This window comes from Columba livia, chromosome 1 (genome assembly GCF_036013475.1).
Source record: "Columba livia isolate bColLiv1 breed racing homer chromosome 1, bColLiv1.pat.W.v2, whole genome shotgun sequence".
NCBI lineage: Eukaryota > Metazoa > Chordata > Aves > Columbiformes > Columbidae > Columba > Columba livia.
In genome coordinates, this window is record NC_088602.1 from 69,779,063 (window position 1) to 70,067,420 (window position 288,358).

Consider the following 288,358-nt stretch of genomic DNA (forward strand, 5'->3'; position numbering starts at 1 on the left):
CTAGCTAGGTGTTCTTCAGATGAAAAAAGTTATATTATTGTAATTACTACAATACCATTCTGCTGCAAATGGACTGCTTGTGCTTGGTTACCCATCACAGATTTAATGTGTGAGCATAACAGTCTTTTCTCTGTGTTTTCACAGCCTGGCTCTTCAGAGGAAGGCTCTTTGTTCTCAACTAGGATGATAAATGGCTTTTAGCTTTATTTTCTCAGAGGGAAGCTTATGTGATTGTGCTGTCTGTCATCTGTCTAGGCCGATAAGTTTTTAACTGCCACAGCCAATTATAATTATTTCCAAAGAAAAAAATCGCTAGAGGCAGACATCTCCGTGATAATTATATTTCTATGGATTTTTGTAAAGACAGCAGCAGGCTGGGTTGGGGCTGGGGAGAAGGAGGGAGAGGACAGAGCGCAAGACCACACAGAGAGTGTGCCATGCCAAGGAAATCTGGGGCGCCTCAGCCGAGCCTCTGCCCACCCTGGCCAAAGAGCCAGACAGTCAGCCTGCAGGCACCAGAGAGTCAATCGGCACCGGTATCTCTCCAAATGCCTCAAGAGAGGTCCTGCCTCTTGCCTGTGGGTGTTATTTCACAGGGGACATCACTGTGGCCACATCTGCTGCGGTGCAGAGTGGGAGCAGGCACAGACCTTCTTTCTGCCACTGCGATGGCGGGAAACAATTTTGTTGGTTTGATGCAGGCAGTGGCACCGTTTTGCCCTGGGCCTGTGCTTGCAGGTTGCAAAATTGGGATGGCAGCTGGGCTGGGGTGGTAGGTGCCTCCAGGGAGAACAGATTGTCTAAGTGGAAGACACGGCTAGAATACACTCCATGCTGTAACTAACTGAACATAATAGGTGCATTGCGAACAAACACTTGTAACGTGGGGGACAATGTGTTCTCTGCGCTCAGAGACCTGCCAATACACTAATGAAAGCTGCTAAGGCCAGGTTTGTAAATGCATTGAGGTGACAGAGCCAAGATAGTTGAGAGCCTAATTCTCTCTGACATCAAAAGGGATTCTGACTTACACAGCATGGGAAGTCATGTCTTTAAACATCTTTAAAGCTATGAGCCTTTCTTCTTAAATATTTTAGAAATGACCCTCTCACTGAGTGAATCTTGACTGAAATTCGAGGTTTCTGGAACTACCCTTGAGAACTGTGTAGAAAACAACAGTTTTTGCCTAACTGAACCATTCCCTAGAACAGTACATATTGTTTCATCATTACAGAACATCCTTGGAAGGGGCAAAATGCTGAGGGTGAAAGCAGATCACTGTCTTCACCACCTAAAAACCATAACACATAATTTCTTCAACCTTGTTGATAATCTGATTCAGTTCTCCAGGAGCCTCATTTATGTGGAGGGCAGCAGCAGGTTAACTCAACAGAGTTGCTCTACCTAGCGGGCTCAGGTGGTGTCCCATAGTGCGTGTTTGGTGACCATAACTTCCCATCTTCTCACCAAGTTCAGGAGCCCTCATGGCAGGAGTATGTTTCACAAGCTGGCTTTGCAGTGGCCACTAAGTCACTAAAGGGTTAAGTTGTGTGATGAATCCCAGTAGCTAAGGCAGCTACAGCAGCAGGTGAACAGAGAACACAAAATAAAAATGGAAATGCCAAAAAATGCTTTCATATATACAACAGGAGTAGAAAGAAACTGAGGAAGGGTGGAGGGAGCATGAAAGTAGCACTATTTCCCTAAAATAGTTTTGAAATGGAGGAAAAATTACTGCATTTTAGCCCTCTCAAACAACTGTGAGAAGTTAGCAATTTTTCACAGCATTGCTTTATTTTTGACTAGGTCTTCAGCAACTATTACTCAAAGTTAATTCAGGCTTTAGTCTTTGGGAACTTTTTTAATGTGCTAGTGATTACAAGTCCATTAATATTTATAAACGTCATTTGAATCCCATTTTTTACCCTCTTGTCCAGGCAGGGTCTCTCATAAGAAGAAAATATTGTTGCTCTTTTTTTTTTCTTTTTCTTTTATTTTTATTACTATAGTAAGTTCAGGGTTGAGCCTGTTCTAAAAATGTCATATTCTATAAAGCTGTGATGTATAGTTTTGGTAGCCTGCCTATGCCCTGAGACAGGTCAGAGAGTTAGATATTAGGCCTGGAGAAATGGATATGTAGTCTATTCTCAGCTCTGCCACTGGCTAATCATGCAACCTCAGTCAGTTCATTTAACCTCAGCATGCCTAGGTTTCCAGATCAAAAAAGAAAGGGACAACAGGCTCCTTTGCAAATGTTTTCCAGTGCTTAATGGAGAACAAAGTATTACCCATCATGTTGCTGCTGCACTGGGACTTTCTGTGAGTGTTATGATATGTACATCAAGTGAGTCCACGGACACGGAGGGAGGTCTGGCCACTGCTTTTCTCCCTGAGGGAGACAGCTCTCACAGTCAGTTTGACAAAGCACTGCTACAGACATACGTTGCTTTAGGCATGCAGGCTCTTATGTCACTCCTCAGCATTTTCCTGCCAGCCATGGCAGTTGCTGCCTCCTGTACGTTGGATTGTATACATGATTCTTGTCTGCTACAGCTTCACTTTTGCTGACCACAGATGATGGTCAACAGCACTCCAAAGAGCAGTAAACCAGGATAATATGGCATATCAGTGCCCATATCAGTTGCCTAATTTAAAGACCCAAAAGTGTGCCTGGGAAGTCATCAATGAGAGACTCATGAACAGTTTTCAAAGTATAAGACCTATTGAGAGTTGACCTATAAGAGCTGTAAGACTTGAACCGCAACACGCAAGTCAGAGATCACAGAATCACAGAATCGACTGGGTTGGAAGAGACCTCAGAGATCATCGAGTCCAACCCTTGGTCCAACTCTAGTCCGTTTACTAGATCATGGCACTAAGTGCCATGTCCAATCTCAGTTTAAAAACCTCCAGGGACGGCGAGTCCACTACCTCCCTGGGCAGGCCATTCCAATGCCTGATCACTCTCTCTGTAAAGAATTTCTTTCTAATATCCAGCCTAAATTTCCCCTGGTAGAGTTTAAGCCCATGCCCCCTTGTCCTATTGCTAACTGCCTGGGAGAAGAGACCAATCCCCACCTGGCTATAACTTCCCTTCAGGTAGTTATAGATGAGTCTGTCCTTTTCACAGTTTCTGAAATGTGCTTCTGTGCAAGCTTCTAGAGCGTGCACACGCTGGGTGAAGAGAAACATGCAATACCACAGGGCAAAAAGAGGGAAATGGTCACAGTGGTGGTAGAAAAAATGGTTAAAAGCATGCAGATCTTCTGTTACAGCAGGGTTTGCTTTGCATACCTGGCTCAGAAAGGAAAGCAGCACCTTCCTCTCAGTAGGCATCAGAAGCATCAGAACCACCTTGTTCTGTCACGCTCCTGCCTCATGACACCACCAGCAAGCAGAGGCGTTGCAGACCTTTCTCAGCAGCAGAAGGCAGAGCATTGCAAGGCAAAGTATTGCAGATGCACACCTAGCTAGATGGCACGGCTACCTCCAAAAAAACCCCAAATGAAAACTGCATGCAGAGAGAGTTATCTTTCGAGGATTTGTACAGCCTGCTTCGGTAGTACAGGAGACAGCACCTGACATGGAACAACTCTCTCACACAAGACTCCTGGCTGTATGAATTTTCCCATGTGCGCTGCTTTGCTTTTAGGCTCGCGTGGGTGTGCTACGTGCTCCCTTAGCAACAGCAACAAATGCGTGCTGCAGCTGTAGCCTTCTCCTCTTTGCAGCAGGAGGAGAGCATCCCCAGTTTAATTGCAGATAACATGCTCCCCGCAGAGCTGACCCTGTCCCCCAAAATGTCTGCCTGCCACTCTCAAGGCTCTGGGCACTGATACGGGAGCTACACCAGAAGCAGACATGTCTTCCCTACCACCCTCTGCTCCAGCCCATACCTCCTGGCCTCCAGAGAACATCATCTGAATGTAGGATCAGGAGGAGGATCAGTTGCTTCATGTGAGCCCCCCTCCATCTATTCTGGAGTCAGATAGCTCCCACTGCTCAAGGCTTTTTACTAAAATTGAATGCCGGAGGGTGTCTGAGTGCTTTATGAGTATCTGGAGGAAACAAACGCAGCAGTCAAGGCACTGGCATCCATTAATCACTTAAGGAGGGCTGGGCAAGAATTTTAAGAATAGAGTCTCAGGAAGCAGGGATGAGTCAGGGAAGAACCACTCAAGCCAATATTAATGTTGCAGCTAAAAATTTAAAAATGTAGTAAAACCATGTGAGACACAAAAAAAATATTTCTTGCAGTATTTGCCCTGGATTTCACCCTCTGTTGAACTCTGGTACTTGATAGAACATTTTATATATATATATATATATATATATATATACACATATTGGCACGTTCCTCAAATATATTTAACAATCCTGGTTTTAATGCTTCATCAACACATTTACGTGAGAACCAAATATGCATTTAGGGTGCAAGTATTTATAGAACCAAAATTTTGAGACAATTCTACCATTAAAAAAAAAAAATATGATGTCCTAGAGAGGGCTACTTCTGGAGAAAAAACAAAACAAAACCACCCAAAGCAAACCAAAACCCCAAAATATTTGTGGAAGCATTGCTGAAATAGTTCCATGTGTATTACTCCAGCCATAGGAAGGAGGGAGTGTTTATCTTCGCTTTTAATGGAAGGGCAACAAGAGCTCACACAAATTCTCCTGTGTTTTGTGCTGTCTTTAAAAACTTCATAATTCGGTTGTGTGTAGAGCGTGTCAGCCTGGTAATTTCCCGCAGCACCGAGCGCTGTGGAGCTGGCGGTTGGCGGGGGCAGAGGGGGGCTCAGGGCCCCACGGCCGCGGGGGCCGAGGCACCGGCGTTCCCGCCCTCCCAGCGCCGGCTTTACCTTCTGCCAGAGGCGAACCTGCTGCAGGCAGACGCAGCCCTCCCATAGGGCTTTTAGCAAGGGGCTAAAGCCTCTTCCCCTCCCCGGGGTTATATGCAAGTGCGAAATCAGGTGATTTACCAGAAAGCGGGACGGAAACCGAAAGCGCCCGCCCGCCCCGCCGCGGATTCGCGGCTCTGCCCGTTCCCGCTTCAGGCGGCCGCCGCAGGAAGGGGGGGAAGGGCGGGAGGGGGCGCTGCTGGCCAGAGGGGCCGCCGCCCCGGAGCGGGGTTTGATCGCGGGCGGAATCAATGAAGCGATCGGGGTGCCGCTTCGGGAAGGGGAGCTGCCCTTTGAACGCTTCCCCTTTTAACGGGCTCGGCACCTTCCCTCTCGCCGCCCCGGCCATGTTAGCCATTTCACTCAGCCCAAAACACGTCCTTCGCCTCCCTGCGTGCAGAGGAAAACAAAATAAAAACACCATGAGTCCAGAGCTCGAGTGGTCAAGGAAAATACGTCCTGATAACTTAAACACCGAGCTTCGCTGCAGCTGTTCCCGAGGGCTGTTTCGGTTGCCCCGGGAGGGGGAAGGAAGCGGCTGCAGCCCCTCCCCAGCCCCGAGCTGCCGCCGCTGCACCCCGCGCTGCGGGGAACCAGCGGGCGAGGGGGCGGGGCCCGAGAGTCCTCCGTCACTGCCTGGCGGGGGCGGGGAGTAGGCGCGCGCGTCGCCCACCCTCGCGACGGCAGCCGCAGCCAATCAGCGGCGGGAGGACGCCCCCTCCTCCCCCGAGCGCCTCGCCCCGCCCCGCCCCCTGCGCGGCAGCGCCCGCCCGCCCGCCCGCTCGCTGCGGCGACCAGCTCCTGAGGCCGCCGGGCTGCCTGGCCGCTCCGCCATGTGGCTGCTGGCTGCTTGGGTGTTGCTCAGCGCCGTGGGCGCCGGTGAGTTCTCGCCGCCTTCTTTCTCCCTCCCTCGTCGTCCCCTCCCCTGCGGCTGGGGTCGCGGTAGCCGGGCACGAGACACGTCCCGTCCGCCCCCGCCTCCAACGGAGCTCCGGTGCGGGCGCTCCGCCAGCCGCGGAAGTATCCGCGGCGAGGCGCCGGGGAGCGAGGGAGGGTGTGCGGCTGTGAGGGAAGGAGGGCAGAGCCGCCTTCCCTGGCCCGCGCAGCGGTGGGGGGGCGGGAAAGGGAGGAGCGGGTGTCGCCTTGGCAGCGGGGGACACGTTGACGTGAGGCGGCCGGTCCCGCGGGGCGAGCGAAGCGGAGCGGCCCCCGCCCGCCCTGCGGCCGCGGTTGCGGGGGGAGTGCCGCTCCCTCCGCGCGGCGCGGAGGCTTGCAATGCCCCTGACCGGAGCTCCCGGCTCTGTCACCGGCGGCCGCCGAGCAGCGGGCGTGTGTGGGACTGCGCTCTGCGTAGCTGCCGCTCGCCATCCGCTGCGGGGGGCGTTCCTCCGGTCCGGCGCCTGTCTGGGTCCCGCACCCTGCCCGGGCATGGGCTGATTTTTGCAGAAGTTGCGGGGCAGAGGAGGGACGCCGTGACCAGCCGCCAGAGCTCTTTGTCTTCCCGCGTCTGGTAGCGTTAGGGCAGCGTAGCTTCATGTGCTTTCTTGAAGAAATGATGATCAAACTGGTCGTCTGCTGTACTGGGTCTAGGGTTGGCGACATTTCCTGATCTCAAAAATCTTTGGGTGTCATTGCGTGTGAGATCTCGCAATCTAACTTGTTATTCTTCTGCGCGCCAAGAAAAAACTCGGTGGGAGAGTTAAAAAAATTACCCTTTCACTGTGGTGCAAATGCTAGGTAGTTCTGCTGTCCATAAGCAGCACATCCAAACCTGCATGTTTAAAGCTAGTATTTAAATTCCTGTCTGAGTTCCTGCAGTTTAAATGCTGAGTGCCCTGGCATGTTTTGTAGCCAGTGAGAAATGCAGGTGTCTGTCAGAGGCAAACGCCGAGCTTAGCCAGTTTTGACCTAGTGTGCAGGTATTTCTGAATTTGCACTGCATATATAATTTGAAACAACCTTTCTGTGGCAGCTTCACAACTGCACATTCTTCAGAAGCACACCCCCGCCAGCTGCTTATTTTAAGGTTCTAAAATTGTCACCTTTATGTGATACCTTTAAGATTGTAGTCCCTTTAGCGAGACAGAAGCCACGGAACCTCTTTACTAAAGTGGTCGGATTTGCAGAGGGCAAGACCTGTAAATATTTGTCTGCATGCTTCTGTTGGTGCCTATGGGCAGCCTGCTCCTATTTCTCCAGCACTCTGCTGGTGGAGCAGTTCACATGAGTACTTCTTAATTGGCCTCAGGCAAAATATGCCAGCTCTCATATTCTAAACAACAGCAAACCAGTGCAATCATGCAGCTCCCTGCCATTCTCTGCTTATACTCATGAGGAAGTCGTGATCCATTTGTTTTAATTTCTTTGCTCTGGTAAATACTTGGAAGTGTAGTTGCTTCCTTTATTTGCAAATAACCTTTCTCAGTGATGGAGTCAGCAGAGGATAAATTTTTCCTAAGAAGTGTATGTGTGCTAGCTCTAAAGCAGAAAAAGAAAAACCCCAAAGCCCAACAACCCAAACTCAGAAACCTTTTTGAGGTAAAGTAAAACAGAAGGGAAACTTATTTCAGGAAGAACAGCTGAAGCACTACAGCTTCTAATTGTGGGCATTTATTTTTCATTAGTGTATAGTTTGGGATTTGGGTACAGTTTCCCTTTGTTCTGCTTTTGTTACTTTTATTTTTTGAGGTACAGCTTAAAAATGCAACACAATGAGTAAAATAGGGAATAATTCTTCCTTCATTCTTGAGTGCTGTCATGCGTAATGCATATTTAGCTTTTGATATTCAATAGTAATACGGTGACTTCTGTGAGAATATTAAAGCAATGTTTCAAGGATTTGAAACTTTTTAAATTTGACCTGAGACTGTTACTTGGAAAAAATTGAGCTACTGCAAATTGTAGCACAACTCTTAACTGATTTTTCTTTTTTCTTTTTTTTTTTTCCTCTCTTCCCTTTCCCCTCATTGACTTGAATCATGTTGCAATTCTGAGCTGGTTTAAACATGTGAATGCAAGTAGTTCCTCTGCAGTCACTGGAGCTACTGCGATTTGCAAGTCTGTGTGCTTACGGTATTAGGGATTGTGGTCTTGTTTTACAGTACTTATCTTTTCCAATGTTTGGTTTTATCAGGTGGATATAGTCAAACATTTTGAACAAGTAATGTTACTGGGACTTAATGAGCAATGACCATTAGGACAGCTATTCAACTAAGTTACAATTTCACACAAACAAGGAAAAATATAGAAAATGTGGGATTCAAAGCTGACATATTTTGCAGTCAAGTTAGTTTAATCTCTTTCTTCTGGTTCCTGATGTAATTTAAATACTGATTTTTGGTATTCTCGGGAACTGATGGATGGGTCTTCATTTCAGATGAAATCTTGACATAGGATTTAGGTCTTTCTTGAAACAAGGTTCAGTCAGTACTGCTATTTTAGAACTGTGGTGCGCTATGGGAGAGAAATGGTAAAAACCAGCAGAGGTAACATAATTCTGTGTGGTGGCAATTTTTGTTTCCTGCATTGAATTCTGTTGTTAGTAGCATTAATCACAAGGGCTTATAATACAGGGCATTTGTTGTTACTAATTCTCCATTTTCAATTCTACTGTGTGTACACTCAAATGCTAAGTAAGTAATAATCATATTTAATGTATGCTATTTTGTGTGCACCTCCTTCATCGAAAAAGGAAAAGAGAGGATTTGCAAGAAACTATCTTAACCTATGGGCATTTGGCTCCACCTTCAGTGATGAGAAGGAACAAATGACAAAGTTATGCTGGCTAAGCTGCCCTGCCTGCCTTCTTTCAGAAGTGTAAAAGTAGTTTTTATTCTTAACATGTCCTTTACAAACTGTAAAGGATACTTGTTTGGAGGTGATACCTGGACCTCCTTTTATAGGTACCTGTGTGATCAGCAGCAAAATTTTGAACATCAGTGGGAAAACATGTGATTATATTATATGTATGCTTTGTAGAAACCAGGCCTTAATGCTGTATATCTCTGTATGGCATTTTAGGAGAAGTGTCCATGTAAGTGGCAGCCCAAAGTTTTATTACTTAAAAAAAAATTATGATAGTTTGTGGTATCTATACATTAAATGGATGTGAGAGTGGCTAAGTCTGTGTATAGGGTTTGTGGTAGAATTATAATAATGCCTTTTTTTCTTCTTTTGTTACTCCCATAAAACATGGTTGTCTTTTTGTGGTTTTCCAGGAGAGTTTGTTTTGTTTTCCCAAGTCAGCTGTTGTAGTGTTTTTTGCTTTCTTGACTTGTATATTAAGAAATAATTCTGAATGTGTCAGTTTTCTTTTTCCTTTATAGGTTCTGCCCAGTTGACGTTTAGCGGACCAGATGTTGTTGAAAGAACTGACTGTAATAGAACTGTCACTTTACCTTGCTACGTGAATAATCTAAAGGAGAACAATATAAAAGTCATGTTTGTTACGTGGAAAAAACAAGGAAAAAAAATTTTTTCTTTTGATGGAGCAAAACAGGAGTTTTTGAGAGATGAAACGGTCCCATCAGCTAACCTAACGTCTCAGGAGGATTTACCCAAGGGTATTGCCTCTCTAACGCTTATCAGTGCAGAGGCAAGTGTTGGCAATTACAGTTGTGAAGTAACAGAATCAAACAGAGAAGGGGAAACAAGAGTCGAACTAAGACACAGCTCAGGTGAGTTGCCTGCCATTGTTTTAGAACCTGTTGGGAGAGTAAAAAAGCAAAATCTTACAGGAAAGAGAAAAATAGTGAACATGACAATGTATTACTTGAAATTGAAAACACAAAAAATGCAGCATCCGGGCTTTCTAACTTAAATGCCAATATGAGTTATTTTGGATTAAGTTATAGGTGAATGCTTCTGTGGGAAAGATCTGAACACATTTTTTCATTCTGTAATAATGTCTGAAGATCACTTGTGTAATATGGTAAAATCCATGCTTTCCCACATCTTTTAGATTGTATAGTCAGTGATATTTTCAGCACCTTCGTGTTCTTGCATTGCATACTGAAACATATTCCTAATGTCCTTGTAGTACTGAGATGTGTATATCTATCACAGTGGCTGCAGAGATGTCTTCTTTGAAAAATTACATCTTGCAATCTTTAGTTGTGCTGGAAAAATTACAGATAGAACAAACAAATTCTTTACAAGAGCTCTAAGACTAGACCTGAAGGTGGGCAGTTTTCTGGTGAGGTTGAAAATGCTTCTGCTAGGTGGTAACTTGTTATGGTTGTCTAGCATTAAGTGTCATCTTCAGAAGACTATGTTGAACTAAAATAATGGTGACTAAGTGATTAATGTCTCATTTAGTGAGCCATTTTACTGTATCTTGTCGGATGCAGCCCATGTGCTTTGGCACCTCACCTGTTGAATAATGGGATCTGCTGTACATGTGCAGTCTGTCTAGTATTTTCACTGAACCTATGTGTGTACTGTTTATTGGTTCTGCACAGGAGACTTGCTTCTCACTTCTGGAAGGTTTCTCAGAAGCACTGAATAAATGCATAGCACTTGGAGTCTTATGTGTGGACTGTAAAATTTCCCTAGAATGGTTTTGCTCTTAGTTTTTGCATTTGTTGCTGAAGTATTTGTGAAGCTCAGATACATGTTATTTGTGTCCTGCTGCAACATCTGTGTAATTCACAGTTCTATTTAATTGTTGAGTTACCCATATACACTGCAAAACAAATGTGATCCTGAAATGGATTGGGAGGGGCACAGCCACTGAAAGAGTGAGGGTGCTACAGAATCGTTTGGTTCTTAGAACACTGCAAAGCCAGCGGAAGAAGTATAGGCAGCTTTCTTCCTTTTCTTGTAACTTCTTCCTCACTTAACATGTTTAGACTGGTTTTGCTATTCAGTGCTAAGCTTTAGAAGAGCAAACAAAGCTTAAGGATCTAGTAGAATCAAGTCCCATTTACAGGTTTTATTGCTTTGTTTTTACTTTCTGTGTTTAGAATTTTTAAAGTGATGAAAAGACTACAAAGCAGAAAACTGGTGTAATTTTTCTAATTTCATTTTCTAGTTGTCAGTTGCGACGAGGAAGGTACTCCAACACCAAAGGACAAATGTGGTTGGTGAAGAATTTATAGTTGCGAGGTCACATTAGGTTTGACAGTATATGCTAGAAAATGTCAAACTTAGTCTTTTGTTTGAGGGTTTAGCTTGAAGGTAAAACAGTTGCTCATTCTTTCTTTAAATTCTTCTGCATACTTTCTTGTTGTTTGTTCCTCAGTATTCTAAAGGTAGAAGGTAATAGAAGAAAGGGTAGCAAGTGAGTTTTGAAAAGAGTTAGTGAATAATGGAAATCCTGTGCTAGACTTCTCTCTGTCATTTCTGAGCAATGAATTCATGCTGTCACTACTAATACATTCCAACTGATGCTTTTACAAAGATAGTCTTATAAGAGCCAACTGTTCTCCATCTCGCTTTACATCATTCCTGGATTCACATAGGAAGTGGGTAGCAGAGTAAACAAGACTTTTATGTTAGTCCCCTTGTCTTTGGGCGCACTCTTTCCTGATCACTTATTTTCACAGAAAATGACTGTGAAGTCCCCTTCCCTCTTTTCTCCCCTTTTCCCTTTCCTCCTCTCTCTGCTCTTCTCCCCACCCTCTCCCACCCCCAGTGTCCAGAAGTCTCTCTTGTTAATTTGGAACTGACTTCCTTATATTGGCTCTCAAAAGAATACTTTTTGTCAGGAATTTATTGCTATGAAGCACCAGAGCAAGGGAAATATATTACCAGGAAAATGTGTTCACCTGTTTCTCTTATTTGCATATTGCATGTTCCAGCAGTATTGCAAGCATTTCCATACAGTAACTGCTTTAGACTCTAAGACTGGACCATATGTGGTTCCATGTTGCATGCTGAAGTCCTAGCAGATACCAGGCTTCATGGCTGCTTTTTTCAGTTTGCAGCACCTGCTGGTGTCATCTGGAAACATGGCAGAGGATGTGAAACTGCTTTAGAGTCTCTGCTTGCAGATACTTTCAGTTCATTGATGATTCTCAGTTGCATCAAACAGCATCGCTGGGATTTGCCTGTAGGATTTGGCTTATCTAGAGAATGGCAACTGTGCATTGAAATGACTATGCGATTTTAGTTGCTTTTTTGAAAATGCAAATGAAGCAAAAAGCCTTCCTTTAAACAATTTGTTAAATTTGGCTTCTTTTGGTGATGAGGAAGTTGGGAGATATTCCTCCATTTCTCTATCTTTAATATACTTTGTGATTGCCTTATGTTTATATGTAACCACAATGTCTTCTTCTGTGATCCCTTCTGCGAGGAGAGGAAGGGGAAAAGGGGAATTTGTGATTTTAAAACTCAAGGTATTCACTTGGCCCTGAAAGTTATGAGGTGTTGCTACTTAATTGCATGTTTCTGGAGCTGCAGATACAACTTTTAAATGTGGAGGGTAAGTGCAAGGAATATGCATCTAAACTGAAGATTAGAAATGTCTTTGGAAGCAACTGTGCAGACAGAGGAATGGCGGCAAGTATAATGGAGACTTTGGATTCCGCTGAGTGAGTCTAAATGAAGTTATGAGCTGAAATGCAAGAATCAACTACATTTTCTAGTTCAGTGGAGAAGTTTTCAGAATTTCATGTTGGAAGGTGGCTTACACAGTCTTACAGCACGAGTGACTGAACTGCCTAAGGCATCCAAGATGCAGGGGAAAAAAGGTTAAATGGCGGAGGGTGGAAAGACCTAAAGGAAAAAAATGTGTGATTTCTAAAGTTAACAAAGCAGTGTTTCCATCTCACTTAGGTTACCTACTGTATTCCTTATTACACCTCTGGATTTCTTCAGGAATTACAGCAGTTGAAGGTAGAATAGAATAGCTGGAGGAGCATCAAATTGGACTTTTCATGTCTTCCCTGCTTAGCTTAAATGGACTGATTTTCTGATCTGCCATGCTGTTTGTAGTGCCACAAGCTAACCAGCTTGTACTGCCAGACAATAGCATAAACATATCCTCTGCTGCACTGGAAGCCGAGACCTCCAGTTTGGAAAATTTTAGGGTAACTGGAAATACTAAAAAAAAGACTGTGGCACACAAGATCAGAGTGAAAATCACATAGGTAGAAGTCATAGCTTTTGTAGCCTGTTATCACTCTTAATGCTAACTATTACATACAGGGTTGAGCAATCTAGAGCATAGCCTAAAAGCAGCAATAAATGTAAAGCTAATAACCTGAGGTTTTGTTTTCTTCCTACCATTTTTCTTTTTTTATTCTCTAGGACCATGGTTTCTTCTAGTGGAAAGTGCTATCATCATAGTGTTGCTGTTATTAGTTATTATTTTCTGTTCGACTCAGTTCAGTTTTATTGGTAAGTATTGACTCTAATTCTTTGCAATTGCTGATTTGTTCTAAAATCACTTGCATGCGTAAAGGTATCTGTGTAAGACGGAAGATGGTGCTAACATAGAATTGATCCAGATAATCCACTGAGAGGTGGTACATCTGCTTGTCAAATAACTTGGCATTTGGTTTGCTCTGGAATCCTCTTCTGATCCTCCATGCTGTGTCACTTATGCTCGTTTCTGGAGTTGCTTTTGGCATGAATCAGCTGACGACACCACAAGAGAGTTAACTCATATACAGTTCACAGTATCACAGTATGTTTGGGCTTGGAAGGGACCTCAAAAGATCATCTAGTCCAATCCCCCTGCTGGAGCAGGAACACCTAGGTGAGGTCGCACAGGAACATGTCCAGGCGGGTTTTGAATGTCTCCAGAGAAGGAGACTCCACAACCTCCCTGGGCAGCCTGTTCCAGTGCTCTGGCACCCTCACTGAGAAGAAGTTTCTTCTCAAATTTAAGCGGAACCTCTTGTGTTCCAGCTTGATCCCATTACCCCTTGTCCTATCATTGTTTGCCACCAAGAAGAGCCTCGCTCCATCCTCATGGCACTCACCCTTTTATATTTATAAACATTAATAAGGTCACCCCTCAGTCTCCTCTTCTCCAAACTAAACAGACCCAGCTCCCTCAGCCTTTCTTCATAAGGGAGATGCTCCACTCCCTTAATCATCTTCGTTGCCCTACGCTGGACCCTCTCCAGCAGTTCCCTGTCCTTCTGGAACTGAGGGGCCCAGAACTGGACACAATATTCCAGATGTGGTCTCACCAGGGCGGAGTAGAGGGGAAGGAGGACCTCTCTCGATCTACTAGCCACCCCCCTTCTAATACACCCCAGGATGCTAATTCTCAAGATAGTTCCTAGTAAGCACTGTTACTTACAGGTTTGGTCAATGAGAGCGCACTAGGCTACACCCTTTTGCACTGTATGGTCTTCCATTTCCTTTTCAGTGAGCCTTTCAGGACATTTAACATACGTTTTTGGCATCAAGCTACGAAAACGCTAGTCTGCCAGAGCGTTTGCAGAGTTTGGGGCCTTTGGACTGAAAATGTGTCCGCATCAAAAAGAAGCATGTTTTGGGGCTTCAAGGTGCCACGTGGTGCCACAGTTACGCTGTGTGGACACCAGCACTCTGTTGTAGGTGCCTGAGCCCTAAGCAGTGGGATGTGGGCCGGTCTGCTTTGTTTGCTTGAGGGCGAGAAGTTGCTTTCTGGGCTTAAGATTTTTAGCAGCTGTATGTCCCCTTAGGTCTGACACATAGCCTAAAGTGTCTGTGTTTAGAGCTAGTCTGCCATGTGGTGATGTTTCTACTGCCAGTACTGTTGCAAACTATGAGCTCTTTTGCATGTGTGTAATTTTTGTAGGGGATAATTGATAATGTCTGCTGTCATTGGTTAGAACAAGGAAGCTCTTTACCATCAGTTTACCATGACATTATTGAATCATTAGGAACCAAAACATGTTTCATTTTATGGTCAAAAAAATCTATATTAGAGAAGGACGGTACTCTTTTCTTGATGGAAAACTGTTCATTAGTCTTTTAGCACCGGCCAAGTTATAATTTAACACCAACATCAATAATTTTGTCGAATGTTTTTAGAGGCAATACATTCACCAGTGTCAGACATCCTTAGATGTTCTTTATACACTGGTGTCCACCATCTATGCAAGTAGAGCGTGCTTTATGTCCTCATCTTTCAGATGGTTCCCTGAGGTGCCATTTGTTACATCAGTCTTGGAGTGTTTTTCAGCCTTTTCCAATTTGTAGACTTCTAAACAGTAAAAATTTTGTACTTAGGGTTGAGTCCATGAGTAATGGAAAGAAATCACACTCGGTGATTTATAGTAATTATATACATATACAGCCATCTAGATACAATTTTCTTTATTACCTTTTTATGAACCTCTGAAAGTGGTGTGTGACTCTTCAAAGGCCTATCCATGGTCAGAGGCTGAAAACTAGTATATATTTTTTTTAATTATTTCATTTCCATAGTGTTAGATTCTTGATTTTCATTATTGTTTATAATGGTTTAGGAGTCTCTGCTATGTTAAGGAATTGTCATTGCTTCGCATTTGTAGCAGAACTTTAACATTTTTAGTGTTTTGATAAGAAAATAATAATTGTCCTGAAATAAGATGGATACATCCATGGAGAAACACTGTCATTTCACAGGAGTAGGTTAAGCCTGCTTGGATTTTTTGCATCTCTACACTTTATTGTGAGATCTGTGACCTCTGTAGGGAAAAGTAATCGTGCTACCTCTGACTTAATAAATGTGGGTGTACTTCCTGTTTCTTTTTGTTGTGTGTGGTGTTGTTGTTGTGTGTTTTTGTTTGTTGTTTGTTTTTTTTCTTCCTTTAATTTGCACTGGTTTAGTTAACCTGTGAATCCAACAATGCTATAGTGTACTTTTAAATAGTTTGTTAAACTGGGCTTGGATTTTTCTGTGTAACACTTGAGAATATATGTTTTCTTGGGTTTGTGTTTTGTGGGGGGCTTTGTTGTTGTTGCATGATGGGCTTGTTGTTGGTTTTTTTGTTTGTTTGGTTGGTTTTTTTCAGTCGATTTGAGGTAGAGTATTGGGGTTTTTTTAGCTTATAGGATTGGCTTTTAGGATTTAAGTATAGTCTATCCACTACTTATTTTTGCGTTTGTGTCTTGCTTTCCATATTTAGCATATTTATAATATGAAAAATTTCCAGTACAAGTATGCAGGAAGTTTTACTATGACTCCTATTCCAAATAAGTTTTTGGTTTATATGATGGTAGTACTTGAAAGTATGACTGGGATCCTGTTGTAGTAGGCAATGTGAATATAATGAAAGATAACATTTTAATTACAAGAGAGAGTATTCTGTAATCCTTCCATAGATAAGATACTATTAAAGATGTTGTCATACATACCCTCTAGAATATTTACTGTATTCTTGTGATATGTTTTTTGTGCTAACACAATGCATGTAAACAGGATGTTAATTCTGTATGTGCTCCTTGTTTTTCTTTTTGAAATTACGGTATTTGTTTGTTCTCTGTTTGTGGTTACCAATTTCAACATATATCAAGATTGTTTGTCCATTAATTTTCAAGCTTGGAGCATGAACTGCCTTTTTTGTGTCTTAGTGTTAGCAGTGTATAAAACAAAACCAAGCATGGCTTATTGTGGTGTTTTATTTGTACTGTTCTTTCTTTTTCAAAGACTACTAAAATGCTGCTGCTTTGAAACCTTCCACTGGAATCAACCATTCATGAGATGTCAGCTATTTAGCAGTGCAATTATACTGAAAATTAGTCTTGTCTGTGGCATCTGAACGTGTAGGTTATCCCATATCTACTCATCCTCAAAGCATTTTGGTGAGATGGAAACATCACCCTGTTGCCTTGGGGATGGAGGTGATACATCTGAGCTCATACAATGTCGTGGGGAGGAGAATTAAACCTGGAATTTCCAAATCTCTTATTTAAATGTCAGTAGTGCGTCTACTGGAATTAACCTGTACCATGTCCCAGAGTTATTTTGATAACATAGCACCTGAATTAAATAGAAAGTGGAATTAAGAACTTGACTAGAACACCAATGCCAGGTTTCATTTATTTGAGTAAGCCATATTAACAATGGAAACAAATAAAACCTTGGTAATATGTAGAGTTTTTGTTGTTTGTTTGTTTGGGTTTTTTTAGCAGTTTGTTTCTTTAGGATGTCAGTCCTAGTCATAAAATCTGTGTATTTTAGTGAGAGAATCTGTATGTCTGATTATTCTCCTCTCTGTCTCTCTTTGTTTTATCTTTAAGCATTAAAATATGAAATTGAACCTCAGAAGAAAACGGGAATTATTGTAGCAGGTGTCATCTTCATAGTTGCTGCTATTGTAGGCACTGTTCTTTTTGCCCAAGGTAAGTGTATTAAAATTGCCTGCCTAGTTTAAGGGAATAAAAGCACAAATGAATCTCTTGCCTGCAGTAGTGTGGAAGTTTGTACCACCTATTAATTGTCGTCTCCTAATTTTAAAAGAAAAAAAAGAAAAACAAGTTAAGAAATAAAACAGAAACAGCATTGCAGTTATCAGGCCCTGAAATGATCATGAGGAGATACAGACTCCACATGTTTTTCTGTTTTCTGTCCTGCTGCCTTGGGTGAATATAAAGGGCTAGGGAGTGACTTCTGGTACTTCTGGTGAGCTTCCTTTGTCCTTCAAGAATTCACTGGTTTCTTCTGATCTAGGGGAGACAAGTCTTTAGTCACTGGAAGCTGTGTATTACTCCAGAAAGCTGCTTTGCTTGTTGTGTTTGTTGCTGTTTTAACAAGTACTTGTCATGTATGCGAAATCCTTGTGAGTAGGGGATGGACTGCAGGCAAGATCCCTAGGAGATGTCAGAATAAGTAGATATGTGGATAATAGTAACCTGAACCTCTCTTGCAGATATGTAGGAAATAGATAGCTTGATTTATAAGTTTGTAATACTTTTAAAAGGCACTAAAACTTCAAGACGCTGGAAGAAGGGATGGAAAAGGTCTATATCATGTTGCATGGGCTGGGCCCAGTCATTGTAAACTGTATGGGATTGTAATATAGGTAAATGCGTGATGTGGGTTTTTTTTTCTGGACCCTAAAAAATTGGTAGTACTAATGATTTACTTTTGTTGCCTTGTGCTTTATTCCAATAAAGGATTTCTGTTTTACTAATTTCCATACCAACGTTTGCAGATGGCTATACTGCACAGAATCAAGCTGGTCTTGGCCTGATTGTAGTCCCTGCTATGATTGCGGTACCGCTTCAATACTTTTTGTTTAAAATTGGTGAGTATTTATTTATTCACTGCCTCAAGAACGTACTGATAGAAGAACTGAGCTTCTTTCCCCCATATAATCTACATACTGTTTTCATTTTTGTAAGTAGGTGCTACAATAGAGTCCTAGATTCCTGACCTTCCCAGTGTCTCAAAACAAAATGTTTAACCTGTGTATGTTTGGATAAGTTGCTTCAGGGAAGAAGTATAAGTTATCTACTTGTAAAAACGAGATTTAGGGTAGGATATCCAAGTGGTTCTTGCTCTTGCTTCCTGTATCTTCTGACTGGGACGAATAGCTAACTGTCAGAATGTGTGTGTTTCATTTTTTCTACTTAGGGTTTATTTATAATTTTATTTATATATACATATATACATATATATATACACACATAGAAGAGCTCTGAGTGACTTGTGAGTTTTGTTGTCACACTGGTTGGCTGAGCTTGGAATTTAGGACAATCTGATTGCTAGCTTTATGTGAATGACCTACCTTTTGTATCTCTTTAGCTAAACTCTAAAACTTACAATTCTGTTTTTCTGTCTTTCTTTCCCAGTTTTGGATAGCCTACCCCCAACAGCATTTGTTCTGATATTTTTTCAAATTCTTGGTTACATAATTGCTGTGGTTGGTTTTGCATTGTGTGTCTCAGGTAAGCAATTTGTGAAAATGTCTTTTTACTTTTGTCTGTACCTGATATTTGTTTATTTTAACACTAAAATGCTGCAGAAATGGCTTCACTACATTGAGTATTAGCAAGTAACGACTGCGAATGTACTTGAGGACTACTGTGTTAATGCTCTTTTATCTGGTGAAAGAAAAATAGCCCAAAGGCAGTATTACATATATCAGTTTCATTAGCATGGCTGTATCCAGTATGACTGCATTCTATGAGCAGTTGCTTTAAAAAAAAAAAAAAAAAGAGTAAAGTTAATTGTTTTAATTTTGCAACAGTTAGTGCCCTGAAGAGTCGCCTAAAATCAATGTTGACCTTTATTTCTGTTATTCTTAGTGAGGCCTAGGGTGTTTAGAAGCTAAACTAGAGTCATAACAATTCTCTCATGTTTAATGAACAAATCAGAAATTCCTTGTTAATCTCCACTTGTATGCAACTGATAGCTGGGTTGCTGGGAAATAAATACCATTGAAACAGCTTAAGAAGGCAAATGCAGTAATCTTGGAAGCATTCTTGGACTGCTTTAAATCTGGTTGTGGCCAGCATTCTATTCCGGGACTGAAAAACACTCACTGTTGTAAAGTAACACTAACTAAACACACTACACAGTGGTACCTGCCTCTAACCCTCCCTTTTTTCCCTGCCTGCCATCCCCTCTCCCTGCCCCACTAAAGAACCCCACAGCAGAGAAAAAGGTGAATTCAGGACTAGGCATCCTTGTCAGTATATTGTGTAGTAGGATACATACTTGTGTTCGTTTGAAGCACTTTACACCCCTGACTTACTGTTTCCTGGAGACCTTCTTCATTTCAATCGTTCATTTGGTTGGGGATTGAAGAAAAACTATTTCTCTTGGAAGTGGTTTCTAGAGGTTTGTCTGATCTGGGTGAAGTGATAGACCTTTCAGTGGAGTTGTGATTTGAGTTTTTTTCTTATTGTTTTGTATTTATGGGAAATATTTATAAGGGATGCCTTAAGTGTTGTCAAACGTAAATGTAAAATAAACTGATGGGAGATTTCTAGTAAAGCATTAATCCTCTAGAATAATCCAAAATAGAAGATGTTTTTATTTTGCTCTCAAATGGAAAATCTCCCTAGTTTTTCAGGGTGACCTTTTCACAGGTCATAGAATCACAGAATCATTTCAGTTGAAAGAGACCCTCAGGATCATCAAGTCCAACCATAACCTAACCTAACTAGCACTAAACCATGTCCCTCAGAACCTTTTCTAAATGCCATTTAAACACCTCCAGGGATGGTGACTCCACCACTTCCCTGGGTAGCCTGTTCCAATGCTTGACAACCCTTTTTGTGAAGAATTTTTTCCTAATATCCAATCTAAACCTTCCCTGGCGCAACTGGAGGCCATTTCCTCTTGTTCTATCACTTGTTACTTGGGAGAAAAGACAAACCCCCTCCATGCTACAACCTCCTTTCAGGTAGATAAGGTCTCCCCTCAGGTAGATAAGGTCTCCCCTCAGGTCTCCCCTCCTCCTTTTCTCCAGGCTAAACAGCCCCAGTTCCCTCAGCCGCTCCTCATCAGACTTGTGCTCCAGACCCCTCACCAGCTTTGTTTCCCTTCTCTGCACTCTCTCCAGCACCTCAGTGTCTTTCTTGTAGTGAGGGGCCCAAAACTGAACACAGGATTCAAGGTGCAGCCTCACCAGTGCTGAGTACAGGGGCACAATCACTTCTCTAGTCCTGCTGGCCACGCTATTCCTGTTACAAGCCAGGATGCTGTTGGCCTTTTTGGCCACCTGGGCACACTGCTGGCTCACGTTCAGCCACTGTCAATCAACACCCCCAGATCCCTCTCTGCCAGGCAGCTTCCCAGTGACCCAAGTGCAGGACCTGGCACTTGGCCTTGTTAAACCTCATACAGTTGGCCTCAGGCCAGTGATCCAGCTGGTCCAGATCCCTCTGTATGGAGCAGATCAACATTCCCACCCAGCTTGGTGTCATCTGCAAACTTACTCAGGGTGCACTCAATCCCCTCATCCATATCATTGATAAAGAGATCAAAAAGAGCTGTCCCCCGTACTGAGTCCTGGGGAACGCCACTTGTGACCAGCCACCAGCTGGGTTTGGCTCCGTTCACCACAACAACTCTTTGGGCCTGGCCATCCATGTTACCTGTATCTCTGGAAAGTTAGCTCAGTGACCCTTAGGTGGCAGTAGAAATAGCTCATCGTAAGTTGAGCTCACAGGTAGGTGTGATGGTTTCCAGTCCCTGGAAACAAGGATCAGAGAACAAGGAGTTAGTGTGGTGAACTATGGCTAGCTGAAGCCCTTCCTTCTCCATGCCAGATCCCTGCATATATTAGTGGAGGAAAAAAGAGTTCTAAAAGGAAAACTGGGATGGTGGGAGGAAATGAATGCATTAGATCTTCTCCAAATTGGCTCCTCACTTGCTCTAATTATTCTTATTAATCATTTGCATCCAATTGCTTTTCTACATCAGGAAATAAAAAAGTTAATCATCCTCTACGGCTGATTGGTTAGACCATACTGAAGACACTGGTGTGAACTATCATCTTAACCCAGTGTCTTCTCTCTGGGTGAATTTCAAAAGTGAATTACTGTAAACCAAATAAAGCTAGTTCCTGCTCTGTGATATCTCTGTAAACACAGAGAATTTTGTTTAGGTGTGATGAATTCGACCCAGAGCTACCTGCATGATCTTCTCCCTTCTTACCTTTTTTTTACCCTGTTTTATCAGTATTGTATTCTGTAATCTAATGCAATTGCACTTCAAACAATTGGGATTGAAAATGTAAGTTTAGGTTTAAAAAACAATTAATGGAAGAATGTTGTTAGTTGCAGTGAATGACAGTAGAGTAGCTAAACTACATTAGAATAGTACAGCTAAGCAGGATAAATCAGTAAATGCCTCTGTCGTTAAAGAATATACACAGAAAAAGATGCAGAAGTAGTTCTGGGGTAGCTTTGAAAGAGAAATAAGCCTGATAAAAACAAACATGATTAATTTCTTTTAGTATACAGCTATGTCTGAAAAGCTTTTGGTTTTACTTGTATCAGGTGTTACAGCTCCTTTTATTGTGTTTTAACAGCTTGTCCTCCGCTACATGGGTCTGTTGTGATTGCTGGCTTAGCTATTATGGCTAGTGGAAATTTGATTAGTCTGGCTTACGTGTTTATTACAGGTAAGTAGCACCTAATATTCCACATTATATATTTTTTTAGTACTTAAGTATGCAGAAGAGCAGTTTATTGTACTTTTCAAAGGTAGACATGGCTTATTTGAACATAAGGTGTGATTTCACAATTACATAGCTTTAAAAAATACTGAAAAGTTGTCTATATATTGGCTTTGTTTCATAGAGCCTGTGGGAAATCTTGAGTACAGAAATTTACAGCTTATCATAAACTGTCTTGAGATAACACAGACAGGCTTCTTAAGAATGTTTCAGCTGTGGATGGATGTTGCTGTTGAAGCTCTGCATTTACACAGTTGTCTAGCTGAAACTTAGAACAAAGAGCGCAAAAGGATTTCGGGGATTCTGTAGAGTGGGTTACAGGATGGTGCAGACAAAAGCTTATCAAAATATGAATTTAAAGAATCAAAATCTGCCTTGTCATCTCTGTTGGTTAGAGGCAGGTTAAAATAAGAGTGATTTGAACGCACACCTTTAATTTTAGTGAATCTTATTTTATCTTATGCTTAGTTTTAAACTTTGTTTCAGAAACTGGTTTGTTCAGATCTGAAAAAGATGAGAGATTTAAAGGTATAAAAGCCAGTCAGGCCGGCTAATTAAGAAAAAGAACCATAGCAATGCCACGTGATTGCAATGCTGGCACACCACAGCATAATGTTATGTGGACTTTACAGCTTGGGTGTGAAAGCAGAGTGACTTTATTTGTTTCAAGCTGTGTGTGAAGGTCCCTCAAACAGCTTGTTGGTTTGGATGCAGAACCATGTGATTGAGGGTATGTTGCTTCCAGACTTGAGCTGACGTGTGTCAGTGCTCCCACCAGTCTGCACTGAACTAGGAAGTCTTGAGGTTTAGTACCTGCACACCACGTGTGGGCATGGTCAGAAATAATAGACCCCGACACAGGGACGATTTCCATTAAAGATGAAATTAAGGCAGAAGGCTTTTAATATTTGATATCTGAGATAGATGAAGATGAGTAAAAAATGTGACAGAGGTGAAGCAAGTCTTTTAATGATAGAAGTAATTTTACTGGCTTTGGGCCCTTGTATGTATGGTTTCGATGCTGTGTGCTAATGGTCTGTATAAATATTGAGTTTGTAGTTTGATTATGCTGTCTGAAGAAGTCAAATGTGATTGTTGGGGTAGATTCTAGCACACCAAAATAAGCACAAAGAATAGTGCATAGCACAATTCATTTTTAGAGCTGAATGCATGAGTGAAACAATTCACAGACTGTACGTGACAGGATTATTCAGTTCTGAAACAGAGGAGTGCTTAGAGGCTTTAAGACTTTACAGATCATCATATTAATATTTAGTAGTTTTGGACAGGGGAAGCTTAAATTTTGTGTTTTGCTACTCTGTTCCAAATTTTATCAGTAGATATTTTTATTCAGTGGTCATGACATCTATTCATCTGCCTGGTCACTTTTTATTTTTTTTTAAATTATTTTAGGTTCCAGAATGAAAGATCATCCTCGTCCAGGGGTAAGCTTAAAATTAATAAATTTGGGGTGACTAGATGGCTCAGGGGAGTGTAGTGAGATACTGAACCTTTCTTCACTAGTTCGAATTCAGACCAGGTTGGTAGCAAGCATAAGTTCTGGCTGTGTAACAGATGTCTAATGTTGAGTGAGTTGGTGGTCTTCATTGTCCCTATTGAGTGTGTCTCTAGTACTGTAATTGCCACCCTTACCCAAGCACTACTCTGACTGTTGTGCCCAGATGGAGTTTCAAGGGCTGTCACACAAAGCTGGTGGATGGGAAGGGAAGTTTGTTCTTTTACAAAGTGCTCTTTCACATGGATTATAAAGACCTTTTGTCCACCTTAATTAAAATTCTTTTTCATTGAGTGCAAAATACCTTTTTTTTTTTTTGTTGTTTTTTGTTTTTTGTTACCTAGGTGGCTTATAACAAAAACTTAGGTGTTTTTTTTTTCCCTATGGTCTTTTACACCAGAACCTTTTGATATTCTCTTGAATTCACAGCTACATGGATGCTATAGCTTTGATCTTTTTTTCCTGTTTTCCTATAATGCTCCTTAATTTGATGAGATGATCTGAAAGCAGGGTATCTGTCTTTAGGTCACACAGAACAAATGGAAAAGCACTTTGTTTTTGTTTTTGTTTTTGGTTTTTTTTAAGAACACTTTTCAGTCAGTTTTTTTAAATTCTAGAGTAATCATTCCTAAAACAGTGATTTTCATAGGCTTATGTAGTGCTTTCTTGTGATCCATGAATGCAAACTGCCTGATTCCTGGAGATGTGCAGAAACAAGTGAAGAGGCACAACTGTAAAATACAAGTAACATTTCCTTACAGGAGGGGAGCATGGGAAATACTAAGTCATCCCATTTCTTGACCGGCAGCTGTTGTTTGAGACACAGTTTCCAGGTCTCCTCTTCAGTCTACAGCCTGAGACCCAGTTGTTGAAGAAGGGTGGTTCCTAACAGTGGGGCAGGAGAGCTGACCACAATTAGAGCAAGAGATTTTCTTCTTTTTTCCTTTGCTTTTTCTCATCCATTTTCATTTTAAGGAATAGTATTTCAGAGAATTGGCCTCTTAATTATGGAAGGAATTTAAGTGCCCAGAGTTTAAAAAAAAAAAAAAAAAAGAAAGAAAAAGAGGTTCACAAAGTTCATTATATTCTGAAAATGAGCTGAAAAGTGTATTGCAGATATACTTCTTTGAAAATGCAGTCTTCATCTAACATGCTCATGTTTACTTCCAGAATGGAAGCAAACCGGGGAAGAGGAGATTTTTTTTGTCACATAGCTTTTGGTTGAAAATAAGCTTTGAAATGGAAACCAGGATGCTAAATAACATCCTTTGTGGAACTCTGTTCTCTTTATGACCTGTTCTCTTCACAAGGTGGTTTTACACTCCAGCAGTGATTTGACAAATACAGAAATAGCCACACAGTTCTGTAGTAGTGAACACCATGTTACTCTCTGAACTGGCAACAGGAGTGAAATCAAAAGGAAATTTTAAAAATTTAGATGTCATTGGAAATCTCATCCACTAAAACTACATTTTTTTTTCAGCTGCAGTTAGTGGAGGGTCAGATACAGAGGAATGCAGGTGCCCATGAACTTATGGAAGTGCTGGGAAGACCTAGTGGAAAATCAAGCATGTTAACATGTTGCTTGTTTCCATCAAGGGCTGTTGAACATATACTGAGGCTGTAAATAGGCATGAAGTAATTTTGAAAATACACTTTGATTCTGTGTAATCTAAAGACTATGAAAAACTTAATCTTGGCGAAGTACTTAATTTTGACACTGGGGCACGCTTACAAAACAAGGCTTGATATTTTCTTTAGTCTGAGGGAGAAAAGGTGCCATCTTAACCAGTTACTGATTTATTTTTTTATGTTGCTGTAGATTGTGTGTGTGTTGTTTCTGATTATTGTCTACCAGACTAAATGCCCAACTGCAGTGTATTCCCTTTTGAGGAGATTACACTTAATTGCTTGGCTACTATTTTTTTTTTCAGTCATGCTGCTTTATTACTAACCGTTGGTCAAATCACAGAAATAATCAGTTAGCTTTCAGAGCTTAAAAGTAGTATCTGCATGCCTTTTGCTGCCACCTAGAGGTATTTCATCCAAGGAAAAATTTGCAGTGGGGAAAAAATAGACTGGAGAATGCAGTTATTGATTGATTTATTTTTTTTAAGAACTCTAGTCATCAATTTTATTAATGTTCAGCTTTCTTCATTTTTGTAGAATCACTACTTACTGTATATGTCAATTAGAGTAATTTAACTGTGGCGAGCCAAAAGTAAACATGAAGGCTTTTTATACATACGTATATTTTTTAAATGTTTTGCAGAAAGCTGTAGAAGAACCACTAAATGGTAGGTGATATTCAAGGCTTATCTTCTAATTAAGAGAATAATTATGGCAAAAGGTTACGAAATAATTGTAGTTCTCAATACAACAGCACTGAGATGGCAGATTGGTATGTCAACTTGAGTGACTCTTGAGTCAGTAAGAGTTTGATCTCTGGATGAAATTATGCCTGCAGCTCCAGACCCCCTGTTCTATGCTACTGTTCTTGCTAGCCTGTGGCATTGATTTACTGCTTTAGGACAAACTAATATCTCTGGATATTATATCTACCCTCTTCGCTTTGCAAAAAGTCCAACTTTTAAGAGGAAAAGAGGCATAAGTCTTGAAAGTTGATGTTAATTCCTCTTCATGAGGATTTGTCTTGGTGGGATACTCATGAGTATAGCAAAAATCTATCCTTGTCACTCTGTTCTTTTGATATTTCTTTGGGTTGGGGCAATCCTACCATGCTGTTGGGAAGCTCCGGTAACATTTAAGATGGGGAAATGTATGGTGAGAAAGGGATGGCTCTGGATTTTTTTGTTTTGCTATTCTGCTTACTAATTGGCATGCTGAGTAGTAGCAAGCTCTAACCCAGATTTTAGAATTAATCTGAATATTAGTTATTAAGCTTTTCTTGCTGACTGGCACATTACTAATCCACTTGCCTTGCTTTTAAAGATGCAAAAGGAGTGATGTTAGAATGATGGTAAGTCCAAATGTATCTCCATATATTTATTTTAGTTAACAACGTGTATTTGGGGATTTGGATGTTTAGAGTTATCCAGTGCTAATAGGATGAAACTTGGAGGACAGGTTTCAGTGCAGGAACTTTTCTTTTTCCAATTATATTTCATTTAAAAGAAAGAATACGTATTTTCTGTATAATACATTGTATTCCTAAACAGTGAAGAGGATGAGTCAGTGAGACAGAATTATTAAATAGTATGTTTCTGATCAAATGTGGAAAGTCAAATAGTTTGTATGCTTTCTTTATGCTTATGTAGTATTTTAACTGTTTCCTTAGTGGTGGGTTTTTGTATTTGCCTTTTTTGTTTATTTGCTTTGGGTTTTTTTATTAATATAACTAAGCCTTCTTTCTGTATTTAATTGTTGATCTCCCGTGGACATCCACAGAGTAGTAGTTTAAAAGTAGACTTTCTCTACCACTTCATTTAAATTCCCTGGATTTTGTTAATTGTTTATATTTCAATCAGATTTCACTCAATGCTTTTTAGTGTCAGCAGTGTTTACAAACAAACAGAACTGAAATATATATTAATAAAATCTAAGAACTGTTTAAATAACTTATTTTTTACAAACCTGAATTTTGACCCTTAAGATCTAAAGGTGTACTGTGGCTTCTGCCCCTTGGTTACACTTGATGTTTAAAGATCTACCGAATACTGTAGACAAAGATCTATGTTACAGTGTCCTGGCCTAACTTAAGATTTCTTCTGGTTTGAAGTGTCCTCCATGCTGGGATCACAGAATCACAGAATGTTAGGGATTGGAAGGGACCTCCAAAGATCATCTAGTCCAATCCCCCTGCCAGAGCAGGAACACCCAGATGAGGTTACACAGGAAGGTGTCCAGGTGGGGTTTGAATGTCTCCAGAGAAGGAGACTCCACAACCCCCCTGGGCAGCCTGTTCAGTGTTCTGTCACCCTCACTGAGAAGTTTCTTCTCAAATTTAAGTGGAACCTCTTGTGTTCCAGTTTGAACCCATTACCCTTGTCCTACCATTGGTTGTCACCGAGAAGAGCCTGGCTCCATCCTTGTGACACTCACCCTTTATATATTTGTAAACATTAATAAGGTCACCCCTCAGTCTCCTCTTCTCCAAGCTAAAGAGACCCAGCTCCCTCAGCCTTTCCTCATAAGAGAGATGTTCCACTCCCTTGTTGCCCTGTGCTGGACTCTCTCCAGCAGTTCCTTGTCCTTCTTGAACTGAGGGGCCCAGAACTGGACACAATATTCCAGATGTGGTCTCACCAGTGCGGAGTAGAGGGGAAGGAGGACCTCTCTCGATCTACTAACCACCCCCTTCTAATACACCCCAGGATGCCATTGGCCTTCCTGGCCACAAGGGCACAGTGCTGGCTCATGGTCATCCTGCTGTCTACCAGGACCCACAGGTCCCTTTCCCCTACACTGCTCTCTAATAGGTCATTCCCCAACTTATACTGGAACCTGGGGTTGTTCCTGCCCAGATGCAAGACTTTACACTTGCCCTTGTTATATTTCATTAAATTTTTCCCTGCCCAACTCTCCAGCCTGTCCAGGTCCCGCTGGATGGCAGCACAGCCTTCTGGCATGTCAGCCACCCCTCCCAGCTTGGTGTCATCAGCAAACTTGCTGATAGTACACTCAATTCCCTTATCCAAATAATTGATGAATATATTGAATAGTACTGGTCCCAGTACTGACCCTTGAGGCACTCCACTAGATACAGGCCTCCAACTAGACTCTGTCCCATTGACCACGACTCTCTGGCTTCTTCTCTTCAGCCAATTCACAGTCCACCTCACTAACCGATCATCCAGACCACACTCCCTCAGTTTAGCTGTGAGGATGCTGTGGGAGACTGTGTCAAATGCTTTACTGAAGTCAAGGTAGACCACATCCACCACCCTGCCATCATCTATCCATCTTGTTATGTCCTCATAAAAGGCTATGAGGTTGGTTAAGCACGACTTCCCCTTGGTGAAGCCATGTTGACTGCCCCTAATGACCCTCTTATCCTTGATATGCTTTGAGATGGCACCAAGGATAAGCTGTTTCATCACTTTCCCAGGGATGGAGGTGAGGCTGACCACTCTATAGCTACCCAGGGTCCTCCTTCTTGTCCTTTTTGAAGACTGGAGTGACATTTGCTTTCCTCCAGTCCTCAGGCACCTCTCCCATTTCCCAAGACTTAGCAAAGATGATGGAGAGTGGTTCGGCAATGACCTCAGCCAGCTCCCTCAGCACCCATGGGTGCATCCCATCCAGACCCTTGGATTTATGGGTGTCCAGATTGCCTAATTGGTCCCTAACCCAGTCCTCATCAACCAAGGCAGACTCCTCCATTGTCCTGACTCCCTCTGGGGTCTCAGCGGTACGGGGCTCCTCAGAACAGCCTCTGACAGAGTAGACAAAGAAGGCATTCAGTAACTCTGCCTTCTCTGTATCTTCTGTCACCAGGGCACCCACCTCGTTCATCAGTGGGCCTACATTGCCTCTAGTGTTAATCTGCCATGTATTTGAAGAAGCTCTTTCTGTTGTCCTTGACCCCTCTCGCAAGGTTTAATTCTAAGGAGGCCTTAGCTTTCCTAGTTGCCTCCCTACACCCTCTGACAACAGCCTTATATTCTCCCCAAGTGGCCAGTCCCTCCTTCCACGATCTGTAAACTCTCCTCTTCCACTTGAGCTTACCCAGCAGTTCCCTGTTCAGCCATGCAGGTCTCCTGGCTCCCTTCCTTGACTTCCTACCTGTTGGGATGCTCTGATCTTGAGCTTGGAAGAAGCAGTCCCTGAACACTAACCAACTGTGTTGGGTCCCTTTACCTTCAAGCAGCCTTGCCCATGGGATTTCCCCTAGCAATTACCTGAAAAGGCCAACGTTTGCCTTGCTGAAGTCCAGGGTTGCAATTCTGCTTGCTATTCTGTTCTTGCCACTTGGGATCCTGAACTCCACCATTTCATGGTCGCGGCAGCCAAGGCAGCCCTCAACCTTTACCGCTTCAACCAGACCCTCCTTGTTAGTGAGGATGAGATCCAGCAGCGTTCCTCTCCTAGTCGGCTCATCCACCATTTGCATCAGAAAGTTATTGTCAAGGCACTAGAGGAACCTCCTGGACTGTGTCTGGCTGGCTGAGTTCCAGCAGACATCAGGGTAGTTAAAATCCCCCACGACAACCAGGGCCTGTGATTGTGAGCCTGCTCTCAACTGCCCATAGAAGGCCTTGTCAACTTCCTCACCCTGATCTGGTGGCCTGTAACAGACACCCACAACAGTATCACCCCTGCCAGCCTGCCCCTTAATTCTTACCCATAGACTCTCAACTTGCTCCTCATCCATGCTTGGACAATATTCAATACATTGTAGTTGCTTTTTTTTTTGATTTTGTAAGACCGCAACACTGACTATATGTCCTAGTTTATATTAAGCCATGAAATGGGAGGGACTGTATTAATTGGCCTGAAATTCTCAGACTGGTACCTAAAGTGGGTGGCCAAGTCTGAAGATTCTTGGTTCCTGCAGCTCGTGTCCATCAGGAGAGTAACAGTGTTTGCCAGGCCAGATTGCTTCCATTGAAGAGCTTAAATTTTAGATTAGATGCTCAGGTCTGAAAATGAGAACAGTCTTTTACTGATTGTTTTTGATTCAAAGGCCGTACTTGCTTTTCGTGGGAGTAGGATAAAAGAGCACTTGTTGATGCTCCTGGAACTTCCATTTCTTCTTGGAGACTGGGCAAGCTTGTTGTGAGGTGTCACTACACCCTTTGCATAGTACTCCTGCATCAAATTACAACATTTTGTTAGTCAGGATAAAGAGTAAGGTCACTCTAAATCTTTTAATTTACTTGAAATATTTTAATATCTTGCCACTTCTAGAAGGCATGAATTGACAATGTGACAATAAATGAGGTACTAGTTAGCCCTAATTGGAAAAAGGTATTATCAGTTGATTTTTAAAACAGGCTTCCTTACAAATACCACGCACTGCTAGGTTTATGTTACTTCTGACTACTACATGATTCATCCAAATATGCCATAGGAGTATTTTCTAAACCAATAGGAATCCAAGCACTTTTGCAGTACAGAGGACAACTGCATTGATGCAGTGGATACCAGTTAGTATAATCTGAAGTGGGAGGTAGGTCCTGCTTCAGAAGTGGCTATGGCTTCTTCAAGGCAGTGGTTTGAGATCTGGAGAAAAATCAGTATTTGCCAGTCTCTTGCACTCAACACTGACCAGAAGGGAGATAAGTTACCACATATTCCTGAAGAACAAGGTAGAGTTTTGCTTGGAGATCCAGTTTTAAGTAAGTTGACTGTTTCTTCTTGGGTCTCACTTGGGCTTTTAAAACCCTGCCTCCTCTTCTAGTGCTGAGGTAGAGCTTCCAAAAGCACAGAAATCACTAATTATTCATTTTATTTTGACTTTTGGGGTAGGATCAGAAGTCTGTCTGCTTTTTCTACCCTGAAAAATGGATCCTAAAACCAATAATGTTTTACAGATCAAAGGCAAAAGCTCTGACTTGCGAGCTGGAGGCGGGAACCTTTTGAGCTCTGCCTTTCTACCTTAACCTTCCCTTGAAAGTTCATACACAGAATGAAGGGAGAGTTAGTCAGATGCTGAAGCACACTAGTTACACAATGACATGTGAAAGTAGACCAGGACTGTGGGTAAAGACAGGACGGGTGAGACACTCAAGTCTGGGAGCTGCTGCGGCTTATTCCTGTTCATTAGTTAGAGCTCCAAGACAGTGTTCACTTTTCTGTTGGGGAGAGGCTGAAACATCACTTGCTGTTAGTATCACTCTTTTCTGTGATTTGAGGGCTAAGTGTGCTTTCAAAGATTGAAATTTAAAATATATATATATATATATATATATATATATATATAAAAATTTTCTTTTAAGCTGTAACTTGGGTAGTCAGTACAAAACGTTGCTGCTCTTCCCAAACAATATTTTTCTTTTCTGTTTCTTTCTTATTCCCAGAAGTGAAGAGTTATGTGACATGTGAAAAGTATACCGCTGTTGATACACCGTGGCCTTGAAGATGCACTACTCAAAGAGAAGAAATTCAGGAAACTAGTTGTTTTGCATGTGTGGCAAAAGTGCTTTTGATATAAATGATGTAATTTTATATATAGTCACAGCAGCTGTAGCGAGGAACATGTGTGTTTGCCCACATGTGATCTTTATTTTCATTTGTAATTGTATATATTGTATGGTTGAGGGTGAGAATATAAAAAGCACTGTTTGCCCACTACAAGGTCTCCCTGCAGTAATCCTTAGTGGTATTATTTTCAAAAACTATCATTAGTCACTGCTTTGATAATGGGCCTGCTCAGCCCAAAGATTGCAATACCATTTAGACTATTGTTTTCTTTAGTTGTGTGCATGGGTAAGGTATGGTCATGTGTCTAGGATACAAGCAGGAAGTAGAGATTGTACAAATACATCTTTTCTGACATTCAGTGAAATTTTTATAAAAAAAATAAATAAAATGCTTATACACAAAGTTGCATAAGTACAGAATTTACTCCCCAGCTCTCTTTAAGTTACTAAATGAGTTCTCCTGATTCCACAAAACAGTAGGATTCCTCTTTCTGTGCACTCTGGTGGCTGATATTTTAGTCCAGTGAGGGAGCTCTCGGTGCCTCTTCCGTCTTCTTTGATGAGAAAACTGCTCAGCTGTTGGAGCCTAATGCAGCACTGGAATTATGGAACCCAGCAGCTGGTAATTTTTGTGCTGAATGTGGTTCTTGTGCGTGTTCATGTTGTGCAGTGTGTGGTACTGGAAGCAACTTCAGGCCTTCTTAACTCGGTGTAAAAGTCACAGATGCTTCATAAAAATAGGAGTTGCCCTATTTAAGTGTGGTTTCGACAGAGTTTTAAAATCTGCTTTCTTGAATGGGTAAAAAAGGAGCCATTTCATTTCTGTCCCAACTTTGTGATGCTTCATTGCGTCACAAATACATAAAATAGAAAGTAAGTAGGGGGAGCTGATGAGAAGTGAGGAGGCTCAGTTTCTGTATATATGCAAGTGGTACAGTTAAAAATCAGTTTTCTACGACTTGCACTTTCCATGAGATTTTACCACATTTTACAACTGTTTGAGAGTTGTTCCAATATAGTTGACTTCTCTCGGACTTTATGTATGCTTTGTAGAAATCTTGTCACTGTCTCCTGTTTTTACTAAGGTAATATATTTCAAAGTCACACAAGGTTTTCTCCTTCTAACAATGTAAAACTTTGTTTGGAAAGCTATTGCCAAACAGTAATGTAATAAATTCCATGTTTTTAAAGATTCTGAGCAATTTGCAAGTCTCAGAGTTGGATGTTATAAACTAATGTTCATATCCATGTTGTGGGTGCATGTTGCAGAGATTCAGGTCTGCACGTTGAGCTCCAAGTCTTGATGCAGACACCTTGCATCAAGAATTCAACAAAATAAAATTGAGGTATCTGAGTTTACAGTATTTACTTTCATTAACTGTCCTCTTGCTAGGGCTGCAGGATTGACCCACTTGAAGTAACCCATGGTCAGCCCTCACTAAAGTCAGTGGAACTGGCCACAGTGAAGAGGGTTATTCATGTGAAAAAAACATTCAAGCAGTACATATGGTTTACACTTACTCTCATTCCTTCAAGTTTATCAGTGGGAGTATTCATAGAAGATTTGAGTTCGTATATATTAAACTTTTGATACAGGTTTTTCCATAATCACAGCAATCTCTACCAAAAGAGGGGAGATTAATCTCCACTAACAATTCAATTTAAGAATTTACCTGATTATGTACCATGCAGAGCTCCCTCTTTAGAGCTAGTGATTGCCTCAGGCAAGTTGAGAATTGAGCAGCTGAGGAATAAACAGCAAACCAACTGGAATTCTGTTGACCTATTCTGCCTTATAAAAGCCATTATGTATAATAGCTTTAAGTTAACTGCAGCAGAACCCGTTTGTGTCACTGTGGGGTGAGGCTGAGCTGATACAATGTGTTGCCAAAACCTGAGGAGCTCGGTGTCCACGTACAGGCTGCAGAATCAGTTGCCCCCAGACCTGGAAGAAACCCACCGTCCCATTGCTGCGTGAAGGGCTCTGCTCCGCATTTCTTGTAGGTACAGGTTTAAAAGCGGGAGTTTAAAAAGTCATTGGTACACCCAGCCCATTCCCACTAGTAATTTGAAACCAAAGTTGTTCATAACTGTATGCTTCCATTTGTTGTGTGTATGTATGTGTGTGTATATATAAATATATAGACATTTTAAATATCTATAGATCTATCATCTTTACCCCAGAAAATGTTTTTATTTATGAAACATGAAACAATTTTGTAAATAGTGTGCTAATATACTTAAAAAAAATAAAGTCATTTTAAGTTGTTTCTGTGAGAGATTTTCTTGTTGCTATTGCGTTGAGCTTCTGTAACTGCTTCTACAAATCCATAGTCACAGCTGCTCTTCTGCCTGCCTTTCCACCCTCTCTCCCCCCACGTTACTCACTGGGTGTACAAGAATGTTCTCAGTGTTACTTAGGCTGGCATAGATGGTTTTGGTTGGGAGATCTTGGCGTTTCTCCTTAAAAAGGTTGGGGGAGAAAGTATGTAGATTGCCCTCTAACAACCTGAATTGTGCTGAGGAGCTTCAGCCATCAAATGTCATCAGAATGTGCTTCAGCCATCAGATGTCATCAGAATGTGCCGTGGGAGGAAATAAGAGCTGAATAATGAGCTCCTGGTGTAAGTCTAAAAACAAGGCGGAGTAGCGTGTACTCATCAGTCTTCACAATGCTGAAATGACCTTTCTGTGAGAAGATATTTTCTTGTGCTACTGCTAAAGCGCTGATGCGCAAGTCCCAGATTTTCTCAAGTTGTGTTTGACATTTGCTTGAGAGTGGAGAAATAGAGACGGCTGTAAGTCCTGTCTGGAAGTGTTTCTGCTCACTCATCCCCTTCAGTGGAGCCGAGCTGATGGGAGCAGTTAAAATTATTAGCAGTTCCCTGCTTGTTCAGGGTGATGTGAACCGTGGCTGTTACTTCAAGATCTCTTCTGAAATCTTTTGTGATTTCCCCAGACACACACTTTCTAAAGGAGCAGTGAACCACAGTTTGAGCTATCAAATTTAGAAGTTTTTAGAGTGTTGCTGTGCAGGGACCTGACTGCAGGGTAAACCAAGCTCAGAGTGACCCTGGTGCAAAAACTCAGTGAAACTGCATGCTTGAACCTTGGGGTGAGAAAAATGGTGCCAACTTAAAGTGATTGGGGAATATCTTGATGCAATCACATCTAATACCTGTAATTCAGACTGTTCCAGACAGTCAAGGCAGGAAAACCAACCCAAACCTCAACTGGCCAGTGCAGAAGCGTTCTGAAAGAGCTTTGGTGCTTCAGCAGAGATCTGTGAGTGGACATCTACTATTGTAGTTATCTGCCTAATAGTTGAAGTGGATCCTCTAGTTCCTTCCACTTAACAGAAGAATTTTTTTCTTCCTCCAGTAAATAATTCTTTTGTGCTTAGTGTTCTTTTGTCATAGATACAGCTAATATGATCTTGGATTTAAATACACCTTGCTTCAAAAATTCCATGATGAAAAAGTGCATGATCTGGCGCCTCTTCTTGTTGGTTGCCTGTTGCGTGTGCTCCTGAAATCCGGCGGTGCCTGTGCCCGTCTATCAGCACCGAGAACTGGCTTTTGCAGGTCACCTTCCCTGCCACGGCCCGGCTATGGTATAAGGGGAAGGAGTAGTCATGAAGTAAGAGAAGAGGGTAGAACCAGGCTGTATTTCAGTTGATGGATGAATTGGCAAGAAACTTTTAATATGCAAATGTAAACAGCATAGAGACAAGGATTCATCTGCTTTGGGGGAGGAGAACTGCGGTGTTGAAACAAATTATGGTTTCCTTTTGTTTTCTTGCTTGTTTTTAAGGACTATAGAAAAGAGACTTGATATTACTGCGCTGAAGAGTGGGTGCGATGCAGGGAAGAGAGGCTCTGTCATGAATATACATTTGGTGGAAGAAGTATTTTAAACAGCTTAGGAACTGCAGATTTGCTGGAAGACTGAAGGATTTCTCCAGCTTGACTCTAACAGAGGTGATTTTGGACCCTTCTGGAGTTGTAAGACTATTTGTATAGCGTTAGCTTCTGTGCGTGACCAGCCAGCTGACCAGGGGAGGTGTTTTGTGAATGTATAGTAATGGACAACCATGGAATAAAAAAAATCACCGAATCATTCTGAACCATGAGGCTGCTTTGGGTATTTGCAATGGCAGTACACACAAGCACCAAAGCATAAACAGCTTTAAATGTCATACTGCACATGAAATTAAGCTGGTTACAGCATCAGCAAAGAACTATGATTAATGTATGATAGGGTATGTCATGACCGTGCCAGTCACAGTGAGGGTGATGGAGGAGAAGGTGGCTCCTGTCCTGTCCCAGAGCTGGGTAAATGAACCACAAATACTCCCTTGGAGACAATGTGAGCTCTTGACAGGCTCCAAGAGGTACAGGACACTACTCGTTTACTTACCAACAGTGTGAAAATAACCATGTTCATTGGTGAGGGACCGATCCATGCCTGAGCCTGCTCTTGATCCAGATTGCAGCCTCGGGCTGGGAAACCTGGACAGAAAAACTTGCTGGTACATCTGCCAGGCCAAAATCTGCCGTCAGCTGAGCAGCAAAGAGAAAGTGCTGGGGGAGCTCACAAAGGCTTAAAGAAAAGAGCAGACACTGGCAGCTGCGCTGATTGACTTCTCCATTTTGCAAAGCCCTGTTGCTTTATCTCTGCCTGTAGGAGATCAGAGAGATCTGTAGAAAACAGATTGTGAGGATGGATGTTGCTATTCTGAGGGCTAGACCTGCAGGCAAAACTGCCTGTCAAGATGGGACAGACGTGACCACAGCTCAAGGTAGAGCGTGTGAGAAAGGACACAGTGCAGGGTCTGAAACTAAGTTTCATAGACGGGAAAACAAACAAAAACAAAAAGCAAGCCCCAAACCACAACAACAATAGAAACAAGAAACAAACCTTGGGATAAGCAAGATGTGCATTTGACTGGAAGAAGACTGGGGACTTGATGACTCGTGTGAGGCCAACTAGGGTTCTGGCTCATGAGAGATCATGAGGACACTGGAAGCCATGAAAATCATTTCCATGAGGTGTATCTGCACCTAATTATTGCTTTAGTTTGTAGCAGCTCTCTTTTTTGGGGGGGAACAGCCTGCAAGGCTCACAAAAAGAGATGCAAATCACTATTTTTCCCAGGGAATACCTCCGAAAATGTGTACGTCCTGTGCCAGGAAGGCACACAGCCGTCCTCCTGTGAGGAGAAAGATGGCCAGTGTTAGATTTTATAGACTGGTCCATGTGCTTTGGAGAGCGGGGCCCATCTTGCTTCCAGAAGCTGTTTGAGGATAATGCTCTTCAAACTGGTGGGGGTTCTCTTATGGATGGGATTAAATCTGCTAAAGCAAAGCTAAAAGAGAGCAATTGGGGGAAATATGTCATGATTATTCATAAAGGCCAATTAAAAATGTTTTCAGTGGCTTAATTCTCTTTTAGTGAGTGTGGTTGTTGGATCCACGCTTTGTTTTGGTTCAGATGGTATCTACAGCAGTGTGAATCACTTGAACTCAAGCTCTGAGCTTTTGAAATACCATGTTTTCTTTAGGGAAAGAGAAAAATAGAGCTGGAATTTAAATTCAGCTGATTTAAATAAGCAGTTCAAAAATGCCTGCTTAAAAACTCTGGTGTATTTTAACTTCCCATCTTCTTAAAGTGAAGAAAAAACAGCTTTTGGACAGGCTGTTTCAACAAATATGCAGGTCCTTAAACTGCTTTGAAACCTTATGATGTTGCCAAATGTAGACTTTGGAGTTGGCAGGGTGGGATAGGAAGGTTAGCAGAAGGAAATGTGTGCCGTTCTTGAAGTGTATTTTTGGGGGTTTTACAGATGAAAAAAAGTATTTTGAAGGTTTATAGGTACTGCTTTGGCGCAATGAAATACAAACCTGGTACGACTGAGCACCACAAGAGTCTTTGGCATCACACCCAGCTTTCTCAAACCTACAAGGGACCATGGTCTAGGAAAACCTTAATCTTCCTTCTCTGGGGGCAAGGGGTGCTGGCGGCATTTTGCCTGCTGGTGTGCTACTGACAAAAAATAATATTACTAAAAGACTGTTTTTCCCGCATCCAGTAGTGTAGCACACTGAAATAATAGAATAATAGAATAGTTTAGGTTGAAGGGACCGTCAAAGGCTATCTGGTCCAACCTCCTGCAATGAGCAGGGACATCTGCAACTAGATCAGGTTGCTCAGAGCCCCATCCAGCCCCAACAACCACATCCAGGGATGGGGCATCTCCCACCTCTCTGGGCAACCTGGGCCAGGGTTTCACCACCCTCAGTGTAAAAAATGTATTCCTCATGTCTGACCTGAACCTCCCCTCCTTTAGTTTAAAACCATCACCCCTTGTCCTGTTGTACCAGGCCCTGCTATAAAGTCTGTCCCCATCTTTCTTACAGGCCCCTTCTAAGCACTGAAAGGCCGCAATAAGGTCTCCCCGGAGCCTCCTCTTCTCCAGGCTGAACAACCCCAACTCTCTCAGCCTGTCCTCACAGCAGAGCTGTTCCAGCCCTCTGATCATCTTAGTGGCCTCCTCTGGCCCCTCTCCAACAGGTCCGTGTCTTTCCTGTACTGAGGGCTCCAGAGCTGGACACAGGACTCCAGGTGGGTCTCACCAGAGCAGAGCAGCGGGGCAGAATCACCTCCCTTGACCTGCTGGCCACGGTCCTTTTGATGCAGCCCAGGATACAGTTGGTTTTCTGGGCTCCAAGTGCAAATTGCTGGCTCATGTCCGGCTTTTCATCCACCAGTATCCAAAAGTCCTTCTCAACAGGGCTGCTCTCAATCCCTTCATCCCTCAGCCTGTACTGATACTGGGGGTTGCAGGACCTTGCACTTGGCATTGTTGAACCTCATGAGGTTCACATGGGCCCACTTTTTGAACTTGTCCAGGCCCTTCTGTATGGCATCCCTTCCCTTAGGTGTGTCAGCTGCACCACTCAGCTTGGTGTCATCCACAAATAAGCCCCGTTCACTCACCTGAGAGCTGAATTGCAGGAAACACAGTGACATCTCTTAGTCAGCACTATTATTAGGGTACAACAGGTAGAAAGCTGGCCTTGGGATACTTCTTGAGGCTGCCTCGAGCCCTCTCCCTGTGCTGTGATTTTCACTCGCTCGTGACATGCAGAGCAGTGAAACACGGGCTGGCTGGAGCCCAGTACACATTTCTGATCTTCTGTATGGTAACCAGTAGTTACCCCAGTATAAGGAAATAAGGGACTTTTACCACTGTACTGCGGTATATGAGGTAAGTTATTAGATATATGCACATACATATGCATATAAATACATATATGTGTATGGTACGTACATTATAACATACCGTGAGTGTACCATATCCCATTAGTACAGGCAATGGTGGCCTTATTTTGCAACCAGTGATGGTACAGCAGCTTGGAAAACAGGGAAAGAGAAGAGCAGATATTTTCCTTTTCATTGTACATTGGCTTCGTTCCAATAGCTCGCCGTCTTTATTAATAGATTTTATTAAAAGCCTAATCCTTTTGTCCACTCAGCTAAAGGCTGAGAAGCCCTTAATGCATCATCCCAAAGGGAAACCTTCAGCAGAAACCGAGAAAGCAAACTCAACAGTCCAACTGGATATTTTAAGAGTCAAAACCACGTTTTCCCTCCCAGGAGAGCTTCTGTAACACCTACAACAAGGCACACACAGAGCTATCCTTGGCCATCATGGGGAGGTGGAAAGACCTCCTCCAGCAGCGGCCAGGCTCCTCGCTGTCAGGGCGAGGGGCTTGCGGGTGGGGAGGCATGACCTGGCATCACCCCACCAGTGGCAGACGTGGTTTTGGGTTCCCCAACCTCAGGCGTGAGCCCGAGGAGCGATGCCCACGCAGGACGTGCGCGGCAGCCGTGCTGCCCTGCAAAGGCTTGGGCAAGGGAAAAGCAGCTGCGCCACCACCCCAGCTGTAGCTGTTCCTCGTTAGCCATAAAAATTACACTATAAGGAACAAGCAGTTAGTCAAAGACGATAAATTAAAAGTGTATCTTCAGATGTACGTTGTGTTTTTTTCCAGTCGGAGCCTACCGAATATTGCAACAGCTATGCCGTGTTTGGTAAGGCGCAAGGAAGGTACGCAGATGTTTTGATGGTGTCCAGCAAATTGTGAATGCTGTAGAATAACACCAGCTTTTCTAAGAGGAGTGAAAGCACCAAGTCTCAGAAGGAGAGCACAGAGCAAGCAGGTATTTGTAAAGGTAGGCAGCGGAAAGGAAGAAGCACAGGCTTGGGGCTGGCCAGCAGCCAAGAACTACAAAAGGAAATAATTCAGTAAATTTGCAAGGGTAGAAGAGGGGAATTAAGGCATAAAAACTATGGCCATATCCTGTAATTTCTCCCAAGTGAAGGACAAATCAGTGATGCCACAGAAGCGACTGAAATCAAGCTGAAGGTATTTATGGAAAACCCTGTGGCCTGGAAGTTTGTAAGTGAAACAATTCCATCCTGAAAAATTACAGGTAACAAATCAGATCCCAATGTGTCCCACACCCCATCCTTGCACATGTGCACCACCAAGCTGGTGCTTGACCAGAGAAGTGGTCCAGATAAACCTTTTTGATCTTTTGAATGGAACCTATGAGTGCTCTTCTTTTCCTCCATTTTTCCTAGACAGGCGCATCACCACGGTGTGTCATTTTTTCCTAAATGGCAAACTATGGTTGCTTTTCAGCTAGCTTGTAGAAGGGGGAGTATTTTATCTGAGTCACCAGAGCCATCTGTTTTACACAAATATTTTAGTGAATGATCTCTCTTACAGTTGGGCAATTTCTTTATTCTCCTGTTTAAGGATCAATTACATGAAGAAAAAGGTGGGGTGGCCTCTCACTGGCTCGCTCACCCTCCCTCCTGCTGGAATTAAACTGGGAGCCTCACCCAGCTTCAGCACCACCAAATATTAAAATGGTCTATGGAGAGATTATCAAGATGGCTTAGAACTAAGGATTAAAGTTTAAAAATAAACACTTTGGGCTTCCTGGGCAGTTGCAAACAACTTCTCTTCAGTTCCCTGCAGATTGCTCAGGATATAGGAACACCATGTGGAGGTGGGGGTTCCTCAAAACATTGACCTGTGCCTGACCTGTGGCACTCGGACATCGTTGAAGGTTCATAACCAACTTTTCCTTGGTACAGCAAGTTCTTCCACTCCTTGCAAGGGGTTTGGACAGCTCCAGCCTTAACTCCTTCCCTTGGTTCCTGCTATCGACGGCGTTCACTTCACCTTCTCCTTTCTGATCCTCCATCAAACCCCCAGTGCATACGCAGCATCTCCCCAGGCTTGCAGTGATTTAAACCGACTTTGATGAAAGTCTCTTCAGCCAGGTGGGAAGGACACTTCCCCTACCAGTGCTCTGGGTGGTTTACCTTCAGTGGCTGGTTATAAAAAAGTAAAAAAAACTTAAGGAAAAGCTGGGCAAAGAGAAGCCATTGTCGTCACTCTCAGAGCTGAACATTTTGGGGAGCAGGAGTCAACTGCAGGGACAGAGCAAGGGCCCTAGGGTGAACCTCTGCAATAAGATACACCTGCACATGGGACAGCAGCTCAGTGCCACAAGGCCTGGCACCTTGGAGAAACTTGGTTTGGGTAGTCTTGAACTTACTTCAGCTAGTGTTTTGCTCTAAGAGCAGATTGCCTGCCGGGTGCCTAATGTGCTTTTAGCTTTAGCTTTGCTTTGTACAAGGAAATGATAGCAAGGGTTTGTCAGACCTTTACCACCCAAGTGATCATTGTGTAACTAAACCTGCAGAAAATTTTTAAAAAAGAAAAAGGAGACTGCTCAACAAGACTGTTTAAAATATGCAAATAATAGCCTCAAATGGGCTCTGGACCAAGGAGGAAAAAATCCAGCTCTTTATGTCCTTCTCCTGGCAGTGAAACAGGGATACAGAGCCCATGCCATATCTACACATGAAAAGGGTAAAATAATACTGGAGAAAGGGGAGAAAGATATTACAAAGTCTGTGCACACGATGTGCCAGAAATTAGCATTAATTAGACAATTAGGATTATGAATTTCAGTAACATGGCAACTGAATTAATAGAACCTGTTGGGTTTTATTCAGATTAGACTGGCAAGGCTTTGTTAGCCAATGAATATATTCATTGCCCCATGTAGCAGATGTGGTTCCTCAGCCCGTGTAAATCTCATTAAAGTTGTGTAGTGTAGCAAAGCAGCAGAAGAGCTTTCCATCAAAGTATTCACAGAATGTTTTTATGACCAGGCCTAGGAGAAAAATCATGGGGCCAAGTGCATTGGCCAGTGAGCAGGGAAAAGCAAGCAGCAGTGTCTTTCATATCCTTCTGTTAAGTGAGTCGATCAGATTAGTCCTGATCTACATGATGATGAACCTTGCCAGCACCAACACCCAGAAAAGGGGAACACGTGGTGGGGCTGGGGGCTGGCAGGAGAGGTGGTGGCCTATCGTGGAGCTGGGCATTCATGCCCATTGCAACTCACCAGTCCCAGCCTTTGAGGGCATAAACCTTCCGGCAGTCTCACTCAACTCCCACAGAGGATTTTCCCCTTTTCCTTTTTTTGCCCCCAAGCAGACATCCCAGCTGTGCTGCAGGGGGATCTCCCCCTCCCTTCAACTTTAATCTTCAAATCATCTTCACGACTGGTGCTTTTCCAAAGTTGCTGAACCCAGCCCCGACGATTTTGGCAGAAGAAAGCACATTGGAAATGGGTGGCAGAAGTGGCTGTGTGCCCTGGGGGGAGCAGCAACAGTGGGGCATCTGCTGACTGCAAGCCTTTGTGTGCCTGTGCTCTGCATGCTTATTTAAGGAAAATATTAAAGTTGGGACTCTTTTCAAACATGTTAGAGGGATAAGCATGCCTCATTCCCATTAAAATCAACAGGAACTAGACATCCAGCCAGCTGGGGGAAAAAGAAAAGAAAAAAGACATTAAGCACCTGGCTCAAGCTCTAGTGATGAATCAACCATATTCCAGCCCCCAAAGGATGAATCAAGTATACCGATAATCCAGGCAACTAAAATTTGCCTTACAGTTCATGTGTTATGAACACACCACTTTCTTCAGTAACAGGCAAAACAAAGGAATAATTATATTACACATAAATACATCTGAATATTTTCCATTAGCCTTTAAAGGATTTAGTTTTAAAAAGATTTTTGCTAGCTGTCACTCAATTATACAAATAATTCAGAGATTTAGAAACCAAAACAGGGGAGCCAGGCCAGTCCAATTTCTCATGTAGCAAAACTCCACCCACTGCAAGTGCATTTAGGGCATGGCAGCAAAAGCATCCCTCCCAGGAACATAAAGGAATGAGAAAACACCAGGGAAAACTAAATCCCCTCCAACAGATGCCTGGTGTGCTGCTTTCCTGATGGGTGGCTGCAGCTTTGACATCAAACCCGCTCCCACTGTTATCACAGAACCACAGAATCACAGTATGTTCGGGATTGGAAGGGACCTCAAAAGATCATCTAGTCCAATCCCCCTGCTGCAGCAGGAACACCCAGATGAGGTTACACAGGAACGTGTCCACGTGGGTTTTGAATGTCTCCAGAGGAGACTCCACAACCTCCCTGACAGCCTGTTCCAGTGCTCTGTCACCCTCACTGAGAAGAAGTTCCTCCTCAAATTTAAGTGGAACCTCTTGTGTTCCAGCTTGATCCCATTACCCCTTGTCCTATCATTGGTTGTCACCGAGAAGGGCCTGGCTCCATCCTTGTGACACTCACCCTTTACATATGTATAAACATTAATAAGGTCACCCCTCAGTCTCCTCTTCTCCAAGCTAAAGAGACCCAGCTCCCTCAGCCTTTCCTCATAAGGGAGATGCTCCCTTAAGATGCTCCACTCCCTTATCAGTGCCTATTGAAAAGACCAATGGTTAATGAAGTGACCAGCAACATGCTGATGGACAATGAAACGTGTGGGCAATAAACATGGGGCTGTTGGCAGAGGTCTGGGGTTCTGTAGCTCTGCATTCACAGGGAGAGCTCCAGAATCCATGGCAAAGTGATGTAGGGGCTCCGGATGGAAGGCAGCCCTGCCCTGCATACCCTGTGCTAATCGCAGATCAAAGGCAACCATCTCTGTGGTAGACGATAGCAAACATGGTGTGGTGCAAAAATGGCTTGTGAGCAATGCAGAAGCCAGAAAAGGTGACCGGAGAGATGAGCAGTGCTCTTGCTGCTGTGCTGTGATGTAGTTTTAACCAGGGCTGCTGAGATGCCAGTGTACAGTGCAGCAGTTCCTCATCTTGAATTCAGATGAGAAGTGATGGGAAGCTGCTTGTTTGCTAAAATGCCCAAACTCCAGGTTAGCAGGGACAAACAGAGAAGCTACCAAGGTTTGGTGGCCTGACAAATCAAACAACTCATGGGAAGGAGCTGAAAAGAGACAACATTTCTATGAAACAATGCATCTGGTAAAAATGCTCCATAGAGATGCTAAAGATAACTTGATCCATACACTGGAGCTGGCTAGAGGGGATGCCACGATCCACCTAGAGATGGTCCCATCTGCCCTTTTCCAACCCCTTCTTGGCGTGGCCCTCACGGGAGAGGATGCTTTCAGCTCTGCAGTCATTGCTCCAACGTGTCGGGTACACTGCCTGCCCAGAGGCACAGCCTCAGCCACCCCCAAACCTCCATACATCCTACTGTGGTGGGTGCCAGCTGTCTACAACCACAGGGTGGGAACGTGCTTTAAATTATATAAAGGGTGAGTGCCACGAGGATGGAGCCAGGCTCTTCTCGGTGGCAAACAATGATAGGACAAGGGGTAATGGGATCAAGCTGGAACACAAGAGGTTCCACTTAAATTCGAGAAAAAACTTCTTCTCAGTGAGGGTGACAGAGCACTGGAACAGGCTGCCCAGGGAGGTTGTGGAGTCTCCTTCTCTGGAGACATTCAAAACCCGCCTGGACATGTTTCTGTGCGACCTCACCTAGGCGTTCCTGCTCCAGCAGGGGGATGGGACCAGATGATCTTTTGAGGTCACTTCCAATCCCAAACATTCTGTGATTCTGTGATAACATCCATGTCACAGGCACCGGGGTTTGGTGTCCCTTTGGCCAGGCTAACCTGTGGTCCTGCTGGCCATGGCCAGGCAGCTGTGCCCAAAGCTCTCTCAGCAGCTGCAGACTTTCTCCATTCAGGCATTAGACCATGTACCACCAGCTGCAACACTCCACAGTGTACCACCACCAACAGAGAGACATGCACACCGTGAGGACAGGTGATAGGGCTTTTCAGTTCACTTTGAATCCTGTGTCTTGCAGGCTGTGCTCTCCTTGCAGCTCTCCCAAAACCAACCCCTGAAAGAAATGGCACTGTAATGGAGTTACCTTCACCTGTTCATTTTAGCGCTACAAATGACTAATGCCAAGGAAGCGAACTGTAGGAAGAAATAGGGCTTGTATCCTCTGAAGGAAGAGCCCATGCTGGACATTTCCACCCATTGACCTGTTGCCTGCCGGGAAGGGCACTGGGTGCTCCGAGATCCCATCTGGAGCAGCAGCAGCCTCGGCGAAAACCCAGCCTGCCCGGCTCCAGGAGAAATGCCTGCCAGCTCTTTGTGCTTTTTTTGAGAGAGATGGAGGCAGGAAGCCCTGAGATGAAGCTCCTTAGATGGAGACCCACCAGCGCTGAGGGAAGGCATGAAATCTCTTGTGGCTCTGGATGAGGAGGCTGGGAAAGGAGGGAGCACGTCCACAAGCGGTAGATGGGATCGCTGCTGGGAGCTGGGGCAGCAATACCAGGCTCTGTGTGTGTGTACACGTGTGTGTATGTGCACAGTTTTTGGGGAGGGTTGGCTTGTAGCTGTCTGCCACGAAAAATGCAAACACTAAAGACCAAGCCTCTACACTTGCCATTCTCTGGAGAAGAGCATTGACTGAGACCAGGGGTAATTCGGACTCTGCTCTGAGCAGCTGAACTTCCTTTGACTACATCCTAAAAAAATAACCAGCCCTGTGTCAACCAAGGTCTGCCACTGACAGCTGAAGCTTTATTACCAATACTGAAAATGGCTTCGGTGGGTTACTGTGGGCCTCTCTTTGCTTTGCTTCCCAGCCCACAGCTCTTTTGGAAAGCTCATTTTGGGAGAACCCATTTCCGACACCTCCCTTTGCCTCCAGCCCTGGTGACACCCCTTTTTCTGAGCTCTTTGCTGCCTCTTGGGGCTGCACAGCCCTACGGTGATGCGCCTGTGCCACAGGGAAAACCGGCCTTTAAGGTGTCTAGCAGCAACTCTTCCTAACCATTGCTTTGCAGAGAAGGAATTAAGTGTTTGTCATCATGAGCTACTCAGAAACAGATTATTTTTCACACAGTTTCCAGCCCAAGCAACTCAGCTTACATAGATCTACTTCTTACCTTATTCCCTCTGCAATATGGGGAAAATAAAGAATATAATCAGAGGCCCAAGTGCCATGTTTGCTTCCTCGTGCTCCACACCTTGTGTCTGCCTTATGTTCCTCTTCATCACATGTTCTAGGAGGCTGGCACAGTTGAATCTCACCTAACAGCTAAAAGCAGCAAGTTTGCAGAGCCCCCCACCCCTCTTGCTGCTCATAACTGCTGGAGACTCGGAGAAAACTCCTTTCCAGGCTGGTACAATTAGAGATTTCCCTTCCAAATGGCTGGCTGGCACTGAGAATATTTGTGTTTGGTTTCCTCTTCCCTGATTCTATTTGATTAAAAAATATTTCTGAAAGTTTCCTGGCAAATTTCCGTTCCCAAGTGTCCAAGGTATTTTAAATCTTATGGTGTGCCATCAGGAGAGAAGATGAGATATCAGCAGACTAGATATCAACCATTTATAGCACAGAAAGTTCAAGAAAGTTTAAGGAGTGAGATATACCACTGAAAAAAATCCATTTTTATTTAGCTAGGGAGAAATTAAAACCAGGCAAGGTGGAGCACTTTGATTAAGATTTTATTGTGCTACTACTTAGGATTCCTCTCCATGCCTTTGATGTCAGGCTTTTAATTAAAGACCTAGATCCTTAAGACAAGCAATTAAGTGCCAGCCCAAGCGTGCCCTCAAATCTATCTAAATGAACAACAGGAAGCTGATGAGATGCAGTAAGGGGGAGGAGGAGGTGGATGATTTCTGCCCCAAACGGCTTGCAGTGCCTAGTCTTACACTGTTTTTTAATTTAATTTTTACATCGGTGGTTATCAGCACTGCTCAGCGACCCACAGCCAAAGCTTCCCTTTGGTTATCAGACTTGCTTCTCACAGGACAAGTCCAACATACGGTATCACTATCACCCCAGGCGCATGGGCTGCCCTGTCCTGATCTTGCAGTCAGCCTGCCCAAAAAGTCCCAGGGGTGCCAGGGCGGCATAGGGAGGCTGGTAGATGCCCCATCCCTGGAGACATTCCAGGCCAGGCTGGACGGGGCTCTGAGCCACCTGATCTAGTTGAAGATGTCCCTGCTCATTGCAGGGGGTTGGACTAGATGACCTTTGAAGGTCCCTTCCCAACTATTCTATGATGCTCACACAGCTGAGCCACAGGGCTTGCAGGCTGAAACAGTGTCCATTTTTTGCCCTAAACCGGTTGGTTTCATTAAAGATACTTCCCCATAATCCTGCCAGACACCTGTCCTGAGACCACTGAGCCCATCACCGACACTACTCCCAAACCCACCGATTACATTCTGATGCACTCCGATTTCACCCAAAACAAGCATGTCTGCACAGACTTTTGTCAGACTTCAAATCAGTTTGAAAGCACTCCTTAGTTCACAGGGGTGCAAGTCCTTCATTTTGGTGAGCAGGTTTGAAGTGTTCACCAAATGGTGAACCACTTAAATCACAGAAATGTGGCAATCTGTGGCTGAACAGCCGGAGTTTGCCAAACCACAGCTTCTGGAGCAGCCTGGAGTGCACCCAAGCCTTCCCTCCACAAACCTGGGAGCATCCCCTGCCCCGGGGTTTCCTCTGAGGACATAAGGCCCGACACTAACACAAGACTCATTTTATTTGTACAAATGTTCCCTGTGACTGACAGGTGGATTAGTTGGGAGAGGAAGACATTAACCTCTCAAATTATCTGCAGCAACCCATACTTTCTTCTATCTATTTCATGTGAGCAAAAAGCTCCTGTCAGATCCAATTTGTGCTATGGAAAAAAAAAAATAGAAATCCCATTAATCATAAATATGCCATAATAAGCAATTTGAAAGAGGAAAAAAAAAACAGACACATGCATATAAATTATGCTTCATAGCTGTGGTTTTATTCCAGCACTCACTAGTCACTGAATATATTATAGATGTTGTAGGCTGTTGTACCCACTCAGAGCCACCAGCTTTGCTGCTGCCTACGTTACCAACTGATTTCTCCGGGTGGGATGTGCAAGCAGGGCCAAGTCTTGGCACAGGCACCTGAGGATGTAAGAGCCACGTTTTAAGTCCAAGGGAGAACCACCACTGCTTAGAAAGGGGAACCCACTTTTACTCCTATTTTTCCCCCTGATGCAGCAACCACAGCAAGAGGAAGCCAGGCATTTCCCAGAGGTGAGTCTCTGTTGATGTCAAAACAAATGAAATAATCCTCCACGTACTTTTATTAACACAAAAAAAGCACTTTTTTTTCCCAGGAAGAGGTGTGCTGATGGTAGAGGACTGAACTGAAGGTGCTGTTCAAGGGCTCGTGTTGTATTCCTGCTTCTAAATGAGGAAAGGGCAGCTCAAAAATGAGCAGAATTTTTTTGTGTCTTGCTGAGCCCTTTGATTATGACTGTATAAAAAGGTCTCCCCATCACCCCTTCATCCCCAGCAGCCGTAGGGCACCCCTCACTATGGGTTTGGCTGCCCTGTGTCCTTGGGTGATGGCAAGGGCATCTTCGGGGCCCTTTTTTACCCCCACCCAGGGTGCTCTGTCCCTCCTTGAAGGGCAGTAGCTCCTTGCCCCATGGTGTGCACGTGGGCCCCTTCACAGCCTCCTGGCCGGGCATGGGGGCTGAGGGGGGTGCAGCAGCCTGTGTCTGTCCCCCCAAAAAACACCCCACCTTGTGGTGCAGGGACCAGGGCGGTGCTCAGGCATAAGGTCTAAGGCTTTTTGGCTGTCCCTCCTCGCATAGGTGCATGCAGGATGCACACCTGTGCCCACACAAAAACCAGCAAAATAGGTGAATGTCAGTACTGAAGCAAAAGAAGCCCCTTTGACTTATGAATGAGGGTTTTTTTTCCCCTGCTTGTTGGGAAGCTTTGCTGCACAGGCAGCGCCACCGTTTCAACCTTTGCTTCAGGGTGGAATGCGGGAAAATAAACAGCAGAAAATGATGTTGACAGACAAAGGCTAAGTTTTTTAGCAGCTTCATCTCCCCAGACACCAAAGCTGTTTATTTGTTACGAGATCTAGTAGGAAGCAGCTCTTCCCTCTTGCACCCCGAGCTTCGGCAGAGAAGCAGGGCCGCACACCCACGCCTGGCTCCTGGACAAGGACCAGCTCTGCCAGGTGAGTGACCTGGTTGCAGCCCCCCCATGCTGCACCAAGGCTGCCCCCCGTGCTGAGAGGAGAGCAAAGCGGGGGTGACGCTGTGTGCCCCCTCGGCGGGGGTGACAGATGAACTCTGAGCGGTGATGGCTGAGGAAGGAAAGTGGGGAGAGGACACACTCCTGCAAATGCAGCACCTGGCATGTTCCCACTAGTTGCTTTAGGGAGCGAAATTTTTGAGACACGGCAAAAAATGCCACAGATGTCAGGAGGGAGAGGAATTGCCATGCAGAACTTGACTCCCCCTTAAGAACAAACCAAAGCAAAGCAATAAAAACCCAAACAAGCGGATCAGGTAAGTCTGAGACGTGCAGGAGCGCGCTCCCGGGAGCAGCGTTTCGGCAGACGCTGCCCGCGTGTGCAGCTGCTGAGCATGAAATGATGCACCACCTCATGTGCAGCAAAGCACTGGGTGCCCCTGCCGTGGCCAGGGACCTGAGTCTGCCCATCTCCGTACCTCGAGGTGTGGAGGGGTTTCTGTTAGATGGAGATTTGTTATTGAACCAGCCAGGCCCAAAGGAATTTCAAGGCCAATTTAGAAAGCTGGAAACAGGACCTGCCGTGGGAGAGAAGCAGTTCTACAATAACAAGGCCTCAACATGACGTAAATCAACGGACCTGTCAGCAGTGAGACTCCAGAACGTGGACAGCTCATGAACATAGATGATACCCAATCAGTGAATGCATGCTTGGAGCATGGACGCGTGATCAGAGAATAGCTGCATATATAAGGAGGCTTGTTTCTGTAATAAATGGCTCTAGCGTGATTCACATTGAATCAGAGCGCAGAGTCCTTTATTCACTCCAACACCGAGGTAAAAACCCGGCACCGCCAGGGCAGCAGGCTGCTGAGAGCCAGAAGCTGCCAGTGACAGTGATGGCACCTGCCACTGCCACCGCTGTCCGTGCTGGAGAAGTACGAAAGCGTCATTGTGTGGAACTGGAAGACACGCAGTAATTCATCTGTGTCCACACGCTCTCCTCACGTCCTGAGGAAGCAAGGCTATGACCGCTCCCAGCTGCAGCTCCTTCTTTTCCAGCAGGAAGCACCATGGTTTTTGTCCAGGGCGTTTGCCTTGCCCAAAAGCTGCATGGGTGAGGTGCCTTCCCCACGCTGGAGAGATGTCCTCCTGCCAGGGAGCAGCCGCCGCTCTGCCGTCCGGCCTCTGCCGGCACTGGCTCCCCCTCAATGGACAATTAAGAAGCACACTGCTTGGCTTCAAAACATACAACATACTTTATTGCCTGCTAGATAATCAAAGTGAGGAGTAAACACCATAGCTGGAAAAAGCAGAAAAGGACCAGGAGAAGGAAAAGAATATCCAGTCACCAAACAAGTTATCAGGCAATAAACCATACACAATATAAATAATCTGTTTCCCAAACAACTAAATCTTTATTTTGCTAATGGTCATCATATGGTTAATTATCAGTAGTAAAATCTCTGGATTTCCTTTTCTACACAGCATTAGTAGTAAGAAATATATAAGGGACTCTGCAGAAAGCAATACAAAGGAGTTATATACACAGGCACCTTCTGTGGAGCAAGAACAGAACCTCATCTAATAAGGAAGGGCTATCTACAAACCAGGAGACCATGGTAATACAATATTAGCTCAGACTTAGTTTAGCTGCAGCCTTTCCACAAGGTAGGCTAGCCAACTTACGTATACATATATATTTTAATATAGATATATATATAGATTTATTATTTTTAAAAATAATGTGAACTACCTGTAGTTCCTAGACTAATTTTAAAGAGGCAGTGTACCTTTCCAAAGCTTCATTTCAGGAAGTATATTAAAAATGGTATATAAAAGACTAGCAGACCCAAGCTCGCATATCAATTTCCAATATCTTCCCTCCAATTTTTTTTCTAACGCTATAGCTGCCGTGTGCACTGACAGCAATGCCTTTAGTCATCTGGATTGCTATTTATGTTGCTGTAATTGCTACCACTAAGTTTACTGGATTATAGTGTTAGTAATCGTTGATTATAAATAGCAATAATGCTGCAGTACACTGTCAAAGCCTGGCCGCGTTATGAAGATCTAGTCTGTATGTGCATGCAGAGTTTTGTTGTTTAATCTAAAAGAATATTTCTCAGTCAAAGTGCTTCCCCTGCCAACCCCCTTGTGTTGTTCAAGCCCTGTCGCAAGGGCTCCTCTCTCTAAGGGAGACGTGATGCCTCTCGCCCCACACCAAACTCTCGGCAGTCCTCCACGCAGCATCCACCCTCCATTTGATTTGATTTTTAGGGCCTAACCATTCCCTCTTCCACAGCCAGTGTCCTGAGGGCTACTAAACATGACTTATTAAAATTAAAACTGACTATTTGAGGAAATGCTTTTAACACATTTTGGTCCAGATCTCCCGCTGGGCTATTTCGGCCTCGCACTCCCCATGGCAGGCAGGCAGGCAGCAGAGCACTGCCTGATGCTGCCACCCCAGAGACAAGCCCAAGCCACCGAGCAGGAGACAAGGAAGGGAGAGACATTTGCTGGGGACACCGAGAAGACCCAGCAAGACCAAGGGTGACATTTGTGCCACCCATTTCCCATCTGCTCCCTGTTTGTGTCTTGGCGTCCACCTGTAAAGGCGAAACGGGAGCATGCATGTGCAGACGGGCAGCAGCTCTTCCGATGGGATTTTCTACCAAAAACAGGGATCAAAGGAGAAGGCCACTTTCGTAAGAGATGCCACTTTGCTCTCAGCCCAACCCTCCCCGGGCTTTGCTGCTCATGAGGTGCTACATCACTTTTGTTCATGATGCAGACGTCAACACACTCCTTGCTATAAGGGTTTCTAGAAGCCCCTTCCCAAATCAGCGATCGCACCCTGATACGCAGTGACTCTATTTCAGGTACCACCCCAGTGGTGAGAAGCCGGGTTTGCATGAAGTCAGCGGCTCAGACCCAGGAAAGACCTGAAACACAGCAGAGCAAGCACAGGGTCTCCCACCCAGGCTGAAAACCCACTGGAGAGAGACGGCTGGCGGGGTGGGGGGGATGTTTTCAGGCTTCGGCTTTGCTTTCACACACACCCAGGTATCCCCTGCGCCCTGCGAGGTTTCTTTGCAACCTGCCAAGCCAGGATCAGGCCCGTGGGACCCCACATGGGACCCCCAGCCTGGCACAGGCCACCGGGCAGAAACAACCTCCGGTACAAGCACCCATATCTGACCCAAAGCGTACAACGCACCTTCAACAGAAGCCGTCTTTGGAGCACAGCAGAAAACGTGTGTCAAGAAACGAGTGGCAACAAATGAACTTGTTTCCCATACCAAGCCTGGCATTTTGAGAGGGCAGCTTAAAACTGGGTATATTTAAAGGACGTCCTGAAGGAGCAGCATGCATTTGTGGTATTACAGAGTGAAGGATGGACTCTATTTAAAAGCATACCTGTCATTAGCACTTTGCCAGGCAAACGCATCCTCGCTGAAATCATTATCCTCTGCATCTTTGCTTACAAAACAGTAAAGCTAGAAAACTCCTGACTGATATTTCATGACTTCAGAAGCAATCACAGCTACCCAGGCAGCGGGTACCCTTCTCTACCTCATCCAGGTGCCCATCTGGAGCAGGCAGGTAAGTACTGTAAGAAGAAAAGCATACACAAAAGCTGGAAGCTAACCTGACTAATGTAAATTCTTCTGCATATATTGGGAAGGCCACTGTGTATGGATGCTGTTTAAAACTCAGTCACCTCAGCTCCCACATCACCACAGAGTTTTACTTCATCTTATTTATGTATCTGGACCATCTTTGACCCTTGGTGTTACGCAGAAGGACATGCAGGCACAGCAGAAGGGAAATGCTCCTTTTTTGTGTGTTTTGACAAGAATGTTGTGCCTGCAAGGGCTGCAGGATTAGTGTTATTTTTCAGTTCTGTTAGTAACTCCTGTTCAGCTCTACTGGATCAAAGCACAGGCTGATACTCAACAGCACGGAAAATATGAGAAGCACCTCACTATTCTGGGAATGAAAAACCCCCCCACAAACTTCAAGAGGAGAGCTCTTACATTGGATATAAAATCAACTAAAGATTCATCTTTACTGGCTGCTCTCCTGTTTTTTTGACTCCTGAGGAAAAGGGCGTCATTTGGAAGTCATGCTCTGGTGGTTCTGCTGCAAAGTGCAGCCTTTTTTTTGTTGCTTTTGACTCCACCACAACCTATTTTTGCTTCTGCTGGGTAGGGTTGCTAGGGCAGAGCAAAGGTGAGGAAATCAGGGAGAGCATGAGGGATTAAGAGTTTATTGGAACGGGAGAGAAACTGTGAAACACAGAGGAAAACACTTTTACTTCTCCAGGCATCTCTGAAAATTATATTGATCATGGAAGCTGGGAACTGCTGAACATACTAATTTGCAACTGAGGTGCAATTTGATAGGCATCCACTGTATTTCTTAGTTTGTGTGTGAAACCAGGAGCCAAAACCTCCTAGCACTAGGCCATCCTTGCCAGGGTGATAACTGGGTTTGTGGAAAATCAGTTCCCACGCTTTGTTTCCCCTTTTATACAAGTGCCATTTCCTCCACTTACATGGTAGTTGAAGAAATAGCATTTTCCGAACTGCTCTGTTGCACTCACTTCCTTTTTAGCCATTAAAAGCTTTTCCTCTCCACACTCTGAGATTGCCAGCTACTGCAGGAGGTTGTGGAGATACTGCCCTTAAAACATCAGCCTCTGGTTGGTGCGCAGTTGCTCTCGGTTTCATCAAAAGCTCTTTCTGGAAATAAACAGCCTTGGGTCCCTCAACCATCCATGCTCCTCGCAATACCCATGCCCATAACCAGGCCAGGTGTCCCCTCGAGCAAGCACCCATAGGAGACCAGTGTTTCTGGGGTCTCTGATTCATGCCCTGCCTAGGCTATCACTTATTTCAGCTTTTCTCTGTGGCACCCCACTGGTGTCAGTGCCTGGCTCTGTACCACCACGCGGGCTGGTGCTCAGCAGCACATCAGCACCCTGTGCAGCCCTCCGGAGTGACACTGGCCCCTGCCACAGCTGGCAAGGGGTTGCCATGTGTTGCAGAAGGTGCTAATGCCGCTCGCCGCAGGAGCCAGGGGACTTTGCTGCAGCCTCCACCACCTCCAAGCTGCGTGGGGCTGCACAGAAGAAGAGCAGAGCTGGTGGGACATGGGAGTAGGTCCCAGCTGCATGCTGGCATGGCTGGGGTGACCTTCACCTGGTGCCTGGACCATTAGTGTGGAAGAGGTTTGCCAACCCGTTCCTGTAAGCCTGCAACTTCTGCTAAGCTCAGCAAAACCCTGCCCTGGTGCCAGGCACAGCAGCCAGAGCACAGGCAAGGAGCTCCTCAAGGCAGGCAGAAAATGAAGGCAACCGCACCCCTTGCTTGAGGGATGTGCTCTCCCTTTTCCTTCCCCACTGGATGCCTGTTCTCTGTAATGGGTATTCTGCATGGGGAAAGGTACGGTCTGTCCCTCCAAGACTCCTCGGCTAACCCTGACATCGCCCTGGGTAAATCAGCGCACCTCCAGCAAGGGAGTACACCACTTTTGCTAACACACTGGACTTGCTCCATTAGTCTCCTAACTGTTTCAAAATTATTCCACTAGTCCTGGTTTTGGAGCTGCAGAGAGTATCACAGCTACAGCTGCAGGTCACCTGTCCCAAAGCGGAGACCCAGGGATGTCCTGTCCAACACCATAATGGGCAGCTTTTCCCACATCTCCTGGGCAGAGGCTGGACTGGACACCAGGAGGGGACCTCGCCAGCAGCATCCCACCAGAGGACAGCCAGGAAAACGCCACTTCCAAGGCCAGAAGCCGCTGAGAAAGGACGGCGGCAGAGTGAGGGCAGGCTCCAGTGCCTGCCGGCTCCACAGCCACTCGGCGTGGCTGTCACAAGCACTGCCTAATGAAATGGATGCTGTTCTTTGCCTTCCTCCTCGCAATATGGCTTTAATGACGGACTCATAGTGTCTGAAAAGAGTACCGAGGAAAAAGCTGTTAGAACTCTGTAAAAAAAATTAAAGGCAACTGCTTGATAGAAAACACAGCATGAGGAGAAAGGTCTGTTGGAACCTCTCTGGTATGGCTATTAACAGTCAACCTGACACACCATTCGAAGGAAGAGATTTTCAAAGGCATGGAGGAGTCCTGTGGCTATCAATGAAAGTGGGCTGGCGCTCCTTGATCCTTATTTCTAAGGCTCCTGATCATTATTTCTAAGGTTGCATTTATAGAAACAGCTAAAATGTTTCTCTTACTAACACCTTTTGAGGACACTGTCTTTTTCTCCTCTACCCTAAAATTTTGTACTTAAGACACTGGGGGAATAAAACACCCTCAAAATGTAAAGATAGTCAAGCACTGGAAAAAACAGCGTGGGGAAATGGTTTGGTCTCCGCTATTAAAGGCTTTTAAGGACAGGTTCAACAGCCACCTGTCAGGTACGTGATATAGTATAGCTTAACCTGCCTTAGGGCAGAGGAACTCTCTAGCTGACGTCTCCAACTCCCTTTTGACACTGTGACTCTGTGCCAAGTAAATACTGCCAAGACTTCATCCTGTCACGACCCGGGATGTGTTTAATATCCTGACTGGCTGCTTGGTTTTCCGCCTTGGCTTGCTGTTTGTCCAGGAACACACACAAACTCCTCAGACATCCCATGAAGAGTCAGCTTACATCTTCCTCACAAACCACAAAAAGCCTGTCTACTTTTACAGTCCCCCCAAAAAAAAACGCAGGAGCAGCAAACCAAGAAGAACACAGAGAAATGTTCACCCTAACATTCAAAAGCTGCCACAGAAAGCTTTCTGTCATCTTGAAAAATGTTGACCAAATGTTGGCAAGTTGATAACGAGCAAGAAAACCCCACACTAACAAGATCACTGACACTTTCAAATATTCTTCTGCTGGTTCTAGCTGATAGCTTGCACATGCTGGGCACTCAAAGAAAAAAAGGAAAAAAAGCTAAGCTAGGAGCTGGGGACATTTAACAGGCACTCCTAAACATCAGTATGAAACATCATTAGGACATAGCGACAGTACTGCGAAGATGATCTGCGACAGCGCATTGAATGTAGTATGACTGCCCAAAGCTGATCTCACACACCGAGCTCCTATCAGCTGCCTTACGGTGCACAATTAGCGTGACAACAGGAATAGCAATCAGCTTAGAAAGAATGGAAGGAAGCAAATAAACAGCAGCAGTGGCAGGACTGGTCTGCCCTGCTCACCTACGGAAGGCCACAGGAATTCATCTGCTTAGCATTTCTGCAGTGTACAGTTATTTCAGCAGCTTGCTAACCTGCTCTAACATAGACATGCAAGTGGAAAATGCATAAGTTGATGCTGGCCTTTCCTATAGGTTTGTCTGTGTTGTGATATTCCCCATTTATAAATTCCATGTGGGTTAAAAAAGACCATCTAGGGACACATTCAATTATGGAAGTCAGTGGCATCCTTCCTGAATTCATGGTTCATGGCAATATGAGGATAAATATGTCTTTGTATCAGCAACAACTCTGTGTGCACAGGGCTGTGAAACAACCACCACCACCACAGTATTTCAAGGAGACGGCTGCAGATTACAATGACAAGTATCTGGTGCTGCTACAGCCAGCATGAAATCTTCGACCGTAACAACTCAAAATCACAGGGAACTGCTCACCCGACACGAGCTCTGTCACACAACGTGCTGAGGACAGCTTTAAAACAGGAGGAGGTGAAAGATACAGAAATTAAAGGCAACCTTTTAGTGTTTGACAAGACATATGGAGCAACAGCCCTTAAACTTTGCGAGGTGAATCCCACAGGTGCAGCTCCTACTGCAGCTCTCTGCAGCAGGTGGCAAGGGGTGCTTTTTCACCCACCAATCCAAACTACCATCTTTGTATATGGTCAGTAATTAATAAATTAGCCCTCAATATCAGCTGCAACATTGAACTCCGATTCCTTTCTCAAGCTAGCAGAAACCAGAACAGCAAAATACCAACTTCTCCTATGCTATCTGGGTAACTCATCAAGTTTTGGATGTTTTAATTTAGAACAAGAACTGGCATAAATTACATTGATAAGGTATTTTTTGTTTTTCTGTGCATCAGTTTACCTTGTATGAAAGGAATTTCCTTGTATGAAAGGAATTTCTTGCTCATCTGTTCAATAACTATACCTGATGTCTTTAAAGTACTTGAAAAGTACCTACATTGAGAATATACACTGTTGACTCTGTTGGCTGAATACATTCAGCCTTTTTTTCCTGCTATATCCTCCTCCCACCCATTTGGATGCAGCGGGGCTGCTCCCTCGACCTCCCCAGCACCCGGGGTGCTCCAGAGGGAAACCAACGATGCTTCATGTCTATGTGGTCCTGATCCCCACGTGTACCTGTTGGCTCAGGCAAGGCCATACAGGCAAGGTAACTGGAAAAGCCCCATATTACGTTGACTTGTTCTGAAGGTTTCTTCATTAATTACGGAGAAAGAAAACCTAATTGTCTGCAGACTTCTTGTCTACTCCAAGGAAGAAATTTAGAAATATTGCAAGAGTTTTACTTCGCAAGTTAAGGGTTAGTATGAGCGTACGCAAACGTTGCAGGTCTAACATGCGGTGCTGAAGCGGGTTTTGGTTTGCTGCTTAAAAAAACGCTTGTGGCTTCAAGGTACATTAGTTGCTATAACAAGCCATGCACTAAAAAATGAACCATGTCAAATTCTCATAAAGTGTAAAACTACTCTCAACAATAAACTGTTAAGAGAAGGAAATAATTTACCCTATTTCAAAAGCTTGCCAGATTCCCAACACTTGGGCTTTCCTACAGAGAGGCAGGGTGTGAGAAGGGCCCGGGCAGCCCAGCTCTGCGGCTGCACCGCGCTGCTGGAGGATCCCACCCCCTGCGCCGATCTCTCAGCAGACGCTGTGTTTGATGCACAGCCACAGCTGGGGAGAAGTGTTGTTAAAATATCACTAATTAAAAAAATGTGGGTTTTTCAGAGCTGTGCAGTAGCTTGGGAACGTGTGGGACATGGCCCATCCTACCAACAATCAGTGGGATGTTTTGCTACTGATGTCCATCAAAATTTTAGCTGTGTGAGAAAAGAAAGGAGAGGAAAGGCAAGATGACTAAAAAGGTGAGAAGTCTGTAAGCGAAACTTGACGTTAGCAACATGAACGAAATCATATAGCAAAGAGATTTGTCTCTATCAAATAAAAAGCATTTTCAGTTGGACAGCAGATTTGACAAGAGTGACAAAACCCAACCACTTCTTATTTTTGAACAGCTTTTATGCCGTTTATGTCCCTTCTATCTCGGCAGCAACACATTTCCAATGGCTGAGGTTTATAGGACGGTGGTTTGATGCCAAAGGCAGCTGCACATTCCAGACATGCCACCACATCCTCCTGCAAGCACACTCCAAGTGTGATGGGCTGCTGCAGCCAAGGGGGGCCCCTCTAGGTCTGAGGCAACGTATGGCATCTAAAAAATGACATCCACCGTCTTCTATTTATTTGAGGATTGTTAAACTAACTGTACTTGTGGTTTTATTAATCAGAAGTAGGAAAACGTTAGTCATTGTGCAAAGCACATGGAGTATTTTCTGAATGGAAAAAAAGCCCAGAAATTTTTATTTCATTACTAAAGATGCTTTTAAATCCCTGCTGGTAACCCTTGGCTGTCAATTATACAATCGCTTTGCCAAGGTGGAATACGCCTTTTTTTGTCTAAGTTTTTGAACTGTAGATTAATAGAGTCTGTGTACATGAAACTACTGCTTTTATACGAACATTCTTATGTATTATGGTGTTTTCATGGTTCTCACACATGAAACATGTATCCTACATACAACACTCAAAAATTAATTATTTTAAAAATGCATCTATTTGAAAATGCTAAAATAAGGACCAAGGCCTACAGCTAATCTGGAGATTATTGTTCTTCTAACCACCCGGTGACCAAGGTATGTCAGGCATATTTTTCCATCAGTAAAAAATAAATATTCTTTCCCCTCACTCATTTATAAATAACCAAGCGCACAGTGCACACTGCGTGAGTGGTGCAGCTGTCAGGGCTCGTGGCAGCAAACATCGTATACTCCAGGCAGCTTCTGTATAAAAGCCTGAATGGATCCTGTCATTACGTATGTACGGATGCCGCTGAGTAAAATTCTGCTTCACTTTTTATAATTACTTTCTATGAACATCCTCTGTTTCTGCTGCTCACAGAGCCTGGTCCAAGCTCCAGCTTGCCCCTGGTGCCACCGCACAGCCACAGCCCGGCCTCCCTGCAGCCAGGACCTGACGCGGCAACCCTGGGGGTGCTTGAGATCCACTGGGCACCACCTTCCCACCTTAAATCTGCAGTGGGGCTGCTGAACCTATCAGTGCATGACACTACTCCACCAAATATCACTGCACTACAGCTGCGACTGATCTAGGAACCTGTGACCATCTTCATACTCAGCTGAAAGTTAAAACTGCTGAGTTTCGCCAAGGCAGCGAACAGCATGTGCTCCAGACAAGCAACAATGGAGCCTCCCGCCACAACGACCCTCAAACTCCCTCTTGGCAAGAGCCCACAGTGTCAACGACAAAACGTTGGAGTTAGTGCATCAAATCAGTTTAAAATACAGCTGCCCTGACGGTGAAACCATAGGCTCTTTTGTTCTTACCCTCATGCAAGTCAGCACAATTGACACTGTGAACCTGTGCTGATACCTGCCAGCCGCCTGGCTCCCGGCTCTGCAATCACACCTCTTGCATGTCACACGTCTAATGAGATCTAGCATCTGCATATGGCATCCTTCAGCAACCCTTTGCTAAGAGATTCCCATGTTCATGTGCATTTCTGCATGAGAATTAAGTACTTATCTTCACTTCAAAAGATACCAGAGCTGAATTAACTATATCCTAAATAAACTATGCTAGTTAATAGTAACGATGTTTTGAAAAAAAAAAAGTACCAAGACTAAACAGTCGCATAGTGAATGCTTCCAAACATTCCTTTCCAGAATAAAACTATGCCCTGTGCCAGCCAAGCACAATATATTTTCCAGAAACACAGCAGGAAGAATTTTCTTAAGCACCAATTAAAATGACTGATGAACACTCAGTATTATTTATGACATACATACATAGAAGCACTTAGCAACACTCATGCCACGTGCCAAATACATCCGTCATCAAGAAGCGAATGGGATGGTTTAGAACTGCATCACACCTCAAGCAGCTCACATATTACTTCTGTCTGAAAAACTATCGCTACAGTCACTGGAGCAAAACACAGCATCCACTCCAAGCCACAGACTAGAACTGCAATAGAACTGCAATTACTTTTTTTTTTTAGACTGGCTGGCAAACCTTGCTTTTGAAATTGGAACCTCTTGAAGGCTGATGGAAAGATGGAAATAGTCCATCTGCTGTGATGGTAATTTCCCTGTCACCTTACTTCCATTAGAAAACACTGCTCTCCAAAATAAAAGGAAACCCAGTTTTGTTGCTGCAACCTGCCAATCTCCGCACACAATTTACATGGCTGCTCTAACTGGAGACACATTACATCCCTCACTTCCAAACTATCGCCTAATAAAACCTGGAAGCTCAAGAAGGTCTGATTTTACTGTCGAGTTTCCAGCTACGCTTATTTTGTTTTGTGAAATTGGATCTGAGCAGCTATGGGCAAAAAGAGATCCCAGCTACATGGATGAGTTGTGGCATTGGAACACTTTGCTGTCCTGAAGGGAGGCTTGTGGGGAAAGAGCCTTCCTCAGCCAGAGCCCCCTGACAAACAACACAACTGGGAGTCCCAGTAAGGTTCACCCATGGGCAAGAATGAGTGTTTGACTGAGCCAGAAAGGACCAAACCAGATGGAACATCTCAGCCAGTATTGCTAGACACTAGCATAAAAACCAAATCTTCAAGTACTACACAGATTTGGGCTTCTAAATTCTCCCTAACTCCTGAAAGACAGCAAGATGATTTAATAAACCACAGTGTTAAGACAGCAGCATTTAGAGGGCCCCAGTTAGAACAGAAATCCCATTGCGGTAAATGTTTTGAGGTTGGTATCTGAGATAATAGACCTTGAAACTTTTGGCAACGTGCTGCTGAGTTCTAAGACCGCCAGCAGCAATACCATTTTAAGAATATCACTTGTAAAAACATCCAGGAATCAAGATCCTTCATACTTGGCAAGCCTGAAAATAAATAACTTTAGGTGTTGACTGGGTATTCAAGGAACCCACCCAGACCTTGGAAGGAAAGGAATTGATGCTCAAATTGATCTGACTGGGGCCTGATGGTCTGCCATGACTGGGAAGCCTTTGGTGGGCCACATATATTTACGACGTTCTCCAAATACTTCTTTTGGATGAGAAGGACATCTCCTGAGAGCTCAATTTATTTCTCCCCTTTTTCTTTTTTTCTCCTTAAACTGGATGTTGCTTGATGGCAACACCGTCCTTGTCTTGAGTGTGCAAACTGTAATAAACGCACCTGATACTCTGAATGTTACTTCTTTATAGCCAAACACTAAGGTAACAAAAGTAATAAACAAAATGCTACAGAGTAAAGCATTGGGTGTTTGCATTGAAAAATTACACTTTGGTTCTAAGCCTAACACTTGAACCCAAGTGGTTTGATTTTTGGGCCTATTTCAACTAGTTTCTCCTGTTTTATGGGCTGACAAATGGGTTGAAGTGCTGCTCTGTATGGAATAAACTTTTTGCTTTGTATAGGCTGGATTTTCAACTGGAGTTTCAGCTGGAGCTGATACAGCTACATCTTGTGCTATCTTAATTCTACTGAAGATGTCATGTTACCTTCTCCTGTCAGAAAGTAACTAACGAAGCCTAGCTGAAATCCAGAGTACACATTAAATACAACTATTAGAGCTCAATTTCTTACTGTTTCTGGGCCAAGAACAGTCCACCAAAAAAAGCTGACAATGAAGAGATGGTAGGCGTTACATCTGACAGGTTTTATTTCTGAAAACAAAACAAAATAGAACTTTGCAGCAGATATAGGAACGCATCTCATATTTTGTTATAAAGTGCTAGTGTCCTACTGAAGAATCAACAGCTTCACCAGCTATAGCATAGTTATTTGTCTCATTTAATATTACGCTGTAGGAAAAGAAAAAAAGCGTTTGAAAGCAGGGTTAGCTACACGTTAAAAAAACCCTCGGATGAACAATGAGAAGAGCCCAACAAAAGGTATCAAGGGGAGAAATGGCAGAGCTTGAGGAGAATGAAGCCTTTCTGCCCTGTGTTCTTCCAAAAGTATTAGTGGATATTTATCTTACCTGACAGTGAAGAGAGTGTCAGTGTAATGCCATGCAGCTGCACGAAGCAACGTAACAAACCAGATCTAGATGCACCCAGAGTTAGCCGGATTCAGCAGGTGTTTTGTTGAAAGAACAAAACGAGAGCAGGTGAAAAAAGATGGGAATCCGAGGAATGCAGATGACTGTTTTAAGGTGATTTGGTAATCAAAAAAACAGAATAGTGACTTCAGTGTTCCTGACTGGGCATATTCTACTGAGGGAATATGTATTTTGTAAGAAGATTTCATCCAGCTTTTTATGCTCATTGAATCAGAGCTTTTATCCCCCTGCCTCAGGTATGACCTTTACACGGCCTTTAATGCTGAAGCTCTTGCAGTCCTGGTGTTTCTTTGCAGACATACTGATGCATACTCAGTAAAGGCAGTCCAAGATTGTGTACATTTCTTCTTCCCTGAGTAAATGGTACATAGTTTAAAAAGAAATAAACCTGAAGGCTGCTTTTGACCTTCTGCTGCTTTTGATTCAGAGACAGGAGTTCTGCTCCCATGTGAACAACTGGTGTCTACTGGCTTCATGAAGCCTGTACTTGGGTCTTCTGGGATCAGAAAAGTACATTGCAATCAAGGAGGCTTCAGGCATCCAAGGACAGGAAAATACAAGATCCCCAGCAGTCTAATTTTCAAGCCTCAAGAGGGTAAGGTAATTGGGCAGAACACAGTCCTGGTTTAATTAAGTTTTCAAAGCAGTGGGGACATTTCAACATCGATGACAGTGGCTACTTATTTCTAAAAGAGAATCCATTTCTGAGTAAGTTCTCTTAGTGTCCAAAGACCGAAAACATGGCAAGGCCACCTTCATGTGAGAGGACTTCTCTTATACTTGGATGGACTATAGATAAGCTTCCCAACTGTGCAAAGAAGAGAAAACCCAGAAACACAAAGCGGATACATGGAAAGCTCAGGAGAAAAGGCCAGCTCTTCTGCCACGGCCCAACTGCAGTGAGTCCTGGCTCTCTCTGGCCCACAATCTCCAGCTTTATGACGATACAAGTCCATCAAATTCTGGGGCACTTGCATGGGTCTACAGATCTTTCCAACAATGTCAACAGTGCTGAACCAGGCTCAACAGTTTTTATTTATTTATTTTTAATGGAAGCTCCTCTTCTCTTATAGACGTGCGTAAACAACAACAAATGGGCAGAAGTTATTTGCAAAATATGTGACATCTTTGTAGTCATTGTGCAGAAGTTGAACGGATGATCTTGACAGGAAACTACAGTCCACAGTTCTGAGGATTTGTCTCTGGGTTTTGGCATCTTCCATTTTCAGGTGGAAAACGAGCTTGTTTCTTTTAAGTATTAAAAAGCCAATGAATTCATACTGTAGCTAAAAACAAATTCTGCAAATACTGCTAACTCAGCCATATGTTAAAGTAAACAATCATTTGATAGTAAAACAGGTGAAGTATCAAAGAAGCTCTGTTTGAATAGTATTTATTTGCAATCATTAGGTTTAAATGGGAAACTGTTTACAGGCACACACTAGATAACCAAAATAGAATGAACATAAAGAAATCTATTTGAAGGTCCTTTTCAAATATTTCAAATATTTTATTAAATATTTTATTCAGTTTCATTATCACAGTTTAATGTACTTTAGCATGTTATACACATGGCTTAACATGTGCACTTAAAAATATCAAATTAGAGGTTTTTGAAGAAAGTATGACATTCTGTAAATGTGCTTACTGACTTTTAACTACACACATCTAAGGCGGCAGTAGCTCTGTTATACCAATGATGGAGATGAACTATTGTAAGGCATGTTTACACCAAGCTTTGGAGAGAATAAAAAATACTGGGTCAAAATTCAGTGGACTTATATGTGAGAACAAAAGCTGAAGGACTGGGCCCTAGCAAGAAAGATGATAGCAAATCAGTTGTGTTAAAACTGTCAACAGATACTGGTTATTAAAAGCAAGCACTGCTGAGAAAGAAGGTTTTCGTAGCATCCAGGTCAGCAGGATCTGTGGTTTTTTTTCAGGTGTGATTTTTGAAAATCACACCGTATGGTGTAATATGAAGGAAAGAGACTGAAATCTAGCAAGAAAGTTGGAAAACTATCGTCTAAGAAACCTCAAGTTGTTTTATGACCTAACGCAGGAACACTTTTGTACAGAGAACATGTTGCAAGTCACTGCCCTCTGATGTGTATATGCGTATCTATGCATACATGCAGACACATGCACATATACGCCTCTCTCACTTTTGTCACCTTCAAGGCCCCAACCACTGACTGAAGTGTTACCAGTGTATGGGAGAGAACAAGGTTTCAGCTGCAGGGGTGAAAAGATTAGACCATTACATTGGGAAGCCTAGTTAATTAGTTAGCCTGTACAGTTGTGGTTCTTTCCAGTAGAGTACAGTGTGGGTCTGCTGGAATATGCTAACAGTTAAGATCCAGAAACTACAATACAACTCTTTGGAAGAACTCAATAGATGTCAAGCTACTTGCAGTAATTTTTTAAACTGCAGGTCAATGAAGGTCCTAGGCCACAATGACTTGCCCCCACCAGGAACATCACTCAAGCCCAAGCTTAACTCCAAGCGCGTAGTGGTCTGTAACCAGGGTTCCCGCGCTCTCACAGCGCACACCACAACGCTGCCCCGTAAGTACAAATGGTTTTCAGCTTAAGCTTGGGTGTGTTGCTGAGTGGAGAACTCGTGTCAAGTCTTCCTAGATTTCTGCCGTAGAAGAACCAGTGGGGGAACATAAAATACACATCCATCTCATAACCTTCTTCAAAGTTGTCAATTCAGTAGAAAATTCTGAGTATATAAATGACTATAATAGTACTTGGGTGAGAGCATAAACCTCACTGTGCCTTTTAATTGAGGAATTCAGGGGAGGAGGCAAGTAACTCACAGACTGAACGCACTCATTCACGGCGTTCAGTGTCCTGAAGTGCCTCAGCATCCTGGCAGCTGTAGGTGACAGTTCCACAATATGTACAAGGTCAGGAGAATGCCACAAGTATTACAAAACATGGCAAAGATACCTAGGAGCTCTACAGTCATCAAATAAGCACGGCAAACAAACGGCACCTAATGGATAATGTATGATATACAACACACAAGTTGCACAGTTATGTTTCCTTGAGAAATCAGGATTGCAAACAAACTCCAGAACAAGTTTCAAGAGCAGCATTTGGCTTCCTGCCTCACCTCTGGCAACACCTGAAGTCCACCCACCACCCCACAAGAGCTGCATTTTCTGCTGTTTCAAAAACCGACCTCACTGAACTAACCAGAGCTACCAGTCCCATGTCTTGCAGCCCATATGACTACGGCAGAGGTTAAAAAACAACACGCTCCAGCAACAGAGTTTGGCTACCACTGCATATTCAGCCTTTACATTGTCTGCACTATATAAACGTTGCTCTTGGAAAGTAAAGCACACAAGGATATACAAATGGGATCAATGGCTGAAAAGATTACACAATCAAGCCTGAAAGCAAATGGAAGTTAATGAAAGTAGTCTTTTAGGAGAGGTAGCCATATTAGACTCAGCATTCAAAAAAAAAGGGAGTGCACTCAAAGGGTCAACACACATTGTAGTCTCTTGTTGACTCATCATGTTTTTGTTTTTCCTGCTTTTTTTTCCAGCATGTACACACCCAGGCGCGCGCACACACACACACACACACACACACACATATATACACACATCTATCTTTTCTGCTAATTCCCCTTGGTTGCCATAACTTTGCCACACTGAGAACAAAGGCCAGCTTTCCTTTCAACCTCTCTTTGTTGTCCCACTGTTGCTTTCAGTCTGTTCAGGATCTGTACAGTAGCTAAACAGGCAGTGGAAATTAAAATCGCTTCAATTTAATATCCTGTTCCAAAAGATAGCATCCAAACTATAAGGCATTCCCTTGTTACAATGCGAGCTACAACTCTCCTGGGTTTCTACTTGATACAAACTGCAGAGAGCTCTTCAGCCTTGTGCTACAAAAGCAGCTCTCACCCAAACAATGAAGACCAAAGCTGGAATTCAAACACCGCAATTTCACACGCTTCTACCCGTCCCCTGTTCCTGTGCCCCCTTCCAACAACGCTTATCACTTTAATTTCAAAAGTCATGCACCAATGCTATAAAATAGAAACCCAAACTACCAAGAAGTCTCTTGCTCATGACTTTGGGATATTGTATTAGTATAAAAGAGCATTCAGTCATCTTAAATAAATATATTCTATTCTGAAATCACAGCACATTCAAGGGGTAGTTACTGCCATAAGCAGAGCATTAAGTAATCTCCATAGATGTTTTTAGAACCATAGAATCATTTAGGTTGTGAAAGACCTTTAAGATCATCGAGTTTTGATTGATTTGTTCTAATATCTGGAAAATAACCTACTGTGGGGATAAGAATCTGCATCTCAAATGTTCTGCAGAACATTTTTCCCATATTTGTATACAGTACTAGAACAATTAAGAAGACATTACAGTAATTTTCTCCCAGCTGCTTAGATTTGTAGCTTCGGCTACGATAATGTATTTTGTATACCCCAAAACTACATATGAAATATCAAAGATCACTAAATAAATAAAAGCCAAGGAAAACTGGGACAGTACTGCATTTTGCACTTGAGACAAGATTCCCCCCTCCCATGGATAAGTCACAGAGTACGACTACGGTAAATGCTGATCTTTTTTTTAAAAGAAAGATTTATACACAGGTTCAGATCCAGAAAATAATGTGAAATGCATAAATATTGATAGCTTTAGCTAAGTTAAAATGGGTTCAGTAAAGTATGATACAACATATTCAGAATAAACAAAGCAGAAAAGCATCATATTTTGGTTTGCTTGAGATATACATAAGGTGCAACAATTTCTTCTCTAGAGGCATTTGTGGACAATGTGTTAACGGTAACAGTGTTTGCTGGTATACTGAAGTACACACAATAGCAATAAGATTTTCCAAAACAAAAGCAGCTGAAATTAATAAAACTTAAACCAAAACAAACAAGGAAAAACCCCAACCCAAATACAGTAAGATATTGGTCTGAAATTTTTGTTGTGCTAACAGACTTTGTTACCTGAAAATACTGATACCCCTTCTAGTAGATTCAGGGAAAATTCTAGCTACTGAAATCAAGACATCACTCAGAGAACCAACAAAGGCAAATGCCTAGTGAACTATAAAGCTTTGCAGGATTTCTGCTACTCTCAGTGCCTAATCGCTTAAAAATTAAGCATATCTACAAAAAGGTTTATAAGTATCTGAAAACAGTCATATCCAGTAAACTGACCCAACCCTACCCCCTCTCTAAGGGAAAGTCAAGGAAAAGCAGATCAAGTAAGATATTAATTCATATAGAAAAAAGTAATTTTCTGTTTCTTTTAAAAAAGGTACCATTAATATACAGAAATATCTTCAGGAACAATATTGAAATTTAAATCGAGGAAGGATGGGGTACTTTGACAAAAATATATCTACTCTAAAGGTTTCTAGAGAAATAAGTTAGTACCATTGTCAACGTGAACGGCCTGCACTGTAAGATATTTGGATTTCAGCTAATTATAAAGTGGTCCAAAACTCCAACAGCCACCTTACTGTGACCCAACAGCTTTAAGTCTTTTAAGTTTCTCCTGTCTTGTTAAAATAACTTATAAAACTTTAATAAAATCTTATTAAAAATACCGCCATAGGCTGCAATGGCATTCCAGGGGCTCTTAGTCATGTATTCACCTGAATTTTTAAAAAGCCTTTTCACTGACTCATTGGCTCATAAATTTTGTTGTTCTTTTGTTGTTGTTCCCTTCTTCCAACACATGCAATCTTGATGGTGCTGTTTCAGTGACACTTCCCCATCTCCCTGCCCTTTGTTAGACTTTCAATCCGCTGTTACAACTCGTCGTGTGGTGTGTTGTATGTTGTTTCCCGACACTGAACCAGAGACTTTCACTTAACTACAACAACGAAAGGCTAAACCTCGCAAGCATTAATAGAGTTACTGTCCATATGGCTATTACATCAAATTAGTTACAAAATAACCCCAGAACACATTATCAATTCAGTCAAGTATAAATAAGAATGCCTGATAGAATGATGTAAACTCGCATCATTTAAAGACTTAATTCAAAGAACTTCAAACTCAATCTAATACTATCAAAAATTCAGCCGGTATGACGAAGACTAATAGAAAATTATTGCTGGAGTCCAATTTGGTAAATTGTTGTGCTACAATGCAAAAAGTAGGGAAACATCTTGTGCTATAGAAGAAGTACCCTGTTGAATTTGTAGCTTTAGATCAATTACTAGTGATCATTTTGCATCTGTTGGTAGGAATCAATGCTTGGTTATACAATAGTGTAAGTCAAGATAGCGAAGGTAACGGGCCAAGTGATGCACTCGGCCTGCTTTTGGGATGTATTTATGAGAGCAAAACAAAAATTCAACGTAAGCAAAGACAGAAACTGGCAGATGGATCTGTTTGGTAGTCTGAATTCAGTCAAACGTTACTCTTGGTTGTAGTTTATCAGTATACAACTTGCTGCTTCACCAACACAAACTGTAATTGGCCTTTTATGGAAACTCTGAAGCTGATTTGGACTGTGCATAGTAACTACAACAATGCCAGTGTCTGTAGAATGTAAAAGGTATGTGTATCAGTGTACATGTATATCGAGAAGTCACGGTTTCAGGTTTCTCAGAACGGTGAAATAATACTAAGGTCACTTTTGAAAAACACATTTGCAGTACTTTTTGTTTACAGGAAAGTTTCAACACGTCGCTCAGATATCTATGCAAAAATAAAGGAACCCTCCAAGGCATAAAAGACAAGTCAATTATCTGTAGTATTTTCTTTTCCATACACCACTCCTTCTTCTAATGCACATCATCCTGGTTATTCAAAGCTAAATTAAAAAGAAACAAACCCAAACATAGCCTGTCAGAATTTTTGCCAGTAAACTCTACCACTCTGGTGGCAAATATAAAAGTGCAGAACATCTGGACCACATGGCTGCCCAAACACCGCTAACAATGGTACATCTGTCCAGGCTGCCTTGAGTTCTCTGGAACAGGTTTTAAATTCATTCTACAATATAAACGTAGGCATAACCTATTAATATAAACCATCTTAGAACTTAAATCTTCATGTACAAAAATGACTAAGAATATCTAATAATAACTAGTGCAGTGCGTCAGTGTTTTTGTTGTTGTTGTAGGTTTTTTTTTTCATTTAGAATAACTAGGTATTATACGAAACTAGTTGCCGTACTCTCTGGTTGGTAAAAGAGATGCTGTGTGAGCTAACAGTAAAGGCAGCCATTTTCACACCAACCACCTATTTACTGTTTAAAAGCCTTCAATAGAAAGCAAGCTCTAGGATCATTCCATTTCTGTTCATTAATAGACAATTAATATCTCCCTCCTACATACTGGGTTCCGATTTGAGGACCTGGCCCAAGTTGCTAACGTCTGGCTTCCAGTGAATTCTGGGCCACTCAGAGCAATAAGCACTTGCTTGCAGTCTATAAGTTTCCATCATATGGACTGACTAGCTTCCCTTGGTAAAGACAAGGCTAGGATATTAGGTAAAGCACAATGTTTTACAATAAAGTGGAGCTTCACTGGTCAGCGCAGGAAATAAGCACTGGAGCCTGAGACATTTCATTTGGCTGTCCGTCATGTGGGAGAGGTGTGGCCCTCTGACTTCTGCAAAAGAAGAAAAGAAAAGCCACCGGTCATTATTTTGAGCACAGGAGGTGCTCTTATCAGACCAGAAAGGACAGAAAGCGGCACGTGATACGGTTTAACATCTGACATTACAGCTCTGTAACTCCCTGCTGATACAGATGCCTACACACCGCTGTGACACGCTCCTTTTAGTAGTATTCCCGCAACGGTAACACAGCATCCTGAGGACAACCCGCAACACCACGCAAAGTCTGGCAAAACCAAGTAGTGATGGTTATTTGACCACACAAAACAAAATGCAGAGCTCAAGAGTAAGCTAAGAGTGCACAAGTGGCCCCACTCATTTTGTCAGGGAGCGGCTCCAGCTCTCGGAAGCTGAGAGTACAGCTCGTGTGTGGCAAAGGAAGGTAAATGCACAGAGGCACATATCACGTTAATGCGAGTCAATAGCAAGCTTTTAAGCAATATGGAAATATACTCAGCAGCAGAGTTGCGCTTTGGGATTACTCCAGGCTTCATGACTTAACACTTCATCAGCCTTAACACAACATCTCTTTCATTACTACAGCAGTGTTAATTTACAAATGATCCCCTGGCACAGGGGATCATAAAAATAAACTGCGCCAGAATTATGTGCTGGAAATCAACATCAATCATTGTAGCAGATGGACTCAGGAGAGGTCCTTTGCAGCTTGCCTTTTAAAATACATACACAAACCACGTCACTGCCTGTTATCTAATCTCACAAGTCAGGTTCTATTTTTGTTACAGTATGTGTCATTCGCAGCAATTAAAATCTGGAGCCCATTCTTATTTACACAAGGGCCATTTTACCTCCCCCTGGCACAGCTAAGAACCCAGCAGAAACGGGGGTACCAATACGCACTTTGCACAACCAGTGTGCAAGGAAGCGGCCTTGGCGCAAAACGCAGCTCAGGCTCACACCATTTAACTGGGGCATGCACAAGGTAAACAAAGCTAAACAGAAGCGTCCGGATGAAAACTATGCTGCCACTTCCAGACAAGCTCTAACTACCATTAAAAAGGAGTTTGGCTTCCGTGGCCCAAGGCTCTGTGAAATCATTTAATAATTTAATTCAAACACTGAAGAAACACAACAAGCAAACCTCTAATGCCGTTCTTCACATCTCTGGCTATTTGCAAATAAAGAAGCGAGTTGCAAAAGGTAACAAAGAGTCAACAGACTAGGAAATAGAGAAGCATCTAGCCCAAAAGATTTAGGTTTCTGTTTTGACTTCCATTTGCCAAGTCTGTGAGAGACATGGTTAAGTTTCTACTGAGAAAGAGTCCTCCCGTGTTGTAATTTTCCCCCAGGGTGATTACAGGCTGGAATTTGCAGCAGTTGCTGGACATTTGTGAGTTTGGTGTTTTTCAGGCCCCACGGAAGGTGCTGCATTGCTCCAGCCGCACGATGACATGACAGAAGGCGGCAGTAATAAAGAAAGATCCAAACAGAATGTCATGTAGAACATCAGCTCACTTCAGCAGGGATGAGAGGAGGACAAGAACTCTTAGAGGGACAAAGAGGGAAAAACCACAGCAAAGCAAATCCTGTTGCTTGTGTTCAATTCTGGTCAGTGTTAATGGAAATCAATGAAACCACAAGGGTTTGAGTGAGAGCAGAGCTTAGCACAGCACTTTCCCAAGTCTCACTTCGTGGCTTCTGACCACAGAAGACGACAGAAATTAGTTCAGACTTTTGCAGTCTTGATAGCAGACGCTGGTTTTGCAATGCCAGGAGGAAAGGCCAGGCTGACTGCAGCGTGAAAACACTTCTCACCCAAACCAATGTTGCTTAAGCAAGACAAGAGCTTCTACAGAGAAGAGCTAGCAGGCTGGGTTCAGCTGACTTTGTTTCTTGCAGGGCCTCTGAGCTCCTGAAAAGCCTGTCAATGTTTGATGTGCAGCCTGAGCACACAGGACTGGGTTGGCGGACAGGGACCACGAGATCAGCAGTAAACCGAGGTTTTAAATTGTTTCGTCAGCCACTGCCTTGTGGAGTTTCTTAGGCAGCCAGAAACCTGTCAAACGCCATTTACAGAGGCTGTGATGGTTTCGAACTGGCCCAGCACTTCCTCACTGATGTTCCACTGCAGGAAAGGATGGGTTTTCATCTCCAATAAGCTACAGCATCAAAGAACAACACTAGATAATTAGAAGCCCAGGAGGACTTGCTGCCATCGGTTTCCTCCCTCATGCAGGATCTGCCCACACAGAATTGATCCAACAGCCCTAAGTAGCCTGCACATTCTCCACCTCATCTGTGTGGATGGTCTGCCCAGTAACTGGGAGGACCAACCCAAACTAGCATGGCTTTCTGTCACCAAGAGTTCTGCCCCATGCCATTCTGAGACGCTTTGCCTCTTTACAAGAGTAAAAATAACAAGTTAGCTTCCTTCGGCCATGTTCAGCATACAAACTTCAGCTGAAGTTATATGAAATTCCACAGCCTTAGGCCACTGAAAAAAAAGAAATCAGCATGCAATAGCTATTTAAATCTGATATTATCTTACAAAGGGCATATGATAATTAGAACTTCTCAACTGTTAGGATCTCAAGGAGCCTATGAACCTGTTTATATAAAAAATACCTGGCAGGCATCTTACCAGGGAGAACCATTTAACTGACTACTGAAATACATCACATTGTCATTTAGGTGAAGACTTAACACTACTAAGCAAGCGGTGTAGAACAGACATTCATAGAAAGCTCTGGAAGAGGAAGCACAGAGGAAGCCAAATTAAACAGTCTGCCGTTCACATGCTTTCTGAACAAGCTGGCAGCCATATACTATTCACTAAGACAACAAGGGAAAAAGAAAACCATACCTGTGTACGTTTTCCATGGCCGCTACTTCTGCCAGAGCAGCTAAGCTAAAAAATGCAGATACCGCTGGCATATCTGACGTAATACTATGACTTTCTTCTGTCTCTGCATTTCTGGAGCATTCACTGTTACAATCTGTTTCTGCGCTCGATGTTTTCTGAAGAGTACTTTGTGGCAGCTCTTTTGGCTTCTCCTCTGCAACAGAAGAAAGTTATGCTTGCAAATCTAACCCTTAAAGACACAGCAGCCCGTCGAAAAACTGACTAGTCTGGTGTTAACCAAATCTTTGCCCTGAGGACTTGGATTTTGCAAGTGCAATGCAATTCATGTTGCAACCTCTTCTGACCCAAGCTATTGGCAGAAGCACAGTGCTAAGGTTTATGAAGCAGTTTACCGATTTTGCGTTCAACTGAGTTTGATCTTTTAGGTCAGGCAAAAGAGCTTTCGTGTATGTTTAAGACACAGAAGTCCTGGAAGATTATCTTAACTGCAGAGGACTCCTGCAATGACTGTGGCATTGACTGTCATATTATGGAATTAATTTTTACATCCTATCACTAGGTGCAGTGTAATTTCTTTGCTGGACTCAAAACAAATTATGAAAGGTAACTGTTTCCTACTTCTCTATATATCAGCTGTTAGTTCACAGTATGAAATATCCAGGGAGAGAAGAGAGATTTAGACATTCAAACAAAAGAAGTTGGCCATTATGGACTCAGAGATTTCCCAGTTGATTGATACCTGTATTTTGAAGAATGACCTTTCTAAGCAGGTAGGAAAACAAGCTAACTGAATCGTACTTCCCTGATCAGTTGCTCATACTTCCAAACCTTCTCCAACGATTCGATTTTAATAAAATTTAAACTCCAATTTCCTTACCCAGTGTCCCTCCTGCTGGTGACACTCGACCATCTGCTGTTCGGACAAGATGTGTGATCTTAGTTTTCCTTGCTTTCCTTTTCTGGCTGCCAACTAAAGGCTCATGCATCATTGCTGGCTCTGGAGTGTTTAGGGCAGATAGAGAAATTTTATTCTTCCAGGCAGACTCACTGGAAATTCTGTCTTCTGAGAATATGGCTGAAAGAGGAAAAATATGCAGTTTTACATGTAGAATAATACAGCTACTAGCTATGCTCATTTACCATTTTGCATCTAGCTGCATAAAGCCTTCCCTCACAGGTACTCAGAGCATAACCTATGGCAAGGTATCATCCAAATGCTGCAGATATTTGCAGGGGAATAGTAGCATCAGCTCTTAAAAAATATCTTGGAAGGTTCACGTTTCTAATATTTGCCAAGAAAACTGTGAGATGGGCAGCAGCACTTCAGCGGGAGGAGGGTATCAAACAGTCTGTATAAAACACACTGCAATGGAAGATGCCAGCAAGTAGCTAAGAGACAAAATGTATTTAAGGAACAATAATGGTCCTCACATAAGCTTATCTTAGCTCACAGACAGACTCACAAGCAGAATTCAGGAATTCCTGACTAACCCCCAGTCTACCTCTGCAGTCATTCTACATCACCTCCTCCAAGCAGAGGGAAATACTGCCTTTAAAAAACAACAAACCTAACAAAACATCCGAAAGGCAACAAATACAAAAGCAGAGCTGGATCACAGTTAAAGACAAGAACGCTAAAAAAAAACCAGCCAAGGCATGGGATAAAATGCCATGACGGAAATACTGCCTACATAAAGTCAAATGAGAAGAGAACAGTTTGAATCTTTCTCAGCAGTACCAGTGCAGGCATTTCAAAGTAGCCTTCTGCGCTGAACTGGAACACGATCACAAATTTTTACTGAACTAAAGTCTCTTTAATCTTGTTCATGAAGGAACTGGTCAGACAGCAACCACAAAATGTATTTAAGCTTCCAAAGTCTGATGAGTGCGCAGTCATCAAGCATTTGATTTAATAAACCATGCTGCTGATACCATAGGGGATCAATCTGTGGCATCTTTTTTCCACCTGTGATACAAGTATTATGAAGCCTACTCCATCTGCGATCACTGTTAAGCTAGGGTTAGAAAGAGCCTACAGGTAGCAACGGGAATGTCTATATCACTTCTTACAGCTGTCTTGTCTAACCTGTTTTGAAATTGGGAGCACTCATGGTGTCTGCACCAAGTCCTTGGGTTTTTTCCTCCCAGTGCACGGTATCCTGAGTCATTTTGTATTTTTTCCTAATGCCTGCACCTCATCTCCCTTGATGCATTTCCAGCCCACTATTTTCTTTACTTCCGGTCAGGTTATACCCCATTTCTTGGCAACAGTCCTTTATGTACTTAACAGCTGTTTCTGTGTCAACAGCTATCATTCTCTTCCCTACTACTTCTTTCAATCTTTTTTCTCCTTTTAAAGTTCTGGTTAAGATCCACTTGTTCACTTTCTAGGTGGTAGGACCAACAAAGTTACACACACAAAACCCAAGCCAGAGTGCAAACAACTGCTCTTTCAGAAGGGCCAAGCACTGAACAAAACCAGCCTCCTGCACTGAGACTGGCTGTGTCAGGCAGGAGCACTTGACCTCTGCACAGTAGCCTAGCAGTCTGCATGGACTTTGCCCTCTTTCACTTCAGTGTGTATTTACTGTTTATTTATTGTTTGCTTTGTAGATTTAATGAGCTGCCTATTCAAAGACATGGCTAATAGAACCTCTATCTTTTGCTAGTTTCTTTAACTGTTAACTGTGCAATGATGCGGACTGGGTGAAGAGAACATCTGTAATGCGTTTTATCTTGTTAGCTGTTGCCCTTTGCTCTTTTAAGTGGGAAAGGACCTTTTAATGTTTTATGGCGTAAGAACACAACCAGATCTAGTACAGACGTGTAAAAACATTTGGAAATGTTCCAAACATTAATTCATTTGCGTTCTTAATGCACCTTCATATCTTCTTCTGCAAAACATTTTCGAACTTGTACATGTTCTCTATTTTGGAAAAAAGCACACAGCTTCAGCTAGCTTTCCTCAGTGTTTAGCTAGAGCTGCTAACCTTTCCATAGCAGAGCTATGCTGGAAAACTTATTTTTTTGTAAAGAGAGCAAGACAAATCACAAGAAAAGATCTGTCCCATAACAGCGCCGTTAAGTAGGAGCGCCAATGAATGCAAATGTGACTCTCAAGTCACGTGACTGGGCTAATATTGAGATGTTCAGATAACTGCGCTGAGACCAAAATCTCAATTGGAATGTATCGTTAAATGGGCAGCTTTCTCTCTAGATTTCTTATCTGGGAATTCATAAGGGTTGATTTTATGTTAATGCAATGGTTTGGTTGTAGTTCAACACTGTTAATTCTGATTTGGGGATTTGCTCTAATTAGGTAGTGCTTCGACAGTGCAGTTTAATTCCAGTTTGAGTTTATAATGGCTTTAATCTTAGTAATACAAGTCACTTTTGTTTTTACATTTAAGAAAAAATATTAAGACATGATTTCAAACAAAAAAACATCGTATTGAAAGAAACCTGATTTGGTGTGTTTTTAATTAGATGCATTGTGTATTACAAGCCATGTCAGGTCATTAGAAATTAACCTGATCGGTCAAGACAGCTCCCTTTTACATTTTTTTCTCATACAATATCCATCAAAAAGCTCAAGAAATTCAAGATGAGAAAAAACACTGAAAGGTAAAATAAAAAGAGGTGATAGTCATTAAAGACATGAGGAGTATATGGTCTTGATGTGTTTGACCACGGTGCCTCAGAAACTCAGGATGCAGCAAGTACATTCCCTCTTCATGTCTTAAAGTTTTTAAATCCTTGAAATGAGACTTGAGAGTCCTCTACTTCTTTATCCTCTTCTAGCTCTAAAAGTAAGCTCTTTATCACTTCATCATAACATTGCTGCCATACAGTTTTGAAGGACGGATTAAAGGTGAACAATGAGTATTTTCTGGTATGTGCACTGAAGGGAAGAGCTGCTTTTTTCTTCTCTAGCAGTCTCAGTGAACATTGGGATAACAAATCTTCCCATTTACTTCGTAAGAGATTATTTTTAAGCAGACACAGAACATAACTTGAAAGAAATCGCACAAAGACTTCACTCGGAAGACCCTTTGCACTGAACTCCAGAGGAGAAAGGGGTCTATGCTTCAATGACCACATAGCTTGGCTAAGTGCTAACAGGGGTCCTCCTGCAAGAGGAACGGCACCTCATGGCTTCAGCTGCCAAAGGTGTATCCGATGCTATTCAACATATTGATCCTCCAAACCAGGACTTGGTTTTGCTGGGCAGAAAGGACAAGGCTGAACAAGTTTAACTCCCTCTATTTTTCTTTAATCCATTTCACATCCCTTCTCTTTCCACACAGGCCTGTGTTCAACTGCTGCCCCAAGTAGAGCTCAGCTAATTTTCAGGAGAACCCTGGCTAGAAATGCAATGAGGTTCTGCAGCTATTGTGCAGTCCTGCAAACATGTATTTACATAGTTAGCTTTCCGCATGACAGTAGCACATGCAGAACCACCAGGCTATTTTTGCAAGCAGAGCTGAGCACATGATAGGAAGATGTGGGCCTTTTGGCATGCTTATACCACACTGACAAAAATGACTTTGAGAGAAAAAACATCCAGAGCCAGATTTGTTAAAAGTTAGCATGGACAGCTTACCCTATTCTGCAGTCATGCAGACTACATGCAGTCTTATTTTGCCCATCTTTGTGAACAAGAAAAATGAAGTTGATCAAACTGATTCAACACGCCACACAAGAAGACAAGCTTTTCAGACTGCAACCCAGAAAGACAGACATATTTCAAAGAATTTCTTCAGTGATGCCTGTCTGTTATGAGAGAGAGCTGCAGGAGTTCAACCATATTTGGTGGAGAATGAATGCTCTGTGGGTCTAAGTACACTGGCATCAGGAAGGAAAGGTGGGTTGTAATGCTTTAATGGTCTTTATGAAGTTAAAAAGGGGAAGACCGGCAGAGCAGAGCAAAGCTTCAAGTCACCAGTGCCCGGAGAACCACTTCACCAAGGAAGCACTCTGACCTATACCCAGTGGAAATTCCAGCTCTTCTGACAACGGGATGCTGCTGCAATACTGCTTCCTGAGGCCAGGCACCACAGAGAGCTGCGGCACGGACTGGGGACTCGAAGCAGAGAGGCACTAGCTGATAAAGCAGCAGATGGTCAAGCCAGATGTGTGGATGGAACAGCTGCCTGGATGGGCAGCTCTGCTGTATGATCTTGTGCTGACCCAGTCCTCTTCCAGCCCACATGGATGTCAAAGGCACAGAGCTGCTGGCCCCCTCTGGGCTGCAGCCCTGTACAACATGGCTTTCTCAGCAGATAACCAAAACCAAACCAAACCAAAAGGTCATTCTGTTAATTTTCTGCACTTCGTTTGTGTGTTATTTTTTTTTTTTTTCCCTCAAACATATTTGCTAAGGCTGTACAGACTGATGTGCATGTGGGAGAGCTGATGGAGGACCAGCAGAAGGCAGTGAGCTCTACCAGCTATGGGAGACAAGGCTCCCTCACATACTGGCTAGTGTTGAGGCTGGTGTATAGGCTCATCTCCTCCCTTCCTGGTATGAAGGCCAGCATTGCATCTGCTTGTTACACAACACATGCAAGAGCCCTCAGCACAGCTCACTACATGTACCTGCGAAGACTCATCAGTTGTGATTTACCCCTTGTTATTTAAAGTATTGCTTTCCACCAGAAAGCCTTGACAGTGTTGCAGAAAATAAATCTCTCAGCTGACTGGTGTTCAACCTTCCCAAAGAGGGATGTGTCCCACTGTACTTCTGTCAGCCTTCCTAGGGAAGTGACGTATCTCTTTACATATTCAGTTGCATTACTGTGTGTTTTCTGCCAGGAGGAGCAAGGGTTGTGGCATGTCCAACTGGGATTTTACTGGGCTGCATCCATCCCCGCAAACAACTGCGAACTTTTAATACGGTGATTTGCGCTGGTGATGCTGTGTAAGATATAGTCACCTGGAGTCAAAATTCACTCAGATACTCAAATCAGAGACAGACTCAGACAACATGACCCAATCACATAAAAATTTACCCTTACTGCACTTTTCTTAATTCAAAACACAGATGCACACAGGCATACACACTTTTCAAGACAACAAAACATGAAACCAGCATGACCTCTGCTGACAGTAACCCTTCCAGCTATAAGAATATTCAAGCTCCTTCCTCCAGCAAAATTAACTCCATAAAAACCAAACCCACACATTATTGACTTGTGACTCACCACAAGCATAGACTAACCACAAAAAGGAGTTGAAATTTTCATTTAGTATTTAATTCACTAAATTCTTGTACATTCAAATTGAAATGAAGATGCTGGGATTCCCAGCTTGAAAGCTGTAGAATACGGGACAGTGGAGTCATATTTTAGAGCCCTGCTGCCCAGGAACTCCCGAAAGGATGAAGTTATGCAGGCAGCACATGCTGGCTAGGCTGCACACCGCCTGCCAAGGCCATACCCACACTGCACTTTGCTGATCAACACTGCACTTTCTGTGTCACTACATGGTACACTTAAGAGTAGGCAAGACCACAGATATTTTCCCCTTTGTAACTCTGAGAAAATGCAGTTCCCCACCTATATATATATATATATATATATGTATATATATATGTTTTCATCTTTCCTTTGAGGATGTCTACGTGGGCTGTGCAGCAAGTTCCCCATATCTTTGGCTTCAGTCTTGGGAGGAACTTCACAAACTGGCCCTACTCCAGCAAATGCACAGATGCATCTTTAATGTTTAAACACGATGACATTATTTACATGCTTAACTTCCAAGGACATGCCTCTGTGTTGTGCTGGAATGAGGCCAGGGTACTCAACACTTGCCAGGTTTGAATCTTTGATCATAGTGCACACACTTTATATCAAAACAGGCTGGTTTCCTTTACTGAAATGGAGGTTTTGACATTTTGTTTAGTCACATTTTAGGTCTGCTGATTTTAAGATATTTATATTTTTTACTCTATGATGTATTAAAAGCTTTCTGTTTCTTTTCCCACAGGAGAATTTAAACACCATTTTTCTTCCTAATTTGTCAATGTGGTCTATTAATAATTCAGGAACAAAAATCTGAATGGCACCCAATAAAAGCTACATTAATGTATGATGCCTTTTTCACACCATCATGGAAGCAAGATAGCTACTTCTCACAGGCGACTCTCACCACATGTTTGTTGTACAAATACGACGAAATAGAGCAAGTAATTTCAAAATATTTGCACCATTGAATGCAGCAGAGCTGGCAGAGCCTATGCGGGAAAATAGTGCACACACACCACAGAGGACATAAAACAAAGCATCAGGAAAGGAGAGGAAATGACATGGTCAAGCCTTAGGGAAAGATGTTAAGGATAAAGGTAGCTGGGGGAACTGGAGATGGGGACAGTAATTTTATTATCTTAGAAACAGATATGGATGGGGAAAAAAAAAAATAAAAGAGAAAGAAATTAATGGAGCTACCTAAGTAAGCAGAACCAGAGAGGCTCTTCTGTACCACAGGGATGATGTGTGAGAGAACTCCACTGTGGAAGGGCTGAGGAACAACCTGGATGTGACTTGGTTAGTGTGGGCAACATGACTACAGAAGGGAAAAAAAAAAAGGCCCAGGGAAGCAGTCCAAGCTGTAAACCCGTGCAGATTGTACACTTGAAAATGCCCCTCAGAGGAGTATGTGTGTATGCAGGACCACAACACTGTCACAAGACTGGAAAATTACCAGCAGGACAGCAGGCAAAGCAAGCCCAGGACAAAACTTAAAAAAATGTCCAATTTATCTTCAATCTGAGGAAAACAGAAAGCTGGTTAAGATTTCTACCGAGGGAGGGTTCGTTTAGGTTAGAGATCTAGAGATCTAGATCTAGAGATCTAGAGCAGAAACAAGCTCTGATATACTGACAAGCTTCAGTCTGCAAAGTTCTAGACAGTGACAGGAGATAGGGAGATAGATAAATGCTCTGGCAAAGGCGTAAATAATATGGTCTGATATAGAAGGGAGGGAGATAAGAGCAACCCAAGGACTAAAGAGCTATGAGAGATAATGAGTTCAGGGCCAACTGCAGAATCACCCTTGCTTTGTCAGCTCTGCTGCACTGTGTCCGGAGCAGGAAAACTGCAATTAAGGGAGATGCCAATTAAAAACAAAACAGCATCATACTGGAGTAAGGTAATATGATCAACTGGAGCCAGGAGCTTATACAATCAAAGCAGACAGGGAAATAAGGGACCAAGGCAATCAAAGACTAGACAGCCACGTAGCCTCTGTCTAGAAACATTTCCCCGAGACTGAATTGAGAGAGAAGGCGGCCCAAAACCTTAACTATGTAATGCACTAGTACCTGTGTCCGGAACATTAAGCTTCTGCTTTCTGTGCTTACATTTGGTGACAATTTTGTAGAAAAAGTTCTTTTTCTTAGACTGGCATGAACCTACAGACAACATTAATAATACATACTTTTAATTAGCAGTTTTAAAAAGATAACAATAGTCACAGTATGTACTATACAACCTCCTCTAATACAGAATGCCATTTCATGGGGAAGCACAAAACCCAACCTTCTGCCAGAATGGACTCTGGAGGCTTTCCACAGGCCGTACTTTAACCCATCAGCTCCCAATGCTTAAGTGCATACAAAGCATTTCAGAGACTGATGACATTAGGAAAGCTTAGTCATAAAATCAGACAAGGGTTTTGCTTGTGTGTTTAAAGATACGCTCTCTTCTCGATGTGTACAGAGTTTGGCTGGAAAGAAGTAAGCCTGGATGGTGCTACGTTTTAGACTGGTGACCTAAAGAGTGCTGGTAACACACCAATGTTGTAGCTACTGCTGAACAGTGTCCACAGAACATCAGGGTACCACTTTCTCACTCTGCCACCCCTGTCAGTAGACAGAGGGTGTGCACAAGGTTGAGAGGGGACATAATTGGGACAGCTGACCCACACTGACCAAGAGGTATTTCATACCATATAATGTCAGGCTCAGCAATAAAACGTGAGGGAGAGTTTTTTCCAAAGTAGTCATTTCTCAGGAACTGGTTGGATATCAGTTTGTTGGTGCTGGCTTTTGCATTACTTGTCTGTCCCCACCCCACCTTTGTCTATGAAACTGTCTTTATCTTGATCCATGAGGTTTTTTTCTTGCTTTCTGCCCTTCCATTTCTCTCCCCCATCCCACTGGTGGAGAGCAAGCAAGCAACAGGGTGGGGACTTACCTATGAGCCAGGGCAAAGCCACCACAGGGTGCAAGACTTACCTTTGACTTGGATTACCAGAAATGAGCTTATACTAAGAGCAGAAGTAAAGGCCCCCAGGAGAGAAAAGTGAGGTTATGCCCAGCACATGGCATAATTCCTACTTTGACAGCAGAGACATTACTAACAGTAGTCAGAAGACATCTCACCAGATCACAAATTATGCCACTAGCAGAGGTCGTTAAGATGCTATCCTTTGTCTCACTAATGGAGTAAGCAGCGATACAACAAACACAGACATAGCAGACCTCTGTGAAAAGCCAAATTACAGTCACTCTCACACTTACACGTACCAGCTGGCTAGTAACAAACGACCTGGTGGTTCTTCAAAAACGGCCACATCCCATCCTACCTTTAGACTAAGGCTTAAGGCAATGAACTGCCAAATACAGGATCTTTGCATGACATGTTCAGGCATGAAAATCACAGCTTCTCTTTTAGTAGAGATTAACTAAACTAAACCAATATGGAGAAGGCAAAACACAGCCTGGACCAGAGAGGACATCTGCGTGCAGGAACGGCTGAACAAGGGGGCATTCCTGAGATCACGTGCTGGCTTTAGACAGGATAGAATTAGTATATCCCATCTCAGGCTCTCACTAGCAGGTGCCCCCGGGGCACAGTTCAGGCACACTCACCCATGCAGGGGCTTACAGAAGGCCTGGCTGGGCTACACCTGTTTTTGGGGACAGCAGGCAAGTACTCCTAGACTTGGAACAAGTGTCAACAGTTAATCCAGGGAAAATCCATGACTGAAAAAAATAACTAACCTAAAAGGCTTGTTGTTAGGCAGTGGGCCCGGCATGTGACTTCCTACAGAAAGCTGAAAAAAGCTTTTAATGTTAGTTTACTTGCCATTGTTATGTAGCCATCTGCAAGTAAAAAGTAAGTCCTTTTCTCCTGCTCATTGTTCCCTATTGGAAATATTTTACATGGTTCTTCCTTCCCTCAGCAGTTGTCACAGGATTTAACCACCTGCTAATCCCTGCCTTGTCCATTGTGCTCCCTGAGGGTGGCAGGGATTTCCTGCAGGAAAAAATCCCTATGGCCAAGGGCAGCTGCTTGGGGAAACAGCAGGTAAGAAAATGAACCCGCCATACATAATGAATCATAACTGTATTTCTTCTGTATTTCTGGGCACATGCCCCCCTTGCTCTCACAAAGGTCCCTATGCTAAAGGGCCTCATCAAACAGAGAACACTTCAACATGCTCTTAAGAAAACCAGGACAAACAGGTTTGTCTGCTGATTTCTGCATCTCTCAGGAAGAAGATGCTGTATTTTTAGGTTGTGATCTTTGGAACTTTATGGCATGCAATCTTCAGGCATCTGAATACTTCGAACTGAGCCAAAAAAAACCCCCGAGCTAAGACCGAGAGGAATGCCACAAAGAAGCATCCATTTTAAGCTGATGCTTTATTTCTAGTCCTAGAGGCCACAGACAAAAAAAAAAATGTAGACAATCCTTTTCCCAAATAAAAGTCTACTACACATTCCTCTCCTTGCCTTCCCAAAATGAAAGCTTTAGTGAAGTGCTTAGTGTATAAGTGAGCATTTTTTCACAGCACAAGGCAGAAATAATGACTATGCCTGTTGCTCATTTTTCATACAAGCGGATTAATGACTCACTGCAGACTGCTGACTTCTGTGCAGTGGGATGTTTTGGCACATATGCCATTGGAAAGAAGAAAAAAAAAGGAAATCACTCATAGCTCCAGCAAATGTCGGAGCAGGCCATCTGCACTGATTCACCATAGCTGTATTTTTCAGCCATTTTGTGACATTATTATTGTATATGCACACTTCCCATTCAAAATTCTCGAGGTAGAATTTGCAAAAGTGTTATGGCTTGTTCAATCCTGCTTCCACATTAATTTCAGCGTGAGCGGAATTTGCACAATTTAGAAAACTCTGGGGAAAAACTGCCTCTCATTTAAGAAAGTTCAAATTTTGCCTTGCACATGTGGATTTGAAACAGCTTTCATATTACAAGGTTCTTCAAGTCTTTTTATGTGAAAAGAACTGGCCAAAGTGAGGACTGACCTGACAAGCACAACTGAAGGAGTCAGTGGGCACTGACCCACTCATCTTCTGCTTAGGAGTAGGAAAACATCCTGATTGTTTGGGTTAGGTAGCAGATCAGGCCTCTGGTAGGTATAGGTTAATTTCATTTGACAGAAAAATCAATCTGGCACCATTTACTCCAGAATAAAACATACTAAGGCATACAGACCTAGTTATAGGGGCAGAGAGAGCAGAACAACACCCCAAAAGCAAGAAACATTTCTCCATTTTTATTCACCTAACATCCTGGTGAAGTTTTAGTGTGCAGCACTCCAACCTATTTTCCAAATTTTAAATTTAATTTAGTAGGCACTGATCTGTACACTGCAAAAATTATGTATCTGAGAGCTGAAAATGCCTGGGAGGTTTATGATCCTGCACACACTCATTCAAAAAAGAAATGAATGATTTTAAAAAGTGCTTACTAAACCTACTCCCAGTGATTGTTATCTGTTGTTTGGAAACATCCACAGGCCCCAACCATGACTAGTTCCTATTTGTGCTGGACAGCTAATGATCTTACAGACAGAGACAACCCCAAGGAAAAGCAAAGCAGCAGAAACTCCACAAAACACGGTAATGCAGAGCACAGCTAAATTAAGGTTTCCTACATCCCTACATTCCAGCACAGTCACACCTGTAAGACCCTTCACAGTTCATGCTCATCACACTGAAACGATGTCACTTTCATTTAATTCTGATGGTGTAAAAAACCCCTTGTTAATTCAAAAAGCCCAGAACCATTCCAAACCAAGCTCCATCATTTTGCACAATATATGATTTTCATTTCCTGCAACACTTGCAGGACCCTATTACGCAGACCTGTGTGCTTAACACCTTTGGAAGTCAGTGTTCTCTAACCATCTTTGGGCTTGTCACAGTTCACAGGCAAGCCAACAGCATGATGAGGCTGAATGGTCTCAGTACACCAAAATTAAACTGAGGATTCAGCTTAATGAATGTCTGGCTCAGCTGGAACAGTTTCCCCACTAAGCCAGTAAGCTCACTTGGACGCAGTTTGGTTCAGATCGTTTCAAATCCACAACTTGAATCCTAATTTTAAGCATCCTAACAAAATTAAAAAAAAATAATATTGATCCACTGCCATGGAATATTTACTTATTAGTTTTCTTTTCCAAAAAAAAAAAAAAAAGGTTTGTCAGAAAGTTTTTCAGCTACCTCTGTAGAGCTGAACTTCACTCTCCAGAGAGCTGGAATGACTGACACAAGCTGACAGCTTGCCCAGCTAACTTGAGTGAATTCAGCATTCGTTGAAATTAGGAGCAGATATCACTAGCACCATCTGGATTTAGTTCAGGGCTGCGGTTAGATGTTCACTACAGAAACAGCAGCATCAACTATCAGATATTCCTGCCCTGGGGCTGCTTGTTGCAACCCCACAGCTCAGTTGGTGGAAAAGTTCATGTGACTGTTCACCATCTGCTTCAGTGCAAAGTCAGCTGGCTGAGTTTAAAGAGCCCTTACTGCCTGCAGGGGCAAGTGCTCCATGGGCGCCTCTGCAGGGCTGTGCCAAAACTACTTGTATCAGGCTTGTAACCTGCCGCCTGCAGCTACGTGTCTCACCTTCCCTCGAGTCATGGCCAAATATATTCCGAAGCTTTTTAACTGATGCAAACAAGTATAAAATAAATAAGCTCTCGCGTATGATTCTATGAACCTAGCCAAAATCAGAATGCAGTTCTGGGATACCTGACCTGAGGTAGGATTCTAGCGTGCCATTCCCACACAACGTAGGACCTGCAAAATTTTTAGGCATACAGACACTTGTACACATATAAATACTGCAGGGAGAAATCCGAGGAGCTGCTATTACAACTTCAACTGCCAAATCACAGCAGATAAGGAGAACTTGTTCCCAACATATGTTGTTTAATTAACTGCTGCATTATCATCCTGTAAAGCAATTCATTCATGCTCATTGAAGAAGTTCTGCCAAACACATACCGTAAAAAAATGAAAAGCATTTGAAGTCAGAACTCACTTGGTATTAGCACAAGTCTAATTTTGCAAAAGTGACTGTTCCACATCTAATTATATAAAGACAAAAATCAATACCAAAATTGGCATGCACTAGAAAAGAACAGCTGCTCAATCCTGCATACTGTAATGCGATTATTTGTGAAGCATTCAAAATGCATAGATCTAATCCAGGGTCACCTGGCTAAAATAGGTTTTCAGATCTAATACAGCTATCAGTCAGTGGAACTACTGATAGCTGAACTACCAGCAGAAAACAGCTTCACATTGTGAACTGTGTATAATGAGCATTCTTTTGAACCTACCTTTGTCTTGTAAAATTACTGTCATGTCATTCCTTAATTTTGTGATGCTTCTGTACTGTATGTATGCATCAGTGTTCCTGTCACAGTCTAACACTAGTTTTCCCTACCATATTCTCACTTCTCTACTGCATCTGTGTCACGGGTATATAAAGCAGCCAAATGTGTCAAGAGTTTCTCCCTCCAAAAGCCTCCAAAAGCAAAGGAGCTGGGTACAGAATTGGTTTTCCTGTTCACTGACCCTTTTTTATCATGTCAGGATATTTCCGCTCCAAACTTACAACAGAGAATGAAAATCTTGATGAAAAAATACCCAAATTTTTAATTCAGACATCTCTGGTATCTTATGTTTTAATTTAGAGAGCCTAAAGTTACAGTGAAATGCAAACTGGCCCAAAACTACCTTTTGAAAAATGTCAAAACGTAACCTTTCGATGAGCTGCCATTTTTTCCTCATTTCTCCTGGGAAAACTTGTCTAATTCACTTACCTCACAAATATTCATGTTTTTGATAAATTTGATTGCTATGAGGAACATATTTCATGTACAAACACTAACCAGTTCTACTCAGCATGAATATAAGGAGTCAAGAGCACAGACTGAAAACTAACCCAGGTGAGAACCAACTGATTTCAGTGCTAGAAAAATGCTTTCTTTGATTGCACACTTTTCACATATAACAGTAAAGAACACAAATCCCGGAACTTGTTGTAGCATTGCTGTTGCTTAAGAATGTATTGCACATGGTAATTTACCTTTGTTGGATTTTGGTTGTTCAGATGACCCGCTTCCAACCTTTCTCTTCTTCCGTGGCACAGATGAATTTTTCCTGTCAAAGGTAATAGGACTGTATTGAGGAAGGCTGTTGAATTTCTTTTCAAATTCTTCTTCCAATTTTGCTAAGCTAAAGGGGAAACAAAACCGATCAAATTAAATGTAACTCTGTTTCTGTAGAAAAAAATATATTGTTTAGGAGCACGCGTGCATATATACATACCCAGTTACATAGAGGGGGGGAAAAGTGCACACACACTGTACGCATCAAACTAGTATATGTTAAATCCAACTCAGAATCAGAATGTACACTCCAGCTTCTGCATTTGCAACTCAGTACAAACTGACTACAGTAGTTGTATATATTAAAACTAGAAAAAAAATAAATAAATGTCACTTTGGTGACATTTAGCTCTATTTGCTGCACAGATTTGTACAGGAGGTTCTGTGAGGGGAATGAAAAAAGACAATAAAACCAATAAAGTAACTTCACATAAAAGTCCTTACATCAGAATGAAAACAACAATTCAAACCAGAAGAAAAACGTCAAACTATTCAGTCTTCTGGGGATATTCTAAAATGTGATGCTTTGTGGTGGGAGTGGGCTTTGTATTTGGTCTGGGTGATTATTTCTCCCCTCATATGCTATTTGTTGCAAGATGAAAAACTCAACTAGCTCATGCCTTCATGAAACTGAACATCCCTCATACTTCAGCCCAACCTGAATGACTAACCACACTACCTACAACTCAAGAAATCCAAAGACATGCTATTGCTGTTCCTAATAACCAGCTGAAAACAAACCACTTGAACAGGCTGGTACAGCATGGTATTTCTTGCTGTAACGGCTATGTTGGATTGCTAAGAACTCTGTTCCAGCAAATTTCTGCAGCCGGAAAGAAGCAAAGAAAGGAATAGTATTTTAATAAAAGGCAGTGCACACGGCTAGGCAGCTTATAAATAGCACCGTCAATGACATGGCCACAACGACATTTTCTACTCTTTTTTAATTCTGTTTGCTATGGAAAACTTGAACTTGACGAAAGTTGGCATCAATGTTGGCAGGATGGCCCTTACCCACTGCATGCTTGGAAGCATCACAAAAAACATGGCATTTTGCTCTCTGAAGCAGCACTTCAAACAAATTGCATTCTGAAAGCTTTGGTACACAGAGTGATGCTTCATTTTATGTTTGTAATCATTGCTTCTTTCAGAAGCAATCTTCCATCTTAAAATATAGCCTTGGCTCTTGGCAGACCACATGCATGGCGGGGCTTCTTTGTTTGGTTGGGATTTTTGTGTGTGTGTGTGCATGTTTTGTTTTTAAATCACAAAGACATCTGACATGAGCGGTGCTCAGTACTGCTACCTCTCTCTTCCACATGGATGTTCCCTGACAAGCACAAAACAAGCTGATTTTCTGCTTGGACAGCTGTCACATATTTCCACTCCTCTGCCCCAGCTCCTCTTGTTGCAACCTGCCTCGTCTCCTGCCCCTAGGGCACATGAGGGGCTGACGCTCTCATTAGGAAGGCCCAACCCTGAAAGCAGCCAAGCCGCCATCTTGGCTGCTAATTTATAGCTCGTGTGACATGGAGGCAGTGGAGAGTGCTGCTATCCCTATGTCACCAATTAATTATTTAAAAAAATATAAAAATCACAGTGCTATGAATTTTCAGAGCATCTCACAGGCCTGGTTAGACAGGTCTTCACGCCGTTGGGCCTAGTTCTGCCAGGAGCAGGCTGCACATGGACAAAGCCCACCTGACAGGGACTGTGGGGGACATGTGGGCGACTGGTGATGGAGGAGGTCAGAGGTGTAATTCCAAAGGGGTGAGGACCCTCCCTGCTACACACACAGAACAAGGCTGAAAGGTGATGCTGAAGGGAGCAGAAAGTGTTAAGAGAGGAGCAGGCACAGGTAAAACCAGGTCTTCAAGTAGCCAGAAGATCAGGTAGTGCAGTGGACAGGGTAATGGATACTTTCTCCAGCATTTACACTCCACACATTAACGATTCTGCCTTTGAAGAGCTCACTAAATAGTATTAGTTAATGGCACGACTGAATTGAGAAGCAAGATTGGCAAATATGTATTTTCCCCATCCAGCCAGCTAATGACGGTAGAACAGTACTTGTCAAATTAATTATTTACACAGTTCTCCTAGCTACTTTGAATAAATAATTTGTAAGCATATTTTTTTTTTTTGGCACCATTAGGTGCAAAAAGTTTTCAATTTAAATTTAAAAAATACTTACAGAACTTATATACAATGCACTACAAATACAAGAAGTGTTCCATTTTTTTTTTAACTATTCCAAGCAAACAATACTTGGAGATTTTAATCAATTTCATATCATTGCTGTAAACTGAGCTGCAGGTAAATTTCACATAGACTACCGCACAAAAAAACATTTTACAATTTAAAATACGAAATGTGGAAAATCTACTCCTTTTTATTCATTTTCACCTTCTGAATTCAGTTAATTGGAAGTCTTCATACTCACTTGCGAATTCCTGAATGGCTAAGGAGACTTAATAATTATGCCTGCAGTTCAATAAATCTGTAATACTCTGAGAAAAATTGTTACTCATATACTAGAAAAGTAATTCTGTGTGGCCTTGCTAAATTTTAATGAGTTTGTAATCATTATTCTTCTATTTAATTTCCTCATACTATACATGAACAGTTTAAGCATCTTGTCTCTACAATAGAAAAATGATACCTTTATCATAATTATTTGCCAACCTTAGAACATTCTTTACTTCTCCTCTGCAAGCAATCTCTCCAAGCAGGTAAAGAGATCTATTCTCTCTAGTCTAATTATGTTTATGATGATTGAACACTTACACAGAACTCTAAATACTGCTTGCAAAGTGCTCTGAAAATATAAGTAACCCTCTTCACCACCTCTTGAGCCAGTAAATATTGCATGTTTTTTTCAGAAGTGAGTAAATAATGTATTTGTTTACAGTAGTGTAAAGCAGGAAATATCTCAAAGGAATTACACTGGTATATAAACAACAGGTATCTTCTAGAGCATGACTGAGCCCAGTGGGGTTTGCAATTTTCAGGAATCCTGTGTGATTTTGATTATTTGGGTGTTGAATGTAGTTAATTTAGGTGCAATGAGGAGGACTCATGCTTAAGTTATCAGGCTGATCTAACTAAAACTTTGAACAGTGTTAAGCTGCAACTTACCCAAAACCAAACTCTTCCTTTGGCTTAGTCCTTTTCAGTTTTTTGTTCCCACTTGTCCCACTTTGGGAAAAAGCCCAGTTTTCTTCATTCCAGCATCCTTCATGATCTGAGGAGTTGCCTTTTCCTGAGCTTCTTTTTCCTGGGATGAAGGCAGAAAATTGTTTCTCATCGTTATAAAAATGTGCCAAAACAAACTGGGCTCAGAAGGAACTTGTGTGCTTATTCAGTAGTGCAACCTGTGATGCTTGACCTTCTTGAGGTCATTACAAAACCTTTTTTTATTTATTGTAACCTGGATAATGATGATATTGGCAAATACTTCCTCTCCCCCACCCCAGACTTCTTTCATACTATCTGTGAAATCAGGATCTTTCGAGGTATAAAGGAAGAGAAAGAGATTAGTAGATTTAAAGTAATAACTTCCCTAAATTACAAACTTCTTTTTCTTTTCTGCCTGATCTAATTACACGCATAAATCTACTAACTGGAAAAATACATTTCAAGACATGCCACAAAGCTTCCAGAAATGATATTTACCCTTCCACGAGGTAAAAGGTTCTTGCTCACCACCTACAGCAAACCTAACAGCCAAAGCAAAAGCACAACACATCTGCCTCTTGTAGGGACTGAGAACTATGCTCACAAACACAACAGTTGCTTATACAGAAACAAGCTAATTGTTCAGGGTAACACAAGTCCTGCATACATCTATCAGCAGGCTGACAAATTAACCAACAAAGCCTTTGGTCAAAAAGCTGAATCTCAGATCATGAGAGACAAAGAGGGAGAGGTTAAGAGTTTGTGAGGAACACAGATGGCAGGACTCCAAAAGATCTGCCCTGGACAAGAAGCCCATCCCTTCCACCCGGCCCCAGCATCTTGGGTCACCAGATACAGCTTTCCCATCACAAGCTCCTGCTTAAACACAGACTTCTGCTTTTCCTCCCACTCCAGGAAGACTTTTGTGGTTCATGCTGTAAATGAAACACTCAGAGCCACCCACCTCTGTCCACGTTAGCGCGCAGAGATGTGAGCATGCCCTCTGACACCAGAGTTTTATAAAGAGCACCTTTGCAAGATCTCTCCGATTTCCTGGAGCCACAGGTTTCTATCTTTTTAACACAGTCACTGTCCTCAGTTTTGACCTGTTCTGGTAAGCTTTGGGGTACCACCTCCTCTGTTGGGGTCAGTGGTTCCACTTTAATGTTATCAGAAGCCTCACACGGTACTTCCTTGCTGGCTGCAATACTAAGGAAATCGGGAGGCTTCGATTCTTTGGTGGTCTCTGCGGGTTTCTCCTTCGATGTTTTCTTCTCTTTCGATTTCACTTTTTTCTTTGGTGATTTTGTATCCAACACGCTTCCCTTCACATTTGAGACAGGGCGGGTTTTTTTGCGAGGAGTTTCCAAGAGTCTCTCGGCACCCCAGTCCCCTTTTGCAACAGCTTCAATTGTATACATTACGCTTTCAATGTCCGACTCAGAGGACTGCCTCTTTTTACAAGGTTTCTTGGGGGTGGATTTTTCATTTGTGTGCCGGTCCAACTTATTTTTTTTCTTTTTCTTCTTTATCTTTTCCGGCTTTAGCCCGAGGATATTCATGTCACCCATTGAAAGCTCTGGAGAACAGCACATGTGATCTTTTGTGCTATCATTTCTCTCAAAAGGACTGTTCCCCATTGCAAGACTAGTAAAATCTCTGCATTTTGTAGGTTCTGATTCCTCAGCTTTTGTCTCATCCCAGTTTTGCATTTTCTCTATCTCTGATTGTTCTACTTGTCCTTTACAGGAGTCTTTTATTATTGTTTTCTCCAGTTCTTCTACTTCCATTTCCTCTGCAGCTGCTTCTCCCACATCTTGTGGTGCTTCCACTTTTGTTTTCCCAGGTTCCTTCACTTTGACTCCTTCTGAAGCAAGGCACATCTAAAACAGGTTTAAAAATAGTCCCATGAAACAAACACCAACTGATAACATTACTTACCTATGTTAACAGGAGCATTACACAGGAAAACCCTCTAGCATCTTAGCTCAGGTAACCAAATTATGCTGAAGCCCTACCAAAACTGATGTGACATGACAATGGCTACATGCTAGAGGAAGGCTGGTGGGTTCTACTGCTCTTATAGAAAAAGGCTCCGAGTTATCTCAGTAGTGTTTCCATGATCCTTGAAGTGCCTTTTATATAACCTGGAAACCCACTGCTAGGTTGATTTTCAGAACACCCTAAATGCAATGGAGCAATACGGCGTCTCTATTGCCACACACAAGTTACTTAAAATCTCACATCTGCACCCTCTGTAACTCCCAATTGTCCCTACATACAATTATTTCCTTTGTCTTCCAAATGGCTCTGGATGAGAAGGGGGAAAAGATGTTAACTGAAATTCAGCAACTGAGATCTTCTTTTACCTGAATGTGCAAAATAATTTGGAAGGTAGTAAAAAAGCCTTCCAAATCTTTCTTCTCATGTCACAGACTTATTTTGCAAAGAACTGAAAAGCAGCAGTGGTTGCCATGGTTATCACCTCCTGGTGATAACATTAATGGAAACCAAACCCCTCACACTGTCTGAGGAACAGCAATATTCAAAAGAAGAGCTGTAAATGGTCCCTAAAATTGCCATGTTCCTGCAGCACTGACTTGGGAGATCCTCTTGGTTTTGGATCACCTGTAAGCTCCGCTGACACTGCTACAGAGGGCAGTCCTTCACAGCATCAAGCAGCTGCTATAGGGAAGACATGCTTGCTTTTTCTTACTCTCCCTCTCAAAGCCCCCAAGCTGAATTCCCAATGCTATTAATGCCTTTTTTTTTTTTTAGATTTCTCAAATCAACAAGGTAGTTTTTTCCTTGCAGACTAAAAATAACTCTTACACCAAAATATATATGAGCATAATACCAACAAAAAACCACTTTGCAGTAAGTTTCCAATATTCATGCTGCACGGGGTAGAACGAGCTCGGTTGAGCACTGGAAACATCGGAACTCTGGCAGCACAGTGTCTATTAGGAAGCAGCTTAAATTGTGCAGAGGAGAACCTCACACCTATGCTGAGGTAGATTCTCAGTACCAAGGTACTTCTGTGACTCTTTTTCCTGTACTGCAATGTAAACACAGCCTATGATTTTCAAAAGCTAAAGACCAGTTTTTAAAATGCAACTCATTGGACAGTAATATTTCCATCACTTCACACATACACACACTCCTTGCTAATGGATTTGTTCTTTATACTGTTGGTTCTTCTACAGTAGCCAACAGCACAGAGGGCTGTGGATACGGCTACAAAAAAAGTGACTTCTGTTTTGTGAGCTCTAAATAAACTTGAAATTCACAGTCTTTAAGATTGGAAAAGTGCCTTTTTTTAAGGAAAAAAAAAAAAAAAGCTTAGAAACAAACGAACCACAACATTTCAATAAGAGGCCATTCATTTTAACTGTTCCCAGAAGAAGGATCTACTGAGAGTATCATAGCAGAGTTTTTACAGAAGTTATTGACCTGTTTATTCCTCACTTCAAAAAACACTACAGATGAAAAGCAAAAATAAATGAAAGCAACTAATGACTTTAAAAAGAAATTTGTAATGGCAATGCCCTAACCTGAGTAACAGACTAATCCAGCCCTCTGTATCAACCCCTTGCATCTTCAGCCAAACCAGTCAAATCCCCAAATCCCAAAACAAGGAACTGAAACTATTTCAATGCTGACTGGAAAGTCCCTTTGCCATCATGGACTGGTACTTCTTCTCAGCTGCAGCACAGACTCTTAGAAACCTCCAAGCTGATGGCTAGTCTGGGTAAATCTTGATTTGTGGCACCCAAACCGTGATAATTCATGCTTCTATAAGCAACAGTGTAATTATAACTGTAGCACTGTTCTGCCTTCCAGACTTCAGCAATCAACATCATTAACTTCTCCGCCCCACTGCACCTGTGGTAATTAGTCACCAGTGTTTTAATATTACCTCTGCCAGCTGAAATAATGCTGATGTTCCACACTGTTTTGTTAAATCAGAAGAACCTGAATGTGATGTACTTGAAGAAATCTAAAGAAAAAACAGAGAAAAAAGAAAAACATTCTTTTATCAGCACAATTCTTTTATGTTTACCACACAACTTTTGAATAGATTGTTTCTTCCCTCTCCCAAAATTCATTCATAAGATCATATTTTAAAAAAGAAGTGCAGACCTGTGCATGCTGTTGTAAGTAACACCATGTTCCACGATTGCTCCAGTGGATAATACCACTGGACAATAAAAGATATTTATTTGCAGACTTGGGGATCTTCTTGTCAGGATTCCTTTTGAAGAGTAGGATGAACTGAAGCCCATGCTTTCTCACACATGAACAGACTCCAGTTGCTCAGCACCAGCCTACACCAGCGTGCAATCCAGTGCTGACGGTGTTTTTGAAGGCTTAAGTTAGACATTTGAGAGCAAAATAATTTCATTATCCCAGCTTAAGAAGGTTACTCCTGTCAGGCTATGGCACCACCTGTTGGTGTCCTACAGGATTCATATAAAAGAGATGCTACGAAACCAAAGCAAAGTAGGAGCCCTCAGCCTTTGGTAACCTTTACTACTCCTCAGAGTAGAGGAGGCTGTCTGGCAAGCAGGTAGATTATTATTCTCCAGAACATTTCTCCTGTATGAGGCTGGGATCCTCTTCAATACTTTAGAGTGTTTTGTATCAGTTTTGAGCTTGCTGCAAAGAAATTATCTTTTTCTAAACAAATTAACATCAGTCTCAGGGTTGGCCATTAGTATGAAGACAAAAATGTTTTATTTTTAAGGACGTACCCTGTAATGTCTGATCAGGCTTGTATGTTTCTTATACTTGCTTCCTTAGAAAGAGGTGGAGGTCTAGAGACTGGGCACCTAAAGTGTTTACAAACTTTTACCTCCCCCTATCCCCCCAAACTCAGTTTTCATTGCTCTCAACCAACATGGGCCCAAAAACTCGATTTTGCAGAAATCAACCCATCATTGCCATAAAGGAAATAAACAAAAAAGGTGTTCACAGTGCTATCTCTTATGTGTCCTGGAGGCTGCAGCTCCTCACAGCATCTCCCAAGCTCTGACCATTACAGCTCAAGTCTCCAAATGCAGCTTATGGCCAAGCCTTGTTAGAGCTGTTAGCTCTATTTCTCTATTACAGGAGAAATGTTCTGGAGAATAATAACAGCTTGTTAGCTCTCTGCGGCAGAAGCGGCCTCCTCGCCTTCTGGAGGTGACATGTGCCCCCCAACCTCCCTCCCCACTGCCTCCCTTTACTCTCATGCCTCCCCACCCATGGCTAAAGACAAAAAAAACATGCATTTAGGCCCAGCCAGAGGCTCAGCAAGCTGATCAGCATCAGCCTCCCAGGCTTCAGGCTGCACAGAGGCTGCTCCGATCGTTTTTAGAAACTTAGAAATTCTCAGAATATTTTAGAAAATAATTTAACCCACTTCTGCATTTTATCACCATCTGTGAAATACCAACAAGGAAGGCACAGGGAAGGCAGCGGGGGGTGGGAAGAGATGATAAAATTGGTTAATCCACACAGCAGAGAGATGAAGGAGGAGAGCAGCGCGTTGTGCTGAAGCAGACAGGCACCCACGCACCAGACCCCTGCCACGCCAGCAGCTTGGAAACAGCCATGCAGTCCCCTCCAGTGCACAGCATCTGCAGCGTGGAGTCGCAGCGGCGTGGCACAGCTGCCTGCCAAATGAACCTGCAAGCCTCAGACACCATTGAGGTAACAATGGACACAATCCATTCGGGATGCTCCAAAGCAGGTCCTGAACTGCTAAGAACTTCAACTGAATCTCTCATATTTTATTTATCTGATTACAATCCAACATTACAGAGATCTCCAAAAAAGGGGAACAAAAAAATAAAATCAATAGCACTAATGTCCTACAAGAGGCAGAGGCAAGGAGGATGTGCTCAGCACAACTGCCATGCTTTTCTCAGTTTGAATCAGAGCCTTTAACATTTATTTTGTCTATTGAAATAGGCTTGTAGGAATCCATCTGAGCAATCACAGAGAGGTCATGGAAAACTGTCCAACATGCAAACGTCAGGCTGCCAGGCTTAGCTTCAGTTTTTTGTGCCAACTGCAGTACAAACTCTGCACTCCTGTGGACAAGCACCTGTCCTTCCCCCAAATTAGGGCTTCACAGTCAGGCTGCGTTCAAGCAACAGCCTTACTCCAGACCAGCATGACTATAAGCTGGCTGCTGTCCTCTATGAGGACATTCAAAATCTTTGGTGTCCCTGACTAAACATTACCAGCCTTTCTGCCGCTTTAGAGTTGCAATAGGCAAATGCCCTTATGGTCATAGTTAGGTGTCCTTGCACAGAACAGTTTGGGTTGCAAGGGACCTTCTAAGGTCATCTACTCCAACACCCCTGCAGTGAGCAGGGACATCTTCAACTATAGGTACTGCATAGGTATGGCTAACAATACAGCACATATCCACAAACTCTACTATGGCCAGAGACTGCCTGTAGGGTAAGGCAGGTTTTTCTCCACTCAATAGAAAAGTTCCTATGAAGTCAGATAGTAGCATTACTATCCATGGAACAGGACATGAAATAGAGATTAGATACACTGGAATAAAAGTATCTTTTTTTTCCCCTGAGAGGGATTAACCTCACCAGCAAGAAAATATGGCTGGATGCCAGTAGATGGGATCCACAGAATCATTTTCCTCACTGAAACAGGACATGATTTTGAGGAAAAAAAAAAAAAAAGTGTATGCAGAAGGTGCTAGCACCCTCCCTTATTTGCCTGGAATACAGCATGTGTCTTCATCTTCCAATCATCAAGAAGAATAGTATTTGCACACCAAGCATCAAAGGCTTTTGAGTGATTCCTGTATGTCAAAGAGAAGACCTCTATAAGGTTATATTTAAGACTCACAGAGAACTTCTATGACTATTGGGAAACTTGACCTGGTACTCTTGATTAGGGCTGACAGCTGCCCACTTCAGAACTTAATACACCGCTTCAACTTCCAGCTCTTCATAGAGATTCCTGATGATCTCAACGTCTACTTTCCTCTTCTTATTCTTGGTCCTCAAGTCAGCAATGTACCTTCCAGTCCTTACAACCAAAGCTTTACTTTTTCAATCCTGGTATCCAGCTCGTCATTAAGAAGAATGCCGTTGTCTCTTGTCTTTGCTGTTGTCCTGAGCATTGTTTTTATTACAGTTATAAGGCTGATTTTTTTAAGAAACTATGCACGTTAATGAGAAAAGAAAAAAAAAAGAAAAGCTAGGTCCCTGGGGCCACTGCCTAATTCTCTTGCTATTCCATTATTTACTCATTTATGCTTCTGGAAATACTAAATTTGATACCAGAGCAAACCTTACACAACTCATACTTTCTGAGGGAAAAGACAGATACACACATCTTCCCACTGTGGCGCTAATGGGTATAACTTCACTTCTGCCAACTGGAAGAGTCCCGACTTCCCACAGTGCTTTACTGGCTCAGGACTTGACAACTGCGAAGTATTTTATGAGATCTAGGTTTTAAATCAGCTGAGGAGAAAAATATACCAGTAGCACACATGAAAGATGGAAAGGAAGGGAGAAAAAGAACAAAAAATTTAAGGTCAGTCAAATCAGGTTTTTTTGCATCTTCCTGGCAGAAGGCCCCACTTCATATAGGCATTCCCATCCAGGAAGCAGTTAACAGGCACTTAGAATTCACCAGGATGCAAGTAAAAACAGAATTTCTTCCTTAGATAAGGCTCATAGATTCTCTTCCATGTTTGTATTGTCCACAGCTAATATTCTATCATGCCATGTGTGTTTTATGTGACTAAACGAACAAGACATAGCAGTTGCTTAAAAACAGGAACTGTGGTGATCAAGGTTAAACAAAATTTTCCCAGAAAGCCTGAGCAATATTTCCCATTTGGTTATATACAGACACAGACCATTTGTCCTCACAGGCACTGCTTGTTTCACTTTCATTAGTCAGAATAAAGAAATAAAGCCTTACCTTCATCTAGCCTTCTAAACAGGTGTTGGTGTACCAGCACCAGCACCTTGAAAAGCCTGAACATTAGGGGCAAGATCACCCATGTTTCCATGGCATCTGCCTCATCACAAACATCACACTTATAACAATAAACTTTAGATGCAAATATTATCCGCTTAGCCCTTCTCTTTCTATTTAATGTCTCTCTCTTGAGCTGGATTATTTGAAAAGTTTATTTTTCAGTTGCCAAGGAGATTCATTACAACCACCCCTCCAATCCAGAACATCCATTTTACTGCAAAGTTATTTAAAATATGGTGAATGTGCATTAGTAATAATTTTTAATATTAAACTAAAATAATTCAAAATCCTGGTTTTGCTTTGAGACAGTTCAGTGAACCTGCTCAGGACCCCAGGGGAGTAAGGGATCTGGTACATTGCATTTTGCAGGAAGAGGGCCTCAACTTTCTATCTTTCTACCGTAATAAATTCTCAGCTCTTAATGATGTTTTTCAGTGCAATATGAATGGCAGAAAAGGGACAGAAAACCACCCACACGCTGAAGTATACTTCAGTATACTGAAGTATAACCTGTGAACACGCGGGCATATCTTGCCTCCTGATGCACAATGCGAGGAAAGAATGATGAATTTCATTGACAATAGAAGGGGTGCTCCTAACAAAATGCAAGTGGGATTCTTGTAGTACTAACAGAAGGAGAGGAAGCCAACATTTCACTTCAGAAAAAAAAAAAAAGAAAAAAAGAAAATCTCCTCATAGTCAAGAAAACAAACTGCAAGAGACAAACTTAGAACTCATTCTGCCAAAGTTGCTGCCAAAACATCAGAAGTAAGAGGATGGCTGATCAATCGGCTCTTGGAGAGATTACCGATCTCATTCCCTGTCTTAACACCACCATCTTCCTGTTTTAATTGCAATAACCAGAACTTACAGTACTACAGCCACAAATAGGCCATTCTTATGTAGAAGTTTAACTTTGGGATCACTAGGATCAAGTTGTTATATTTTATTACAATGTCAGCCAGCATTTTAGCTACTATATTACGTACGAGTTTGCATAAGAAGCATGTGCCATGGTACCACTTTCTCATTTCCCTCCTAGAATAGGCATTTCACTTCAACACAGATATTAATAATTTCTGTATACAGGCAAACAGCAAATGTATTTGTCTGTTTTACATAATAGCTTTACCTGGGAAGATTACAGCTTTGCTTAAGGGAAGGCTGGCAGAGAAGACATTGACTAGCTCTCACACTCCCAATTTCAAGGCATTTTGACCAAAAGTTTTTGATTCAACCCTTCTGTTCAGCATAAACAGAAAGGGTTGCCTGCAAGCCCACTCAAAGTGAGTATGTAGGAGGGACAAAATCATTCTCAAGCATGCATTTTTCTTAAATGATAGTAACCTGGTGGACTAGCAAAGAAAATTTTACCTTGTTGCACGCTGCATGTGATTGTTGCTTTAATTAAAACACCTAGGGAAAAACTTCAGAAAAGCAGCTGAAAGTGAATAGTTTGTGGGTTTTGGCTTCATTTTGTTTTTAAGATGGGTAAACTAGCAATTTATCGCTTCCAATCTCAGGAAGCATTTTCTTTGTTTAATAACAGATGAGAGTTTATCTCAGTAAATCTAAGAGGTGCTTGCGTTTCTTCTCTGTGAAGCAGTCACCACCATCTGCTTGCATTTGCCAAACACGCATCCAAGTAAGACCAAGAGAGCAAGGGGTCCCATCTGCTCTGCTTCCCTCGCATGGCAAGGAGGATGACAGCACCAGCACGTGTGAGCAGACGGCTTGCCAACAGCCACCGTGCTATGGAACACAGCCCACTGCGCTGAAAACACTGGCCTAGATAATGGCTTTCCAGAAAAGGTATACACGAGAAGGACAAAAGTAGGGCCAAGAACTTCCAAGATCAGAGCGGAATGAGAATGCCAAGAGCGTAACTTGGCAACACTCCAAATTTCTAAAAAAATACTTACGAGGACATCACATCATCTTTGAAGACCTCCAAAGCACTTGCCTGCGCACCCGCAGGATCCAACCAAGTCTCACTCCTGGGATCTTCATTATCTGTTGCAGCAAGGCACCGGGCAGGCCTCACTAGCCACATACTCAGCAGCTTTAATTTGAAGACTATGGCACTTGGGGCAGACAAACAGATGAAAGGCTAACCGAGGCTGTAAAGCAGAAAAACTCCCATGCTACGTCTACATATAACGAGCTGTTTCTCTGAGTGACAGGGGACTTGTACTCCTGGGGTAAAGGTGCCCATTTTAAATGACAAGTCTACTCAACGGGATTGCTGTCTTCACAAAGAGGCACTCTTACTCACCCTGCCGCACAGGCGGCGAAGAGAAAGGGAACATATGAAGAACATCCAGCCAGAACCAAAACTGAGCTGGGACGTCTGCCAAAAGTCTCCGGGCACATCAGACCACAGCACACTTCACATTTCTTCACAGGTCTGCTTGGCTACTGGCTAAATAACTACTTTCTCTCCCTCTCTCTTTTCTTTTGTACATTGCTGACAGCAGCCTACTGCAAATTGCTTACCATAATTCAGCTTACTAAATGCAATAATGGGTTCGTATAGACAGGACCCAGTAAGAGGTGGCACAGTAAAGAGAGGGATTTTTGCCAAACTTGACAAAGACACCCTGTGCAAATTGAAAGCCCTTATATTTGAAAGAGCACCAGCAGCTTTAATAGCGGAGGGAGAAAGCTTAGAGGTTCTGTAGTCGGCTCAACACTTTCCCCTGGAACAACTGAAACGAAATCAGGCTGCAATCTTAGAATAATGCCATTTTAATCACTGCCATTAAGGTTTCACAAAAATAGTGTAACACAGGAGGAATAACCATGGCTAACAAGATTTTCTTTTCCAGATTTCTACTCCTTATTTCTAGACATTGAAAAAAATATAAAAAGAAAATACAACCCCCTCCAACTGCACACACATTTCAATATTTTCACAAGAAAATGAGATTAACTTTGACTTTAAAACTGTCCTCTCCAGTTTCTAATTAACTTTCCAAGCACCTCTACCTAACATCTGATGACTCATACATGCGCTCCATTGTGCCAAATGAGTTGACTTGGCATACTGGTATGCAACTCTATGCACTCTCACGTCTCTATGACAGTTTTCAGGTTTGTTATTTTGTTGTTTTTCCAATTAGGGAGGAAATAATTTCAGGATCTGTGAAAGTCTGAAAGCATGGCTAAGTCAGGTGTTACAGGACGATTTGAAAACGCTGTACTAAAGGCAGTTCAGATCTGCAGATATCTAAAATTACTGTTCAATTAAAATGTAAGATGGCTAAGATTTTTGAAACTAAATTAAAAGATTCACTTGTGCAATATCTTGCAATAGAATTAATAAGAAATGTTCTCCAGCCTGTATCTTTTACTTGGTTTAAAAGGTTGCCTTCAGCACATAGCTTTATCCTACTCAATTCCACTAATTTTTTCAAAATAACTTTCCAAATTAACTCTTAGCTTTAAAAAAAGGTGGCACATAAAAAACTACTTTAATTATTATAGATATTTACTGTATCTTTTATAGGGGTGTCTGTAGTCAGGCACCTGGATCAGTAAATTGTTTTTTCTTAACTGAGCCTCCTAAGAAAGACATCAAGAAATACATCCTAATCAAGCTAAAAACACAAAGTACACAATTAGTTCAACATTTAACAGAAAGAAGCGTGCTGTATGTAGTCACACCTCTGTAAGCACACAGAGTAACAAATAGGCTCCTCCACAACAGCACCAGCTCCAATCTGTCTTTTCAGACACACCCTGAATATACCTGTAGCACCACTGATTCTGCAAGCAGTACGAGACTCCCCCAAATGGGCAAGGAGAGTATATATGTGGAAAGTCAATTCACAGAGGCACATTAAACACATGGGAGGAATTCTTAAAAGTGATTTTTGGTTCAATATATGGAAGAAGGAGGATAGTTTACACACTGATGGGTAATTTCTAGGCTTACAAATCACCACCTAACGATGTTGTTACATATCCTTGTAGCTGTTGAGATAAGCTTCCTTTGACCTGCAACATTATTTTTCAAAGGACTCCTGCCTCCAGGAGAGTTGTCATTTTACACTGCTGCAGCCTCTTCCATAGGCAGAGCATAGTGTCATTTCAGAATGTATTTTATTTTCTGTTTTCCTAGATGTAAATTAAAAGGCCATTTGGAAAATATGCCTGCAGTGGTCCTTTGGTATGGCAGGCCGGGTAACACTCACAAGCTCAGTAACTTTTGTGTATGCTACAGCTGGTAGAACTGGCCAACATCTCACCCAATTGATGTTTATTCCCCCCGCTATATTGTATTTCACAGTTCAGTGAAAGACCTGAGACAGCAGAACCGTGGTGCTGACATGGCACAAACTGCTGTTTAGCAAAGAAGGTAAGCGCGGACACGGACACAATGCCCGCAGGTACTCTGAGATACCAAATCTATCCTAGACACTAAGGTAACTGCATTTTATACTGTTTAACCTGTGTCAATTTTTGTTCCAAATGACACCTCTGATTAATGTCAGACCTTGGTACAACTACCAGTTTTGCCACTGACACATATACCACCATGCACTGTTTAAGTGCAGCTTTGCTATAGGCTGTTTAACATCCTTGAAAAGTAAAACTAGCTAATATGGATTTCTAATTACTGATCGTCAGTGAGCTACTTCTAAGCTGCATGAATTAGCGGTGCAGGTGATCTTGTTTCCTGGCACCCACTGAAGTTCTTCTCTGGACGGTAAGGAAAAGCCAGGTGTCACAAACCCTCAGCAAGAGCGTATCTTGCAGCCCACAGCACACTCCTGCCTGCTCCCATACAGCTCTAACACTGCCCTGCCTGGGCACTGTAAAATGAACTGAAACACTTAAGTGAGCTGGTATTTGTCTTGCTATTTGAAAGACTTACCAGTGAAATTGAAGACACAGTTATCAAGAGGAACTATACGAATTATGACATTGCTCGACTGACAGTATAAGTATGCAAAAGCATCTTAGAAATACTGGAAGATGGATGATGAATTATTACCATACAAGTATGATAAGTGACACTGGAATTAACCAATTTTAAGATTTAAGTACTGCTCTTCATTATTGGCATGCCAGGCATTTCCTCTCCTTCACAAGTGAGCAGGTTAAGAGCCTAACTACAGGTTATGTACTTCACTGCGGCCATCACCTTTAATCAGAAATAAAGGATCAGTGCTTTATTTCTAACACATTTTGAAAGCCTCAGATCTTATGTTAGAACTCAAGGTCTTATGAGTTGATGTTAAAGAGAAAAAAAAACAAATCACATTTTCTGTGTGCTAGGATTTCAATGCATCTGTTTCATAAGTGATGACATTTAGGGAGAAGTATGAAGGTGCACACAGCAATGAGTATTAAAGACACAGGAGTCAGATTAACAGCTGGTGTGAAAAACAGCTGGTAATAAAGCCCCTGCTATGACAAAGTTTCTTTCCACTTGCACTTACTCAGCCACCACCCAGTGTCCTGTATAACCAATATTTATCCAGCTATAATTTTATATGTCACTTGATTGCAATTATTTCAAAAGTTGGAATGATATAAACAAGGACCAGGATTCTCTGCAACCTGTCATGTTAGTTATGCCAATGAAATTCACACGAACTTGGATGAAGTAGTATATACTTCTAAAAAGCACAGAATACCACAGCTGCACTTCTAGCAATAACTGGAAATATGTTGACAAAAATGTTGTACATTGCAAAACTAAAGCATAGTTGCGTAGAGCTATTTGGTGGTTACAGACTAGAAGAAGATTATGGAAATTCCAGAACTACAGTTGTTTTTGATGGAGTCAACGACTAAAGAAGCCACAATAGATAAAGGACATAGTGTAACATCCAAATATACACGTTAAAACTTTAGTTAGGAAGACTCTAGTTTAAAACTAAGTGCAGGAACAAGACATCTCTAAATTACTGTTTAAACCACTGCTCCATTATTGCTCTAGGGTTTCCAGCATGTTCCTGAACACACTCCCACTGAACACACTTCCACTCTGAGCTATTTACCTGATAAATGATCCAGTACCATAAATCCAAAAAGAAGGAAGAAATAAAAGCATGAATTTTATGATTTTTTTTTTTTTAAATTCCTCTTTCAGGTGAATATCAGATGCTTCTCAAAAGGGAAACACTGTGGAAGACAACCCTTGTAAAAGAAACTCACCTCTGCAAACTGAAACAATGATGACTTCTGACAGGTTTCCATAGAATTAGTTGCATCAGATTGACAAGTACTCGAGGAAACCTGAAACAAGAAGCGTGCAGAGTAAGACCTCAAAGGCGCTTCTTTGAAGCTAAGAACAACAGTGAGCAAAACAAAATACCAGGCAGCAGTAACAAGAAGCATCACTTAGGAGAAAATGGGCACTCTGATGTTTCAGCCCTGGACAGGTTAAATCAAATTTATGGGTGAAAACATAGTTTAGCACCCATTTGAATGCATTTGAAAATCACCTAAGAAGATGACGATCCCCAAAATACCTGGGATTTTTCTTCTCTTTTATCATTCCAAACTTTGCAAGAGAGTTTTATGCAACAGAATACTAAACTGATCATATTGGGCTGCACACACAATTACCTCGTATTGGTGATGCTATCAACACTGCTGTATCTGTAATTTGTACTGCTTTTCTGAACAAGGAAATTACTTAGAAGCTAAAACCAAAAATTTTGAAGACACTAAAGGTTGCTAAGTGACAGAAAAAACTTATTAGAAAAATAAGCCCCAACTACCTGACAGCATAAAAATAAGTAGTTCAAGGTACCACAAGCTTAAAATTATTCAAATCATGTACCTAAACGTCCATTTAGGGATGCTTATGAAAAACAGTGCAAGAAAGTGTTGTAACTTCTGGAATCAAAATACAAAGAAATGACTGTTCAGAAACAACAGCCTTATCTGAATTAACACAAAGCTTATCCATACTACTCTTATTAGCCAGAAATGTATTCATCAAGCATCATTCTGTAAGGGAATTGTAAAGATTTACATGCATAATTCCTAGAAGCATAAGGTACTGTTATTATAAAATAAAGTATGTAACATGGCTTATAGGGAACAGAAGAAAGGAAGGAGGCTTTGTAGAATTTTTAGGAAAAACAACAGGATGGATTTTTTTTTCCTTAACCATTTTAAATTTTTCATGAAATTTCAGTTTATTTAAAACATTTAGATGCAAATGTGTTTTTTCTCTTATTCATTACCAAGACAAGTATGTTAATAGCATTTATTAGTGAATGCACACATGAGATTTAGCTAGCAACTGCGTCTGTTGCCAGCAAGCACAGAGCACCACAGAATGAGCAGGCCTACAGCACATGCAGTTTGTACTGCTGCTCCTGCTGCTGCTTGTCCAAGACGCTTAAGCGCTGCAATAGCAGCAGTGGCATTTTGCTTCAGGAATCTGCTACCCATAGTCCCCCAAAAACACTAAATCCAAGCGTAGCAACCAACAGGCCAAGGGGAACTATACCACAAGACAATTTGCTTACATATACAGTCAAACTTGTTTCTTCCCTGCCGTAAAACCATGTAGTAACAGCACCTCCTCTGATCTATGATTCCATTATATTTATTAAACGTCAGGCAGGATGTTTTAATTGGTGTACTATGGGAGCACACCAATCCGAAGGGTTACAAAGAATGAATTTGTAATGCCTGTCTTTTGCTTTTTCAGCGGTCTATGTTACTGTTTTCACAGATATAGCGTTTATTACTGCTTTTCTCATGTTTCTGTATGATCTGTTTAAGATGTCTGTGCCTCAGCAGTGGTATGGATTGCACCAGGGATGCATACCAAACTTGCTGCTGTTGAGCGACTTGTCTCTGAAGATCTGAGTCTCTGCATTGGCATGAATTACATAAGGATGCTGCTTGCATGTTTGAACACTTATTTGGTTATTTCATGTCACTTCACTGGTGGGATTCTCCCAGGAATAACCAAACTTGGACTTTGGCTTCCCATACAATTTACATTTTCTGCCGTTCGACCAGCTGCCTTATGTAGCTTAATTAGTCATGTCTATTGAAGCAGCTTGTTTGCAGGTGAAGCCTGTTCACTGCACTGTTCGAAAGGGCCCTGTTTTGCTCAGAAGTGACATGAGGGAGGAAGCTGCAGCACAGGCTAGCTCTGGTTTGGGAGCCATTGCCCTGTGGCACCCCAGGAGCACCATGGTGGAGCAGAGGAGCCCTCAAGAGGATGGTAAAACCCTGGCCCAGGTTGCCCAGAGAGGTGATAGATGCCCCATCCCTGGAGACATTCCAGGCCAGGCTGGACGGGGCTCTGAGCAACCTGATCGAGTTGCAGATGTCCCGGCTCATTGCAGGGGGGTTGGACTAGGTGAGCTTTGAAGGTCCCTTACAACCCAAACTATTCTGTGATTCTATGATTCTAACAGCAGTGCCATAAGGTGTTTGCTCCCTGGGCAGGCACGGAGAGGGAGAGTGAGCCTTCTCACTGCTTCCGAGGCCAAGTTCACCTTGCAGTACAGGAACCACAAACCATGGAAGGTGTGAAGCCCAGGTTCCCGCAGCTTTGTGTGTAAAGGACAGATTGCTGGTGCCCAGTAACTCAGAAATTATTTTGTAGTTAGAACTATGCTCTTCCTATCAACTTCCATTATTTTTAAAAAGTTAATGCTCTTGCCTTAGCTTGACAGTAGGACTAATTTGAGCTTTTTTCTTCTACTCTGCTGCTCCCCACACACTTCTGACTTGTGGGAAACTTATTATCTCCAGGACTTCTAATCTCTGCCAGGCTGAACCTGAGGAAAGCGTTAGAGAAGTTTCCAGAGGGAAGGGATATACAGATAGTGCCACTGCATATGTTTCATTTCCTGATGTAAGCAAACATCCTCAACATCTCATTTCTTCCCTTTTGCTCTTTCCAGTTTGTCCTCAGCTACACTGAGAGACTTTTCACTTCTGATTTACACCCTGAGCAATACCACCCTGTGCAATCCTGGCATTGCAAGCAAGGTGACATTTTGATCTTGAAGAGAAGGAATCCACAAGTATAACGCCTCCATAACCTCCCTTTCCCTTCAGGTTACTGTAACCTGCTCTAAAAGGGTTCATGCCAAACAAAGGTGAAGGACAGCCCCTGCTCACCTTTAACACTGTCCTGATGTGCCCGGTAGTGGCAAGGGGGAAAACCAGTAGAAGAGCCAGGTTTTGGGCTACATGACAAATCCCGGGATTTCTGGGCAGTAACCTACAGAAAGGCCACTAGGTGCTACTGTAGGGCAAGCAAAGGGCCTGAGAGGCAAGGGAGGAAGGTTTGGGCAAGCATGTAGTGCTCCTCACCCATCCTTATGAGCCTTTCTGCTCACAGACCTGCTGTGAGGGCCAGGATTTGCCTAGCGCAACGACAGCAGCTGGAGCAGACTCTTGGGGCATTTCTGCTCAGGTGTTCAACAAAGTATTCTCATATAAACACCACAGTCTGACATAACTGATGAAAAAGACCCAGAAGTCAGGTGGAAACTCACTGCATATCCAAATCCTTTGCTTACTGCTGCTAAGGTCTGTAGTTCTCCTGCCTATCTGCTTAGTAACTCCAACCACTGCTTGGAGATTAGTCATGTACCGACAATGAATTCTGTTATCAGAAGAAAAACCCTATAGTATTTTGAAAAAAATTACAAAAATAGGAACATAGCTGGCAACATACAGAGATGGCAACTGAAGCCTCAAAGCAATTTTGTAAATATTGCTGTGATGCCTCTTTGCATCCTTCCGCTGACATCTGTTGACTGTTACCTGACATCTGGGCTTCTGACAGCTTGAAGGTTAAACACCTGACTTGAAAAGTCCCTATACATCCGTTTAAAATACACTTGACAGAAAAACGAGCAGACGCTAAATGCATTTATGTGGGATTAGCAGACCCGTAAGTATAATTTCCCTCATTTTCTCCCGCGTTCTGAGCAAACTATGCCAGTGCTGTCCCTCCTTTCTATTAACAATGTTTAAGATGATAATAGTACTTAAGACCTGTGCTTAAAAGGCCACCCAAGTCTGTGTAGTCATACATATGCACAAGCAGCCAAACTGCATGTTGACAGGTAATCTTACATCTGGTGGTCCCTCAGTTTAAGAACCATATATAATATGCACGTGTATCTTACATGCACACACACACACACACACACTTTAATGATAATGAAGATGTGATATCATTTAGAGCTCGTGGTACGGGAAAGAAGAGAGTTCCTTACCTCTTGTGCAGTCAGGGCATGTTCCCCTGCTAGAAGCAGCATACTCAGGCCTCCCATTTGTGTAGGATCTGTTAAAACAGTAAAACCAAGTCTTAAGTTTATTAATTTGCTTGTTTAAAGAACCTACCATTTGCGGCATTAAACCCCCAGAAGGCTACTTGTCACAGACACTCTAAGCAAGCTGCCATAAAAGGCAGTTCAAGAGAATCACAAATAACCATTTCTGTACCCTCTGGGAGAGGCTTTCAAAGCTGTTTGAAGGATTTAATTGGATTTGTATGCTTAACACCTCATTGCATGGATTTACAATTTTACTGCCAAAGGTTTTATGTACTACAGAGATGGATATCTTTAAAACAGCAACTGTAATGATCTCATACATAAATATACACAAAGATCCTCTAATACTGCACACATTTATAACTCAATGAATGCTCCTATCAAGGGAGTGGTTCTCTTCCTTAGCCACTGAACAAGTAAAAGGACAGAACAAAGTGACTTGATCAAGCTCTGAAGCAAAATTTCTATTTTCATTTAGCTCTAATTTAGAGCTGCATTTACTGGTGAAAAGTGCCAGCCTGACAGCTCTGAAGCACGAAGTGCTTAATACTCTGTGCCAGAACAGCGCAGGCACTGGCCAGGCAAGCTGCCTGCCTACTTGTTGCCCTGCCAATACAATACATAATTGAGGAAAATAAAGTGGAGATATAAATGTTCTTTCTCCAAGTATTTGATGCTGACAGCTTCTTGCCTCCAGTCTTCCTGCATCTCTGGAGCTCGGAAAATGACAACAAGAAGTGAAAGCAATGAAATGAACGCTGCCGCTGCATTACTCCTGGAGTGGCTTTTCCACTCAGAACAGTGGTTGCTCTTCATTATTATGAAGACTAATTGTCTGTTTTTGTGGGAGTGCCTTGGAAGCCATGCAGAGGCCTGACTTAGAGTGTCAAATAGAGAGAGGGAGATGGTCTGTGGCCCAGATGTCTCACACAACAGCCACAATGTCAGAGAAAGGAAAGCTTTATCCTTACTGTATCGCTGAGACAACTTCAGTAATGATGAGACACCACAGATGCGTAACTTTCCCCAGGTTTCACTAAGCATGCACCCACATCTTCCCATTTCCTTTCACTAAACTATACAAAAGCTCTCTCTACCACAATAAATTACAAGTGCCTGGGACCATTCCCTATAGAATGGAGGCCAACTGGCACAATTAACTCTTGTCTGTCTGGATGCATTTTTTAATGCAGAATTGGATGCTGAATAGCTGCATCCACAATTCCCACTAGGAAATCCCCTGGCCCATTCCCACTCATGGGCGGTGCTGAGAAATTCACTGAACTTTTCAGCTGACATGGGCCACACCTGTACCTGTAAACTTCCAAACAATTTAGTGCTATAGACGATCCAAGTCCAGTTCATGAGAATACTCACTGCTGCTGTTCAATTCGATACCACAGATGTTGCCAAAAGTTCTCACACTGACATTCACAGTTTTTTCAATACTCTCTTAAAACATCAGTAAATGAAAGCAGAAGAAAGCCAAGTGAATAAACCAAGCTCATCCACTATATCTCAAGGATCCAGCCTAAACAGCACCTGGCTTCAAACCCAGTGTTCAACTGAAATTATTTTATTCCTTTATGATAACAAACAGGTAGAAGCTATGTGGAGCTTTTGTATATTTTTTTTAAATTTTGACTTTTATTAAAAGAGGGACCAAAGAGATAAAGCTTCTACAAAGAGACAAGGCACTATCAAAAGTGTAAGATCTAGTAACAAGAAATAGTTGAAGAAATGGAGACAGGAAAAGGGAAGGGCCAGCAAGTACCTAAGCACAATTTGTAAGCGAACCTACACTGCCAGCGCAGAACTTTCTGCCATGAGAATACCTGATCAGAAATAGTTCAGTCCCTCAAACAAGAGGACATCAGAGCAATTAAGAAGTGACAAGTAAACATGTATGTTGAAAGATAACTCCTTAGCAGGAAGGAGAGATGGGAAGAGATCTCCAGGTCCATCATAAACTTACTGATTTCCATGTAAAATAGCAAAGGCTTGGCTAGTTGCCTTCTACTTTCTTTATGCCCACTGGAAAGGGCTGTTGCAGAACCCAAATCTAAGCATTAAGAGTTTTCTTCTAGTTTTCAGCTTAAATATACTCAGGGCCACACGGTACACATTTTTTCTGATGCCTGCATCTTTAAGATTAAATAACTGTTCTCCCTAAATGGTGCTTCCCCTCTTCAGATTTTAGAGGAGGCACTCTCTTCTTCCACTTGCTTTCCTAGCCTGAGCAAATCAAGACCTCCTGATGTCATCACTCATGTCCATTCACCACAGCCCCAGTGATCCCTGTAGCTCCCCTCTCCAGTTATGCCAGGTGGACCTAATCTCTCTTGTAGATGAAGGACAGGCAGAGCAACCACATCAGATGAGCTGGGCTCTGTCCAGTGGTGGTAACTCTGCTCTGCAGCTCCTGAAAACACTTTGCCTGACACGCTGCAGGGCAGCACCTTCTTGTGCCCAGGTCACACTGCTGGCTCCCAGCTGCTCTCTTAGGCTTCACTTCAGCTACCTGTGTGTCTTCTTCCCCCTCCTCAGTTTTGGCCAGATGAAGAACACTCAGCTTACGACTCTAAAATACTTCCCCGTGTCCTAAACATCTCCTCGGTGCCCTTCAAATAAGTAGCTTATCATAACAGGACAGGGATAGGGCTGTTATTCCCCAAGTAAGTAAATACTTAAACTGTTTATTGAAGTATAAAAATTAAGAGGAAGGGGAAAAAAATGAAAGCTACATGGAAAGTGCAAGTTTGATTAGGTGTTTAACAACTTGAATCCTTATGCTGCAGCTGTAGCAGAGGGCTGGCGGTTACGTGTCTGATCATGGTAAAACCAAAAATCCTTCTACTATGGTTTCAAATTACAAAATAACTTAATCTAAGGGAAGACAAAATGTACATATGCAAACACTGCCATATGTTTATAGCGCCTTCTCAGCACAACATTTCTCTTATGGTACTAAGAACTAAAAATTCTTAATTTTTCTTACAAGTGCTATTTTAAAGCATTTTATAGTTAAATCAACAGTAGTGAGAAAATAGCAGAATGACTTGCAGAATGGGAGGCGATCCATGACTTTCTCAGTAACTTTTAACATCAATAAAACTTAAAACCACCTCACTATTCGGGAACAACGTATTTGTTAGTATTGGTCTGGTTAGAAATTCCACAGGCTGGCTTGTTCATCATCGCAATTTTTCAGTCAGAGGAAAGAAAGAACTGAGGAAGAACTAGGCAGAAAGAAGGCCAGCAGATACCAACTTCAAGTAACTTTTACCTGGGTGTAGAATTAAGCTTCTTTCTAAAAACAACAACAACAAACACACACACACACAAAAACCAAACCAACCAACCAACCAAAAAACAAACCAAGAAACCACAACCAAAACAACCCAACCAACTAAAAACAAAACAACAAAACAAACAAACAAAACAAAAACCCAAAAAACCCAACAACCCCAAATTGCATCTCTATCAGGATACTGCCTACTGTAGGAAGTGTCTTTTTTCCACCCTTTGTTTCACTAAAAAGCTTTTTGGAATCCCTGTCCTAAGGAAGCTATCTGCCTTGAAGGTGCAAGACAGTCAGTGGCATTTCAAAGGTAAAAGCATTTCTGAGGTGGTTCAGCTACATTTTAGTTCATCAGCCAGTATACAGCGTGGATTTTGAAAGAGGTTGTGCTGGACAGAAGAGTCAGAGTTGAACTGCACTATCACATGTAGCCAAGGAGGAAAGAACACGACAAAACATATTTACCACAAAATGGTATATAGTTATAGCTGACAAAACAGTAACCCATTTGGTATGGCAGACTTGTCATGACTTGGATGCTGCTAACATCTCTGTCACAAGCTGTCATTATTTTATGAGCTATTCTTATAAATAAGAAACAGCCAGCCTTCATTGGCATGAGGACTGGAGTGAGACCTCTGTGAATGAGTACGCTCATTGACTCAGTCTGCAGTAAACAAAAAAAAGAAAAAAAAATTAAATCACACCTAGCACCTAAGGGCCTTCTTCAGGAATGAATGGCTTTATAGATAAAACAATGGATTAGATTAGTTTCTAATTAATTCTTAAGTTCACTGTCCTCTGCTCTGACAGGTGTTGATTCAAGATATCTCTCTACTCAAACTCTACATTTGGATAGCCCAGCAGGAGCGGTGGGGGATGGCAGACAGCTAGACCAAGACTCACTGCTTGTTCTGTGTGTTACAGAATCACAGAATGTTATGGGTTTGAAGGGACCTCAAAAGATCATCTAGTCCAATCCCCCTGCCGGAGCAGGAACACCCAGATGAGGTTACACAGGAAGGTGTTCAGGCAGGTTTTGAATGTCTCCAGAGAAGGAGACTCCACAACTGCCCTGGGCAACCTGCTCCAGTGTTCTGTTACCCTTACTGAGAAGAAGTTTATTCTCATATTTAAGGGGAACCTCTTGTGCTCCAGTTTGTACCCATTGCCCCTTGTCCTATCATTGGTTGTCACTGAGAAGAGCCTGGCTCCATCCTCGTGTCACTCACCCTTTACATATTTATAAACATTAATGAGGTCACCCCTCAGTCTTCTCCAAGCTAAAGAGACCCAGCTCCCTCAGCCTTTCCTCATAAGGGAGATGCTCCACTCCCGTAAGTCACTAAACCTTTAAGGAACATAAAAGTCATTCCCTTGATGGAAAAAGCAGAACAGAATGAAGGGGTTTGTGATTTTTAGAACTGGTGTCCCATATATCATGACTATGTAGCACAAAAAGCTTTTATTTTGATCACATTTCATAGATATTCCATAACCAGAAGGAATTTAATTACAGGAATTTTCATAACATTATACTGGCAAAAAGGTATACATGCCTTCTTATCCCTTTATATCCTTTTACATTTGTTCCATGAAACCATTTTCCACTCTCCAGCTCATGACATCTCTAAGTAGAGAAGTCCTATCTGCCACACACTCGTCATAAACGATATAAACAAATATGATAAAGTTTCAAATGAATTTCAAATGTATTTATAAAGTTAGAAACTTTAAACAACAACAAAAGGAAGAAAGAGTGGTGGGAAAAAACTACTTTCTCCCTTGACTGTTAGGTTCTTAAGCTGCCACTATTTAATGTCTCTGTATTTCAAGGTCATGATCACAACAGTTCTGCTATTTGTGGATATCAGCAAGAGATTATCTGCCTTTCACCTGTTCAGGCGCTCCACCTACACTTATTCACAGATTTTATTTTATTTATTTTTTTTTTAAATGGTTAGACAGAATCCACTCCCCAAGGTATAAAGGGCAAAAGAGCATACTTTCAGTCAAATTAAAGTACTCTTCATTTAAACACAAAAAATTAGCTCCAGCAGTACATTCCTCCACCAGAACATCAGCACCTCCAACTTCATAGAGATTCATATATTATTTTTGTAACAGCAAATTATTAAACATAGTACAACACTCAGTGAAACAGAAAACAAATTGACACAATCAGCATTTTCCTTTTTTACTAGAAAATTGAGGTCTCTAACAGCAGATAAGCTAGAATTAAAAATCAACCAAATCTGGACCCCAAATGGGTTATGATGCCACATATCTGGACTCTTGAAAGCAATCACGCACCAAGGAAATTCTAAGAAAGACGGTTTAACAAGAGTCTTGGCAACCTAATTTGGGACATGAAAATTATTTGCACCATAGTACCATGTGCAGTAAATAAAACTGCTACTGCAGTTTAATTTCAAGGCCACATCCTCAAACAAAATGAGGATACTGCATCTGAGTAACACAGATGGAAATCTCACCTGCCATCGCGAAGTTAAGCTGTGGCATTTCTTCACTTTTTGTTACTCTTCTTGGGCTTGGCAAATCTTTTGCGGAGTCTGATGCAAAGGCCCATAGCTTTTTCCTGTTTGTGACGGTGGATGACTGGGTTTTCACAGGTTTGTTTGTTGTGGGGCACCACTTGTACCCTGGATTTGCTTTCATAAATGCATCCTTGTACTAGAAAAGAAAAGGAAGATTACCAGTCATGCCAGTCATGACATTATACTATCCACAGGGCAGTAGAGTGCACTGAGTGTAAGAGGATTTCATACAGTAAATAATCCTTAAATATCTTGATTTTTTAACAGTTTAATCACATGCTTAGCATCTGATCACTAACACAATCTATTAAGAAGAAATATTAAGACAAGTAGAACTGTATTTTAAAAAGTGGGCTTTCTCTTTCCCCTCCTGAGGGTTTATCACCCAGAGCAGGCTGAAGTTCCAATCCTGTAAACTGTTCCCCAGTGCTTCTATGCTCACTCTCTGGGAAACAAAGACATTCATTTGAATTCTTCTGCAGGTACAATGTTTCTTTACTTTCTAGCTTGAATGAAACGAAAAGATGCATTTAGCAATAAATGTAGCATGATGCTCCTTACCTTGCACTCATTTTTATCTACTAGTTCTGTATTTTAGAATATTTGAGCATATGCTTTCCCAAGCCAGCCACAGAAAATAAACCACTATCAGTATCATCTCATTTTCAGTAACTTCCAATACACCAACCCAGCGTACCTGTGAAAATGTACCATGCTGCATGGCTGCATAAAATAAACTTAGGGCCATTTAAAACTTTATTTGGCCTTGAGCACACAGCACACATCTCAGTTGTTTGCTATATTCTTAATATGAGGCAGCAAAAGGAACTAAGCCAGACTACACATGATTGGTGTGGGGAAAAGGTCTGGATCCTACGCAGTTTGGGGGGTAGGGGAAGGATGGGGACCCATTTTATTCACAAAACGCCAACAGTGAAGTTTTCCAAATATCTTGCTGACCAGACCAAAAAAAAAGATTTTGGAATGTTAACAGCAATAAAAAGAGCACATTTCAGTATCTTAAATGTGCTGCTCTGCAAGACAGAGAACGGGCGAACCAGAGGGACATGCCGCGCATTCCAGTTGCAAATGTTTGTCCAACAACTGATAGGGGGCAGAGCCCTGGCTGCTGTGGGAGCCTCCCCAGTAAGTACCAGCGCTGAGCAGAGGGAGAAGGAACCCAACACCTCCTCATGCCCTTGGTAGCTCTCGATGGCAGCAAATGACCAAAAGAGGTTTTACCCCGGAGTATGTGGTAGGGCAGCTGCAGGAAGTTTCTTTTGCAATTACACATGTTCCCACCCACCCAGCTGTCATCAGTCCTGGTTATGGAACAGAGAGGCACCTGTGTTTCATGCACATGCCTGCAGAGAACCACACACAGAGGGGAAAAAATATCCCATGGGTATCAAATACAGAAATAGGACTGAAAACCTTGTCCTCTGATAGAGTCACTGCAGTGTTCTCCCAGATTACTAAACGGCATGCCTCGTGGCAGCATCACCATTGCATGTGCATCGCTTACTTTCATTTCCATCTTAATCTATCAGCTGGTGCTTGCTGCCTCCAGACTATAACAAGGATAAAAACAATTCAGTTTACAAGAATCATAGTGCTGTGTGAACCTGCTGTGTGAAGTCCTATATTTATAGAAACAGCCATAAATAATAAAAATCCACAGGGACTGCTGACCCACATACAAACCGTATTTTCTGAACAGAGTGTATGTATTACATCTGCAAACTAAGGACTGCAACACCTCTCTTTTCCCTTTCCCTCAGTTTGGTTTGGGAGTTCAGTACATCACAAAAATAGCCTGGCAGAGGGAAGGAAAGGGGGTAAGGGAAGAGGCAGAAAGGAAATACAGAGAGCAGCAGCTTTGCTTTCCATTGTTAAAGTCACAGCCCACTCACAAATCACATTTCCAGCCTGCAGAGAAGAAAGCACAGAATTGCTCGCAATGAGGTGCATAAGCTCTTCATATCAGCACTGCTGCTTGGAGTAACTGAATTATTCTAAGGAGTAATTTAACAAGCTGACAGGCTGCCCATCAAATGAGAGCCAGGATACATGCCATTTGTGAAACGAGGCAGCAATAAGCTTTTAATCAGTTTCCAACAAGAGCAATTCAAGTGAGGTGGTGTATTAAGGGATTTTTCCCTCTGCAATGCCAAGAAGTGAACATTAACTGCACTCTCCAAATAGAAGGGAGGAAAACAGAGAGGACACCTCACTGGTCCCTTTCAGAGTTTCAACACTCAAATGAAAAAGGAAATGTAAAAAGTTAAACAGTAGCCAAGAAGTAGTTTTATAAAATACATACAGAAGCCTGATCTAGATCTCAGAAGGACTTCCGGTATTGATTTTTGTTGACTATTAGACCAAGGCCTAAAATAAAACGATAGGTTCTGCTTGCCAGGTCATGAGAAGATAACTTAAATGAACTATACAGTAACAAGAAAATGCCAAAGGCATTAGTGGAGCTTACTCTTTTTCTACATTTGATGAACTGTGCAGTAAACCAACTTAACACAGCCAGTCTAAGGACATCTCTAAAGTCACTTAAAGAAAAAAAAGGTAAGTCCTTAATCTGAAATGCAAAGACACCACCTTGGTTCCCACGCATGAGTGGCAGGGATGGCATGGCAGGGTTATGTCCTGAAGTTCCAGGTAAGACTGAAAAAGCACAGGAAATGTTTGTGGGATCAGTCTGATGTACCATTCCTGTTTTGTGAAAGCCTGGGGAAGGATGCGTTATGCAGTGGGACTGGTGCCACTTTAGAGCTGAAGTTAAAAGAGGTACTGTGCTTCAGTGCAACTCCATAAGTTGCTTTCCTCACCAAATAAAAACAGATTTGCTTTCTCCAGTGTGGTGGGAACAGGAGCTCGCAAGTGGATTCCAGCTGCACCTCAAGGTAGCAGTTAGCACGTGCTTAACTTTAAAATGTATGCTTAAATCCCACCAACTGGCTATTAAAGGTCACATGCATCCCAGAGATTTAACACCACCAAAAAATCCCCAGAAAATAACTACACTCCATTTTTCACTCCTGAGGGATGCGGGGTTCACATTACACGTTATGGCCCCTATGTCACCCAGTGAATTTGTCAGACTACAGCCAGGAAGCAGAATGTTCGTCCCCTCCTACCCCGTGGCAGCTGCCAGGGCAGCAGCTCCCAGCCAGGCTGAGGGACCTGCGAAACCCCCAGCTGAAGCATCCAACTCTGACACGGAACCGCAGCAGCCTGGATTTATCAGACTGCTCCCTAATAGAAACAATTCCGACTGCCTGGAACTTGCTGACACAAAGATGTATTTAAAAACTAAACGTTTTCTAGTAAAGGAAGCAGGGCTTGAACAACAATAATCTCACTGGATAATTTCCAAGGCAGCTGAATATTCCCAGTAAGCCCTGTAAGAGTTAAGAGAACACTACCTCTATTATCATAGTAACTAAAAATACTAGAGTGTATTTAGGAGTGACCAGAATTCATTTTCCTCTCAGTGAAGGGAAACGCTAACAAACGGCAGGAATACCTGTGGTTCCACTTGCGAGTATTTATCAGCTACTCGGCCTAAATCCTCTAGAATGAAACTTTGAAAGTTAAGTTGATCTACAAAGCCTGTAGGATACGAATAGAAAGCCTGCTCCTGAAGAAAATGCCGGCAGAAGCTGACAGGGAGCTCTGCAAGCACAGTATGACGTCTCTAGGGCACGTGTTGTTACAAGAGACCATAAAGCAGAGAACTGAAAATAGAGAGATCATGGGAACAGTTTTTCTAGGAAATTAAGGCACCCCAAGGTACAGACAGGTACATAAAGGATTTTCCAAAAGCACCTCAATGAACCATTATCCTCTCAGTGGGAATCACAGATAGATGTCCAATCCAATATAAAACTTCTCATAATTCTACTTGGCAAAACATTTGGGTGCCTCACTATCTCCCAAAATCCAAGATCTTGCATATAGCTAGATACATGTAAGTAAATATGCCAATGCCTTGATTTGCACGATGCTGAGATACTATCAGTCGCTGATACTAAGCAGGTGAGAAATGGAAAGCTGCTTGCTTGAAGCTTGACCTGAGCCAACTGGCTTTGTTAACTCTGGATTTAAGAACTAAAAACATTCTTGAGGCTGTAAAACAACAGGGGTTGTAGCCACTACAGTAAAGATCACTTCTGTCAGGCCCATTCATATCACTGGAAGAGGGATTCAGATGCTCAGGGTACACAAGATACATTGTGGGGGTAGCAGATATGACACAGGGTCCTTTGGGAGATGTGTGTCCTGCCCGGGCAGCAGCCAGAGGCTATGCGGTGAGAAATGGAAGTCGAAGGGCACTGAAAAGCTACATCAAAGTAACAGAAGCTCATCCACTATATTTTAAACCTCAATGAGCTTATACATATCAGTAGTCAAACAGAAGGTTATTGGTATAAAGGTAATTTTACGTCCTTCCAAAGGCATTCACCTTCTCGACTTTTAAATGAGCTCTCCTTAGCAAAAATACCAATAAGTGGTTTGCACTAGAGTTGACATTAACATCTTTTTGACAGTCTCAGCAGTAAGCCTAACTACAAACCTGATGGTTACAACCACCAATCCACACATGCAGAACAGGCCTGTTGGTGAAGCAGGCTCAAATGTATTCAACTGCACATTATAGCTGCTAATTATCGTTGTAACATACAACTGTTAAAAGAATAAAAATTATTACGGTCTCTTCTACACATTCTTGGAACTAGTTGTAATAAGGTAAACTACTGAGATTTTTTGTTTTGCTTTGACACTGAACATGCAATTTGTTCTTCATGCCAAGAAAAATAAAAAAATCACTACAGGAACAATGGTTTCCACAATAATATGATTAATAGTTTCAGATCTTTCACTTCATACAGAAGCTTTGCAATTATTTTCCTTCTTAATGAATGAGTTTCCTTCATAAAGGAAAAAGGCCATGAAAAACAGTCACATCAGGTTTGTTTCTTCCAAAAATTATTTCTTCATTTTCATCTTTCCTTCCTCTGTATCTGTAACTGGATCTCCTAAATGCCCTCCTCCTGCATTTCAAGAAGCATCGCTAATTTGTAAGTGGGAATGCGGAACAAATCAGGAATGGTTGGACAAAGCTGAGACTCAAGTATTTCAACACTGTGTCACAGATGGGGAACTACAGAGGTCCTACAGACCCTCCTTCAAGGAGGACCTGTCATGCAGAACACTTTGTTTTTCCAGCCAGACCTTATATACATGTGATAACAGCAGCAGCAAACTTTGGCTGACAGGGCAGGTTATGGATAATAGTTTCTGCAACCATTTCACAGCTACCTGTACTTCTTGTAGTGCCACAGCATTACTCGACAAATGGGAGAGATGTTCTTCCTCTATTATTTTTTCTGAGATTGAATTCAATGGCTACCCGCAATGGACATCACACAGGTAATTACAAGGATCTGTTGTGGGGTGACGTTATCAGCCTAAGTAACCGGCTGTGTTTGTCTCACTCTGCTACTGATACCTGCAGCCTTCTTGAGGCCAGCTTAACAAGTAAGCTATTTCTTTAAAAGCCCCATTGACATTTTAAGTTGACGTAAAGATACTTTGTGAAATACGGGGATAATTATCTTTTCTTTGCTCCCAGTTAAGGGACTCTGACTACGTACTGTTCTCTGATTTGGGTACTGAACTCTGCCTCACCAAAAGTTGCCCTATCAGAAACTGCTTAACAATACACAGGGAGAGTACTTCATGAAACACTACTAATTTCTAATTCTTTGGCATGGGAGGTAAAACGGGACTACACTTGAAGACTGTGCTTTTGGTTTGGTCCACCTCTATTATAATAGCAATCTGTATTATCAACAGAGAATGCGCAGCTTGATCTAAGTATCACTAGTCAGCTGACACTGAACTGTATGTAACTGTTTTCAATGGCCACTATTCACACACTATCTACATGTTAATGCTTGTACTGCAGGAATTATCAGGTGATATCTATCACAACCTGCATATATTTGTACTAATGACTACTAGAGCCAGGCTAGTTTGTTTACATATAGACCAATTTCTTTTCATGCTGGTCCAGAGGACCAAGGCAATCAAAGCAAAACCAGCTGCTGCTCCAGGCATCATAATCACACTGGGGAAGCCGAGAAACTCAGGGAAGAGAAAGACCCAACAGAAAAACAGTACAAAGACAAATATGTAATGAATTTCATTTACATCCACGATTCAGACAGAACATACCTCCTTGGCCATGTCAGTGTACTTCTGCTTTTCTTTTGGATCTAGAACTGCCCACCAATCTGCCAGGATTTTGGTTGCGCCACGATTATCGAGGCGAGGGTGTTCTTTTCGCACGAGAGAGCGGTGGCGTTTGCAGAACAAGAGAAATGCATTCATTGGTCGGCGAGCTCGTTGCTCTGAGGACTCGTCATCTTCGGTTTCATCGGCATCCTGCTCTAAACCATCAGCACCAAGGAGCGGCACCTAGCAGAGCCGAAGAGGTGTAAACTCAGTTATCGCCACTCCTCACAGAGACTGAGAATCTGTGTACAAATGAGGGAGACACACATGGATACACACAGCTGTCTCCAAAGGCCATCCATTCCATCCAGAAGACCTGGAACTCTACATCAAACCTCCTCACCTGAGGGTTCCAAGGCTCATTCATGCCCTCTGTAAGACTTGATCTGAACTTGCAAAGGGAGCAGATGTTTAAGCTGAGGACTGTTCTTTAGTAACAGTCCTAATGCATCTGGAGGGAGGAGATCCTTTCTACTCTTCTTACAAGCTAGAAGTCATCTCGGTGGGATGATGTAAGCAGAGCTACCCTGGACCTCAGTCACTTGTGTCTGCAACTACAGAGTGCGTGGGAAGGACAATGAACAGGTAACAGTTGTTCCCCCATCTCCGTCCGTTCATTACCCAGCCTGTGCGTGGTGCTGCAGTGCAGCCACTGCACGACTGCCCAGTCAGAGCCAGAGGACAAATCTCAACAGAATACACTGCCAAAATATGCCCTCTCCACTCACAGAGCAGCCTGTCATTCCTGCAAGGGATGCACCACAGAAGACTAGCTCTGACTGGATGAAACTTATCACTGTAAGAGACAGAAAACCACCTCCTACCTAACCACAAAGCAGCTGTTTTACGCCACATTGCAGCAAGTGACCCATAAGGTCAATAGAAAGTACTGCCAGAGCATCAGGCTCCTCCTTTTTGCTCCTTATCCTTGTCAAGGTCACTCTTCCTTATCAGTGTGTGACTCAAGGCAGCCTCCTCAGCACTGACCTCTCCCTTCCTGCCTGAGAAAAGCATAAGGGAGAAGCAGATATGAACAGTATCCAGATGATGGAAACGTCACATCTCTAAAACCCATCACCTTTCATTGCAGCTTCTTGTTACACAGGACGAACCTAACTGTACATTTGTGAGGTGCCACATTGTGGGATCCTTACAAAAAAAAGGGTAAGGCCAGCATCATCGACCAATTTCAAAATAACAAGCAAACGAGATTATTTCACCTGTGCTCTCAGTATTCTGGAGGATAAGTTTAATTTCACATGCGAAGACAGTAAAAATTGTTGACAGCTTTTTCTCTTGTAATTTTTGTATTTTTTTTTTTGAGCATTATTAAAAGAAAGAAAAGTATTAGCTTGCCATGTCCTCAAAGCCAATAGAAGCAGCTATTACCACAAGCTAACTTAATGTCTAAAATTAACAGCTGAAGAAACTCATGTCAAAAACTCACCTTAGCAATCAAGACCAAGATTTGTAACATGTTATCAAAACAACCTTGTCAAAACTCTTACAGTCTAACTCTAAAAAACAGAGTCTTGTCTGAGATTTTAAAAACATGGTTGACAGCTTACTTTTTTTGTGTTATTTTTGTGCTATTTACCTTTGTAGCCTTATGGGCTTAGAATCACTTCTTTTAATTGGCTGTGTTTGTTCACAAAAGAGAACAGCAAGAAGCAAATAAAACAAAAACATAGTCAGGGAGAATCTGACCACCATTAACCTTTTACAGTCAAATAATCCCATGAAGTCTACCTTATCAATATCTTCCTCCTCCTCTTCTTCCTCTTCCTCTTCAGAGAAGTCAAGGAGTTTCTTGGCAAGCAGGGGATGCCACTGAAGACACTTTCTTTTTGGTCGCTTCCCAGTTCCTTCTCCTTCTGTCGAATGATCCTTATTCCTACTACTGCCTTTCATTACTGTGACCTGTCATGCAAAAATAGTTGTAAGTTCACAACAAACCCTGAAGTATAAGAGACCATCATACAGATGCTTAAACCAGTGACAAATACATGGGGCACTAATGCAAGACTCTCAGAAGTTTTTTTTGGCAAGGTAATACACAGGGTTTTTTTCCAAATATCAACAACAGCATTGAGTATCTTTTTTCAATCTTAACACTTCCACCTAATTCCCAGATTAACTAACAATATACAATTTAAGAGCACGAAGCAAGGACATCAGCCAGTGCAGCTCTCAAATGTGCTCTGTCTGAAGGACAGCAGAGAAGCCCTCACACTTTGCTGGTCAAGTGAATGAGAGACTCCACAGCTCTTCCATGCTTGTGTCCGCTGTAGTTTTTCATATTTTGCCACTGAAAAATGTCAGGATATCTCTCTTTTTAGCAGTGGAACGTATCTCCAGGCACTCATCTATTCATCATGTACTTACATATAGCAGTGACACTATGAGCTAGGATTTCCCAAGTGCTCTTAAAAGGTGCAACTGTGAAATCCAACTCCTTGCTTAAGAGAAATTTTAATAAATCGATTTGAAGCAAACGAACAGAAGTAGTTAACCTGACACTTCAAGTACAAGAGCCCCCACACAGCAAACAAAACAAACCATCTGCTGAACCAAGCAATTGCAGGAAATAAATAATGCTTACACACCTGTCTTGCATGTGTGTGTGTGTCCTCATCTAAAACTACCTCAGAACTACCTCTCTTTCAGTAAAAATACATGCTAACTATCAATGTAATGGATGGCTTAAAGATCTGCTACCCAAGTAAGGGGCAAATAAATATAAAAACAATAAATAAAACCAGCACATCACACCCAGGCACCGAAGTGCAGAGGAAGCAAGCACTGCTGGCACACAGTCTGGTGCCTTTTAGCCTTCTGTTTACACTGTGTAATGCCAATGGATAATCCTGACAGGAGCATGGCCGCCTTGCCAAGAAAACAACACAAACATAAAAACAAACTGAAACTAGAGAGTGGTTAGCCAGCTAGATCTTTATAAAGCCAAGAAAAATTGCTGAAGTCTCACAAGGACTTCTCACCAGCAGGATGAAGAAGCTGGTCTAAGTCCTGGTCCTGCAGGTGAAGCCAGCAGCAGCTCTGGTGTTGACTCTCATGAAGAAGGCACGAAAAAGTGGTCGAGCCTCGTAACTGCAAGGCCACACTGCATTTTAGGATGCTAATGTTCCAGCCTACAGCAGCAGAAGTGAAAGGTGTGACATTTATACCAGTTGTCCAAGTCCTGGTGCCACCATCAGAGTGAATGCCTCGCCAGAACCAGCTCACAGATCAGCTACAGCCCGTACAACTCCGGCCATGCCCCTAAGTATCCCATCCATTTAGCAATTATTAATTCTGCTTTTGGCTGATCTCTTCCATGTGTGTTTCTTCTTGGTTAACCCACTGGCATTTTGGAAATATGCCCTTGTTTGCACCAGAAATGTGTGGTTAGCTCAGCTGCTTTCCCTGCAGACTCCAACAGTGTAGAAAGCTGAAGGACCTTCAGATGCTGCTTGCTGGAGGAAACAACTCGACCCTGAAGGAAGCAGGCTCAGAAATATTTACATACATTTTTAAATAGCATTTTCCTGGATGTATATTTGATTTCGTTAGTCCCTTCCCACTCGTCAGCAGTACCTGGCCCCCACGAGCTGACGGATGCCTTGTAACTTCGTAGCAGCTTGCCATTAAGCTCCACACTTTGCTGTCCCCATCACACCCCTTCTACCTGGAGCGTATTTAAACTTCGATATCATGGCACCCACTCCTCTGTTAATTTTCTGTAACCAACTCCTCTCCTTTCAGTGAGTGATAAATGGCACATAATCACACACCATTTCAGCTAAATCTTTGTCCGTGACTTGCAAAGTGCATCCATATATACAGAAACAAACAGGTTTGGCTTTAAAAGGCTATTAATGAAGTATGGGAAATCAAGCCACAGGCCAGTATCACAAAATGCAAGTCTGACATTGTGTGCCACCGTGACGTCTGCCATGTACCACGCTGCACCGTGCTCCCTATCTGTCCCCTCTTCCTAAAGTGCTGAACCACCATTTGCTTTTGTGTGGGGTATTTTCAGACACAAATCAACAAAGTAGCTGAGTTACTGTTCGAGCAGAAACTCCAGCCCCCGTGGGTAGCAGAGATTTGTTCAGTCTCGGAGCTTGCTAAATGACAGACATCTGCCTACTACTGTAGCCATGGAAGTATGTAGCCTGTTTTGGGGCAGGATAAATGCACTGAAAGTATGATGGGGAGTCAGCTACTTCAGCCTATATACCACTGACTTATTTAGGCAAGCTAATTCTATGGCTTCTGCCTATAGTCAGTCCCAAGTAAGAAAAGCATTACTGGTAGCCTTCTAGCTTGTTAGTGTGAAACTAAATTAACATTTGAAGGATACTCCACGATCCTCCTTTACAAAGCTCAGCTGAAGTCTCAGTGTTATTTCAACAACAGCATCCCCTTCAGCTGGCACCTCTCTGCCTGCTGCCTTTCAGAAGATGAGCAAGAGAGAACTTCACAGGACTTCAGTGATCCCATGGTGTACTTTACACGTGTTCTTCATCACCTGAGTACCTGCCTATGCTCTATGCTGAGCTTGGCAAGGCAGCACAGACCCTAAGCACTGGTCACCTTGCAAACCCCAAAGGGGGTCTCAGTACATTATGTCTCTTTAATACCACACAGGTCACAAATAACTTTTGTTCTCCATGCATGAAGGGAACGTATTAGTGCACATTAGTGCTGAAACAGAAACATATACTCAGCTCCAGGAATTCAAGAGATGCTCATTAGGTTGTCTTCTTAAATTGTGAACCATCTCACTCTAGTCCTCACCCTGAAGCAACAGTTCTAGTATAAAGAGTCTTTTTTAGCAAGATCGTTTGTTACCTTACCAGCTCAACAAGAATTTAGGAGATTCAAGACACCAGAATAAGTCAGATCCTGGCTGTTATACAGGCACCTTTTGCTACAGAAAGACACACAGTCGCTCTTCCCTTCCACTTGGGAGTGAATCTCTGCAACTACAGAAATCCTCCTGATGTAACCACTGATGGATGGCCTCAGGCCACAGACTGACTTCAAACTTTATTTACTTTTCCAGCATAACCTGGAAGCCTCCTGCTCCTTATGTTGAGCTGCATACTCTATCTGTACCCTCTCTTCTTTCCTATAAAATAGGGAGTCATTCGTAACATGGACAGATAAAATATTTCAGCTCTTATTTTTTAATACTTTGGTCTTTCCAAATCCTTTTTCCCCATTTTGTCTTATTCAAATTCTCATAAGTTTTGTCCTACATTTCAGAGACTTTTTTGGTGTTCGCTTTTTTGCTGATGCCTCTCTCAGTCAAATGTAGTATTGGCATAATGAAAAATGTTCTAATTCTCTATTACATCATATGGGACTTTTCCTCTTAAAAATGGATGCTGATATAGTGTTTTGAACTTATTTCCCTTTGGATCGCTTCATCCTCCATATTACCACACCATGCTTCATGGGCATTTCTCTTGTAATTGTTGATATATATTAATATAAAATTCTATAATTATGAGAGAAGCTGACCCATTAAAAAAATCCAGTCAATTAAACAATCCCATAGAAAAGCACAGAACAAGTCATAGGTGGCCTTTGTAGGCTTTGGGGCTTAAGAATACAGAAGATACACAGCACCCAAAGTGCAAAATTTGCAATAACTGGAATTTGTGAACCCCATCACAAAAAAAGTTATTTCTTCCACGGTATCAGTAAAAATATACTGTATATTTTTTAAGGCAGACATAATGCCTTTTACAAGTTAACAAGAGGAAAGACACAGCTACCTAACAAGATTTTACAAGACATTTCTCGGCTTAAGTATGACAAAAAAGTGACAGACACTAGGGAGAAAGCAGGAATATTTCAACAAGACAAGACAAAATTATGGACAGCTTTGCTTAAAAAAAGCCACATATGCTTTATAACATCACCAGAGGATACCTGTCATAGCTGACATTCACAATCTACTGACAGCAAGAGATACCTTCAGGGTGATGTTCTACACCTACCTTCAGTGCAGATACAGATCAAATATTACAGAGATAGTAAACCAGTAATTAACTTTTCTTATTATTTTGTGTGTGTGCTGGCTGTATTATTTCCTTTCTGGTCCTGGAAACATTAATCAAAGAATGAGAGCTTTCTTGGAGGTCTTATAAATATGTATACTTAATACAGCTTCAGAGATAAAAAAATGATTTGCTAAGAAAACAGATGGGAGTGGGGGGAGCTGAGGAGAAGAATTATTGTTTAGCTTTTTATGACATATATTTCTATTTCAATTACACAACTGCAGCCAAGCCTTTGTTTTTTTAAGTGCTCATTAACAACAAGTGTTTGATTACCTTCATTAAGTTTTGTTTTCCTCCTGTCTTCCTCTGCTGTTTACAAAACCTGACACAGACAGGTGATCAACTTCCACAGTCCTAATTTTGGAACTATCTCACCCCACAGCTGATCTGCTGCTACTGCTTGTGCTGAACAAGCTGCATTCACCAGGTGTTCCCCAAACACCACAGTCCTTAAAAAGGTCTTTAGAAGTAACCAAGCCCTGTAAGGCACATGTTGTAATACAGGCTAGAAAGGAACCCACGACCTGCAAAAGCAGAACCCCAGAGATGTGAACTGTGACTATGGTGTAGTCCCTGTTCTCCAAAGAAGAACGGCTGAACTTTAGCAATGCTCATCTTATTTCTGTGATGACAGTGGATATAAATTTCTGTTTTCTTATCCCCTTAAAACCACATTTCCTGGAGCCCAGCTGGCCCCTCAGCTGCCTCCATGCCCATTACTGGTACGAAGGAGCAAAGGGAAAATTTCAAGTGGATTTTCTGCACTTCTGCTCTGTTTTACACTATCTAAATTCTCTATTACTTCATAAAAACAAATACCAAACAGAGAACAGAGGACCAAACTATGACACTAATGGCTTGGTGTTTTGGGGGCTCCCAAGTCAGTGAACTGAGCTGTTTCAACAAAGAAGCCAGAGACTGGGAAATGAGTTCATGTTTTCAGGGGCCTAAGGGGCTGAACAGGTATTTGAATTTTCAAATATAAGCAAAAGGAGATTGCTGGCAGGAAAATATACCTACGCAAATACGAAAGGTTTTTTAGCTCTGGAATAACTAATCAAGAATACTTCTACAATGCAGGACAAAATCTAGATGACACTAATTACTGACCAGTCAGTGAATATATTCTTTATTGTTTCACAGTGGAAAGCCATTAATGAGCTTTCTGACTTTCAGAGATGTAGTGGTTTAATGGGCGACATGCTGAGACTCGATGAGTCCTATTTACTAGCAGAGGTTTGGGATAGACTGTCACCACATGAAACTCTTAGCAACACAGCAACAAGTCTTGCTCTCCTAATGGCATGCTCTTCCAACTTCATAAACTATTTTAAACCATTCCTTACTCTTTCTTAAGCTCAGATCTGAGTTGCTTGGTTTATTCTCTAATAGATAACATTAAACCCCAAGATCATCACAAGAATATCAACAGGATGTTTTTGAGTTATTTTTAAGTGAATCTTTCATGCCTACCAAAGAGAAACAAACGCAACATATAATAAAAGTCGATAGATTTCAAACTTCAGTTATATTCTTTCTCTGCTCATTCACAAATGCACAAAAATGAAGACGTGCTTTGAGATTTTTTAATGCAAATAAATCAACTTGGTTTTCTCTAGTATGTAAAGAACTTATGTTGAACAACTGTACTGTTAGCATGATATCAGAATGCGCTCAATTTAAAAAAAAATAAAGGGTGAGAAAATGAATTTGTTACTAGTGTTCACTTGCCTTTTTATGTGCCTATCATTTAGTTTGGCCTTTGGTTAATACTGTTGTAGTTAATTCTTCAGACCTCTTGATCAGAATGGTTGTAAGGGCACTTCAAGTGCTCGCCCTCTCTGAATCTGCTTTTAAAATGGAAACCACAGACTGCAAGTGCACAGGATGGCACAAGAAAACCTCACACTGAACAAGAAAACATCACATATATAATGCAGAGAAAAAACCTTCTCTTCTGTCCTAGGAATACTCCGCCCAGATGTGCCTGTGTCATCATTTCAGGCAACTGTGTTTTAAAAGATACTTAAATGAACATAAATCCTTCAGTGAGACCTGAACATAACATAAGCAATAAAGCTTTCAAAGTCATGAGGAGATACACAATCTACTGCTAAGTGTTTTAATGATGGCTGAGTTTAAACAATTATTTATCATTTTTCTTTGTTTATTTTTTTTTCCCTCTTCATTTATAGAAGACAACATGAAGAAAAATAATAATATTTTACTTTGTAGGGAGTTCTTTAGGAGTATCCTCATTAATATAAGTGAAACACAGGCAAACCCTGCCTGCTATAAAACTGCCCTCAAAAGACACACTTAGGAACCAGATCCTATTGCTACACTGCATGAATAAACTGATTAAGAAATTAAAAAGACAAAACTTAGCATAGACCTTGACCATTGAGTCTTCTTTAAGCCCTTGCCAGAGAACAACACAGCTGAGTGGATCTTCCTCGGCTAAGTGAGTATTTCAACCTATTGAAATTAGTATGGTACTGGAAAACCAAGTTAAGAGCGTATCATGGTTAGGCTGCCAGCAAGTGCCTGTTGCCAGTAAGGGAAACTACTTGTTTACTAGGAAAAAAAAACCAAACAAAAAACCCACAAAAAACAAACCAACAAACAACAAAACAGAAAAACCCACCAACCACGAACAAACAACAAAAAAAATGCAAACCTAAACCAAAAATCCAACACCAACAGTAAAAAGACAGGGAGAGATGAAGAAGAAGAAAAAAGAATTAAGAAAGACGGCAAATAAAAATAAAGGAAAAGCTCAGTGGAACGAGCATAGTTTAGTTTGACAAGGGCAAAATAACGGGCTTTGAATACATAACAGACGTCAGCAAATGATCAATTTTGCACATCCACAATGTGGGGCACAAGTGGGTGGCATCTGCTGACAGGAAGGAAAACAGGGAGGTCAAGTCCTGGGGGTTGGCCCCTGGCAGCAGCAGAGCAGGAGCAGCACAAGGGAACTGTCAGACTGGGGGGTAGGGGGGTGTCATCCAGCACCCGTGGACCCTCGGGGGCTGCAGCATGCAGGGCAACCACACTGCTGAACAAACGGACCAAGCTGTCATGTGTCATTCCCATCACCCCATATACTAAACATTAAAAAATCTAATTATGAAAACTAAGTGGTGCATGATATCTCAAACGTAACAAAAATGCAAAGTATTTTAAAACATACTCTAAATGCATAGAATGCAAGTAGAATGGTTGGACAGGAGTTAGGACGATCTTTTATAAAAAATGACAACCCCCCAGTTCTCTAAAGTCTTTCATTATGTTGTTGTTGTTTTTTTGATTGCTGTTTGTTTGTTTCTCCCCTCCTGCATTTGTATGTTTGTTCTCCAGTCTGAATGCCAGGCAACAGCCACTTGTTAGGTAAAACCAAATCAGTACATTTATCTTTAAATTTATCAGTGCTGGAAGGTACCAACTTGTGGGAATCATCTCCCAGATCTGCAAAAATAACCTTTATTAAGTGAGAAACTGTTTAAGACATGGTCAAGCTTTTATTTTCTACTATGCTTTACCCTAAATAAACCTACTTCCTGGGAAAACTCAGGACTTCAAACACTAATTTTAAATTTTTAAAAAATAACAAAGCGACAAACACTGTTCAAACGGACTTGCTGAGGTGGGGCGCAGCAGGCTCAGCTGTATTTTGGAACAAGCTTTTAATGAAACCGGTGGATGAAACAAACCCACGACCCCACAGGAAACATTTGCTCTTTTCTGGCCACAGTGTTTCTGTTTGGCAGAAACATAGCGCTTACACGCCAAAACAAAGAGCAACGCCACTCAAAACCAACGCACGGCCAGAAACGCAACACCTACCAACATTAACTCCAGAAGGAGGAGGGGGTACGGGAGACACGCCTGCCCGAACGGCACAGCCATTTGGGAGCGGGACGTGTCAGGGAAAACGAGGAGGCGGCAGAAATGCGAAAGCCACCCAGCGCCTACAGCGACCCGTGCTGGGGCTGTGACAGAACAGCCGGTAACCGCATCACGGCACTGGTACCCGCGCAGGATAAGGGGGGCTGGAAAAGAGCATCTGGGCGGCTGAAAAAGAGCATTTATGGGGGGCTGGATCCCGCAGCTGTGCCGTGCCCAGGCAGCCAGGGAGGGGTGTGGGTGGGCAGGGCCGGGGTGCAGCCTGGGGCAGGGCGACCTGCCGGCAGGGACAACCTCCCATCCGGCTGCCCGCGGGCAGGCAGCACTCCTGGGGTACAGCGAGGGGTACGGGTTTGCCCCTGTGGCTGCTGCTGGGGCGCAGGGGGGGACCCAGGTCCCACCAGCCGGGCAGGCACCACTCCCACCGCGCCGACCCTGCGGGCAAGGGGCCGGGCACGTCGCCTCTCTTAGGGCTCCAAGCCTCCGGTCACACCGTGTCACCAATCCAGTGTTCTGGGAAGGTGGAAACAGCAGTAAGTACCTGCGGCGGGGAAGAGGAGAAGCCACGCAGGCATCCGGCAGCTCTGCGGAGCGATGCCCTGGCAGGAGACAGATCTCCGCGGGCACAGGGCAAAGCCCCCGAGGTGCTCGGGGCTCTCCCGGCGCCGGCAGCCGGCGAGCTGGGGTCTGGGGGAGAGGGAGGACGCGGAGCAGCAGCCGAGCGCAGGCAGCAGGTGAAGGGGTTGGAGGTGTTTACTTCCAAACCGGCCGCTGCCCCGGGGGTTCTAAACCGCCCGGGGAGCCGGGGACCGCCCGGGGAGCGGGGGGGCGGCGAGGGCAGGCAGGGAGGGGTAGGGAAGCTCGCACCTAAAGCTCGTCCTTTAAAAAGCAAACTTTTAAAAAAACCTCAAACAAACAGAAACCCACAAAAGCCAACAAACAGAACCCAAACCCAAACAAAACAAAAACTCAAGACCAAACCAAAACACCCCCCCCCCCACCCGCCCCGCCACACACACAACAAGAAGCAGGATGCACCATGGAAATGAACCACCAAGCCAGTCCACCCACACAATTCGTGTGCAATTGTCTCTGAAGCGGCTCGCCTGGTGCCGTGGAGGGGAAAGCTGCTGGTCTCCCCTGTGCCACTGGGCACGCGTCATCGATGGAAGAATTCGCCTTATAGAAGTATGTCTGCGGGTGTAAATCACGAACATCTTAATTCAAACATGTTAATGCATCCAAACAGGAGTCTCCACAGAAGGAAGCAATTTAAACAGTTTGAAGTAGTCAGCCATAGACCTTTTGTATTAACGTCACTTTTTCAGATGGGGTGGCTTTCTTTCAGAGTCAGTTGAAAAAAAGCAGTTGTCTGAAGACTCAGATCTTAACCAAAACAGGCCTTTTTTGGCCTTGAATTTAAGTTATAGTAGGACATTTGCTACTGCAGGACTAATTTCAGCCTTCAGTAGCTGCAGAAACAACAGAACAAGAAACCCCAGCAGGTCCCAGGTCACAGCTACACGTATTTCATCAGAACATTAAGGACATCCCAGTGACAATCCCCTAGCCAAAACTTCCTTTGCAAACGCAAAGGAGCCGTGCATCGAGGAACAGCGCCAGGCCTCCCACATATGTAGGTGAGGTGGGTCACCCAGGGGATGGAGACACTGGGACACTTGCACAACTAAACCTGGCCCTACTCTTGGCGCTGAAGGAGACAGGACCCATCCAGTCAGAAGTTTTGGCATCCTTTTGCTCCAAAGCAGCATTTCTTTTTGCTCCTCCATCTGCTGCCACAACAGGAGAGCGAACCAACAAACGTGGCAAGGTGAGCAGAATAAATGCCTGAAATTCAAAACACCGAGGAGGCAGAGCCCAACCTACTTCACAAGGCTTCCTCCCACGGAGAGGGGGATAATAACAATGCGCTTACAAAAGCTTTCTGCTGACGCCAGAGCCATTTATCAATAGCGCACTTTTCCTCCAGGAACACAGAGTAGACTCTGAAATGCAACCACCTCTCAGACAGGAGACAGGTGCTTGTCTGCAGGGCATCATAGACCATAGCAACAGCACAATCCAGAAAACCACCAACTTTTAGCAAGCTAAAGCAGGGCACAAATTTTGACAGAGAGAATAGTTGTCTGACAGCAATGACAACAAGGGTGCTGAACTGAGAGAGCATTCACATACACACCCTGAAAAATTCTGCTCCTGTGTGACTGGGACTACTGGAGCCTGCATGAAGAGCAGCTTTTCTATAAAGACAGCTGTCATTCCTGTGTTCTGCAGTTATTTTAATATCGCTCTAAAACGAAAATTTTTGTGATTCGTTAACTGGATCACCAAGGGTTCCCCTCTAGCTTTTTCAAGGCACAAAATGGTTATCTCAGTGTAAAAGGCTTTAGGGCCAGTGAGAACCCAGGTAACATGGCCACAGGAAATACTTAATGAATTTCAGGGTGTGGGTACACCCATCAGCTCATTCCCACCAGGGCACCTGCAGTTCAGCAATAGCTTCCCCCCTCAAGGGCCTATCTGGTGAGAACTCAAACAGAAATTTTATGTCAACAAGAGGGATGGCCTGCAGTTCTGCTCACACCCTTCAGAGGATGAGACCCTCTAAATGGAAAAACAAAACCAACAACACCCCGAAACAAAACAAAAACAAACGAATACAACCCACTAAAAACCCCAACGCTTTTTGACTTGCTGCTCCCAAAGCTTCATATTTATCTTTGATTAGTAGGCATACAAATTGCAGTAGGGTCCCGTCACGGCAAGCAGCACAAGCCAAGCGCTTCTGCACAGCTCGGAGCAACACAAAAGAGGAGCCGTTCCTGCAGCAGACAGCGCAGGGGCAGCACGCCTGAATGGGAAAATTGTTCAGCTCTCCTTTTCACCTCTTGTTGATTGTGTCTGAGCGTCTTCGGCAAAACAGGGACAATGCGGCTGTGTCCATCGCTACTGTAACCCATTCTAAGGCTTACCATGTGCGTAACGAAGCTTTCATAATAAAATTCAGTCGTAATTACTAGCAGTGTCAGGGGAACCATATACAGCTGTGTGAGCAAATGAAAGAATTAGTCCCCTAATACATATTTAATAGGCCATAAAATACCCTTGCACAAGCGAGTATTATAGTTTGTCCACTTTCACTCTCTTCAACTTAAGTACAATAGGCTGAGACAGCTGTCTGGACAACCCCTTGCAAACAGCTACTACGCACTGCTCCTACGGATGAAGAATCAAACTGATGGCTACAGACAGCATTTACTCAGCTTTGCCCATCTTCAATATTATTAGCTTGTAAATCATAGTTACGCAGCTCTCATACATCTCAGAAACAACAACAAAGAGTCTACATGAAAATTTCAAGTAAAACAGGCTTGTGCAATGTTCACTGGCAGAAATAGCACAAGATTGACCTGATAAATTCCTAGCTGCTATCATATTTTCTGCAGAATCAAATTGTCACAATCTCCTTCCATCCTTTCCCCCTACCAAGAGGTAAAGTGGGTAAAACAAAAAATTACTGAAAAATGAACACCTGGAGTCTCTTCCCTGCCTGAATCCTCTCCTACCAGACTCTGAGCTCATTTCCAAGATACCGAACTGAAGTAATATCAAATATTGAACCAGCGACACCTTGTCAAAATGTTGTATCTCAAGTCAGACATAAGCCAAGAAAGTAAACAGAATGCCAGGGCAGAGCAGAATTTTGTTAAAAAGCTGGATATAAATAAAAATAAGTGGAAAATAAATAAATTTGCACACAATTATCCATTATACATGTATTTCTCTCCTTTCTAAAGGCAGCATTTTAAGCATCAGGAACAAGCTTTTAATGCAGACTAGATTCCTTCGTGCAGTGGTTTATTCTGATCACAGAAGAAGGAGATATGACTACAGGAACTTTGATTCTGTTTTTGGAAACACAACCATCTCTCAGAACTATGTAGATTCACACAAAATCTTTTGGGGCCTATCAACATTTGTAATAATTTTCAAAGTAGGTGTACTATCTTAATACACAATTTTCAAGTGCCATCTAGTGGTTATTTTCATTTTTATTTCAATTTGGTATTTAAAAATAAATTTCTCAAAGTTTGTTATTTCTATCACTCACTGTTATTTTATTATGTGACGCTTGATTCTGCAGTGGTAAGTAGATGTTTAAATTAAGTCTAAGTTTAAGCATTTTGACAGACTCAATTGGGCCAGAAAACAGCTGATTTCAGGACTAAGGAATTAAAAGGGAAAAACCCCAACTTATCCATCTAATCCACAGAAACAAAAAACAAGGTACAAACATCAGTTCATTATTTAGAGCTTTTTCAGTACCACTCTAATGATTTATCATGAGAAAATTCGGACACGTTGAAGACTGTGAGTAATTAGGGCCTCAACTAAACGTATGAGAAAATCCTGGAGAATAAAGCATGTTCTAAGCATTCCTCACACCAGATAAAGCCAAAAATCCACAGCGGCATATCAAGAAGATTCTGTTTTACACTCAACCCAAACTGTGATCTTATACAGGCCCAAAACTTTGGTACTCATTTATGTCTGCTGACTTCATACATTAGCCTCACACCGTGAAAAATTAATTCAGGTCTTCTGTCTCCCACCTCAAATATCCTCTTATTCACCACATATAGGGAATTAGGCTGACTAGGTAGCCCAAAAAATAGCTAAATGTGGACACGCAATGGAGTGTACCCAAGAAAGCATTAAACTTGTGGTGCATGCCATGCAGACAACCTGTACAGAACACACAGAGCACAGCAAATCCTGAAATCAGCATGCATGCAAAGACACCTATTTGCTTGTATCTTCATCTGGAAATCCCCAGACACAAATGTAGAAGTCAGTGTCAGGTAGACAACCAACCAATGAAAATACCTAGGCTTCTTTACAATGGACCCCTGAGACCCTAAAAGGAAGATGCTATTGCACTTCTGGAACATACTTTGATAGAGCGACAGTAATATATTAATACATATAATTTTGTGTCTATCTCTGTAGAGAAAGTATTACAACACAGAGTTTGAGACAGACCCTTTAAAGTTAAAAACATACTGTTACCCAATACCATCTTCTGTTATTTCTTTACTGAAAGACTTGTTAGCTAACTTGCTGTGGCAGAATCAAATTCACTGAATAAAAGCTTAGCTGTTCTTCACTCTGTCTTGATTCCAGATTTGAAAGAACTTCAATAAGAAGTGGGAACATTGGTATCACCTAATTTTTCCAGTTCAGAGGGGAAAAAAAAAAAAAAAAAAAAAAAAAGAAAAAAAAGAGCCTGAGAGAGATGAAATTTTGAAAAAAAAGAAAAAAACGTCAGAAACAAACTAACAAATTCATGGTCAAACTGGGAAGAGAGCTGCTAAATCTGACTGCAGCCCCTGCTCCCTTCTGCCCTTCTGTCTGGAAGACACAAGATGAAGAAACTGAATAGAAAACTTCTACATTCAGCAATCTTTCTGTGTGCCAGTTACATGGGTAATTACAGAGACGTCGTTAAACATCAGAACTCAGATGACGAAGAGCACACGCACGTACCACCTGCTGGTGTACAGTGCTGCCCGAGTGCTCAGGGCCCCTCCCCACCCCCCCCCATGCGGGTGGTCGTGGCAGTGTGGACTTTGCTGGGCAACCCCAATGGCTCATGCTGACAAAACACTCAGTGGACATTTTGTGAGCATTTTGCTTTAGACTTGAGCACCGTTGCCCTTTTGTAATGCATACAAGCCCTTAAACACACCGTGGAATACACTCAGTGTAATAATCCATGTACAGGTCCTGGAAAATTTATAGGATAGTCCAGCTACCTCTAGGTGAGTAGGTCAAAAGCAATGCAAAGATTTGTAGGAGCAGGAAATCACAAAGCTGCCTCTGAATACAAGAACAGGGCATACACAATGCCAGAAAGAGTAATAAAATTTTGTAGTGCACAGATTAAAAAAAAAAGAAAAAGGAATAAACTATGCTACTTAAAAAACCCTCAGAAGGAAGAGTACATCTAGCCTCAAAGAGGCAGCCTCAGCTACTCAGCACATTAAACTCCCCTTGAAACACCTATCAAAATAATCAAAATAACTTTAAGTCCCACAGTTACATTCTCATTGCCTAAACTGTTGCACTTCACTATTTAATTCATCTATTAAATAAAAATGTGCATTTAATTTGGAAGGCACAAGAGTTTTGGTCTACACAGCTGCTAGTCCTTTTTAGGACAAGACTGTTTTGTGTATTCTCTCAGGTGTGTGCCCACACGCCAAAATGGTGTGAAACAAGTGAGCAAAGAACTTCCCCCAGGATGCTGTGCAACACCAGGCATAAGTCTACTGCTTTTTTGCAGGTGAAATGTAGATGCAGGCAAAACATAAGCTAAAATTCTGCATGGTCCTAAACTACTTCATTTGATGGAAAAAGTCTAAAGGTCATACCCATACAGCTTAAGAAGAAAAAAAAGACAATTTTTACTGTCTTTCATACAATAATTTTCAAAAATAGTTTAACTGAGAGTTAGATTAATACTAGTACAAATTAGAAAATCCTGTATAGTGGTAAACAACATTCACAAAGATCAGAAGCGTGTAACTTAACACACCCATACTTAAATGGTTGGCATTTCACTGTAGCATTAGAGCCACATCTCCTGAAGCTCAACAGATGTTGGGCACAAATGACTTCAAATTCCTGGAAGCAAGAAAAATCTGTTCTTTGCCAGGGAGGTAGCATTATGCTGTAAGACATAGATTTCAGTGTTTTTCCCTAGAAATGTCTCTCCTCAAATAAGCTTCAAACTAAACCATCATAAGTAAGCAGGGCTGCGGACAATGCTCCCATTCAAGCCATATGCACGCTCACTAATGTTGCAAAAATGCATCACCACCTCGAGTTCTGCTGAACATAACAGTCTCTTTTAAGGAGAAAGAGACTTGGCTTATTTTTCATTCATGGAAAGACAATCACATGATTCAGCAACGTCCACTTCAAAAGATCTAAAGCTAGGAATCTGACATGAGCTGCATGCAAAGGATTTAAGGCAAATATTTTTTGCATTGTTGCCCTTAAGAGTAGACAATTATTAATTTTCATGCACTAACAAACCACTATTTCAAGAAAAGGGAAACATTAAAGACTGCATTCATAGTACCTGGAGGTCTCCAGTCCTGCCCAAGGCAGGCCTAGCTTCAAAGCTGGATCATGCTGCTCAGGAGCCCACACAGGGACAACACATCCACCATCGCTTTTGGCACCTGCTCCACCACCCTCACAACGGAGGATACTTTTCCTTATGCTTAACCAGGATTTCCCCTGCTGCAGCTTGTGACCACTGCCTCTTGCCTGTCCTTTCACCGTGCATCTCCAATGAGTCTACCTCCATCTTCTTCATACTTGTACAGTTAGTTGAAGTCAACTGGAGCCTCCCTCAGCCTCCTCAGCTGAAACACAACCAGCTCTCACAGCCTTTCCTGGTAAGTCATGCTGCAAATCCAACTGCCTTGGTGGTCCCTCGACTGTGGTCCCTTCAGTTCTTTGGTCTCCTTTGTATGGGCATCCACAGTCACAGAAGCGCAGAGCAGGAAAACCCCTTCTCTCAATCTGCTATGTTCTTGCTCACACAGCCCAGCCTGCAGCTTCCTTTTGTGGCTTCAAGGTCATGCTGTCGAGTCCTATTCAATTTACTGCCTATTTGGACCCCCAGGTCTTCTCTGCAAAGCTGTCTTCTGCTGCTCTTTTCGTTGAACTTCATAGAGTTCTTGTTAGTCCACTTCAGCTTTCTGAAGTCACCTTGAATGACAGCTCTGCCCTCTGGCATATACACTACGTCCACCAATTTGGTGTCAACTTTGACTTGCTGAGGCTGCACTCCATCCCAGCCTTTGTAATACTAATGAAAACATTAAACTACATTCGCACCAGTATTAGCCCCCAAAGAATACCACCAGTAAATCTCTGCCAGTTCATTGCTGAACCACTGGTTCAGACAGTTTTTCCACACACTCTATAATCCATCCAACCATCCATCCAGTCTGTATCTAGTTTGACTCCAGGAATGCTAATGAAGTGTCAAAAATCCTGGGACCATCAAAGTAAGCAAGGCCCTCTGCTCGTCCCTTGCCCACAAGACATTGTCTCCATCACTTCATCTCATTTGCCCATTTAAAAATCCATGCCTGGCTGTTCCCAGTCACCTTCTTGTCCTTCGTGTGTCTGGAAGTGGCTTCCACGAGGACCAGCGCCACAATCCTGCCAGGGACTGAGCTGAGGTGAGCCAGCCTGCTATCTCCCAGATGTTTCTTTGTGCCTTAGAACACTATTAAACACCTCAGGGTCTAATTTCTTCCTCTTGCATGACCCAAGAAAATGAAGACAGTTTCATTTGACCTGTAGTAGCCTGACATTACAACCATGTTACCATATTTGCCTGCAATTCTAAAAGCAGAAGAGCTGGAAATTCCAGTAGCTGGAGAACAGGTAGCACAGCTTGTTTGGCTCAGCCCTTCCTGTAACTTTTCAGAAAGCTGCCCAAAACTACAAATCCAAGTTTGCAAACACCTTCCCCCCACTCAAAAAAACAAAAAAAAAACCACCAAAAAAACCCCAAACTCATTAGATTTAAACATAGCAGGGTATTTTAATTGTGTTTGGAAAAGCTGAGTCCAATTTAATCCAAGCTTTCCTTCAGACTTTATTTTTAAAAAAGGTTGTTTTTCTGCAGGGAGAAGAGCATGAAGTTCCCATGTTTTGGAGGAAAGCCCTAAAAAAAAAAAAAAATCTCAAGAGAGGGAGCAACAGAGAAAAAGCAAGCAAGTAAGCTTCCTGGTCAAGTAATGTGTGTAATTTAATAATTAAAAGTGCCCAGCACTCTTACCTTACTCTTATTACTTCTGAACAAATTCTTTCTAAAATCCAGATGTTTACCATCCCCAGAGATCTGCTGTGGGCAACCCAGTTTAGAAATCTGTTGCTCTGCACTCAAGGGCCTAAACATAAGCAAGTCTTCCCTGAAAGTCAAAGTCCCTGATGAGCTGGTAAGCAACTGGACAGACAAACACACAAATTGTTGATCAAAAGCTTACCAGAAACAGTGAAAATGCCCAAGGACATCAGTAAGTGTGGACAAGGCTTTCCAATTCACGTTTCAAAAATAACTTGTATGCTTGCCATGGTTTGGAGTTTGGTAGGACACAGGTGAAAGGCCTTTTGAATATTCTAGGATTGCTGTGGGATGCACTAATTTGGCAGCAATCTCTGTGATCCATGGGTCTGTCACAAGCCTTAAGTGGTGACACAGGATCTCATTGCAAGAGACTGAAGTCAGCCCACTGATGAATCAAACAAAATCAGCTGAGACAGTTCCTTCTACGAGTAGTCCAGGTTTACACTCCAGGTTTACTCAGGAAGCACAGAAAGGGGTTTTATTTTCTTTTTAAAAGATTTAAGTGGAGGGGCATTCTGAAACACAAAAAAAGCCTCTCAAACCTGGCTGTGGATCCTTGCTTATTAAAGCCCAGGCTCTTACAAAGCCCTCTCAGAATGGGTGGATTTCATGCGTATGTGACTGCAAACACATACCATTCATCACGCAGTAATTCAAAAACCTCCACCTTCGACATACTGAGTGGACCTTTGTCTTTATCTTCTGATGCCCATTCACAATGCGATACAACCATTTAATAAATCACAGTCTTCAAAAAACCCAAAACCTCAGTTAAAAAGCTCTTAACATACCAGCCAACAAGCAACAACTTACTTAGTCTCTCATCACTCTCAAAAAATTATCCCCATGTGTACCCAAAATTTTCTAAAGCTGGGAAACAGATGGCTTTCTCTTGAACACTTAGGGTATCAATAATGACAGGCTACTGTGGACAAGAAAATACTCATTAGGCAGCTTACTGTTCCTTGTGCTCCTGTACACAGTACATCCTACAGCCTATGCTATGTTCATTGTCTATGACCCGAGTTCCTTCACTGATTAAAACTGTGACATGATGGTAAGGGAAAGATGCAGACTTAACTGTGGATGTGCCAGGTTATTTCATCAGTCCTAACTACTTCATGTTACTATATGAACTCAGTAGGGGGACTCCTTTGCTTCAGTGGACTCCAAGGACTTTTTTCCACGTCAACAGTAAGAGAGTCCTGAATTCCTGCTCCTTGGGAAACACCACAGCATCCTCATGAAATTACACTGCAGACAGCTTAAAAATTTCCTCCTGATTGGAAAGATTTTTCTCTGGAATGTGAGAAGTGGAAGATGAACTAACACCTCTGTGCTTCAACATCTTTTCTGCTTTTCTGTTTTCATTGAGTCAGATTAAATAACTCATCTTAGTCTTAAAAGACTAAAACTGGATTGTGAAAACTGGCTTTTGCTAACTCTTTCTGACACTGGCATTAAATACCTCAGTTTGCCTTATATCACGGTTAAATTATGACAAGTCAAACATTTGGCTGAAGCTTAGGAAGAGCAAATGAGTTCTCCTCATTGTAAATATTCTCAGTACAAGGGCAAAGTCACCTCAGATGAAAAAGTATGCCACTTCCAAAGTCAATTATCTTTAATTCATATTTGCACTGCACAGAGATAGCATGATAAAAATCCAAGAATGTGAAGGCTAAGTACTCGGTACTCATTTACATGTTGAATATTTTCTTGTAAAGAAGGACAACTCAAGACCACCCACAGCAGCAATAACAACTTCCAGTAACAACACAACCAGCCAGAAAGCTGATTTAAAGAAAAAAGGCAAAGGAAAAAAAAAATGTAGGAAAACATTTGACGTAGGCACTTCTAATGAACACTGAGGTCTGGAAGGAGAGCACTAACACATAAAACACAGGTTCCCTCTGCTGCCAAGTCCCATGGCCTGGGATTCAGCTCTTTGTGCTCATTATGAATATAAAAAGCGTGGAAAACAGCTGCCTTTTCATTTGGGGTTTTGTTCTTGTCAGCTATTCTTTTTTAATAAAGCCTTTTACACCACAATAATATGAAGTAAAGTTGTAAACTGGAAGAGTTGCAGTCAAAAACTGTGTTGCCACAAGCAGAGGATCTCAGCCTGCACGGTTTCATTATATCTCCTTTTGGCAAGGTTTTCTGGAGAACCACAAAGCACCAGAGGCCCATAAGAACTGAAAGGAGAAGTCCTTTTAGTAATATAGATTATTTTAACTTTGGGTTCTCATTTTCCTTCCATTAGCACCTATTTAAAACTCACATTCCTTAACAAGACTCAAAGAAGAAGTGGCTTCATGAAAAAAAATCTCAAACAGTCTGGCTCCAGCTGGGTGGTGAAAACTGCTTCTGTAGTTCTCCACTGGAAAAAACAAAACAATAAACCTCCAGCCAACATAAAAAAAGCCATTTCACAAGTAAGCCACACCTCAAACAAGACTGGATAGCTAAGATTACAGGTAGGCATTATAGGTTTTATCTTCATATCTTTATGACCACAGAGAAACAAAGAGAGGAATATTGTTTTTCCCAGTTCTTTTGATCACTACTGAGGATATTTGCTGATTGTTTAATGCACGAAAAACTGAGTTTTTATGAATGCCTATAAGGTTTTTTAATGAGCTTTATAAAAATGTATTATTATGCCTATGCAGGGATTTCTAGATGGAAATACAGATACATATTTAGACAAGATATATCTGCCTCTAACTATGTATACATGTTAGGTCATAAACTGAAGGTTTTACTCTGCCACCGGCTAAGGAGAAACTGCAGCTGTGCCCGCGGATAAGTCAAAATATAGTTTACTGAAATGAAACTATCAATACAAAACTATTCCTGTAAAAAGAACAACAGCACATGGAAGCCCCTTCCTCTAGGCTTCAGGACTGGATCTTTCAGAGTGGAGGAGAATTTCCTGTTTTCTCTGTTGAGTAGCACAGCAATGACATGAAGCTTTGCCATCTTAATAACCATTTGCCGAGCAGTCAATTATCAATTAAAGAACTGACCACGTCAGAGTAACTGTAAATGATACAATAAAGTCATAGTTTGTGGAATATTTCCTATTCATTCTCATTTTGGTTTACTTGAGTATGGTAAATCTGCCTTTAGTTTTTCTCCAAAGCCAAGCAAACTCTCCCTTCTGTTTGCATCAGGAAACAAAGCAGGTTTTAACTACAGGGCAGAAAAGTAGCAGCCACCCTCCACTTTTTCACCTTCCTGCAGGGAACTCACTTGTTGCCACAGGAAAATTATTTGCCCATCAACCCTCCCACAAACTTTGCCTTCCTGTGTAACCTCATCTGGGTGTTCCTGCTCTGGCAGGGGGATTGGACTAGATGATCTTTCTAGGTCCCTTCCAATCCCTAGCATTCTGTGATTCTGTGATTTCACCCATCCCCTACAACTGAGAGGAGCAGAAGCTGAAAGGACAGGACACCAACCGTCCACTGACAACGAGAAAAGAAGTATCCCACACTACACCCAAACAACAACCAACAAGTCTTCCTTGCTCCTGCTGTGTCCTTATGAACACAGCTTTATTTGAAAACAGCCAGATCAATGCAGTAGTCACCACCTCAGTCAACCACACTACCTCCTGGCTGGTGAGCAGCTTTGGCCACCTGCATCGCTGCCTGCAGCTACCGTAGGGCAACACAGTATCACAGTATCACAGTATGTTTGGGATTGGAAGGGACCTCAAAAGATCATCTAGTCCAATCCCCCTGCTGGAGCAGGAACACCTAGGTGAGGTCGCACAGGAACATGTCCAGGTGGGTTTTGAATGTCCCAGAGAAGGAGACTCCACAACCTCCCTGGGCAGCCTGTTCCAGTGCTCTGGCACCCTCACTGAGAAGAAGTTTTTTCTCAAATTTAAGCGGAACCTCTTGTGTTCCAGCTTGATCCCATTACCCCTTGTCCTATCATTGTTGGCCACCGAGAAGAGCCTGGCTCCATCCTCATGGCACTCACCCTTTATATATTTATAAACATTAATGAGGTCCCCCCTTAGTCTCCTCTTCTCCAAGCTAAAGAGACCCAGCTCCCTCAGCCTTTCTTCATAAGGGAGATGCTCCACTCCCTTAATCATATTTGTTGCCCTACGCTGGACCCTCTCCAGCAGTTCCCTGTCCTTCTGGAACTGACGGGCCCAGAACTGGACACAATATTCCAGATGTGGTCTCACCAGGGCAGAGTAGAGGGGAAGGAGAACCTCTCTCGACCTACTAACCACCCCCCTTCTAATACACCCCAGGATGCCATTGGCCTTCCTGGCCACAAGGGCACAGTGCTGGCTCATGGTCATCCTGCTGTCTAGCTGTGTTAGACATACCAGGGAGCTGAGCGGCACTTCAGGCCCTTCTCGAGGGACGTGAGGGGCCGCAGGAAGGTGAACATGGGTGCCCTTCCCATGTCCAAGGATGACACCTGGCCCAAAACCACTAGGAGAGATGTTGTTATTTAGGTGTTTCCCCTACAGTTGATAAAAGAGTATGTGTGTGGAGAGGGGGGATGGATTTATCAGACAGCACACCTTGGAGATCATATTTTTTTGTAATAAAAGCTGCCATCACTTATTGTTATGCAAGTAACAGTACACTAAATATGTTAAGTGTCTGCTAGTACTCAGAGGATGTCTCCTGAAGTACCAATGTTATGTTAGGTCTTTGTCTTACAGAGAATTGTAGACTTGAATGTACTCTGTTCAGCTTCAAAAACTTCTTTGGAAAGCAGTATAATGCCCATCTCTTCTTATTAAAAAGACTGTACATTTAAGTTATTAATTTTTTTTCTTTGACATTCATGAAAAGAGAACAATATCCTTACACACAAAACTATAAACAAGCAGTGCCTGCAAAAACCACCGCACACAAAATAAACCAACCTCACAAAGACATCTCTCTGGAAAAGAGATAAAGGATCCAAACAAATAAAAAGTCCTAAAGTCTCGATTATGTTATCAGAGAAACCCCATAAAAATATACAAGGTTACACCAAGTTTAGACTCAGAAGTAATTTAAATCAGCATGCAGGAGAGATGGGAATACAGACAGACCATTACTGAACTACTGACACGTTTGTATTCAAAGGGTTTTCTTATTCAGACAATTTCAGATGGTGCCTTCAGTGCTGCCTGGAAAAGCAGCTTTTACAATTCAGATAACAACCCACAATATCTACACCTGGCCGTGGAAATGAAATCCTACGAAACAGAAAGATCCAAAAGGAGTGAAAACAAACTGTCAGCTTATATGATGCTTGAAGAGCTCTCCTGAACTGCTCTATCACATTATTCTGGAGCGTCTCTTCAACATACGGAGTCCCCAGCAAAGCCAAAGACAAATAAGACAGGATAAAGAAGATAAGTGCATTGAGGTTTATAATTTCATATTTTGTAGACTCTACAATATAACTGATCATCCTGGATGCATTATTATTGCCTTGAATAGGTATTTAGTGAAGAAAAACTGACTTCTGCTGATTTTTTAATTCCTGCCTGATAAAGTTCTAATGCAGTTTTTATTGCTTTGCACAATAAAATCATATGGGAATGCAGACAGTGTTTTTAAATTGTCTGACCGGAGAAAGTAAACAATAAGTAAATTGTCAGAAATCAAACTTTTCATTCTGTTTCATTATACATACAGTAAAATAATGTCTAAATTGAAATAGTTGAGATACAGTTTAACGTGTACGACTTTTGGATTTTGTGGCTCTATCAAGCTTGTTTATTTTGCTGGTACACACATATTTACAACAACTGGGAAAGGGAATTTTTACCTTCATGAAGAGAGAGAGAGAGAGATAGACTCTTCTGAATTATTGTTTTATGACATTAATACCTAGCAAGATCCATCTCAGAAGACCATTTATGCTGCAGCCTGCTAGAGCTCAGTGACAAGACACACTGTATGCAAGCTCTACATCAAATTAGAGGCCAGTTATATCACTCAGTGAGTGTTCAGTATTTGACATTTTACTTTCTCCAGGTGCCACATAATGTTTCATAGGCCATTACAGAAATTCAAATTAGCAAACAGACTTCTAAAATTTCCTAGTTGTTTAGGCTGTGGAAGTTCCTTTACATATACAAGAATAAGCCCTTACTTACATAGGAACTCACATTAGTAAATTAAAACCAACTCAGATGATTCCAATCCTTATTTCAGTCTAAGAGTTGTTTATTCTCAGCTTAAGCTGGTTCCTCAACAGCACGAAGCTCAGTGGATGCCAGGGGAATAAAGCTGTTCCAAACACTGGAATTTACATCCATGAGACACACATTGTGTCACAAACCCTAGACTGATTTCTGATGAAAGAAGCCACAAAGCTGAAGTACCACAAGATGAGTCATTTAGAGAGTTCACTACTTTGATTTAGGTTAAACGGATTTATGAGCTTAGAAACAGTACTAAGTTATTGCAATTTGAGTAGCTGAGCTGTGTAGCTGATCATTCGCGTGCACTTTAGCCTACATCAAAAGCCAGCTAGGTCAAGCAGATTTTTTGGCTTAAGAAAGTGAAATGATAGGAAATTTGAATGGAGGATGAAATATGAAAGGATATTTGTAGAGTCTACCTACTTTACCTCACCACTTGGACAAGAGAATTCCTAGTGGAAGCAGACACTCAGTTACCAAAACTTTCTGCTGAAACACATCCTTGACCAGGTCTGCAAGGTCCATCCCACCAAAGCAACAGGCTGGTGTTCATACCACAACACCCACCATGTACCCACGCTCCAGAGACCACTGTGACCATACAGAATTCTCCATGTGTGGGGGGGGGGGGAAAAAAAAAAACCCAAAACCAACATGCACAGTGTGTCCTACCACAGATCTGGCCACGTACCCAACATGTAATGGCCACCACTTCATGCATCTCTGACGATACAAAGGGGACACAGCAGAAGCCAGCAAGTGACTGCAGTAGGCTGGCACCACTATAGTAATGGAAAGCTATCCTACTACAGCCAAATTTTAAGACACAGGTTTGCAGATGAGTGGCATTACCTAATCCAAGAGTGAATGTGCTGTTAAAAGGCTCAGACACAGAATCAGTTGCTGGCCAGATACTGGTCATCCAGCTCACCATAACCCAACCAAGCTGCTGTCCAGAGTCAAAAGCAAACAAGGATGGTCTGAAGCTTGACGTGTGCCCTACACTCCCCAACTTCTGCACAAAGGAAACAGCACAACACTGGAGGCTAAATTTAAGACAATATTAAATAATAATAAATAAATAAATGTAAGTTGGAAGAAAATGGGGAAGCAGGCACCTTCCTGAACAGTGAGATAGTATCAGATGCCACAACTAACCACCACACTGATGAGTCTTGTTACCTGTTCTAAGTCACAGGTCACAACCTCAGCAAGGTCCCCTTCTCCAGCTGACTACACCGTTTCACAGTACATAGACGATCTGCCCCACGTTATGGATGAACTCCTTGTGCCCCTTAAGCTTTACAAACTGTTACCTCTGGCTTGACAGGAGTAAAATTTACTCACCTTCTTCCATCACGATTTCTGGATAAATGGTAACTACTGCTAAAACCAACACTAACTAGAACAAAAAAAATAAAGTATTCACCTAATCTCTAGCAAATATATTATTCCCAGTAAAGCTGTTATAGTTTGGAAGCACTGCAGGCCAGAGGTGCCTCCCCAAGCCTGGGGACGTGTGCTCCAGAGTCCCCCAGACCCAGGTGGCCACCGTCTCCATGGGAAACAGAAGCACCACAGAGACACAAGTAACCATACATGGAATGACCACTCCAGGACGCTGCTTACCTGTGCGGTTAGCATGGAAACAATTAATGCATCAAATACTCTCTACTTTTGATGGGATAAAATATAGGAAACGTCACCGAGCCAGCGAGAGCTGCAAGCCAACCCGCACGTGTGTCCCTACAGCCCACAACCTTCAGCCTCACAGCAGCGGCTCAGTCCCATCTACCAGCTCACTAAGAGCCACTGATCTGACAAACATCATCCCCTATGACAAAGCTTTTTTGGAGTGAGCTGTACAATACCAAAACTTCTGAAGTTTCACATATGCTGTTTTCCAAACACTCAAGCAACATAACCCTTGGCTAACAACCTCGCAGCTTAAAGAGTATCTGACACTTGTGTGTCTGACACAGAAAGCTATACAAAACAGTAACCAACCTCTGAATCAGAAAAGGCTCACAAAGAAGCTAAAGATATGAGAACTATCCCAGCTAATCACATTATATGTTATGATCCTGGGTATATTTCAGGTTTACACAAACCAGAAAACATAATTCCTCTCAATTTGTCAGTGGCTTATCCACATGGACCTTCTCTGAAAATCAAACAAGAGTGTGATACAAGTGTGGAAAGTGTCCTTCACCATCACCTCCCAATGGATCCCAAGTTTTACCTGGTAACTCATAAGAGACTCTTAATTTTAAGAGACTGGGGGAAACCAAACCAAACCAACCAACCAAAGTCAAAACCAAACACACAAACAAAGAACAAAACAAAACCCACTACAAACAAAACAACAAAAAAACCCCCACAACATAGAAGCATCCACACATCTGCCAGAACTACAGCAGGTCGTTGCTGGCTGAAGAGGGAGACAGGGAGATAGGACTGAAGATAATGGGTTTATCCTGAGTTTCAAAATACATTTTCCTTCTTTCTTCACAGGTTTCGTTTTGAGGGGAACAGGGAGAGTGATAAAAGGGCTGATCTGATGATACCCAACTGATAACCAATTTCAAAAGGAAAAACGTAACTTTCATAGGTTAATTTCGCTTACACCCCCAAATAGTCATGCAACAGAATTTCCAGTTAAGACAAAGCTTGGCATAAGGCATAATAATTCCTAACATTATCCATATGAGCAGAAGTTATTCTCACTTGAATGTTTATGTATCTTGGACAAGTTTGTAAACATGGCTGTGAAAAGAGAGCTGAAAAAACAGTGGTATTTCCTTACGTGTGCTCCTGGGCTCTTTCAGACAACTCTGAACTACTGGGGATCAACCTCGTTTTTTTAAGCCAGCATATGAGACCTGCTCCCAGAGACACAATGCAGCTCACAATGCAGAGGAAAGGGGTGGTTGATAGTGCATGTGTTTGCCTGTGAACTGGACACAGCAAAGCCACATAATTGCTATAAATGCTGGTACTGTTGTGGAACAACTTCTGAGAGCAAACAGCAAGAGCTCCCCAGTTTCCCATGGGGGAAGACATGAACCATGAAACAAGTACCTGCACACTGGCAATGAAGTTAGTGAGACCAGGGAGATGCCTGTGCATGAACACCTGAAGCATGGAAAGACAGGTCCTGAAGGAGTATCAGTCCCTGTAATTTCAACACACCTAGCATGTTCATTTTCCTGTCCTCCCCAGTGTAAAATATCTCTATAATCTCGTACAGTACCTGATATTTATTTAGTACCACATATAAATTACTGTTCAGTGAAAAGCTTCTGGGAACTGTAAACAGATAACTGTCAAACGGAATAAGGCCAATTTTAATTCCATTTAACCAATTTATTTTAAGTCTCCAAGTGTCCCCAAAAAGGCAACCCTCACAAGCAGCTGTAGATCATCAGCATAATCTATAGTCTAACACATTTTGCACTGAAAAAAATGTTTACCTAGAGTATGAAAAATTTAGTGCAAATGAAAGTTTATCATTTGATGATACCAGAATACCTGAATGTAATGATATTGTTCGTTTTCCCCGAGCAGTCCTGATTCACCCAAGTTTCATAATTACCTAAAAATAGTCAAGAAAACTAGAAAAAGAAATTAGCAAAACATTAAAGCCAAGTCTTCAGTAAGGAGGGGAGAAACACACATCCAGCTTCTTACAGCTACACAGAGGGCAGTCAGAGCGAGGCAAGAGAACACAACCACGTGAAAAGCAAGAGCTGAGCGGTCCAGGGAACCACAAAACACAGGGGAAAAAAAAAAAAGAGGAAAACAGGAGGGCAGAGGTAGAAAGGATGACAAGAAGATCCAGAAAAGACAAGCTGAAATACAAGTGTCAATTAGTCTTCAAAAGCCTTTGTAACTTCAAGTGTTTACTCAAATGACGGTGTCTTCGTGATATATCCCGCAACAGACAATCTCTTCAGCAAACATCTGCTGAACGCTGCCGTGGCAGCTCCTACCAGCCAAGCACAACATGGCCGTCTAGCATCACCTTCAACTATCGTAATTTTGATCTGGGTATGCTCTACCTGCCATTGTTCAGGCAAGTGGTAACAGGCTTATATAAGTGAGAGGAGGTGGGAAAATAGCTGCCATTTGCATATATTATTCTTAACCGTTACTCATCTCACATTTTAGCCTTTATCAATGAGCCACACAAATTTAGTGTCCATTCACCCAAGCTGCGGGAATTACTCAGCTGAGAATCAAAGACAGAAAACAGAGGATGCTAAATGAGTTCTTTGTACTAAAAGGAAGAAATCCTACCGCACGTTAAATCTGATGTGTCAACAATGTGCATGTCCTTTGCTTGGGCTTTGTCACACACTGCAACCCACAACAGGTCTTTGCCAAACCAAGAGGTGCGCTTGCGGCGCTGCTCTTTCCCCAGGGCCCGTGCTGCAGGATGTTCACATCTTTGCACTAGAACAGCTGAAAATGAAAATGCACTGATAGAGAGTGAGCTCAGGGAAAAAGAGAGGTAAGAAAAGGCCTTTTTGGTGCTGTTGCTCTCATCTATCAAGATACTTGTACTATTGATAAGGTAGGTAGAAGATGCATGTCTTATGGAGAGAACGTCTTAAGACCAGAGGAGATTCTAAGTAAACGGGACTGAGTTGACAACTGTATGATTTCAAATAAAAGTCATTACAAACTCTATAGTTTCGTATCTAACTCTGAAGCTTCAAGGACTCGCACTTAGGAGATTTTTTCTTAACAGAATCATTAGGGGTTACTTTAAAGTCTGGAATTTTAAAGTCAAGAACTTAAATGAACATAATTTTAAGAGCTGATCCTTTAAAACAGTCATGAGATACCACGAAACGAGGAGCTGTTAATAGCAACGTCTCTTTGAAGACTATTTTTGTGAATTCCCGTGTATTAAAAGGAATTTTATCACAAATAGCTAATAACCTTCCCCACCCAGCATTCTTATGCCAGGTAGCAGCACACTTAATGTCTCTATCAACTAATCAAACTGCTAACACCACTGCTAAATAAACCTCTTACTAAAATATAGGTACATCCCAGATGTTCTCTTGCTGTTTTTGAAATCAGAGATAACAAGCAATAAAACAGTTATGTTTATGATCCACAAGACAATGTTGAGTAAATTAATTCTGTTACTGTATTAACATACCTGCCACTGGAGGATAAAAAAGGAAGGTGCAGCCAACACAAGGAAGTGGGCATGGAATTCTAAGGCTGGGAGAACACTGCTTTTTATTAATCTCAATGTCATTTAAAAGAAAAATACCAAAGCCATTAATTTTAAGGTATTTCCTACGTTGAACCTTAAATACAAGAAGTCGGGTTTTATTCTCTGTTGGTACTATGCCACCTCCTATACCAGGGTAAAATGCTTCCTACCTGCATGGTAGACCAGTCTTCATACTGGGAAAAGAATTAGAGATGTAATGCCGTAACGGTGATTTTGGCTCCAAATATAATTTCTATCTGCAATATTCTTGTGTTGGTTCACTGAAAGGGGAATTTAGTGGACTCAGGAGATGTTGAGAACAAAGCATATGCAATGCACAATTTCTATGAAGTAATGTACACACAAAGTGCGAGATGGAAAGGAATAAAGCTTGCCTACCGATCTCGTCAATGTTATTTCAAATAAATCAGAGCAAGCAAATTTCAGAGCACTGCAGCAATTCAGAAAACGCAGCAACAATGAAATGCTTAATGAAGTATCTTTAAAATTTAAACGGTAATTTTTCTATTTGCTTTATTAAAAAAAGAATGCATAAAAAATGTTTCTTTTCATTAGGCAACTATTTCTACTTCTTTGGATCTAATTAACTATTACTTTGCAGCTACTAATTTATTCAGAGAAGTACAAGTCTGCCCTCTAGTGACTAAAATGTGCAAATTAAGTCCCATGAAAGAAATATCTTCCCCCTGCCCCAGCCTTTAAGCTTTAAAACATTTGAATCCTGACATGTTCTGCCAGTAAGATAAGGTGGGACAGACAAAAAAAAAGCATGTAAGAAATGCATGTAAAACATGTAAAGATAAGTTTATTAAGTTTGTTCTCATCAAGAAAAAAACGAAGCGAGTCTGATTGGGTTTTTCCTTTGGTACCAGGGAAGCCACGTGGTTTTGCTAGAGGAAGGCGAGGAAGGCAGCAAACAAAAAACTGAATCTTACAAGAAGGTGTTGGGCTGCATGGAATGCCTAAGACATGCAAACGCAAGAGAGAGACAGTAAAAGACACAAAATCAAACAAGCAGAAAACCCCAAACATACACACAAAACCCACAAAAAAAACCTGATCAACCTGCAAGTGGGATTTGCTCTTTTTTTAGAATCCAAAAGGAAACACACAAATTCAAACACCAGAAAAGGAGAAGAGGAGAACTGGCTTTTCAAAGGGAGTATGTGTTTGATTTGAGGTTGAATGAACTGGGGAAAAGGAAATTATCTCTTCCCAAATTATAACTATGTATTGCAAAAGCAAACATTTGGCATCCCTAAGTTACAGGTTAAGGCCAAGAATGTTAAAGCACTATTGGATGAGCCATTTCTTCAGGTGACCTGGAGGAGATTACTGAGGAAACAATTCTTGAACCCCAACCCTCTTAAAGATCCTCCTCATGCGATGCAATGCACTTGGAAGGCTGAAAAGCCACCCTGCAAATGGAAACGGACACACCTCCACCCAGGCGGTCAGATCAGAAAGCTCTATAGCTTGCTGTGTGGTACTTGGGAAAGCGGCTTTTCATACCCACTAATATTCTACGTTCAACTCAGACACACAAACATGGAAAGCTGGATGGATGATTATCCCCTCAGCATATCACGAATTCTTGAAATCCAGTGGTTTCTGCTTTCCTTCAGAGGAAAAATGACAAAGCTCACAGATGCAGAGGAATGTTTAAAAACATAAGTTGCACACATGGAAATGAAAAACCATGACGTTGAGAAAGCATCCTTGCCCAGCTTCATTGAAAACAACACACTGGTAAGCAACCGCTGTTCTGGCATGCCTGTTTTTTTGTTTTTCTTTCTTAAACGATTCGGAATTCGGATTGGCCTTGTGCTGAACGAGAAGGTTCAGCTGCCCGCTGTACTGCCTTACATTCAAGAGTTTAAGATGACGCTGTAATACACCTTACAAGCCATATTCACTATTGCACCCCAAGCCATTTGTAACATAATTATCTAGGCAGTTGAAAATGTCTTCCTCATCTGCTGAGGAAGGACCAGCGTGTATCACAGGCTGACATGGAAACTCTTGACCTACTACTCTGGTAAAGTGACTGGCACAAAGCAAACTCCCTGGCCAGGTTTTGATGTAACCATGAAGATATTTAGAGAAAAACACCGGGAAGTGCTCAGATTTAACTTTTATAACCTCAGCACCTGGAGAGGTAATTTCAAGCCTCCTATTCAGTGTGCAAATACAAAATATAAGTTACTTACTATAAACATGTTTGTATTTTATAAATATACACACACATATAAAGCCTGAACAAACAAACTGTAAAATAAGGAAGTTTAAGCTGTCTGTGAAATTTGTTATACTTCTACTTCATACTTAACAAGACACTTTTTTTTGGTTAAATTGCCCAGTACTCCTGTGCACAACAGCAACCTACATGTCATTTAATCAATCAATCAATACACTGATGTCGCATTAATTCTGCAAACAGTACTAACGAGGGACATTTCAACTCCAGTACAGCCACATACGTACTCCTTCATTACTCTGAACAATACTCATTTCAATATCTCAGCTGGATTTCTTTAACTGCTTGCATTTCACCTGGATCATCCAAAATTAAGAACTTTGGACTGCCAGACTGCTATTTACTATGCAAAATGGAGAAAGTATAAATGCACAAAATTGCACTAGGAGTAAATATCCTTTCCCTATGTACATGCTCCTAAAAGCAGTGATGTAAAACTGGTATTTTTTTCTGACTCAGCACATGATCTCCCTGTCAGTGCTCACTTTAAGGACAGAGTTTTATTAGTTCCTAGCCCCATTGCCACCGCCGAGCCAAGAGAAGGAGGAGGGGATGAGGAGTCGGCAGCCGCAGCTCCGCGCCACTGCCCACTGGGTTCCGTCTGCACCACCAGCTTCTGTGCGCAGGAGCTGCTTCCCCTTCTCAGCCCCACAAGACACAGCAGAGCTGCCAGGCAAGGCAGAATCTGGGCCTAAAATTAACTGCATCGAGCACGGTAAAAACCCAGGAAGACCCCAATTAACTCCGCTACCCCAGGCTGCGCGGAGCAGGACAAACAATGCGCATTCCTGTCGTTCTTCCAGCTTCTGCATTCAGCAGATTTGTCACAGAAACCCCACAACTTGCCCGCGGCCTGACAAGCCTTTTTCATGAGATAACGCCGAATTTACCGGGAATTCCTGAGCCACGTCTTCCTCCCGCTGGTGTGCTTCCCGGCTTAGTCCACACACCGGCCACCTTCAAGTCACACTTGCAGATTTGCAGAAGCGTTTCGGTGGAATAGACAGACAGACAGGTGTGCAAAATCGCAGCAGCACTCCTACATCTGGAACTACAACCACGCCATTTAATAAGCTAAACTAACAGTGGCTCTACATGTTTAGTGCTTGGGAGTACAATTTATCTTTCAGGGCTCCTTTGTGCTACATTAGGCTCAACAGGATCCTTACCCTTATTCAACTCTCTTTTAATAATGAAAACAAATTGGAAAAGTATATGCCCTCATAACAGCAAGAAAATAATTATTAAATCTTCTGCATTGTTTTGGTGTTATATCATCTAACAGACTTTAGTATTAAAAAATTAGAGCTCTTTTACAAGAGACTGGAAAACAGTGAAAAGAAAAATTATGGCTGTTAATTCTTCTTAATCCTACAGAACACTTAAATATTGAATGATGATGCAGAGGGGGAAAAAAAAGAAAGTATAAAAAAAAAGGTTAAATTCCCTCACTCAACACAATCTTGAAGGAAAAAAAAACCAAAAGACTAAACCAAAAAAACCCAGCACACCCCATAAACCATAGTGCAGCAAAACACTCAACACTAAAATACCTTTTCCTACATTGCACCTGTCAAGTTTCAAAAAATCATCTGCAGTAGCTACTTCTATTTTCACACCTTGTGATCAAACAGATTAGAAAAGACAGTCTAAATGAGGGGCCTGGATATTATCAAATATATATACACACCTGCAATTTAATATTAGGAAATTATTTTGTCCCAAATATGCTATTCCAGTATCGGCCAACAGCTTTGTAGTCTCTTATTTCCTAATGTACAAAAATAAATACAATCTCAGAAGTGCTGCCCCAACAGTTATCTTCAAGTTTTATTGGACAGACTTCCCACAGAAGCCCTAAAGTAGAAAAAGAAAGTCAACAGCTTAGATGCTTATGCACTCCAAGAATCTGGAAGTCACAGAAATATGTACCAAACAATTTGCAGGAAAAAAATATTCTTCCTAGTTAGTTTAGACAAGACTTGTTTTACATGAGCTCTACATTTATGCACATCATTGTGTATATTTCAAAGACTGTGTGCATACCCTGTGTCAGGCTTTCTATTAAAGCCAGTAGCTATACACACTGACCAGCAGAATTAATTCACATACGAAAAGGGTTATGAACAAAGTAAACTCCAGGAAAATAAAATTACCCTTTTACAAACCTATCTGGTGTGTTTGTATCCACATTTTCAGTATATCAGCTCCAACAGGGCAAATGGTCTCACTGAAGAACAACACCCAAGTAAGATTTCTGATCCAAACTAATGTGAAGGGAAGTAGGGGCCCTCACAGTGAGGCTGCCTTCTTCACAACCCCTCTTCAGTCAGATTTTGTCTGAAAATGGGAGGCAATGCATTTAAGGAAATAAAGATATTCTATGTATGATGACAAGTCCACAAAGATGTATTTAAAAACAGACCTAAGAGTTTTAGAACAACACTGTTTTTTAAAGGTAAAAACCAAGCCCAGTTGCTTTTCCTGTTTCATCCCAAGAATATTATATTAAAACTATACCACAGTGCCAAGTTTTACACACAAATTACATAAACTTGCTAGAACGTACAGACTTCCAATGCTCTGTGATCTTTGATAATTTTCACCCAAGTGTGCCTTCAGTTACATTCTCAGTCCTTTCCTTCCTCTTCAGGTCCATGGAAGTTACACAGAAGAGGCAATAGCTCAGTTTTCAAGGCAGCCCTCACACAAATTTGGGTGCAGCAAAAAGGTGGTGCGCTGTGATGGCAGCATCATCTTACTGGCAAGGAACCAGGTAGCCCTTGTGTCTATGTAGGGTCTCATGATTTTCTCAAATGCTCTTCTATTTAAATACAGGAAAATGGACCTGTTTGGATGCTGGTCAGTGATGGTGCCCACCCTTTGTGGAGCCAGTGGCATGAGGAGAGAAATCCTGAAGGAAATATATTCTCTTAGCAGGCTCCACACCACAGTTTTTCCAAACGGTGGATCTTAATTAAGGAAGTTTTTTTTATGTTTAGTGCTGCAGGTCATAAGTGGCTTTTCCTGCAAAAATCAGGAGGCTGTGCAAAACTACACAGCACTGAAGGTCATGAGAGGGCTCTATTCCAACATCTAGTCATCACCCCAGCACCTGCAGCCCATTCTGGCTTTCTGGAAAATAAGGGACAACGCCAGTAAACTCCTCTGTGAAGAGTCCCAGGAATGCAGCAATAAAGAGCATTAGGTGTCAGCTAGGGATTACTATTCACATATTTGTTTCAGTACTATACAACAGAAAGTGGTTCTAAACTTACTGCAGGTGTAGCCATTTATGATGTAAATAATTTAAACAGTGATTAGTTATCAAAAAACAGTTTCACCATAACAGACAGTGGTCAGTCACAAATCGCTTGGAAAAACAATTCATACTTACAAAAGGATGAAAAAAAAAAAAATCCACAAGATTTTTTTAAGAAATGAAGAAACGTTGATGTCTTAGTTTCTTCATCATTTTGTGCACTAAGCGAGACAAATATTTATTTTAATACGTAATTACATATAGCATCTATATAAGTACTTTCTTCCCGCCTCATAAAAGGCATTTAGAGATATCACAGAGGTGTTTCTTAAACAACATTATTAACGAAATAGAAGGCTGGCAAAACTGAAGGATCCTGAGTGGGCTGAAGGACAATGCTTTTTTTTCTTCCATCACTACCACACAGAACAACTCAACCCCTGTCATCCATCAGTCCTGCATCTCTTCCTCAGCAAGTCTTTGAACACCATGAGCAACCCCACGGTATTAACAGAGAACCACCAAGGATGATCATAGAATTGTTTTGGTTGGAAAAGACCTTTAAGACCATGGAGTCCAATCATTAACCTAGCACTGCCAAGTCCACCTCCAAACCATGTCCCTAAAAACCTCATCTATAAATCTTTTAAACACCTCCAGGGATAGTGACTCAATCACTTGTGAAACTGATGCAGCGGCTGGTCACGACGCTAACAACACTTGCAGTAATTATTGCATTCTTATTAAGAGTTTCAGAAAAGCTACTTCTTAAGTCTATGAGGCAGTAACTTCATCTCAATTTCTCCTGATCGGTAAAGATTTTGTTACCCTGGAACAGAATCGAGCTACTCAGGATGGGATGCTGTCGCCTACAACCAGGTCTCTGGTGCCTGTGAGCAGGTGAGGAACGCTGGAGTACCCGAGACCTCCTCAGGAGCCACCAGACATGGCAGTGGACCCCCAGAGGATGCCCAATCTCCTGGAGCAGTAGCTGGAGGCCAGGTAGACCCACCTGGATGTTCAACTGATACCCTGGGGCAGGAAAATGAATTCCAGCTTTTGCGGCATTGCATTTACACCCTGCCTCCCCCTCCTGTGGTCACCAGCTTGTAAGCACTTACATTTGGGCTCCATTTCAAATACACAAGTAGCCCCTGAGATCAACAGGAGGCAGCTTTGGTGGAGAAGCTATGCCTAAGTGTAAAAATTCTCAAGATCAAGACCTAATAGCATGGCCTTTGAGCCTTCACTCGCTGTAGCACTCTGACCTTGTAAAACTCCTGAGTGCAGCCTGTCTCACAAAAGTTCCTGTCATGCAAGCTACAGTTCTTTCGCAGAACCTGACTTCCAGCAGAAGGTCCAAACCAATAATAATAAAAATTATTAGTAGTATTAGGAAAAGGATAAAGACTATGGGATGAAGAACAGATGCATTTTGTCTTGAAAAAATAAAAAAATAACAAGGAGAGCCAATTCTTTGCTCTGCCACAGCCTTTTACTTGAGGGCAGAAAGGCAGGGAAAACTGCTTATAAAAATCCTGATTTCATAGAGGCTGCCACAGAAGAAAAGGAGAGTCATAGGGGAGCACAGTACACTCTTAAATATCATATCTTGGTGCTTAGCCAAGAGATCTGCAGAAGCCAAAACACAGCAACTCAAACAGGGATTAGCTCCCAAGGAGCTCCAAAAATGCATCAGGAAAACCTCTTTGCTCCAATATGCTGCTCCAGGGTGAAGCACAGGCAGGAAAATGCATAGCTGGACAAGTCATTACCACTGGAGTTAAAGTGGGAACAGATTCATTTTTCTTTAGAGGTAGGTATGTATATACATATATATACACACATACACACACATACATATATATATATATATATATATATGTGAAACTTGCTCTGAAAGAGATGAGCCTGCATATTAACACCAGACTTAGTCATGAAAGTTCTTTTGTAATTTTCTACTGAAGAATGGTATTTCTGTCTTAAGATGCTGTGGTAATACTTAAATCCTTGTCTTAAGAGCACATTTTGAAGTTACAGTGTGTTCTGAGGACATCGCATGGCAATGCAGTTGTATCATCTCATAATTAACTATAATTACTACACAATCATTTCCAGACTTAAATGTAGTTAACCATTAACCTGTATTTGTAGACTGTATTTGCTGAACAGCATGGTATGTTCCTTCATTCCCCAGCACTATGTAATCACACAGTTATACACCTTATCAGAGTGGTCAGCTGAAACAGTTTTTGTCGGGGTGGGAGGAAAGGCCACAGACACCTAGCTGTTATTTGAACATTTTTTAACAAAAAGTGCCAGTTTTCTATAAAACTTTGTCAGGAAATAAAACAAATGAACATGCGGACTGCTAATTTTCACGTTTTCTGGACAAAACCCTCAAACCTCCACCTCCATTCCTTGTGCATGTAAGAAGTAAGTAAGAAGTAAGGAGTAAGAAAAGCTGGCACTGGGACAATTCTTCGAGCTTCCAGATGGATTTCCTTACTATTCCTCATCTGTATATGTACATGACTATTAGACAGAGAGCATACTTGAGTCTCCAGCAACTTATAAATGTAATTTAGTTGTTTCTTCCATAACAATGAATGTATTGTTAACAGATTTGTAAATGATTTGCAGCAAGATTCAGCTGCTGTGAAAAACATAATACAACAATATAGAGTAAAGAACACTGTATTCAGTACTTATTAAGCAATCTTGCAGTACAGATAGTCAACAGCAGAACGCAGAGCACGACTGCAGAACTCTTGTAAACACAAAATTATGCATATTGAAGCTAGGGTTGTTTGTTTTGGTTGGTGGGTTTTTTTGTGTTTTATTGTTGTTGTTGTTTGTTTGTTTTCTTAATGGGTAATAATTAGGTTTGTGCAATCACATCTTTGGAACTTGCTCTGTATTCTATCCCAAACTGAGGTGTTACAGACCTCTCTTAACTTGAAAGGAAGTGCTTGATGCGGAAATACACCACAAGATAAACTGAGATAGCCTATCAATCACACAGATATAATGGCTGTTATATTCAAATAAATATCTATTAGTGCATTTCAAGTCTGTTTTGCTGCTTCTTTACATTTCAGAGGGAGTAACAAAAGCAATTTAGAAATTCAGAACATATGCCAACTAATTACCAGCAGGACTCCACTTCCACACAGGATCCGCTGCAGCCCATCTCAGGCTGTAGAAGCCCAGCTACAAACTCTGTCTCTTTGGAAACTCAACCTACAACTTTTGGCTGCTTGAGAAAGACTGGGCTGCTGGCTTGGCCAGCCTGAAGTGTCTCTTGGAGGTCTCCAATACCACCTTATGCTGCGTTTCTGCTGCAGTCCAGTTAGGGAACCAAGCTTTATTTAATAAAAACAGATTCTTTATCCTCCTTACTACATGAGCAAAAGTGAATGTGTTACCCTGTCCAGCACGATGCACTGGCACAACTCAAACAGATCGTTCAGTTGCAAATTACCTGGAAAGACTATGCTGGAAAGAAGCCAAACTGAGATTATGAGTGACTTCAAAGTATTCTCAATAAACCAGCATCAATATCATTCTAAAATGAGGTCTTAGTGCTACCAACTATTAAAGCATTTCAGCACTCTTCTCCTGTAGGTTTCCTGTTCCGAAGGCCAGGAAGGGTAAAGACAACAGCAGAAGTTTGGTGTCCCTGGCTGGGGAGGACTTCTCATGCGCCGTGGGGTGGCCTCGGCAGTTGCTGCACAATGCACTGGAACAGGCTTTTACGCCAAATCCAATTCTCAGCAGTACAAAAAGCATTCATCTTAAAGCAGCTTTGGGAGGATAAGGAAATCTAATCCTAGAGGGAACCCCTGTGCCCATGTACAATGGAAATTCCACCCACACCAAAACAATTTTCTGGATGCACATCAAAGAACATACCCACTTCAGAACGAACGCTAAATACACCCGTCTCAGAACTGTGTCAATATTGGCGCTAGGAAACGAAATCTGACTTCTGAAACTGATGCTGGGAAAGACTCCAGTTGTCAGAAACTTAATGAAAGCTCTAGCACAATGTTACCTGCACTTCAGTCAATAGTAATACTGGTACAGATCTTTGCAAAACACAAGGTTAAGGCATGAAAATATCCCGGGGTTTTTGCAGAACCAATTAAAAGTTTCAGGAACTCTTGTTTTAAGACACATTCAGTGTACAGTTACCTAACCCAATACATAAACGAAAATGGCAAACTTCTTCAAAGAAAGACATTTCCAAACAGTCCTCAACAGGATTTCAAGCCTACAATTAAATCTTCATAATCAAATGCTTGTATTTCAGGGGAAAACTGCTGGACATGGATTAAGAAGTAAAGCTTCAGATATTTCTTACCCTAAATCCAGTAACTTGTGTCAGACTGCTGTACAACCTTTTCTCAAAGAAAACTCTCCCCTTCATTCAAAAAAGTTTCTCAGACTCTGAAAGCTTTTGTTTGCGTGTTGTTTGTTTTTTAAATAAACACAATGCAACCCTCATTATCTTCCTCAGTGCGACCACTCTCAGTACTCCCTTCCCTGGGTCTTTGCACAAGATGACAATGTTGCAAACGACACCAACTGACCATCCTGAAAATTTACTACTCTAAGGGTTGGAACAAAGAAGTATCAAAGGGACTGGCTATTCTATCACCACACGACAGTCTATGAACAAGGAGGAAGCAGAGGAGCACACGGAGTCCTGCGAGCCGGAGGTCTGCAGAGCGACGGCGGCACCTCGCTCAGCCTTTTCGCTGCTGTTGTCAGTACCGCTGCGCCATTCAATTCAGCTGCTCCAGAGGGAGAGCTGAACATTAAATACAACCCCACTCGCGCTCCCGACTGCTGCAGCAGCCCAGCTCATTCCTGAAATGCCAGATGCCCTCAGAGCTGATAACCTGGGCACATCCCAGCACCTCACTCAAGGCCCGGGAAAAGGAAAAGAGGGACCTGGCAGAGGCTGGGGGAGACAGGACCGGCAGACATGCGCACACATGAATGCCTCTCCCTTTGCATCCTTCTAAATAAAATTAAGCCGCTCATGTCATTTCCACTGACAGATTAGCTCAAGCATGGTACATTTCCAATTCAGCTCATTCACCTCACTCTGATCCTTGCTGAGTGCTGTCTTCTATTCATATCTACAACCATCACTGACAGCAGCAGGAAAAGTACCATAAATCCAACAATAAAACACTTTTGAGAGTGAGAAGTTGAGAACTACAGGATTAGTTGTTTTTTTTTTTTTTTCTTTCCTTCACTGTTTTTTAAAATTTTACTAGCCTGATATGAACATGCTGCAGGCACAATTACTACTAATAACTTTATTTCTCTTGCTGCGCATAAGAGATTAAAGCACTGAATTCACCCAAATGAAGTAACCTTAAATAAACGGTGATCAGCTTCTTCACTGCCTTGCCCGGAACCTTCCTCCTTGACCTTTCCATTAAGCAAACCAAGGGATCTTCTTAGAACTACAGCTTTTAAATAAATCACAGAAATCTAAGGAAGCAAGTCAACAGAACATGAAGTGTTACAAATAATGAAGTAACAGCAAGAAGGGCGGAAATTATTTTAGAAAGTTTCAAAAACCAGTTTCCTTATTTCATTTTTTTCTCATCATTTTTATCATACTTCATTTACAAACCATTAAGATCAGTTGAAACTGCTATAGCACAGCTCTAAACTTAAAAATCTCAAAGTATGGAATCTCAGTGCAGAAAATAAGGTGGAAGGGAAGGATCTTATGCATGTCTGTCAAGGTCTGCACATTTTGAAAGTGAGTGAGAGACAGGGGATGTTTCCATATATATGAAGAATTGCATGTACTGCATACACATCCTATATGCATAAATAGGAAGTAACTGAAAATCCCATGATATAAAAGCAGCTGTTATATGTCTTTGTGACACATTTGAAGAACTAAAACCAACATGCCACTGGGTAAACATGATCTTCAAAACAGATGTAGGTCTGAGTCAAGAAAATTCTTGTCCTGGTTTGCAAAGACTCAATCCAGAATTGTGTTTTTGGAACCTAATTCAGAAGGGGTTTTGGACTTATCAACAGGTCTTACGTATTTAAGAGAGAAAAGGGAAAACTTTAGCTGAAGAAAACCTCCAAACACGATAGAAGCAGAAAGGCTGGTATGCCTGACCCTTACTTAAAGTACATATACATTCTTAATGTGTATTAAGTTTAAAAACAGGACTAGCAACATGCTTACAATGAACACTGAAGCACTCTAACATTACAACTTCAAAGAATATTGTAAAATCTTCACAGATCAAGCCACAGTTCAGGGCCAAGTCTAATCTCTATGGGATTCTTGGTTGGCCAAAACAATTTTGAAAAAAGAAATATTACCAGACATGTGCACTATTGTTTTATCCAGCACATACTTTGCACCAGGAACTAGTAATATTTAATGGAAGCTCACTGATTCATTATTACACCTCAGAAATAAAAATGGATGTCAGAGAAACACACAGAACGACAGCAGTACCACATCATCATCTAATTACCTTGATAAAGTGACTATATGCTTAGTACAGACATTAGCAAACATATGTTTATGAAACTGAAGCATCATTTACACTGGCAAGTAGATTATTTAATCCTGAGCAGTGTAGGGTGAGTGGACCTTCTGAATATGCAGTGAAATCTGTAAGGAGTTTCTGGAAATTCTGCCTGGGCCTTAATACAGTCTGTTCAGATTTTTTCCCAGGGGAAACATGCAAAGAAGCGGCAAAGATAGCATTATGTTGCTGCTGGTTTGGGTGGGTTTTTTTTGGTGGGTTTTATTTTTTTGGAAAGCATGAAAAGTAAGAGTTGCAACAGCAGAGCTTGACATAAAACCACTTGTAACCTAGTCAACACGTAGTACAACTTGTAAAATCAGCTTCTTCACATGTTCATTGCATCAATAAATCCACCCTGACCTTAAGAAGGTCTGGACCTTTGTTTTGCAAATGCCTGAACATACGTATTAACAAACTTGACAAATCGGTGATTCCTAGAGGTCTATTATCCTGTAACTACTTCAACTCAAACTAAAAACCATGTTAACACTTCCTTCAGTTGCAAGATACATAACCTGTTTATTTCGGTGCATTTCATTCAGTATGGACCAAGAACAGCCCCCTCCTGTACCAGCTCACCATCTCCCCAGCTTTTTTCAGCTCCAAGTTTACCTACCAGCAGGCTAAAGGAGTCATCTAGTGGCCACAGATAACTCCTGCAGCCTCACAAGTTTCTGCAGTCTGGCTGTCAGGGCAAGACACAAGATTTTTGAACCCTTAAAGCACATGCAGAACTGAAGAGAGTGCGCTGGTGGAACTTGAGCTGAAGGTCCAGTATCTAAACTGGGATACAGTCCTAGCAGCCACGTTCATGATGTTCTGTGTTCACGTTCTCTATCACGCCTTAAGTGTTAAGGTTCCCACTTCCAACCCACAACAAGGCCAAATTCAAGTTCTTTCTTAAACATGCTTGGGAGTAGACATGACTGTGGTGTTTCTAAACCACATGTAGCCCACTGTCCCTATTCAGGGGAGGGCAAAGGGATTTCCTGAGTAGTGTCACTACACATGCAAAGCAGCAGCTCAAGCAACAGCCTTGTGCACCAATTAAAGAGCAAAGCCTCAGCATAGCAAGCTGGCCCATCATACTCTGTTCCCATCCCTCCTCCAGCACAAACTTGCTGTGTCTGTTTGGACAAAGCACCTAAATATTTAGGTAAGATCATGGAAGAACCATCTGTCTAATAACATGCAAAACTCAGGAAGAACTGTAATATGTTAAACAGGTACTTGAAGTATGACTTATTAGTACTGTTTATCAAAGTGGTTTTTTATCTATAAAAATCTTAAGCTTCATAAAAATTTGTAATGGTTCATCAGTTTTGTTCAACACCTCCACTCAGGTAAGCTCCAGAAATTTAAGGCAGTATAACTTTATTTTAAGACCTCATATATTCATCCCTCAGATGAATTATCATTTCAACTATATTTGAAATAAAAAAGGGAAATATCAGTACAAATACCTTCGTTTCAAACAAACTTGGATCCTGATTCACTTTTGTTACTCTGTGTTAACTTGTGTCAGGTGTTGAGTGACTGAAGTGCAGGCACCTGACCCAAAAGCAAGAGAGTCCTCAGTTTCTTTTTGTTTCTGGACATCACTTTGCTGCAACACTAATGCCAGGCTCTGGAAGGACATGTTGCTACTCTTCCTTCACAAAGTAGAGACTGATATATACGTATTTTCTTTTAAAATGCTTGCATTGTTGCTCAGAGGTACCTCTAAGGCAGTGAGCATCAGGTGTTAAGTATCCCCCGTCCCCAGCAATTTTCTAACACACACGCACACAATCTATGCTGTTTAATATCTTATAACTTCATCTCATCAGCAGTAGTACCCTCCTAGAAATCAGTAACTATAGGTTCTTCAGACCCCTCATGGATGAGCCAAAAGACTTCCTTAAATTCATATTCAACCTCTCTGTGACTCAGAGCCTCCATCTGCCTCTATCACCTCAGTCAGAAAGGTGTTACCTAGCTTTCTTCATCAATCCTATCAATCACTTGGGTAATTCATGTGAAAAGTGCTATAAAAGTGCAAATTATCGCTAAGGTATTGTTAAGGAGCTCTGACCTATTTCAAGCTGCAGCTGAAGGTGGAAAAATGGTACAACCACACCAACAGGTGAAAGAAAAAAAGAAAGGTAAACCTTGCAAGCCTTAATGTCAGAGTTAAATAGAAAAGGTTCCTTCAAAAATTGTGTGGCATGAGCAGCAGTTAAGTGATGCTTGAAGCTTCTGTTTAGCCCAGCTGCCCTCTGATCTCAGCTGGCAATACCTCCCCCTTGCTTCACAGGTCTAGCAAATTAAGCATTGGTCAGATCTGCCTTACATGTGGGACCTGGAGAAGGACTGCCTCTAATGGCTCCAAAGCACATTTATTTCTGGAAGGAGGGGAACACCTTACCCTTTTAGGTCAGTACATCACCAAGAGCTGTTTTCTTGCCACTCACTGCCCATGGCCCCAGTCATGGAGGTGTTGAAGTTAGCAAACAGTTCTGCAGCACTCCAAGGTCTGCATAAGGAGACCGTAGATCTATTTTTCTAGTTTTAAACAGGCTAATTTGTATTCTCAATAAAAATACTGATATTCTGCAGTCTTAACTGGCCAACAACATATGAAGGGTAAAAACACTCCTCTCTTAAAACTTCCACACAAATTTAACCCATTCCAATTTTATTGCTTTATTTATGTACTTTACATTTAAGATCCTCTTTGGAAAAAGCAATGAGAAAGGAGGTTCACTGCTGGTCTAAAACAGCACGCAAAAAAAATTCACGGATGAAATGAGTAGTAGACACCTGCTGATTTATACCGTGCCAGGGCAAACCACACTGCCCTGTCTCACACCGTGCTTTCAGTGAACTGCAAACACCAAATGAGGAGCAGTAACAGTCACTCAAGCCCACTTTGTCCTGCTACTACAAGAAGGACGCACATGCTTTTTATACTACATGCATATACATACACACGAAGACATACGCGTGTACGTGTCTATGTATCTACACATACTTTTTTTGCAGGTACAAAACAAACAGCACACAGCAGGCTGCTTTGTGAAGTAGCCACGCTGAAGAAAAATAGTGGCAGAGTGGAATAAAAAGACAAGAAATTGCAGAATACCACAGCCAGTCTTAAAATATCTACCCACCTTTGTGCACTGAAATTAAAATGTCAAGCTCCTTCTGGAGCTTCTACTACTTCTTAAAATGCAGATCAGCCAAAGCATGGCTACACTTAGTGCTGCAAATACCTGGGTTGACAGACTTCTTTTTGACAAAAGGTTTATTATATTGATCAGGCTTTTATGACCCTAAAAGACAGATGTTATTTGTCCTTCCTCAAGGTCTTACCAGCAACTACCTAGAAAATCTGGTTCGCTGGGCAGCTGCTCCCCTCTACCAGAGATGTTTCACAAAGACGGCGTATTACACCCATCTTCCAGAGATGGCACAATTTTACAGAATTATTTCCAGGTGTAATTCAAAGAGGCTGACCATCTTAAACACATTACTGACTGACGCCTAAGCATCTCAAGACAACCCCTCTTTGCACCTTAATTACTCAGCAGAAATCAGCTAAAAAGTATTAGTCAACTGCTTTTCTCTGAGGTCCCTGCCCTCCTATCATTCCTCAGCTTGCTGACCTGCAGGACAAGCTGAAATACCTCTGAGAACTGCCGTTAGCAAAGGATTTATCTGCTTTTATGTACATTTGTCAACCCACACTGCAGGAAATCTAATCAAAAGCAAGAGTGCAAATTGCTGATAATTTTTAAAATATATTCACTTATTCTGAAAGCCCAGTTGGAAAGCACCTCTTTTTCCTCTGCCTAACCATCACTTCACCAACGCAGAACTTTGGATGCCTTGTCTCACTAGAGGTCCACCAGAGACAAGGTGTCCATACCTGCAGCAAACACTTCCATGTGGAGCAGAACCTGCCAGAGACTCCAAGTCAAACATTCAGTGAAAGGCCTGATTCAGAAAGCCTCTACCACAGTCTTATTCCTGTGATCATTTTGAATGAACCATAAACAATAACCTAGATGGGAAGGCCTCAGTCGTGTTGTTAGAATACATCAGAGGCTTCTTCAAACAGGGCCTGGCTGGCTGGCTGCCTTCTTGCAGCCTTGAAGGGGGAAGAAATAGCTTCAATCTAGTAACTTTTTATTGGCCCTGATTAACAACCACCTGTTTCTTGAGCGAGTTCCACCAACACAGGAGGTACTACCGCTGACTGAGATTTTTGTCTGCACACACAGGGCCACGTGGAATTTGCTTGCAGTTTTACCTAAGAAACTTCCAAGTGTTTACAAACCAAATTGCTATTTCTGAGTTACTCTATACACTAACAAGCTTCAAGGGGTACCAACAGCCACAAAAAAAAAGGAATTTAGCCAACTATGGAACACTTACAGCTATATTACTATCATTTTAAACTTAAAAAGCATACATTCCTGTAGCCAGCTTGGAACAGGAAAACTCAGTTAAATTATTTTCACTTCTCTTACAGTTTCACTTTTGAATTAATTGGGGAAACAAACATTTTACTCAAACATCTACATAAAGATAGCACTTCAATTCAAAAATATTTTAACTTTGTAATATAACAAACACTTTTACCTTACAGTAGTGATCTAACAGATGAAAGGGGAAGGATCCATTTTGAGCAGCTCTACTTTGCAGTGAATCCTGCTCATCTCTAGTTGAAATACACAGCTTTTTCCAGTAGCATCTTTTGGTACTGCTTTTGAAAAAAAATGTCCTCTTTGTAGCATTAGCACTCATTACAAAAAACACGTCCCGTCATGTTCAAGTTTTGCATCTGAAAAATCTCAGATGCTGCCCAGGTTTCTGCTCAGGTTAGCTGGCCATCCCGTGGGAGCAGACCACACCAGCTCCCTGCACCACCCTCCACAGCTGTGACAGTGCTTCCCAGTGAGGCTCTCCCGGCATCATCCCAGACAGAAGCCCGTGGAGAACGCTGCTGCCATGACACCATCTCCATGTGGAGTGGACACAACGCTGTTAGAAGGGGCTGCAACAAGGGCAGTAACTCCACGTCCTCACCTGCAACAGTTGTGTACTTGTAGAACCACAGTCATGGCCCAGCTGCATCAGCTCTGGAGGGGTTAGGTTCCTTGTATTCTAATTTGCCTAATAAAGAAAGCATTATTCTTGTGATTTACTCTCATTAACTAGCTTCTCCAATTACAGAAAAGACTTACTTTTCCCTCCAAAAAAAAAGATACCATCACACCAAACTGTCTTTTTTTAAATGTTTGGGATTTCAGGTAGTTCTTTCAATCCTTCTGGCTATATAAAAGCCAACTGAATTTCATGCTGAGCAAGCCTGATAGCAACATTTAAATATGTTTTCCTTCTCATCCTGAAACTATAATTCTTCCCACAAATGCAATTTTTGTTTTGTATAAAGTTTTCATCAGACAGCATCTTTTTTTGTAGCTTAAGGTACTCTAAAGTATTACTCAAAAATCTGAAGAGTTAATGTGCCACATTTTGCTATGGGTTTTCAGTTTACTTTGGTATGGCAAGGGAAGGAGTAGAGATGGTATTTTCAAATCTTAACTCTACTGTCTGAACAACCTCCAAGCAAAGCAAACATCGATCCTTTAATCCCTCATCAAAATCCACTAGCACAAACTTCTGTACTTGCACAGAGTCTCACAGAGGGTAACAAGGCCCTGAACAAACGCACGGGTCTACACTAGCAAGTCTCAAGATTGGATCTTTATCTTGGGATGTAACATCTGGCTACCCTAGTCAAAACACAGCCCCAGGGAACTCATGTAGAAATATTTATTGCTGCTTTCTGCCAGCACGTAACACACATAACAAAAGCTTGAAAACCACTAACAAAAACTTCCTTAACTTCATAAATCACAGACAAGCAACAACCATCACCTTGCTATTTAAAACAAACAAACAATATTATAGTACTGACCACAGATACGTACTCTTCTTACAGGCCACTGGAGGAGAAGCTACCTTCTCTTTTAGAGATATTCTGCTACTAGTCAAAATCTCAGAGTAACTGATCACACAAACACAGCACCAAGTCCAGACTTAAATTTAACCAGCACCCTGAATCTGTAGTAAACCAGTATTCTGCATCCAGATGAAGCTACCTTGCTAAAATCACTTACCCAACACACCCACTGAAAGTCTCACGTAACTTTTAAGCACAGCCCGACACGTAGTGTGCTATGCTGGGTCACAAGAAGGAAAACCATGCAAGGCAGCACCTACTTCATAAAGGATCACGGGAGAAAGACAAAAGCAACATCACAATTAAGACATGTTATCTTCAGCATCAGTAACTAACTGATGCTATCTGGGCTGGAAACTATCCAGACTGCAAAATCCTATTTAGAAGATGCATATGTCCCCAGTAGAAGAAATACTGACAATAGCGATACATCATAGAGATGCATCCTCCTTCTCTTGCATTTTACTTAGCCTGCCCTTAAGGCTCTAGCCTGACAAACAGTTAAGGTAGCATATGTCAGCTCTGAAATCAAAAGCAGTCCTGTCCCCTGTCCCACTTCTATTGCCCACACTCCTGGAGACCTCTTTCTTGGGGCAACAGAGTTTTTCAGTTCTCCAGTCTAATTCATGACACAATATATGACCCACCCAATGGTGGTCAAGCATATCTTTAGTAGACAAAAAATGTTAAGCTAAAAAAACCCATTAATTTTAGCTATGATCAGTCCTCCAGTCCAGCTCATTACACAACTGCAAAAACACTATCATGGCCCCATGGGGTAGGACGCAAGTGTCTGAGGCTAGGAATGTCTTTTTCAGTGACAGTGTCACCATTTAAACACGGCGCTTCACTACTACCTCTGTCAATTAAGTCTTGTCTGCTTCTTTGTCAGGGAGCTGTAGTTCAACTAATGTATTGTATCTTTTAGCTATGTTCAAGATGTGGTCAACATTACATGTGTAGTGAACTGAAGGTGAAAAAAACCTCTGGGAGCGATACCTTTCACTCTTCCTGTCTACAAATAGAGAGCACTCATTAATATCCTTGTGGTCTCTCCAACAGGGAAGGATCCGACTTGCAGACAGAACTTGCCATTCCCCTTCAGTGCACTCCAAAATAAATAAACAAGTTTCCACAAGTCAACAGAAGACCAGGTTGCCAAAATGTGACAGAGAAGCAGCAAATGACAGCCCTAGCTGTCAGCAAGGCTAGAAAATCACTTATAAGCACAAAATTTAGTCACTGATAGGAACCCTTGGCCCTACTGATACAGGTTGGATTTTTTTTACAGCAGCCTCTTATCAATCAGTCTGAACATGTGAAAAATAAGTACAAAATCAGTAAAACAGCAAGGAAGTCCAGCAGCTGTTGGGCTTGATGCGTAACATCATGCTTGTGTTCTCAGAGCTGCAGAGTTTCTCTACCAGCAGAGTGCAAGTAAAAAGGCAGTAACTTTGGCAAGTAAGAGTTGGGTATCTGGGTCCACATGGGATATAAATTTCCATCTATAAAATAAGCACATTTCTCACACATTTATTGTGGAAAAATCAGCATTTAAAATCATCTTTAGAATCAGCACACTGAGGCAAATGGGCATGCATCACCCATCTAACACACTGATATAAACAGCACATAAAAGGTCTTTGAGCACAGTTTTATCCCTCATAACACAACATAGGGTTAATTTATTGAACACAAGTCTAGAGAAAAAAGTAGATTTAGCAGCAATGAACACAAATTGCATGGAGGCAAAAATCACAGAGTGTAATATACAAAGCACCTGACACCAAATACAAAAAATGGAGGGCCATACATGGCTGGAAGTTTTATTATTCCTTCCTATACAATGCTCTTCCACCACTACCACAGACAGGCCACAGACTGGGCAATAAAAGTGGTCTGTTGTTTTCCTTTTGACCTTACACATGTATCTACAAAGCTGTTCAATTACAAGTGGTAAGTGTGGCCTAGTAATACAACACACTCTTAACAAAATATGCTCCAACTTGACCTGCAACTGAAAGAAGTGCTAATTTCCACCCTGGGAAAAACAAAAGAAAGTCAGTTATGCCCCAAAATACAAATCAAACCCCAGTTTCTAATTTACCATAACTCTTCCATCAACATGCATCAAACTTTGAAACTGAAGTCTCCTCAGAACTGCTTTCAGCACAGATACTGAGGAACTTCACTGTCAGAGAAGTATCCCCCACCCCCACAATTAATCAAAGACTAAATTTGTTCCATTTTATAGCGGAACCAAGAATTCAAGTTGGCATCATAAAAAAAACAGTGCTCCATCGTCTGGATTAAGAGCACAAGCAATTGCAGTCAGGCCTCAAGCTTGGGACACATCACACCTCCCACTACCCTGAACAACATCCTTCACTTCTTCCTATTGTCCATTGTCACCTAGGGAGCAGTTCAGACCTGCAGCCGTGCCCTGTAGCTGCTACAACACCATTCGAAACCCAGCTGGCCGACCGCAGGTAGGCTTTTTGAACAGCTTCTTATGAAGAGTCCTCTGCAAAAATCACACAGGGCACCACAGTCAGAACAGAGTTGTCCCATTAATCTGACTGTTAACAGGCAGTAATGAGAAGGCAGCAAAAGAAGGGTACCGCAACACACAACACAAAGTAAGTAGTAACCTGACACCAGTTACAGATTAATTGTTTTAGAAGTCCATTAGAACCTACACCACAAACGATGCTTGCCTGTTTAAAAAGCTGAAAGTTAGTTAATGAACCTGTGGTATTTACATCCTTCACTCCATAAAGAAAAAAAGTTTTAAAAAATTAAATTAAAAAAAAAAAAAATCACAACAACATAGGAAGAAGCATTTCTATGCAAGTTGCCTGTTTGATGCAACCGAGATATTCTTCCAAGCAATCCACTTTATCTCAGTCAACCTGTTTTCCATCCTGAGGGATGGTCGGCAACTGTATTTTTTTTTTTTTTTTTTGCTTTTCCTGTGTATAATTTTATTTCCACACATTATAAAATCGTGTTATTCCCACGTATACATCACACTATTCTAGATCCACATTTATTACTAAATCATTGTAAAGTCTCTTTCTGGCATTATTCAGTCCATCTAAAAGTTCTGAAACTACCTGAGTGGGTTTTTTTGTTCTAAGTTGTTTGAACCCTATCTTTACGATCTGTCCTTTATGGTTATATTTGTGCCATATCTATCCACAGGTTTCAATAAAAGAAAATAAAATTTACACACTATAAACTTTCATTGACTACAGTTCTTTGCTACAGCAGAATCCATCATTTCCTGCGTCTACTCCATTACAGTATTAGCAGGAGCAAAAGCATCTAATCAGAGAGCGAAACAACACGATTGCTCATTTCTTGTTATTGAGCCGGGGTAGGTTGTGACTCGTGGTTCCACCTCCAGCAACTCCCTGGACCTACTCGATGTAAGAGCGGCACTCACCTCCTTCGCCTTCCAGGGTCACAGAGCTGGCACAGAAATGTTTTCGGTGCAGCAGGCTACCATTCTGCCTACAGCTCTGGCTCGCCGCGACAGAAGAAAAATCACCATCACACCGCTTTTTCCCGCTCGGTGTGTTAGCCTGTCAGAAAAAGAGCCCGCAGCCACCCATAAAAATTAACTCCAGACCGATGAAAATAACTCTTTCTGGGGAGGAGTAACCGCGTCGTGAGGAAAATGAAAAGCAGGAAGCTGATCTCAGCGGCGCGGGGAGCGCGGGCGGGGCGGAGCGGAGCCGCGGGGCGAGGAGAAGCGGAGCCGGGACTCGCCGCTCCACGGCCCGGCGCCGGCGCGGCCGGACCCCGCCGCGTTACTGAAATGCCAGCCTCACGGCTCGCTTCCAGCCGGCAGCACCCCCTCCCCGCACACACGGGCACCCCCAGCACCCCGTACACCCCCGCCCCCGGGGGCCGACGTCAGCGCGCAGGTAGCCGGGCCCTGCGCAAGCGGCCGCCCCGCCGGCACCGCCGTGCTCTCCCCGGCCGCTTCCCCGCTGGCCCCGGCCCGGGCCGGGGCTGCCCGTGGGTGCCGCCGCTGAGCCCGTTTTTCACGCGTGAGCCGGTTCGAAAAGGCACGTCCTGCGGGAGCGAACCCAAGTCTCCTGCGCGTTAAAAACAAGGTGGTGGTATCTTCTTAAAGATCGGACTGCCATGTTTTTTGTGCCTAACTAACTTCCTTTAATGAAGTTATCACAAAAACAAAACAAAAAAGAGGGGGTGGGGGTGTGTATTCTTTAGGAAAACAGCTTAAAGAACCGAGACGCTTTTCAGGCTAAAACTGAAACCGACACCAAGCTGGGCTTTAACTCGGCAGCAGCATCTCCCTGCTCTGCACAAACCTTCTCTCCCAAAGGCATCCACCAGCCCCACCGAGGCCCCACCCCAGCAGGGGCAAGGCAGGACACTGACTCCCCTGCCTGCCCTCCTGCCCCCTGCAAGAGTCAGGGTGCACCCGCCACTTTGCCATACTGTCCCCACGTTCCTCGAGAGTGAGCTTTATTCGCATAATCAGGACGGCACTAAAAAATCACACGTAAAACAGAACGATATATAACATTCTAAATAAATGTGAGCTTGGAAAACATGTCGAGGTAAACCCAAAAAGATAGAGGGCAAAGGTGGACTGACCACCACGGGAGCTATCAGCCATTGGTTCAAAAGAAGAATTAAAAACCACAATGGAGAACAGCATGTAAACAGATCTTCTTAACACTCACACAGCCAGGATCTGATCTATGCCTCTCAACCATAAGCAGACAGTCCCTATTGTGTTCAGTTTTTCTAAATGAGACCATGGACATAACCACGGAGAGTGTTCCTACTTAGACACCTGTCTCGCTCCCTTTCAGATCTAAATGTTTTGCCTCATGAGCTTTGCACGGCAATATCTGCAGATATTTTGCACCGGGGGTACAGAGGAGACACAGGACCAAAACAAAACAGTATATCAGTTTAAGTGAAGTTCATACACTTTTGAAATTCCTGTCTGGTGTCTTCCACACCAATACTGACAGGGAAAGAGAAAAGATAAGCAACTGTATCTTTACCACTTCTTTCATACATTCTCTTGTCTGCTCAATATAGGAACCTGTAGTATGTCTTTAACTCACATTTGAAGATCCCATTCTAGAACATTATGAAACCCAGGACCTTTTAACAAAGCATTTAATGCCTCCTTTGAAATTCACTGCATCTTGTCCACTTTTTGACATGTTTCAAACTATGTCCTATACTCAGTCTGCAGTCAGATCCAGACTGAGCTGGAGACATAATCACACCCCTCGCCCTACCTCTCTGCAGAGCCTGATGGCCTTCACTTTCAAGAGTGGACAGACAGGACCTGTGCCTTCATCTTCAGCCTTCCCCATTCACAGCCAGCCTCTGGTGACTGCAGTTACATGAACTCCTCAGACTGTAAGTTGAAGGTCACTGATGCAGACATACATCTCTATCTACAGCTACTCTGATGGAGTAGTCAGCTCCGACTGAGTGGATGCAAAGCCTCAGTCGCAGCAGTATCTGCAGGTGCAGCAGCAACATCAGCAAAGCCACAAGGAGACTAAAGGCAGCCTAAATCTCAGCATGCAGGCTAGGCCAAGCCAGCGTACGAGCCACAACACACCACATCCTGTCCAACTTCATCTCAATGCCCTTTCTGCACTACCATGTAGTTGGGCAGCTCTATCCCTTTTTATTCATATAGTGAGGAATACTAGTTTCTCAGGAAAGCTTACTCCTTTTTTGGGGAAACTATTAGCACTGAAGTGACATACAGCTGCTTCCTTACTAAGGAAACATACAGTTTAAAGCCAGAACTATATCAGAACTGGGAATGCAGTTTATAGACTCAGCTGAAAAGATCCAGTGAGTATTAAAACCAAGAATCCACAAAACCTGCATGGGATATTGTGCTGGCAGTGATACGTGAACAGTAGACAAGGTTAAAATACAGGAAGAGCCCAACTTAAAAGAATCAGCAAAGATATTCCCAAAACATTTTTTATATAGTTACTGTTACATAAATGCTGGGCTTCTCTTCAAATCAAAGCCAACACTTGTACAGCATCACTCGCAGCTCTGCAAGTCCACCATACCAGAGATAAATGAGCTCACAAGCCCATCTCCAGTCCCAGGATTACTGTGTGTATATCAGAAAAGCTGTTTCCTACCTGCTTTATAGAAGAGAGATTGTACAGCACTGAGTATTGGTCTTCCCCTGCTATTCAAATTGATACTGAGTTTTGAAAGGGCACTTCTCAGTTCTCATAAATACCTTCCAGGTACATTGTTGCTACACTGTATTAGCCTGTACACACCAGCCAGAGTATTTCATTAGATGCAGAAGAGCAATCTCTGGAACTCCTGACATGACACTCAAAGACAATTTTTTCCAGCAAGCTAGAGAATACCAGAAGCACTTAAAAAAAAAAAAGGTATTCTTAGTTAATAAAAATTATTAACCCATTTATTAGGTTGACTTACACACGTTTAACTTCAGCAATGTACATCTTTAACAACAAAGGCACATCTTCAGTCTATCTTGACTTAGTAATAAACTAAATGTTTAAGCAACTTGCTATTTATTTTGCAAACAATTTTTTATAAGTGTCCTGGAAGACTCTGCTCTATCAGCCAACTTCAGCCTTTTACTGTTGAAAGCACTTCATCCTTAAGATGACAGTTCATACAAAGAAAGAGTTGGAGAGACACCCGTTAAAGTATTGCATTGTTTTCAGTACAAAAAGCTCAAATTTCTTTAACTCTGCCTTTCTACGCAAGCAACTTCCTTGAGAAATTAGAGTAGCATCTGCATGTACTTCAGATAATTATTGTCTGCTGCTTTGCCCCTCCCAAGTTTCCTTGACTGAGGTCATCAAAATAACAAGTACATTATAAAAATCAAAGTTTACCATTTTTAGGATTTCAGGGGCAGGACTATGAAAGCAATTATTAGGCAACCATTCATCTCAAAGCAAACAGTTTGTGTTTAACACTATCAAACAGTGAGACTTCTATCATTATCTTTGTTGGCTAATGTTATTACCCTGTCCAGGGGTCTCCAACTTCAGTATAGATACAGCACTGGATCAGCAGTTTTTACACTGTAGTCACTATTTCCTATGGGTCTGAAAAAGTAACTAAGAAGATTAGTCCATTGTTGGTAGGCTTACCTTCATCTTTCAGGCATCTGTATAATCTACAGGACACTTTTTTAGTGTGTTTAAGGTAACAATTTTTAGAAAAAGTTTGAAAACCCACTACTTTAAATTGTGTCAGCTTTTTTTTCCTCACAGGGTGCATGCAAATTTTTTGGATGCTTGAAAATGGTCATGAAAATGGATCATCTAACATAATCATCCTTCAGGTACTAAACAAGATAAAAACCTACCTCAGAAAGAAGGCATGAAGTAGGAAGTAGCAAGCACCTACAAGTATATGCACTTCTATGCTTCAAACTCATTCACACACACTTAAAAGTCCAGGCACTTTCAATCAAGTAGTTATTCTGTACTGTTTTATCATGAACTCGAAATCTTTGTATTGTTTAAGCTACAGTTGTCAAAATTAATTTTTATGTGACAATTTCTGACCTCTCATTCCTTACATTAAAGGCAGGTGGAAATTAGGCACCAAGTTGTCTCTATATTTATTTAAAACAAGTCAACCCAGAGATAGTTTGATTACGAATTTACTCACTCCATCAGTACATCTATCTTCTCTTGAACTGACATGACAGGATGACTTCTCCTGGCTTGTTACTCTGGTATTTATGACCATTAAAATTACTTAGAAAGTGACCAAGATGACCTGATGAAAGAAGATACAAAGGGAAAAAAGTAACACTGATGTACTGGTTGCATAGTTGAAAGCTTCCTCCTGCTAACCAGAAAGGAAATACACCAGCAAATAATCAAGGAAACAAACAAACATTTTGAAAGCATATTTAAAACACTCCAAAGCTTAACCTGGAAGTGACTGTCAGTGAAGACATCCAAACAACTCCTCAATCAATCAAATTTGCAATAGCAGTCTGCTATTGTAATCTTGCCTTCTGCAAAATTCACAAAAAATGTGTGCTCACATACACAGAGTTTGCAGCAGTATCAATAAATTATAATCCCCACTGAAGCTCCATATTTTAATCTCCATATATTATGAAGAAATACAATATTAATCACTAAACCAAGTCACTACTCAGCTCAAAATGGATACAAACTCCCAATCCAGCACTTTTATAACTCTGCAATACCACATAGTTAATATAACACTAAGCAAATTAATTCATCAAACATTCCAGAAAACACTATCAACGAACTGTGTATTCAGGAACAGCAGAATTGACATTTTAATGATTCCCAGATCTCAGCACTTCTTAGAAGTTGTATCAAATATTTTCATATATACACATGTGCACACAAAAGCTTTCTGAGCTATGTAGTACATTAACAGTGTACAGGCAACAACAGATTTCCATCACCAGAAAGCTACTGCACAAACCCACACATCAAAAGTGTTGGAACAACTTCAGGTACTAATGTCATACACAAATAATGCATAAAATATCCAAGCCAGAAATCCTATCACATGCAGCACGCTGTCCCATCTTACCCCTTCCACTGTTAACCTGTTAAGTTAAACCCCAGTTCTCCTCTGCTATAGGTGAAAGGCACTCAGATGTAGCAGAATAAGATCGTAACTCTGCTTTATTACCAGAACAAGACCCTGGCAAGTTTACAGATGGAGAAGTTTACTTTTCAGAATGTAAGATCACCTATTACCGGTAGCACAAAAACCCCACCATATTTCTGATATCAGAATTAGGAGAGTTCTGTCTAGTTTTTGCTTTAAGAATAATGAGAGCTGGTCTTCATGAGATCAAAATGCAAAACAGAGTTTTAAAAAGAAAACTGCTTCAGTATAATTTCCTCTATTTTCTAGTTCTCCTATCACAAACAATTTATTGGAAATACATAGACTTCTGGTCTTTTAAAACAACCCACCAGTTTTCTTCCTAGATGTAGTGTTGCAACATTCTGATGCAAACCTTCAAAGAGCAGTTGCAAAGAAAACTATCTCACTCTGCTAATTTGCGTCAAGTTTGATGGTTCCTATCCTCCCTCCTAAATAGAAAACTAACTGTGATAAAATATCAAGCCCAATTAGAAACAGCCACTACACACAACTATTTATTTGAATGATTTCCTTTAGAGTACATGTAATTGTTTTCACAGAATCCTTTAGGGTTTGGGCCAAATATTGTCACTTTCAGGAAAAAAAACTTCCTCCAGCTTCACATCTCATTCACTAAGTACTTCATTGAATTCAAATCTCGATACATATGAAAATAAATGTTTAATGCTGGAAAACCTCTACAGTAGCCTGAATTCTACATTCAGGATACACTTGTGATTTTCATCTTGTTAGAATATTAGCTTGCACAACAGAAAACCCACGTTCGGCACTTATTTCAATATTAATTATTAAGATAGTAATAGAGTGCCATGTAAGATTTCAGCACCAGAACTAGAGGCTCACGTTTTTGGACCTGTGTCCCACTGGTATCACATTTGCCAAAATCCCAAAGCTTAGCTTTGTTCTGGGCTGTAATCTATGATCTGTTTTAAGGGCCAAAAACCTGACGGACTTCTGTAGGCACATGAAGAAGTTGGGGAACAAAGCGGGCAAGATTTAAAAAACTGGCAAGTGAATTAGAGAAACATGTTTTGTCCACATCTGTGGACAGCTGGCAGCTGTGCCAGCCAGAGCCAGAGGTGAGTCCCTGTGGCAGCACTACGCGAAAGAAGGAGTGAGCACGGAGGAGAGGTCAGGTCACTGCAGGTGAGCTGCCATCCCTTCTTGGTACACGCAGGATATATTTTCCTCTGCACATGTGCTTTCTGGAAAAGAGAGCAGTGCCTGGGAAGCAGAGCTGTGGGGAGGATGGCTGGCCCCAGCCAAGGCCATCGCAGCTGTGAGCAAGGACAGAGGATTCCCCTCTAGAAACACATGGCGGGGGGGTTATGCCAGTAAGGAAATGCTCTGTAAATACAGTACCCAACATGTAAATCCAGCAAATAAAGTGAAATTTTCAGCCACCCCTGTGGATTTATAAGACATCATCCAATCTTTAGCTGTTCTTTTGTTTTACCAACAGCTGCCTCCTCTGAATGACTGCAAACAAATTGAACTCAAGGTGCTTCTGCAAACCCATTAATTAGCTTTGGATACTTGCAAGCTCACTTCAACAACAACAACAACAACCACTACAAAAAAAAACCAAAAACACTATCATTTCATTTCCACTAATAAGTGCTGCTTAAGATTTCATACATCAGGGTAAAATGCTTGCTGCAACATCTCTAGTGATTAAGTCCACTCTTATCTGAAGACCTGACTCCAAAGCTGGACATGTGAATCAGTGGCTATCACATGGTCTTCTCTAACTAATAGTTTCTCTGTGTTTCGTCAGCATACTATCTAAACCAAAATGAGTAATTTTTCTCATTCAATTTTAAAAAAAAAGCTTTTTTCTTCTCTGGTCTGTGGTTTACTCCCCAGTGTTTCTGTGGGACTCTAAATCTAAAAAAAGTTTCAATTATGCAACACTTCACTTTACTATAAGAGAACACAAACCAGATTATCAACATTCAAAACTGACATTTTATATCAAACATGCAACTTCTCCCCCTCCAAAACCTAAACACTTCACATTCTTGGTTCAGCCACCAAAAGTCAACGCACTATGTAAAGCATTGATGGATGCATATATAAATACAGCAAACCTCTTCATCAAGGAAAATCATTCAAGTTTCTTGCATTCAGGTCTAAAACAAATCTGTGGGACACCACAGAGCAAGGTGGGTCTCTTCCTGCAACTCCAGCATGAATGCAGGGAACACAGGTGCCAGCGTCTATGCAGAAGAGCAAGACTCTAGCTGTTAGGGTACAACGCTGGCTTGCCGGTGACACAAATTCTCCTAGTTCAGCATCTGTCCTGTACTCTTTAAGTTATAAACACAGGTTAACAATAACAGCTATATAACAAATAACAAAAAAACCTCACACTGTGAAATGCGGTGACTGAAGAGCTGACCCACTGTTACTTTTGTTACCAATGCATTTTACACTGCCACAGAAAGGCACAACGGCTCATGGGAAACAGTAAAACTCCCAGCTGATGCTGTTAAACTTCAGAGAGGTCATCAGCTGCATCCCTGTGTCTCTCACCTGGCCGACCACCACTGCTGCTCTTTGGGACTCTGCCTGGGACAGCCCAGAAGGAAGGGGAGCGAAAGCCAATGGTAGCTTTGGTGCTGAAGAGACCCAAGAAAGGGCCATTGCACTCCTCTAGGAGAAAGAGACAGCTGTAACAAGCAGCCTGGAGAAGTTCAACATCTTCTCCAACGTTCATGTTTTTGTCAAAGCGATTCCACTACTACAACTTGACCTTCTGACCTGGGTGTAGATGTGGGTTGCAAACTTAACTGCATCACTTGTAGACCAATGCACCACACAAACCACACAGACATAATAATTCCCTGTCAACAGACACTTATTTAATTCTACAGCACACTAGATGCTGTACTTTTTTTCAGTTTTATTTTTTCTATAAGAGAGCAGAGGGAGGATGAGGTAAAATGTTAAATATGACCTTGAAGGATTAAGATGGTATAAGAGCACATGGCTTGGCCCAAAAATCAAAGCACTAATTAGTCAGTCATCACATTTACAGTTTCTTTTAATTTGGACATACCTAACTTCCTTGAAGTCACTAAAGGACCAGTTTGATCTATTTAAGCAATGGGTACTAAATAGATACTAAACTGACAGTTACACACTGCATACTTCAGATAAACACAGGTAACTTGGCCTTAGTGTTGACTTATGTCTGTATTTCGCATACATTCTCAAGGACTCGTTTTCAGTTACAGCTTCTTTAAGGAAAGGCAGAAAAGCAGGGCAAAAATTCTGCCCTAAGTACCGAAGGCAATACGCTCATCCTCCCCCATTCACCCACTCCTATAAACCCAACAACAAGCCCTCTAATAAGCAAATCTTATCCTCAACCAGTTTTCACTTTCAACAAAAACAAAACTTAATATAAAAATAAATACCAAGTTAATTGAATAATAATTTCCCAAGAGAAAGCACTGTTTTCAATATCCAGTGCCATAAAAGAAATCTATAAACAGGATCTGCAGCTTGATGGTGTAGGAAGAGCTGTTGTTGCAGTGTAACCAGATTTTGCATCTTGAAGGGATGCCTAGGACATGCCCTCATCGTTTATGGCACCAACCCTCAACAACTGGCCCCAAAGACTCCAGATGCTTTCAGCAGCCCTGTGCTGCTGGACACGGAAACCTGATTTAAACCAACTAAGCAAGTCTAAGAAACTCCAGCTACAGCAGCCCAGTCCAGCCCTGCATGAACTAACTTACCCCTACTCATTGCAAGTTAAATTAGTATGCACAGAGCTCCATGCTATCACTGCCAAACCACTTCTGATACTTGTTCTACCTTGTTGAATGCATATTCAAGTAACTACAAAACTCAGTGGTCTACAACACAGACCTGCATGCCCTTAAGGTTTGAGATTATGCCAGGTTTTATGAACAGGTTGGATTTGAAAATGCTACATTTTAACAAGCTGCTTCTAAAAAGTTGGTAATAAAGAATCTTTTGAGGTTTTTTGTCACTTTTGTTTTGTTTTGAAGAGACTCTGCATACTACACTCTCAAAATCCATCAAATCCAACTGCAAGCCAGACTTGGAAAGGATGCATAAAACTCATAGCTTTGTTGGTAAACAGGCAGTATATCTGCCTGCTGGTCTGGCTGAACTCCTTAGCTGTGCTGGGTATTCACCACAGACCAGTGAGGCTCTGCATTTTCAAGGACATAGAGAAAAGCAAGCACTCAGCACCTCAGTAGGGGATCTGGTGGATGGGATGACTCCAATTGTCCCTGAATTAACTAAAATCAACAGAATAGTTGAGACATTAAAGACAGAGTTTGACAGATATGGAGGGAAGACCCTGGGTTTCCTGGAAGAAAATATTTATACTGAAAAGGCACACGTCCTGTGCAGTCATCTCCACCTCCCATCTCTATTTCCCCTAGTAATATTGTGATTAATTTGGAGTCATACAGCAAGCGCCATCATTTGCCAAACTATTCAGTAATCTTTAGCAGGCCTCCCAGTTCACTGTCATAATTTTAAGTGCACCACAAAGTAGAAATCTCCCATGATCATTTATTTATCACTGCTGAGAAACACATAGTGTCCCCCACTGTTCTCTGGAATGCTACCACTCTGCCCACTAAGACATATGTCACTAGACACTCTGGAGCCTTTTTCTGTATTGACTCTGTGGTCCAATTGAAGCCAGTTGCTTGCATTACTCTTTCTACCCTTGGTATCATCACGATCACTGACTTTTGTAATAAACTTAAGGATCAAACTTTACCTTGCTATTTTATCCTGAACGTGCAGTGGTAGCAAACTCTGAGAGCCACATGAAGGTTTACATGTTTGTAGCAGACAGGGACTACATTTAAAGAACACCAGTGAACAGATACCTTGGTAATACAGGATCTCCCATCTTCAAGTTTAAAACTGATCTCTTTTATCGTATGTACACATGGGGAAGCGGGGTGAGTATTTCAAGTCAACGTAAGTGACCCACTGCTTCTCACTGAGTTGCAATGGGAACGACGCACCTATCTTGCTCATGTGACTGAAAATTTCAGAGGTAATGACTGATACGGCTAAGTTTGCTTCAATAAACACCAACTGCTTAATTCAGAGCTGACAGTAACTTAATTTAAATTCTAACTGATAGTCAGTTCAATCCTATTGGTACATAACTGTGTAAATCCTGTGCCTTTACTACCACATGTAACAGACTTCAGTATTGTGCTCATCAAATGCTAAATCCTTGCTTAATTATTCCCTTCTGTAATAATTATTTTAGGTTGTTTATGTAAGAACTAAAATTCTTTTCAAATTACAGGCAAGTGAGAGGTGTAACCATTGGAAATCACAAAATTTTCAGTATCAAAATTTAAGTATCATCTGACTGCATTCACTAAAATTATTCAGCTCTGCCCTAACAACAAAGATATTCTTAAATTTCATGCATTCCTGCAAACAGGGATATAAAAAGAAATTCTTCTGAAGCTTCCATATTTTGGCAAGTCAATGGTATATGCTGCTCCTCTACGGCAGCTGCTAAAAAGGTTCATCTGTACATCTTCTCTTGTCACTCTGTCAGTAAAACGAGGTGTAGGTATTTTACTGGACGAGGCACACTAGTGCAACAGGTCTGTAAGTCACTACAGAACTAACTTTAAATGTTCTTAAGTTGCTCTCACCACAGCTAGAAAAAGAAAACATACAGGCATGGAAGAATTTTCGTTCAGTTTACCTCATATGGCTATTCCAGATATCCCCATCATAAATGCTTATTCTTTTCCTATGGCATAATAACATGCAACTGACACTGAGTGGGACAGGAGAAACAAATTTTTTGTCAGAGTTGTTTTTACTCCTAATATCTGTCTGCTGGTTAAGCAAGCTACCCATTCTCAATTTCACCTTAGTCCTACTGAATTGCATTGTCTGTCCACATAAACAAGGTTGTCCAAATTGCCAAAGATACCTGGCTAATATAGAGATCTGCCCTTTCTTTCAAAAAATGAAAAAGGACATTTACTGACTTAAAAATAAAATATCTTAACACAAATCAAGACATTCATAAGTCTCAAAACCAACAACTTGCAGTCCACTGGATCAGGGCAAAGAATTTCATCTTACCACTGTTTGGTTCAGTGCTACTTCTGCCAACTAAAACCCTGAAGTCTGCAGATTTCTTCTAAGGCAGGCCAGAGAGATTTTTAAAAATGAGAGACTTCTAACTCAAAGTGCAAAGTTAAGCATGCATAAGTATATAACCACAGGTCTCAAATCACATCTTCGATGAAACACACTTGATTAACCCCCTTGATCTTTTGCAGTGCTTTACATCTTGATCACAGAATGTTTCAGGAAAGCGCTGACCATCAACAGGCAAGTGGAAACAAAAGCAAGGAAAAGTGAAACAAGAACTCCAGCAGCCTAAAGAAATATCAGGGCACTAGGAACAGAAAGGCAAAAAAAATGCAGCCTTATATACTAGCCAACACAGTATTACTAGTTAGGATGAACTATTCTGATGACTTCCAATAATCCCCAAACTCAGACACTTTTAATGCTGTTTTGATTCTTCAGAGTTCCTAAAAAACCCACCTCTATGGCCTCGCAGAAGCAGCAGAGAATTTGTTTAATCCCAGAGTCCCTCAGCCCCCGCTGCTGTGTCCCACCTCATGATCGCCATTCCCACGACGTCAAGAAGGTGAGTTCGCAAGTTAGAGATGCCCACTGCCCATTTGTTAAACTGTGACCCCCATATGCCAGCAAGTTCCTGCACGGCCTCGTCCCTGCTCTCCTTTCACAGCCATGATGCACATTACAAGTGAACTACCATCACCGACTGAAAATGAAGGTCCTTTTTGTTGGCAAAGTAAGAATGACTGAACTCCCTCTTTCGAAGAAAGATTCTTGAAGATTGAATCTCGTTCATTTGACCAAATTAAATTAATCAAACGTCAAAGAAACACCTACACAAGGTGTTTTGGTTTTTTTTTAAATTTTGGTCTAACTTGCTCGTGATTCGAATGCATACAACTAGCAAAATCAGTTTATTACCTTCACTTTCCTCCAGACCATGGCTTCAGTACAGAACAGTTAGCTCCTGCCACCTTGTGGGCCTCCATGGATTTCCCTGAAAGCTTCTTAGAGCAGCAAGCTAGTTAGTTAGGACAAATAAACATTCAGGAGTTACTTTCCTTGTGTTTCACCATGGTGGATGTTAAAATAAGAGAGAAATATTTATGGAGAGGGTATGCCATTTTGAGTATTTTCTGGCTCATTATTCCTGGCATTGTTTATATAGTTGAACTGCTGGATTTAGTAATCTCATGGAGGGAGTTTTAAATATTTAACTATCTGTCAAGAATCCTAAGTTTTGGAAGCTGATGCATCTAAGTTTAAAATAACACTGTGATCAAATACTTGTCACCACCAGTAAAAGAGACATATTTGAAAGAGATTCCACATAGAAATAATAGGAATTTAGGCTGAAAATCCTTGCAGTCAGGTGCAATCTTGAAACCAAATAATCATCTCAGTCTTATAAGGAATTACGCATATGCTAACGTTTAATACAGTGACAACCCATGTCCAGTTTTCCCAAAAGATCTGACTCCATATGATTACTTTGGAACTGCAATTTGACTTCCTATTTAATGTTTTTCTTTCTTCATCCCCCTCCAGCCCATCATACATGGCCGACTTAATGAATGAGTGAAGCTCTCCAAAGAAGAATGAGACAACTGGAATGGAAGTACTTTTTTCCAACACAGTAAAAAGCAGGTGAAGATCCATGGATCTCCATCCTCATGTCTTACGTGTTGTCTACTAACCCTTGGACAGGTAACTTGTCACACCTACTTTGTGGAGGTGCAAAACACAACAGCAGCTGCAAACAACAGAAAAGAGATGAGGTCATCTTTTTATTTAAGCGAAACCTCTGCTGCTCCAGATCTCAAAAATGAAAAAGCACAGAGAAGCATGGATTATGTGACTCCATGAACCTGATCAACAGCCTCAGTGAACCTGCTCCTTTCTGTTCTCGGAGCTAAATGATTTGTTACAGAGGCACAAAAATGCAAGAAGAGGTAGGGAGCGTTTCTTCCCCCAAATCATCCTGCAACTGCTTCACTGAACCCAATGGAGATTTACCGTGCTGTGTACTTGATGCCAATTGTAAGCAAACTCAACTCCTGGGAACCTCCTTCTGGTAAAGGAAAAACTGTCAGACTCAAAACAGGAATAGCTCTTCCTGATGTCACAAGCAAGTCTTCTCTAGTAAAGGCCTTAGTAGTTCATAAATACACTCAAAACCAATAATTACAGATCCGCATCCAAAGGAAATATAGCAGGAACGTCCTCGTTCATGCATAAGCAGAATTCAATTTTGCTGAAGACTGAAACAATGGCAAAACATCAGGCAATTAATCAAGCTGGCGCAGTGTACCTGAGGGACAAAAATTCTGTCTTTGTGAATAAAGTTTTATAATCTCACAAGCTCCTCTGGTAACTTCAGAAGTGGATTGTCTCTGATAGCCATCATATTCCTTCCCCCCCACCACCCCATCTTATCTCCTTCTTAAAGTCCTGGTCACCATACAATTTAGAAGCCAAAGTTCAGATGTGTTCATGACAATCTCTGACCACACCTCAGCTCCAGCACTGCGAATCCCTCCCAAACTGAGCTGTGTCTGTGTCCTGACTGTCTGAAAGTCACCAAAATGTTCCTTACAGTTGTCCTCACCCATCTGGGTGAGGAAACCCAGACAGACAGGCAGGGAGCTCTAGAAGAATTCTCAATCTGGATGATCAGAACTGCACCCTGCCCGCTCCAGACACAGCCAACACCTCGCAAGTATGGTCCAGACACCACTGTACTCTTACCTCGCTCTGGGTATTAGGAATACAGACATCTCCTCATCATGAGCTATTTGGTTCAGCCTTTTCCCTGCTCTGGAGCACCATGACGTTAAGTCAGTCTTACTGTAACTGCAGACATGCATCTAAGAGTCACCTTCAGTCCCTGGCTAGAGAGAAGAAGAAACAGCATGCTCTAGCACCAGAATGGATCAGATCCAACACCCACTATAGGTCTCAATAATGCCATACAGCATGAGAGGAAAATACTAGGACCCTACAAGAAATTCCACTTTGATGCAAGTGAACCATATCCTGCCATATCCTTTTATTCCCATTTTATTTCTCTACTAGTCCCATATTCTGCAGTATTACCAATGCAGTGGTAAGATCCCTGGGCTAACTTTCTGCTTGTCTACGTGCTCATGGCAGTCTACCTGAAGTACCAGGTAGCCAAGCTACTACCTTATTCTTCAGGATGGTCTTCAGAGAGAATCAGTGGCAGCATAAACACACTTCTCACATCCGACTGGAAATCCCCTTCTCTGTGAGTGTAACTGAGTTGGACCTGATAGTAACAGCACTCCCAAGCAACAGCAGACTGTAAAGTACCTGATGGTTTTCAGTTCTCCTTGTCGTCCACAGCATTCTGAACACCAGCAGCAAAAACTGACCAGCATTAACTTTGCTTAAAGTTGTGGGTTTTCTAAGGAGCCAAAAGCACCTGGTGCAGGTCAAGGAAGTGTCACAGCACAGTTTCAGTCTGGTTCCCATCTGAAACACTACTCCTTGGCTGTCAGGGTAAGATTTTCTTTGTTTTTTCTCAGAATGTATTTTCTGCAAAAACATTATTTGACTTTTGCAAAATTTTGTTGAGTGAACATTCCAAGCAGTTATATAAACTTATTGCTTTAGTCGTGTATTAACTGGGAGAAGGAAGTATTAAAAAAAATACCCAAAGAAACAAAAAAAACCCCACACACTATTGGACCACCTATTCCTTCTGTTTGTATTTTATCTATACTCTTATTGATCTCCTTTCATTTAGCATCACATTTTAAAGAGAATAAAAAGGAAATTTCTGAATGTAATTGTCTCTATTTCTTGAGAAGCACCTCTAAAAAAAAAAAAAAATATCACTCAGTGTACACAATTTGCAAAGTTCTGTATGTAACAAGCCTTATCAGATTTCCAAGAGGAACCTCACTGCTTCAAAAACCGGAATCCACAATCAGATCCATCTTCACCAATTGTTTCATTGATGCCAAGCCACAACAGCTTACTCAGAACTGTGCACGTGCCCAGGGATCCGTGCCAAAATGTCTCAGAGCAGGATCAGGTCCCTGTAAGATTAGCTGCATGCAGGGCTTCAATCCTGCAACTGCAATTGCTCAGGGTGACTGCTGTGACAGAGGCATTGCAGGACTGGGCCCTAAAATAATCAAGCATATAAAGATCTTTGTCCTCTCCACAACTGAGGCACAATTCTTAAAAGCCAACCCAACAAAAAACTTTTGTATTTGTGAAATAAAAATCAATTCTTTGGACAGCAAGCAGGACCAGTATTCTTCAGACCAAGCTCCTTGAGATCTATAGGCTGCTTCCCCATTTTTTGTTTTGTTGGTTTTTTTAGAAGTTGTTTTTCAGTTTGTTTTTTTTTTTCTTTAATATAAATATTTTTTCTAGTAATTCTTTCACAGCTCCCTCAGATGAGGACCCTTGCATGGCCCTTGTTTTAAAGATAAACCCAACACAGGAAAAACTCAGTCCAAAAGATGCAAGTTTAGCAGCCTTATACAAAAGATCAGCAGTTAAAAAACCCGGATAGTGCTGGCTGGAACTGTGGAGCAAAGATGGGGAATAACTCCCTTGGGATCTACCAATTTTTACTGATTATCTTCTTAGATTTCTATCACTGTATTTCACAGTATAGCACATGGATTTGAAATCAGAAGGAGAACAAGAAATTAAGAATCTTCTGTGAAATCAAGTTCCAGCATGCTCAAGACCGTGACAACTAAGAAAGCGGAACATACTTAAGACCCCAGGTTGGCACTGAAGTCCACAGCTCTAAACAGTAGTAGCCAACAAACAAAAGCACAAGGTCCATGGATTCTCAGTCTAATCTGCTTTAAAAGACAGTCATTAGGCTTCTTTGCTACTGACCTACTATGAAACTACAAGTTTAAACTTGGGACCTGAACTACAGAGTGTCCCACAAAACCCCACAGTGCCACAATGCTGACTTCCTTCCAGAACACTTGTGCCAATCCCTACAAGAAGCTCAGGCTATAGAGTTCAATTGAACACTCAAGCATAAATATGTTTCTATCACCTTCACACACCTTGAACCACAAACAGAACATGCTCGTGCATCCTTGCAAAAGTCATATTCAGAGAAGTAGGAAGAATGGACGGCAATATTCACACAGCACAGAGTAAAGATGACACCCTGGGTTGGAAGAACAAAACAACACGTCCAAAAGCTCTGACCTACAAGGTTATGTTTCTATCACACAGCACAAGCTCTTAAATGCAGCAGAAGTATTCTGCACTGACCTTAGATGCTAACAGATTGGTAAATTCACAAATACTTAATCAGTAAGCCCGAAATCGACAGAAGACAGTTCGCTATCATTTTTTTCACCTACCAATATGGAAAAGCAACATATGCACATACACAGGGCAGATGTTTCAGTAACAAAGAGGTAGCTGATATAATGGATTTAACAGCGATGTAAAAACTTGCAGGAAGTTCAGGAGTTCTGTACTTGGTTTTGCCACCAGCCATCTGGTCTTACCTGAACATCCCTGGGTCTACTCTGCAATCTGCAAAACGGGGCTGGTAACACTGGTTCTGAAATGTTTGTAAAATGTAGTTAGTTGATGCCTGTAAAAGTACACAATAGGAGAGCACAGTGTTATTATACCCTAATAATGTGCTGTTTAACAAAACATGCAACACATACAAATGACAACACCATCTGTGTTCTACAGTACACACTCTTAAAGACTTCATTTATATACATGTTTAGAAAGTGAATTGTTTTGACTCTCTGGTACAATGAAAAGGCTAAAAGTCAACCTGAAGTTCATCTCTCTAGAAAAAGCAGTACGCATCTTTTCTAGATCTTCACAAACATTAAATGAAACTGAGCCCCTGTGTGAAACTTTTCCCAAGTATTATAACAGCACCACAATTAATGCAACTGCTATTTTACCCTATAAGAGAGCCAACACATGGTAATAAAGAAGTAAAAAAATCTGTCCAAGTTTTCTCAGCTTTCTCCCCACCACTCAGTACCAAGTTTTTCTTCCAGAAGTTGCTCGACACTTTACAAAGGAAGAAGCCACCACCACCCCGAGTTTGTAAAAGGAGAAAGAGAGAATAAAAAGAAAGAGGAAGCAATCTGCGCAAGATCATTGAGCAAATTAATGGTAAAAACTGCAGCACCAGCCAGTGTTGGGGTTTTTTTGTGTTTTTGTTGTTTTGGTTTGTTTGTTTGTTGGAGTGTTTTGTTTTGTTTTTTCCTGCTCCAGACAGCACAATTTTCACCCTTTGCCGGAATCCTAGAAGGAAGTGCTAACCTTTCATTTGCTTGCTAAAATGTAAGTGCAGAGTTGGAATGCATTTTCACCCATACCTCTGAATATATTCGAGCTTAAATCGTAAACTGCATTGGATACAGCATTGCATATGCCCCAGGGTGTATTTCAAGAAGTTCATTTGGTGTCTGAGACACATTTTACTAGAAACTCACTCCAAGATCACTCTTCTTTGGTTCTAGCCCCATCAGAGTACAATTTATATGTTATTCTATGAATTTGTCTACCTTAGAAAACAGCCTTGTTTCAACTATACCAGAACACAACCAGAAGAAGTACTATGGCAACAGGATACTAGTTTACAGTTAAGCAAGGAATTTTCTGTGTATGTGCACCTCACTTCTGTACCAGTTATTATATTGGCATACCTCAAAGGGCAAAAAAACCCCACCTTACAGAAATGCAAGCACACCCTTGTGAAAGGGGTTTTACTGCTTTTTTTGGTCTCCATAGCTGAAAAAGTTGTAGTGGTATGCTGTACCTTTATTCCAAGGTTACTGCATCCACACTCATACCTTTACCTGCATTTGTGCAATAGTAAAATTCACACTAATCACCAGCATAATTCTGCTGGTACAGATGATCCTTAAAAAGAATCCTCAATGAGAGTCATGAAGGTTTTCTTACAAGTCAGAATTTATTTCAACTGAAGTCAATGGTGAAGTTCTCACTAAACTCAGCATGATAGTGACCAGACCTCCTGGGGCACAGCTCCCAGGTATCAGCACAGCTCCTTTTCGGTCAGGAGGTGGGGGAATCACACATATGGTTAGCTGCCTCTGTTGCTTTTGAGGGCGTGGGGGGAGAAGTACCTGGGAGAGTGACACAATCTGTTTTGCAGACAGTGACTAATATATATGATCCTTTGCAAAGGATACTCCTCTGCAGCATACCTTATACAAACTTGGAGCACTTGGGCTGGGGCCACACACCTGCCTTTCCACTCATAGAATCATTTCAGCTGGACAAGAACCCCAGAATCATCCAGTCCAACCAACTCCCTCTGTGCTGGGCTAGAGCTGCCATGAAGGCAAACCGCTCAGCAGCGATACTAGTTCGGTTCAGCACTAGCAGATATACTTCTCGTTGTGAAAATACAATTTTCTGGAAGTTCCTGAATATAAAATCATTTCAAGAAAAAGACTTGCCTGTCATCTAAATACAGAATGTTGGAGGGGTTATTTCACTAAGTTGATCCACTTGACTAACTCTACAAAGCAAAAAAAAAAACAAACACCAATCAAACAAGCTTTAACTGCAGTGATGGAATCAAACCCCCTTCCCCACAAATAAAAAACAAAAAGGAGCAAGCGTGTCTCATTCTTCCAGTCAAGAATCACCGATGTAGTTACAGCAGTATTCTAAACACACAGGGCTCCTAGCTGGTTTTGCTACAATCTCCATGACTAACGCAGCCAAATTCAGTTCAGCAGCATCGGTGCAATTGCACAAGCTCACACCAACTCTGAATTCAGACCAACGTGAATTTTATATCCAGATTTTTTATCCTGACCAGTAGCCCATTTCAATGTAAGCCAGTAGGAAAACACTGCTAAGCACATGCTGAGTAACTGGCTTCTCTGAGACATCTCAGACAGAACACCCTCAAAGATACCAATTCTCCTGAGAAAATCTTGGCTCGAATACTTATTTTCTGAACATGAAGAAAGCTTCAACATTTCACATGTCTAAGTGTGTGTGGAGAGGGCAGCAGGGAGGAAAAGCAAGTTAGAACAAGCATAGTTCAATCCTATAGAAATGCAATAACTATAAAATCGGCTGCATTAGTAAAGCATTCTCTTTAAACACTTAGGCTAAATAAAGAGCTAATTGTTTTCGGGCAGCTTCATAAAACATGAATGCTTCAGCAATAAACAACTTACATCAGAAAAGTTGCCTAAATATGCAACGACTTGATTTTCTTACTGATCTTGTACCAAATGTATGTGAAAATTAAAATGACAACCCCTTCAAGATGAGTGATTCGTCTTACTCTGGCTTGTTCTCTTCTTAAGAGTAGGTAATACTTAGTAACTTTCCCATTTCAATATTTTAAGGGAGGTTTTCTTTAAAAAAAAAAAAAAGAAAAATTACTCTTTTAAACATTTGTGACCTACAACAGCATTTTGACCTTTGCTTCAATTTTCTTCTAATATCTATTTAGCTTTCTAATCTTATCTTTTTATATTTAGTTATACAAGACCACAATAACTGTTGAGACTTTGAATACCCTATACATTGATATGAAAGAATACAGAAAAAGGACAAAGAGAGGATCATGAAACCTATGTTTGCGCTGGGGAGAGAGGCCATAAAAACATTTATTGAAGCATGTTAACTCCTCCTTTTCGGGGGGAAGAGTAAAACTGCGATGTATGAGTAGTTTGTGTAACTGTGCCACCAGACTCAGGCACACTCCACATTTCTGAGCACAACTCTTCTACTACCTGACGTCTAACTCCACATTCCTTAATAGTCACAGATACTACTACAAGGTTCCCCTGTGGAGCAGCCAAGTCAATACAAGTTATCAAGCTCTTTGCCTCTGCCCAGATGCTATTAATATTTTGGCAGGGTGGGGGTTAGAATTCTTTACCTGTGTTAGCCCACAGAGTTGCTATGACATATTTACCAATTTTTTTTTCTCCTTACTCTTTCTTCGTCTAATACACTAATAATAAGTTCAGCATCCAGTAACCAATTTGGTTTCACTTTTTTTGTTTTCTAGACACCAGTGCTGCTAGATTCATTCCTGGAAGTTATAAACTCCCTGCCCAGCCATTAAAGTCTCATATGTCACATAATGTAAAGAAAAGCTTACAACAGCAATTTTAAAATAATCACTTCATTTTTTTTATGTGAACTAGATGTCTATGTAAACGGACGGGTATCTGCTGATCTACATCTGCTAGAAGCTACAGAGGGGTCTAGCTCCCACAAAAAAGGTTAATAAGGTGACAGTGTCACCTAGTGAGCTACACTGCATTCCTTAATGGTGGAAGATACTGCCCAAGGCACCTGTTATTACAGAGAGAAACCTGGGATAATGGATACTGAAGCCATCTGAGAAAATATATTCAGCTTCACAGAAACTGATACAGTTACAAACTCATCCCTTCAGAAATCAGACTCAAATTTCAATCACATGTTACTGATGCTAAATGTATTTTAATAAGAAATATCAAATTGTAACTTACCTTTAAATTATGAAAAACTAATGTTAAATTATACTATAATATTATGTAATTCAGTTTCTATTAAATTAAAATAAATTACAGAAGTTTGAAGTCAAAACTGCAAACAAAGCTCAAATAGTTAACAGGTAAGTCTTCATCGAAGGACCAAGAAAAAGCATTAAGTTTAGAACTAAGTTGCCTGAAAGTAGTAACTTCCACTGCATTTCCAGAGAAAACACCATTGCTTCATGAGTCGCTTAGTGGAGTCTGGTGTAAAGCTGGGAAACTAAATGGGTATTTAAAAAGCAAGATAACTTGTTTCCCTCATTTGAAAAAGAGAAGTTTGAGTTCCACTAGTTCTAAAAGCTTGCATTTGGTTACAGTGGAATCAGTTACCTTATTAGGTATAACACTTTACTTACATTTTAGGTGCAAAATCTATTTGCGTTAATTTGTGTGCATGAGTGTAGCTTTATTAAATAGGACATTTGTAAAGGCCACAACCTAAAAAAAGGCATAATTTGTTATGTTCTAAATCAAAACTTTTAACAGTTGCAATCAAAAGAAATGCATGTAACTCATGTAATCACTTAGAAAGTGTGCAGGCATACAGAGCATCCTCTGAACTAACAAAAAAGTAGTACCAAGTTTAGTGTAAAGGCTATATTTAGTGACATATTTCAACGGCCGTCTATCAATAGAGATTGCTTCTGAGAAAACAAATACAAAAATACCAAAGCAAAACGAGATTAAAAGCACCAATTTAAACCAAGTAATTATTGACCAAAATAATTATTTAAATCAGTTCAAAAGGCATAACGGGAATGTCAAAGCACCAGAGGTGTAAGCACATGTACAGAGGTGCTCACAAGGACCAGGGATACGAGGTGTAAAAGCCTCCCTGCTTTCACCATGCCTGCCCGCACTCTTTCCTTCAGCCCTGCTCCATCCCTGCAAAGCCTGTTAGTGCTCCACAAAACACCATCCCGTGCTCACAAAGATTTTTTTAATTTTTTTTTTTTTGTTTTCCCCTCTAGGATCCTTGAATAAGAACACATACTGTCCTCGCTGGAAGACCTGCACTGTGCCCTTCTCTCCTGCGACCAATCGCATGGGGATGTCTGTGTCGACCGCCTCGCCTCCTGGTTTGATTTCTCTCTTTTTGTCTCCATAAGTGAAGAACAACAGCAAACTTCAAATGCAGCTCATCTGTGGGTCCAGGAAAGCAAGACTGCATCCAGAAACTAGATCACCCATGGCACAGAAAGCAGCATGACAATTCTTAGACAAAACTCAGTATCTGGCCAGTTTTCTCAGGTGCTTCCCTTCCCGCAGCCCAGCATCCTCTCACTCACTTCAGCCCCCTCGCCGCCCCATGCAACAAAACAGAAAGCTCGGCAGTGACATCCTCAAGAGTCCACTTCTCTTTATAAATAAATAATCTCCTTCCTCTAGGCATGTCTCTCAGGAGACCAGGATCTTCCTTCGCTGATTAAAAACCAGGAAGACTTTGCAGGCACGCAGGCCCCGAGCTTTGTTTGGAGCTCCCACCTGAACAGCAGTGCCAGCCCCAAGTAAGAGAGCAAACTCAGGACAAGATTTCGAAACCTGTGGCTGAGCATCCAGATCCTTTTGGCAGTGGCCTCCGAGGGAAACCGATGGTCCAGACCATGGCAATGGCCCTCACGGCATCAGATGTTGTGTGGGTGACTTCTAACCATAGACTTTATTTACCTTCTGCTGCTTTAGTACACAATGCTGACGTGACGCAGATGAGCACAACCATGCACAAGAGATGAGGGAAAATACTGATTTACTAACAAGGGAAACAAATTGTAATTTTTCCCTCACATATACATGGGCAGTTTTCTGTCACATTAACAGGAAATTGACACATTCAACCAAACAGTTACACTTAGCTATCCATAACTTACTTCACCTATTGAAGGTTTTCTATACTAAGAAATAAAATCAAACCGAAAAACTTCTCCCCTTGCTCTAGTTCTGACACTTGTGCTATTTACTTAGTCCAACAGTTTTCAAAGAATGTCACTGGAGATTCTGCTTACTCTTTCAGCACTGGAACCCATTTTTAATCAGCAAAACAGAGGAGTAAATTGTGAATAGCTACTTGCATTAATATATTTGCTACCAGTTTTGTCATTCTTCATTTTGCAGACATCAAATTTCCCCCTATAAACACCTCTGTTTCTCCAAAAGCAGCTGGAAATTAATGATGCTATTTTTATTTTCTTATTAATTCGTATGCCATAGCTCCATAATCAGTGCTGGAGCATGCTGCAATTTTGTGTACTCGTTTCAAAATATATTATGAGCACTTGATGACTGATGTTTAACACAATGTACGAAAGAGTATCTCAAACAAATTAGAGGGAAGAAATACAAATAAAGACATTTTACTTAAATAAGAAAAAAAAATTACAGACATATTCAAACAAGAGCTAAACCCTGAAACTCACAAGTTTGTGGCATGGAACACTCGCTGATTAGAACTAAGCCAGGCAGGAAGTTTGTACTGCACAACGTGAAATTTGGGTATGAAGAAATCTTCTGCAAAGAGAAAGAATATCTGAAGCCAGACTCACCAAGAAGTGGAGATGACAATGCTACTTCTTCCCAAATCCACAACTTTCAACCGCTGACTAGCAGTACATCAGATGCTCTCTTTGCCCAGCCATATAACCAACTTGGGAAGCAAATATACTCGAACAAAACAGCATACATGCCAAAAGACATATCAGCTACCAAATAGCATTCTCACACTTCATGCTCTTCCACCCTCTTCTCATTTATGTGAGCTCCATGTATTTCAGCCTTGTCTCTATTCTGAGCCCTTCCTGCACTGCTCATCACGTCAGGGACTGCCCATAAGCTTGTGCACTGATCACTGCATACAAAACGGGTTCATGACCCTGTCAGGACTATCTGCATATCAACAATTAAGAATAATATGAAATCTGCAGCTTTCCTGAGGAATTACAGGCCACCAGCAACTCCAAGCAGTAGATCTGCAAAGGGGTGCATGCTTGTGATGCAGCTCTGGTTCTGGATTTTTTTCAGGAAGCCAATTGCACAGCTGTAGCTGCAAGACTGAGCTCTTCAGTAGTTAAGACAACATACATTCATGTTCCTGTGCTTCACCCCATAAGGAAAAGGGGAAAAAAAAAAAAAAAAAAAAAAAAAATCAGCATGATGTTGCTAACTATATTATCACTGTAGGCGTGATGTGGCTCAAAGACCACTTGTGGAAAGCAAATCAAACAGGGCCAACCACAAAAATGCCTTTTTCATCAACCTGGCAAAAAAGAGCAACTTCCTCTCAAGTTTCAGAGACAGATTTTAATGCAGAACATCAATATGTTTCAGCTCCACTGACTTTCATGAAGTTACTTTACACCGAAGAGGCCAAAATAAAATAAGAAATAAAGTTCTCCCTCACTCCTTCTATTCTCTCTCAAGGTTGTCTTTACCCAAATTCATCTCCAGATCTCTTGTGATATTGTTCTCTTAACTATTGCTTTGACAACCACAAAATAATGCATTCTCTCAAACACATAAATAAAAACCCAGGATTATTTGGTTCATAAAAGAACACACAGGCCAAAGAGTGAAGACTTAACTATTCTACAGCAAGAGACATAATCCTCAGTATTACTGTCTGACGTGCCTTACCCATTGCTGGATAACTCCTGATTGTGTAGGACCCTGCTACAAATGAAAAACAAACAAAAACACAAGAAAAAGACAACTTCTGACAAGGAATGTCTTTAAAAGTCATAGAATCATTTCGGCTGGAAGAGACCCTCATGATCATCGAGTCCACCCATAACCTAAGCTAACTCTAGTACTAAAACACGTCCCTAAGAACCTTGTCTAAACACTTCCAGGGATGGTGACTCCACCACTTCCCTGGGCAGCCTGTTCCAATGCCCGACAACCTTTTCTGTGATGATTTTTTCCTAATATCCAATCTAAACCTCCCCTGGCGCAACTTGAGGCTATTACACAGTCCTTACGTAGCTGGAAGAAAAAGTGTATTGGAGAAAGAACTGACAGGTGGGGTTCAGAGCCAGCAACCCCGCAGCAGTAGAACATTGCCCAGCACACTCAGCAGTACGGTGTGGTCACCAGTCCATGACCCACCAGAGGCCCAGGAGAGGGTTTAAGTTTTCCTCACCTGAATCCTGCCACAGGCCAGTTCATGTCTCATTAATAGTACCAAAGAGCAGGTCTTTAATGTGGGCACCCAGCCCTGCCATGGGGAGCTATGGGTTTTGGAAGAGCAGGACTAAGCCCCTCCTGAGAGTGCAGATGACCCAATCTTCCTGTTGCTACAACCTACTCAAGAGGAGAGCAACCCCACAGCCAGGTGTGCCGTTAGTGGGGTTTCACAGCATCTCAAAGCAGACTCCTCAACAACTTGCTACATACATGTTGCCTTTCAGAAAAAAAAAAAAAAAAATAAAAACAAACAAAAAAAAAGCAAATAGGCAGAGGGAAGACACACTTTCCCACTTCCTCTCAGCAAGGAAAGGTGTAGACAGGACTTGTTAAGATTCTTGTCAAGAGAGCTTCCACTTGAATTAAGTTCCAGAGATCCCATGTTGTGCGAGTCCACTGAATTATTTTTATCCTTGCTGAATGAGGCTCTCTGTGACATGAATGGTCAATAAAATGCTGCTGCTTCTTTTCAGCAATTGCTACATTTTATAAAATCTCTTATATCGAAACACCCATGTGGAAGATTTCTTACAATAAAAATTCCATGCTTCCTAAGCAACTGATTTTCTTAGCGCAGTCTCATAAAATCCTGTTAACTTTCCTTCCCCTTGCTAAAAATTGAAATTTTGGTGTACTAGCTTTCTTTGTACTCAAATATGCCTGAAGCTAGTTTATTGTCACATACTGAATTGTCCATGCTCATAAGGACTTGCTATTACACTATGCATTTGTGTGCTATAAGGGAAAAGGCATGAACACTGGAAAGTGTCAAAGCCCTGCTTTTCCTCTTTGTTGATTCATATTTTATGTAATCAAATTTATAAATACTAAAAATAATAAAATGCTGCTATCATTCTGAGAATACTACAACTAGGTCTATGGTCAGGCACTAAATAAAGTATGCTTTCATCCTCAAATGCAACTCCTATTGTGAAAATCAAAGCCAACCCGTATAGTCAGTAACAAAACACTAGTAACCAGCAAATCTGAAAATCTTACAGGATAAAATATATTTAGAAGGTTTATAAATAAAAGTTCAATTACTAAGTTACCCTACTTATCACAATACTGCCAGTGTCAAAGTAACTGCTTCCATCAATTCCATGTTTCATAAGAAAGTTAGTTGTGATTTTGCATTAGATTATTAGTATGAAAAATAATTTAATTGTAAAGAACTATTTCAGATCAACACATTTTAAAAACTTCACTGTGAAAACCAATATTGTACTTCAAAAAGTTATTACAAGAAAGTTAGTATTAAACAGTTTAATATAATAAATAGTGCAGTATACACAGCAGCTTAAATACCACATTTAGTGGCAAAAACTCTTAAGTAAGCTCTCCTCCTACTTTAGCCTCTGCTGTCAATAAATGTAACTGAACTGAAAGTCAGTAACTTCACACTACCCTGAAGGAATTTTTTTTTTAAGTAACATAATGAATGAAAGTTGAGAAATAGCAAAAGATGCCCACCTGGCACAGAATTCAGCGAGACTACTCACATGTCCAGGGAGACATTTACCAGGAAGGCTTCAGAGTGGTAGGATACACCAAGGGAAAGAACACAAAACTAAAGACACAGATATTAATTTTATTCCATTCCCTGCTAATGCTAACCTGCTAAGTGACTGCAGACAAGCCTATGTTCCTTCATTGCTTTGTATCTCAGATGCCAAAACCAGGGATAAACATGATTGTTCCTTGTTTCGAGGTGTGCGATTACAGCTTGTGTACTTCGCCAGACAGGACATAACACATAAATAAAGCAATGCCTACAACTGCCAATTATTAATAATATCACTATTATCGAGAGAGTAATGTGTTTGGTTTTTTTTTCCTTTTCCAAGCAAAGTAATCTAACAGCAGCCCATCAAGCCATTCTTAAAGTCAGAGCAATCCTTATGCTGATTCAGGTCTTACCCCTCCTGAAACTGTCCCAAAGGGTGACAGCTGCAAGAGTCTTTTGTGAAATTCACAGTCCGCTAGTACCAGGTTCATCACCACACCGCTCTCAGACAGGAACACTGCATCAGCACTGATCTTAAAAAAATAAACTAATAAAAAGGAAGTAAGTCTTAATAATCTTTTGAATAAAACAAAATGGAAAAGCTGCTCACAAGGATACCCCAGGAAGGAGGGGAAACATGGTAGAAGGAAGAGAAATAAAGTTAATACCAGAGAAGTCACAAAGCGACTTTTTCCTGTCTCCTCTCAATAATATTTTGAAACACATACAAATATTATTTCAATCCAGCTTCACAGACTCCTAACTAACAAATAAAACATAAATTGTTAAGTAAGACAGAACAGTACCCATACTACTTCAAAATCAACTTAATTCACCTAGGAAAACTGTCCCAACAAACAGGTACCGGATCATTCAATGACACAGGGAAGTACCCTCAGCCTCCATTTGCAGGTGGCAAAGGGACACACAGCTGTGCTTCCAGGAGCAAACTCTGACCCTGGAAACCACCAGCGGGCCACGGCAGTGCCGCCGACTCTGCCGGCTGCTGCAGTGGCTGCCCCCCTGGCAGGGGATGTTCAACTTGGGTCCAAAATTTGGAAAGTGGCCTCTGGTTTCAGCTACATCACCTGCCAGAGCTCACAGAGACAGCCTATGGCAGGCTCAGAAATTAAAATCAGAGTTTCATTTCAGTTCCAAATGTCATTTATAGCACCTTGCTCCACCGAGGAGCCACCTTCAAATAAACAGGGAGGCCTGAACACTTCATATGCCACATACCATTGAAAGAGAAGCAGCGTTTCACCTCCCGGGCACACAGATTTCGCTGCCGATACATTTACAGCTTTCACACGACAGCAGAACTTTGCACAGTGCAGGTCTCATCTACCTGACCTGCACCTTCCCCACCACTACGCACAGTGGAAAGGTAATTCTCCCCAGACCACTTGGTCAAAATCTCCATTCTTCATACCACACTGCCACCAGATATCTGCCCTGCCTAGCACCACACTGACTGAGCTTCAGAGACTTTGTGCATCCTCAGCCTGCAGACCACGAGCAGCATCAACCTGGAACAACTTTAAGCTCTGAACGCGAACAGTCGTATCAGTGAATTTAACAAGACTTGTCATCTGCTTAACGATACTCACATGCTTACAGTATCACAAGCTATGGAACCAGTAATTTACAAATAAAGTATATTAAGAACATTCTGGATGAAAAGGAAAAATGTTAGCTATGAAATAACTGCACGATTACCTCTGATATTTTATGTGGAAAACTGACATTTAATATATTTAATTATTCACACAACAACTATGAAAGAGACGGGTTTTCTTCCTTGAACAGAAAAATAAACATGGACAAATTTCTCTCACCATCACTCCTACGCTCCTTTCCTAAACAAACCTCCTGTTGAAACTAACAGAAGTTTTACAGGTGAAATGTTTATGGCAAGCAGCCCCCAAAAAACTCAAATGCATTGAAGGTGAGCTTCTTCAATATTTTGAGTTTACCTCAACACTGAAACCAATTATGCTTCTGCTAAATTACGTGTCTGCTTGAAATGGTTTATCAGCTTGCTGTGCAAAGAGGGACAGAAGTATGCAACAAACTTTTGAGACCATGGGTCAATTTTTGAAGCATTCACAAGACCCCTTGCTAAGCGGCTCACCCCCTTTCAGCATGTGACACACCATCATTACACCCAGCCCTTGTTAACCGAGATCAGAATGCAGGTGTCTCTCCTGTATGTCAAGACCAAATTGCTCAACTCCATTAATGAACGGTCACTTTACTGAGAACTGTATAATAAGAGAAACCTTCCCTTTTACCAAAATAAAAGGTCCCTAGAGTAAATGGAGGTTTCTAAGCACAGAAAATCTAATGAAATATCTATTCTCCCCTTAACTAGACACATTATTTTTATTACCTTTTTTTTTTTAGCTATGAGGAAATGTATTTCTCTGCTTCTGCTAAAGCTTCTATTATGCCTTTTTCATCAAAAAGATACCCTACCCCTCTTTTCTTTTCAAGAACTAGATTTAGCACTATGCACAAAATCGACATCCGCTCCTCTTACAGCTGTGGGCAGATTATGACCACCACTTCATTTCTAGGACCAAAATTCCATGCATCCAAAAGACTTCATCACATAAAACCAAAACCAGATAATGACTGAAGATAATACCTGAAGCAGGGTCCCTGACCTATTCTTGTTCAGTACCCTTTGCCATTACTCCAAATAAAGAAAAAAGTCCTTGGCACTTATAGCACTCTAATCTGAATCTTACCTGAAAACACAGAAAACTAAGTTCAGAAATCAGTGCTGAACAACAGTTTGAAATCTGTCTGCCAGTTTTTAAATTTCCCAACGCGTTTTTACTTTGTAAAAATTGTTGCACCAATTATTCTACATAGAACATGATCCTTGTCAGCAATGCCACAAAACTGAAAGCAATATTCTCCTGTGCAAGTGGTCTGTCAAAAAGAACTTCAGGAATTTCATTTGGTGTTTATACTCTCAGACCTACACATAACAACCTCACTGCCCACAAAATCTGAAAAACTGAAATTTAGGTGTAATTCTACAGGAACTGGAAAACAGGCAGAATCCTCCCTCTGAACTATCTCCCCACAGTGGTTATTCCAGCCTTAAGACTAGTTTTGTGGTACTAATATCACACCAGAACAGCTGCTCCCAACAGCCCCCTTTGAGCCGGTGTGTTTGTTTGGGCCATCACTTATCCTATGTCTGCTATACACTGCCTGGAAAAGGTCAAGAGTATGTTATTAATCATTCCCATTTATGAGTACTAAGCTTACCCCAAATACATGTCTTGTCTTGTTTTCAATTATGTACACAATAGTACCATAAAAAAAATATTACCTCCCACTTCCCCATTTTGGGCCAAATGCAGTTCAGTGCCACCATGGGCAATTGTATGAGAAGCGCTTCAAGTGCCATTCACTTTATGTCATCTGTGAATGTGACCCCACACATTTAGAACATCATCTTTAAACTACCACTTCTGCTTCAGCTTAAAAGATGTCAAACCCTTCAAAAAGCGTCAAAACTTTTCCCAGCATACAGATTAAAACAAAACAAAACAAAAGTTGTGTACCTGAAAGCTTAGGAATACTAGTAAATTAGTCACTAAGATTCATCTTTCAAATTGATAGGTACCTGCATTAATCAATGCCAAAATAAAAAACAGTAATACGGAAAGAGCATGGATGGACTTCTAATTAGTTCTCAGTTTTACATGTTAAAACTGAACCAACTCCTGTTGCAGTAGTATTACAATTCTGCTAAACTTCTCACTGATTCTTGACCTCCAGAGTTTTCAATTACCTATTCTGTCTATATTTTCATATTTTTCCTACCACTGAATTTTAAAAGGATTTTACATTCTCATTAAGTTCTCGACCTGTGTGTTGCACATTCTGATGTTACTTTGGTTTAAAACTTTTGCCCGAAATCAATCAGCTGATTATCTTCACAAAACAAGGTTTAAGAAAAAAGAAAAGAAGAGAGACCTGAATACACACAGCTTTTTAATTCTCAGGTTATTCAGACCCACCGCTACATACAAACTTCGTAATCTAGCAGTTGCTGGGAGTACCCAGAGAAGACGTTTTCTGAGGCGCTAAAACCTGAACAAGCATCTTCCATGTAAAAAGTGGCAGCACGAGGACCTCTATCTTATCAACAACAACCAAGTTATTTTTCCGTGTGCAGAGTTTACATACTTACCCAGGAAGGCAACTGGAAATTACAGACAGACGAAGATGAAGCTGTCTCAAAGCCTTTGTCATGTGATAGTGACCTATAAAGTATCAAATAAAGGCACATCATCAGCACACCATGATTGTACAATATTGCAACTCACCACAACGCCAGCAAGAGGAGAGATCCCACAACTAGAAACTTGTTTCCTCCTCACCCCCACCCCAGATAAGTTGTCATTAAAACAAGATGACAGTCGCAGGAAACTGTAAGGAGCAAACAAAAGATGCACCGTGTCTTTAAAGGGCACCAGGACTGGGCAAATGGAGCAAATCATCTGAGTGTGCATCAGCAGGGTGGGTTATTTTTCCTCTGTGCCTCTCGTACACACGGATGGATGTTTATGCGTGCAGACAGACATATATACGTACACATAGGGATGCATCACGTAATTATTTACATGCACACACGAAGAAACACGCATGCATTAACAAAATAAAAGGCAGAAAGTTGACCACCATCTGCAAGGAGGCATACATAACAATAACCCCCGGGAACTTACACAAGTGAGCCATCAATCCCCGCGCGTGGATAAGCCAAACAACGCAAAATTAACAAGAAGAATAAGCCGCCAGACTGCAGGTACGAGATCCACCCGGGGAGACAGAGAGACAAACAGACAGACAGAGGGACGGACGGAAGGCTGCAACGCTGTAACACAGTTTCAGGTAATGCCCGTTCGCCCCCGGCAGAGTCCAGCCGAGCCGCCCGGAGTCCTGCGACCGCCCAGCGGGCCCCTCCACCACCGCGGCCCGCGGGGAGAGCGGCGAGACCCCCGGCCGCCGCGGGGGGAGCGGCGTTTGCAGCCGCCGCCCGCTCGCCGCCCACCCGCGCCCGTGCAAAGTGTAGGGCCACCGGAATCCGGGCTCCGGGGTGGGGTGGAAAGAAAAGGTATTAAATATGGAGAAAGACCGCCGTGCCCCAGGGTTTTCCCCGTCTCCCCCCCGCGACCCCCCGGCCCTCGGTCATCATCAAGTTTGCATCTTAGTTACAAAATGTCGATCTTGAAGGCTGACAAGACACAGGGAGACGGGGGGAGAAAGAGAGAGAGTGTGTGAGTGAGAGAGAGAGAGAAGAGAGAGTCCATCTTGCTTTGAGGGGGGAGGAGAGGAGCAATAATGCAGCGCATAAATCTCACCCTCCCGGGGGAAAAGTCTGCACAACACCTTTGGGGGCGGGCGAGCGGGCAGGGAAGGGGCGGCGGCGCGGGTAGGGGGCGCGGGGGGCTCCCCGGCCCTCCCAGCTGCCCTCCCCGGCGGGATCTGGCGAGGCAGGCTGGCAGCAAACACCTCCCTGCTGCTCCCCTCCTCCTCCCCGCGGGCCCGGGCGATGATCCCGCTGCTGCCGCCGCCGCCGCTGCCACCGGGGAGGAGGTGCCGCCGCCGCCGGGAGAACCACATGGAGACCGGCACCCCGTCCCTGCCCCGGCGGCCGGGCCGGGCCCCTCCGCCGCCCCGCCGGGCAGCGGGACCTGGACGTGTCACCAGCAGGACGGGCAATGGTTTCGGCGCCCCAGGCCCGAGTGACCACCGCCGGCCTGCCGGCGCCCCGGCCTCCCCACACACACTCACCTCCAGAAAAAAACTTTTAACCGCGGGCCTCCCCCGGAAAAAGTGGCGAATCCGCCCCGCACACGGTTAAAGCCCCGCGGCCCCCCGGCTCGGCTGGCGGCGAGCGGGGGAGACCCGGGCACGGTCCTTCCCCGCCCCGGCGGGGAGGGAGGGAGGAGGCAGGCAGGCAGGGAGGGGGCGGGCAGCCGCCTGCCGGTGCCTCTCGCCCCGCCGCCGTACATGTCGTCTCGGCGGCTCTCGCATCGCTTCGTTTTACCTTCCTCATTCAGCAGCGGCGGCGGGCTGCCACCGATATTTCTAACGCAAACCTGCTGCCGTGCGGCGCCCGGGATTAACGCGATCGCCTCCCTTCCCCTGCCTCCAACCCTTCCTTCCCCCTCCTCCTCGCAAACCTACACTGGATCGGCTCTCCTCACAGCCATGCAAGTTTCATACATTGCAAATAAACCCGAGAGGAGGAAGAGCGAAGCGGCTGGCGGAGTGGGGGGGGGAGGAGGAGGAGGGCTGCTTTCTGTAATTTACCAGCGACCCGATCTCGCAGCAGCAAATAACAGCTGAGCACCCATCCGGCTCCCGGCGGCGGAGAGAGCCCTCCCCGAGGCGGCCGCCCCCTCCCCGGGGCGCCCCCCGCCAAGTTTTCTGTCATCGCGACCACCCAATGTCACAACTTACCTTCAGAAATAGGACTTCGCGCGGCCGAGGCCTGCCGCCGCCTCCCCACCCCGGCCCCCGCCCGCCTCCCTTTCTCCCTCTCCACCTTAAACTTATTGACACAACATAATCCCACATCCACGCGAAACCCCGGCAAGGCCGCCCGCCCCGGTCCCCCCACCCCCCGCCACTGCCCACCGGGGCCGCTGCTGTCGCCGCCCCGGGTGCATCGCCGATGACTACCGGAAAACGCACAGCCCAACTCTCCGGCCGAGCCCGGCCGCTGTTGTTGTCGGGGTCGGCGCCGGGATTTTTCCTCCCACTCCCCCCCCTACCCGCCCCGTGCGGCTGCCGGATCGGCTCCCTCTCCTCCTCCGGTTTTATATCCCCCCCGCTCCTCTTCCCCGGCGGCGGCGCGGAGCCCCTCCAGGCCGGCGGCAGCCGATACCGATCCGCGCACTCTCCCCCGCGCCTCGCCCTCGCCGCCCCTCGGGATGAAGTTTCGTTTCTGCCTGCCGCGATTTCCCTGTCAAGTCCACCCCGGAGGCACACACCGAGCGGCGGCCGATGGCTATCCCTCCTCCTCGCCCTCCTTCCCCTTCCTCCGCCGCCGCTGCTCTTGCCTCTCTCTCTCTGTGGCGGCGAGAGGTGCCTGTTTCAAACGCAGCCTGGCACTGGCTGGCCTACCCCTGCCGCCTGCTTCTTCTGGGTGTTTTATTATTGTTATTTTTAAATGCACTGCTCTGCATTGCAATTCACCTCGCCCCCCAGCCCCGGTAAAACACTCCAGGTCACCCCTGCCCTCCCGGCGGGGCAGAGGGCTGGCGGCACCAACCCACCCGTTCTCCCCTGCCCAAACTTTCAAACCAAGGCAGGGCTGATGAGAGGGAGGAAAAGTGACTGGGAGCCGCGGCAGCCGCGGCGCAGGTCAGGGGAAGCTCCGCGCCTCCCTCCCCACCACCCCCGCCGCCACGCTAGGGGGCCCGGGGGGGCTGCTCCGCCGCTGGGGCACGAAGGAGAAAGTGTGGGGCGAGGGCACCCCTCTCCCTGCCTGCCGCTGCCCGTCTCCGTCCGTCTCCCTGCCGCCCGGTGAGGGGCGGCGGGCGGCGCGCACTCACCTCGGCGGGGCCGGCGGGCGAGCGGGCAGCGCGCCGCTGGGCCGGAGCGAGGCGCGGCGCGCAGCGGAGCCCCTCCGCCTCGGCGCCCGCGGAACGCGGCTCCACACAGAGCCATGCAACCCGGGCAGCGCCACAACACTCCCCGGGATATAAGCCGGCCCGCCATTGGCCGGCGCGCTGAGGGACGGGCACGCCAGCCACTCAGCGGCGCCGTTACACCCGCGGCCCGCGAGGGAGCCGCTGGCGCACACACTCCCCGCACACACTCACACAAAGATCGTCGCGCTGCTCTCCACAGTGTTAGAGGAGCCGGCGGTGGCGGAGCGGGGCAGGTAGCGAGGGCGCTGGCCACCGGCCTCCGGCGCCGAGGGAAGCGCGGAGCTACGCCGGCCACAGCGCCGGCAGCCGCTATCCATTGGCCGCCCGGAGAGGGCTGCGAGAGTAAACTACGCCTGCCCTGGGCAGCGCCGCGGGGTAACGGCCGCGGCGGGGCAGGGGCGGCGGGCACGGCCCCGCTGGGCCCCAGCCCCGTCGCTCCACGCGCTGCTCCCCGCTAACTTACTCTGTCCAGTTGGGCGGGTTTCATTCAGAGGCCAAACCACGGCGAGCGGGGAAGTTGAGGGACGCAGCGGTGCATCCGCACAGCCCCTGCTCGGGCAGTAAACACGGGAAGCCAGCCCCGCGGCCCGTGGGGAGCCGGGCCCAGGCCGGCGGTCACCCCCTGACCTGGCCAGAGGGTTTCGGGCAGGGAGGCTGCAGGGCGATGCGGCGGAGCTCCGGTGGTGCCTGCTGCCGTAGTAATCCTCGCCCAAACGTGGCGGAGAGGCCCTCGCCGGCCCAGCATCGGCAGCACGGCAGTCTTCACATCAGCTTTCCATAGAGACAGCGGGCACTTAGTGTGGCAGAGCTAGTAAAGTGTAACGCTGGCGTTTGTGCCGTGCTCCGTGTCATGTCCCGTTCTCTGCCGTGCACCTCGCATACGTTACCAGCCACATGGATGTGAAATTCATCTGAGAATTTGTGTGACTGGCGGGCTGACACGGACAAAGCGACAGTGTGAGGCCAGCAGCTTTTGGGTGGCTGCGCGGCGATTGTGCTGACGGGTGTTGGAAAAGCCCTGTGGAAATGTGGTCTAACTTTTTTGGAAAAGCTCCTTTCTCCTGCAGGAATCTAACACAACGTGAAAGCATACTGTGTACACTGACCCAACCTATTAGCGTTCACAAGCGTTGAGCATACACAACTTGAGACCTCTATGTTTTTTAGGAGAAAACACATGGTATTTAATCTTCGTTAGGAAGCATTAATTTTTGTGAGGCACTATCTGCAGGTGAGACTGACTTCAGTCAGCAGTTGGCATATTTAAAAAAATCAGTAATAATAACAAGGGAACCTGAAGTGCACTTATTTTTTTGCAATAGAAGAGCAATGTTTATGCTTCACAACAGCTTCAAATATACAACACTCCCAAGGATGCTGCAGAGTTTATTCCATATGCTCTCTGTCCTGGGCTTTTTTCTGTTGTGGTGTGGTTGATTTCAGCATCTTCACTCTGCTTGCTTACTCTTCTTTATTTTTTTCCCTTCATTTTTCTTTACAGTGGAATTACGTAACTGTGAAACAATACTTCTTATGTATGAATTAAACGGTGAGGTAAAGTAAAAGCTGATTTTACAAAATCAAAGTGTATCCGTGTTTCTGAGAAGTCATTTTAAATTAGCCCACACATTTTTTGTTGAGATGTGGGAAAAGTATTCTAAATGCCCTGTCATCTTGCTTGTTGTAAGCAGGGCTTGGTTAGTCCATGCCTGGATAATATAAAAAAAGATCAGGATAGACTTCTGTAATTAATGCATTCTACCTCATTTTTTCATTTTCAGTCCTAGGAAAGCAGAGCTGACCATCCACCCTCTGGATGTCAGGTGCATCTCAGGTGTTACAGGTTGGGACACTGGCAGGCGAAGGCACATAGATTTTGTTAGTCACATTTGAAAAAGCATTTTTAGGCAGAGCCTCCTCCTATCATTTGCAGATTGTGAAGTGCTTAGCAATTGTAGGTAAGCAGCATCTTTTCAGTATGCATAAGCATTTGCCAGTAAGAGGCCTAAGCCAGGCAGTTACAACTTTTATGGTATAGTTTCTTACTTTTCTGTATTAGTGCCTTGTTTCATGGATTATTTTACGCATATTAATAACAGTACACCATGGAGCCTCTTGTACCTCTTCATTGCAAAAATCCTGCCAAAACAGGTAATTTCTGAGCAATGTAAGTGATGTAGATGCTTGATAGTCTACATGAAGTTCATTTTAAAGGATGCTGCGTTTTTTTGTTAACAGGACTCTCTATTACACTTGATGCCTTTACTGGCTGTTTCAGAAAAGGTGTCAGTGTAGGGACACCTTGCGTGTAATGTAGTTGTTTACAGCTATGCAAAATGGTTATACAGTGCTACTAATTAGAACAATCACGTTTTGTGTCCACTTTGTGCAGTTACAAATGAGTTGCAAGGCAGCCACCTATTAGGCCCATAGAAGCAGAAGTATTTTGTCACCCTTTAAGAGAGAGGTATGTTAAAGTGCACTGGTATGGCTGCAAAATAAAATGCTTGAGTTTCTACTGCCTTTGATTTATTGTGTCCATAGTGAAAGAGAGGACTATATCTTGGGCTATCAATCCCATACCTTCTGCAAACACTGAGGTCATGAAGGGGAGAAGAGGAAGATCGGTTTTCCATTTATTTAGATATGATTTTAAGCAAATTAATCCGTTTGCATGCTCACTTGGAGATATTTCTGGCTTTAGTCAGTCAGTGTTATCAAGAGTTATAAGGTGCTAGCCAGAGTCTGTGAGGAATTTTTCAAGGGACACTTGAGTGCTGACATTTTTAAAATTGCTTGCTGATTATTAGTAGTTTTAAAACTCCACGCAAGTTGCATTTCCAGATTTTTCTGCAGAAACTTGTCTCATCGGATGGCACTTTTCTGTCACTTCTGTGTAATTTGTGTTAGTTTTCAAAAGAATGATGCCCTGACCCTACGTTGTGGACTGCTCACAGGTACTCCTGTGTGCAGTCAGCGCTCCACTGGAATAGATGCAGTTCAGCACAGATAAAGCAGTCTGCTTAGATGCAGGTACAGCAGGATTTGGGACTTCGAGGTTGTATGTTTGTCGCCTTTTTTTTTTTGAGTTTGCCTGTTTTGTACTAAACTGACAGTGGAGCATCTCCTGCAAACTGAGGGTCTTCTCCTGAATAATTTGTGGCACAAACTAAAAGACACAAGTAGCCGTGTGTCTATGATCTGTCAAAAGGGAAAAAATATTTCTTAAGAAAACTTTTTTGTTATTTACTAATAAAAGAAAAAATAACAGTGTCAATACAAATAATAGTAATGAGGATTTGCTCTGTTCCCTTCCTTTAGGGCTTTCTGTGGAGCTCAGTAATGCTGGGGGGAGGCTGAGTTTGGTCCTTGATTTCCGTTTTCTGTCCTTCTCCTGCCCATGACAGAAGCTACTTGCAGCCTGTGGAACCTAGCTGGCCACTGGTCACTCTTTTGGGCTGAGACAGACATGAGCTTCCATGGCAGTTTAAAATGTGTTCAGATAATAAAAAGGAAGCTTGGACTAGCCAGCTGCAGCCTGAGCCTGCAGGCCCTGCATCCCTTTGAGCTGCTACCATGGCTGACTACAAGTGACGGTTGTCATGTGAGCAGGGACGGAAGGCCATAAGGCAACTCTGGGAGCATATGCTTTATCTGCGTTAAGCTTTGCACACAGCCTGGGGAGAAGCATGGGGAAAAAAGGGTGAGGCAGATGCAGCCTTATGGAGCCTGTCCCACCTCTGTTGCTTCTTTTTTTTTCCTGTGGCTTGTGCCCACCCACAGTCCATGGAATAGTGTGGCATCCTCCAGGTTAAAAAACACTGGAGCAGGACAATGCATTAGTGGGCCTATTTTCCTCCCCAATGCACTTGTATAACATGGGTAACATTAATAGCAATTTATGTGCAAGCACTGAAGGGAGGGGGCATTTTGTCTGAACTAAAGCTGAAGAATATCCACTTTAGAGTAGGAACAGAGCCGCAGGATCGGTGCAGGACAACCATTCTTCAAGAACCAGACTTTTAGGAAGTTATTGTTCCCACCTCAGCCTCTTTTAGGAACACTTCCAGTTTCTTGAGAACTCAACAGAAGTGTGCAAAAGAAAGGCCAACTTGTTCTGTTGGTTTCTCAGTAGGAGGGCTCTGTGTTTGCTCCAATTCCATACTCCTATTCTTTCACAACGTTAAAAATAATCCAGGTATTTTCTTCTTCGTATTAATAATTTTGAGATGCTGCTTCTGAACGTTCGATACTTGCACATCTAATTCCCACTGTTTCCTACTAAGTGTTTTTCTTATTTTTATGTGTCTTTTTAGTAGCGGAACATTAACAACTGCAACCCTCTGACAGAACCAGGCACTGAGAGCGTTAGATTCTACAAGCAACCTCTGTTAGCAGTTAGCAACAACTGTTAGCAGTTCCATTTGACAAGTTACACGGGAGAGCATGGAGGGAAATAGACAGGTGAATTGACTTGCCAGTAGTCTCACAGTATAGAAACAGTGAAGTGAGGAAGGAATCAGATCTGGGCTTCTGACTTGCAGTGCATTGCTCCATACATTTCTTTCTCTGTTGCTCTAAGATTTCTCTTTTATAGCACCTCGCTTTTCCAGGAAAATCTTACTACACCTTGAGGAGCTGTTTACCATTTTTTCCTGTTTAGGAAGAACTAACTTAGCCAGAGCATCCAGATCCGTTTGAGACTATCACCTCTGTAAAAAACTCCTGCTGATTCTGCAAGACATTTAGGTATATATTAAAAGAATATATATTAACTACTTAACTTACTAGTGTATGTTAAATATGCAATGTCTGCAATAATGATTCAATTGCCTGCTAAGCTCTGAACTAAGTAGATTTTCCTTGTCTTTATACAAGCATACTGCATTACAAAAAATAGGTAGATCAGGTCCAATGCGCTCACCTGAGGTTTTGTAGCCCATTGAGTTAGTCTAGTGCAAAGAAATCAGTTTCCATAGCCAGTAACATACAAGAGAGCAGTGGATCTACTGTTCACATGCTGTAACTTGGATTCCCTCAGACTTAAGTGACAAAGTCCCCATTAAAAGCTGGGCCAAAGAGCAGATTTCCTGCAGCCCCATGCTTTTGGTTTTTACAGTTACTGCTTTAACTGTTATGTAAGCTCCAATAATATTAAACTGCTTTAAGCATAAAATGAAATTGGAACTGATATTTCAATTTTAGATTGTTTGCCCCTTGCTGCATTTCAGTGCTATCAAGTAGCTCTCTCCCTCCTCCACCAAAGTGCCTCTTTTTCCTAGCTTTGTTTCTGGTATTATTCAGACATTTATTTGTTTGTTTGCTTTTTCTCCCCTTTTTATAAATGTTCATGGTCTTTTAAAGAAACTACAACTCTGTTCTAGTGTCCTCCTCCAACCTCCAATATACCACCAGAGACTTCAGAGCTACCTCACAAAAATGTAATTGCTTCCATCTAGAGGAACAAGGACAATCAAGGAGGAAAAAGTTTTTAGCCTGCTAAGTCTACTGCTTAACTGAGGAGGATGTCATTGAGTCTGTGCTTGACAAGTGGCAAGTGCCTGCAGTGACCCAAGTGAACGAGCAGCACACACGACGTCTGAGCATGAATTCTTTCTTCTTGGTGAACTTCCCAGATGCACATCTCATTGCCCCACTGCCATCCCTGTAGTTATGTCCACTTTGAGACGGCAGCACACTTCTTTGGCCGCACAGTGCTGCTACCATTTGTAGAGTAAACAAAGCAAGTAACCATTTGACCCTAAATAACAAGAACATGCATTAGTCACTGAACTACTCAAAGACGTGGTATTTGACTCTTAACTTGTTATATCCAGGGAACTACAGAGCACTGCAGATTTAATATGAGCGATCTTGTTTGTCTTTGCAAGGGAGAGGCTTCAAAGAGGCAGAGATCAGAATTTTATTCCTTCAGGTGGTAGTCATGTGGGGACTCAGTGAAGGAGTCCTGGCTCAGCTCCTGGCAAAGAGGGGAGAAGCATCCAATCCAGTGGAGCCCAGAGACAGAGGACCACATCTAGCCTTCCCTTTTCAAGGAATTGCTTCTGGAATTAAAATTATCAGCTTTGAAGAATGATGTAGGATGGGGAACAAAACTGGATGGATCTTGAGGCCTTCCGGGAGGAAAAAAGAAAAAGAAAGGAAGAAAAAAACAATTAATGTCTTGGACTAGTGCAACTTACTATAAATGTTCTTGCAGGAGCAAGGCTATGCACTCCTTCAGTGCATCCAGATGAGAGGCCTCATGAGAGCAAATTAAATTAGAACATTGCATTGTTTCTGGGTTCAAATGGAGAAAAAGGTGAAACTTAAGAAGGGCACTTTCTCCTGCTCCTCCCTGCCCCAACGTGAGAACTGTTGGCAGGCCAGCCTGTAAGAACTAGCCCTTTTAAAAACATACAGTGTGCCTTCCTGCATGCCCTCTTAATGTGGCTTTTCCATGAAGTTGGCAGGTTCTCATAGCTTTCCCCAGTGCCAGTGCTGTAGCAAGGAAGATATTTTACTCCATAAAGTAGGCAAATTCCACGCTGGAGTCTGCCTGCCAACCCTGCTTGGTTTAGCCCTCAAACACCCGTGGTGGTTGTGCATTTCCCTTGTTCTGACTGTCTGCAGCTCTAGCTGAAGCATTTGTTTGTCTTGAGATCTCTGCATAACTAGGAGTTACAGCCTTCCCTGGCTGTAAAGCTGTCTCTCCTTATGATTTTGTGAAAGGTAAGTGGCAGAGTTGACCTGTATTTTAACTTTATTGGCAAAAAAATCAGTTTGATAATACTGGGCCATTTTTTTCAAGTGATGAGTTTTGTCAGTTGCACGTTTGGGGGATTATGTTTATGTATGTGGAGGGAAGAGGAGATATATATACCTGTATGTGCATGCAAAAGTTTAAATTTTCAAATGCTTTCTAAATCAAACATTTTCATGTTTCAATTTTTAAAAAATCCTTAAAAATACTCAAACCTGAAACATAGTACTTTTATTGCACTTTCCTGGCCTTCAGTGTCCATTAGCTTCCATGGAAGTTTTTGAAAAATAATTGATCAAGGTTAATACAATTGCTCTGTTGTCCCTTCTGCGCCCCCCCCCCCCCCCGCTTTTTTTTTTTAACTTCCAGCAATTTGAAAAATTGGTGGTTTGCATAGCCCTGTCTGCATTTTTTTCAAGTGGAAGTTGTGGAAGGCATGCAGAGATCTACAGTGAGATTTATGCTCTGTGATGAACTGGGTGTTCACAAAGAAACCTTAAATCTGTGACTCTGTTGAAGTCCTACCAAGCAGAACTCAAACTGTGCATGTTCAGCAGTGATCAGATTAAGATAATAATTATTTCCTCTTCATTCTTAATTTTCCAGGCTGACTTGTTGCATCAACTCCACTTTTCCTGCCCACATAAAACCTTATTTTGGAGCGTACTGGAGCACCTTACATCCAAACCTAGGTCCCAATCAAAGGGAGAGTTAAATACTCATCTATTGACTTTGAGGGAACTGTTCATGCACTTAAGTTTAAGCCTTGCATGATCTTGGTTCTTCCAAGAATATCTGCCTAGAAACAAGTGACTATGGCTTCAAAGGTCTCGATTCTCTGACTTCTCTGTGAAGCTGGCGCTTTGTGTTGAGATGCATTTCTTACTCTGAAACTTTACAATCGATGAGTGACATCCTGACAGCATGAAAGGCAGTGACAGAGCTCTTGTTGACTACAGTGAGATATTCTTTTGCTATCATCATTTTATAAGTACTTGTCAGGATGTCCCATTTTGCAACACAGATTGCAATGGCTAGACTGAAAAGCCGGTCCGAGATTTCTGAGTCAACTAGTGCTGCATTCCAAATTTTTTTTACTGGAAAGAATTGGGGGAATTGGTTGGCATAATCACCTTTGCTTGTATAGCTTTTAAGTCTACGATTTTTTTTCATTATGTTTCTGAGTGGGTATGCAAAGTACCGACAGCCAAACAAAAATTGCCTTTCACTGGCACGTCTACATCAAAGCCAGTCTCCACATACTTCACTAACAAGAAAATACTCCTGGTATTCATACTTTTGAGGTACAAAACCATTTTTATCTCAGGATGAAATATTGTGTATGATGTTTGCTAATGATGGGTGGAGCTAATATTTCCTTAGGGACAAAGCCATCACACCAGTGCTGATGGAAAACTCATTACAAGGTGGGGAATGGCACTGGCCACCAAGCAGGGTGGTGTGTGGAGGTTCATACATGGACTCATCAGCTCTAGAGCAGGGCAAGCCGCTGTGCTCATGCAGCAACTCTTCTCTGCCTGCTGCTGCACCAGAGGTCTGTTGCATTAAATAGGGGTTATAAAAGCAGATGAGAAAGCAGACAAATTAACCTGGGTGCTCACCCTCCAAGTGTATGAAGCCAACAGAATTTGGAGGAAAATCTGACAGATGCCATGGTGGAACAGGGGAAAGCAGCTGAGGTGGTACATAACAGTAGTATCTTGGCATGCTGACAGCTACAACGGTGCACACATGTATGTACTGGGCTTTCTATAGAAAATTGCTGACACAAAGGGCTCATGGCAACCTTGCAGAGGGATTCGGTGTTAGCTTCAGTGGGCTGTGAGGGAACCTAAAGGTCTCAACAAGCCTACACAAGCTTGAGTCACTGAAAAGATAGGAGTGTGCAACTTTACTTAAGTTGCCTTCTGGTCCAGTAGCAACTGAGGTTCATGACCAGAGTCCAGTCCTATATTCATCTTTACCAATGGTGCTTACATGTAGATTACTGTACTGCTTCTGAACTGGAGGCATTGTATGTTGACCTCATTTACAAATGGTAAGAAAAATAACAAAATAAACTCATGGGAAAAACAATGGAAGCAATACCCATCTGAGTGTGAGCAGAGTGACATACCAACAGAGAGAGAAAATAGAAAGAGAAGTGAAGGAGGTGGAGAAAATACATCAAACAGAGTGTGCCCCATATTCCTACCTGAATGTTTCTTGGAGGACAAGGGGCGTTCTAGCCTTTCCCATCGTGACAGAACCACTTCGCAGAAAACACAACACAGGAACAGTCAGCAAGAGTTTTTCCCTCAAGGGGCAATGCTTATAACCAGAAATCAAAACAAGTTAATATAGAGGCAACACTGACAAAAAAAAGTACTACCAAAAATCCCTGGCATAGGACCACCTAGTTCAGTAATAAAGTTTCGATGTGTGGTAGCATCCTTGTGCTCTCATTTTCCTAGAAGATGCCTTCCCATAGCACTACAGACAGATTAGACCTGACCTGAACGTTGAAGGAGAGGTGCTTATTCTCTAGCCATTGTGCTAGTAAGAGCCATGCAAGATCGTAGCCTCCCAGCCACACGCTGTGTCTAGCTGTTGAATGATTTAGAGGCACTGATGTTCAAAGCAGCTCAGTCAGGCACCTGTGAAACTCAGCTCTTCTATCTAGCACCATTTTGAGGCAAATGCTGCTAGTTCATTTGGATTGGCAATACTTCACTCAGATAATTCATTATTGTAAAACATATCTAATTACTGAACTAGCAGATAGCTGGAGTGATTCTTGTCCTAACTCCCAGTAGTTTTTTCCCAATCATAATTGGTATCAAATAGTTTCAGTCCACCTTTCATGTTTGTGCACACCATATCTTAATGGTGTCTTTAATTTGTTTTCCCTGTCCCATTTCAGAAACAGGAGAAAGCATTCTAGAGATAGGCTCGCCAATTAAATGTTCAAATCCATAGAGATATGTGTTATATTACCCATGCAGTTTCCTATGTTGAAAGGAACTAATTTAGGAAAAATTGTTGTATTTTGGGCATGTTCGTCCCTGCATGCATGAGATGAACCTCACAAACCTACTGGTTGAATGTACATTTCTTGTAACTGAAATTATCCCTGGCAATAACCTGTATCCAGACTTGCATACTTAACCCATTTCCATGCATTTAGCTGTTTCTGCTTATAAATTCATGTGTATAATGAAGCCCAGCCCAGTATTCACTCTATAAGTATGCTGACAGACAGGTGGAACTGTGATGACCTTGTTCATGTTGGTGGGCATTGACTTAGGTCATTATAGCTGCTGAGAAAGTGCTTGCCAACATGTATTACAGCTCCACAGTCTAGCCTCACATAATCAGGTTCTGCTTGTATGCAGTTGGAGGCATCCACAATGAAGCATTTCCATTCCCTGAAAAGCAGAGCTGCATGGGGAATCAAGCAAGCAGATATTTTTACTCATACAATTTTCGCTTTGCCAGAAAGCTCATTGGGTTTTATTTGGTTTTTGTTTGCCTGTTTGTTTGTTTTTTATGAGAATGTCTGTAGGGAAAAGTCATTTCCACTTAAACTTTTTTTTTTTTTTTTTTCCCCCAGATTTTGGTAGTAAATGCAAACAATTCAATGAAGATAAAGATTCTGCTTGGTATATGTTGCACAAGAAATATGAAAAATTTCTATTAAAACATATTCATTTGAAATTGGAAGGTGAAGGGGTTCCTGTCAACTATAATGTGAAAGACTAGGAGGATTTGTCCTTAAGGAAGTAACACTTCCCCCATCAGTTAGCACTCTGTGTGGTAAGGAAAGGAAACAGAAGAGGGTGCATGGTCACAGCTTCTCCACTCATCCACGCACGCCTGTTACACCTGCATGTGTGGATGCAGAGATGTCAAGCTCTAAATTATACCCATCCCATCAGAACAGCCGAGCTTTGAGAACCACCCCACACTGACTGTCGTGAATGTGATCCTTTCTTATAACCTTGACAGGGTTTGATACAAGACCCTTCTTAGGATGAGTACGCACAGCGTTGCTAACTTTGAATATCACTTTGGGAGGGCAGACAGGGAGAGACTTCACTTTTTTTGATAAGTCAGCATCTTATTTCATTATTATTAATGAACTAATGCATTCACAGTGTGTCTTAAAAGTAAGTTTAAAAATTCTTCTCAGCTGCTTGTAGCTGGCTACTGAGGAGTTGAACAGGTGCAGGAAAAACCATGAGTGTGAACATACAGGACTGAGTGCCATTTTGAGCACAGATTCAGATGTATGACAACAGTGAGAACAGGCCAGAAAATTGAAAGCCGTGTGAACATTAAAAAGCTAGTCATGATGACTGGCTTTGGGGGATCCCTGAGCTGGTTCACAGGGTACCCATAGGCACAGGGATGGTTCTGTGTAGGTATCTATAAGCGCATGCTGCAGAAAATGCAGTTTGATCTCCTGTTTGGCCACCAACTTCCACTGTAGCTTGGAAAGAGATGTTGTTCCTTGATGTGCATCATTTTTTTACCTGTAAGACCATTCAGCATCTTGCCCAAGAAAAGACCCAGCTGATGAAACATTGGCACTCTTTTTGTAGAATACCAACTATTTTTTAAAATATTGTTTTGACCTCTTTTGTCCTCCAGCTTTTTTCAGAGCTTTTACAGTGACACTGAAGTAAGTGCAGGGTGTGGTTTTGTCAGGTTGTTGTCCCTGCTCTGAGGTTTGTAGGGGCAGCCTGCTTCCTCGTGGCAGTATGCTTTGCCACTGGAACTCATTGCTTTCTTTTGCAAAACTTCTGTGTTCTTGGAGAAATTTTGTGGATTGCTAGCTAGTCAGTTTTCACTCTGAACAGGTATGTGCATGTGTGAAACAAAGAGGGGAATAATATCCTACAAAATTCAAAGGTTTCAGTATGACAATTGTCCTAGTCCACTTTGACACTCCTTTATGTGTGGTGAAGTACTATTTTAGCATAACGATAAGATGAAGGTCAATTCACTTCAGGTGAATTCACTTTTAGAAGCCTTCATTTTCTCACTAGCTATGGATGCAGAGGTAATACGACAAGGATGCTAGCGACAGGCTATTTCAGCATTTACTCTTTCCCAGCACCTGGCGCATCCTGTTCATCTTTGTCCTCTGTATTAAGCTCTGTGAAAGACTGTTAGAAAACAGTTGTGGTGCTGGGACCTGATGAAGTCAGAGGATGCTGCTGTATCTTCATTTCAACCAGAGATTTTATGAAAATATTAAAGAGTTGTTTCTTATCTCTGACTAAATCCGAGGTTTCATTCTCCAGCACCGTCAAACCAACATCTTTCTTTAGTATAATGTATACGTGCCTTTACAAATATTTTAAAAACATTCATCCCTCATGTGTTGTAACGGAAAACTAACCATTAAGATCAAACTTCCTTGCTTGTTCTCCAAGGGTGGAATTCAATTATGCAGAGGAACAAAACAAGGTTTATGTACCATCCAAGTGCTTCACAGTCCTATTTGTGCTGACTCTTTACAAATGGGTAAACCCTACCACAAAGAAATAATTTCTGGGTGATGTCTGAGTGCCACAATCAATTAAATTTTGTCTGTAGGACCCCTGTCAGTATTGTATGGGGAAGATGGAAGATATGCCAAGTGGAGTTTTATGCCCAGTGGGCCTGGCTCCTGCCCAGCTGAAGTCAGTGGAACTTTTGCCACTCCTTCCAAAATCAACAGGATGGCTCCTCCACTTGCTCCCTATTTCTCTTGCTAAAGCACAGTTTTCTGATATTTTCAGGCACTTGTGCTCATCAGCTTGGAATCCACACAAGGTTGGGTTTCATAACAAAAGGCAGCCCTCATTCTTTTAAATTTGAGTAGACAGAAGAGAGCAAGGTGAGTCATTTTTTTTTTTCCTTGCTAATCTTGATGGGATGCTACAGGTTTGCCAAAGATTACTTGAGTTTTCCTTGGCTAAGGTGTAAGTGAAGACTGCAGCAGTTTGAAGCAAACCCGGGTGGTGTTTTTGTAGGTTTTCCTCTTAATTCACTGGAAAGGACAAAATGCACATGCCTCACTCTCCCAGTGCCGCTCCCTCAGCTGTTTGCATTTTAGCAGTGTCACCTACTTAAAAATACTTTGTATGACCCTCAGTAAATGATTTCTCTTAGTCCAAAGCAATGGGTTGTTCCAGAAAGGTTCCTGTCTCCTCGTAGAGAGCTTACAGCACCTTGCAGACCTGACACAGAGCCTTCAAAGTAAATAGAAAGTCTCTTAATGACCTCAAGGATTTAGATAGTGAGCCCTGTGGACTGCACGAGACAGGTAACACCATCAAAAGCACCCAATAACTACTGTCGGTCCATAGGTCTTAGTCTCCAAATCGCTTGGATGACTCTGAAAATATTTATCCCAGGGCTGGTTATGCATTTTCAGCAGTACAGAGCACACGAATGGTACTCAATGAATAATATAAAGTTTATTCTAAGTACAAAAATCTCTCTTTTCAGGAAAATGATCATTTTATGCTTTGCTATTTCTTTTGTGTCAATCTCTTTGTAAGCATCCCTTTGGCTATAGTATTTGCTTAGAGTATGAATATGTACTATGTGTCAAAATAAAATATTTATTGAATACTTTCCTTTGTGCCTGTTGAGTTATGAGTGGATTCTGAAGTGCTTCTTTGCTGCACCTGTTGGGGCCATTTTGCATTCTCTCTTGGCTGAAGACGATGAAAACTCGGTGCCTCACAATTCTGCAAAGAGAAATGGTTGAAGAGAATTCATATTGAAATTTAGCACAAGCGGTCACTGTTGCTGGCACTCCAGGACCAAACAGAGGATCAAACACTTAAATCCTTGGGGTAGGGATAGTTGTCTCTACCAGAGCCGGTCCTGCCTTGTATGTGGGCTAAAACTAAGCAGTACTATGGACTGATGGGTACAACTTGTCCAAGGATGCTTGAGATGAACTATGGCTTTCCTGATGTCCCTGGAGGGGGTAAAGCCCAAGACTTGGTTTGTTTTCTTCTCTCTGTCTTGCAATAATCCAAGGAGAAATGTGAGCCAGCAGAGGACTGAGTCTCTCACGCCATGGCCTGTGTCACCCAGATGCTAAAATATTTTTTTATATGACCTTGACATTACTGAAGGAATGTACCACTGTGACCTCTGAGAAAAAAAGGGAATGTACCTTTCCCAGCCTCCAGGGACTCTGCATGGTAGCTAAGAAATTGAAGAAATTTCTGGCACTAGCCCAAACTCAAAAAAACAGCTTTGGGTGCAGACAGGTGGTCCTTGTCAGAGAAATGTACTCCTAGCCAGAGGAGCAAGCTGCTATTCAGATACTGAGAACAGCAGATACTCAGATACTTTACCTGATGGAAAGTGATGGGGCCGATGACAGCTCATCAGTAAACAGGAGGGCACCTTCTCAGGACCTCATTGTTCATGCAAGCATCTCTGAAGTGGGCACTGAAGGCTCAGGCCTTAGCTTTGTGTGAGACTCCGCTTTGAGATGTCAGGCACTGCAGCTACTGCAATCTTCTGCGGTTGCTTCACAAGGTGTTCTGCAGCCCTCACTCCATTTTTTTCCCTGAGTATCTGTTAGAAGAGACAGCCTTGAGGCATCTGAAAACTCTTCTAAGAGGTGAAGAACAAACAAAGCAATTGTTATTCAGATATGTGCTATAATTTGGAGACAAAAGCAAAACTTTGGTCATGTTTTTCATGGAGAATCTATGAATGACTAACTTAGCCTGTGCACAGGCTCATAAGCAAAGGGTTTGTGAATGGGGAGATTAAGTTCTATTGTAGCTGTCTCTTTGTTAAATGATCGGGTCCTTTGAATATGTAAGCAATGGATTATGAGGCCTGGAATAAGTAAAATTAAGTGGGGATTCAGTTTAGGCTAGATCTCTTTAGGCTTTTCCTGTAAGTGGTGAAGAGACATGCAGGCTGCCCTTGGACCTAGGCTCACTCTGGATTTCTTTTGGTGGTTGCTCAGCTCCCCTCACTGACTATAAACAGAATCTGAGGAATTTGTCTTTCAGCAGAGGAACTTAAGTGCTTGAAGTTAGGTGGTGTCACAATTCCACTTAGCTTTCCTATACAAAGATTTAGAAGAACAGAAAACCTAAAAATTGCCAATTTCCTATGCACTGGGTTTAAATCAAGCATCCAGGGATCCCTGCCTCAAATAATCAAGTTTGTACAGTTCAAACACATTCTTCAACCTGAACCAAAGACCCTATTCAACAACTATTTTATTTCTTCACCTCATTACAATCATTACAACCATCAATACGATGCCATTATTTTTAATCCAACACAGGAGACCAATTATTTTTACTGATTAACTCTTTACCTCCAGTGGGATATTTACTGCTAGAGAATGGGAATAAAGGTCTACCAAACCGAAGAGACCAAATGATGACTGGTTCTTCAAATGGTAACTCAAATTTGTTACAAAGCAAAGAGATGTCAACCCCTTCTTTTATCTTTGTGTCTTGTATCATACAGAAAGAGGTCTCGACTCTCCTTGAAAGCAACTCAGAAGCTTCCACAGGAGGTGTGCATAAAGAGCTGCAGTCAACACCTAAGAAGTCTTTCAAAACAATTCTGCGACTGTGGCTAGATCCACTGGGATTGAATAAGGTAGTCTTTAATTATACCTCCCCTGAAAAGCTATGCACATGCAGAATGTTTCCAGAGTTCGGCTATACCTTGAGAGCTGTTCATGAAGACAACCCTGGCACATGTTGTACGTGGGATTTAGCCAAGTTACAGGGATGAGTTTATGCAGCTGCCTGTATGATCAGAACCAAAGACCCTGATTTTGAAAAGACTTAACGTACGTGCTTACTTTGTAGGCAGAGACCTATCCTACTGAAAAAGCTACACCTCTGTGAAAAGTTAAGCATGTCCATAAGCTTTTGCAAGATGGGTCTGAGTTTGTGAAAATGTACTGAGATATCTCTGTAGTACTTCCTCAGTTTACTTCAATACGAAAACGTGTTAAAACCCTATCTGTATTACTGTAGAATTACACAGTTAGCTATGTTAAAAATAACATTTTCTTGCAAAAAGTTCTGGTTGTTTTAGAAGATTTTGTTCTTTGACAGAAAATGTATTGATCTGATCCTGGGAAAGTGACTGTAGTGCTCAACAGAACAGTTCCTGCCATATAATTTTGATGTTCATAAGGTTGTGTAATATTTCATATGAAAAGCCTCTGTCAGCTTCCACTGACTGTTGAATCTTAAAATGATTCATGCACACAAATATATTTTTCAGGAAAGCTTCTGAAGCAGGAGGCTGACCTCATTGCAAAATACAATTTAATTGAACATATGTTGATTTTAAAAGTATGTACATATCTATATATGTTTCTTTTCTCTTTTCTGATTTATTTTTGTGACTCATATGGAAATCTAATGTTTAAAAATAAATGAAAAGGAAATTCATTAAAAGTAATACATTTTGAAGAACAAACTTGCAAAAGCATGTACTTCTATTTTGTAACTTTTTATGTTTACATATAGCTAAAGAATTAATGAAAATTAATATGTGGAATAGTTAAAATTATCAAAATTTCTCAGTTCTGAACTAAGCAAGCTTTATAGTTCCAATAATCTCTGTCTAGTTTTGTATCTCCCGATTTTCATCTCAATATATCTGAATGTTGTTGTCAGTCAGATTTCCTGTGTATCAGTGGAAAATCTGATTTTCTATTCCTGCTTTTTACAGTTCTTCTTTCTCCTAATTTCATGGCAAGAACCATCCATAATAAACTAAGAGGGGAGAGACTGGTTCCACTGACAGCAAATTAAGCTTTTCCAGTTAGTTCACTGAATTTAGGGGTTTCAGTCTCAAGATGTTTACAGGTAAGGATGGACAGGTTGAGGTTGGTGGTTAGCCATTGGCTTCAAAGGAGACACATTTCATCCTCAAATATTTTGTGTGACTCGATGTATACAAACACACAGACACACAGAGGTTCTTCTCACTCATGTTTAATATGTGAGAAAACATGATAGGCTCAAAGTGAAAGTGCACAAATGTGTGCGGGGTTTTGTTTGTTTGTTAAATAGAGAAATAACTTGCAATTAAATTTTCTCTTTTTTGCTCTCACTCGGATGAAAAATACTTTTTTTTGATGAAAGAAAGAGTTTCATCAGCTTGTCTCCGACTGTGTTGTCAGGACCCCTGCCTCATTCATGTGTGATATTATGTTTGTCCATAAACCTTTGATAGGAACTTTAATTCATTTTAGTCCTACAGCAGTTAGTATTTTACAAACTTTGGACCAAATTTCATAGTAAGCATTACAAGGTCATTGTGTTGCATAAAGCCACAATTTCTCAAGCATAGGTGTATTAGCATTTAAAATTTTCCAACCTTTAAGCTAAGCTTACGATTTTGTGACCTGTTGCACATTCGTGTTGCAGTACTCAGCTTGAAAGCTGAGCAGACTGGAGGTGAGTGCAATCCAAACGTGCCGATCCAAGTGAGGCCAATTTAGGCAGTTGTATCTAAAAAAATAAAAAATAAAACAAAAGTCCTAGAGTCATAGAGTAAGCCAGGTTGGAAGAGACCTCAAAAATGTAGGTGTTTTTTTATATCTGCTGTCAAGGAACAAAAGAAGGCCTAGCACAAATATTGCACGTCACTAAAATCTCTCAAAACGATTAAATTGGATTTGAAGTGGTGTAGAGGCCTTGAAATGGTCTGATTGACTTCACCTTTGCTGACACTAGGGATTGAGCCATGGATCTTCAAAGTGAAACACCATAAGCCTCTGCAAACCACCAAGACCTGAGAATTTTAACAGACATTTTCCATGAAATGGTTGTGGATGAAGACAAGAAAAACACCCTGATACCAATCAAAGCTTTGCTGGTATACAGTTAGTTTAACACTTCTGCAGTAGCTGGATGAAACCCAAATTACTACATTGGTATAGATTTTAAGCAATAATCAGATGGAGAAGAAAAACATATCCCAATACTGACTGAGCCCTTCACTGCATAATTTTCATTGCCATTTAGAGCCCCTAATAAAGAATTTCAGTTCACAGATGCAAAACCCTTTCAAGAGAGATGCTAGAAATTAGAGACCTCAGAAGCACTGACCTAGATAAAAGCTACTCCTTCCCTAAATGCAACTTTTGAGGTTTCTTTCTGATTTAAGGGCTGTTTTCCCCTCTCCCCATTATAATTAGTGCCAAGGAAAAGTGCTGAGCTGCCCAAGAGGAAGGCTGTAGCTTTTTGCTGAGTCCAGTTGTTCCACTCAAGTAGCAGTCTTTGGACATCTCCCAGTCCTGTTAAGTAGTTGTGTGTTGTCTCCATAGAATTACTTGGTCATTGATGCTGTTTTCCTGTTTTCTTTTCAATTGCTAAACCACTTAAAAGAAGAAACGGTATAACACTGTCCTAAGATGACAGGTGAGCAACTGCTGTAGTTGCCATAGGGATACTGAATGAATGCAGACGAGGTCAGAGACATCCAGAAGCATCTACGAGCACGTTTCTCTTCAGCAGCCTAGTGAAACCAGAAGAAGGGACATTTCTGCACCTCCATAATGCTGGGCCACAGCTGCCGCGTGGCCTACGCTGAAGTGGCCGCCTGGCTGCCTGTGCGCTGCTTTGAACGGAGACGTGGGCAACTCGCTCATCATTGAAAGTGGAACTTGAGCTCATAGGTCATTTTTGAAAATGTTACCACAAGTTTCCTGGGAGTGATTCTTAGAAACAGCCACTTGCTGCAAAGGCTAAAATACCACTAATACTGCATTTGTAATGAATCCACCAAGGAACACTGTAGGAACTGCATACAGATGAGACCAAGGGGTATACTGGGGGACCTATAGAAGCCAATTAAAACCAACTAATATTTGAAGAGGAATGGCTCCTCCACAGAGAAAGGAGCTATTATATAGAAGGTATTCGACACTATGACAGAAACAAACAATCTTTCCATGAAGAGGACTGATAAGTGAGCTGTCTCGGGAATATTTTGGTTCTATCATTATTTAACTTAGTGATGACATGGGGTGAAGGTGGTCAACTGCATAGGGCATGATTATCATTTTTAGTTTAGCTATGTATTTGCAAATGTTCCAGACAGAACTAATGCTAGGCTTTATTCATTATAGATATAACCTGTAAATACAATGACATAATTGCCTTAACATCCTCAGAAAACACTAACAAACACTAACCAACTTGGCAACGCATGGAAAGAGATGGATCTTGTAGCCTAAAGGTCCTCAGGTTTGTGCTTTCCACTGGAAGCTACAGAGAAAGACCAATGACATTTATGACAGCAAGAATCAACTTTGCCCTCAGGTGCTTATTTGCAATTGTACAGGAGGGCTGAGTTTAACACTAAATTCTTTGGTTAAAAATACACAAATAAGTACTGATTCAGATTGTAAGTTTTTCCACACTGACACAGCTCTTAATTATGATGGCAGGGCTAGAGCCTCAGCTACTGTGGATTGATGTATTTCAGTTGTCTTCAGAGAAATTGTAGTGATTTATTTCAGGTCACTTAGACTATCAGCTCAGGTTTTCAGACCCGGAGATGCAAATTTGTGCTGGAAGAAAAACCATGCTGGCTGGGAGTAGGCTGCAAATCTAATGTTCTTTTTGGGCAAGGTAGTATGATCCCAAGCACTGTGTATTGGATATATTAACAGTCTAAGATCCTCTTGAAAGGATTAACTCTAAAAGGTATACCAAAGTTTGAGGCAGGCTAATTAATTTGAAATAGTGAGAGTTATAAATGGGATTTTATGAGAACAGATGCAAACATTACCTAACTAGATAGAATGAATTAGCAGCCAAGGAGGAATTAGAAGACATGTTTCACTGCTAAATAAATACGCAAAATCTAACTTGTCTTGCTCAAGAATTGACTGGATGGCTCAGTAGTTTCTCTATTCCCACTCAAAAAAATGCTGTGTGTCCTTCCTATCTACACTGCCTTTAAACTTAAAGCTTTGCAATTTTTTCTAAAATGCCCTCACCCATCCTCATTTTTAGGGTTATTATAGTATTATTAACACTATGCAGTAGTACCTTTCAAAGTTGTCTGATGGAGGTTAATTAATCCCTTTTAAACCACTCAAGACTTAATTGAAATAAACAAACGTCATACCCAACTTCCAGCTGAAGGAGGTGAATCACAGAAAAGTTAAGTTGTTTCTAAAGTCATAAAACAAGTCAGTAGGCAAATCAGGGGTAGAAGTAAACAGCCGTGGACTTCTAGACTCCTCCCGTAATGACTGCATTAGCTTGACTTCCTAGAACCAGTATGTCTGAATGAGATAATTTTATTCAAAAGAGTTCTCAACTATGTTCACATTTAGTCTTTATTACAGTATTACTGTAGCCCATGGGAAAACAGCAGCAGAAGATTTTGGTGCTAATATATCCTTTTCAGTGAAAGGAAAGACAACTCCGAGACAGTGTGGGTGAAATAATTTTCCTAATGGGGTATTTTTTTAATGTCAGCAGGTGTCAGTATTAGAGACTTGCAAGAAGGGCCAGGTGCTGTGTTCCGGTATAATCTCACCTTCCTTTGTAAATGAGCATTTAATACGTGTCTAATTCCCTTGGTCAGGCACACCTCCCTCAGCCTGCTCTCCTGGGCTGTTCAGCCTAACTGTGTCCACAAGACAATGACAACAATGGGGTTGTGGGGGTAATACCTAAGGTGAAAGGAAGGTCACTTGACCAGCCATTGCTGTTGCTGTGGTCCCTCCCCTGCTTTCCAGTGCTTGACAACAGAGTGAACAGAAGACAGGAGGGAGATCAAGCATGGAGGTGGGTTGCTCTCACGAGTGGGTGGTGATGCACCCCATGCCTGGGGCCTGCTGTAGGGGAGGAGACTCCCGCGATCTGGTGTTTGTTGCAAGGGGGTGCAACTGCTGGGAAGCAGGGTACACTGTGGGTTCTTTGGGGACAGTAGCCTCTGCAGCCTCAAACTGACCCTTGGGGCTCCACAATACACCGAAATAATGTGAGCAGCAGCTTTCTGAGAGGTGCTGGACATACCCTCCATCACCCTGAGGAGCAAAGCCATACTGGGACAGGTCTACCAGGCCTTCCTCCTGCTCCCTCCCCGAGGCAATAGGATAACCATCTGTATACCACTCTGATATGTCAGCACTAAACCCCAGCTTGTACATGACACGCTTTATCTACTATTCTGTACACAGCCTATTGACACATGACAGCGGTAGCAGGGCCTCAGCGATTTTCCTGATTTCTCCTGTTTATTCCTATTTCCACTGGCTCAAGAGAAATGAATTGTTCCTAGGCAGCTTTTTACAGAGTAACTGGACCAACGGTGGGAGGAGAAAGAGCTCACATGTAATTTCTGCTTGAAAAATATCAGTGATGAAAAGGCCTTGTGATAAACTTCTGCAATGGCAGACTTTCTCCCTGCTGGCAGTAGTTTAGACCAGACAATTGAATAACTCTTACTATTAAGAGTATCTTAAACAATGCAATCATACACACAAAAATTTAAGTGTAGCTGTAAACCTCATTAGCACATGACACTATGCTCAATTTCACATGCAATTACCTGGATAGACCATGTAATTATGCCACATAATTACTCATGCATTTTACAAATGAAGTTGCATGTCTGCAGCTTAAGATGATGTAGCTCTTTCATGTCAACTGAAGTCCTCTGGCACATTTTTCCACCATACACAACTCCTCTTTTTCAAAAGCAAGGGCTAGAAGTTGAAACAATTCCACTAAGAGCACAAGAAAAAAATAAACATTGTGTTTTAGGCAGTGAATTTTGCTTTAGGACATTAGGACCACTTGATGGAATTTGTTGGCAGAAGCTTGTTTAGAACCTGAAAACTATTAGAAATGTAACCTGTTATTGCTGGTATCTATTAAGTCTCTTATTATGCCCTGGGCTCTCTCTGAGGGCATAAAAGAGACAAACAAATAGGAAATTGCCAGGCAGGAAATAATGCCAGACCTTTTTCTTGGTTGTAATCTAAACCTACTCAGTGCAGCAAGTAGCAGGAGTTACGCTGATGTTGGTTATAATTCCTAAATACTCGGTGGTAATCTGTTTCAGTCTTGGCATAAGTTTAACCATATAGACCTTATCATAGTTTACGGAAAAGCAAGACTACCTCTAGAGGCCAGCTGTGTCAGCTCTGGCTGCTGGACTCCTGCTGAAATTGTACAGGCAGTGCACAGATATCACCCTTAAAGACAAAATCCCTGATATACCATAGCCTTGTATCTTACTTTGCCCTTTAATTGTATTTGTTCAAACAGAGGCAGGCATAAAATGCCACAAGTCTGGCTGCATCGGTCTGCAGAGAGTGGGAGAAGAGTCTTAGGACTGGCTGCTGCTGGATTCATAATTCAAAAGAAAACATAAAAACAAAAAACAAAAACCCAAACCAAAACAAAAAAACAAACTCAAAGAGAACTATATTAAACATATACTTCATATGAACTCACTGAAAACTTTTTATTCTGGGTCTGAGAATTTCTTTTAGTCATTTTATTCTTTCTTCAACAAAAAGGAAGCAGCTTTAAAACAAAAGCCTTTTGGAGGAAAGAATTTGGTTGAAATAAAACCTACCAAAAAGAAATGCTGTCATTCAGTAGTGCATTGAAACAAAGTCAAACTCACACCTTATTTTCCTCATTGCAAAAGCTAAACCAAATTTTGGTGCTTAATATGCTCACGAGTAGTTTCAGGTCAGCTTTATTTTTAGGAAGTAATGTAGCCCTTGTGCTCCTACTGAAAAGGCCCATTGCAGTGAGTGCAGTCTCAGTCCTAAACATATGGGAAAAAAAGGTAAGCTAAATCTTAAGGTATGCCTTATGAAGAGCAATAAGCCCAGCCACCACCACGTCCTTTACTAAATTAGGCTGTTTTAATTTGTTCTCCTTTCCCTGTGAGTAGCCCCAGTTGTTCTCTGTGTATCTTCCAACTCTGGCAGGGAGCTACACCTTGCTCTCAGTCTTGGGTAGGGTATTTGGACTAGAGTAAGAGAAAATGTACAAAGGAAGTGCCCAGAGATAGAAACTGTAGTACATTGTCTATATAATGTGACACTTCATGTCAGCCTAGAAATCTTAACATTTGGCTTTGTGTTTAGCTGTGTGCTCTTGGTAGCCCATTAAAGAAAAACAAAGTAAGGTGAACTGCCATCATGAGTTTTCTCTTGGGTGACATGTCAGGGCAGAGTCAACTCAAAATAAAGCTTATTTTATTCAGAGGACATTAGGGGCTCTTGCACCCACTGCTGGCCAGCACATACTCAAAACCATTTGTAGCAAATTTGTAGTGACCTAAATGGCTAATACAAACTATTTTTCCATTTTTCTGTGAACATCTATATACACTTAAAATTCAGAATTCCTGAGCAAGTATGCTCTAATTTAGATTACAATTTATTTTTTTTAAATTGTTAAGGCTGATATTTTAAAAGGTGTTTTAAGCACTTACTTCCTAAACACTTTTAAAAAACGTACCCCAAGGTCCTGTTGCCCATGTAGAAATAAGAGTATACACGATCACACTGGATAAAGTTTACAATGAAATCTCCTGTTACTATATCTGTGTCAAAGTAATAATATATATTTCATACAGTAATTTAAATGTGTGGACCTCAAAGCCTTTGAGGAAAGGGGTTGCAGTCATCAACACTGCCAATCACTGCTGATGGGGAAGCTCAGGAGATACAGGGATTTGGTGAAGTTTGTTGGGCATACCAAGACCAGAGCTGCACCCTGCTCTCCTTGGAGCTGAGCCAGCACTCAGTCCCATGGGCCATACTGCCTCTTTAATAGGTTGATATTTTCTTTTGCTTCAGGTGGTTTGGAGCTAAGAGTGCAGCATGCGGTAAGAGTGCACACACATGTTTACCCCTCATGCTGCCTTTTCCTCTCCTCCCACATTTAATATGTGTGAGCTTTTTTTTTTTTTTTTGTTTTAACAAGGATTTGCTGGGAAGTGGTGATAGATAATGGTAAAGTACTCCAAAGGCTGTAACATACAAAAGCCATAATTCAGGTTTAACTAATGTATTCATCACCTTGCTTTGTGTAAAAATCCTTGCGTCCAGCTGTCTTCTATCACAGGCAACAGGCCGTACCATCTCTTTTATAAATGTTGTCACTTTAGTGGATAGATTTCTTTCCCCTCACCTTCCTCCTAGAAGGTTGCTCCAGAGCCTTTCTGGTGCAGGAGGTAAAAACTGTCATCAGCTTCTTCATAGCTACTTTTGGACCATCTGTTTCCATGCCAGCATTGTCCTTTGGGTTAAACGTGCTCCTAAGTTTCATGTATCTCTGAGTGTATACCACTCACAAGCCTACATTTGCTGTACTGAGTAAGAGAAGCTATATAATACACTAATCTAATGAACATGGCGGGAATAAAAAACTTCCTTCTACTACCCTCATCTCTAGGTAAATGCTATTTAGATGGCTTAAGTAACACATAAACTCAGATAGTGACTCTTGGCAAAATTTAGATCTATTCAAGTTTGTTTCACAGTTATAAAAAACTCTCCTAGCTTGACCTGTTTGAATATTTTTTTAATAAAATATTTTTTTTTTGTTTTAAACAAACTTTCATAGAAAGTATATCCTGTCTTTTAATGTTTTGTTGTGAAAAGATATTTTGAAACAACTTTTTGTTTAAAAAATACCGAATATGGAGCAATTGTTATGGAATTTTGAATGACACCCTCCCTTCCACCCAGTAACATTCCCTCCCTGTGAATTTCTGCTTTTGCAGAAAATGTCAAGTTCCTTTCAGTTCATTCTGATTTGTCCTGAATAGTCCTTGAAATCCTGAATGCTTTCATGCACAAGAAATTCTGTTCCCTCACAGTTCTGCTCCTGATTTTCTCCCTTACCATAGATCAAGTGTAGATCTGTGGTAGTGAATGAGATTGCACATGTGCTTGGCCATAGGTTTTAGCCTGTGCTAACAATTTAAAAATTGCTGAGAGGTCTTAACTTATGATTAATATTGGCAGTGTTAACAATGCTTATTATTGGCAGTACTCCTGAGAGCAGGAGTGGTGAGGGAGGGAAAGACCATGGAGAAGTGACTTCACAACAGAACTTCAAAGAAGACTGAGGACAATGCACAGAAAATTTGATAAGAAGAAAAGAAGACAGAAAAACACTGAGTGTAGGACCACGCAGTCTTAGTCTTCCACAACAGCTTTTTACAAGGTGCCCTGGCAGCTCTGTTGTGCTGCTTAGATATCCATGGGAGGCTCCAAAAGGGAGATGATGCAGGAGTTTGGAATTACCATGACTGTCATCCTGTTATCTGATTATAATTTTCAGGTTGACTCAGTGTCCTCCCTCTACCATCATAACAGAAGTATGGATCCATAATCCCTGTCTGTCCTGGGTTGTCCTCTGTGTGTTCTCGTAGTGGTTAAATACCACACTTCCCTTTATGTTGTGTTTGATGCAGGGCTTCTGCAGCTAACTTGGAGATCCTGCTGCCTTTAGAGATGCTCCAGGTTCATTCTGAGTGCACTGACCAGATATTTCCCTCTCCCTTCTCTCTGGGCGACATAAAGGCCTGTGGAGCTCTCTGCTATGCCATTTGTTAGAAATTCTGTGTATCTAATACATAGTATTTTCTCTGAGAAATTTGCTTTTGAAGGTATTTGATCTCTGTCTATGCCTTTGGTGGATTTCTGGCTTTCACTATAATGTGTTAAGACAGAGGTTAACTTTTGCATTGGGTATCTGTAGTTTGCCATTGGAAATCTGTAGACCTTTTTTGACCAAATCCTGTTTAAGCAGACGAATATATCTCCCTTATTTCTTATTCCTCTGGACATTTCCTTGGCATTACAATGCCGATTATTTGATTTACTTCTTGTATTCCTTCTGCCTTCTAATAGCAAGCCTGAGTCACAAGGGAGGGAGTCTCCAACCTGCTGTTTGGAATAACTGGCTATTCACCTCATCCTGTTGCTGAGCTCTCCTCCCATGTTCTTTGCAGGCTCTTCAGGCTTCATCATCAGTGCAGTTTACATACTGTAATGTGCAAGTATTGAACTACAGCTGTGACTAGATGAACTAGATGACTAGATGAACTCTGCTCCAACAAACAAACTGTTATGACGCTACAGATAGAGAGAACATTTTGCTACATTAGGATGTGCCTCATCATAATGAGAAGTCCAGAATTCAGAAAATTATGAACTGCAGGAAAATGTGGACAGCTCTGCCCTCTTGTTCTTGAGAAGCTAGGAATTATTAAAGAACAATTGTGTTTTAGAATAGAAAACCAACACTACAGCATAACTTCCTTACACCTAATATACAATACCAAGCCAGAAGCTCCCTGAGTAACCTATCATCAGATCCTTGGTAGAAGATGAAGATTTGCTTTTGCTCTTTCTTTTCAATTCAGTATCCATTATCAGCACCATTGCAAAGAGTAAGAATGGAAAAGGAGGAAAATAAAAGCACAAGTCAGAAGCAATTTCACCTAAAACCAAACCCAACCCAACCCAACCAACCAACCAAAAATACCCCAAACATGAAAAGATACAGTCACCTTTATTTTGACAGTGAAGAATATTTAGGGATGAATACCAAAGAAAGCCAAATTCAATGTAATTAATACTTTCACCAAATATTAAGTGTTATGTTTCTGGAAAGCTAAGCTCCTGTCACTGCAAGACTGTCAGTCAAAGGTAGGATGCATCTGACAGATGGATCTGACAGATATCCACAGTTGAACAAGTCAGTCTGGACTTCCTCTGAGTTCATGGAAGGAAAAACAGAGACATCTAAGGCTGTGATTGATTCCATCTAAAGTAGGTCTAAAAGAGGTCATCTGAATCATGTCCTGTAAGTGCCTGATTCCCTCCAGTGACTGTGAAGAAAAACTAGCCTAGATATAGATATCTTTACCTTGTAAGCTTCTGAAGATACACAAAATGAATGTCAGTTCAGACTGACACTGTTCTGATACAGAAAATTTCAGAGAGACATTGTGTGGGCAAGAGAAGCAATCAAATATAGCCAAGAGAGATGTTAGGACAGGTACGTGAAGACACTAACAGGTTGGTCAGAACTCAGTCATCAAAAAATGCGCAAATTGCAAGACATTAGAGCTTACACCGTCTGCCTGTACTAAATGAATGTGATGGATGTAGTAAAGAGTTAGAAGATCAGTGTTAGTAAAAGATCACAAAGCAGGCATCTCCCTGATTTAATACATATCCATACATTCCTTCATACCTGAAGCCATATTTTTACCTTGTTATTAGTGCTTTTGGCAAGGATTGACTCAAGTCCAAATCTGATCTTTCTCATCAAACTTTTTCAGCTCCACTGAATCCACAGTGTTTTCAGCTGATCCAACACAAGTTAAACCACCCCAGATCTAGATAGATGTAAAATGTCTCAGTGTCAGTGCAGGTACAGTTTTTCCACTTTGTGAAGCCTCCATGGTCAGTTTTTCCCTGGTCATTGGTTCTCTTGTTATTTATTCTTCAGAAGGGTTCTACTTCTCCAAGGGTGGTGACATCAGAGAGCTACCTCCATAAGGGAGACCCAAGTGAAGCTGTTGATGTGCGTGTTACATGACCACAGAGTTCACCACTGAATTTGGCCCAGAGTCTGCAAAAAGAAATGGGCTACTTATTAGGGAGCTGTTGTACAATTTACTGTCTTGTAGAAAATAACCTTAGCAGGATTTTGAAAATATTAACACAAGCTACTGAATTGGTTTTTTAAATGCCTTCAGACAATCTGCACAGATGCCATGTAACACACATACAGGGGAGCTTGAATTTATCTTCTGAGACTTAACTCATTTTTCCCCAAGAAGTAAATGTTCTCACACTAGATTTTCTTTCAGAAAATAATTAACTCAGTTTTAACTTGTGTTTCTGTTCAGACTGATGGTTGTGCTTACTGTGTGTCCCTTTCTACAAAATCACTCAGAGAATTTCATATTTCCAGAACAGCTTTTTTTTAATTGAGACCCATTTGCTCAGAGTACACTTTTCGGCATGCTTTAGCTACCTTTTATATAATTTATTTTCATTGACAGTCCATTTGGTTGACTTTCTCATACATTAAGTATCTATAACTTTCATTTGGATTGCCAAGTTTTCCTCAATTACACATGAAATAATCCCATTAATCTCTCTAGGAAAACGCAAGCCATACCTGGCATTTCTTGCTTTCAAAGATAGAAAGAGGAGAAAGAGTAGCACCACCTCATTGGCATTGCTCTTTCTCATTTACAGCTGTCACTTCTAGGGACCCAGGGAAGACAGGCAAGGGCGGCCACCCTCCATGTTATCCTCCCAAAACTTCTTACAGAAAATGATGCTGTACCGATCAAAATTATTTCTTATTGGCCCTTTCTCTGATTCACCACTGAACTCTAGCAGAACACTTTCAGACTTCGAGCATCTTCTAGAGCACTTGTAAATCAAAGATTTACAATAGCAAGATGGAAAAGCCAGGCATACGGAGAATGTGGGATAAGCAGGCAGTGACAACAGACGTGTGGTTGCCTGTGATTGCAATGGATTATATTTGATGTCCACAGTGGTTTCCCATTCTCTGTTTCTCAGCCTCAAATCTACCTGGAAGCCAGAAAACTGTGCCTGATTCTTCAGGCAAGGAAGAAGAACAGCTTTAGAAAAAAAGACTGGATAACGGTGATTTTTAAGAATATTTTTTGATGCGCAGTTTGTGAAGCCACCACAAGCTCTTATTAGGCACAGACCAATGGGTACAGGACAATTAGTTAAGAGTATTGGAAAGTTAGCCTCACCTCATTTGATGACCACTCTAATCACCTCACATAGCTTTCTCCAGAGGAAAGGCTGCAAATTATTAAAAGTGAAAGAAACAGTTGAGTTATGAGATTTTACCACTAGGAATTAGATTGCTATTTTTCAAGGATGCATTTTTCTTTAGTTAAAAGTTCCTGGAAATAATAATTGGTTTTGTGTTGCTCAGAGACTTCTATCAAGAGAATTATTTCTTGCAGATAAGGCATCAATTACTCCATGACTTCTGCCCCTTTTTAAATCAGCAAATGTTAAGCACTATTAAATGCTGAATCAGAGAGAGCCTTAAAGATATGATCTAGATCCTCTGCACCTGTGACTGAGCCAAACTGGGAAAACCAGAAGAAAAGAATCTACACGGTTAGAAATAAGATAGGGATTTTAGTCTTTGTTTCATGTTCTCTCTTGCATTTTCTGTACTTCTTCTCTACTCTCCATCTGAGAAGGGTGCACTGGAAATGCAGGGCTGGACCTATATTTCTTCTAAATTAATATAGCTCCACGGAAATCAACAGAGCTAAAATGCTAAGGATCTTTCCTGTATCTTATTTATATACTTTTAGAACTGACATAATATCTTAGTCCATATTAAAGTGTAGAGTTCATCACAGCAGTAATCTCTAAGACACAGGCCTGCCTATCTTTTACAATAAAAGTATTACATTTTTTCTAGTTGTGATGATAAAAAACTACTATTCCTCAGAAGATTACTTGCTGGAATCTGGATAATTTGAGCGTATCCTGCTCTATGCTAGGTGTTGAAGAGATGTGATTGCTGACCTAAGCAGTGAAAGAGGTCTCTGATGATAATGAAGTTAAGCTAGCAAGACTGTGTTGGTGTCACTCAGGGGTGGACAGTTTTTTTTTTTCTGTGCTGATTAAAAATAAATACGAGTTTGTTACTATTATTGTGGCCAGGCAAACTGCATGGGTCCAGTACGGAGTATAAATTGCCACAGTATATATTATAAAAAGTGTAATAATTTCCAGTGGGCAGAGTTCAGACCTGTCAGAAGATTTAATCCAGTCCACTGCCTGCTCCTTGTTTTCCCTGAAGCCTGTCAAACATGGAGAGAGAGCAGATAATGTTCTCAGCTCAGAAATTTGGTATCTCCCAGCTTGCTTCTTGCTGTCCTCTTTCTTAAGCACCTCACGCTGCCTGGCTGCACTAACAAGACGTGTACATGTTAAGTGGCCAAAATAGAGCTGTCCCCTTATTCATGCGGTCACTTGTGGAGGTGTGTCAAATTGTTTGATGGAGCTCTATGATGCATTCTTGAAGTGTTGGTAAAGCATGGGATCAGGAACATGAATTTCTGCTCATTTGATGGAGGAGGTGGGTACGTTCTATTACAGCCAAAGGGTTGGACAATGTTGGTGCAAAGAAGTCGTTCTCAGGCAATGGCTGGCAGGCAGCATCATGCTGTAAAACTGGGGCTTAGAGCAAAGTATAAATTGCCTGCAGCACATCACCTACTCAGCAGCTTTGCCTATGGCTCAGCCAAGTCATGGGTTTCTGGCTTAACCAGTAAACATTCAGCCTCTTTTGAAGACCCTGTGAACATAATTTACTCAATTATAAATTTTCAAATAAATGTTTATTTATTTTTAGACTCCTGAGTGCACTTTCTCTTTTTATTGATGTTCCTCCACACTACTAAATGCCTGAAATATTTTCAGTTGTAATTATGCAGCGGAACATTTCTTTGTTGTTTCTATTTGAGTTTTATGGTCTGGATAACATTTAGTCATAGTGAATGCCTGCCATTTCTATTCATTATTTACAGTTTGTATTACAACAGGGGGGTATAAGAACTGGACAGATAATATATCAGACAACTTTGCCAAATGTGCAAGTACAAAGCCTTGCTCCAGATGACTCTTGAGGACTTCTCTGAGTCGATACTGGCAGGAGTAAAGCCAGGATCCCTGTGTGCAGAGTGTATGCCACCATGGATAGATCCACACTATTGGGCAGGGAGGTGGAAGCCCCAGCATCGGGGTGGATGCTGTCCTGCTGCTGTGTGGTGTGACCCAGTACATATGAGCTCACACGTGTGACCACAAGGGAAAGGAAGAGTGGATCTAAAACAATTTAGGGCTTTCTGGCTTACCCATTTTGTGAGAAACATGGAGTCAGAAGTGTTGCTTTGCCTTGCAAGGCAGTCCTGAGGGGCAGCCATGGAGAAGGCAGCACAGGTAGTATGGTTTGCCTGGCATGAACCTTTCGTTGCCATTGAAAGTGGAAATAAAACGAGCTGTTCCCAGCTCAGCATCATGATTACTCAACAACAATCTGTCCTATTTGCTCAGCTTTCCAAAATGGCTGTGCCCACCCCACCATCCCCCACCCCTGAAAGAAGTAGTAAGCCACCTACAATCTTTTTTCTGCCCTAGTTTACTTAAAAAAAATAGAAGTCACAACACCGCCAACCCCTTTTGCACAGCAGTCTCGATTGTCTTTCACTACACTGGTCCATCCAGCCTGTTATTTAAGTTCCTCCTGAAAAAAACCCCACCACTTTCTTCCACAGTGCCCACACAAAGTGAGTCAATGTTCTTTTCCATTCATCTCAGAGAGACCAGGATTGACTCCAACGTGTTTTCTTAAAAAAAGAAAAAAAGGAAGAAGCATGGGTAAAATCACCAGGACATTCATACAAATCAGCTGAATAGTTGCATGACTGTGTTTTTACAACCCTTAATCTTCCTCATTCACACTCTCCCTACTATCAAACATACCATGTGGACCGAGCTGGTTAACTGTTAATGTACTTTGTGCATAACAGAATATTAAAAAAAAACATATTGGCAACTTTTTTTTTTTTTTTTCCTTTTTTCATGTGATCATGCTTGTCTTCCTGAGATAGATTACCAGTTAGATATTTTGGGTAAGAAGGTTCCCCCTCCACTCCTACAGAAATCTAAGTCCAGGGTGATGGTTATATCTCTGCAAAGTTGTCAGAGTACTGACCTCATGGATTCAGAGGGCAACATAAAATGTTTAATTTCCATGAGACTGATCTTGCTTGTTTCTGTATTGTGCTTAGCTCCACCCTTGTTGTCTCGAAGGCTTGTTTCACTTGGTCATGGTACACCACAGTGATGAGTTCAAGGAACAGTGTGGTCCCCTGCCATAGCCACTGGTGCTTGGTGTTAACTGGTTTGAGGCGAGGTCTGATAGGTGAGGAGTGACAAATTGCCAGCGGGTTCAAAAGGTAGTATCAGATATGCTTAAGAGTTTTTTCTGGATTTTTTCCTGGATTTCACCTGGACTCAGTGCGGAAAGCTTTATTTCCTATTGCTGAGGTCAGTGATGGCAGGTTAGCTTACCAGGGCAGTGAGACTGCTTTGGATTTGGTCCAGTGCTGGGATGCTCAGTCATGGCCTGTCAACCAGTTACAGACTGCGCAGACACGTCAGGCCTTCAGCTGCCTTCTAGTAGCCGTGTGGAAGTGCACCCTGTTGACTTTGGGTACCATGAACAGCTTCGCTACTGTCAGAATCTTGCAGCAGTAGGGTAACAAGGGCAGAGCAAGGATGTCTGCTGCTGCTGGGAAAGCACCATTGCTTGCTGAGACAAGAAAGGTTAGGCATTACTCTTCTGGTGTTTTGCCGAATAGGTTTGTTTAGCATTGATTAGTATTGACAAAATAGCGAAGTATCTTTATATGTGGAGAAGGATTCTTCACAGAGACGTTCATCATGCTTTTGTACTGATACATGCCTTGGTTTCAAGTGCTGCCTTAAAATGTAGATTTTTGTGTGGCTGTATTGGTAACTGACAAGGTGTGACGGTAAAGGCAAGGTTTCAGGATACAGTTCTTTCCTTTTCTTCTAAAGAACCAGCTTTAAATGCCACTAAGACAAATTAAAGGTCCACACTTTCTCGACCTGCTTTACTTTAATCACAACAGTTATTGAGATGGAATAACTGAACAAATGGTACAGAAAAGGCTTTCACACATGTAACCTGAAGTCTTTTTTCCTAAACTATAATTTAGTAGTTTTTTTATTAAAAAAGGACAGATTTATTTTCCTAGGTGAAACCTATCAAAAAACGTGAGAGACCCATGGTCCTGCATGCCATCTTTTTCTTTTGTCAGGAGATGCACGGGGGTCAGGAGGGGAGCAACCAAGGCATTTCTGGGTGCTGCACGTCAGTGAGTTTTGAACATCAACCGGACTTCAACAACCCTGGTGCATCTTCATTGGGTGTCTTTAAGGTCAAAGCTGTGCATTATTCCCATCTTACATCTAAGACATCAGAATGCTAAGCAGCTGTGTTCTTTGCACCTGTTCCTTCAGGAAACCAGAAGAAGAGAAAGACTTGTTTTGAAACCCGGGACAGGAAGACTGGGGGGGGTCGTTTCTGCGAGGTGCAGGGGTAGTGCTTGGTGGCTGGAGGTGGGATACAGCTGGGGTGGTTGTGACTGATTCAGCGGCTTCAGCTTATATTCAAAATACATTCAGATAAAAAAGAATGTAGATTTAAACATGGAGACATCAAAGCAGGTTGCTTTCCATCAAGATTTTTCAGAAAACTTACATTCAGTTAAATTCTGCAAAACCCAGACACAAAGCTCTGTAAGAAGCCCCTGTGAAGGCAGTGCATCCAGTTTCTGAGTAATTATGGTTAGTAATAAGTTTTTTTGCTTCCCTGAAACAAAATTAAATTGTACAACTGTTTCAATGTGACTGGGATGTCATTCATAGTCTGCAAGGCAGCATCCTTGGTTTTGACAGACTTAACTTTCCTGATTTTCCAAGAACAGTGTAATTGTTGAGAGTTTTCACAATTGAGAATAATATAATGCCAATTGCATTCCAAAATCAATAGGAAGGTTTAAAGCTGAAAATAATTTGATATTTTTAAAACAAATACACTCACCACTTACCTCCACAATTATGAAATAAATGTGAACCATTCTAGGTCTTCTGCTGTCAGGAATTAGAGCAACTGTATCCGAGTATGCTTGAGGTTGTATCAGGGTACAAGGCATGCACGTGAAAACAGAATCAGGACCACTGAATGCAAAAATGTTATGTTCACTGTTCATTTATGAAGTAAGGAGAACAGACTGCTGGATTTTCAGAGACAACACATATGTATTAAAGGAATCAGTGTGCCACTGCCCTGTAAAATTCATCTCTGTGTAGAGGGCCCTGTGCAACACTTCTAAGTGTGTTTTAAGGATGAAGTTTTGTGGATGTCTTCTACTGAGCTGGAGTGAAGATTTCATCCCTTCCAAGCAGACACTTCAGCAGCAATCATCAATCAAAGGATGAGAAAGCTGCCTTTACATTGTCTCTAGCTCTACAGCAAGCCCGGAAAGACAAGTCTTGATTTTAAAAGTGAACAGGTCAGAGTTTTAGCTCATCTGAATCGCCAGCTGGCTTCACTGAAGTACCTCACTGGAGCCTTCTGATTGTGTTTAAGCTTTGCACTGGGTCTGCACGTTGGTTTAGCACTGAAGTGTGAGTGAATCACAGGGAAGTGATAGGCCACAACTTAGAAACAGAAGGAAGGAGTCCTGCCAAACGGGAATAATTGGCTGCAGACATGAGCTTTCCCCAGTCTCCAGCCCATTCATTTCTGCAAAACGGCTCTACTAAAGCGTCAACATAAATTTGGCATTCTTATGGAAAACCACCTCTAGGTGGAAGTATTGACCCTGCAGACAGAGATGAGATCATAAATATCTATGTGGCAGAAGTGATGGCAACGTTTTTTTAAAACTACTTCCTCCAATATTTTGCTCTTGAAACTGTAATTAGATGAGGTGCCTGGAGATTTATATACCTGAGAGCAGGTTGCAAAGCTCATTGGAGCCAGGAATTTCCTTGTCTCTTGGCCCAGATCCAGTGACCACGGTTCAGAGAAGCACTTCAAAGGTGCTGGACATTCGCCTTCACTGAATGTAGCAGCAAAGAGCACATTCTTGGTTTTAAAACTGTGCTTATGTGCACTCCCCAGATACCAGGCTTGCTGTCTTGATCGTATTTTGGTCAACATCACAGCCTACACCTATGGTTCTTGGCTTATTCAGTGTAATGGAAAGTTTTCAGTTTAACTGGACAAAACAATGACATTGCTGCTTCTTTCCTTTCCCTCTTTTGATACCAAATTGTGAACTCCTGACTCTGTATTTGAGTAGGTCATTCAAAGGATTAGTCCAGCACTTTGTAAAGTATTTTGAATGCTACGGATTATAAGTGATATGTTAGACTAGGTAGTGTCTCTATTGCTGCCTTGTAGAGTGAAGGTGTGACTCACAAGGGATCAGAAGCCGGCCATCTCAGGCTGATTTCTGCAGAGGTGCTGGTGTAAGAAGAACCATTTAGTTCACTTAACCACATAATAGTGACTCTTCCTCCTTCCTCATAATCTAGGCTCTTCATTAGCAATCATGAGGGAAATTTTCAAAAGGCCCTGGAATGCTGACTTCCAACTGAAAATCAACAAGGGTCAGATGCCCCACCTGCCCTTTCCACTTTAAAAGTAAACAATAAATCATTATGCTATTGGAAAGGTTTTGTTTATTTTATTTTATTTTATTTTGTTATTTTACGTTACCTTACGTTACTTTATTTTTTCCTGTTTTGTACTGGAGCCTGGTGAGGTTTTCTGTTCAGTTAGGCCAATATTTTCAGAAATGGCTAATTAATACAGCAGTAGAGCTGAGTATTTTTTTATTCCACAGGTAGGTTTTATTTACTGTCAAAAGCATTGTTAATATTACTCATCATCTCTCATTGACCATTTGTCAAGCAGGGGAGAGGCTGGAAGAGAGGTGGTACAGTTGCCAGTACATCTTTGAGCTCTGTGGTTGCAGCTCATACCTGCCTACAAGGGTGGTGGTTCAACTCTGCTTTCCACCCGGGTCACTTGTGTCTCCCACCCATCTGATGAATGCCATAAATGCAATGCACCTGGTACTGTAAGATGCAGTCTTGCTGATAACTACTGATAGCTCTGTTTCTTGCTGCCTGTAATACTCCTCTGAATTAGAAGCTGAAAGTGAGGTACCAATAGAATGACTTTGGATTTGAATCCATGGCCAGGTAGAAAAGCTTGTGCCTAATGCTTTGTATGTCCCCCGAGTCTCCAGGAAGGGCTTTGCAGTCTGTGCAACACAGGGGTGATTTTTCCACCAGCACAACTACTCTTCACTGGCTTCTGGTGAGCAATGGTTTAGTTTTCTCACCATCACCATCAGCTCGTGCTTTAGTTTGAGTTTCCTGGCTGCCATTGAATTACCTTCTGGAAAGGTGTGTGTGCATGTGAGAAGCCAAGTCAATGAGAGAATTGATTTCCATCCACAACTGGAATGAAACATTAATTAATTCAGGCATAAAGTGGTATAAATCATTTGTTCCTTGGAGGGCAGTGGCCAAAAGAGAAGGAGAGAGAGGGCTAACCCAAGATGCAGAGGCCAGCAGAGACTGGTCAGCTCTCCAAAGGGAGATGGGAATTGCTGGAGACAAAAAATATTTTGTAGCACATCTGCGAAGAGGGATATATCATATTTCTATGTATTTAATATCTCTATATCTTTATCTTATGTGTATTTATATATATATCTTTATCTTTCACTATGTATCTCTATATATGATTTACACATACTTAAAGCTAGTTTCCTCAGTCAAGATAAAATCAGATCCAGTACACAGACTCAGCCACATCATGAACACCTTTACACTTTCCACCATGACGCACCCAGTCATGGTGGTGTTTGAACTGGACCAACAGTTTGAGAGGGGCAGGGAGACAGTGTTACTCAGCTGAGTTTAACACCCTCTGCATGAGGATGCCAGGGATAAAGACTGTTTAGTGGACTCCAAATGCCAACTTTTCCTAGTGCATTTCTCACTGAGACTGACCACTGGTCCTGTTAGAGCCAAATATGGGCACCTTGTGCAAGACTGCAGCTGGGAAATAATTTGTATCACCCACATCAGTTGCAAAACCAACAGAGTGCTTTCAAGATGCTCTTATTTTTAAGTAAAGAACTAGATGACCAGGAGAAAAATAAGGTTCTTATTAACGATGGGTCGTGAATGTAACCTTTCCTTCAAGTTACAGTGGCACAAGCCTATACATTATGTTTAATACAAAACATAACATTTTCTTATAATCTCTTCTAGTATCAAGTACAAGAAAATGGCTTTTGGTTCACGAGGTAGCTCACTGATTGATTATATGCTCATACAGGGTCAAAGTTTGATATTATTTATACCACTGTAAACTGCATTAATTGCTACTTTCTTTATAGAGGAATATCACTTCAATGTTAGTCTTCATTACCATTAAAATATGTGGACCAGTCACTACTGATTGCTTGGAGTTAGTCTGGGAATTTGAACCTTGCATTCAGCCTTTTTTATCTGGTTATCTGAATGATCAAGAAAGAAGCTCAAAGATGCAGTTGCACCCTTGGGTTTGTGCTTTGGATTCTGGCATCTTTTTTGCACCCTTTCTTTATTAGGGGAAAAAAAAAATCTAAATGGCAGAGCATATATCCTCCAAGCATTTCATTCCACCCACACAGTTCTTTTTCTTTAAAACAGTGGCTTATTCCCAACTGGAAAGGCAGCAGTCTAGCTAGAAGACAGGTTATGTTCAAGAGAGAAAGGAAGGAGGTAGCTGAATCATAGCAATTTAACTCCGGCTGTGTGGATGTAAATCCAGCCACTGGTTGCTGCTATCACAAGCGTAGTGTGATTTCAGATACAGGGAATGGCATATTGTTCTGGGTAATGAAGGCTGGAGGTCAGCATAGGCTATGCATTTGCCTTTATTGCTTGCACTCCAGCAGGTGCAATATTCATTGCCTCTTCTCTGTGCACAGCCATCTCTAGCATTATTAATGAAATGTCAAATCATATTTTTATTTACTCCCTTCCTTCCTCACCTGCAAATAACCACTCTGACAACCCCCAAACTGATCATTTGGGCACTTCTAAGAATGCCATCAGTAAAAGTCAGTCATCAGTAAAGAGCACTGCTTTCTGGAAATAAACTAAAAGGGTTCATTTGGGGCTTTTCATAAAACAAATGTTGCAACCAAATTAATTTGTCCAGCATTAGTCATCACCCTTTCAGCATGCTAATACCAATTCTTCTGGAAGAAACTGGATTATTATTATTTTTTTTTTAAATATCCTCTGTTACACTTAGCTCTCACAAAAGGCAGAAAAAGCACACATCTGGCTGTGCCATATCAACATGCTCTGCTGTCCTGCATGGCCAAGTCACACAGGCTCCTTTTTAGTTACAGGTCAGTTGATATAATTTTCCTGTGCATAGCTGCTTATACCTGCTGTCTTGTCAAAATTTTGGCTGCAACAGGCCAGAGGATGGCTCTTTTTTGTGCTCATTAGTCTGGTGGCTTCTGAGGAACATAAGCATATAAGAACAGCCTCTTCAGGAACATGGCAGAGTCCCTGTTGCTGGAGGTTTTCGAGATGCAATAGCATAGGGTGCTAGATAATCTTATGAAGGCTCCCTTTGCCTTGAAAGATTAGACCAGATGATCCTTCAAGGTCCCTTACAAACTGTATTGTTCTGCGATTTTGTGATCCTGTGATTTGGTCAGATTGTACCTTTGCACCAAAAACCTTCCAAGGGAAGCAGGATTTGGTGAGTTTCATTCCCAGAGTAAGTTTCTCCTGCGCTGCATGCTGTGCTAATGCAGGTGTGGAAATGGGTGTGCAGAGGAATCTCCTCTAGACTCATCACCTCAGCCTCTTCCCATTGGTTCCTTTCTTCTGGAGTTTGGCTTTTGTGTTTCATGTTGATGGGCTTTTAGGGAAGGGAGTGTTTTGATTGCGGAGGGTTGCTCAGGAGGCAGAAACTGCTGTTGTAAGACTCTCGGTTATTTCTGGGGAGTTCTAGATTTGTGCTACCCACAGGCAGCAGGGAACTCACCAGGATTCATCTGCAAGAGCTCGGAGATGAATCTCTTCTCCACATCCAAATGGCCCCAAGTCTACTCATGGCTGGCAACAGAGAAGAGGATTGGAGTTTACTCAGAGCTCTCAGGTAGAACATGTCGCTACCTTACACATTGTTTAGCCCCTGAATCTAAATTTTCCAACAGACTGATGACAAAGTGTGGTGTTTTGGAGCTCTTGTTCCGTTTACAGATACTGGACATGAGAAAGGCAATGTTTTCTCCAAGGAGGTAAGCAATCTGTCTGTACCTGCAGATCTCTCTTTGATTACAATTAATTAATCACATGTTAGAAATGTGTACTCTCTGATCAGAGAAGCTCCCAGCACGAAGGACAGGCATGTACAGAGAATTTAGAGGAAAGCCAGGTAATGTGTTGTCCTTTGTGGAGAAGCTGCTGTCAGAGCAAATGCGTAGTACTTTGATCTTTTTTGGGGAAATATTTTGGGAAACCTACAGACCAATGTACACTAGGATTACGAAAGTACTTCATAGTTTCTGATTAAGAGGATGTTTGGTCTCCCATCTTTTTCTTCAATACTTGTTGCTTTTCCAACCTATGCCAATCCAGCTCCTGCTCAGAATTAATGTGGTCGGTAAGTGGGAAGTAACAACTTTCTGTCAAAGTGTGCTGAGGATAGTTCACCTGAGCTACACTTCAAAGCACCTCAGGCATTTGAATCACATACTGGTTTCTTAGAGGGTTTTAGACATGTCTGTGGCTTTTTTATTCTGAGATCTTGCAGAACATAGAGGATGTTGGACACTTAATGTTCCTCTGGTCTTCCAGTTTCTCTGCCCTGGAAATAGACTTTTGTTAGACGGACACTTGAGGAAGGGGAAGAAAAGCCTTGATTAGTGACCCACTCCCTTGTGACTGCCTAAAAAGAGATGATTTGAGGCTTGCCTATAGCTTCTGCTTAGAAGCTATGTGTTCTCTTCTTTGAGAGGAAAGCATTAGTCTGATATTGGATCATTTTAGATTTAATCTTCTGAGGACTTTAAAGATTTATATAGATTATCTGTATGTCCTTTTGGGTACAGAATTTCATAATCATTGACCTAAACTGCCTTCACAATCACTGCACTATTCCTCAGCATTACAGAGACGTTTCATCAGCTCTGACTTGTCCTCTGATTGGCATATCACGGGTTTACTTAGGATGAGACTTAACTACAGGAGAGACTGAAGTACTTATGCCTAAATACAGACTCATAACTGCCCACCATCGGTGCTGAGCACCTGCTCTGGAAAGCTACTAGCAATAGCAAAATTCCATGGGATTCTTGCTTCTAAACATGGAAACTCTTCCTAGAAGAAGGATGGAAAAAGATCATGGTGTGCTTTTTAGAGAGAACGGGGTGTCAATAATGTGATACTCAGCAAGTTGAAATTTCTGTGGAAACATGACACTAAAGTACCTTCCATGGTGCTTTAAGATGCTTCCAATGATCTTACTCTTCATTGGAGAGCTAAATAATTTTCAGGTTTTGGATCCTATCACATCGCTGAATTAGTGTTATTAAGGAGGAATGTAATACGAAAGAGTAACATAACTGTGAAGCTGTTATTTACTGTGGAAGCTCCTGCCTATGTGTGCTCACATTAATCCAAAACGAGGATCCTCTTTGTATGGACCTCAAGGCTTTATTAATTGACTGCAGATGACCTATTAGCTCACAGTGACAGTCAGCATCAATGTCTACAACGTGCTTGCTTCCCTTTGAAAGGTGTCTTGCCTAAAGCACAAAACTGAACTCGTGACCTTAAATGATCGTAATTTCTCCAAATTAGAAGTTTCGTGTCCTACATGTCCCACATATGGTAAATTAAATAGGATTATAAAGTATTAGTGATCACCTTTTTGTGACAGAAATACCTTTTTCCCCCGTAATCAGAGGACTAGAATGAATTTCAAAATCCCAGCTTAAAGAGAACATCAGTGTTTGAAACCAGACTTAACAAAAAAGCCGACTTTCTGGTGATCTCAGAAAGATAAAAAATGAAGTTTGCTTCTCCTCCAAGTTCTTGAATGCAGTTGAATTCCTAATGTGTGAGTATACCAAATTTCAACAGCCTAGCATCATGGGAATGTGGAAATCAATTGTGTCAGTCATTCACCCTGATGCATACATCAGTATTATCTTAGACTGCATTTTTTCAGTGTCCAAACTCAAAAACTTGCTTGCTATGTGGGAGACATCATGAAAATTGATATTGCAGTCATAATGCAATGCATTATTTGATATTAAGGACTCCATTACACAAGGTCCCTCTCCCAGGGGAAAAAAAAAGGCAAAGAAAAAAGTGCAAGCTTTTCTCTTGTGCTTTCCCTCAGGAGAGTCAGTTTGGTGGGAACAGCTGCAAAAATTGTTACTCCACCAACTGACTGGTCATATGACTGCACAGATACCCCCTGTTATTCCTATGCAATGTGCTTTTGCTCTCTTTCTCCGTGCTCTGGGTTAGGCACATCTGACATCAGTACTGCAACTGTATTATACTGATTACTTTCTCTTCTGAGGCCTCTCTTCTAATTACTGAAGAAGAAAAGAGATCTCATATATTGGAGAGGGAGAAAGACTGCAGTTCCACACCAGCTTCACCGAGGTTATACAAAAACTCAGTTACTTTCCATTCAGGCTCCTATTAAGGCCAACAGCAGGCTGCCCACATGTTACACACTGTATTTTGTTGCCTATCAAATCAGCACAACCCTTCATTCCTAAAGCCCAAGGATCTCAGGTCTTTCCATAGACTAGCCATGACTGGATACATCAACGCTATGGTTGCCTGTCTTGGATGGACCTGAGATGTTAATGTCTTCAGTAGCTCGATAGACAGAGACTCTATAGGAAAGGCCAGGGTAAACAACTGTGGATGTGTGGTGTCTGGAGATGGTTGTATCTCTTCCTCGAGAGTGATGAAGTACCGTAACACTGGGTCTGTCAGGATATGTGAGGCAGGCAAGGTGTTAATTGCCCCAAGAAGAGGGGCAAACAGAGTTTCCCAGAGCACTGAGGGGCGTTAGGAGTATGTTACATTGGCAATGCAACCTGGCATGAGGGTTTTGGTGCTTTGGGCTAGTGTTGCTGGCAAATTTCAGAAGCAGGCTTGGTCTGTGCAAAGGTGCAGATCTGGATAGTACAGAAAGGAAGAAGACTGATATTTGCTAGTACCATTCTTATTCTGGTCCTAACAAGGTTCTTTAATCCTCTTTCTGGGCATGAGTGACAGAGGAGTTCAGGAACGCATAGCTTGTTCTGTAGGATAATATTGACCACCTGACTGGTTGAATTATGGGGGAATGTCTGCCGTTTCCTCTGGAGCCCACTGCAGGGGCCACTGCGGGCGATGAGCCCCAGGCTCAAGGCATCATGGGGCTGTTCTACACAGGCAGCTGCGATGTCCCTCTGGAAGGCAGCGTGCCCTGTGCCCGTGCTCTGCCATTCGATATCCCTTCCTTCTCTCCTCTGGGAACAGCTTCACAGCCTGTCGTAAGGGTGGCCAAGGGAAAACCAGATGAATCACTAAAAAGACCTCTGTCTTCTTGAAAAAGATGTTGGTTTTAAAAATACAGAGCCACTAAGCAGCACCCTATGCATCAAAGCAGAATTCAACTATTAACAGTCCAAGATACCCCTGCAAGGCAAACACACCACTATTTCCTCCATACTTCACAAGTAAGGAAACTGCAGCATAAGTGACATAGCTGAAGTTTCAAGCTAGGTTAATATCCAAGGAGGAATTAGCATTTGTGCTCCTTAACTACCAACACTGGTGTTTGCTCTTCAAGGCAACAATGCCCCCAAGGTCTTGTGTTGCAGATTGAACAAAACTATTGCAACTTTAATAATGTGTATGCATATTTTATGCCTCCTCCATAAGGACATGGATTCCTTAGGCTACATGATTTTGACATAAAGTTGAGCGTGGTGCAGATGTAGTGCAAGGAGATGGTCACGTCGTAAAAGCTGTAACAGAAGAGATTTTTCCTCACTGTGCGTCTGATTTCTTTCTTACCATGAAGTCTCTGGTTTTGGGGTGGGAACGTGAGGTTTTCTAATTTGCCTGGATCTGAGTTCCTTGAGCTTAAAACAAACGTTGATTTTGCTGCCATGCTGGTTTACTCCCATTTTTATATCAGAGGTCATCTCTCCTGAACAGTTTACATTTTTTTTTGTCTGAAACATGCCGGTCCTTCCTGCTCTCTAACTGTAAGTAAATGTGTTTACAATGGGCTGCTTTTTTCCTGTTCTGACTGTGGCACAAAGAGGAACTTACATATCTTATTTTTATCTTCGCAGATTAATGTAGCTTGAGATTTATTGGGGGACAGGGTGTGTGTGTGTGTGTATTTTTTTCCTTTTCCATGCGGGGAAGGAGTTGGATACGTAAGAGTGTGTGTAGATAAATATAAAAGAGGATGCACCCTGCTTTCTGTTGCCAGCGTCAGACCTGCTTAACACTGCATAAATGCCTCTGTGCAGCTGCAAGAGGAATAGCAACGTGCGGGTGAAACATCCACGTGCTGTGGAAACAGGGGAGTTGCCTTTAAATCCAGGATACGAGTTTCCGAACACCGTTTTCTGGAAAAACACCATCAGAATTGGCACTGGTTCTCCGGTGAATAGCTGTGTGTGAAATGGCACGCATTGTAAGGCTCACGAGCTGTGTCTCTCTACCTAGATACAGAGGATGGGATTTCCAAAACAGAGCCCTTGGCCATGCCAGGGGCAGGGCAGCAGGGGGGAGGTTTTCCCCCCTCCAGGCTGTCAGCCCACAGAGCCTGCTTGCTGGCCTGGGATGGCTCAGTGGAGCAGAAATACATGCAGGGAAGAAATCTTCCTCTCCCTGGCTGATGGGTAGAGATATGGGCCATCTAGTGGAGAGAGAAATTAACAGCTGAGGAAAGCTCCCATTTCTGGACTCTGGCCCGCTGCCTCGTACAGCCTCTGTGTATAATAACAGCACAAGTGTTACAGGTGAGTAATTCTTCTTGAATTCAGGAAGGAATGGCAAAAGTAAAGTTGGTGTAAAACATTCAGTGGTACTAATGTTAATGGCATTTAGACTGTGCTAGTATCAGGGGACCTTTGCAGAAATAATGAACAGGTTTTGTTCCTTTGCTTCAAATGAAGTGCCCTGCCTATGTGAAAATGAAGCCAGAATATTATGTGCATCCTCTTGACATCTCTGTGTCACATTACTTCGATAAACTATTCAATTGCATTTAGTCCATGTTGTGTAGTGTCAGCTTAGCTTATAAGAGCTGTTTCATAAATTCTTATGGTTGCATTTACACTAAGTTATCTTACTGGGCCATGGAGGACAGACACACATCACATAGAGATTTGCATTTGTTTTTATCAAAGCCTGATTTTTTTTTAAGTCCGAAATTGCCTGTAAGACTGCTCTATGCTAAATATCATGAGTTGATTTTCAATTCCTAAAATAGCTTGTCCCCACGCTGCCCACTCCCCCTCCCCACGTCCCCCCCCCTCCCCAATTTGATCAGTGCTCTTATAATAAACTCATTGAAATGTTGTTCCAAAAGGCAGTGCTTTCACAGGAATAGTACTCTATGTCACGTAACAAAGATCTATATTAAGACTCATAGATTGAATCTAGATAAAATGCAGTCACCGCAACTGCTGACAGGAGGAAGATACCCCCTGCCTCGCTGTGCTGAGACACCCATTGCGTATGAATCTGCAACCCAACTGCATCACCTTGAGCGCAGCTGTACAGGAGAAATACCGCTGCTGTGAGGGAGGGAAGAAAAATGCTCCTGTTTTGAATGTTACATGGAAAAAAAAACCTACCAACATTTATTTCCATGAATAATTGTTCTAATTCTTTCCCCTCCACTTGCTGTGGTCATGAAGGTGCTTCATCAGCCTTTACGGCTGGATTTTGCTGTTGGAGTTCAGGGCTGGCTTTGGACACTGGCTGTTCCTAAGACAGCAGGCAGATGGGGTTGGTGCCTTAAAAAGGGGCAGCTGTGGCTTTGCTGCCAGTGTCAAACCAGTCCCACAATGTGCATCCCTCTATCTACATCACCCTTCTTCCTCCTGCTCCTGTGCAGGAGGCTGGGCAGCACTTCTGGACTGGCTTCTTCAAATGCAGGAGCCCTTTGCATGATGCAAAAGGAGTTATCTGGCTCAACAAACGTTGGTGTCACCTGTAGCTGGAAAGGACCTGTCATCCAGAGAAGGCAAAGTCCTGGCAATCTGGGTGTTGGGCCTGAATGGGCCAAGGAGGAGCTTTCCTTGCACTGCTAGGAGAATAACGTCACTCACACAGAGTGGTGGTAGACATCAGAGTTGGTGTTGTCATCCCTGGAAGAGTGAAATTGGTTTTGTTGGCACTGCTGACACTCTGCTAGGGTGTGTGAGCTTCCCACATGATGGGGCAGCCTCCTGTGGGTGGATCTGACACTCCTGTGGGTGATGGATGCTCCCTGCAGCAAGACAGGGACTGATCACCTTGGAGAAACAGAGGAGGATGACAGGGGATGTTTACTGACAGCAGAATGCATGAATGCATTTGGGAGGGTGATCCCATTTCTAAGATAAGTCTTTCCCAACTCTTGTTTTCAACAAATGCTGAGGCCATACAATATTTGAATCTGCTCCTTAAGCGTTACCCCACTGGCATTATCTCACCACTGCTCTGGGGTAGGAGCAAAATCTATCATGAGCCACCAGGTGGTCTGTTATGATGGAAGACTTCATTAAGCCTACCTGACACCCAAACAAACCTAACTGCAAATATTTCTTAGTGATTGCAAAGTTTTCCTCACCCAGTGGTTGAATTCTTAGGGCAATTAATGCTGGCAATTACATGGCAATTATTTGATGCAAATATATATTCGAAAGTACCAGCCTTTAAGGTAATGTTATGAGGGGGTGGAATATAGTGAGAACTAGGGAAGCTGTGTTTGCTGCTCTGCTGTTATTGCAGTCTTTCACAGTTTTGACGACAGAGCCTTGGACCACTTAATTGGTGAGTTCTGCTGTGTGGGGATTTCCCTGTGAATTGGTTCCCTCCCAGCCTCTTTCACATTCATGGCTCACCATGATCCCAGAGGACATAAGCCCTGGCTAACAAGGTCATACATTTAAAAACTTTCTGAGTGTGTTCCTGAAAAGTGTGTGGTAGATGTGCGATACTTATCTGTGTAATAGACTTGACCTTAGTGCTTGTTTCCGACTTCACAATATATACAGAAAATCAAATTATGCAAAGTGCTGGAAGTGAAAGCAAACTACAGTCCCTGGTTTCACAAATGCCTTAAACACCTGCATAATTCAAAATGTATGTGTCATCCCATCGGCTGCAATTCATTTGCTTAGATTTCAGCTCATTTTTTATGTGTCTCTGGGAGCTAAGAATCCCACCAAGTACCTGACGCAGTGATTTTCTGCTGCAGTGAGATTCCTGTAGAACTGACCACACAGGCTTTAAACACATCACTTGCATCGCTGCTGCCACCATGAGACTCACACCTCGGACAGACTAACATCTCTTTTAGAAGCCGAATAGCGTGTCAGAGTTACTCATGTTGGAGTTCCTCTGAGAAACTAACACCTTTTCCCTCCTGGCTGCGTTGACAATGTTTACGATTTGGACGGGCACTTGTGGTTTATTACAACTCTGTGCATCCCTCCCCTGCTGTCACCTCTGTGGGGGTGAGCAGCAGATGGGTGTGGGGCTCGTGGGAGCCCCCTGCATGGCAGGGATGCTCCAGGGATGCTCTCCCTTGCTCTTGTCCTTCAGGACAGCTCGCTGGGAGCAGAGCCAGCCACTAGCAGGGAGCAGACACAGCTCCTCCATTGGAAACATCAACTGCCAGGCCCTGGGGAGGCTTTTGACAAAACATCCTCCAAAGCAGCAGGAAGGAGGCAGGAAGACGCTCTTTCAGCTTCAGCTGTTCCCACAGCCATGTAATACAGCTGTAGCCAGTGCAGTGTGGCTTCCCGGGATGGGGGCAGAGCGACAATATCATGGCCACAGATAACGCTGAGACTCGTGGGCAGGATCTGGCTGCAGGACAGGTGCTGCTGAGGGATGCTGGCGAGTGGCTCCGTGTCTTGCTGAGGTTCGGCGGACATCTTGCCTCCTGTGAAGGCCCCGTGGTAGGTACATGGACCATCCAGAGCCACTGATCTGACCCCCTCCAGCTGCATTCGTCTTCCTACCTGGCTTTCCGAAAGTCCCTGCCACCTGCCTCAGCTGCCCCGCCTGGGGTCTTTGGCAGCCACTGCCACCCGACGTGCACCATGTCCATTCCATGGCCTAACACCTTCAGTACTTCGTTTGCGTCGAAGGGCTTGAACACTGTGATTGTTTTCACTGTGCAGAGGCATCCATTTAACAAGGAAGGCCTGGCCTTTAGTTTTTATAACTCCAGTTCCTTTTTTTTTTTTTTTAAACAAGCATTTATTATAATGCTCAGAGGGGCAGGAAAGCCATCTCTGGGATTCGCCTAAAACCCAAACCTCCCTCCTCAGGATTTACTCAATAAGTTTTCTTTTTTTTTCCAGTCTTCCAGCCTGCATACTTTAACTGGTACAAAAGTGAAATCAATGTTTTTACCAAGCTGTTGAGATGCCATGTTAAAATACCAGACCAATAAACTCATGGGGGGGATCCTGATTATGCTGGCACAAGCGTAATTTAATTCAGATTGCTATAACAACAACCAGTGTCCATGCTCCCTGTAATCACGTTAAGGCCTCTATACGAAATAATTAGCATCTTTATATTTGGTAAATAGAGGTCCACTCCAGGTCAGCCTCAATGAGGACACGGCATTGTTAGAAGCTGAGGCCTTTTAAAGCTTGTGCAGAATGGGCATTTGCAAATAAAACTCCTCTGAAAAGGACAAAAGGAGGGCTTGATTGTCAAGGAAGAACCTCCACTTGCCTCTTACCCAGCTTTTGTTCCTTCTTCTGAAGAAAAATAATAATTCATTTATTCAAGCACAAGGAATCAAAAGAAACTGCATATAATAGATGCAGTATTTGCTCAGTTTGCTTTGCACAGCTGAGCGTGGCCTGATAGACTTCTCAAAAGCTGAGGGTCTTTTCCTGCAGTCCCAAATCTGACAAAATGCAGGGGGGGGGGTTGTTTATTTATTAGACAATTCTATGGCCATTTGGCCTGGATGGATTGCAAAATTTTGGGCAGTTCAGAGAATTCGTAGGACACTTCCACAAATAAGCTAGGAGCTTATGGGCCTTTGCTTCAAAGTGTCCCAGTCATTTCTACAAAAGTATTTGTTACTTACCTTTGCACAAATAACATCCTAATAGTTTGAAACTCATAGAGATTTTTAGTTTAGCTGAACAAAATAGGGTACGACAAAGGTAGGTATGCTACCAAGTGTTATGGAGAAAGTGTGTGTAGGGTGTATTCTATTTATTCAGAGGCCATTGATGCTTTCTAGTGAAAAATGACCCTGCTTCATACTTGCAGAACTTTTCACAAAAATAAGTCACAGCTTTTGACTTTTTCAGTAATAGTGCCACAAAAATCCTTATCCTTCTAGACTGATTCTCAAATTGAGATAGCATCTCAAACATTTTTATCTTGCAGTTTTGATAAGCAGAAAATATTGGTTAATGGTTTTAATAAAGTGTCATTTATTGAATTGCTTGAAATTCTCTGGAAACTCTCACAGAATCCAACATTCAGTTCCACCAGGCATGATATTGAAATTTCAGCTGTTTCTCATCAGATCACTATGCACGTCTATTTCAGTGCAACAAGGTGGGTCTGCTCCATCAAATTAAGAGACAGCTCATTCACTCAGAGGGAATCATCTTATATATTAATGTCAGCAACCCGTAGATCAGCCTGGCATGTGGATATTGTTGAGTCCAGAGCTCAGGATATTTCAACAGCATTGATCATGTGTTTCTCTGGATCACAGAAAAAGCTCTTTTCCTTTAGGAAGGACAAGTACACTTCTCCCCACAGAGGTCGTCTTCCTTTCCAGTGCCGTGCTTCTGAGGCACCTAAGTTTCTCAGGAAATTTCAAGCACATTCCCCTTATCCTTAGGTCTTCATACCCCACTTTTATTTTGTTTTTCACTTGATTTAGTTAATCTGAAATTTATTATTCTTGGTAATTTCACTTCAGATATAATATGGAATGATATCAGAGATGGAGTATGATGGCGAGGCAGAGCTTATTTCCTCTGGGGAGGTTTTTTGCTATAGAACAACATTAATAAACTGCCCTATGAAACTCTGCGTGCCTAACCAACACTTTTTTATTTAAAGTACGTTTTCTGGGCTGTTTTCTGAAAGCTGGTGAAAGTTTTTGGACAAAAGAGAATTTTTGAAAGTGTTCGTAACAGAATCATTTAAGGCATCGCCAGTCAAGAGCAGAAAATTGTTCCTCAACAAAACCAGAAAAAGCTCAAATTATCATTTCAAATAATTACCCATAAATTTTTAAACCAAATTGAGGTAACATAAAAACAAAACAAAAAACAAAACCCCCTCAATTTTTCGGAACCCTTCGGGTTTTCTGTAATTCCGCCCTGCTGCCACCAGAGGTCAGAAGATCCACAATGTACGTACATACGGGCGGCGGAGGGGGCGGGGGGACGCGACGGGGTGGGGATATGGTGGTGGCAGTTTTGGCAGGATGGTGCCTTTCGACACACCCGTCCAGAAAACTCCCTCTGTGAATTATATCAAGCTCCAAGTTCTAAGTGTGTGATGGACACTTTCTCAAATCCCACTCCGAAGTGGACATGCTTAAACAGCAGCCTGTATTTTATGGAATTTCAGTAAAGCCCTCATACAAAAAGCACGGCGTGGGATCAAGTGGGTTACCTGCTGGGGCACCTCCACAGCTACAGAAATCAGGTTTGGAAATTTGGGCTCTATGAACAGGTCTCTGGAGAGATCTAGGATGGTGGAATATATTTATCACTAGCAAATCTTATGTGGTTGCTGCTATTTTCCTCAATGGTGCTTGTAGGTGCGGTGATTCTGTACAATTTACACTGCAAAACTAAGGAGGACATAGACTTTTAGCTTTATTTCAGTCTTTATCCTATTTACATCACATTTCAGGGTCCACTTCTCTTCCTGATCTACTGCCCTGCAGAGATGTCCCTGCACCCTTCGGGCTGCTGACAGCAGACAGGGTGAGTGATAAAAATGCTGCACCAAGACCTTGGGGTCCTCCCAGATCTGCTGTAACACCTGCAGGGTCTTGCAGATCAAATGAGCTTGGAAGAATCAGGCTAGAACTAAATTCACCTCTGCCAAAACCCATTGCTTACCGCTTGCTGTAAAAACCCCGATCTGCATACCTGCTGATTTACAAACTTTGTCCAAAGGTTGGGAATGAGCCAGATGTGAAAAGCAGGTGTTACGGAAGAGATGCTGTCCCAAGAGAATTACTATGAAGCTTCCTGTAAGCATCACTTTGCAAATTTTCAGGAATGCAATCAAATCTGCTCATTGGGCACTTTGTGGTGTGGTCAGGACTCATGTTATTAACTCATAAATTCTAGCTGCCCTTTCCACTCTCTGTCATACAATAATCAGACATGCTGTTGTTCTTATTATTTGTACTGTACCATGCCTGAAGGCCACACCTCAGTTCAGGATTACAGCTAGTTAGTACTTTTTCAGTGAAATGCAAACATGCCACAGTTAACAAGTTTATTGAAGCCAAAGTCTTTTGTCCGTGCAGCATGTTGTGGTGTTGTTCAGGTTTCAGCTGAAGGGGTGTACCATGCATGAGGCTTTCCTGGACAGGACTGCCTGAGGCAACAGGAGGTTTTGTGAGACATGGCATCCAGCATTTCAGCTGCAAAACTGGGGTGTTTGTTCTGAAAACAACCATGCTGAAAAATATCCATTTCACAAATAAATGCTTGGGAGAATTGATTCTGTCGTGTCCTTATTCTGTCCCCATCACTCTCTGGAGCCCATCACACCAGGTGTGGTGCAGAGAAAGGGCAAGCCTGCCTTCCCTGCAGTGCCAGCGACTTGAGGTGGCATGACAACAGGGTGGGAGAGCAGCGCTATTATTCCCATCAAATACCGCATTGCTCTTCTCTTACCCAGCAAAACAGTACAATTTCTGCTGCTGAGCTGCTCTGGCTGTTGTGAAAAACTATTTGCAGGTCTCCTTACACAAGAACTGGGAAGAAACCTATAGGAGGCTCCCTTTCATCTTCCAACACAAAAAACATCTTTTTCCCTTCCTCTAACCCTCAAAACTGCATGCAGCAGTGGCCAAAGTAGTTCACCACACTTCTGCAAAAGGCAGGAACACAAACAAGCAACACATATGCGCCGTGTCAGAAAACAGCCCAGCAGCCTGGCTTATACCTCAGTGATCATGTTTTGAACCATTCGTTGATGATCTGCTTTCAGAAATATCTGAGATAGTGCTATCATCATACTGACTCTTACTGCCTCTCTATTTATGGTGCTTTTCCCTGAATGACTAGAATAAGCATTTCAGAAAAAGGTATCAAAAAATCTTTTGTGGAGATTTGCTCCTTTTGCTTAAGTCGCCATTTGAAGAAGTTTCTTTTCAATTACTGAAAGTTACAGGCAAGTTTATGACCTAAAGAAGGATTTGTGCTGCCTTTTTAAATTTTTTTTCCCCTTATATAGCAGGAGGTTTAGGATCATAGGGGAGTTTGGGTTAGAAGGCAACTTCGAAGGTCATCTAGTCCAACCCCCTGGAATGAGCAGGGACATCTGCAACTAGATCAGGTTGCTCAGGGCTCCATCCAGCCTGGCCTGGAATGTCTCCAGGGTTGGGGCATCTCCCACCTCTCTGGGCAACCTGGGCCGGTGTTTCACCACCCTCACTGTAAAAAATTTCTTCCTCGTGTCCAGCCTTTCCAAAGCACTACTGAAATGTTTTATTTCATCATGTCTCTAGCTCTCATGATGTTGCACAGGCAACTCAAGAAAAATCAGGAAAGAAAACCGTGCCAGGCTCATTTCACAGAAGCCCTTTTGTTTCTCTGTTACAAGAATTAAGTACAAAACTGCTCCCCCTCCTCGCAATCATTTACTATTTTCCGCAGCTGTCACATTGCCTCCAGCTCAACAGCCCTATTACCACCAGGATCTCCATGCAGGAAATTCATCACGATCGTCTCCTGATTTTCACGGCTTGCCTTTATACTCCACCCATAGGAAGGGCAGGGGACTGTGCAGTGCTCGCAGAGGCAGATGCACATGTGCCACACGATTTGTCCCCAGTGCAGGATGCAGCGGTGCCGGAGCCCCGGGCGGTGCGGGAGCACAGGCTGCTGGGAAGCGCAGGGTCCCTGGCTTGTCTCTCCCTTGCTCACATAGGTGGAGCTTATCCTTTTTTGAAAATGTTATTTATTCATTCATTTATTTATTTAAGTGAAGACGGATTTTTTTTTTTTTTATTAATCCTGCACAAATCATTCGTGAGGACACCGTTGTGCACTCTCCCCCACTTCCTCGCCTGCCACGGTTTTGAGGTGTCTCCTCCTCTGTAATTAGGTTAAGTAGCTCCTGCAGAACGAGCTAAGAGGAGAGACAGAGCTGGAGCATGGAGACACCTAAGGTCGGGTAAGGTTGTTAGGCTCCAGCAGCATTGCTGCAGGAAGAATGCTGCCCTCCCAGTTTTATCCTTTTAGCAAGTCCTTGTGGGGAACAGCTTGTCTTTAAAGACAGAAAATTTTGTGTTAGTAGAGAAAGAGCAAGAGAGCTGCTTTCAGCAATCAGCAGACTCTCTTTCTTACTCAAATGACAGACTGATGTTTCCCTGCAGGTCTCCGTTCTGGCTCTCCTGCCTAACATAGCTCTTTGCCCTTAATTTATGTGCTGGCAAACGTGCCTTACTACTGTTTCAAAACAAAATCTCTTTACGATGCAGGTATATGTGAACGCATATGTGCACATGCACACATGAACTTCAGTAACTCATTGCTTGCTTCTAGTGTTTGTATATATGGAATAGTTCTGAAGGACAGGTATCCCTCTCTCTGCAAAAGACCTGTTCAAAAGCTTATTTTAGCTGGTCCTGATCTCAGTTTCCAATTGAGAAGACAATGGACAGCTCTGAGCAGAAATTGGTGCTAATGTGTCACTCACTGATGTGCCAGGATGGAGATTGCCTCAGCATCAGGATGCTTGTTCCCAGCTGAACATGGAAACTCTAAAATGACAGGGGTGGGCAGATCAGGCTCCAGAAGTATGGTTCCCAGTGATTTCTTTCACTTGTAGTGGGATGAATGCTTTACCTTTCTTGCAGAAACCCACTTCAGGCTTTGGCTCACTTATTTGACTGAGAAGTTGGTGCCCAGTGGCAGCCAGGGCAGTGTGAGAGAAGGGCTTACAGAACTGTGCAATCAGAATAAAATGATGGCCAACGATTTCAACCCCTTCTTCATCCCTCCGCCCACTTCCAAGCAGAGTATTCACACAGAGCCTTGCAGCTGTCTGAGGGGGGATTTGTTTGCTTTGGGTGGAAGTATATTTCCAAAAGTCAGCATGGCGCAAGAGGCTGCCTCCATGCGTTAATCTGAGATCTTACTTGGATGTTGGTGACTATAACCATAGGCTCCTACAATAAAGCCAGCAAAAAGACTCAGTCCTAGCACCTGAACTGGAAGCACAGTCTCGGCTGGACCAGAAATTCAGCAGCTTACTGAGGGCACAATCCTAGGGCAGAGAGGGCTTAGGGGTATCTCATTAAATACCCTCATGCTTTCTACAGCTGAGCAATGAGCTGCAATAGCATTGTACCAGGACTTGAGAATTTCTATGCTGGCACATCTGCCCTCCCATTTTCCCCACTAAATGAGATTGGAAGTTCACTCATGAATTTCAGTGATAAAGCCAACCACCTTGTTTTGCGGATGTTGCAGTGAATTAGATTAGCAAAGGGACAAGGTAGTAGGAAAAGGGACGCATACAGTTAATTAAGTGAACAAGGAACTTCCAGAAGGAAGGTCATGGGAGGTTGGTGTCTAAATGGAAATAGGTCATGACTACTGATGCAGCACCACACTTAAGGCTTTACATTCAGAAGAGCCAACCTCAGCTGACGTCTTTTGAGTCAACACACTGAGACTACCTGCTTGTCCAAAACTTGGAAGTGGCTGGCCAAGGACCTTTTATAGTAGACATGCAATGGAGTCGTGTGATGGGGAGGCTTGGGTGGTGGCTTTGCAAAATCTGACAGTGTGCAAGCAGTTGCCACAGGAAGGTGATTTTTTTCTGTGTGAGCATGTGTTTATCAGTAAAGCACTCAGAGGAGAGAATGTTTACAACAGGTTGCCCCACAGAAAGTGAAGTACCTGCATTTCATTGAAAGTCACAGTCTGTAAATGCAGAGGTTGCTTTCATATTCAAGGCTTTCCAAAAATAGTATCCTTAAGCTTTCTGAATGTCTTAGAAATGAACTTAATGTGAAAAACCTCTGCAAACTTTAATTAAAACTCATAAGAGTGAAAGTATATAGGCAAGCAGGAGGATAAACAATGAAAAGCAGGCAATGCAAGTGAAAGGGATGGAGCAAAAAGTAAAAGACAGCTCAACCATTGGAGCTGGTTCCATAACAAAACTCCAGTTTCTGGAATAACCAACTTATACTGAGGTCTTCGCTCCTTAGGAGCTTCCGTTCCTCTTTGTTTGGAAACATTTAGATAGCTGTGGCATAGTAATGAAAATGTTTATAAATCCAAAGCTTCATAAATCTGCAGGAGATGTAAATCATTTGTCATCTGCTATTTGTTAGTCTCTTGTAAAAATGTCAGTCATCCAAATAGGGTTTGGCTAGGGTAGCCAAATTCAAATAGAAAATACTGAATAGGAGCTAAATCAGGAGCTGACAGCCAAGACAATCTGCTTTCCTTGAACACATGCTTTTTCTTGAGACCAGAGTGACCTAATGTCTGAGCATTATAGGTGTCAATTATATGGGCAAGAGGAGTCCATTCACTTAAAGTGGGTTTACCATACCTTGCAGTCTGTCTGGCACTGATGCCTTGCCTTGCTGCTGCTTCGACCCCCTTCCTTGAAGTGCACTTGGGCAATGGTAAAATATTTTTCTAGGGAGAAAAAGGCAAACCAGCAGTTCCTTAATCTCATGGGTGGAAGCAGTGATACAACACAGTCCTCTCTCCTTCCCTGCCTTCATCTCTTGCGTCACGCTTTTTTGCAGCAATTCTGCTTTGAAAAGAGAAAACATGTAGGGTGTTTTCCTCCCTGATGGTGTGTTTGAAGCCAGTGACAAAGCCAGGGTACCCTTCTGCATGGAGCATGTCGAGCTCGGCCAGCCCCATCCCTGTACAGGGCAGGGGCACGTGGTGCCAGCCTTGCACCTCTGGCTGTCTGTGGAGCTTGGCCAGCCCTCGTGTTTGTCCTTGTCATCAGCCTCCTGGCAGGGCCAGGGTGGGCAGAGCAGTCACATTCCATACTGCAGCCTGACAGATAGGACCAGAGTGTGCTTGTTCACATCTCACATCACTCAGGGCCCTTGCAGTCCCAGGACAGGGTATGGGGAGGCCACCAGGGTGGGAAAAAGAAAATATTGAGTTGTGAGAAGAAATAGCATCAAAGATACTTTTAAAATTTTATTTTATTTTATTTTATTTTATTTTATTTTATTTTATTTTCAGAGCTGTGCTTGGCTTCGTTAGTCTGCAAACATCCTAAACGGACAGGAGGTCAGCACAACACTTGCTGGATTGCAGTACTTTCTTACTACTTTATACATCAGATCTTTTTGTCAAAAGTGTAGGGCCGCCTCCAATGGTCCTGCCACTGCTTGGCATCAAAAATCCCATTTTTGACCAATTCAGTTACGCATTGTGGCTTACCTAGCTTTTATGAGGCTGGGCATGGCTGGGGAATAAGGTGGAAGTTCTCAGGAGCCCATTTGCTTTATTATAGACAAAGTGTAGGATCTTACTGCCACAGCTTAATGTGGATTCCCACAGCAACACTTTCAGAAAATCCCTGCATCATCATGCGGTCAAGCTAAATTTACATTACAATATTAAGCTGTGGAAATATATTAGCAGTAATTGCCATTAAATGAGGCAGGAACACTTTAAGATAATGATTTTTGTGGGGGAAAAAAAAAAAACAACCCCAAAAAATAAAACCTTAATGGCTTAAGAACTTATAAAGTATGGAGAAATGCTCTTGATAATAAGAGGACAGGTTCATCTGTGACAGCTGTCCTTAGTTCCCCAGTTGCAAGTCCCCATGTATTTAGGACTCTCAGAAGCAGCATTATTTACCAATGACCAGCTGATGCTCTCTGTGCAGATACACCATTGATAGACTTCTGTGAATTATTGTGATAAAACATATGGTAGACTAAAAAAATAACTGAACACTTCCTAACCTCCTATCCTCCTACTTCCTCCAGTGGATACTTTTGTTACTGAAAAGAATATTGCAAACAAAGGCGCTCTGCACTTCCCCCCCCTCCCCGCCCTCATTCTGCATTGATTTTTTTTTCTCTGCTTATTTGGAAAAATGAAACAAGTTAATCTTATTTCAAGATCATTATTAGCTGTTTTTGGCATCACACAGTTGCAGTTATACATCGGGACCATAGCATATTAGGTCTGCAGTGATTTCACTCCACGAGTGTGTTCCAAGCTACAAAAAGCAATAGACTATGCTGGGGGGGGCACATATGGTAAGAGTTTTTTAGAAGCTAACTTGCCTCATCTATACCAGCTTGGAGGAAAAGTCCAAAATATTCTGGCTGACCAATATGGGAAGGACAATGACTACCATTCTTTTTCTCTTGGATGGCCAACACGCACCTTTAGGAATGACCAAAACCAACCAACCAAAAAACCCCAACAAAACGGTAGTTTTCCTTTCCTCAGTATCACTGCCTGAATTGTCCTAGCCTGGAAATTTCCTGCTGGCACTCCAGGAAGCACTCATGGAGCAGTGAGATGATACACACCAATATTCCTCAATGATTACTTTCTTCCAGTGCTATTTAATACTGTCAAAGAACACCTTTGAATTCTTCTTATATAAGGTATAATGAAATAAATGTGACATTATTTGAAAACCAAATTTTGAAGGCATTTGTTCATGCTAAAAGCAGAACTATCCATTTGTGGATGTTCATAAACATGAATGTAGAGCCCTTTCATTTGCCATTTTTGAATGATCAGATCTGTGGTAGCTGGAGCATTAGAAACACAGCAGTCTGAGCCACGTGGTCATAGGAAACAGGATCACTTAAACTATTCCCTGTCTCTCCCAGGTTACAACCTGGCAGATGGTTCACTCACAGATCCTTAAAAACCCTGATGCTGAGACTTCATGGAGGTTTCAGGCAGCCTCTTCAAATACTTCATGATCCCTACAGCTACTCCACCAGTCAGAGAGAACAAGAAATGATTTTCTTGTGCCACAAATGTTTTGGGGATGTGGTGGGTTGGCCCCAGCCAGCAGCCAAACCCACACCTAGCCACTTACTCACCCTCTCCAGCGGGGAGAGAATAGGAAGACCTAGAGAAGAGAAAACATGTGGGTTGAGGTAAAGCCAGGTAGAGCACTTACTGCTGCCCACAATTACTGTTGTAGGCAAAACAGACTGAAAGATTTTAATTTATTGCCAGTTAACATAAACATTTAGTTCCTGATTTAGATATTGGGAAACAAAGAAGACAAAGATTTAACTACTTAGGGAAATCACTTCTCCTCTGCTCAGCCTTACTCCAGACACCTCTCCTCTTCCTTTCTGGTCTTCTCTCCCCATGTTACTGCTACAGGTAGCACTCACTCCCTTTGGTGAGGCGATGGGCAGGACAGGGGTTTGGGGTCAGGGCACAGTGATTTTTTTTTCTACCACTTCTTATTCCTCGCTCTTCTGCTGCTCCTTCTTATTATTTTTCTGTCCTCTGGCACGGGTCGTCCATGGGCTGCGGTCTCTTTGGGGGAGTACCTGCTCTGGTATGGGTTATCCATGTGCCAAATTCCCTCTGGGGTGTGTTATCAGCTCTGCCATGCGGTGCCTCCTGCTCCTCTGGCCCTGCTCTTCCCTCTCTCTCAGCTTTTGCCATCCTTTATTAAATATGTTTTCACAGAAGAACCACTAACTCCTCTGGTCATTTCAGAGGCACCACCATCTCGGCTGAGGGGCTCAGCTGTGCCCTGTGGTGAGTCAGTTTGAGCCACCTGGTACCAGGAGTAGCCCCTGGCCTCCCGTGACAGAGGCTGCCCCTGCAGCCCCCCGCTGCCAACAGCCTGCCATGCATACCCACGGCAGGAGATTCCAGCCATTTTCCACTCCATGACTGGATGAAGTAGACTTTAATGTTTTTGTACTCAAGAAATCAGAAAGTGAGACTCATTCACACCCAAATGGCTGAAAGCAGGCTGGCAACTCTCACAGAGCAGAGATGCTCACCTGAGTGTCTCAACTCTCAAAACGTGTCTTGACTTGCAAACTACCTAAGCTTGGGTTGTTGGGGTGGAAAAAGATGGTGGAGACAGGAATGGTTTTCTTCTTTTTATTGAGGGTCACCAGATACAAAAATATCAACATTTTCCAAAGGCAAACAGCTCTGTTGAAAAATCCTCGTGCATTTTTCAAACAAGAATGTTTGTGGAGGAATACGCATAGCAGTTCCCATAGGTGAAAGTTGCTGATCTACATCCACCACTGCAGGACAGGGCAAGTGAACACCATCATGAAACAAGAGTGCCTCTTTGATCTCAGGGTCTGCCTACAAGGAACAGGAATTATGGCAGTAATTTTGTTATGGTGATGACTGAAGGATTTTGATTTGCATTTCTTTGCTGGAAGGGTGAAGAACAGTCCTTACCCTACGAAAGCATGTTCTTGCTGACATATTCCACTCAAGGACATTTTGGCAGTGTTAAACACACATATTCTGGTCCTTAGCAAGTGTAAATTGGTGTAGGTCTACTGCAGCCAACACATCGCTATGAAAAGATGAAGTGTGGACCAATGTGTGAAGTAAAGAGTAGGAATAATACTGCAATAAAATTGTTTCAATGGCTCTGATTCTCACCTAAACCCATGTGGACTTTGTTTGACATAAGCAGTCTGATTCCATTGGAGTTGCTACAGTAAGGGGACCTCAGAGTCCAGCATTTTGTACTTGTAGGTAGAAGTAGCAGTAGATTACATGTATTGTAACAACGGATGCAGCAAATACACACCCATTTCAGCCCCCAGTGTAATATATTTCTCTTGGGAAAGCAATGCAATATTAGGAAAGTATGTTTTTTATATGCTTATAATTACATTTTTGCACAGTTTTATTTCCCCAGGGTTGAATTCACATTTATTGGATTACTGAAGTAATCTGGAGCAATGCCACTCTGTTACGGGATACATTTCAGGTGGCCAAGGCTACTCCAGTGGAGGGAACTGCTTGATCATCTGCTTTTTTTGAATTGCTGCAACCTTTAGAGAGTCTCCAAAGTCAAAGTACCAACTTTTCTCTTTTCCTCTACTAGAATGTGTCCTCACTGTGACACTGTAAGCAGACGGTACAAAAAGTTTGCCATTTTGTGAAAAGAAATCTCCAAAGCATCAGAACTTTGACAGTGGCTTTATGGCTTAAAAATCTTCACAGATTCTAGGAAATTCTAGGAAATATGGGATCAGTATTTTTACGTTTTCCGTCTAAGTCCTATAAGGCTTGTGTGAATTGGTTTCAACTTCTGATACACTCTACCTTGTTTTTCTTATTTCAAGTCTCTTTCTTATCTGGGTCTGTGGTTTGATATCAATGTAGATAATTAAATCCAAGGGACATGTTTTAAAAGCTCACAAAATGTCAAATCTCCACAATATTCCAACATCATATCTGTGAAACAGCATCTTATGAGCTGGAAAGCTGCATCACTCGGCAGCTCACCCTGAGATACTCAAGATGCTGTACAGAAACAAACACGCATCTCTAGAGTGCGTAAACCACAACTCTACCCTTACTGTCACATATTTCTTTGAAATTTAAGTTATAGTCATCCAGAGAATACCACACTGATTCAAATTAATTTTGGTATAGATTGGTGGTAGGATCACAGCAGGGATGGTCTAAAATTGTAAGCAAGAACAAGTGTGCAGGCTTGTGGAGAAGGAAGATGTGCTCGCATGCCTGACTGCTTGCCAATTTTTACCTAATTTGCATTAGTGTCAAAAAAAGAGATAGATTTACATACAATCTACACACAGTCCTTACCTTGTTGCATGCATAAAGCGTGTCTTTTACCAGGATCTGAGAGCCTGGTGTTCCTTTTTAACACCAATCCTTGCCTCACCTTCATGAGGATGGAGATTATTACAACTGTATGTACGTCAATATCTTACTGCTGTAGGAATCAATGGGAATCACACCCTCTCATCCCCCGTGGTGGGGCCTGCCCTGGTCAGGTCCCTGAGCATGGCCCAGTGCTGCCCTCGGCCCCACGCCCCATGGGGAGGCTGTGGCAGGGCCAAGAGCAGCTGCTGGTGGACCTTGCAGGGCTGCTCTCTGGTGCTCACCTCCCTCACAAGGGTCAGGGTCTGCGTGGAGAGAATCATAGAATCACAGAATATCTCACGTTGGAAGGGACCCATAAGGATCATCAAGTCCAGCTCCCTGTTCCTTGCAAGACTGCCTAAAACTAAACTGTATAACTAAGACCATTGTCCAGATGCTTCTTGAACTCCGACAGGCTTGGTGCTATGACCACTTCTCTGGGGAGCCTGTTCCAGTGACTGAACACCCTCTCAGAGTAGAACCTTTTTCTAATGTCCAATCTGAACTTCCCCTGATGCAGATTTGGAGGCAAGCAAAGCTAATAGTACCAAAACGAGTGACAGAGTACTTGTCACCATCCATTTCTCTGCTGAGTAGTTCATGCATGTGCAATCAACAAGATCAGTTTAAATTACAGATTAACCGGACTCAGTTTGCCTGCAGCAGATTAGCCAGCACACAAATGACTCTCTTTTTTTAAAATTTTTTTTTTTTTTGGCAGAAAAGCTTCTTCCAGTAGGTGAGCAAATATTATTCTGAATAGTAACAAAACTGAAGAGCTGCAGATCAGATTTTCAGTAGTGCAGAGCCTACCTATTTCCAGACAAACTCCACAGGGGGCTGGGTATACCCAGCTGAAATAAGAAACCTAATCCAGATGTTTGAGGGGGGGAGTACAGACCTAAAACATATGGAACCTAAAAACATTCAGATGCAGGAGACATCAGCATCAAGATGCAAGTACAGACAAGATGATAGTATGTTGTCCATAAGCACTGCATACCACCTATTTTCTTTTTCAGCTACACAGAGATAACTAACTATACCAGATATAGGCTAGGAGAGAATAAAATCCTCTGCAGCAAGAGGAGAACCAGTTCCCAAGTTTTATTTGTCTTCCAAGGAGAAGTAGTGTATTTAGCAGTGACAACGAAATATTGGACTTAAAACTGGATTTTTAAATTTAAAACAAAAGTTTCTTTTAAGTATTTGGAATTCAATAATCTCTTACATTATTGAGTTGTCTGCCAGTCCAAGGTATGAAAGGAAAAAAAAAAAGAGAGAAAGGTGAAAAATAGTGGCTATCACAGATTTAAAGACAATCAGACAATCTGTGACAGAAAGTTGTTTCAGGGCAAAAGCCAACAACAAGAAAGTGAGGGAAGGCAAGAGAAGGAGAGGGAAGGGGTAGCATGTGAATGATTCATGGGCAGTCATTTGGCATCACGCAAATACTGCAGATGTGGCTCTGCAGCTTGGGTGTGAGACTCTCACAAGAGAGGCAATGGACTTGGGTGGGAAGACTGGGCCAGCTGCTCTTCAGACCAGGATAACTGGTGAGGGTGGAGGTCCTGTGGAGATGAACCAACTGCTGAGGGCTTCAAAGTACCAAGAACCCATGCAAAATCCAGAGTGAAACCGGGAAAATGTGACTGGCCATCTATATGTGTAATGGTGTATGAGAGTCTGTCATTTGGTGTGTTGGATTTGTTTAAATATTAGTGTCTCATCATATGTGAGAGCATGGGGGCTTGCTTCTTTTGCTGCCTGTGCTGCCTTCAGATACTTGGGAATGATGAGAAGCTAACTCAATTGATGAGAAGCTAACACATCATTGGTCTGCACTGGCCCACAGGATAAAACTCACATCAGCTTTCTTCTGCAGGAGGCCCTTTTAATACTCTACCACCTCTGTTTTTCAAATAGAGAAGCCTAAAGGAGAACTTTTGGTTTAATCTGACAGCCTAAGTGAGGGTGGGGTGGTGGGATAGCAGGAGAAGTAACAAAGAGAGGGATGTTCTGCAGGTGTTTTTCAGATGTTCTTCCTTCTTCCTTTTGTCACTATCTCTGAAAGCCAAAAGAAATTGAATTGTGCTTTACAGAAGTTAAATTTTACACAAGTCTGATAAAAATGAAATGAATGTGATAACAGGAAGATGTATTTCTCTGCTGTAGTCAGAAGGATATGGAATAAAACAGGTGTGGTAGTTAAAAGTGTTTTCTGTTATTTCCTGTATTCTACAAACTGCACGTGGGCAAAAAATTATCAACATTAACCTGCTTTATTTTCAATAAGAAAAGTATTGGAAGTACTGGATTAGATCATCGGGCTGAAGATGAAAATGGCCTTTCTTAGACATTTGTTAGGCCACTACTTGAGAGCAAACAAAAAGCATAACTGAGGCACCTCAGGTGGATTGTGACCACATGAAGCAAAGCCAGAAGCTGTGGGCTCTGTCACTGCCCTGCCCGGACCTTGGGGAATGCTGCTTTTGGAGGACATCTACCAGTTTGCATCTCTGAGGCCTGGGTGCATACTAAAATGGGGGAGAGGCCACTATCAAATTGCAAACTGCCCTCTGGGCTGCAGTGGTTCCCCGAGGTGAGGCAGCTCCTCTGGCCCCCTTGTTTCCTGCCTCTGCTGTTGATTTGGGAAGTGCTGATGAGCTGAGAGATGGACTTTCACCTGGGCCATGGCATGGGGATGACTGACAACACTTTGGTGCTGCCATCCTAGTGTACCTGCCTGATTCTTCTTCCCTGAAGCCTCCAGGGACATGGATAAAGTGTCCAGCAGTGTATTTTATGTCCCCAACTGCACAGGCAGCATTGGCCAGTAGAACAGAGCATTTCTGTTGCTGAGAATGTGGCATCAGTGCTCGACGAGGTTCAGCACACAAAATGAGATGCCCCGGAGAGTCTTCAGATCAAAATAAAAAGGAAGTAAATGAGAAGCAGGAAAGACTGAATGTTTTACCCCCTCCCCCCCTTTTTTTTTAAACTGATAATATTAACTTGCTTCTTGAAGGAATCACAGCAAGGATGCAAAGGACTGGGAATGGCACAGTGGAGACTGTCAGATGGGGGGTGAACAGGGAGGGAGGAGCAAAGGATGCAGGAGGCAATGTCAACTGAAGTGTCTTGAGGACTGCCTTTCCAGCAGAGTATTGTAGAAGAGATTAAATGATGGGGAATAATATGCATTGGTTATGGTCTTTTCCCAGAACGGATGTGCAACAGGGTACATTGCAAAGAACACAGGCTGTGCTACAGCTCCCAGAAGGGCTCCCTGCTGCCCCTGAGGTTGGTTGCAGGTGCAGGTGGAGAGCAGGGTGAGCAGCCTGCAGCTGGGATGCTTGCAGGTGCCTGAAGGGACACACTGCACTGGGCCCACTAGTGACGGTGTCCCCTGTCCCTATGAAAGCTGAGCACTCAATCAGGGGAAGGAGTTTGTTTACAGCAGCCATCAGTCCACAGTGAAAGGCAGGGAGGGTGAGCGTGGTGTGGCTGCTAGCAGTGCTACAACATTCACATAGTTGAGTACCTTCATGGTAAGTGACATGTTGTGATTTTCTGCAAATTTTTGCCCTACAAGAAGGAGAACAAAACCCAACTTCTTACATCAAAACTATCCAGAATATGTCAAGCACAGTCATAGTGAGCGATAAGCACAATTTGACCTTGAAAGTGCCACATTCTCTGACTACACTGTACTCCTGGCAGTTAGCTGAAGTGGGACCTGAACATTGGCTGAGGTGGGACCAAAGTCTTAAGGATGTTGTAAGTGCTCACATAACACATTGATAAGGTGCATCTAATTATCACTGAAGTGCTAAGAGTAGATGCGTATGTTCCTGGTGCCAAAAGGATGTTCTGCTGCATTTCTTAGCACTCATTTGTATGACTGCAGTTTATTCTAAGATACAAACCTGGTGTCAAGTTGTAAAAAGTCAGCTGCCTTTAGAATAAAAGAATAGTGACAGTTCACATTACTGTCATTATTATATCAGAGATACAAGCAAAACAGCTGACTGGAAGGGCAGCTAAGCCCTCTCCTAAAGCAGCAGTAAATGGCCTTGGAGACAGATAAAATAAATCTTACAAAATGTTCCTGTGAGCCTGTGCTTGTACACAGCAGAAGAGGAAAACTGATACAGATCCAGACTCATGATGTAACACCATTACAGCCCCATGAAGGAGTCATCTCAAAATCTCTGGTTCAATTGGTGCAAAGCTGTGTGCAAAGTACTCTGTAATGCAAACTATGTTTTGTGAGAGCTTCCCTTTTCAGCCAGGGATGTCAAAGCTGAATGAATCATGAACAAAACCTGGAAATTCCCCAAGTACATGCATCATCACCAGGCCCAGTCACAAACCATCTGGATATTGTTGATGATTAACTGTCTCTGGTCAGGAAGCACTCTCCCCAAGTCAGCTATAGGTGCACCTTTTATAAAACTTTCTGGCTCTAAACTCTAGAATCTTAGGAAAGATGAAGCCAAAATATAATTTGCGGCCATGTCTCAGAGAAGCACAATGATACCCATTTTACAGGTATGAAGGAGGATGGAAGGATTTGGCTGCTTTACCAAAGAGAAGGTGGAGAACATGATTGCTGTATGTAACACATAGAGGAAGAGAAAGGGAAAGGGAAAAGAGCCATTTAAGCTGAAGAGCAATGCTGGCATGAGGACAAGCAGATATCTGTGATCCATAGCTATGCACAGACAAGGAACTGGAACATAACCTAACTTTCTTTGCTCTCTTCTGCCAGCTACTGTGAAGATATAATGCGATACTCTGGGAACGGCAGTACAGGGTTTGCTGCCCTTAACTGCAAGGGGCTGTGCTGCACATCTTGAGCCTTTTGCTACTAATTCTCTGTAGTGTGTCAAAACATTACCACATTTACATTTTAAAAAGCTGAGGAGTGAAAAAATTACACAGACTTCTGAGCTCCTACAAGAAAAATGGGACTTCCTGAGGTATGGCCAGGCTTGTAGCATGGAGAGGCAGGGTGGTGGTGAGAGAAGTGCTAGTTTGGAGCCCTGCATGTATTTCCCTATGAGATCATTCTCATTTTGTCCGTGCGCTGCTAAGGTCTTAACAGTAGGTGCCAAGGCAGAAGCAAAATGACTATCTGCCCTTGCTGGGAATCTACACTTAGAGGAATGGCAAAGTGGTTAAAGAAAGTGAAAGAAGATGTTGAGCAATGATACCCCAAAGCATGGTCAGCACATGGGTTTGAATAACATCTCATGGGATAGTTGTACAAATGTCTATCCTCTCAGTCAGACAGCCGTTGCTGGGCCTTGCTCCTGTGTGAGTTTTGAGCAAGGACACTCAGTAGCTCAAAATCTCACCTTGACAGGTAAAAGGAAGCCCAAGAATTTAAGCCCAGGAAACCTGAGTAAAATTGTTTCTGAGCTACAACTCTGACTGAATATGAGGAGTTGTTTCAGCTCTTGTTTCTTTGTCTGAAAGTGTCTGTAACCTATTCCAGGATTGTAGCAAGGCTACAAAAACACCGCAGCAACAATCAGGGGCCATTTTAGGGGAAAGCATTTTACTGAGACAGGTCTGAACAATTTTGTTCAGCAAACACTTGCTGACTGGTGAACAGCAAGTGTGCAGCAACAGGCATTGGTGCCATGACCACAACTTTCTCCTCCATTGCCTCCTGCTGACACACTGAGCTGTAAATGTCACCCCTGCACTTGCTAGTTGTTCTTACCAGCCTGTGCTAAGGAAACTAAGGAACAACACCACTATTCACCTATGCAGAGTCTCACAAGCAAAACATCAGCTTGCCCACAGGTGCCATTTCCCACCCGTGTCCTTGCCCAATAACCATGTGTGTGCAGCGAGTGAGGGAGATTGGCTGTGTGACACCCCACCATAATCACTGGCAGGCTCAGAAGGCTTCAGAAGCAGTGTGTTCTCACAGGAAACTCTATTTTGCTTTCCACAGGCTGTTTGGACAAAAATAGAAGCAACTTATGGCCTCTGATTTTTTCCCACAGCTAGGAGAAGTAGCGGCAGGCTTCCTGCAGGAGCTAGCTGTTTGCATGTGCAGCCTCCAAATGTCACAACTCTGAGCAAGGACTTTGCTTTCTTCTTTTCCAATGTGCCTTTGTTAATGTGAAGAGGACATACATTCAGCATGTGAGCCTGGAAGAGAGGAGTCCCTAACCTGGACTACACTAATGTGTGGAGCTTCTTTTTAAAAGCCTATACAGCCATTGAGTTTGATTCCAAGTACACTGTTGACTTCGAAGACCACTGGGCAGGGACCATAGAAGAATAAATACATGAATTCTTCAAGTAAAAATATCCATTTGTGCTCTTTGAGTACCGGATGGTGTCTAAGTGCCTTCCCTCCCTTTTCTCTCTTAATGAATCTCCCAAAAATAGGTTTGTGCATTGATGTGCAAAAAGCAAAACCAACTTTCTGGTAACATAAATCCAAATCCAAATGGAAGGCAATGTTGTAGCTGTAAAAATTTAACAGAGAATATTTATAAAAGCCTAAAGCCAGGAAGGCATAACTGCAGCTCTCAGTCCAGCATGAGAACCCAAGCTGGATGCAAGCACTGGAGCGTGAATGGCCTTCAGGCCTTGTTACAAGCAATGCTGGTTCAAGGGGAAGAGCCTGTAGTCTGTTTGACAGTTTTAGGAGGTGCACGTGTCCACACTGAGGTGAGCAAAGTGTGCAGTTGGCTAAACCCACCTTCAGAAACATCTCTAGTAAGTTGGAGTAAGCTGAGACCTCCCACTTTCCACTGCAGTGGGACTCCATGCAAGTTGTACCAACAGTAGCTGGGATGTTGCAGCATTGATGGCACAGAAAACAAACTCCTTTCCAAAGTATGTGGTCCATACATGACACCTGCCATAGTAAAAGTAAAGGAAATGTATGCTTATAGACTCTCTGTATGGAGCCAAAGTATGTGTCAGCCCAAAACGTTGTTCAGTTGTATGAGTTAATCTAATAAAGTACATTACCTCTCCCTACCAGCCTTGCCTTTTTTGTATCATCAGACTATTATCAGAGCTAAAGCAAAACTTTTACTAGCTACCTTTAAGCAACATAGGTCTGTAATGGCTTATGCTCTCTCTTTTTCTCTGCTACCAATAACACATGTCATTCAGCAGAGCCTAATTTCCTTTTTCAATCATCCAGTCAGGAAGTAAGAACAATAACAAGTGATGTATGTGATAAATATGATTTTCCATGTCCTTGAAGTAAACAATGTGTAAATGTCTAATAAATGGGGAATTATTCTCTCCCCTCAGTACTGAAGTCTGGAAAGGACCAGGATAGTGCCCTCCCCTCTTGTCCTTATTTTCCTAAACTTTTCCCCATATTCCCTGCATATTAATTTCCTAAATGAAGATGCATAAGAAAATGGGATGCCTGTGAAAATTCCAGTTTGCAAACACAAACAAAGCAAGATTCTGCCTTGCAAAACAAGATTTTTGTTCTGTTTCCCTTCATAAATTTTCTCTATTAAGGAGAAGGTAAAAAGTCTTGAAAGAGAATATGTTGTTGAAAAGTCTTGCTAGGAAAAAAACATTAGAGGCTTTTTAAGCTAAATCACAAACAGGTAACTAAAAAAAGGCAACAGTACAGTAATTTACAGAATGGAAATAAAGTCTCACTAGTGAAGAGATGGGCTATACTTTCGTGGAAGGTGTATTGCAGTAATTTTAAAAAGATCAGCCTCATAATGAACTTCTGAAGAGTTTTATTAACATGATCTCTACTGCTCAGCTGATTCTACCAGCAAACAGCCCGAGCATGGGTAATTCACTTAGGGGCTGATTCTTCTGCTTTTGGAAGGAAACGGGAGCATCTACAGTCTTAAAATCATGCATACACCGAAGGGCTTTCCCCTATGTAGCAAGGCTGCAAGAGCTGACAAAGATGTGGATCAGAACACCCAGTATTATCAACATTCCCAACAGCGACTTCAGCTTTCAAGCACAGCTCCCGAAAGCCTGAATGACAAAACAACAACATGGAGAGCAGCCAGGCAGGGAGGCAAACTGCATGGAAAGGAGGAAAAGAGGAGGATCCCTGCTCCCCAACCTCAATCACAGAATGGTTTGGGTCGGAAGGGACCTTCCAAGGTCATCTAGTCCAAGCCCCTGCAATGATCAGGGACATCTTAAACTAGATCAGGTTGCTCAGAGCCCCGTCCACTCTGGCCTGGAATGTCTCCAGGGATGGGGCACCCACCCCCTCTCCCTCAGTATCTCCCGCTGTTCCACCCGTCCGCCTCCCCACTGCCCGTGCTCGCTCTCCCCGGCGGAAGCGCCGCTCCCCGGCTCGCACGGCGGCGTACGCGCTCCGCTCACCGCCAGCCCCGACAGCCGCAGGGCGGACAACCCGCGGGGGGGCGGGACACGGCTTAGGGGGCGTGGCTTGGGGCGGGGTTGGCGTGGCTTGGGGCGGGGTGGGCGTGGCTTGGGGCGGGGTGGGCGTGGCTTGGGGCAGGGCGGCAGCCGCGGGGGAGGAGCCGCCGGCCCCGCCCAGCCCCGGCCGCTCCCGGTGCCCTGGCTCCCCGAGCGCATTTTTGGTGCGCTCTTGCCCCCTGCTGTCCGACTGCTGGCGTCGAGCCCTGCGCCGGGCCCGGCCCTCCTGCCAGCCCCCTGCCGCTTAGGGAGAAGAGTCCCCGAACGCCTCACCGGCAAAGCGGTCAGTTCAAAACGCCCCTAAAATACCCAGTGATAAAGGTTACCAAGTGTCCGTAGACCAGCCAAGCCCAAACCTTTAGGATTTGGGATTAACTGACAACAAGTGGCAGGCTCTGCATGGTGGTGGGTGATGCACCTAGCTTTTACAAACGTAATGTGATGTCTTCATTGCAAAAATCTACCTTTTATTTTTTTTTTTAAAGAGGTTTCCAGATGTAACGCCTTGTCAGGAATGGGTGTGTGGCACCAGTATTATGACTTACTTTTGAGAGGAAGATGTGTTAACTTTGCAAATACCATATAAAGGGAATAATTAGGCTCATCTCACCTGTCAAAAAAAAAAATCGAAGTCGGGGAAAGTAAAACAAAAATATGCTGACATCTTCACTTCATTATTGTTATATACGGAAACATATTTATTCACTGGATAACAGGTGTTTGGAGATTCAGTGTTTCACCCACCTTCACCTTTGCTGATATGACTGGCTTTTATTGTGGGTGCTTGCCCGCTTTCTGCAAGCACCCTCCAGGGCTCTGCTGTGGTGCAGACAAGGGCACATGTGGGGACCAGCACTATTGCTCTTGCAAAGACACATCAAGCCCTAATTGTCCCAGGCATTTTCTCGGTATGTGTTAGGGGACAAATTATTAGACAGCTTTGCTTTCCTAGCTGAATTTGATTTTTATTTAAAAGTGGTGTGTCTAGCTGACATATTTTTCCTTACAAGCCTCTCCAAAAGCAAATATTTTGTTTCTCCAGTTTGTTCACCGGATTGCTCGGTGCTGTTTCAATCCTTGTATTTCTGCCTGACCTTGATGGAAAGAATTTCACCCCACATTTCCAGAAAACATCATCCAATCTTTGAGAGATTTAAGCTCCTTCTCTGTTTTCCACTCAGCTTTCCAACCATCATCGAGCTGTTTAAAAATTACGCACCCTGAATTTTAAAGGCCTTTCATCCACCCTCTCGGATGGTTTGTGCTGCTCTATTACAATAGCCTGTCCTTGCAAACTTTGCCTCTTTTACATCAAACCTCAGTGCCTTGTACAGCCTCGCCTTGCCAATGGGGAACCCCTCAGTACAAGTTTGCCCCCTTGCCATGAACACCCCTTCAGTGGCCCAGGCAGGGACATGTGTCATTGCTTCTCAGGGGGTTTGTCATTTCCTTTCCAAAGCAAAGCAGAAGTCACCCGCTTCTCACCTTGCACCAAACCCTACGCCCTGCCTCTGTGGGGCAAGGGGCTTCCTGAGACCCCCTGGAAATGAGGAGGAGGAACTGCCATGGGGTGCAGTGCTCTGGACAGGCAGTTGAGCCTGCCGCCCCTCCTACCCGCTGCGACTCCTTCCAAAAATGAACTGCACCTACCCCTCTGCAGCCCCAGGGGCACAGCAAGCGCCTGGGATGGACTGGGGGGATTGGAGCTATGGCAAGCTGGTTTGGCAACCCCGCTGGAAAACTGATGAATGTTAAAGCCAGGAAGAGTACAGTGAACCAGAAAGGAAACGAGAAGCCATTACCTGGTGAGCCAGATATGTTGAAGAGCTATGAGATGATCCATCCAGCAGGACCAGGGAAGTGATCATTTCCCTGTACTTGGCGCTGCTGAGCCCCCACCTTGAATAGTGTTTTCAGTTTTGGGCCCCTGACTACAAGAAAAATATTGAGGCACTGGAGAGAGTTCAGAGAAGGGCAGTGAAGCTGGTGAGGGGTCTGGAGCACAAGTCTGATGAGGAGCAGCTGAGGGAACTGGGGCTGTTTAGCCTGGAGAAAAGGAGGCTGAGGGGAGACCTTACCGCTCTCTGCAACCACCTGAAAGGAGGTTGTAGCATGGAGGGTTTTGGTCTCTTCTCCCAGGTAACAAGTGATAGTACAAGAGGAAATGGCCTCAGGCTGCACCAAGGAAAGTTTAGATTTGATATTGGGAAAAATTTCTTCCTGGAAAGGGTTGTCAGGCATTGGAACAGGCTGCCCAGGGAAGTGGTGGAGTCATCATCTCAGAAAGGTGTTTAAAAGACATATAGATGAAGTTTTCAGGGCCATGGTTTAGTGCCAGAGCTAGGTTAACCGTTGGACTTGACCTCGGGGGTCTTTTCCAACTAAAATGGTACTATGATTCATGCACAGTCCAGACAGCACATGGGATATGTGGGATGCTAGCGTGGCAGCAGCCCTGAGCTTAGGGTGACAGGGCTTTGGTGCTTGCCAGCTCAACCATGCATTCCCACGCAACTCACCTCATTAGTCTGCATTAATATTTCTCTGCCTATAAATGAGGTTGCTACTGTATGGAAAGACTAGATTGGAAAAAAAAATGCAAAAGAAGATAAGCAGCTGTATCTGCTGCCTAGAATAGAGTGAATGTTGGAGAAAATAACCTCAGAGGAGTGTGAGGGAGGGTTACCTGCCTCACTGGGAGCTGAAAGGGGGATAGTGGCACAAGGGACAAGTACTGTACCTGGTGTTCATCCATTTGTCATTTGATTTTAAAAGTGCAGATTTTTTTAAAGAACTTGGGGAGGAGATGGAAGAGCTTTAGACTCCACTGAAATACTGTTTGAACTTTAGGTGTTTAGAAAATAATGAGTTTAGGGTAGAAACAAAGAAAATGAATTTTTTCTTCTTGACAGGCTTGTAATGCTTTACTGTAAGGCTGAAGGAAAATTGTTCTGAAGCAATCTGGCTTTATGCCTGTTTTTTTGTAACTAAATAAGTTTAACAGACACTTTGGCCGTTTTTTCTCCCCATTTCATAGTTGATTTGTGTGGACACTGAGAGCTTAGTGTGTTGAGAATTAAAAAGTTGCGAGTTTAAATCTGCTTTACAGTACACAGTCTGAGCTTTAAGAAAATGAATATATGAGTGCTAAGAGGATGAACATAAAATTGTGCTGAATCATCTCTGACCAAGCAACTCTTGTCAAGTTTCCCTGAAGATGACCAAGTCCCTAAGGCTGGATGCATTGCATACACGTGGCCTGGATACACACCACATCATTCCTGAGATCCTCTGAATCCCCAAATTGTACAGATAATTCGGGCGTCTGGTGGCTTTGGCTGTACTGCAAAATGCATGAAGAAACCGGTGCAGGGAAGATCAAAGAAAGGGAGGGACAGGTGTGTACATGGAGCAGGGGAACAATTACCCAATGCGATTGCCTTCACAGGGAGAGGCGTGGAAGGACAGGATAGCCAGAAAATTATCATTTTAGAAAAAAAAAAATCTATGAGGCTTTTACATGCACAAAGAAGGAAAACAGCAGCAACAGAAACATTGGTGTCAGAAAATGAAAAGGTATGTACAATGCCACTTTCACTAATGGTATCTTTTAATTGCTATAATTCCTAAATACCAGTAAAAGAGGCTGTTGTACTGGAGTGTGCAAAAAGATCAGAGGGACTCTACTGAAGAGCGAATCTAATGGGAAAAGTGCAGTGCCAGTCCTTCATCATACTTTTAAATGTGGCAAACATTGAAGGAAGAAAAGCCACAAATGTAGTGTCTATTAAAATAAAAAAAAGAAATAAAAAAAAAGAAAAGAAGGAAAAAAGAAAAAAAGTAAAAAGAAAGAAGAGAAAAGAAAGAAGAAAGAAGAAAAAAGAAAATAAGAAAAAGGAAAAAGAAATAAAGAAAATAGAAGAGAAGAAGAAAAAAAGAAAAGAAAAAAAGGAAAAAAGAAATAAAGAAAAAAAGAAGAAGAAAAGGGAAAAAAGAAAATGGGAAAAAGAAAAAAGAAAAAGGAAAAAAGAAAAAAGAAAAAAGAAAAGAGAAAAAAGAAAAAAGAGAGAAAGAAAGAAAGAAAAAAAAGAAAAAAGAAAAAGGAAAATAAAAAAAAAGAAGAAAAGAAAAAAAAAAGGGACTCAGGCGCTGGGATTTCTTTTCTTCAAATCTATGATACCAGTCTTCAGCACTGCAGAGAAGTCAGAATATGCAGGAAGCAGAGACATAACCAAATCAGCTGAGAAGCAGCACTAAGAATGAGACTTGGTTGCTCTGGAAACTAAGATAAATTGGAAACATGGACCCAGGAACCCAAATGGTGCTGGAACTATCAGGGATGAACGAATGAGCAAAGGCAGCTGCTCAGATGCATCAGGCACTTTCCTATCACAGGCATCATCACCAAACCTGGGATGAAGCAGAGAGAGCAGGACGCTCCAGCTCAGCTTCTGCACAGGCTCAGCAGTGAGCATACATTGGAAACCACAGGTGTGGGGAGTGAGAGTTGCATGGGACTAGGAGCTGATGGGGAGGGTTGAAAAGTGAAATTCAAACCTCACTTTGGTCTTTGCAGACATCCCTGGATAAATAAAAGCTCTATGTGGAAAAACACTGTTCTTGAGGTGTAGTCATTAGTAGTTCTTAATTTATTTTTCCTGCATCAATGTCACAAATATTCTCCTGGATTTAAACAATAATACTTTTTGTCTTGCATCCTGTTTCTGATGGTGGTCAACACTAGCTAAAAGGGAGAGAAAACCCTGAGAAGATAATGGTGAGAGTATATTACTTCTAATGCTAAGAAATGGAACCTGGCCACAGAAATTATGATCAGCCCGTCTGAAAAATGTGACACAGCATCAGAAACTGGCATCAACAAATAACTGCAGAGTCTGTTCTGCATCTTCAGATGCACAGATGGAGACAGAGTAGATGGTCTTCTTTTTCTCCATAAATTGCTTATTTCAACTAAGGAGGCTGAGTCAACCTGTCCAGAAACACGACAGAGACTGATCACATCAAACCACTGCTAGTAAAGACAGGCTGAAATAAGTGACTAGGAAAACCGAAAAGCTTTTTTAGAAGATTAATGGACTACATACATAATATTTCGTATAAAGAACCAGTTTTACTTCCAACGTCCCTGTCACCTAAACAAACAAAAATGTTCCTCCCCCCAAATACTGAGAGATTCTTCTCATGTTTACTGAATGAGGTCTTGACAGACATGGGTAAAACAGAAACCAGTTGTTCAGGTCTGGTAGTGAATATCTGGTTTAAAAGAATCACTTGTGTCTGAACTGCCCAATACCTTATGGAAAACAACCATTTGGGAGATGGAATAACCGGTGAGAGACACTACTGTGCTGTCTAGGAGCTGCTACATGTGTCCTGAAGGGATCCTTGTTCATTTCCTCACGATGTTATTTCCTTCAGGAGAAAAGAATAAAATGTTTCCTGTGCCAGAGCCAGAACTTGTATTCATCCACGTAAGTGCCGCTGTGTGTTTTGTTTTTGTTTGCAAGCTGTGCTGCTTCTTCCCGGCAGGCAGCTGTGGAGGTGGTGACATGAAAGCTGCACCCATGGGGTGCATTAGCTTGGGGGCTCTTAGAGGAGTGACTCAAACCTTGGTGCCTGGTCCCAAGTATTAGGTTAAACAGGCCATGACGTGAATGTCTGAAGGACCTGGTAAAGTAGATGTGGTCTCTGTGGATCGTCCATCAGTGTGTGAGCACTCCCTGTACTGGCCAAAATGTCCAGTGGTGACTGGAGCTTGTTGATCCTTGGGAGGCCCAGTGTCATGGTGATGAGATGCCAGTTTGTCATAACGCACTGTTTTTTCAGGAGGTGGTTATAAGGGCCCTTTCTATGGATACAACTCTAAGTTTGGAAGTTCTCTTTCCCCACAAACCAATACATCTTTATAAGCAGACAAGGTAGGTAGGTAACTTATAATTTAAAATAAATAAATAAATAATCAACCCAAAGAAAATTAAAAAAATGAGATTGACATATTGTAAACTTACAGTTTCCTTATTCCTGGCTGTTTTTCTCACACCCAGCCCTTCCAGAAAACACTCTCACCTCAGATAATGCCCCTGCTAGTTCGTGATGCTATGTCTTTTCAGAGGAGAAATGGGAAGAAGGAACTTAGGAGAGGGACTGAAGAGTGCTCTTGTGTTTGGAAACCAGTTCCCACCTCAGCTGTGACACAGGCAAAGATGCTACCTCTGTGGCCTTGTTTTGACAGCAGTACTGCTTATTCCTACAACATCCTTCATTTGTGTAAGTCATACAAGGCACCTTATATTCTTCCTTGCTTTTTAGCAGGAAACCTTTTCCTCCTCCATAGCAGTTTTGCAGTTTTCACTTGGAGTTGTGAAGCAGAAAGAACCATTTCATAAGTGTTGCAGCCAAAGAAATGAAAAGTTTAGGCTCAGTTTTTCTGTGTATTTGGTCTCTACACTCAGAGTATCTGTTTCTAGGTTGCAAATCACCCCTTTTAAAATATGCAATAGACAGCAGGCAAAGAGTCTGCAGCCATGGCCTCTATAGAGCTGGGAACTGTGAGTGAGCAGTTGTTCATTAATTTGTTTTCTTTTATGCTTGCTTTTCACTAAGCTGGACAATACTTTTGCTTTTATTAGGATGGCTCATATGTTAAATGTACTTTCATGAAAAGATTTACATTTCTAGGTGTAAAATGTCAAGTAGAAACTTGTGTGTTCTTATTTCTGGAAGAAATCCTTTACTGAGTGTTTTTGATAAAGGGCACACAGGGTGTTTCAAAAGGATGGATCCAGCTTGAAATCACTTCTATATGAAATTGGGTTCACCTTTTTGAAACAGCCTGTATTTCTCCCACTGGAGAGGGGACCAGTAAAGGGCAATCCCTGTTACTTTTTTCCTCTTGCATGTCTTAAAAATCTTTTGTCCTACCTTTATTAGCTAAAGCCCTTCCTTTTCAGAGGGATCGTTAAACCAGCTGAAGCCATTAAGCCAGTTCTGCACACAGATAAGACTTTTGTGATGGCATCAAGGTCTGCGGAGGCTCAATGCGTTATCTTGATACAGCAACCGCCATTGGTATAGGCAAGCAATTTTCTTTATATTCTGCAGCAGCTTTCCCATCCTAGTGAGAGAAGTTAGAGTCAGGTGGCTGATACAATTACTGCCGGTGGCTGTGACCTGCTAAGTCTGTGCTATCCTCCCACGTTGTCTGAAACGGCACTTTTGCCCTCCTTCCCTGCAAAAGGGAGAGCTCTCGTTCAATAAATGGGAGGCTGGATCTTTTGAGGGAAGATACATCTCCCATCTCTTGTTTAACATTAGGCCTGGCAAGCAGGTCTGGGTGCTGAAGAAAGTGCACCCAGATTCTGCTTCATTGCTGGATTTGAAGCGGGGCATGCAGAACTACAAAAGGTAAACCTATAAATGGGACTTGAGATCAGAGGGCAAAAAATAATCAAGACCTTTCGTTCTTCTTTAAGGTGCCATTAGGTGCATTTAGAGGGGACCAACCATATATTTTTAATGATGTAGAATATAAGAAGATGGTAACATTATAGCAGAATGAAGCTAGCTCAGTTGCTAGTGATATGTAAGGTAAAAAAGGCAGTCTCAATAGCTTTTTAAATCAGAAGTACCATCTGTAGGCAGTTTTGTATTTCACAGAAAGGAGATGGTGTTGTGCAATGAGTCAGATGCACTGGAGATTTCAGTTTGACAGATAGAGTGGCCACTTAAACTAAGGGAAGATAGGAAATCCCTAGACTCGGGAACCCAGAGGCAGCCCTCCTGTGTGGCCCATTTTTGAAGCAGCAGACATGCAGACAGCTTCTTCCCACTCCCATTGTTTGCTTATAACCTCAAGCCTCTTGTCTGTTTAAGGATCCCTTTCCCCACTTTATTACTTCTGCTCTGAAGTTACATTCCCTAAGCACTAACCTATTGCACAAAAACTAGTTCCCTCAGACACATTATTTTAACTACCTGAAAGCTTTCAAAGAGAAACGAAAGAAAAAGCCTGAATTATTTTTTGCTATGTTTTACTGTATCTTTAGCTACATTTCAGCCCGTCCTAGGAAGCACCCCTAACTATCATCACTCCTTTTATACTAACTTTTATCAGCATTACCTGGGGCAACCCAGTTTGGCTTCTGCCTTGATTGAGTGGTGTGACTGCTGGGTTAACTCATTTCCTAATCAAGCTTGATAGACCAGACCCTCCCCTTGAAGTTTTTCTTGATAAATCAGGCTGTTAAAGAAAAATAAGCAAGTCTGTTTAAGAGGTCAGCATGTGAGTTTGGGGCTCTCAGGTCATGGGCAACTGAAATGACATGAGACTCCCTTTCAAGTGGCAGCTATGAAGAGAGTAGTGGAAGAAGATGCATGGGTCCAACTGTGTAGGAAGAGTCCAAGGTTTATGGGAGGAAGCCCAAGGAGGACTGTGATGTTTTGCCCTCTTGACAGTTGTGTGACCCAGGCTCCAGAAATGGCTTCTGCATTTATTCAATACTTGTGCAAACTACAGAGACTGTTTTGGGAGCAAAAAGAAGCAAGCAGTCATCTCCCTGCTCATCTGAATATCCTAACTGCTAGGTTGGAAAGTCACATTTCCCTTTGTGCTGCTTTTTTCTGCCTCCGCTCAGGATGCTCTGGGGTACAGACAGGATCCTATTTAACATCACAGCGAAGCAACAAGCTATTTCACATCATTTTTGCATCAGCATATTAACCAGAAAAAGACTACTATGAGTTCTAAATAACCTTAAAAGTGTGATTTTTTTAAAAAAAAGATATCTCAGCATCTGATGATGCAGATCACCGATCTGTTGTCCACTTAGCTGCATTTTTTTCATACCTTGATTGGTTCTGCTGCAGTATGTACCATGCAATATGGAAAAAAAAGATGCAGTGGAAAAGCCAAGGGCTAGATGCATGTTGCATTTGAGAGGCTTTTCAACTTTCTCCCCCACAATCATATTGTCTGTATGTGCACAGTGCTGTCTAGCTCTCTAAGGGACACTCTTATGGCTATCTTCATGGTAGTACTTGCAGATAATGGATCCGGCCTTGAAGATACATAGAGGCTGTTCCACAGCTGTGTCAGAGTTTCAGGCCACCTGAGTGACTAATGGGGTGGGTGCCTAGCTCCTGTGGATCTCTTTGGATGTATGTACATGAAGGATTTTGAACACACGCAGCAATGAGGGTGCACAGAAAGAAATGAGGTGAAGTGGGAGAAAGAGAGGCAGGTATGTCTGAGTTCGTGTCATGGCTTGCAATTCATTAAAGCAGAATGGCTCAGAGAAAAAAAGGAAAGTGCCCCAAAAGCCTAGTGCTTGGTGAGTTTACCCCGCTAGTGAGCCTAACTAGTGTGCTCTCTTCATCCACAGAGATTTGCTGCCACTGACGCCAGCAAGAAGCAGATGATTTCTTAAATTTCTTATCCTTGAAGACTGCCAACTACATTGACAAATTGTCCTGGCAAAAAGGTTTCCAAAAACCAGCAGAATGTTTTCTTCTCAATATCGTCATTTTAAGGGGTCTGTCATGATGACCAACTTCTATCACCCTCCGGTGCTATTTCCTAGCTGCTAACCACCATCAAGGCACGGGATGGGAGGAGAGAGACAAGGAGCTGAGGACCAAAGGCAACAGTGCCCATGTCTCCCCAAGGTCCCTCAGAGCACAAGGACACATGCAGCTGCCTCCTCACCAGCACTGCTCATCACTGCCTTGGTGAAACCGCTGTGGTCTCTTCATGTCCTGCCTCACACTATTATGGTGGAAAGGATGGCGAGGAGTCTTGGTTGGGTATGTATGGTGACAGTAGATAGGGAACCCTGCCGTGAATCACTGTCCTTCAAGCACAACAATGGATGCTGCCTCCTCTGCCTCATTGTTCAGGGAAGATGCTGTGCTCGGAGACAGAAAGGTCGTTGCCACCTGAAGAGTTGTGACAGCCCTTCTGAAGGGATGACTAAGAGCAGTGCCTGGGATCTGTGGCTTGGCGCCATAGGGCCCTGTCACAACCAAGTTGAAGTTACCCTCAAGAGCATTTTGTAAAAAAACGCACAAATTGAGTGACTGTTTGAGCTAATGAACCAGCTTGGCACTGGGATCACAAATGTGGTTATTTCCATGGGGCTGTGGTTCTCTTCCTCCCCCCAGCCCCAAATTTGCAACCAGTCCCACTGATGCAGTAGGGTGAAGTGGTGAGTAATGGAAATAAAACTGGTCCTTCCTGCATCTTGTGCCAGCTTGGGATGGGGATTTGGGACAATGTTGATTACAGGGAGTCAGAGCCTCACAATTTTAACATCCCGTATGGATGTCTGTATTTGCATGTGCTGATCTGATGCAGCACATCAACAGCTGAACTGTGTGGCTATGACTCACACCTGAGGTAAATATAGGATGTGCATACAAAATACCTCCATACCTCTACCTTTGAAAATTCATACAACTAGCTTTTAAAGCACTTACAGGACCTGTCTCAAAGTGTATTTGTAATTTTTTTTTTTTTTTTTTTTTAAGAGATTCTTTTTAACCTCAGTGCCCTGAAAACATAGCAGCACAAGTGGTTTCTGGGACTGTTGTTTTCCCTTCTTTGTCCCCAGGGTACATGAAAGAACCTGGGTGTTATTTTCCCCCAAGTTAGTGGCAGACATTAGAAAATTCAATGTAATGTTCCAAGGTGCCAGGCATAAATATGCTTTGCATATCTCACAGCAAACCTAAATGAAAGGAAGTTCTGAGAAGGCAGATAGCCATTTTTCAATTATATGTGACAAATATGCCATTACTGATAGCCTTGTCAGTAAACAGCAAGAGCTGGAAATGCCAAGCTTTTTAGCAAAGCAGGATCAACATTCCTAATACTTCATGGGATCACTAATAGCTTCTGCATCTTCTGAGACAATCAGCCTTGATTGTTCCTCTGGATGCATTCCTCCAAACTGCATTCTACTAATTGCAATATTTCAGTGCTGACACATGTAAATACTAATGAGGACTGTAAGTGTGGGGGCTTTGAAAAGAATGTCCCATTACCTGAATGTTGTCAGATTGTTTGTGGCGGAGCTGTTTACAAAGTATACAAGCTATAAATCAAAGGAATGTGATGTGCTCTTGTTTTTTTTCAGGCAACTAAGCACAGAAAAGATGAAATGATGTTTGTGAACTTTATTATTCAAGCTGATGAGTTAATGTGTGGGTGATGGTGAATCTTCTATAGACAATTCATTGCATCTATAAAAGTAAAATTTTGAAACATACAAGTTTTCAGAGGCCTAAGAGTCATATTCCTTTTTCAAAAATTTATAAGCAACTGTACCTGAAATAAAAGCAGAGGTTTTCTGTTGCAGATATTCCCTGGGATGCTGTGTACACAGATATTTCTTCCTGTATTTAACTTTCCCCTCTGTGATTTAACATTGCAAATAAAGCCAGTTAAAGACCTTCCACAAGCACAGTCAGTGTTCTCATATAAAAGCACCAGCACTACAATGAAGTGATCTCTCCAAAGAATTGAACAGCAAGAATACTTGCTTAAAATTTTCAAAAGATGCTTCTGTTTGCATGTACTTCATATAAGACAGCTGGGAAGTGTGATAGTCTAAAGAAGTGTACTCAGTTCTTCAAAAAAGCATGTTGCTACTCAAGTGTGTTAAACTTAAGTACTTGAGACCTGAGACATTAAGTCCTCAAATTATGCAGGATAGCTTGTATTTTATTCCCCTTGGGAAGGGATGGAGTTTCTTAAATCATGATTGTTCTTTACTTAGCAGCACAATGAATAAAATATAGAAATGACAAGAAGGATAAAGCCTGCAATTGTATTTCTGCCTCAGTTTTATGACCACCTTGCTCCAGTCTCTGAGCTGAAGATTAATTATTATGAGAAGGTCCAGGATCCTTCTGGGGTGACCAGAGTCTATTCCTGAGCTCTGGAGGCCTTCCAGCCCAGCTGTGGCCAGGACTGAGTTTAAGCCAGTAGCATCTCTGTTGCTCTGGCATGGAAAAGTCCAAGAGTATCCTTGCTAGTGTCTTCTTCCTTCCTCCTGCCACATGTTTCCTTGTTCTTTGTGTGAAGCCACATATCACCATCTCAACACCTTTGTTTCTTGCCAGATCTCTAATCACCAGGCTGAAAACTGTAAAATATTTTTGCCACAACTGTGCTATTGGAATATAATGGCAAAGACAAATGGTTTTGTGCCTGGGTAAGACATAACACATTTTTGTTAGCATCTGCATTAAAAAGATATGGCTATTTCCTAATTTACCAGCCACAATCTGTGCATTATCCTTCCACAGATTTGCAAAGACTTCCAGCAGACACCTTCTGCTGAAAGCTCCTACGCCAAACATGTTTAACATGAACCATTTTTACACCATCTGACTAAAGTGTTAGAAGGAATAGGTTAGTGCATGCAGTGTATGTTTTGTTGGTTTCATTAAAAAAAAGATAAGCCCTGCACAATATGTTTAAAGTTTTGAACAACAAAAGCCTTGCCTCTGCGGAGGGCCTTTGAATATGGATCTCAGGTATCTTATTAATACTGAGTTTCACAACCTTTTGTAAAACTTTTCCCTGCAGAAAGGAAGCAGAGAAGTGAGAAAGCTGTGTGGCAAGCTAGTGAGTGAAGGATGAGACCTGACAATCAGTCAAATGCAGTAACCACTAGACAATATGCTGATCAGACGGAAAATGTATACTATAAGATTAACTTTCCCAGTGTCATTTGTCTCTGGAGATACATCACTGTAGGCTGCACTGATTGAAAGCTGTAGCAAAACTCC

The 288,358-nt window shown here is 42.4% G+C and overlaps 2 protein-coding genes and 3 long non-coding RNA genes across 40 annotated transcripts; 4 read left to right on the top strand and 1 right to left on the bottom strand.

The window, feature by feature from the left end:
* The first annotated feature begins 5,620 nt into the window (after positions 1 to 5,620).
* On the top strand, positions 5,621 to 33,849 carry CD47 (CD47 molecule). 7 transcript variants are annotated; one of them, XM_065049923.1, is made up of 11 exons: positions 5,621 to 5,780; positions 9,227 to 9,577; positions 13,152 to 13,241; positions 17,067 to 17,168; positions 17,981 to 18,073; positions 18,621 to 18,716; positions 21,812 to 21,904; positions 23,372 to 23,403; positions 25,747 to 25,771; positions 26,427 to 26,454; positions 31,457 to 33,849. In XM_065049923.1, the coding sequence occupies exons 1-10, from the start codon at positions 5,735 to 5,737 to the stop codon at positions 26,450 to 26,452; spliced, it is 954 nt and encodes a 317-aa protein (XP_064905995.1). In that variant the 5' UTR covers positions 5,621 to 5,734; the 3' UTR covers positions 26,453 to 26,454; positions 31,457 to 33,849. The 7 variants fall into 7 exon arrangements, with proteins under 7 accessions (XP_064905995.1, XP_064905994.1, XP_064905998.1 ...); XM_065049922.1 differs by lacking the exon at positions 26,427 to 26,454; XM_065049926.1 differs by lacking the exon at positions 25,747 to 25,771.
* Positions 33,850 to 62,030: 28,181 nt separating this feature from the next.
* BBX (BBX high mobility group box domain containing) lies at positions 62,031 to 210,478 on the bottom strand. Of its 30 annotated transcripts, XM_065049852.1 has the most exons (18): positions 207,166 to 207,319; positions 203,793 to 203,865; positions 191,800 to 191,861; positions 189,847 to 189,935; positions 177,197 to 177,307; positions 122,743 to 122,913; positions 120,934 to 121,176; positions 114,619 to 114,817; positions 108,763 to 108,830; positions 104,708 to 104,788; positions 94,446 to 94,526; positions 91,491 to 92,409; positions 90,488 to 90,626; positions 87,268 to 87,416; positions 81,237 to 81,326; positions 73,794 to 73,991; positions 72,917 to 73,109; positions 62,031 to 70,085 (listed from the first exon to the last, which is right to left on the bottom strand). In XM_065049852.1, exons 5-18 carry the CDS (start codon positions 177,275 to 177,277, stop codon positions 69,998 to 70,000), a joined length of 2,700 nt encoding a protein of 899 aa, XP_064905924.1. In that variant the 5' UTR covers positions 177,278 to 177,307; positions 189,847 to 189,935; positions 191,800 to 191,861; positions 203,793 to 203,865; positions 207,166 to 207,319; the 3' UTR covers positions 62,031 to 69,997. The 30 variants fall into 30 exon arrangements, with proteins under 30 accessions (XP_064905924.1, XP_064905923.1, XP_064905935.1 ...); XM_065049851.1 differs by lacking the exon at positions 191,800 to 191,861; XM_065049863.1 differs by lacking the exon at positions 177,197 to 177,307.
* On the top strand, positions 131,256 to 139,853 carry LOC135578305 (uncharacterized). The gene is made up of 2 exons (XR_010469794.1): positions 131,256 to 131,509; positions 136,182 to 139,853. It is a non-coding gene; the product is annotated as an uncharacterized LOC135578305 (long non-coding RNA).
* Positions 210,479 to 211,458: 980 nt separating the features above from the next.
* LOC110364732 (uncharacterized) lies at positions 211,459 to 220,585 on the top strand. The gene is made up of 4 exons (XR_002423695.2): positions 211,459 to 211,728; positions 211,928 to 212,013; positions 212,649 to 213,996; positions 214,634 to 220,585. It is a non-coding gene; the product is annotated as an uncharacterized LOC110364732 (long non-coding RNA).
* Positions 220,586 to 279,528: 58,943 nt separating this feature from the next.
* LOC110364727 (uncharacterized) lies at positions 279,529 to 284,938 on the top strand. Its single transcript, XR_010472270.1, has 3 exons — positions 279,529 to 281,037; positions 281,393 to 281,833; positions 282,517 to 284,938. It is a non-coding gene; the product is annotated as an uncharacterized LOC110364727 (long non-coding RNA).
* Positions 284,939 to 288,358: the final 3,420 nt, after the last annotated feature.

Excerpts from the sequence above, each read along its gene's own strand:
- CD47 (XM_065049922.1), top strand. The coding sequence starts at position 5,735 with ATGTGGCTGCTGGCTGCTTGGGTGTTGCTCAGCGCCGTGGGCGCCG. Across the intron at positions 18,074-18,620 it reads ATACTTTTTGTTTAAAATTG|TTTTGGATAGCCTACCCCCA; the intron begins GTGAGTATTTAT and ends TTTCTTTCCCAG. Across the intron at positions 21,905-23,371 it reads GGCTTACGTGTTTATTACAG|GTTCCAGAATGAAAGATCAT; the intron begins GTAAGTAGCACC and ends AAATTATTTTAG.
- BBX (XM_065049846.1), bottom strand. The coding sequence starts at position 205,617 with ATGTACGGCGGCGGGGCGAGAGGCACCGGCAGGCGGCTGCCCGCCCCC. Across the intron at positions 114,818-120,933 it reads ACACTGACATGGCCAAGGAG|TACAAGGATGCATTTATGAA; the intron begins GTATGTTCTGTC and ends TTTCTTTTCTAG. Across the intron at positions 92,410-94,445 it reads CATTATTTCAGCTGGCAGAG|ATGTGCCTTGCTTCAGAAGG; the intron begins GTAATATTAAAA and ends AACCTGTTTTAG.